Below are 262,116 nucleotides of genomic sequence, written 5' to 3'. Positions count from 1 at the left end.
TGTAACATTTTCTTCCATTTTGGCAGGCAATGATATGGCCTTAAATCTTGCTGAATAACACTTGGCCTCATTTGGCCAGTTAAGTTTGTCTGAAGTTGGTCACGAGGTGGCTTGGGGGATGCTGCTGAACTGAGGAGATAGTAAAAATTCCGGTGTGACAATATCCCCGTGGACCTGGAGGCATGTTTAGGAGACCCAGTGCTGAAGGGTATTTCTTGCTACACTGCTAATGACCCTTATTTGCAGTTGTTATCGCTGGTGCCAAGCCTTGGAAAATGGTTCCCCACAGCAAACATGAAACAACATTTCTCTTGCAAAGAGCAGATGGATGAGTAGCACCCTGGGGCTCTAGGCAAAACCTAAGGCATCAAGCTCAGGATTTTCAGTTATCTTTCTTTTCCATGTTTCCACAGTTTCAGGAGAGGTTATAGAAGAAGCCAGGCAAACACTGTCATAACCTAAGCAGCATTTCTGAAGTCATATGATTACACTGGTTGACTTGTTACACTATAAGCTGGTACTTTTATTAATCAAGGCAAATCTCCTGTTTCATTTCACTGGTGGTAAATGCCTTTGGTTCCTGACATCCCAATTCAGAACAAATACTTGAGAGTGTTGCCGATAAATCAGCTAGGGTAAGAAGAAGAAAGAGGGGTAAGAGGTGTTTCTTTAGAAGCTGGTAGATTTAGTGTACTACTCTCTTTCCTGATTTATATTGAGTAATGTTGCAACATTCATGTAGTGGGAGACTCCCTGAACCAGCTGGTTGTGAAAGTAATTTGGGTTTGTGTCTCACAGGCTGCAGCTGCCTGGCTTGCATAGATAGCAACCATTCTCCAAGTGAGCCTTACCTTAAAATGAGCCTTTGTTATTCATCATACATCATTCCTCATCAACTACAGCCTTGGTTTCTTTGGATTATGACAGTTTTGCCAGGCATGTGCTTTTCATGTGTACTTAGTGCCAGCAGCCCCACAGAAACTGTCTCCATGAAAAATTAATTTATGTCAAATCACTGCAGCATCAATTTTATCAAAGCAAGGGCCTCTAAACCTAACTTGCATAAGCCACAGACGGGAGGTTTTAGGCAATCAGCTGCAAGATTAGGGGAAAAAAATGAATATATAGCCTGCTCATATATTTCTGAAGTGAAAAAAAAAATATCTAGTAGCACAGGAACAGTCGGCAGCAGGTCACTGCTGTCCATCAAATATTTTATCAACTTCAGTAATGGAACATGGATATTTATCTGGGATGAAAACACACCGCTGTATAGTCTGTTTTGATTAACTCATCATATAAATCCTCCTTTACAGGAATTTTCAGAAGGTATTGAAATTATTATTAGAAATGTCAAGGAGAGAACTGTCAGGAGCTACAGTGTGGAGGAGCTGAATTGAACAAGACAGCATGTAACACAAAGAAAGCACTTTGAATTAAAAATGGTTGATTAAATTACATTTCTTATATGAAATGAAGAAGTTTGTTTTCCAGTCCTTCCTTTGTTGGTTGGAAAATGATCTCCACTTTAGAACATTATTTTGATTTAGTTTCCTGAGATGATTTCCCCAACATCCTTGCCAATGATGTATTCATTCAGGTGAACAGTCATGAATGAGCGGACTGCTAGGTTTTAATATTGCCTCAATAATTATGGATCCCATATATATTGAAATAAATACAATTTTTCAAAGAGGTGATATCAGACAAAGAAGATCCAGACAGAGGTCAAGTCATTAGAGAGCTGTGGATTTGGGTTGACAGGACATCTCACAGACAAGAATGAAAAATACTGTTTTGGAGTTCCTAAGAAACCTGCAAAGCCTGTAGAAGCATCAGGAAAAGTCATTAGGCCTTTGCAAGGAACCTCAAATAAATATGAATAAATCAAGAAATAAAGTTTTGATAAGACTCTGTCAAGTTTTATTCCAAATCTCTTCCAATCCTAAATGTAGTTTTTGTGATGCCAATCTATTTTTTAGCAGTTACACAGCCTTTTTACAAAACAATTTTGTGTCTTAGAAAAGATTTAGTTAATGGGCAAGATAAAACAAAACAATTATCGCAAAACTGGAAAGTTGTCCATTTCTTGTTTACATGTGAAAAAAACAAAAGCATTTTATTTGGATATTTTATTACAATGACTCATGGAAGTCATAGACTGATTGCTAAATACTCCTATTCTTTCCTGCACGTTGTGCTCTCTAGCTGGATTTTATCTTCCATCATTAAAGACCTTCTCTCACAGGGGATGAGGCTGTCATAGTCCCATTATGAAGGAAGGGAATTATGAGCTAACATGGAAACTTTTTTGAATCCAAAATATTTGAATTACATTTGAATTAAATATTCTATTTTCATTTTTTCCCCAAAAAAAATATATTTTTTATGACAACAAAAGCAAACTGAAGTATACATACAGTATTATTTTAAAGTGACGAACAATCAGGCACCACAGTGATTGTCCAAAACAATGATTTACCTACGTGTAAGAAAGACAGAAGTCCCCACATTTAGGCACAATAAACCCAGAGTAATTTCAGCAGTGATGGAAATATTATTGAAATTATAGCTATCATAGAATCAGTTAGGTGTAAAAATTAAACTCTTGAAGATTAAATTTAATTTATTCATGCAGAATTTCTTCTTCCCATCAGATCATCTGTGAGAGGGGTTGTTGGAAAAATAGACAAGAATCCCATGCTTTATTCTGATTTCTTTTACTAAGCCAAACGTGTTTACCTAAACTAGGTATTTTTCAGCATAGTAAATCCAGAAGGACATGGCAGCCAAGGAATGCTAAATTATTTGCCCTTCCCAGAAGAAGAGCAGACAGGATCTGTGAGAAACAGAAAATGAATGCCTGAGATTCTCCATTATAAAGCAAGCATGTCCTCTAAATCTGTCCCACATGTTAAGTCACTAACTTTCTTCATTATAGCAGTAAAAGTGAGAAAAGGTATGATATTACAAAGAGGATGGAGAATAATAAATTTGAAGGAATAGCATCATAATAATACAAATAAGATCATTTGCCTGTGTTAGTGTTACAAACACGTGTGTTCTTAAGATACATTTTTAATCTGTTGTATTTCTCAACATTCCTGCTGCTCCTTTCTCTCTTCCCACACACTTTGACAGGTAGTGTCTTTCTCTTGTTTTGTTCCTCTGTCATCTGTTGCTTTTCAGGAACAAGAAATGTGTACGTGTTCTGAGTTTAGATCACTGTTAAATTCGTAATGAATTTAAAGTCATAATCTCATGTAAAGACGTGCAAATCACTACAAATAATAATAGGTATGTATAAATTGTCCTAGACTGCAGAGTTCTAAGTGCATGAAATATGATTCAGGATTAAGTTGCAGTGGCGTTTTGGCTGGCTCAGTATAAACTAAGCAGAGATAGAATGCCTGTTCTGATCTTCATAAATTGAAGTTCAGCTCCTGTGTAGATTTTGAATTCCCATTTGCATATGCAAGTGACACTGTTGTTTATGTAAATTGGGCATTTATTCACATAGCAGCATAGAAAATGTGCAATATGGCTACCCACAATTAGTGCAAGCAACTGTGCTATCCACGTACACAGAAGAAACCCTAATTACAAGAAGCAGCTACAGAGTGACTTCCAGGTCCATGCTACACTTTCCATACTTCAGCAGTGTACAGTCATTGATGTTACTTTAACAGATACTTTCAGAAATTCCCAATAATCTTATAAGGGAAATAAATTGATTTTTAGATGTAATAGTAGTGGAGAGATTTCTCACTGAGATAGGAGGAAAAGCAAAGATTGTTTAAGTCAGTATTCCTGAAAATAGTTCCAAAAGCACTTGCACTCCAGCAGACCAGAGCTGCCATCATTTTACCACCACAGACAATTCACAGCTCTCTGGCTAGAGCAAAAACTTCTTCAACATCTGCACATGTACATGGTTGCAAACAGATAGATAAGCCAACGAGGCACATACTAAAATTGCTCTGAAGTAATTCATCCTTCTGCTTCAGTTATTCATCCAAAAATGATTAATGCAGACAAACTTTGAACACGTTATGCAGGACAGGTTTGGTAGGGAGGCTTTGATAAGTCTGATAACTATGAAGAAAATCTTTTTTAAAAGAATAAAAGTTACCTCGCAATGACTTTGAAAGTCATTCTCATAACATCTTGTGATGAGATGCATTTCTTTATTCTCAATTTATTTCTCTGTGGGAGGTCCAGTCTTCAGTATAAGCAAAATGGTAGCCCCACCGAGAGAAAGGGAAGGAGGGAGGGAAGAAACCATCTTATTCTTGGAACAGAGATATCTAAACAATGACCAGAGTATCTGTGAATGAGCACTGAAAGCACACTTTTGATCTGTGTTATTTAGTCTTATTTAAGAAAGATTGATACAGCTATCAAAGTTATCATGGATAATTGCCACTATTTTCATTGAAATAAAGAGAGTGTTCATGGAGTCATTTGACTCCGCTAGTCCTTCTTCACTTACAGTGAAATTGAGTAAGAACACGGTTTTAAGCTGAATAGAAGCTCCCCTGAAACTGTTCTTCTTGAGCACCCTACAGGTCTATACACACTTTAGTCTTCACACTTTAGCAATAACACAGCTGTTCCTCAAACGTGTTCAACAACTGTTCTGTAATGCCATAAGTTTCATAGTGTAAATGGGCCCTAAAATAGCTGGAACATTATGTCCTTTACCATTATACCTTCCCGCCTGGCTGACAGATTGTTCTCTATTCCTTTTTTTGATGGATTAAGAAGAACCACAGCAATTTGTTGATTTGAAAACTAAGCAGGCTCTTTAAACTGTCTTTCTGCTCATTTACTCCTGTCACTGACTCTACCTGAATTCATTTTGGAACCTGCAGTGCAAAAGCTTTACTCATGAAGAATTTGCATATGCAAGCAGTGCTGATTAAGCCAATAAAATAGACTCATCTCATATCTAGAGACATTTTTAATGTTTTTTCTGCTCAATTGCTGATACTAGCTCCCTTCACTTCTCTCCTGGCCTGTCTTTCCCAGAGCATAGGTTGACTCTGCCAACATTTTACTTGCAAGGGATGTCATTTCACAGATGCCCCTCTTGCTGGACTTCACAGAAATGCTAGCAATTACAGCACTCTTCCAAGGTTTGTCAGTGGCAATAGGGCTTGATTCAAGTATCGGTGCAATTTTTCTTGAAACAAGCAAAGAAAATAGGCCCAACTCCTTTACCAGAAGCCAGGAAGAAATAAGTTGACAAGAGATTTGACATGAGAAATAAATTATTCTCTGTGAGTTAAGAGCTCCCTTCTTCTCCATTGAGAGGTGTGCAGGACCACTGGCCAGCTGCTAAGGTTTACCTATGACAGCTCTTCACTCAGAGGACACAACTTCAGTCCTGTTGCTCTTTGCCCCAGACCAAGAAGAAGGAAAAAAGATGAAAGAAAGATTTGCTATCCCAAAAACCTCAAAATGGAGCAAAAGCTTGCGCTGGTACAGTACGGAACATTGGTAAGGTCACCTTGCTCTGTCTTTTCCCCTATTTCACCAATAGATGGTGGCAAAGACCCCCTCCGAAGCTGCCACTGGCCTTGCACGGTTAACGTTTTTAATCCCTCTCGTAGCATGTAAAATGGGGAAGGCAGATGCATCTTTCCACTCCTTTCCACTCATCACCCATAAACAAGTTAATGTATTTTTTTTAATTATTTCTAACATACCTCCACATAATTAATTTGTTAATGCTAGCTCTTTCCTCATCTTCAGATATGCATGCATTTGTTTCCTCTTTTGTGAGGTAAGAAGAGTGTTTCTCTTTAATTTCATGCAACGGAGCATAAAGAGGAACATCAAAGCGAGCTCTTCTAAAATAGGTTAAGAAATGATACTTGCTCCGAAGAACTCAGCACATCTCTGCCTGAAAGGGAGGAGGGACAGCAGAAGACTCAACAGAAGTGATTTTAAGCTCTTGCTACAGTAACTAACATTCTGAAATGCAGGCTGCTCTCCTCTGAATTGCCGACAGTCAGGGCAATTTCATGTCATTTCAAGAGACTCCACATAGCCGCCTGCCTCTCTTGGCTGGCTGTGTCAGGCTCAGGGGAGTTTTGATGACTCAGGGGAGGCAAACATCAGAGCCTTGATATGCAGTATTTGGTGGTAAAAACAGCAAAGACGATTTTTAGTTTGATTCAAAGGCTTTTTAAGTGCTGTTTTTGTGCTTCAGGAAGCCGTGCGAGACGCCTTCTTCTGCCCAGCTAGGAACAGAGCAGCCTGGGTAGAGCACGAAGGGCTGCTGGAAAGACACTAGCACAGGTGATATGTAAAATAAAAGCTCTGAATGTTTGCCAAGAACCCATCACAGTACTGGCTGAGGTAAGCCAGACATGCTGGCCAAATTACATAGCATAAAATAACATCCTGCCTGTCTTGATACGACATTGTTTTCAGATCATGATGATATTCCCTCTCTCATTTCATGATCCTGTGTGATGCTGCCAGCCAACAACTGTGCCATTCCACACCAGCTTCTGGGAGGTGGCCAGGCTTTATTAATCTTTTATTTGAGAACAAAGAGCTTTGGGGTCCTTGGGTGCAAACTAGTTTTAAAAAAAATATATTTTTTTCTTTTTTAAAAAGTAATTTTAGTCTATTCACTACCAGGTTCACCTCTGAACACAACTGTGCTAGTTTCTTTTATCACGTGCCTTTGTAGCACATTTTGCAAGGATTTTCTGTATTTACAGATTTTACTTATATGCTTTTTAGTTCTTTGTTTATTTGCAGTAACCCATATCCACACTGGGGACCTACGGTCAGCTTATTTGCTTAAGTACCAGTCTGTCAGTATAAATAACTCATTGTGTATCAAGCTTTCCAACTTGAAAATAAGAACAAAGAAGATACTCTTTATTGCCTTTTCCCTAGCAAGCATAATGATAATTTTCTTTCACTATTTTGCACAGAGAATAATCTTTTACATTTTCATACAAGGACTCTAAACTATTTTTTCTAAATCATACACCTTATTTTTCCTTCTGGATTTGAAATGTAGGTATCTAAAGAGTCCAAAAAGACGTTCCTAGTGACCCATGGGACTCTCTTTCCTACAGAGAGTCAGAAAAGCAGCTCTGGACCAGATATCTCTGGTGTTAGATTAGGTGAGCTCCAGGGGGCCATTACAACCTAAACTATTCTCTGAATCTCTGATTCTATAGTTCATTCTCCAACTTGTTTGCTTCGCTGGGTTATTTATGACAGAGCTTGGTTTCTAAGGAAGAGGTAAGTACAAAACAGAGAAGATGGATAAGTAGTTCAGTCTCTGTTCCTATCCAGTCCTCAACTGATATCAACATAAACCCTGATAAAATACTCAGGCTCCCAAAAGGCAGCATAGCAGGGACAGCAATACTTTAGTGACAGACCCTAACACAGACATTACCTAAACCTCATAACACACAAAGTTTAGGCAGATCCTTTTCAGCTCGGTAAAATATCCCCATCTTACTGAGCCACATTCTTTTTAGTGTGAGCTGTTCGTAGTCCACATGAGGTGAGGTGGGATCTTTACTAAATTACAAAATGGATGTTAAACTGCAGGATCTGTGCGGTATCATAATGTGTGCCTTCCAGAATCAGCGTATGCTTTTCAATTGCACCCATGCATTTAGCTGAGAGAAGAGGATGGCAACAATTGGAACAAGGTTTTTCTATTAATATTACTGTTGTTGCTGCTGTTGTTGTTATAGCAGGAAGTGGAGAATCTAGTAATGTTCCCAGTCACCATCTTATGTATTATCCAGTGGCTTTTACAGATTTCTGGATTGGTCTCTCTCATAATAAGACATACTCCTAAGGGTTTCAGTACTGTGCAGTTTTTGACAGAGCAAGCTGGATGACAGTAACAAAAACAAACAAACAAACAACAACAAAACAACAGGAGCCCTACCACAATGGGACAAAACCAAGTAATGGTTCAAACAGCTAAGAAAATAAATAAATAGATAGATAAAAACTAGGTGAGGGTGTACTGCCTTGGACTGAATAGTGGTCACCCTCCTTGCCAGTTTACTTATCAAAAAAGAGATTCCTTAGGAAGAGTGGATTACCTTGTTCTTTCTGTCAAATGACACAACAGCGTGAGGGCAAGAAGAGAAAACACGTTCAGAAGTCAGAAGGTTTACAAACCCACCCACTGTGCCCTGTCCATCCAGAAAAGACTACATGCAAAAAAAAAGATATGATTAAAAGTGTTTTTCCCATCCACCTGTATTTGCTGGGTCTAGATCATTGCTCTGATCTAAAAACTTTGACATCTGCAAAGCAAAAGTTGGAAGTGGTGGCAGGAGCAGTACTGCTTCTGTTCGTGTGAGCTGGAAAAGGGGGGTGTTTGTTTGCTTGAAGTCAGGGCACATAACAGAGGGAGTAGCATTCAGCCTGAAGAAAAATATCAGAAACTTCAGCATACTGAGTATAATTATTCCTAAAAGCTCAGCACTTGATCCAATGCCTATTTAAGTCATTGGGCGTTTTTCATTGACTTTGGGTGATAGATAAAATGGGCCATTAGTGCACTTTTTAAAAGCTCCACCGAACAAACGCATCACTAGGTGGTTCAGGTCTTTTTTTGTAATGCCTTCTCTCTCAAATACTGCATTTATCTCTACTCTTGTCCTTTACTGCAGCTTGTATTGTAACACTTTCACCTTCATCCAGTGAGGAGAAAAATACTCTGCCTCTTTTCTTCTTCGCCAGTAACAGAGAATCTGTTCCATTAGTGTCCTGAGACCACTGTAGGTTAGGAAACTTCATCAGGATATGTAAAGATAAGTTTGGGAACTTAATGTTGTATGCTCAAGCTTTAGAAAAATCTTTGCCTTTTTTCCTTTACAGTTCTAATTAAACTATTTTGTTAAAGAATTTTAAATCTCCCACTTTGAAGTATAACAAAGTGAAACAACTGGGCAAAAAGCATGGATTCATCAAATGAAAAGTACTTTGATTTTATCTCCTTATGCTGGACATTTCTCAGGGGAGTAAAGTGAGAAAAAGAAAACAACTTTGGAAGACTCATCGGCATTACACCAAATTGCCATTCCATTCTGCCTTCTAAAAAGGTCCTGTTAACGGAGGGTAGTGCAATTTAATAGCTAAGATTAGGTAAAAGTAGGTACCATGGAGAAAACACATAGCACACAGCAGTAATAAAATACAGCAGCAAGCTCTCATTTGCTGCCCACATACTGTAAACTTGTGGGTAACTCCATATGTGCTAAGCACCCTGTATTCAGCTCGCAGAGAAACAGAGCCAGAAAAAGCCACCAACTCTAGCTGTCTGGGCCAGTAACACCTCCCACCTGCAATGGCACTCAGCTGCGTGCTTTTTATTTTTTTAATTTTCTGTTTAATTGAAATGCAGTACACCCAATCCTGACATCATTGTCCTTATCAGGGAGAAAAGCATGGGCAGAAGGGCTGCTGATACCTTTCACTGCCCGTCTGGACTACCAAATCGGGGTGCTTCCCTGCTGTTTTACCCTCCATTGCACTTCTGAAATGGAAAAGCTCAAAACTAAGCAGTTCTTCTGCATCATGATGCTCCTAAACAGCTGGAATTCATACCCAGACAACATGGCTCGTTCTTACTAGTTCTTACTAGTAGGTAGGTCAATGTTTCCAGAAGCATCTCAGTTGTTTAAAGGCCTGCATGCTGGTGAGTGCCATCTTTTATTTGAACTGAAACACGCAGCATTCAAAAGAAAACCCTCTGAACCAAAGGATAGCATCACTTCCAGAGGCATTGAAAATGTTGCTGAGAGTGAAATCTTGGAAATGATGCGTTTTCAGACAGTACTGCATCTCAGCTCCCCTATGCTTTAAGAGACAACAGTGAGTTAAAGTGTTAATGATCTCAGGGATGGCCAACACTCTGCTGACACAGTGATATCATGATTCAAAAATATGCAGTAGCACGGAATTAAAAAATGAGTAGGTGCTGATACTACCGTGATGTCATGTTAACAACAGAGTGCCCTGTGCCCTGTGCTGGATCTCTGAATCTCTGCCCCTGTGAGCCTGGGGCAATACTTGCCCCCCAGCTTCCTACCCCAGCAGCTTTCAGGTGGTGGAGCTTGGGGGGTCTCTGCCTTTCCATCAACAAGCAGCTCTCCTCCCTCTGCCCAGAGTGCTGCCACACTTGTGAGGCTACAAGGACCTAAAGGTCCAAAAAGAAGAGAGGAGAGGATAGGAGAGGAGAGGAGAGGAGAGGAGAGGAGAGGAGAGGAGAGGAGAGGAGAGGAGAGGAGAGGAGAGGAGAGGAGAGGAGAGGAGAGGAGAGGAGAGGAGAGGAGAGGAGAGGAGAGGAGAGGAGAGGAGAGGAGAGGAGAGGAGAGGAGAGGAGAGGAGAGGAGAGGAGAGGAGAGGAGAGGAGAGGAGAGGAGAGGAGAGGAGAGGAGAGGAGAGGAGAGGAGAGGAGAGGAGAGGAGAGGAGAGGAGAGGAGAGGAGAGGAGAGGAGAGGAGAGGAGAGGAGAGGAGAGGAGAGGAGAGGAGAGGAGAGGAGAGGAGAGGAGAGGAGAGGAGAGGAGAGGAGAGGAGAGGAGAGATCTTATGCTTTTGCTGTACTGTGGGCTAGGACATGAAGCTCTTATATTGACAAGTCCCAGCTCTGAAGTCTTTCTCCCCAAGACAACTAATTCCTAGCCTGAAATAAACTGCATTGCACAACTTTGTGGCAGACTAATTTTTTATGATTTTATTATCAGTGTCTTTATAGATTCATTATGTACTGTCCCTCATTGATCCACCTGCGTGCCTTCTCTGAGAGTAGCAAAAGAACAAAAATGGAGAATATAGGACTCAGCTTTGGGAAGAGGGGGGAGGGGGACACCACAAAATACCTTTTTGTTATTCATGAAAGGGAGCACTATTTCATTTTAAATTAAATCATGAGGCTTTCTATTTGTCTGAATCACAGCTTCTTGCTGATACCCTCACTACTCACCATGTCTAGAGTTTCTGATTTTCCATCTGGGTATTTAACAAACAACATAATTTGCCTCATAAATCTTTGTTAAGATTGTTTGAATGCTGGTTACATCTCCACACACAGGCACACAAATACATTCCCGTTTCCACAGGAGAGCACCGCAGAAGAATCAAGGAAAAAAGAAAAAAAAACGCACAGCTGTAGTAGAGTCCTGAAAAAAATATTGTTAGCAAAGCTGATACAGATCCAACCTTCACTTGAACTTTGTGTCTTCCCAGAATAAACCCAATTTTACCTCCCTTGTCAAGGCACAAGGAGAACTTGCTGTTTTGAACTTTCCAAAATCTTTGTTTGATGTAGAAAGATGGATGAGCGAGGGAGGACAAAAGAAAGGGACTGTCAACTCGAAGTGTCAAGAGGAAATAAAGGTAATACCTGCTTTTATTCACAAACTACTGCAAGCTATCTCACAACTGCACGTGTTTGTTGTCCTCTCCCAGTCCCACTCCTTTTCATGCCACCCCTTTGGAAACAAATCACAACATACTGCCTTACCGCAAAAGTTAAAGCTCTGACCTTCATGTTCTTCCCCAGCAAGGACAAGCAGCAGCAGCTTTTTAGGCAAAACTGTCAGTGTACACTTATTACAGTAAATAAACAAACACGGGATTAAAAACTCCTAATGAGGTCTTTGTGGCTTTACAGATCAGGCTTCTCAAATTGCAGTTCTCTGAACAAAGGAGCCTTGCTAATCATCGGATTTGTGCTTTACAATTTTGAGAAGCTTGCAGTGTTGTTCAAATGATGTGATCTGCCTCTAGATTTGTCTCTTGAGGAGCTTAACAGGACGAGGTATCCCTTCTCTTGGCCCTCCTTCAGGAAAGTATTTGGTCACATACTTAAGTCAGCTCTCATTCAGAAAGTCACCTAGGCATGAGCTTAAAAGCATTACACATAAATCCCAACAACTCCAATGGAGCTTAAGTACACAGTACCTGGAAGGTAAATTTCCCTGACCAAAGCTTAAAGAATGGTTTCAGCAGCTGAACTAACATTTGTAGGATATGAAGAACTGCGCCCGCTGGACAAGCATGTAAGTAGATGCTCTTTCAAAGGTTTTTTTCTTTCCCTATGCTGTTTCCTTCCCCAAATTCAGATATGCTGAGGTGGCAGGGCTCTAGGATGCTGGCTAGAGAGTTACAGAATTCTCTTTTTCTTGTTGTGCTTTGACCTCATCTGATTTCATTTACATATTCTGCCACTTTTCAAATTTGCCCTGTCAAATTTCCTTGACATATGCCTAACTCTCTTCCAGCCCTCTCTGCCAAGGGTTTCCCCCCTCCTGTTTACTTCAGTGCTCCTACTTCTCAACAACAGCTTGGTTCTTATGCACAAAACGGCTGTTCTTTCCTTGGTCCTCCTCTCCAGTTCAGCCGTCCTCCATACAAGTGGGTGCTCCTGATTGCATGAGACTTCTGCTTTGCCTACAGGAGGCTCTTTTTACACCAACAAATGCCACAAAGAGTGAATCAAACCCAAAGGGTGTTTGACTGAGCATTTAGAAAGTTAAACTGCTGAAATAAGTAGTTTATAATTAAAGTACTGAGAAAACCTTAACCAAAGAATCACTAGAGCAACACTATAATTATGCTGTCCTTCATATCCTGCCATTAGCATTTCTATAAGTGACATAATAATAATGTGGCTTTTTTCTCTTTAGGAACTGTCAGCTCCCTTTACAGAATTCAAGTAAGTTTATAAAGAATATCAAGTTCTTAAAAGGAAAATGCAAATGATGATTTTTCTGTAAGAGACATGACAGTCACATTAGTAAGCTCATGAAATTCATGGCCGTATATGTTTCAAGCCAGTATGAGTAGAATACTTTTTTCCTTTTTTCCTTTTTTTCCTTTTTTCTTTTTTCTTTTTTTCCTCTCTATTCAGGGTTCAAGAAAAAAAGACCTAACAATCACTCTTTTGAACCCTCCTGTTAACTGATCAAGAAATCTAGGATTTTTACAGAAGCACAGACATCCCTGTGCCTGCAGACATCCTAGGAGCACACAGAGAGCCCATCTCACTCAATTAGCTGGAAGGTTCAGATCCCAGATACCACAAAGACTTTATGCAGATATGAACCAAAATTGCAATAAGACATACTGCTGGGGGGATGTCCCAGGGACATCCTTTAGTCTGATGCTGCCAGCAGAAAATGTTCCTTCTGCCCCACTAGCGAGGGAAAGGCAGCAGTACCTCTTGTGGCTGTTGAGTGTGTGGGAGCCTGCTTGGCCTGTTTGCACTGACCAGGGCACCCCTCAGGAGTGGTAATTTGATTTGCATTCTGACACATCCTCACACATCCAGAAGAGGTAAAAGAAAGTACGTGTGCCCGTGTTACTACCTTGGGAATGCTAGTGGTACTTACTGCTGATTCTGAAGGAGGGTGAATACACTTTCAAAGCACAAGCTGTAAGAGTCGTGGCTCCCAAATGGATGCAAGGCTTTGGCAACTGGTTCTGTTCTGCTGATTCTGAGTCAATCATAAGTGTTGATAAAAGGAAAGCGTGTTTAGGAAAAAATGCATTTTCTGTTGAACAAGCAGCACAAGTATAATGGAGTCAAAATGAGATACTTCAATGTTTTGAATCTTTTGTGGGGTGTGAAAGTGAAATAAGTACTAAAACAAATCTAAATGTTTTCTCTAATAGATTCTAATTATTGACTGCTTGAAAATAAATTATAACATTCAAAAAACTATGTGATGTTGATTAAATTGCATGAAATTATATAGCTAGTATATTTCATAGTGCCTGTGGTGTAATTTACTGGCCTTTTAAGACCATAGAATGTTAGACTGAGGGCAAATAGATCTCATTTTAACAATTTTGTGGGCAGACAAATGTCTCACATCTGACACAGGCAGCTAGCAGTTACCTGTTATACATGTATATATGTGTATATAAGATACTGATGTACTACAGACAGACAAGAATGACAGTGAGATCCCAGGAAGACGTGAATGACATCTGAACTAAATCTGCATTTACCAAGTTAGTGCGATACCAAACCCCCCTCATAAACTTTACAAAAGTCAGTGTGTAGTTGTTTGAGTCTAGCATGACCTATATGTGCCTATACTTCTTTCAGGGATCCATTTCCATATACTTCTTTCAGGGATCCATTTCAATAGAAATAACTCTCAGCTGCCAAAATGTGCCAGGAAAATTGTTGCTGCTGGAACCTTGAACCTTCATTGCTTTTAGAAGTCTGGTCCAGAACCTGTGTAATGCCAGGTGGCCAGGGGTCCTCATCCTGTCACATTTCTCCTTCCATAACTAGGATCACACTGTAATCCCCGTACAAGTCTCTTTCAGGTTGTATTTAATGTAAGAGATTTGTCTTTACACCAAAATTAAATCAAATTTTGGCACAAAAATCTTTTCCTGCACGCAACCCAAACCTCCCTTTTACCTTATATATGACAAAGGCTTACAACTCAGGCTGATTGGCCTGCAAGATGAAGGAACTAGATCAAATCAGCACAACTCAGTTGTCCACCCAGTCGTTCTGTGTAGCGTATTTCGGTGTGGCTAAGGGTTGTTCTACATCAGATCGGAGGAGAAAGGGGGATATCTGGGATATTCTGTTGGTGTTTTTTTCATGTTAAAAACACTGCAGCCTCATGATGGAGTTCTCCCAAGTGAACTATCAAACCTCTGCCAACTGTAGAAACTCCTCCACAAGCACATTGCATTCATTTCGTGAGGAGTTAAGGCAGGGGAAGGAAAAGCTCACATGGCTGCAGCTGTATTTCAGACATCCTGCTTCAGACTTTGGCAGTCTTCCCGCTGCTGTCTTACGCTTTGCTGTCTCACACCATGACCAGTCTACCAGATCACCTAGCTGTCCTCTAGTAAGCCAGGGTCAAGTTGAGCAGCTGCTAACTCACTCCTTTAGAAAGTTGGCGTGCAACTTAGAGCACTTCACTGGTGATCCCATGCTCCTAAAAGCTATCCTACTCCTACTCAGCAATCATGCACTGTATAACTGCTTAGCACTAAGCAATGATCCCAAATTTCTCTGAATAAATGATTGTCCTTTTAAAGCTGCCGGTGTAGCGCTATGAGCAAGAGTAATTAAGGGTAGGATAGGGTATTTGCCTTGGACGCATCTCAAGGAATATCAAAAAGAGGTGCAGCTTTTTAAAGAGCAGAAGAGAGAAAGATAATTCTGCAAGTCCTTATCCTTATTCTGGATAAGACATTATGAAAAGCACTGAGACACTGAAGTTACCAGATACAGAACTCTGATGAGTTAGAGACAAAAGTTAGAATAGTTTCCCTGTGAAGGAGCCAAAGAATGAGAGGTAGAGGGAGAGAGAGAGGGAGAGAGCAGGGCGAGAAGAAGAGAGGGGGAGAGGGGAAGTCCCAAGATAATAGGGTTAAGAAGTAGACCTGGCAGTCCATGGTATATTCAAGTAAGTGAATGAATGATCTAAACAAAGACAGATCTCAGTGCCTGACAGAGGCTACGTTTTAAGCAGTTGTTAGCTTAAGACCCTTTCCGAGCCTATTTGGCTTTTATCCATGTACTCTTACATGTGTGCTGGGAAACTCACATCAGCAGCAATTATTTTCCTTCTATTTTCAGATCCCTCGGGCACTTCGGCACTTACCCCTCAGCTGTCTCCTTTCCTTTGGCTGGCATTCAGGGCATATTTCTTCTGTTCTCCAAGTGCCCCGTATAAGGCTTCATATGACAAAGCAACTAAGAATAACTTGGAAATCTCAGCATCAGTGATGGATTAAAGGCCTTTGGCAGACCTTTGTACCTTCTGTTTCAAGTACAAGGCAGATTCCTTTGATCTTTCCTTATCTACCATATTTTTACACAAGCATGTAAATTGAAAGGGCAAACAAATAAGTAAAGTCTCTTGGGGTCACCAAAATTATAGACCTTATTCAACATGCTTTTCCTCCTCAAAGAAGAATGTGAAAAGGCTTTTGTGTACCACAGGGATGAATGTAGTCTAACAGTCTCAGTAAAATGGAATTATCCTGAGCAGCACAACTGTGCCTGTTATCTTTCGGCGTAAGCTATGTGTATGTATATTAATGTTTCTTTGCTCCTATTTAATCATTTTAGGTGTGATTTTTCAAAATTGCGTAAGTGGCTTCCCACCTTAAATTAATTGAATTGCATAATTACTGAAGATGACAGCGTGGGGCCAAATTCTACCCTCGACATCACTGATTTCCCTGGGAATTGCATACATTCAGAACACCACAAACTTTTGCAGAGGCCAAATATGCAAAGTTTGCATAATTACAGCAGTCTGGTATGGCCTTTTGGAATAGAGATCAGAATTACTGCTGCCCAGGGACTGCTGACAAAGCCTTTGACACATACATCATTTGAAAAAAAAATAAAAATAAAAATAAAAACCACAAAAATGGTCTGTTTTTCCCCAAGTATCTGTGCTGGACTTTTCCTAGTACTTCTCTATAGTTTGGTGCACTATGGACTATTTTAGGGCAGGTGTTCCATTGCAAAGCTGCAAAACTTCCTGATCACTGTCTTCTCTGTAGCAGTGCCATTTCCAATTCACTGCCACCCACACTGGAGAAACACTGCCATGGGCTGTAATTGTGACAGCTCACAGAACACTTCCTTCTGGCCATCCATCCAGGTGGCTTTTGTGCAGAAAAAGATGAAAGTCTCAGGATAGTTCCACCTGGATGAACTTTCCATGGAGTTGCTTTACTCAGTGAAGCAACATCTGTAGGTGGGAAGCCATCAGCCTTCTCTTGGAAAGAACAGTAATGTGATCATGGTAACAGAACCAGCCAGAAGGAAATAAACAAACAGATTGTGTCTAGTCTGTGCAGGGTACTGTGTAGCTACTTGTTTATGAAATCTTTAACCTGCTTTAGCCACAATAACCACCTGAACATAAGCAGGTGACATCATAAATGTAGAGCAACTAGATTAATTTTGATAGAAGATGGTGAGGCATTGCTGACAACCCTGAATGAGGGATAGCATCTCATACCACAAAGGGTGGTGATAAGCAGTTGTGGCATGAGCTACTGTTCATATCCACTTCCTACTGCAACAAAACACATCTCTTCATGCGCTTAAGAGCTAGCCTATTTAAACTGGGAAATGAGTGGTAATGCTGTGTTGTTTTTTTTTAATGTGAAATGTCAGAGCACAAAGCTGATACCTTCATTTCTGCAAGCCAATGGTATGAGAATGAAGTACAAACCCACAAGTTATAATAAATTCTTGTATACCACCAAGGTGGGGGAAAAAGTGATTCCAGTTTCTGAAGCATCTGATAATAGCATTTGTGGAGTCTGAATGGGAAACAAAATCCCAGCTTCTCTAACTCATGTGAATAGTTTTGTGCTAAGCTATTCTCAAAATAATCATCAATTCCCACTTAGCGCTTCCCCCCATAAATTAGTTCCTATGATGTATAACAGCCACTGAAAGAAGAATTGAACAGGGGAAATTAACTTGCTTTTCAATAACAGAAATTTATCAAGGCCACAGTTTTTACTGGGACAAAAACAATTCATTTAAGCCTTGTCAAGATTCCTAATTAAAAATCCTCTACTCTCAATTGCAACTTGCAAATACTAGGCTTAATTTGGAAGTTAATAATGTTTCCACACATTTGTGCTAACTCTTCTGTAGTAGCCATGACTCTCATCTGATAACTAGAGCACTGTGTCCAAGCCAGCAGTAAATGACTTCCCTTATTTCTATCCAAAAATTAAATTTATTCTGCAGAAGGGGGATGGGGGAATTTGAGGCTGTATTTACTGTCTGGATTTTAGCTCATTGTATGAATAAGATTCTTCTCTTTTAGGTTTAGGCTGATGCATGAGATACTGAAGGCCTGAAAACCTCTGACTTTTTATTGTGAACCAGCTCCCACCAGGCTACTTGCTGCCTGGAAGGTCTCTGGTGGTAAGCTTGAAACACATAAGTAACTTGGATCCCAGATCACACTTACAGAAGATCAAGCTGCCAGCCATGAGTCGAGCTCAACTCTACTTTTCATTAGTTGTGAGCTGAAGGAGGTTTCTTCCATCAAAGACATCGGTAGTACAGACCTTCCAAATGTTCAAGGATCAATTTTCCCTTTTAGATGATGATAATTAAGATTATTCAGTTCTCTGCTAGTAGCTTGTGATTTCATAGGTAGTCATTAAAGCCTATTGCATGCTGACTGGATTTCTTTATTCAAACTAATATAAACTTGAAAGAAAAACAACTCTTGATCTTCACCAGTGCATAACAGTTTATCTTCTACTTATATAAGGATATTACAATGAAGAACTTGACACACGACAAATCTGCAGTAAGTCAAAACTCAACATCTGTTACACGTCTCAAAAATGTTTTACTTGGAAGCAGCACATTCTGCCTGCACTCTACATCACAAGCACTATTTGCCTGCACCATCTTATCTATCTCTTTAACAGCTGCCTCCTTGCTTACAATCTGTGAGATGAGCACGCAGAGCAAATCATCCACTGAAGGCCCGATCCTTGATTTTTTTCTATCCACTAGCAATCCCATTGCCTCAGTGGCCAGTAAGTTGCCAGAGGTCTTGGGGATATCACCTGAAAGCAGACAGTTCTAGGAACAGATCTGAGGGAGAAACAGGAGGCAGCTTTTCTGATATTTAAAGGGAAGGGTTTTCTAATCATTAAACTAGAAGCTGTGAGGTTAAAAAAAAAAAGACTGGAAGTAATGGCAGATATGATCTCTGGCTGCCCACAACACTGTCATGAAATTTGAACTAAACTATATCTTCTGACAAAATGGCTGAAAAACAGACTTTACTTTCCTGATGTTTACAAATACATTTTAAAGGCATAAATAAGGAGAAGAAAGCATCTCATAAGGAGAATCTGACTTTCTGTTCATAGTTTTATATATGTTGGATACAAATACATCCAACAGTCAAAAAGCAACTCAAGAAATGGCAGTATGAAAACTAAGGGGAAAAAAGTCTCAGTACGATTATTTTGTCCTGGTTTGTTGTTGTTTTTTGTTTGTTTGTTTCTTGTTTATTTGTTTGTTTCTAAATTTAAATATCATTATTTGTCCTTGAAGTTTCAGAGGCATTTATTTGTACATCTCCCAGTTTAATTGTCTTAGAAGTCATTAAGAGCCAAAGCCAAGTTAAAACTAGGTACTAGTGAGACATTTATTTTTAATCCCTGGCAAATGGCATACATAACAATTTATGAACTCAAAGATGCAATGTACAAATTACCTGCCTACAGGGAACCCTCCCAGGGCCTTCCTAGCTAATACTATTTGTTCTCCCCTTGAGAATCATTAAGAAAACTTCTCCTCATGTTATAAGGGTCTGGTCTAAAACCACCAAAACCAGCAGAAATCTTTTCAGTGGCTTCAAATCAGGCCATAACTCCTGAGACGGCCCCACCTTTTGAATTTGATGAACTATGATTCCTCAGCACTGGCAGCACACACTGTCACATCAAGGACACATCAACCATGAAACCCAGCCAGTGCAAGCAGCCAGCCTGCCTTTAGTAAAACAGGAGAAAATCCAGTGGGCTATGCATTTTTTGCAGAGTTATCAGTTGGCATCCAATGCACAGGGAAAGAGAGAGAGAAGAGTGACTCTCGGCTTTGCCATTCTACCTGATATTCTCTTTCTTTTTTTTTCTTTTTTTTTTTTTCCAATTTAAATATTGTACACTTTATATAGCAGTTATTTTTGCACACTCAAAATTACCTTTTTTTGTTATTACCATGTATGGTCAAAATTATAGCTGTCTTGGCCTATTGAGCTGGCATCATTTGATGAGGCTGATGTTGGAAGCCCACAGTTTGACCTTCTGTATGTTGCTATGTAATTATTATGGATTAACTTTTTTTTTAGATAAAACAGTTATGGTTAAACAGGTGTTCTGAAATAATGATAACCAACAGAAATAGCAGAGCTGAACTTTTTCAAGAGTGTTTACCCAGCGACTCACTGCAACACTGAAAAAACAAAATCTCACAACAGTCCTCCAGCCAGCCATGTTCAAACAATCTGGAAGGTGCTCTCTGCCTCATAAAACTCATATATATTTCAGCCAAAAGAGGGAGCAACACAACTCTATGTTTAGGGATTCTTAGAATAGAATAAAATACTTGACTGTGGAGGATCTCCAGAGAGGTCTCGGACCAAGGTCCCACAATTCAACTTAGTACAGTTAATACCCTGTTCCTCTAAACCACTGACAAGACCTGCTCAGGTGAGTAGCAAAATATGGAAGTGGGGACAATGCCATTTCTGTAACGTTGTAGTGTTCTGTGCATTAATAATCACTCTCACGGAGGCAATAAATATCCAAACTTCTTCACACAGATCCAGTTATTGTGTAGTAATTAGTGTGTGCATGCAGTCCATCCTGACCTCAACCACAGTCATAGGAAATGCGTTTTGAAACTTAATAATCTCACTGGATTTGCATTATTTCCAATGACCGTGAAAATACACATGACTACTGACAAACAGTTCTGAAAGTCTAGAAAGGGTTTCATTATCCATTACAGCTATTATAAAACATTAAATAAATGGATGCAAACAATCCTCCTACATATAAGATCTCATTAAAAAAGAGCTCCAAAAGTCATCGCTTCTTCTTTTAGTATAGCCATGGCTCTGCTTTCACATATTTGGCTTCTCTAAATATACAGGTTTATCTTCTTGCCAGAGCAAAAGACTTACTGATACTGAAACAGCATTAATAATAATAATAATAATAATAATAATAATAATAATAATAATAATAATAATAATAATAATAATAATAACAACTTACTCAAAAATATACACAAACCTGCATTTATAAAAAGAGCAAAAATACCTAGAGTTGCCATAAATGTTGTGAAACAATGCTATACTTCCTGCTCACAGACTGAACCTGTATCTAACTGCTGCTCTAATGTATAGAACACATTGGCCTCATTTCTATATGAAGCAGGTGGTTTCTTCCACCTTCCCTCTGAAACATCTGGTGCTGGCTACGCTCAGAGACAAGTCTGTAGAGTAGATTGATACGAAGTCTAATCTGGTATGGCAAATCCTCTGGGACAAATTCCATCATAGTGTATGGATGCACCATGACTCCAAAATCAACAATGTTGCATAATTTATATCACAATAGATTTGTCCCAGTTAGTTGGGTCTGGGAGTTGACTTTTTGCTGTCGCTGTTTGTTGTTTTTTTTTCCTTTTTAAAAAGGACTTTGTTGGATTGTAACAAATAAACACACTCAGAACTGTGTCTACTTTAGCATACAAACTCTTGGATATACTGATAGATTTTCTGTAAAGCAACAGAATTTAAACAAGAGAAAGAAAAAAAAAAAAAGTAATCTGTTTCATGAGGTGGTAATATTCGTCATGTCAAGAACTGCTATATTCGGCAGCATGATGGGTACTCTCCAGCTCTGTACTCAACATAAGCAACACTTCATCAATGAGAATGCTATTGACCACCTGCAGTCTGCCCTGACAGTCAAATCTTTTACTTCTTTCATAAATGCATACACAATTGAATTTAAATCAGAAGCAGTGATTTTTAACTGGAAACAATCTGAGAACCTGTGACCTATGCACATAGGGAGCCAACAGATGGTTCAACAGGTCCTGGGAACAAAGGCAGAAACAAAATGAATGAATGGTCTTGTCCTCATCCTCCTTTTCTCTGTCTTTTGGGAAGTCAGAACTTGTAGATCATTTGATTTCTCTCCCATTGAGAAGTTATTTATTTATACTCATCCCCTTCTAGAAAAAATTGTGTTCTTGTTAGAATTAGCAGAGACTTTTTTCCTTTATAAGAACTACTATTATATTTCTCACATTTAATTAAAAAAAAAACTTTTTTTTCAGAATTTAACAAAATCCCTAATGGTCACACAGCCATTCCCTCTGCAGAGCTTTGATTATATTTCCACCAGGCAATGGTAACACCACCGAAAGGCTCTTACACAAAGGTAAACTTGAAAAATTACGAGTTTGCATAGCCAAGCTGGTGACAGAGCTCTCCTACTTGATAGTAAGTCTCCATGAATATAGTTGCAAGCTGTAGACACAATCAACCTACATTCTACCTTTTTTCATGAACTAACATGGATTCTTGCATGCATCCTGAATATAGAAAACAACAAGTATTCATTACAATCAATAGAGTGTATTATATTGTGACCTCTCAGCTGTAGCAAGATCTTTCACCCAGCAGAAATCATTCGATGTGAAGGGCCCTTGAGCACAAATTAAATGAAAGTAGACTGCAATCGAGGGAAATTATAGTCATAACTACCATAGAAATGAAGTCAGCTCTTTCTCTGCATGATCACAACAAACAGTGCAGATGCGCTCTGTTATCAGCATTGATGCAGGTGCCAAAATTCCTTCCTGCTAAAGGAGTTTTATTAAAATGCCTTTATCCTTAAGGGATGTGCCATCAGCGTTACACAAAAACAAAGACAGAAGCAAGCCATGAAAATACAATAGGAGCCCAGGAACCAATTTGATCTACTAGTGCCATTATAATATAGATGAATGTCTAATGACAGACATTGCACCTCAGATGTGAGAAGAATCCATACATTGCCTGCCCAAGTGATGTGTGTGGGATTGTACAAAACACACTCAAAGCTTTCTGCCCCAAGAAGGTTGCCAGAATCACCCTCTGAGAAGCCCAGACCACATACTCATTTAGAAAATTGAATGTTTTCTTATACCTTCCAACTGCTTCTTCAATGCAGATTTTACAGTTGTTGTCTTTGGTTGGTTGGTTTGTTTTTTCTTTACAAAGCTTATAAAGAAAGGGATAGTCCCTGCAAAGCAGGCAATAATCAGAATCCAAGCTAACTTGAAAACAGCCAAAATCTAAGAATCTGCTTGCCAACAATTACCAATCAAATATACAAAACATTACTACTTATGACCACATTTATCAGAGAGAACTCACTAGCTGGTATAGTGTACTACAGACAAGAAAATATCATAGAAAGTACAGAGATATTGTTCTTCTGAGCAAAACCACCATCTTCAGGGCTTTAAGACTTTAAACAAAAATAAGGGTTATTGGAGATTTTTTTGAGATCTCTAAGAGAAGCCCCATGCCAAATTTTAGAATTAAGTGGCCATTTCATAAAGGTAGAAATCTCTGAGCTTCCTAAATAAATGAATGTAAAACCCTTAATTCTCTTTTAGGATTCAGAGACCTTACATGTAGGTCACGGAAGGAAGGAAGGAAGGAAGGAAGGAAGGAAGGAAGGAAGGAAGGAAGGAAGGAAGGAAGGAAGGAAGGAAGGAAGGAAGGAAGGAAGGAAGGAAGGAAGGAAGGAAGGAAGGAAGGAAGGAAGGAAGGAAGGAAGGAAGGAAGGAAGGAAGGAGGGAAGGAAGGAGGGAAGGAAGGAGGGAAGGAAGGAAGGAAGGAAGGAAGGAAGGAAGGAAGGAAGGAAGGAAGGAAGGAAGGAAGGAAGGAAGGAAGGAAGGAAGGAAGGAAGGAAGGAAGGAAGGAAGGAAGGAAGGAAGGAAGGAAGGAAGGAAGGAAGGAAGGAAGGAAGGAAGGAAGGAGAGAAAGAGAGATATTTTAGGAAATCCTGGTCATAAACTACATAAGGATACTTTAAAAAATAAAAATCACAAATGTATCCACTAAATCTTCTAAAATCCACTAAGGGAATCCCTTAAAGGCTAACTTCTAGTACATGTTAAAGATTAATTTATGATGCTGACTGAAAAATGCAAATACAAACAAAACATGTCGCCTTCATTGAACTGCTTACAGAAAACATACCCATTTCTATCAGTAACAGACAGCATGCTCTGGGGACCAGGACAGATGGATGGAAGACAAATAGTGAAAAGTCTGAACTGATCAGCTCTAACATCACGTTAGGATTCCCGTCTCTTTCCATTCTGAAACTGCTAAAAGCTGAACAGTTGGGAAAAATATCAGAGGAAAGAAAACATCTTTTCCCCATGAAAAAAAAAAAAAAAATGCACAAACCTGCTATCTGTTTTATTTATGGCCTCAGCTCTTTATTGAGACAGCAAATATTTGCATTTTTCTTTTTTTTTTTTTTTTCCATTAAAGATTTTGGAAAAATGTAATGGAAAATCAAATTACTATTTGTCATAGTCCTGTCTGAGTCCCTCTCACAGACAATCATCAATCTGCTGTAATTGGACCCAACAGTTGCGTCCCACATGTTTCCAAGCCAACTGGATCTGGCACATTTCCAAACACTGTCTTTACTCTGGGTCTCTCCAACACATTTCTGGTTACAGAAATCCTGTCTGAAGCCCTCTGCAAGGGATCCTGTAGCCCAGCTGTCCAGGGCTTAGGACAAGATGTAAAACCCAATTCAGCTCTGCTGTTAGACATGTTCTTCCAGAATTACACGAGTTGTAGCTGCTCTGATTCATAGCTTTATATAAAATAATAATAATAATAATAATAAAATTTGAAAGAAAAAAAAGCACTCACTACAAACATGCATTTAATTTCAGCTACAGCTACAGCATTACAGATTTTTGTAAAATATGCAGACATTTGAAAGACATCTCCCTTTGGATCATTTGTATTTAGTCTGTGTCCTTGAGGAAGGACAACAGTCTACTTGCCTCCCAGCTCCTTCAACTGTTTCCTTTTTCCAGAAGTAGTTCAGACATACATACCTCCTTTTCTTTTATGGATATGTCTCCTTTACAGGATCTGAACATCATTCTTTTTCTTCTTCCTCTACCTGAATTTTTTCCATATCAGCCCCCTTCTTCCTCTTCTTTATAAGTAGCTGGACTGGAAACGCATGAAAATCAGTGACTCCGATAGTAGAAACTGTTTTATTCTACCAGAGTGGAAACGTTTGCTAAGACTTTGACTGGCCTCAGTGCTACTATAAAATGGATATTCTTTTCTACTTTGAAGGTTACAATTATAAATGAAGTTTATAAACCTAAGAAGAATTCTTGTCCTGACAAGGGCATATTCCCCACACTGTCACCCTATTGCTCGTATCTTTATGTATTAGAAAATCAACAGACTTCGTCGAAAGAGGTCTACCATAACAGTGTATAAATACAGAGCCAGGACATGTGTTATACTAACACAGCTAGGATGCCTCCAGTCCTGATCTGAACAACCTGTGGTAACTTGTGGGGTGCTGCCCTGGTGGCTTCTGACCATCACACTACCGCTCCTCTTTCCTTCTTGGAGTTGACATTTCTGGGAACAGAATGAGCTTCAGATGCAATCAAAGGAGCATCTCTATCTATGGGCTTGCAATTGAAAACAATCATTTTGTGCTAATGGTTCTTTACAAAGGGCATTGTTGCATGTAATAATTCATCAGTACAAAAATATAAACATGAAATTAAGGCATAAGGAGCCTCTCTAATTTAATGATCCATGAAACAGATAACTTCACAAGATTTTGTGAAGGGTTTTCAAGCTAGAGAACACAGATATTCCTTCTTGAAACAAGAATTCAATACTTATCCCTAGGCTCTTCATTTGTCAATTTACTACACAAACAGGTCTCCTGATCCCTGTGTAGCTATAATGTGGGTCCAGTCTAATTTTGAAAACATCTTGTAAACTGAACCTTGTCTCAAGCTGAGCTCTCCAGATCGGTTAGTGAGGTCGGCTCACTGAACATGCAAGCCTCCAGCTATACAATCAATCATGAAGTCAGGATTTCAGTCTGTGAGTATTTTAGAGTGTATTTTAAATAAAACAATGCTGAAGCTCTTTGCCTCCTGACCTCTTGGTCCTAATAATAAATAGATCTATTCAGCCAAACCCTGCTGCTACAAAGAGATCCATTTAAATTAGCATAACCCTTTCTTTCTCTTCTTATTATTTACCACCTAATGGATCAACTTATAAAAAAAAAATAAACCAAAAAGCACGTCACAAACAATTAAGGAAGATTTGTGTATTCTATAGCACAGGTGGCCACACGTGAGACCCAAGAATAAAATTCTGAAAGTTTGATGATATCACAAATTACCTGTAATCTTAACAATATAACTTAATTTCCCTCCTTACTAACAAGTTAGTCTCTAGGATTAAGAATTGTTTCTCTCTTGAGTTACATAGAATTTTTTTTACCCTCCACGAATTATCTTTTGAGTCATGCCTTGTAATTGGTTTCAGTGCTGGGTTAACCATGCTTGGCTGCCAGGTGCCCCCCAAGCCACTCTTCACTTCCACATCAACAGGAAGGGAGAGAAAGTAAGATGAAAAAGCTTATGGGTCAAGATAAGCACAGAGAGATAGCTCACCAATTACCATCATGGGCAAAACAGACTCAGCTTAAGGAAGATTCATTTAAGTTATTGCCAACTAAAAATAGAGTAGGCTAGTGAAGAACAAAATAAAACAAAAAATTAAAAACATCTTCCTCCTGGCTTCCCAGGCTTAACTTCAGTTCTGACTTTTCTACCTGCTCCACCCCCCAAAATGACAGAGAACAGTGAATGGAGTGTGCAGTCAGTCTATAACAGTTCCTCTCTGATTCTCCTTCATTCTCACACTTTTCCCCTCCTTTTTTTTTTCATGGTGTCACTCCCACAGGATTCAGTTCATAATGAACTGCTTCAATGTGGATCCCTTCCATGGGCTGCAGTTCTTTGAGAATTGCTTTAGTGTGGGTCCTTTCCATGGGCTACAGTCCTTCAGGAATAGACCGTTCCAGCATGGGTCCACCTATTGCAGCGTGGGGTCCACCCCAGGCTGCAGTGTGGATTTCTGCTCCACTGTGGTTGTCCATGGGTTATATGAGGACAACTTGCTTCACCATTGTCTTCTCCATTGGACACAGGGAAATCTCTGCTCTGGCAGCTAAAGCACTTCTTCCCCCTCCATCTTAACTGACTTTGATATCTGCAGGGTTGTTTCTCTCACATTATTCACACTCCTCTCTTCTGACTGCTGCCACACAGTGTTTTTTATCCTTTCTTAGATGTGTTATCTCAGAGGTGCCACCAGCATCACTGATAGGCTCAGCTTTGTCCAGCACCGAGTCACTTTTGGAGCTGGATGGAGCTCCTGGTCTCTTCTCACAGAAGCCACCTCTGCAGCCCCTCTGCTACAAAAACTTGCCATGTAAACTCAATGCAGCTTCTTTCAGATTGCTCAATATTTGCACTGATTGTCTCCATTCCTTGCTGCTGATTCTCATGACACTTGCCATTAATTTGTTGCCTAAAGAAATCATTCTGGAAACCTTCTGAAATAACTCACTTACTTGGTGCATAAAATTAGGCACTTCTACAATAAAGGATGTAGCTTCATCAAACAGGCAGATTCTAAACAGAATGACTCGAGTCTTGATTCAGTGCCTTTAGGCACTAGGCTGTCACATAAAGGAATCATTAATAAAGCAAGTATAATTTGTACACCTAGAACAATTCACTGTTCACGTGGAAAAAAAAAAAAAAAAAAACTTATCAAATCATTTGAACTAAATTCCCAAGAATCCCTGGGAAAAGGGCCAAGTAACATAAAATCCATTTCACAGAAGACCAAAGAAAGTGAAGTAGAATAGGCTTTTGATGTTATCCTCTAGACAACAGTTGACCTACAGCTAAACAAATTATAATCACTTATAACTAATCAGATTGCTGTTTTTTTCAGCCTTTCTCTTTCTTTATCTATGCAGGTAAAATAAGCTGATGTAAGACTGCATTTCTGGCTATTGTCACCTTATCCTCCAACTTCAGAAAGAATAAGGGAACATTATTTTTGTATGCAATCAACAAAGCAATAATGTCCGGGAATAAATGTTCACCTTAGGATAGGAGAAATCTCAAGCTACCTTCTCCATGTTAAAATCCATAAAATACTTCAGTTGGAAGCTTTGCTAGCTGACTGCTGGAGGGCAGTTGGCAATTTGCTTAAATAGAGTACAAACTTATTAAGCAGTTTCTTTATATTATCCATAATGTTAACAGGCTACCATGAAAGTGCACTGTATATTAAAATGATGTACTTCGATTTAGGTGGGATAGAGGAGGTGTCAGAAGGAAATAGAGAAATTACACGTAGTTAAGTATTAATATATTTTCATCTCAGGAAGCTGTTGATAGGCTCCCACAAATATGTCAACATTTTTACTTGGAATGAGTTTCAGTCTCTTCTGACTCCCACAGCACTGAGTTGTTTCTGGGGAATAGGAAGATCGGGCCTATAAAATTCCTTCCAGGCTGAACAGCATAAACAGCAGCTGCAGGGCGTATGAGTGGCTTTTTGGCAGAAAGGCATCCTGTCACACATTAGACCCACATTCATTAGTATTAGTGAGCATTGCTGCAGTCGGAATTAACTATTATGCACAAGACTCAAGGATAATTTAGCCCCAAACAATGAGAAGGCATATGTATTTTAACGGTAGAAACAATGGTGGCATCAGCTCAGCTGCACTCTTAGTTCTTTAGAACTGGATGCAAAACTAACCCAGTGCAGAATGTCCTCTCGTTACTCTATCTGAAGACTTCTGAAATTTAATTAATTAATTAATTAAACAAAAAATAAAGCACGCTCTAGTAATGGTACAAAACTAAGAAAAAATTCATGTGAAAAAAATGTGCCATAATTTGGACTCACTTCTGCACAGTACAGAGCAGATGCTGAGCAGCAGTTGAAGATACTAAGAATTAGATCTCATGCCATTCAGGTAGCATCTAACAGAACCAAGCTTTCCACGAGGTGATAGTATGACCCTACAGAAAGTTTCATAGCAGCATTTCTCATCAATACATCTCAAAGCACATCATGAGACGGAATTTGAGGCAAAAATTTGTGAAGTACCTTCATCAAGATTTGGCAAGCTACTATTAGAGCTGAAAATAGAATCCAGTTCTCTTAAATCCTTAACTAATCTACACATGAGTTTACCAGGAGAAAAGGGAGACCGTTTTTCTTGGACAATGATAAAGAACTGATTTTTCAGCAGTGCAGCAAGGGAGAAAGACACTCAAAGTCTACAGAAAAAAAAAAAAAAATCCACATATTTCTACACTTTTTATAGCCAACACAATCGACAGATTAATAAACAGCCTAGAGTGCTAAAATCATGTTTATTGGCTTGGTTTCAGATGGCATCCAAGAAAAACAAATCCAACTGTCTTCACAGGATTGCCCTGAACAGAGTGGGATTCCTTTTAGGCAGCAAAGTCACAAGCACAAGACAAGTTGTAGGATCAAGATAAAATAGCACACTGAATTATTAATTTTAAAATGTTTAAAATTGCAACATCCCTTTAAATATAAACTATTTCCTACACATTCTCTTGACAGTACTCTCATTAAATGCTAATAGATGGTTTTGTAATAAACAGAAGCTTAGCGATGAATCATATTTATATACCTTAGGATGTCATGTGTAACAATATTGTATAACTATGGAGTGTGGAGAACCTTTTTTATGATGCATTGACATCTTCTTCTTGGTATTGAACAACACTTTATGGTATCTGACATTATGATTCTGATTCTTTTGTACCAAACTTTGTGGTTGTTCTGTAAATTTCAAATGTTAATTGTATGATTGGCCATTATGAGGATAGAAGAAAGTCTTATCTTATTCACCATATTTTTATACATGCAAAGCAATCAGTCCCTTGTGTGCCAAAACAATGACAAATGTGAGGTATTTTTCCTTCTGAGCTAAAAGCAATGTATCACTTCCCTCATTAGGAATGTAAATATTGGGGCTAAAAAGAACTGTAACCAAGCAATGTGTTCAGAAGGTCACAATTCTCATGACCTACTTGTCTAATCCTTCTCTAGGTGTGCACATCATAATCTATTCCCAGCAAAGCTGCTGGTAATGCTGAGGTAAGAGTTAATTACATATTTTATTCTAAGACACTTTGAAAACCTTGAATCAAAGGGACCATGCATTTTCATACTGTAGCTGTTATCAAACAAACAGCAAAATTGCTGTTATCAGTTAATATAATAATAGGAATTGCTTTTATACATGTTGCAGGACTATCCATGTAAAGAAGCTTGAATTTCAGAAGTCAACTTGAAATTCTGGAGTTGGGACAGAGGCAGGTGACATAACCATTAAAAATTCAGTCCTGCGTCAGATTTTATCTCATGCAACAAAACCTTGGAGCCATACTATGGGGTACATCTCAGTTCTGACACACACACAAACAAACATGAACTAAAAAGAAGTCAGCAACTGTTTATTACCACTACTCATACAGCTCCAAGTTCACTGCAGCCACTCACTGGGGAAACCACATCAGGTGTGGATATTCGTAGCATTCAAGCTGGAAATAATAGCAGGGCAAAATAGCTTTATATTTGGAAACACCAACATAAAGAAAACAAGACAAGAGCCACACTGTTTACTTAGGTACAAAAAGATGTGTCTAGAGATACCTTTTTGGCAATAAGGTTAGTTATTAACATTGCTTGTGTAGAAAAGCATACAAGCATACCAAGTAAGCTGTGCAATTTAGTAGCAATGTTGGTTTTAATTTAACATTTATTAATTATATCATTTAATTATTAGTAGTTGCCTTGCATACAGGACTAGCATAAATATGAATCAGAAGACATAATTTCCTCTTTCTTTACAGCTACAGAATTAAAGAATGTTTACTATTCGTGATTAAACAATGGTGACACAAGTGTTACTATTGCTAGTCATTACAATACCAGCATCAAATTACCTCTCTTTTTTTTTCTTTTTTTTCTTTTTTTCTTTTTTTTTTCTTTTTTGTTGTTGTTTGTTTGTGCAGACCTCTAAAAGTAGAAAAATGTAAGTTTAATAGTAACTACCAAATTAGTTACATCAGTGCACCCTCCTACAAGCACAGGCATACACACAAATTATTGTGATGTAAAAGCAAGGTATGTATTTAGAAACACAGTAGACTGATAGAGGGGTTTAAATGGTATAGCTTAATTTGGGTGCATGCATATCAACAGAAGAAAATAGCTTCTATTTAATTTGGGCTAGCATTTAAAGGGGATTTGCACTGATACACAAAATAAATTGTTTGGAAACTCTTAGAAATTGCTGCACAAACAATTATAACAGGGTAACAGGCTACTGTGTATCAACTGATCCAGTGAGATAACCAAAGATAGCTTAGCCATCTTTCCATGAAACTTAAACTAATTCATATAATTTCTCATCTGTCTTGGATAGAAGTACAATCACTCTAGACCAATGTCTTATCAAGCCACTACGCTGGATGAGGAATGTGAGAACAGACTATAATTGGTCCAACTTCTGCGCTAGAGAAACAACTACATGACCAAACTAAAATGGGATAAACCATACTTTGTTCTGGGGTCTGCTGATCTACATTGGTACTGATGTCAATTTCCTTTACCTAGATAAAAACTAAGTGTGCATTTTAAATGACAATGTAGGTCAGTTTGAACCATTATATTTACACTAGGTTTATTTTAATTTGACTTAAGTTCATTAGAAATCATTATAATTAAACTAATATCTTCTTAAAACAGAATTCTGAATGAGAACACTACAGCTACGCAGTATTTTTCACCAGTAAAAGTATATTGTTAAAAATGCTTTCTAATCTTCTCATTAGACAGGCCAAAATTAATCCTAGTAGAAGGCAGTAGAAGGTCCAATTAAGACTTCTATTTCTTGCCAAGAAACTTTTAATTGCAGTAGTTTTCCTCATCTACAAAAGGTGGAGATATTTGTGAATGCAAGGAAATCATACATATCTGATTTACTGGTGGCAGAAATTTAACCATACCTGAGGAAATTCTGTCAGGTAACCCAGAAAGAGTTAATTATCATGCTTGGAAGAAATGAAATATTTCTACAGCTTTAGCAATCCAAATTAAAAATATAAAACCTTTTGCTTCTCAAACTCAAGGACTACAGTTAATTAGACTGAATCATAATACTCCTTTAAAACCAATACGTATTAAAAGAAGCGTATTTAAAAGACTAGGAAAAAAGGAAAAAGAAGAGAAAAAAAGAAAGAAAAAGTAATGAAATTAGTAAATTCTTCATGATTCTGCAAATCAGTATCAAAGGGTTTACTGTCATCATCTTTTAATGTCAAACTGTATAAAAGAGAATTTCTCTACGTGTTTTGAAGCAGGAACATCTCAAAAGAGATTTAGCGGGTATATTGCTTTGGATGGAAGTGCCAAAATACACAGAAAAAATATTACTGTCCAAGATGTCCAATCTGATTTCTAAATAAAAGAAGTAATAGCCTGAGTATCACCCATTACAGGAATCCCAGTGGTTTGAGAATCACTCCATCTAAAACAGAGCAAAACATCTCAGCATACACAGGAACAAACAAGGCCCTGATCCAGGAAACTGTTCCCTGCTGAGACTACTTGAGATCAATTAGACTCAGAATTGACATGAGACATGGTTTATTTAGAGCAGTTTGCAAGACTGAGGCCAAAAATATAAAAGAAAACATTAAGAGAAATTCCTCACTGCACCAAAAAAAATCTCCAGTTTTTTTTTTTTTTTATTTGATCTTCCATTTTAGTTGTTCCTTTATTAAATTTTAATGTTGTAACTTATTATAAGATATTAGGAAGGCCAAGCTGATTTTTTTTGTTATTATTCTTAGCATTTTTTGTCTTTAAAAAGGGATATTAACTATTTTAAAATATGTATTTGAAACAAGGAAAATCAGTTGTACAACTAATACTCAGTGATGACTTCATAGATGGCCAAAACATTTCTAGAGGGCTGAGAAATTTTAGGGGAAGGTGTTCCCCAAAAGTCAGTCTACACATTTATCTTTTCTCCCAGAAACAAACACACAGGTATCTCTTATATTCATTGAAAAGTTTCTCAGCTCATCCATATGGCTATAGGTGGAATAAACTGCTGCTTACGGAGACAGGCCACTCTGAGCTGTTGTGGCACAGGTTTTAAAATAAAGCAACACTGTCAGTGCTGTTAAAAACTGATCCTCTGACACTTCTGGTTTTGCTGCCATTGAAACTATTGCTGATGTACAGTGTTGGTTATTCTCAGCAATTCACTAAACTTGGAAAATTTGCAGAAAAAAAAAAAAAGAGAGAAATGTCCCACTGTACTTAAATATGCATACTATATCTACAGTTTGAATCCATTAGCTTAATAAAAGTGAATTTATTCAGACAAAAAAAAATATATCTGATTCACCACAGAGCTTGTATGTTCCACCTCTTTTCACTGCTTTAAGAGGAATGCAAAAGCAGACACTCATCCAGCAGGAAAGAGCACCAAGATTTCATGGATTTATAGAATTTATAGAATTTAAAATCAAAGGAGACCATCAGATCATCCCATCTACTTCAGGTACATTTTAGTCCATTATATTTCATCTAGGCATCACTGCACTCAGCCTTCTCTAACTTGCGTTGTTGAATGCCTGTCCACCAAAGTGGTGAATCAACCACTCCCCTGGGTTTTTTGTTTTGGTCGCTATCAGTTAAGTGTGGTCTCTGTGGCCCCTGCTGCAGCCAAGAATCAACCCTGGGCAACCAAAATGTCACAGTTTTGTGTGGCACCTTCTGCTAGGGCATTTCACACATGTTGCAACTCCTTGTGCTTGCATGTGAAGGTAAGACTAATGTAAGGACACAGCTCCTTCACGGTTCATGGCCCTGGAGGACATCTGGAGTGGCAGGTCTGTCATGGTGTCATGACAAAATCTGAAAAGACAGCTTTTGTTCCTCAGGAGCAAGCTGGTGCAGATGCCATTCTGAGAGACAAATTCCTTCCCAGAAAGAGAGGGGTGAGATGTTCTAGGATTATCAGTCCAAAAATGACGGGAGGACTCTATGGCAAATGACTCTAACTGACAAAAAACACTCCAGCATCTGATCAAGTAGGCATAAATACAGATCTTTTTTTACGTATATCAGACGGTTCCTTCACTTTGCTTCTATGCAGATTTCTGAAACTAGGACATTTGTGAAGGCATTATTATCTGTGCTACAGCTCGAACACAGCTGGGACTAGCAGCTGGCTTCAGACGAACAGAGGCCACTCTTCACTGTCTCCTCTTCCACTGTCATTTGGCCATTAACTTTGAAAGTGCATTTCCTTTGATTCAACCTTCCTGCATCACTGACACAACTAAGGAGCCTGGATTAGGGTGTGTATTAATGTACTTGAAGTCATTTGAAGACAGCTGCTATCCTTTCTCAATCTGTTTAGCAACCAATGTAATCATGACTAGCATGATAACACAAGTAGGCCCATGTAGAGGAGTATGTTCACCAACAGTAGGTCAAAACGGATCGATATGATCACAGCTGTCAAAAACAAAGTCATTCAAAGGACTTCTGAAGAAGCTGGAAGGAATTTAATGCAGGGATGTAGCCACTCTATCTCTATGTTCTTGAATAAGAACATGAGAAGACACAACACGGGTGTATTTGTCAAGCCTGAAAGAAGTGAATCTCCCATGGGATCCAAAGATTGGAGGAGCCTTAATGCTGAATTAGAAAGAAAAGGAAAAGCACAGATGTGCAGATCAGGAGACCTATGTGATTCCTTCATTGAAGTGCAGGGGAGCTGTGCAATGACACAGGAAAAGGGTGTATTCAGAACCACTTTGTTGTTGTTGTTTCCTGCAGCCAGTCCTTCTTGCTTTCTCTCTGAGGTGCCACCAAATTCTAAAACTCAAGCACTTAGTCTGTTAGTGGGAAGTAGTGTAAAGGAAAGAAGGGGGAAGAGAAGGAACAGAATCATGTGAATGTCAAACTAAGCAAATGAAGGAATCTATAGGACCAATATCAAAGCAGCAAAAGCCACAGTGGTTCAGAACCTGAGGCTAATGTAATTTACTTTGATGCCTTAGGACACTCAGTTCCACATAATCCACTGTCAATGTCAATTATAAATATTACAGTATCTGCTACTGAAACTGATCCAATCCATTCCGAAGAAAACATCAAATGTTGTCTGTAAGGTACATGAGCACTTAATGACAAGGATTTATACCAAGATACAATCAAAATGAACAAGCTGTACGAAAGAGCAAACCAGAGCTAGGTTGCTTGTGTTTCTCTGGTTTTAATACATGAACTCAGTTTCTCAAGAGATTTCTTTAAACTTTCTTCTAACATAACAGCACTAGAAAACAAATGACAAAGGAATTATTGTTTAACACAAGCCCATAAAATTACTTCCTAAGTCTACATTAATATACCGATATAGGCAACATTATTAGATTTTTAAAACTCTCAGAATCTGGCAACTTCTGCTGAAATCAGCAATACCATCTATCTCTCACCACATGACTTTACCACTACTGAGAGGATGATCCACTCTTGACTGTGATGAAGTACTGATATTTGAAAAAGGAAACTGTGCTGGTAGGCATAGGGAAGCACTTTGAAGAGCCTGCAATCAAAGTACGGTCTCTTTTTGTCAAAGATATACAGGCAGAACTGTTCAATTAGAGCTGGAAGTGCTCCCTGGATTTTTCCCCAGTTTTAAGGAAGATGGGGGAGTAATGCTTTTCACTGGATCTGTTTGGCTAACACCAGCCTGTGATGGTAAAAGAGGACCTCAGCCATGTTTTCTGTCTTTACCCTTTTCAACTCATGTGCAGTTGCAATGTCCTTCAGCACACAGGCTCTAACACTGTGGAAAATCCAGCTGGCACAGAGCAGAGCAGTATGTGCCCTCAGAAACACGTGCTGTTGTGAGCACATCAAATCTGCTCCCCTCACTAAAGTAGCTTCTCAACAAGCAGCCTGTGATGTTCTACCACATGACAGGGTACCTTAAAGATCAACAAAACTTCCAAAATGAGCATTAGGGTCAACATAATCCCATGGCTTGATCTTGCTTAATGAATCATAGAAATCATTAAGACCACACCACAGGTACAAGTTGACTTTCTCTCACCTTTTCTTCTTCTATCATTAACACACAACAGTAGGAATAGTATATATATATATTGGCCTTAAATTTCATTGCATATACCCTTCCTTTCAGGAAAATGTGGAGTGGGCCTCACAGTCAAGCAGTCAGTACCCTGCCAGGTGATCAGGGAGTATAAAGGCCATACCAAGTGGTGACATGGGTGGGAAATGACTAGTGGATCCCTTACCACTCCCTCACCTAGTGTATAAATTCAACACAGCTAAGCAAATTGCTAGGAGGTGCCGAGAAGTTCTCTTGCAAAGCTGGTTGGTCTTCACCAAGTAGCACTTCTGAAAAAGAAGGATAACCAACAGGAAAAAAGGCTTCTCTTGTCAGAAAGATCAAAAGAACCCAACTATTCCCAGTACCCATTTGTCTTAGCTGTGGACCTTAGGGTTCAGTCGCCTGAGAAGGAATCAAAAATTGCTGTAACTTTGGCAAAAGAAATGATCTCATTTGATACCCTGCTTGTAATTTGGGGCTTCTGACTTTAGCACCATAATCCTTCTATAGAAAACTTTCAAATGTATTTATTTACATTAATTACAGAGAAGGATCATTGAATCTTAATGTAAGATGAGAAAATAAGAGAGGAGAATGGATCTGATTTTCATTTCTAATTTCCAACAGCTCATCAAGCCAGACCTGGACAACTATGATTCACTGACACAAGGGTACCTCGTGGGAAACAGGCTGGTTTACAAGATGCATTTTGCTAGCGAACAAACCTCTATGGCACAGGCAGGCTCAGGGAAAACAGAGCCTGCAAAAGCAGAAAGAACGCACCAAAGTGATACTCTAAGTGACTGTGGATATCCTTCATGGAGAGAAATTGTACTTCTACTGTTCCTCTAGAAAATAGATGCAAGATTTGTTTCCAGGCCTACTCATTCGACTTGTCTTGAGTATGTTAACAACTTATTCCTGTATTTTTCTCTTTCTTTATAAGAAGGATTCCAGTTAAAAGTGTGGTTAGTGCAGGAGACTAGTTTTAGTCCACACTCTTAGCACAGTAGAAGTCTTTCTACAGTATATAATTTCATTTGCTACAATGAATCATTATAAAGTCAGCTGAAGTGCAAGATAACATATCTTCTGAACCTTCAAAGAAAAAATATAACAGTATCTACCTAATTATACATCAAAGAATACTTTAGGAATAAATTCTGTTATCTGCAATGTTAGAAATTTTTAGTGCTCTACTTTAGTAATAATATAAGAACAGCGTTACTTGAATTAACCACAGATTTCTGCATAACTTTGCTCAGATATCAGGGGTGTCCAAATGTCCTTTTACATGTCCACTCTATCCCTATCATTACAGATCCTCATTCCATATTTCCTATAAAAACGTTCAATTTTTCATGGAGAAGTGCTTCAACTGTGGTCCTTTTTAATAACTTTAGTCTTGTCACAGTTCAGCATAATATTTCATAAAGCTTCTTTTTGAGTTAAAGGGCATAAAGTTCCAATAATACTCGTAATGTATATTGCATTTGTATTTCAGTTTTCAATTATTTTCACATTTCTATTACCTTTTTCTCCACAAAAAAAAAAAAAAAAAAAAAAAAAAAAAAAAAATGTTGATACGGGGGCAGTCTCATTTTACACACAAGAATACATCTAATTCTGATATCCATCTGGTATGCTGTCTGGAAACCTCTTTTATTATATTTGTCACAATATTTATAGGTAAGCTGACTCTGTGACATTTGAAGATATAACAGCATTTTCTCATGCACACTAATGAAAACTATAAAAATCTCCTACAGTATGTTAAAAATTTGCCCTAAATCATAGTTATGATGTTTTTCAGGTATTTTGAATCTGTGTGTTATTTTGCATCTAAAACAATCACAGAATCACACAACAGTTGAGGTTGGAAGGGACCTCTGGAGATCACCTTGTCCAAAACTCCTGCTTCAAGCAGGGTCACCTAGAACCAGCTGTCCAGGGCTATGTCCAGATAACTTTTGAATATCTCCAAGGATGGAGTCTCCACAATCTCTTTGAGCAATCTGTTCCAGGGCTCACACTTACAGGAAAAAAAAAAAAAAAGAAAAAAAAAAAAGTGTTCCCTGATGTTAAAATGGTACAAATGGTACCTCCTGTGTTTCAGTTTGTGCTCATTGCCTCTTGTTGTGGCACTGGGCACTGCTGGAAAGAGTCTGGCTCCATCTTCTCTGCACCCTCCCTTCAGACATTTACACCATTTACACACATTGAAGAAATACTGCCCAGGTCTTCTCTAAGCTGAAGAGTCCCAGTTCTTTCAGCATCTCTTCGTATCAGAGATGATAAAGAGGAAGGATCACCTCCCTCAACCTGCCAGCAACACTATACTGTTTTATTTATTTATATATTTTGTGGCAAGGCCATGCTGCTGGCTCATGTTCAGCTATAAGGTTTCATGTTCAGTCCCAGCCCCCAAGGTCCTTTTCCACAAAAGCTGCTTTCCAGATGATCAGCCCCAAGCATACACTGGTGCCTGAGGTTGTTCATCTTCAGGTGCAGGACTTTGCACTTACCTTTGTTGAACTCCATGAGATTACTGTTGGCCCATTCCTCCAGCCTGCCAAGGTCCCTCTGATATGCCTCTGGCATATCAGCCAATCCTCCCACTTTTATATCATCAGCAGGAAGCACTCCGCTCCATCATCCAGATAACTAATGAAGATGTTGAACAGTTCTGGATCTGGTATTGAACTCTGGGGTACACAGTCTGTTACTGGCCTCCAACTAGACTTCATACAATTAATCCCAACCCTCTGAGCAAGGCTATTCACCCAGTTTTCAACCCATAGAATCACAGAATGGTTTGGGCTGGAAGGGACATTAAAGATCATCTAATTCCAACCCTTCTTCCAATGGCAGGGACACCTCCCACTAGACAAGGTTGCTCAAAGCCCCATCCAACCTGGCCTTAAATACTTCCAGAGATGGGGCATCCACAATTTCTCTGGGTAACCTGTGTGGTGTAAATGCCTGAAGTAACTAGGAAAATAAAACTAACATTCACACTTTTAAGGAAAAGGTACAGCATTGAAGAGGCTTTCAGGGTAGGGCATAACTGCATTATCTGAGCATTCCCTAGGCTCCCAACCTTAGATGCTATCGCGCTGGGGAAACTTGGTGTGCTAGCTCTAAGGAACACCACGGAGCGTAGAGTGGAGTGGAGACACCACAGCTAGGCTCTGTAATCAGGTGGGGCCTCGATTGTTCTTGTGCACAAAGCTGCACTTTTTGCCACCCTAAGCCAAAGACCTGTCATGTTTTGACAAATGCTGTACCCTAGTGTACTTTTTGCTCATTATAATATCATTATAATACCAAAACACACCTCCATCCCAAAAGCTACCCGCCTCCAAGGTGCGACCACCCCTCACTGAGCATGCGCTCTGAATTTCTCGGAGCCTATTACTTTAAACGGAAACGGGAAAACTTTACACCAATCATAACTAAGATATGCTTGACTAGAGCCACTCAAGCTCCACCTAAAAGATAGAAAATAATATAAATTGGCCTGAGAGAGCGGGGATGATAGGGAAGATACCATCGTCAGGGGAGATACCATCCCAAGGACATACAACATCCTTAGGACCTCCTGACTCCTGGGATCAGTCGACGGGCTGAGCCTCTCTTCCCCCCCCATTGGGACGCCTTTGGGTGAGATCTGAATATTTGCTTATAAATCTCTATAGAGTCTTTGATCCTTTTAACGCGTTTATTTCTAGGCTGCGCACCTGTAACACCTATAGCACCTGGAACACCTATAACACCTGGAACACCTAGAACACACACCTAGAACCCACACCTAGAACCCACACCTAGAACACACACCTAGAACCCACACCTAGAACACACACCTAGAACACACACCTAGAACACACCTAGAACACACACCTAGAACACACACCTAGAACCCACACCTAGAACACACACCTAGAACACACACCTAGAACCCACACCTAGAACACACCTAGAACACACCTAGAACCCACACCTAGAACCCACACCTAGAACACACCTAGAACACACCTAGAACACACACCTAGAACCCACACCTAGAACACACCTAGAACACACACCTAGAACACACACCTAGAACCCACACCTAGAACCCACACCTAGAACACACACCTAGAACCCACACCTAGAACCCACACCTAGAACACACCTAGAACACACCTAGAACCCACACCTAGAACCCACACCTAGAACACACACCTAGAACACACACCTAGAACACACCTAGAACACACCTAGAACCCACACCTAGAACACACACCTAGAACACACACCTAGAACCCACACCTAGAACACACCTAGAACCCACACCTAGAACACACCTAGAACACACACCTAGAACACACACCTAGAACCCACACCTAGAACCCACACCTAGAACCCACACCTAGAACACACCTAGAACACACCTAGAACACACACCTAGAACACACACCTAGAACACACACCTAGAACACCTGTAACACCTGTAACACCTGTGTATTTCATGCATACTAGCTTGCTTTTGCAGATAGTCACTATCACCGGCAATCCAAAAGAACCTGATTATCTGTTGCTGTAATAAACCATACTTGATTGCATTGTGATAGCTCTCATTAATGCAACTAGGGTGAGGGTGGTTATCCGTGATAGTTCAGTGTTCTGAATCTAACCAGACCCCCAGACGGTTAATGCATTGTTGGTGAATGTCTGAACGGACCCCCAGGTGGTTAATACATTTTTGGTGAATGTCTGAGTGGACCCCCAGGTGGTTATTACGTTTTTGGTGAATGTCCGAACGGACCCCCAGTTTTGGTGAATGTCCAACTGGTTCAGTACTCTGAATCCAACCGGGCCCGTAACGGTTAATCAGCTACACCCCTTTAACGCGACAACCTGTTCCAGTGCCTCACCACCCTCATAGTAATGAATTTCTTCCTAATATCTTTTAGTTTAAAGCCATTAATCCTTGAACTATCACTACAGTCCTTGAAAATCACTACAGTTCCTGATGATTCACCTCACTGCATGCCCATCTACCCATACTTCAACAGCTTCTCTATAAGCATCTTTTGGGAGACGGTGTCAAAAGCATTACTGAAGCCAAAAAATGTAATATCCACTGCTGTTAGGTTTGCTAGAACCATGATTTCCTCTAATGCTCTTTTACTGTTTGTTAATACATCAGTATCCCTGATGTGCTAAAGGTAATATTTCTAAAAGAGAGTAGGTCAGACATTCAGCATTTATTCAGGTTTGATGTCCCTGAAATCAGTATCAGTGGTACATTGCTGCTTCCCCACTTGATCAGGATTCAGCCTGTAACACTGAAAAGAAAGAGCAAGAAAAACAGAGAAACAACAATTTTTATTTATTTAATTTATTTTACAGTTTTACCCTTTTTTCTTTTTAAATTCATTTCTTTGGGGCATCCTTGAGGATGTCTCTGTAAGATGTCTGAGAGAAGAGAGAATGGTAGGTTGGTCATTGGGACGGAAGAATGTCCTATGCCCAGTAGGCCTTGAAAAGAAGCAAGAAACAAAAGAGTGGGACATGAAAAGCAGGAATCACTGATAGAACAAAAGGAGGAGGACTAACACCATAGAAGACTGTTCAGAGACAACAGCCTCCATCGCTCCTCAGCTTTGATTAAGCCCCACAGCAGGCTTATCTTGTGTAGTGAATGAACCAAGGGGTGTTTTAGAAAGAAATGGGAAAGACTTGGTGACATGGGACTAATTAAAACTAACAGGAAACATATAATTGATGAGAATTCTTAGGAACTAATAAAAATTGCAGATTCCTTCCTTGTTGTTTCTGTCTTTCAGACAAACATCAAAATCAAAATAGATATATTTCCAAATTATTCACCTTTTTACATGAAACTTCCAAAATATTTTTAAAATCCTCCTTAAAAATAATAGTTAAAAATCCTTCTGTTGTTTTTGTTGTTTGTTTGTTTGTTTGTATTAAAATGCTAATTCTCAGAGCAGAGGAGACGTAGGACAATATTATGAAACCTCAAAGTAAAATCCATTTTCCAAAGGGTAACAAATAATACACTTAAATAATAAAAAAGTAGAGTAATAAAATAGTAATAACGCTGGTGACTTCTTTCTAAAGGTTGTAGAAAGCTGTACAAATATTGATGAAGATGTAAGCATTAAAATTTATCTGGAAATTCTGAAATAGTTTCAGTTTCATTTTGGAGATGAAAAAAAGTACACAAAAGTTGACTAATTAGCTAATGGTCACTCAGGTATATACTCATGGAAACAAGAAAGGGGATGCAGAACAGCTAGCTGAGCTTGGCTGCTGTTCTAAAAATATAACTGAAAACTCTCCCAGGTCGCATGCCCGCTTCCTAGATTGCATTCCACTTGGAAGCACTATCTATCCAGAAAATAAATCATCTTCTGCCTTACATTGGCAAACAAAAGCAGTTACAAATCTGCCAAAACACTACCTCGGTAATGGAATACATATAACATGCAGTATGGAACAAATGAAAAGGCAAAGTTCTGAAGATGTTTTGTCATTTGCCCACCTGCTTGTATTACTGCTAACAGATGAGAAAAGGGCTTTGCGGAAAGACTAAATGATTAGAAGAAATACAAAACTGAATTAACTAGATAAAATTAAACGGTAGCACAAAAAAAATGTCACAGATAATGAAGTGGGAGGAAGAAGCCACATGCTTACGTGCACTTTTTTCAGTGCAGGACAGAATCTATTCTATGGCATTACATACCAAGGTGAGAAATAATAATAATCTACCTCACAATCTCACTATTATTTCCTCTAAAAATATCGTAATGTATACATAAAACAATATTGCAATGCATCCAGCAGCATCCTAGACTGACTTCTCTAAAGGTGAAGTGTAAAGTGGAATTATACTGAGAGATTGCAATAGAGACACAAGAGAAATCAAAAACTAATCAAAAGTGAATTGTTTCCTTGATATGGCATTAGTCACTGTCTTTATCTTTAAAATAGGTGATGTGGGATGGGGTGTACCTAATGTTGATTAATATACTGTTTGTTACCATTGTACTGAATTTAATAGTGCATTTAACCATCACGAGATTTTTACCTTTTTTTAATGTGACTCCTAGACATTAAATGTCACTTGTATGAGTCCAAACTGTTGCTGAAAAAGCACTGCTTGTTCAGATACCATTTGTGTGGAAGTAGCTTTAAATTTACAGATCTGTTATTTCCAAAATTTCATGTATTTCTAAGTAACTGGAAGAACACCGTGTCCATGTAATTGTACCACTTTCCCCATTTACAAGGCCAAACCATAGCAGGAAAGATAAGAGATGCTTGGGATAAGCTAAACATTGAATATCTCAGGATAATTCAGATCCTATATTATGAATGTGTTATACCTGCCATCAACAATGAACACGCAGTTCTTTCTAGCCCTATCTATCAAGCATTATGGTTGCTCTTTTGCACTGCAGTAGGGCCAGGTAACATCAGAATAGGTCAGTAGAAAATGTTTTGATTTATTTTACGGTAATGTAAAGTTTTGAAAAAACTCATGCACCAAATCCAGAAGGGTCTGTATTTTTGGAAGTTATATCAGACTTTTATTTTCAGTAGTCTATGTTTATGTCTATGTTGTAACCTTTATCTCAGTTTTCTAATCTAAGCAACAATTTTAGAAGATTATGGAACATTTACTGTGGACAGAAATTGCTTTAAGGAGTTCTGATTCAGATGAAGTATCTCATTTTGTCCTTTGACCTGGGCCAAATAAATCACTTGTGGAGGCTTGTATGGAGTATAACACACCCATATACATTCCTTTGCTATCAGTTTAGCCATAAGCCTAACCAAAAAGACAGATTCTAAAGTGCGCTGAACCAATTGTATAAATCTCAGCAGACTCAGAAGCAACATTTTGAATGACAAGTAACAAGGAATTAGGAAACAGAGCTATAAAGACTTTCAAGGTAAAAAAATTAAAAAACGCAACTAGAGGGGTTTCTTTAAGGATTCATCTGGAACTATGCTTTTTTATTTATTTATTTTTTATTTGACCATATAAAAATAGGATTTTTTTTTTATTCTAAAAGTATGAACACCTCTTCAAGGTACTTTTTTAAAAGTATAGCACATGAAAGGGTTTCCTTAGCATGTCCTTAACACTGCACAGATTCTCAGCCATCCTATGTTTTTGCAGTTCTGTTCTTTATTCCTCAGCAGACCTGTCGAGGCCAATTATATCATGGCTCACCCTACCCCCCCCCCCCCCCAAAAAAAAAAAAAATTAATGTACAAACAGAAGCCATTCATAAGTATTTAACCTTGATTTATATACATAACTGCAATTTATTTTTAAAAATAAATCAGATTTTCAGCTTTGGAGCCTCTCTCATCTTTTGGGTAAAACCTTAGAAGGTTATCTAACTGTATTCCTTTTTATTAGCAATTCATTATGCTAAAGCAAGAATATTCTCATTTCATTACAACTGATGAAAACCAATTTGCATTATGTGGGACTCTGTAACCACAGAATATGGGAAAATTGAAAATTGGAAGCAATCTGGTATCAGACAAGAAGCTTAAATAAGTGATCCTCAGAAACATTGATAATCCATGTGTTTTACCTAAGATCTCATGGAAGGGGATTTATTTTCTGTTACTCTATTCTACAGAAAGCATATTGAGCATGTTGCCAGACCAATAATTTATTAACACAGAATTCAAAAGCTGGAAGTCTTCAAGAGATGCATGCAAGGGCAAGCATTCCCCAAACAACCAACATACTTTCAGTGAAGGCAATACTCATTTTACTATAGCTCACAACTCTATAGAATTGATAACTAAAGCAATGTATGCACCTGATCAACAATCTTCCATACCTCAGATAAGTGTCCCCAGCTACATTGCAATTGGAGGGTTGAGTCCTCTGCCTCTGCACCTGCAAAACTTTCACCCAAGAGACATTAATGGAAATGAGTTTATTTCTGCAGAAAGTTTTAGTTTTACTAAGTGACCATTTTTTTATATATGAATGTTTCATCAGAAAATTTAATATATGAATTCTTGAGCATCCTCATGGCAATGAATATATTTTGCTGATATAATTTTTCATTAGTTTCCTGCCACAAACACATTTTAATAGGTTGTTAATAAAACAGTCATCCAAGACAGACAGACAAGGCATTTTAAGGAATATTAAAACTGCCTATCTCAGTACATAAAGAGGACTTAAAAGGCTACGAAGGAACATAATTCAGGAGCAATCGGTTATTCACAGTATATATTATCCAAAATATTTAAAACTTGACTGTACACAGAGAGTCTTCTGTGGTCCCCAAATACAGTTCTCAGTTTTCTGAACAGGCTGCACAGAGAAACAGGTCTGGTAGTCCTGGCAGTACACACTGGGTCTCTCATAACTTTCTCATTGTCAGAGGTCCACAATATGCCTCCAAATCATTTTTGGCATCTAATTGGAATGGCTACATCTATAACGTTAATAAAAGAGCCCAGATACTGTTTGCTGGCTCTGATACTATGTGGCAGATGCACACCACATAGCATTTGACCCTGAGTCCCTGTGGGCCCCATGAAATTTCCCTCTAACCACAAGACATAATTATTTTTTACTGTGTGTTCTTTTCAGTTCAAACTGCCTGAAATAATATAAGAGTTGCTCATACAGCTCCTCCAGCTTTGGTTTTTCTCTGTCTGCAAAATTTAAAATCTAAAAATAGGACTTGAGCATTCCTTCCATAATGATATGTCACACTGAAACAGCAGGCAAAAAAATGAGTATGTATTACTATATATTACTGCTGTGGTTGGTAGCTGTACTGTAATTAAAGATTGTTAATGGTTCTATTTAAAGTGTCTAATTCACAGGTTTTATCATGTAGCCTTAAAAGATAATGGATTCATTTTACTTAATTTATTTGAGTGAGTAATCCTTACTCGTGAAAGGAGTCCTGGTAATGAGTCACATCAAAAAGATGCCAGGCCTCAAATTGAAAATAACATTTACAGTGTAAACTTAAGCTGAAAACCACATTACTTTCCTTCCCCCTTCTACCTGTAAATGAAGAGGAACTCTTCTAAACCAAAATGGAAACCTGCGGACTAGCTAGCAGCAGAATCGTTTTCAGAATGAAATAGGAAATTTATCAAATGAATAGTCATACAGGGGTGTGACTTTTTTTTAAAGATCTTTGAAATGTGGCTCAGGTGTTTATCTTTGCTGATAAATTCAACCTCACTTCAAAATCAGTAATAGTTGATCAGATCCAAGAGAAGTGTTTGTTTCTAGATAACGACTACATATTTTTAGTCAACAAACACAAGAATTTTACAAAGGTTATGAATATCTATTTGATCATGTAATGGCTGGTCTTTTTCATAGCTGTCAGTCAGTCCATCTCAGTACAGAAGAAATTCAGTTTGTTGGAGTTCTTCTTTGCATTTTTATGCAGCGCTTATGTTGTGGGATTTCTGATCCACATGGTACCCCTTGCACTTAACAATCCATGCTCTGTAGCACTATATTTTTTCCTGCAGTGTTGTTGTTTTAGACACATACACAGAGCTGATCATATTGCCATGTCAAATGGTGTGCCAGTGCATCAACAGAGTTCTTGTATCATTCAAAGATGGAAATCACGGTAGAGAATGAGGTTTCTTTAAGGGATTGGAACTCCAGGCTATTCAGGCCAATAAAGCAATCCAGTATGTTTTGCAAAAATGAACAAGGGAAGTGAATGTGTATCACAGAAGCTAGGAAGAAGTCTGTGCACCGAAACTGATGACACAAGCGTGCATCATTCAAGGTGCAAACAGTGCTGGAGAGCTAATTCAAATGAATGCTGAGGGAAAGGAGACCAAGACAATGATGATTTTGCTGATTTGCTTTACTTTGAGCTGCTTATTTTAATGGAAACATTGAATTTGTAGAACTAGATCAGGGTTTGTAAAGGCAGTTTGTATGATAAGCTATACTGCCATGACAAGCCAGGCCCACAGCTCAGTCCTTTTAGCAACGCAGGAAGCTGCTGTTATCAACACATCAGTTTGAGACCACAGCGAACTTTCAAGACAGAAATTAAACATTAAAGAAGCACAACAAACTACTAATAACACCTACAACAACACAAGTTTGATATTATATTCAGCATTAAAATATGACTGAAAACGACGTGGAGGAAAGCTTGACTCAGCTCAGAGGAAGAGGCCAATAGCAAGATGAACAAAAGCGCTCAGGAGTGCTAGCAGCTAAAAACCTAGCTCAAGACAGCAGCCACTGGAAGAAAAGCTAGGTTAGGCATGTCTTAGAAAAGCTTACCTACCATTTAAGTGCCAGTGATAAGTGATAAAAAAGGGATCAGAAGGCCTCAGGCTGAGGCTTACAGGAATCAAGGAATTTATTTTATTTATATATGTATACACATATATATGCACTGAGCACCTAAGAGGCTTTGACAAAAAAAAAAAAAAAAAAAAAAAAAAAAAAAAGCAGAAGCTGCACTGGCTAGAATAATTGCAAATGATTCATGGGGCAAGGATTTTCTTTGAGGTCTTCAGTTACAGAGGGACCAGCTGAAATACTCTCAGAGCTACAAGAATATGAGAGATTGCTCAGTGGGATGGCTCTCTGAAAGAGCCTCAGAAGTCTTAAAGGTTAGCAGTTTCCCTGGTTTGCGTCAAAGGGTTAAAAACAAGATGAATAGGTCCAAAACTAAATTAGTAATTAATACTTCATAAGGTTGAGAGAAGAAAAAAAAAAAAAAAAGAAAGAAAAAAAAGGGGGGGAGGGGCAATGGGGCAATGATTTTGAGCTGGGAGCAAAGAAAAGCTGGATATTGGGAATGCAAGAGTGAAATGGTAATGACCACAGGGAAGGCAGAAATAAAACTCGAGGGTTTTCATGAACTATAAGGTATCTACCAATTTCCAGCCTGGTATTCTGAAAGACTTGGCACACACACTCACAAGAAAATGCTTTTAACAAATGTCTCAAGTTGTCATGTGAACAGGTAGCCGCAATTATTGTGCTTGTGCTTATAAAGCAGTGGGGATAAAAACAGTAGGCCTGACAGTTATTGCACTATCTGCACCTCAGTTGAGCATGGGCTTTTGAACAGAAGACACTAACAGACAGAAACAAACACAAAATACAAAACGGATTCAAAGACAGATGTGGCCAGAATAAAATTGACAGCATTACTTTTTAAAGAGAGATGACTTTAAAAGAAAATCCTTAGACGTCATCTGTCTGGACTTCAGTAAAATAGCTGATACAGGGCTGTGTGGGAAATTAATAAATAATTCTAGAGAAGAAAGAGGTAAAAGAGGAACTGGTAGATGGGTACAGCTAAAGAAAAAATGGAAATAGAGTGTTGAAATGTTGACAGTGTTGAAAGAGGTCATTTGACACCGGAGGCAGCTTAATGGTAGTTACTCAAAGATCAGTCTTGGGGCCAATTCTTTTAAAATTTTCTGTTATGAACTTGGCAAAAAAAAATGAGGGATATGGTGACACAAGGCGAAGAAGCATTGCCAACAACAAAAAAAAAAAGTCACTGCAGAGAAAAATTGGAATGATCTGAGGAGAGAAGAAACCGAGGAGGTGGAGGAGTAGAGTATGGACTGCAGCACTATTTACTAGAGGACTTAGTCGCAAATCTTTCTGAGTTAAATGTGGGGAGTCATAGAGGAAAATGACTGAAGAAGATGACCTGTCTTATCTATGAAGCACAGTTATATCAGGAAACAGGAACCTCCTTCCTCTCTTGCATCAGCATCTATTTGAGAGCAAGTGCAGCAAGCACATTTCCACTGCATGTGTTTCAATTTCAGCTGTTCAGCTGCCTAGACCCCAGTCAGATGAGGGTTTGCTTATGGGCTGATCACAGAACAACTATAAACATTGCATCTGTGAAAAGAATAAAGAAAAAAAAATCAGAATGTATTATGTGAGCTATTTTCAGTGGACACAGAATCATGTGTGCCCTTATAGAAGCTGTTGGTAACCCGTGGTAATTCCAGTCACCCATTTAATACAAGACATAAACAGGAGCAGGTGGAGAAAAGCTACTAGGAAAAGTCAGAGAATTATGGTTATAGCAGAGCTCTGAAGCTGAAATTGCAGGTCTTGGCCAGCCAGTTCTTTTTCCTTGGGTTGAAGTTTGCCATCTTTGTTAGCCTGTCTCTTTTGGAAGCAAAGTTCAAGACCACATAATGCTGATCCTGAACTAGAAGGGGAAAAAAGGTTTAAAAAATAAGTTTTGGAATAGCACAGGTATTACAACAGGTTTTTTAAGCAAAGTTTTAGAGTTATATTTACAGCTTTATGAAGATCCAAGATCACACAGATATTCAGAAGATAAATTAAAAAAAAAAAAAAAAAAGCTATGTTTGCACAGTTTATCATTCATGCCATTGTAGAGGACATACACAAACGTCCAGGTTTGACCTGGGATAGAGTCAATTTTCTTCATAGTAGCTTCATAGTACTTCTTCCCCATCCCATGGGAGAGAAGCGGTGAGCGAGCAGCTGTGTGGTGCTCAGCTGCCTGTTGGGTTAAACCAAGACAGCAAAGAATCAGTGACTCTACTGTAGAGCAGTATATTTGTTGTGTTCTGTGAGAAGAGCAGGTATCCATCATCACATCAAACTACAGTCCCACAAAGAAAGTTTCTCTCACCCTGAGCCAACACACAGAAACATAATGCCTTCCAAGACCTTTTATAGCCCCTTATTCTAACATTTGCAGGGTTAAACAAAAATGTGAGGTAAATATATATATATATTTAATGTTCTGACTATTAAAGAAAAAAAAAATGTTTATTTGGATCAGCAAACAGAAGGACAAAACAGCAAAATCTGGGTTTTCATTCATTCCTCCAAATAAATAGCTGTTCACTGTTGCATACCTACCAGCTTATATCTTAATTAGGAACTTTTGCATCAAATCAAAATAATAATTCACTTTGTTATCCCATCTTCAACAGTAGCCATGGGCGTATAATTTATGCAACAGTTTAACCTTTCCTCCTTGATAAGGAACTGTTTGATATCATATTGATGCATAAAGTTTTTTCCTCACCTCTGGCAGGCAGAAGTTAGATTACCTCCTGAAAACTTGTACTCTGGATGGAACCGTTCCTTGAATACTCCTAAAACAACCTAGTAGCACTGTGGTTAGTGCACTAAAAGTCCCTATAAAATGGGAAGGCCGACCTAGAAATGGGACACATGCCTTGATAAAACAATTGTTTCAGTCTGGCTATTCTCTTTTATTATTCCTGTGGCATAAGTAAGGAGGGAGCTGCCAGCCACATAGGCAGTTCTACACCCAGTCTTCTTTTGCAGCAGCCCAATGGGCTAAAAAATGGGAAAATGGCAGTGATGTACTCTTGTGAAGGAAAGCAGTAGGGACTGGGACAGATCAATGATTCTGGAGGTGGCAGCAGAGCACAGCCAAGGCTTTACTTCATAGAAAAGGTTAGGTATATGATGCATCTTGCATCAGTGTATTTCCATTACTTAGGGAAGTATCAGATCGAGAAGCACCCTCAATCCCATCGATTTGGGCATGTTCAGTAATTTCAGTGCCATGAGGATTTATCTAATTAAACGTGCAAGTGCAAATCCTCTGGACATTGCATTATGCGTTGGCCACATGAATATGGAAAAGATATGACTCAAGTGCTTCTATAAGAAGCTTTGTGGCCAGCTGTATCACCAGCATAAATAAATAATGGCAAAAAATAAAAGATTGTCAACACATGAAGGTACCAACCCGGCATTCAAGTCACTAAGATTCAGGAATAAAGAATTGAGTTGAAGGCCGCACCCAGAGAGAGGTGGTCAATGGCTCCATGTCCAGGTGGAGGCCAGTGATGAGTGGTGTCCCTCAGGGGTCTGTCCTAGGACCCGTACTGTTTAATATCTTAATCAATGACACAGACAGTGGGACACGCAGGTGGGACAAGTGCACACTCAGCAAGTTTGCAGATGAAGTGGGCCCATGTGAACATAATAGCATTCAACAAGTCCAAGTGCAAGGTGCTGCACCTGGATCAGGGCAATCCCAGACATGAAGGCAGACTGGGAGAAGAACTCTTTGAGAGCAGCTCTGTAGAGAAGGATTTGGTGTTTCTGGTGGATTAAAAACTTGATGTGAGCCAGCAGCACACACAGGCTAACTGCATCCTGGGCTGCATCAGCAGAGGAGTGGGCAGCAGGCTGAGGGAGGTGATTGTCCCCCTCTGCTCTGCCCTCGTGAGGCCCCACTTGGACTGCTGCATCCAGGTCTGGGGTCCCCAGCACAAGAAGGATGTAGATCAGTTAGAGCAGGTCCAGAGGAGCACCACAGAGATGATCAGAGGGCTGAAGCACCTCTCCCATGCAGAAAGGCTGAGAGAGCTGGGGATGTTCAGCCTGGAGAAAAGAAAACTCAAGGGAGACCTCATTGCAGCTTTTCAATACTTAAAGGGAGCTTATAAAAAAGATGGAGAGCAACTTTTTACTCAGGCAGATAATGATAGGACAAGAGGGAATGGTTTAAAACTAAAAGAGGGGAGATTTAGAATAGAGGTTAGGAAGACATTCTTCACTCAGAAGGTGGTGAGGCACTGGAGCAGTCTGTCCAGAGAATCTGTGGATGCCCCATCCCTGGAGGTGTTCAAGGCCAGATTGGACAAGGCCCTAGTGGGTGGCATCCCTGCCCATGGCTGGGGGTTTGGAACTGGATGATCTTTAAGGTCCCTTCCAACCCAAGCCATTCTATGATTCTATGATTCTATGATTCTATGATTCAGTTTTGCTCTACAAGGCATTCTTTCTATGTCCAGGGCAAATCATCCAGCATTCTCTAGGTGTCCATTCTGTTCACTAGAATAGGGGCATGATAATACCTTCCTACCTCAGAAACCTCTTGTAAGGATAAATACATTACAAATTCTTAAAGATTCAGATCATATAGTATTGGGTGATTACCCAAGAAATGTCAGACCTTTTTATTAATTCTATAAAGTTCACTGCCTCAAATCTTGAAGCAGTGAAGTCACATTTATGTAAAAAGTATTTCCTGATACCAGTTTTACATTGAAAGGCTATGGTTTCGTTGTGAACCCTTTGTTCTTGTATTCTGAGTGAGTTAAATCAGTGCACCTTCTTGACCTGCTCTAAACCATTAATAATTTATATACCTCTTTCATTTTACCTCTTATTCATCCCTGCTCTTACGTAAATACCCTAATCTTTTTAATCTCCGCATGTATGGAAGTCTTTCCATGCCTCTAATCATTCTCATTACTATTCTCTGAATTTCCTGTTGCACTTAGCACCCACGTGAAATAAAGTGCTGAAACTGAATGCGTCTTCAAAATGGAAGGTCACTACTGCTTTATGTAAGATGTTTATAATACAGTCAATTTATTTTGAAATTGCAGGATTCTCTCCCTCTCCTTCTCTTTCTTTTTTTTTTTTAACCTGTATAGATGTTTTCAATAGGAAGGCCACAAGAACAGCATAGTCTTTCTGCTGAATAGCTGCTGTTCATTTAAGATTTCTAAATGTGTGCAAGCAGTTTTAATATATTTCTTCCAAGGTTCACCAATGATTACTTACTTAATGAGCTGCTGTTGGAGTACAGGCTTCCAAAATGTACCTCCCTGCATTCTGCACCACTACATTCTCTGTTTTTCTCGCATTTCATTTCTTCTGCCTTTCCAATGCCAGCACATCTTTCCCTGAGATTTTCTCCAAAATCCCTTTTTTTTTTCAGTTTCAATTCCATTATTCAAATAATTACTAACCCACCATATCTTGCACTGGTGACTTATGCCATGTCTTTCCATGAACCCAAGCCTGATCATCTGGGCACAATTAAAAGCTCTTCACTCATCTACTGGACTGGTCTCTCTGTTTAGCTTGGCATTCCCTTACCAGCTTCCATGAATCCTCTTGCTTCTGTGTCAGGATCTTTTCCAGTTTGCCCTTCTTTCTGTTTCGCTTTACATCAACATTTTCTTGACTGTCTCAGTTGTCACCTATGTCAAGCCATCATTTTGTGCTACCTGTGAGAAGGTGTCCTAGTGTTCAAAGGTCTGTTGATGATGACTTCATTAAGTCCAGATACACAGCAGGATGGACAAATGTCTGAGTCCAGTAATCTCAGGCCAGACACAACTTCGCAAAACACACCCAGGACTCCCTAGTCAGAGCTCTTGCTTGTGTCCTTCACAAAGACACTTCCCAGAAAGATGTGTAGTGTCCTACATGTGACTGTTACCAGAAGTACAGTGTATTCCCCCCTTCTGCCAGATCTAACATGTAAACACTGGATTGCATGCAGTCTTTGAATTCATCATCAGCTAAGTATATACCCTCAATTAGTTTTTTGAGCCCACTAAGCAGACAGGCTCCCCAGCTGGCCTTACTAAAATCTATAATTTCATATGTCAAACGTTGTCCATTTCATATCGGCCCCTAAGGTTATGTCTCAATTTTCCATAAACAAAATGTCTCAACCACACAGCTCATCCATCAGTTGATATGAGGGACAGCTTCATGTGGTACTTAATACTTACGTTCTGATCAATGTCAAAGTATAAACTCTTAATCCCACTAATGCCCACTTTCAGTCCAGTGTTTGGGGTGGAAGAGAAAGGAGAGAGGGAAGGAGGGAGAGATGAGAGGGAGAAAGGGATGGGGAAGGGGGAGAAAAAGGTGAGGAAGAGGGAGAGAGAAAGGGAGACAGAAAGAAACAAAGATATTGTAGCCCATTGCTAGAAACCATCTCACAGATATTGGTGCACTGCTTCTGGAAAGCCAATTCATAATCTACAACTAGCAGTGACTTCTTCCACTTTGTTGTCTTGTAGTCTTGGTAACATTCACTCGTCTGAGTTTACTCAGAAAACTCAGGGTTGAGCTGTTAAAAATCTTTGCCTGCAAAAAGCTCTGTCTGTGACTCCTTTTCTGATAGACATTTTTGTTTGGTTGGTTGGTTTTTGTCTCTTGAGGTCTTCTAACAACTTCCGTAAACTACTGCCTGAACAGCCACCAAGTCCTCAGTGTCCAGCAGGACAAATCTTTTGGGCAAATTCTAATATTTCTATAGCAAAAACTATAATACTTTTTGTTGTTGTTCTGTTTGTTTTTGTGTTGTGTTTTTTTGTTGTTGTTGTTCTTCTTCTTCTTCTTTAAATTCCTCTTCTTGTGCCCATGATGCTTCTTATGCTGCATCATTACGTATTAAAATCTGTAAGATTGGTAAGAACATGCAGTATCTAGGAAGGCAGTTATGCATTCCTATAGATAACTGCATGGCTTCATATATACAGTCTTACAAGCTTTTAGTGATGTCACAAGGTCTGGCTATTTTTTCCTAGAAGTCTACAGAATTCAGTTCTCCTCACCTTCACGCAACTTGTGCTTGCTAATATCCTGTTCCCAGTACTTGCTACAAATTTGTTGCAGCTTGATATTATGGTCCCACATTGCTTGTCCCTTGATGTCCCCTTTGCCTTCAAGAATGTCATCAGCACTGTTCCTAGGACTTCCTCTAGTGATTGGTTCAATTGACATTGGAACTCCTCTGAAGATGGGCAAATACTTACCACTAATCATGGCCAGCAGCACTAGCCCAATGATCATAGTCAATGTTGTTGCATTGCTTTGTGATGCCAAAACTTGTACCTAACTTCACCTAAAATTGATTTTTTATGCTAAAGCAGATCTTACATCTTCAGGCTTTGGATAAGGCTAATGACTTATTTTCAGTATGACTTCAGAGCAGGGTCTGATATTGCCTGAAGAGCTCCTTACTTCTTGTGTAGCTAGATTGCCACTGTAGCCTGCTGTAAGAAATTACCATACACACTATGGTAGCTCATCGGTATGTTTGCCAGCTCCTTTCCATGGGGAGTTTGAAAGCATTTCATTGTCTCATATAGTACACGTGGGAATATACCTCTAGACAGTTCATTTGTCTCTTCCATCACAGATTTCATTGCTGTTTAGCCAGGGGAGGTACACCCGCATTTGGACTACTGGAAATTCTTATCCAATAATGTGTCATTTGCAAGGGGATTCTTGGGGAGAGTCTGCATTTATTCCACTGATTTCAGAAAGGTTTTACTGTCTTTCATCACTCTTAGAGTTCTCCTCTTATCAGTCTCACTTACCAGCTAGTATTATAATGCAGATGGAATTTAATTGGCTGCCAGTCTATTAACTTAGCTGCAAATATTATTTGACATGAATATATGTATTGGTTTTGGGATCACTCACACGTGGCAGACATCTCTTCTACAGGCTTCCTTCATTGTTCACACTACTGCTAACTGCTGCTCTGGTATTTGCAGTATTGGGATAAGTACTACTAGTCCTTATCCTTGCACACAGATGTAGAAATTTTTCTTTATGCTTTCCATGTTGCTTTCTGATGTCTACTCTAGATCACAGTATCAGCCTCAATGTCTCCTGCTTCCTGGATTTCTTTAATTTGAGCTGGCACATTTGTTTTTCCCTACTATCCGCTATTGCTTTGATAGTTTCCCTGGATAGTACAACAGTCCTGGTTATCAGGAGCTTTACTATGGCATTGGATGTATGTCTCTTGATAGTCTTTCCTGTGAGAAACTTGTCTCTCACCTACAAATCTGTCATTAACAAGGAATCTTTAATGCTTCCAGAATTTCACAGGGATACCAGAGTTCTCAGCTCTTGGCATAATTATTTCCTCTGCTGCTTGGCTTTAAGCAGAAAATAACAAAAACAGCACTACACAGCCTCTACTACATGATCTCTTCTGTGGGGTCACATTACTCATTAAGTACTTTTATCAGTCTTTCCAGCATTTCAGGCACAACAGTATCTCACTCGCTTCTCTTCCAACTTCTCCCAAAAGGATAGTAAAAAACCTTTACTGTCGTTTTCTCATCTTTATTCCTTTGTGCATGCACTCAATTACTTTTTTAACCACTTCCTTGTTTGTGTAGGTTGTTTTGTCTGGAAATCCACCATCAGAGTTGTAAAAGTTCCTCCAGGCCATCTGTTTACTTTACTCCCAGCTTTATTTTCTAGTTAATCATATTTGAAGGGGGAGGTGTGCCTCTCTGGAATTATTGCTGCTGACATGTCTCTGCATCGTATACTGGACAATAATGCAGGAAGACTCCGTGTTTATAAAACTAACCTGTCTTTTTAATAAGAAAACTATTTACACAGATGCTGAGACTGCAATTAACACCAAAGCCACGTGCATGCAGATTAGCTTATGTGTCTTTCAAAGTCTTTCAAATCTTCTCTCTGCAACCTACGTTCTTCCCCCTGGTTTCCCACAGATTGCTGTACTGAGTTATCTTTATTTATTTTCCCAGCCTAAGGAATTGTACGTGATTTAACAGCAGCTAGAGAAGTCAGATGCTGAGCACTTATCAGTAGTGGTGGCAGCTGTTATTCCAATAAATCTGTCTTCTCCAGCTTGCCTTTATATTTAGGTATTCACTTAAGCAAGACTGAATCCATGTTAAACAAAATTGCTTTCTAAAAAGGGAATTTTAAGTATTAACTCTGGCAACTTTTTGTATGTACTGTGAAAGCAAATTTTCAGAACTTTGTACTCTTGTTGCACATATAATACAGGCACATACAGATCTAATTACCAATTTGAGTATTGACAAGCTTTTCTGAAATCTAGCACTGGTCTTGCACACCTTACCTCAGAATATGTCACCCACATAGGATGACTGAAAAGTCTGTGCCTAAAAAAGCAGAGTACTATGCTGATAGAGAAAAAAAAAAAAAAAAAACTTTAATATATTCAAATTTACTCTTTGATCATAGACTATGATGGTATTGCCAAGATAAGGATTAAAGGCACATTTGAAATTACTTTAGCTGAAATATTTTTAAATTACCATTTCTAAATTCAAATGTATATAGAGATGTTCTAAAACATAGGAGCTACTTGAAATAAACTCTAGCTGTTCCTTTAGTTTTTGACTCAAACAGCTGAATATGGCAAAATAAATGTTAATATTTTGATAGCATATTCAAGCATGAACACTAAAATGTGGTAGCTAATTTGGAGGGCTCTTTTTTCAATAACTCTTGTGTTAATCTAGAAACACCCCAAAATACTTCAGGCAAGTCTGAGAAAAAAAAAATGGCAGTTCAGATTTTGTGCTCGAGCTCCTGTTTTCTTTAGTAACCCAGCAATGTAAGATTCATTTCACATTTACAAATTAAACAAATAGCTACAAATCCAAGATGTAGCACTAATCACAAAATGAAGATAGCATTGCCTTTAAGAAAATGCAGTTCATTTTCATTCATCCAAATATGTTCAGTCTTATTTTAAAAGGAATATATGTGTACAGGCAGATTGCATTTTTCCAGGAAAAGAGACACAGTATGAGTTCTTACTTCATACTGCAGTAGAAGTAGCCACATCTGCTCACCTCAGAAAGCAGATGGATGTTCAAATACTGTATCAAAGCATATATTTCAAGGAGAAAATTTAACTGCCTGGGTATCACGGTTTAATTCAATATAGTTGAAGCAGGAAGATTAGAATTTAAAAAAAATCTTGCACTAATTGATTGATGAATAACAGTTTCCAAGAACAGACTTATTTCATTTCATATACCCCTGATCTGAAATTCACTGAGATTACCTCAAGTTATAAGAAATTATAACCAAGGACACACTGAAGTGTGCACTGTGCACTGCATACTTGAAGTTTCTAGTTTCTAGCATTTTTCTAGGATTTTAATTTACTGGAGGTACATGAGCAGAATACCTAATTAAAATATATATATATACTTCTAGAGTTTGAGTCAAGAAATATTAAGAGACAGGTATTTCCCTGCAGTGTTTCTGTGAAGAGCCGTAATGACCTGATGCCATTTCTCTCTCTCATGAGAGAGAAACTTTTTACAACTTTCAGCCATACATGAACAGGAAAGCTGCCCAGCTCCGATGATAAATGATTTTATAAAGATAGTTATTGATGCAAATGTTTCCATGTTTTCTACCAGATTAGCTTTCCTGCCCAATAGTTTATACAACTGAAGAGGTAATTGCTAAAATGAGAGCCATATAGGTACAAACAACAGTAAAACAACAACAAAACAAAACAAAACAAAACAAACAGCATGTAGTCTGGAAAGTGAAATCTATACACTTCATAAATTATTGTGGATCTTTCTGATGTTATCACTGCTGAATGATTTTAAAATGCTGGGTTCCTTTCACTTGTGCATCCCCAGCAAGCATATAAATGTCAACTCTTTCAGTGATAGACACCTAATAGCAGGCAGCCAGATTGTCCAAAATAGCAAAAGGGAAATTTGGAGGCCTTAGGTAGGTAGCAAAAGCCAATTAGAAACATAATAAAAAGCATAAAGCTCTGGAACATACTTCAGATTGCATCTTCTTAAAGAATGATTTATGATGTATCATATTCAGCAACTCCACAGCTTGCAGTGCACCTCAGGCTCATTTGACCTGGGTGAAAATTTCAGCCCTATCCAGAAAGTACGTATTTTTTCATAGGTATGCTATATGAAAGGATTTTCTATACTGAAAATGCACGCCACTTTCTGAATACATCTAGCCCTTCATGGGCAGGGAATGAAAGGCAAGGAAATATACCTTTCTATTCATCCAGAAATGAGTAAACATTCAGTCAATCTGTGAATGACTGCAGAAAAAAAAATAAAATTAATGCAGAACTTGGGGTTATTTCTTTAGCATAATCCTCAAATGTGTGCTATTCACAGAAATATATATGAAAAATGGATACTAGTTCCTTAAATATAAATAAATAAATGTTTTGCAATAGAACTCCATCATCCCTGACACTGATCAGAGTGGTTTTGTTTTGTCATGAGTGATGGAGTACAACCAGTTTTAAGTAGGCCATGTCATATTATTATATTATCAACATCTATATATATTCAATTGGACAGGTAATTCTTTTCTTACTGGCTTCCATCAGCACTATGGCTAGACCTTCTTTTTGTCTTCTGGAATGTTCATAACACTGTTGGGAAATTGATTTTTAAATTATAAATGAGGCACAGTCATTTATAATAAACAGTGTTTTTTAAAAGATCAGGGGTTTGGAAGTCAGTTTCTAATATCACTATGAATTGTCATTGCGAAGAGTTTGTTGGGAACCAGAACAAACTAAGAGCAAAAGTACAAGCCATAACGTTATTGAACAGAACAGATAACATGGGATGCCAAAAAAAATATATGGTGTGAGCAGTCAAAAGGCTTAAGAAACTATGAACATTAAGATGATTGTTTCACTTCTAGCTCAATAATTATAAATTATGAACTGGTATCACTTAAACAAGTGGCTAGCTGAGTTTACTACCTGTATCTATACATATATAGGAGTTGGACTCAATGATCCTTGTGGGTACCTTCCAACTCAGGATATTCTGCAATTGTTTTATATCTAAACTCTGTAGAGATAGCCTTAAGTTCAGACTCAAGCTGAATTTGCCATTTCTCCACAGTACTTTCCTGCAATTGCCTATTCAGGTGCCAGCTCTACAGCAACCCAGCTAGTTCACCGAGCAGAGAAACCCCACCTGTTTTTGAACGCACACAAGGTTCTGCTTGCTTGCTATGTGGATGTGTTGCAGGATGTTATGACTGACTTGCCCTCAGGGTAGCATCACGTCATGGACATCAGCAAAATGAGCTGGCTCAAGGTTCTTTGGGAAAGGCCCCTACTGCGAGGTCAGACAGGGTATCTGGGCTCAAGCTCCAGCTCAAGGAAAACTGCTGGTAACACAGACAAACAATTTCAAGGTTTCAAAGCATTTTGGGGCCACCGAGCTCACATACAAGGTAGGTATAGCAGGAGATTATTAACATTGGTGGTATTTTTGTATCTACTCACTAAATTATTTACACAACAAGTAGGTCATATGGCCAAATACTGTTCTACATGTTCTAGTGACTTTGACCCACAGTTGTCCTTCCTTAGCTTGTTGTTGTTCTTCATTTAGACCACAGTTTTGCGATGAGTTCTGAGGTCTTCTCATCAGGATGTTATTAAAGGCTCAAGGCCCTACATTCAAACCCGATTGGAACAGACTGCCTTATGATATAGGTCTGTATAGACCCTTTCACGGTCTTTGAGTTTGCTGCTAGTAAAAACAAGATGGAATAAAAAGATAAATAAATAGATTTAAAAATATATATATTTTAAAGAAAAAAAAAAGGAAGGGAAGGGAAGGGAAGGGAAGGGAAGGGAAGGGAAGGGAAGGGAAGGGAAGGGAAGGGAAGGGAAGGGAAGGGAAGGGAAGGGAAGGGAAGGGAAGGGAAGGGAAGGGAAGGGAAGGGAAGGGAAGGGAAGGGAAGGGAAGGGAAGGGAAGGGAAGGGAAGGGAAGGGAAGGGAAGGGAAGGGAAGGGAAGGGAAGGGAAGGGAAGGGAAGGGAAGGGAAGGGAAGGGAAGGGAAGGGAAGGGAAGGGAAGGGAAGGGAAGGGAAGGTTATATTCTGTACAAAAGATTTCTTTCACATGTTCAAATGAGATCACTTGAAATTAACAGGTCTCTAGGAAATATTCCTCTGACCTCCATTCATCTCCTTCTTTCTGTTCTTTGCTTTGAAGTTGGGAAGGTACCCAGAAGTGGGCTCCTGCACACTTTAATCACATTGTCACTTCAAAATAACCAACACAGCTAGCAGTATAACCAAAAATAATAATAATTAAAAAAAAAAAGTACCATTTGAAGAGAGAATAATCTTCCTTGCAAACCCTCAATCTCATTTCTATTTGTTGTTTGCATTCTGGAAACAAAACCTTTATGTTACCACTCTGCCCTTGCAACAATTATCATCTCTGGGTGTGCCTATTTTTGTAAACTAATGTTTTTATTCATAAATAAAATGATTGAATGAAGAGTGCTGGCAAAGCTAGCAAAAGGAAAAGGTTTTGAGGCAAAAATATTCTGGTCATTATTATCCTTATGACACATATTAAAGGGCTTTTGCTATATTCATCCTAATACTGTAAGCAAGAGGTATTTGTCTCAGGAGAGCAGTGCAGTGAAGGTGCCTCAATATTAGGAGTATCACAGCAAACAGTAGATGGGCTCTGCTGTGACAGAATAATAATAGAAAATACGTCTATGACAGGGATAAAATGTACTAATTTATAGTCTTCTCCATGTGGCGGAGGGAGACTGAAAAAAACTCCTTAAACTGACTTCCTAAGACAGAAAGTAGCATATTAGTTTTCTGACTCTCTTTCCTGAGAGACACAACAAAGTGCAATACACAGAAGAGTGACAGGTGCTATTTTTGAAAAACGGTTATTAAATAACCATTTCTACTAATACTAATAACACTTGGCTCTTCATACACAGCTTTCCATGTACCTGCATCTCACAGCACTTTCAGTAGCAAAAGTTGTGTTTTATTTTTCCTTTCAAGCAGGGAATTCAAAAGCAAAGCTTTACCAAGTGGGCATGCCTCTGATGAAACAACAAAGGAGGAAAAACATGCCCATACTGTTTCTGTTGCTGCCAAGGACGTTCATCACTTGCATCTTCATCCTTGCAAGATCACACCTGGAAGAAGCTGCATATCGTATAAGCTGTATAAGGAAGATGAAGGTAAACAGGCTGACTGGAAGGAACTGGTGAGGGGAAAACAGGGGCTGTGAAAACCTTGGAGGAAGTAGAGCTTGATAGAACAATATGGAAAGTTTGCGCAGTTGAGAGGGCCAAGACCCAGAGGTAAATGTGTTTTTTTAACATTATGTAGGCTGTCAGCTACTTTGGGAGGTAGATCAGAGATATGGCAACCCTGCACTTCACTGCAAAGTTAGTTCTAGTGGGGAATGTGGCATCTGTTGCAGAATGAATAACATTTCACTCCAATCTAGGGGACTAAATAAAGAAGAACCTATCTGAAGATACTTGGAAATTTAGTAGACAAGAGGCAGCTCTCTGCACTATATATTGGGATTTGCTTTTGCCACAACTGCTAAATGAGAAAAGGCTCTATTTAGCTCCCAGCTACGTGGAAGTGTGGTGAGATTTACCTGTGTCTATAAAGAGGTGTATTTTGTCCCTCTATGTCATTATTCTTTTGGAGAGATCAAGGAACGCAAGAAAAACTCTCTGCTGTGCAATTCACTAGAGCAGTATGCAGAGTTCCTCTTCCCAAATCCTTTAAATGATACCTTCAGTTTGCATCCATAATAGAATCTATAATCCACCATATGGAGCTCTGCATTGGCTCAGCTCCAGCAATTATCTGAAAAATACTGTTTCAGACACTAAATCTACAGTTTTAATAAACTTACAAAACCAAATAATCCCCAGAAGTGATCCACTGCCCTCCTAAGTGGTTAGGCCTCATGGAAACAGTGGTTGCGTGTTACCCCAGAAGACCTACTTATTCTTAGAGAGCTCCTTGCCATCCCTAGAGTCAGACTCCACACTGTTGAAGTTCACCCATCTGTATTTAGGCAGGATTTTAGATGTGGATCAGTGTCCCAGCTGCTGCTTATTTGGAGCAGAATTCCTGTGAACCATAAATTGCATTGTTTATGAGACAGGAGCTGTTAATGCTCATCTGGATCATCTGATTCCTAATTTGGCTGTAGACTTTGATACAGCTCCTATGATAATATGTTTTATGGGAACCTTTCTAGTATAATTGAATTTCTTGACTACTATTTCCTTCACACCCAAAACGAGCAAACAAACAACCAAAATCAAACCAAAACAAACTAACAAACAAGAAGCTGAAAGAGGTAGTAGGGATGACCTCAGCATTACTATTTCCAGATAATCCCACTGTTTAATGAACAACAAAACCAGAAACATTTTTTTTTTTCCCTAAGATCTTTAATTCTAGCCACCTTTGAGCCTTGGAAAATCAATTGCAGCTTAGAAAGAAAGGAAAATAGAGAAGATCGGTTCATCTTTTCTAAAGTAGACCTCTGTTCAGTGCAATGCTCCCACTTGTTTAGTAATCTGGGAAAGATTGCAATTTCCAGTTCTATCAATCCCAGGAGACACAAGTCCCTGCTAAGAAACACACATCTCTGCGAAAAAATCCATATATCAATTATTACTTTCACAGAAATAGTTTGCAAGAGCCTTGAAGTTTTTAGTTACTATCTAACTATGTAAAATGTAGCATATAACAACACTGAAAACTGTAATCTTTTCACTAGATGCTAACTCTATCATCAATTGTTAATTCTATCACCACATAAAAAAGATCTGTCTGGCCAGATTCTTTGTCCCTGTGCAAGAGACAGTTGTTCTAAATTAGTATAAAGAGTAGATAAGGTGGACATCCAGTGCTGACAAGACATTTAACATCCTCTGTAGTAACACAAGGTTTTCTTTCAGGCCTATTTCTGTCTAAATTCTTAAATATGGGTACCACATTGACAAGTGATTAAAATTTATAACAAAAAAGCTACCTAGATACTAATATTTTTGCCCTAGAAAACTGCAGACTTAATGTGAAAGTCTAAAACACATTGCTAACAGCACATCTGCAGAGCAGACATAAACGTTCAAGTAAACTTATATTTACTTTTACTATTGTTTGATGACTAATGTCACCAAGAGTCCTGGCCATGAACCATGAAGTCATAGCACCTTAACTACTGAAAAATGAAAATTTACTACATAATTGAGCTTAACTGTACATTGTCAAAGGTAACAATTCAGGGCAGAAAACTAAACACATGAATGTCTAAAGTAAGATAAATGTCTGCTGTATACACATAATAAAGTGTAATTCAGTGTCACACTTCTGCAGTTAACAATACTATGAAGAAAACAAACCCTATTTCTCATTAAAAAAAATTGCTTTGTACCCTGTATCTTCACTGGATGTCTTGTTTGCACCCTTCTGTTGCCTTTATAAACATACTATACCTACGTCTTCATTTTTCTAAAGACAATACATCTGGTTCTATTGTCTTCCCATCATGTTTGAACTGTCCTTAGTCTGGCAGAGTTAAGATACACGTGGAAAAAAATTAAAAGTCTCTACATTTTTCAGCTGTGTTTGACATGAGCACAGACTGGGAAAAAGCATATCTTTGAAGTGCATGTGTTATCATACCGTGACATTAGATTACCAGGTGGATATAAAACATGACAGAATGAAATCATGATACAGCTTTGTCATGGAGGATGCTGGCTGCTTTGGAAGAGTATCACTTGCTGTTCTAAGAAAGAAAAAGCCTAAGTTATCAGGAAACTTACAGGATGGTTGCGTCCAGCACTAAAGAAAATGAGTTGAAAATAGTTTCAACTTCACTGCCCAGAGCATACATTAAATGCATTATCTGTATTGAGTTCTGCTGCAGCTCTAAATTTAGTGAAACGTGGTTTTCACTGAGGCTAATGAAAGTGGTAATCCCTACAGAGAGTGAAATTTCAGCATTTTCCTTATTCAGTGGCTTCTCACTTTCCAACCAAACCACCTCAGGCTGTGATTTATCAGAGCTCAGAAGCTAAGGTTTGAGGGTCTTTTTAAATTCATGTATAGGAAACCTTTTAGGAAAATTTGTTGCTGAAGGAAGAAGGGATAATGAGACTATCAGACTTAGATAAACTCAGGACAAGGGTAGTAGGTACCTAGCCACTGATATTGCTTTCTTTTGCGTGAGATCTGAAATAGGAAATGTAATTAGCAGCAGCCTTTTAAAAGACTTTCCTCCTTCCCCCTCTCTCTCTCCCCAGGAGGACATGCATGTACTCCTGTTCCAGAGGAATGAGGTTGTAGTTCCGCACACTGCCAGGACACGTAGCAGTAAACCTGTCTTCTGGCTTAATTGTGAGCACACAACCATATTTCTGTCGAATTTATTAGAAGACATAACTTGGAAATTACATTGGCTTCATGCTTTTGTGACAACCATATGTCACTATGGAAACACCTGCATCACCTTAAGAATGGGGTGATAAAGATAATGCATACCTACCTGCATAAAGTCAGTAGGTGCAAAGCTAGACCACCAGAAATTTTCAGAGAAGGCTAACCTGGATGTGTGATATGGGTTGCTCTTTCCTGTGGCCACGGTGGTTTCCATCCAGGAATAATGTTGGATTTACCATACCATCAGGTTGCACACAGATCCAAAGATCAAAAAAATATTTGATGCTCAGTAAAACGATATGAGGATGGGACTTACCATTAGATTAAGACATCTACACTGGGTTCTCCATCTACATCTACATTGGCTTCTGTACATGAGTATGTCCTCATTCATGTCCTCATACATGTCCTACCTCCCGCTGCAGCAAGTGGAACTCTAACAGCTGATGGACTCCAGAAAGCAACTGAACTCAGAAGTCTATGTCTGAACTTTACAGCTCATAAAGACTAGCCTTGTTAACAACTCGGTTTCTGTGGCCAAATTTAAACAAATGTATGATGTGTCTTTCAGCCCACTTTACTACTTCTGACTCCTGAATCTGAATGAGCAAATGGTCACATTTGGGGGAATCAACCGTGCATTTTTGTCACAAGACTGAAATTCACATCTCTACATACCATAGGGGCCACTGTACTTCCAGTGTCATCACTGTCTGTATCTGTACTGCATCTCAGGGTCTCTACTTCACAGCTCCCATTAGAAGCAAACAAAGCAAAAGCGTAACAACTCAGATTTGCTTTACTACCACAGCTCAAATGGCAACATTTCCTATCACCACTAAGGCCCCTTAGAGAAATAAACAATAGCACAATTTACTCAAAGCACCTAAAATTACCTAAATGCCTGAGGTACTGAGCTGCCTGTTGAGACATATACTGATCCTATGCATCCTCTAAGCAGCCTTTGCTCACTGACACCTAAGAAATCTGGTACGGAATTTAAATCTCCTCCCCTATGCAGACTTCTCAAGTTCTCCAGCCAATAATTAAACCTCACTACTACAGCAGGGTTCAAGCATCCTCTCCCGCATGACGTTTAGCCGAAAATGGTTCATTCCTCAGGGAAAGTTTGGATGAAGATGCTAAAGATATCCCCTGCAGATCAGCTTAAAGGCTTTTTAGCTTGGTTAATAGATGAGAGTCTGATTGTATTTGTATAGGCTAATTGATTTGGGGAACAAAAACTTATAGATTTCTTAGCCTGTCTTACAATTGCACTACAGTTTGCTGGTAAACCTGAATAGTCAGGGACAAAGTCTTAACAGATGCAGCAGAGACTGGGAATTGGATATTTTCCAGCTCAGCAATTGGTAGAGACGCTATCTGGATTATGCAGTCCCTTATTAAGAAGTGTCAAGGATTAGCGAGAACTAAAAACACTTGTGGGATTAGGGATTTATTTATATGAGGACAATCACAAAGTGAATTAACTAAAAATGTTACTTTAAAGAGAAGCTGTAAAACTGCATTAAACCCTAATGTGCATGTTCTCCTTTAGAATTACATTTGAATGATCTAACTTCAGTGTGGAAGTAAATTAAATTAAATTAGGACCACTTGAATTCTGGATAAGAAGGTCCTTGGGGGTTTTAATGATGTTTAACTGATCTATTTCTAAGGCACATCTTTCACTGACTCACATTAATTTTCATGAATCGAACTGTGTAGATAAATCCTAAGTTCAGAAATCAGGAAATCCCACAAAAAGAAAAGGAACTACTAAATTAATGGCAGCAAAACATTTCTAAAAACAGCTTCAAAACAGCTTGTTCATCTGCAAAGGCAAGAGCAAGTAATCACACTAACTCTGGATCTGCATACTGAAATCCAAGATTTAGGAACAGGTTCTCTTAAATAAGTCTTCTTGTGACAATGCCCAAGCGAGGATCCTTCTGCATTTATCATATTGAAAACTGCTTGCTTTGTAATTGTTGTTTGGCTAGTCTTACACCACAGATTTTAAAAATCTCGAACCATTTTGGAAGGCATTTAGGCCAAGGTTGAGATTTATAATTGAGAACTATGACATGTCAACAAAGTTTTCTCATTTTTTCATTCTAAATTCAACTGTTGGAGGCAAAAAGAACAAAACAAAACTCAAAACTCTCTCTCTTTTTTTTTTTTCCCCTCCAGTTCTGTAATCTATGTTATCCATGGTTGAAAACTTCAACCCAAACTATTTCTTGTATGCTACCAGAAACCCAACTGACAAACAGCATTACTGGCCTTTCTGCTCTATGAATGGTTGATATCCTTTGTCCGTAGAGGAAAGCCTACATGGCTCTGTAAAATTATTCATATTCAAGTCAAATTATGCAGCAGTTGGTTTGTTGTAAACTTAGCTAATTTATCACTGTTAACCTCATATTTTGTGTTCAGAGCTCTCTCTGCGCTTTTAACTTCTACAGAACAAATGCTGCTACAGATACTCAGATCTGGGGTGTGCATAAGACTTCATTCCCTCATATAAGTTTTCTTCTTTTTCCTTAAGAGGTTTAATATAAGAATATGTTCTTAAATATTAATAACAGGCATTTTAAAAGGTTTTCCTTATGAAGAGCTAGTTCTTCCAGTACCTCTCAAAACACGCGCAGTAAGGAACACCAAATCACTGCAGATGAGTTGTAGTTACTGTCATCCAGAGGGTACCTCTATACTTAGAGGTGAAGAAAAGACTGGAAACAGATTAAAAGATGATGAACTATTGGTTCAAATCCTTTTGTCTTCACCTCTGGCACTAGCTAAGGGTAAAGGCATCCACATTATGCCTCAAAAGAAGCAAACTCAAAGACCTTCCTTGTGCACAGAATAATCTGTGAAGGCTTGATCTCTGCTGCTAATAGCGAACATATTTTATAGATTAAAATGTAGGTCTTAAAATATCCTACTCTGGAACAGATGCACCTACAAGGATGTTATATCTAGTTAAGCCTTCAAGGTGACTTGCTATTTTCAGATCATATTTTACTGATTTCTCAGTACAGTTGCAGAAATAAAGTACAACATGTTAATTCAGCAACAATCATGTTTCAAAAATTCCAGATTGATAGAGTGATTTCTTCTTACCCAAAAGAATAAAAGGAAAAGATATTTGGTACCAAGAAACAACAATGCCTTTTCATTAGTGTCATTAAATATGGTCTGAAACAACATTCATGCTACCAGAGCTGCTAAAGGAACAGCAAAACTAAAAAGTCCTGGCGGAGTTGCAGCGAACCTTAGCTTACTACCTTTATCGTTTTCCATTATGGAATTAAAATGTCAGCATTCTGATTAATAATTCCTGATGTTTTACCCATTACATTATCATTTTCAACTGAAAGGAAGCATAACTCACTTATTTAATAGCACAGAAAAAAACAAAATATGAAAAAAGAAAAACAGAGAAAGGGGGAGAGATTGCATTTATGAGCAGGGCAGCGCAAGCAGTCTGTCTCTGAATGTTCTGGAAAACACAAAGGGCTAAAAGCAGCGAGGTTAAGGAGGGGAAAGTGTGCCAGTTTTAAAACTGAAGAGGAAGCCAATTTAACCTTGACTTCCCTGGTGTTTGCAAAAACATCATTTACAAGCAGGGCTTTAGATGAAAAAAACCTGCTTCTCAATTATTCTGGGGTGACAGGGACTTGAGAACTTCAGAAGGCACGGTTCTGAGACTCTGGGTTGTTGTTGCCCATCAGAATATCCTGATTTTGTTTTCTACTGGAAAAGATAATCTGATTTTATTTTTGTTTTTTTGAGCCCTGAACTAGTAATGGCTTAAGTGCATATCTAAATTCTACTGATTTCTAAAGTACCGTATGTTTTTCGAGACAGTGATTGTCTTTCCGTTATGTGTTTGTACAGACTCTTCCCCGACAAATACAATACAAATAAAATTGCAAAAACCCTGCCTGGATCAGCCAAATTAAAATAAAAACAAACAAGACACAGACGCGCACACAACCCTGCTTTCTGCTGACTTAACGCGCTGAATCAGCTCGTGAGTGCTCGAACAAGTACCAGTGCCTATAAAAAAACAGGTTGGACCATGGGGGCAGAAGTAAGGGAGGGCAGAAGAGGAAGTGGGGGAGAGCAGAAGCTGAAATACTCCTTTCAGCAGCAGCAAACCGTTAAACAGGCTCAGAGATCTCATCTCGGCAGGTTTACAGACCCAAGTATGAAGTCTGAAAATAGGCAAGCCTCTCTGCCTTTTCTCTTCCCTCACTTCCCAGGGGCACTGTTCTGCTAAATGTGTAAAAAGAGCTGTTAAGTCTTGCAAGATTTAGCAAAAACTTTGTTTTAACTGCTGTTCAAGTATTTGTAGTAGCTCCAGTGCATTGAACGCTGTCTTATAGGAAAAAATCTACTTACTCAGTAATAACCCTGATACTTTCTCATGCTAGTCAAGAGTATGAAGTCTTCAGAGAAGACATTTTTATGTCTTTTCAAAAAGTAAGGTCTTTTGCTGTAAAAATGAAAATTTCAGTTTTCATCTTCTTATAAAAACAGCCTGTGCAGTTAGACTTAAGTCCTTCCCAAGTGGCTTTCTTTTGACTCCACATCACACTTCAAAATTTAAAAGAGAGTTTTCCTCTGTGAAAATCAACATTAAAAGCTTTTAATACAAAAATAGTGTTACTCAAAGCATGAAACTGCTATTGGAAGATTATGACATTTTAAGATGCACTGTATAATATTTGGGTTGGGGGAGCACAGACATTTGTCAAGATTTTTCTGTAAATAATCATCAACATGCACTGTCAGGTTTTGCCTGAATACACTAAAACTCAGTAAAGAAAAAATGTTGCCCTTTTCTATCTGTATTTCAATTAGGCCTTTATTCAAAAGCCCATCTCAGAGCAGATTTATTTTTTTTTTTGCCTAAATCAACATAGGAAGAGATCAACTATTTAAAACAAAAATCCCCAGAAAATGAAGAAGAGGTTTATACAATTTTATTTTCTAACCAGTTCTGATTAAAACTCAGTCACAAAAAAAAAAAAAAATAAATAAAAAAACACCTTCATGCTGTCCTATGTAATAAATTTATATGTAAGCAGCATCTGCAGAAATACTAAAAATATAAGTATCTCTTAATGTGAATTAAATATCACACACAAAATCAGTCTTCCAGGGTGAAATAATGCAGGCACCACAAGGTCCAACATGACAGCCTTTCATGCTGTCTTCTGCTCTTTTCCTGCACTAGAAATACTCTCATGACAGGCTCTTGTAAAAAAATTATCATAAATAGATAAAATTGATGGTATTTTCATTCGGAGTGTTATATCTACACACCCACAGACCCACCAGGAGGATTTGTGCTGTGTTTTTATTTAAGCAGTAATGTATACCCGTATGCTAAATCTTGCCATTGATTGGAGAAAGGAAAGCAGATGTGTGTGTGGAGGAAATGTAAGTGTGGGAGGGAAGGAAAGCAGAACTGAATGTGAACTCCTGCACGCAAAGAGATGGTGGTAGCAAGTAGGGGGTGTAGCATCTGATGGCACATTAGCACTCTTTGTGACTGGTGAATTCATTGCACTTACACCAGTAAGATTATTCAGTCGTTTGCAAGCAGGGACAGGAATGTAATCACAGAAAAATGGCAGGAAGGGACCAGAATCAGAGAGAACGCAGACAGATCAGAAGATAACAGGGAGGAGCACAGAGATGATGGTGGACAAGTGAGGAGGAAGGGAAAGCAGAGCAGCTGGAGGCAGTGGGGTTGGCTCGCTGAGCTCAGCAGCAGTGGGGCTGTGGCTGTAGATGGACAGAGCATATGGTGGGTACGGTGTGAAACAGCTGGAGGCTGAAGGACAGGGTGCTCAGATGAGGAAATGCCATCTCACTCAAATGCTGACACCCTGTCAATTATCCTTCTCCGTTCCTGTTTTCAGAGTAGTAAGTGATTCCCCCACTGAAGGTAACAAAGGAGGAAGATGTGCCAAGAACCTTTGGAAACTGGAGCTGGACAACAGAGAATTCAGAGACCAACAGTGATGGCTGCTTTCCAAAGGGTGGCTGTTAAAGATTTTCTGTCTCAGCTTACCTCTAAAATGGAGATTCAGTAGCTAGCTAGCCTACAGAAGATAGCGAGCTGTTAGCAACAAAGCTCTTTTCAATACACGGGGTACTATAAAAGTGTTAAATATTATTATTTTTACTACTACTAAGAAAAAACAATCAAATACAGTCTTGAACAAAGGGCAGCACACTAAAATATCGTTACATCCTGCTTGAAAAAATCATCTTTCTCTGTCAAAGGCAATACAAATTCACTATAAAAACGGAAACTTGTAAAAATGAATCTCAGATAAGTAATCTAAAGAGGGTGTGAGTGATATAAGAAATTGACATTGGTTTGCTTGATTGCTTTTATGCTAAATGACTTGAGGATTGGGCTGAATACTCTGGGCTGCATAAAATTCTCTGTTAAGGTTGATTTGTCCAAACCAATTGCTCTGACAGATCTTGGTCATTTATGCATCTCTTGTGAAGAGAAATCAGGTATAAACTCTCAAGACAGTGATGCAACTCCTGTATTGTCATTTTTATTTTTCAGTGGGAAGCCACCTCAGACTACTGATGTGTTGGGATTCTCCCAACCCCAGGGGTCTGGACACGTTCATCATTCTTTATACTTTGAGTGGTATAAGGAATATGCAGGTTTCCTACCCAGCAGTGTAGCTTGTGTGTACACATCCAAGCTGACTTTAAACTAGCTTGTTTGGCAACTGAGAAAAGTGTGTCCCAAAGCAGAATGGGTCTCTGTAAAGACTGCTAAAGCCTAAATATGTCAAAAAGCCTAAATGGAGGTCCAGGCCTTTCTCCGTCTGGCTGTGCTATGCTTGGTACCCAAACTAGCTGCTTTAAAGCCAGCTCAGATGTCTCATGAGGAGCTATAGCTGCATTGCTAGATTGCAGTGTAGATGTATGATATGAGAGATGACCATAGATATTCATCAGCTTTAAAAATTTAAAAATGCTCAAGATGAGAGCAGGAAAGAGACAAAGACTAATTTTTAAAGGAAATAAGATTTTACTTTCTGGAAATTGCCATTTGGACAGAAAGCCTGATTAATGACAACTTAGTAATGTTTTTTAGCATCTAATCACAGTTGCTCATGGCGGTTTTGGCTCCTGCCTGTTCTGGTTATACAGTAAATTCCTAACTAGGGAAATAGATGACATCTCCTCAGTCTTTAGAAGCTTTGGTGCAAAGGTTTCTCATAAGAAACTGATCCCAGTCCAAGAATTTCTCAGGAATGCACACAAATTTTTAAGATTTCTATGTTTAGCACCCTGGGCAACAAGCTTATTCATTTGCTTATTTTGTGTATATTTTATAACTTCAACAAGCTAGAGTAGTAAAAGTTCCCTCAGATCAGAGCACTACTTTCCTGTGGATTCATTTTTACCTTACCTTGCATTTTCACTTTCATTAAGCAAAAAATCTCCACGGGGATCTTACACAGAAAACTAACGTCCTTACTAGAAGAGAATGTAGATAAATGTCCAATCCGACTTATTTTAAAAGTCATTAAGTACTTACTGACATTTTAGGATGGGCAAAAGTCCCATCAATACTTTTGGGAAGGCAGGAGAGCAAGTCTATTCCTGTTTCTTAAGGCCTTTAACATTATAGGGGGAAAATACCAAGAACATGTCGTGTGGAATTAAGCAATGGAGGCCATAGGAGTTTCAAATCCCTTTGTTAGGACAAGAACTGATCTACAGCTATGTAGACAATCGTGTTACTTCATTAAAATACAATTTATTAAGGAACTTCAGCATACCGAATTGTAACCATGAATGAATTCACCACTAAGAGCCAAAATACTGAAAGTCTCTTATTAATTGGGATTCTAACTAGTCAGAAAATGAATAAAAGTTTTATTTAACCACTTTAAATATTATATATATATATTATTTTTTAAATTAGAGAAAATACTATCTTTAGTTTGATACAAACTGGTTTTTCAAGCTGTTCTGGGCTTATTTATTTAAACTGACCTGTGTTCATTGCTGAGATTTCTATTAATCATCCTCTCACTGTGCACACAGCAAGTCATTATTATCACCTAAGTTGTCCCAAAGAGATGGTGAATCATTATATTTATGGACAAATAGATGTGCTACGATGTATTTTAGAACACAGGAAATGATTTCTGTTGCATCTTCCACAGGCACAGTAACAGCTTCATTAAAGGGTGAAACAAAATGAAAGTGAATGTTAGGTTTTCGTGTTTATATAACATTCTTCTTTACTTGATCTTTAATCTTTTAGTGAGATTAAAAGAACAAGACCTGTGCAATTTGTTGCAACAATAACATCGTTAGCTCAGAAGGAATGGCTATAAAGATCTGCAGTGGCTGGCAGCAAGAATTATTAAGGACAGTAGCACAGAGGTGTAGAAATGAATTTAAAATAAAGGGATATAATTTACAAATCTCATTTTGTTTACTCTTTTGTTTATCTATCACTGCAGTTAGCAGTACATGAAATACCTGTGGTGAGAGAGCATGGTAAGAGGGGAAGCCTTTTTTTTTAATCAGGGTATATTCAAAATAATTTGTTCAATAGTACATCCTCTCTCACTCATTAGGAGGATGCCTTACTGTGACAAAACATACATGAAAATGTAATTGCAAACCTTCAACAGTTGCTAGGGCACTTGGGTACATATAACACTGGAATGGAAAACATTTCTAAATTTTTCAATCCACCTACCCCGGAAAAGATCAGTTCACAAAATTTTGTTCTTTCAAATATATCTATATTCATCCATCTGTCTATCTACACATGAGAAATATGAACTAAAATATCCCATCTTAGTTTTGAATAAACCCTTCAATAGCTTCCCCAGGGAAGTGGTCAAAATCCTGTTATTTGCAGAGATATTTAATACTAAATAGCATAAAGTACTGGAAAAAATTATGGTAGAGAGCCATTTTGCAGTAGCAAGATGATGGACTATGTAACCTAATAGGTCTTTCCTACCTCTAAATTCTGTGATTCATACACTATATGAAGATGACCACTGACTTTTTTGTTGCAACAAAACAAATATTTCTTGACAACCACAGCATCTTATGAAAGTTCTCTCCTTCACTTTCTGGGAGGTGTCAAGGTTGAGAAATCTGACAGGTCCTCTAATGGTTCCAAAATTGCAACAAAATAAAATCAATGGCTTAGATTTAAGTACCATTTCACAACTACCGTATCATACCTACACTTCTAAATATTACACTTGCTGACATGTTTACATTTGATTGTGGTCCAACACAACTTACTCTATGCCCAGAGCAAAGTGAAAGAACAAAGTCATACATGTAAACAAAGGGTACACGATAGATATTTAAGCCCAATTTGAATTGTGAATCTACTGGTCAAGTTAGAGCAATAAATGATCCATCACATTAGTAACAATTCCTGAAGCAAGACACAGTGGCCTGGATTCTTCCCAGCCTAACTCGGGATATTTACTAACGGCGCAACCTGGTCTAGTGGGAGGTGTCCCTGCCCCTGGCAGAGGGATTGGAATGAGGAGACCTTTAAGGTCCCTTCCAACCCAAACTATCCTATGATTCTATGGCAGTGGAAACACTCAGATATTCCTGTAGGACAGAAAGAGTAGTAACTGGGCTGTGCACTGGCTATGCCTATTACCTACCCTTTATTACAGCTGGGTAGGTCTTGAGGAACTTTGGGTTTCTTGCACTCTCACCTACCTCAGGATGCACCCCCCTCACCAAAAATAAAAACCCGAGATCCACTTCTGTGGGCTGATTCTTCCAAAGCAAACTATGAATAACTCTCACTGACAACAGCAGCTTAATCCTATTTGCAGAGTGATAATAGAGTTTCTTGAGCACGATGACTGGTATTGTGTTGGGTTGGAGTAGGAAGGCAGGGGATGTCTTGCACTGTCTCTGTACTTATATAACAGTGTGGAACAGAGCACAAATCCAGCCCTGAGGCTGTTGAAAAGAAAGTTATCTTATTATTGTTCGGTATTTTATAGATTCTTAATAAAATAGTAACATCAATATATAGCAATGATACACTCATCAAATGCAACTTGGGGGAAGGGAGTGAGAGAGGGAAGGATATTTATGGTACAATTCCTGTATCTGGGTTGCTGAACAGCAGAATTATATTAAAACTGCATTCAAGGGAAATGCATACTAAGATATACATATAGAAAGCAAAAATATTTTCATCAAACCTGAGAACAACGCTCGTATTTAGACTTACATTTTATTTGCGCACATTGAATTCTCTAGGGACTCAATCCAGCAAAACACTTCAGCATAAGATTGTCTCTATGCACTTTGATGGACACTATTCATGTGCTGACAGTGAAATACTAGCTTAAGTGCTCACATTAAGCCCCATATATTTCAGCAATTTTAAAATGACAATTTTAAAAGGAAAACATGCCAAAATAGATCTTATGAAAATGGATGTTATAAAAATACTCCCAACCTGCAAGCAACCTTATTACCCTGAATCAGCAGGGACATCCTCACCTTGACCATTGCTCGAGAGAATCCTCAAATCTGTCTCTTTTGGTATATCCAGACCTATAACCAAACTGCAAATGACCAAGACAATCTGATCTCCAGAGGGAGCACAGCATTTTTTTTTATTATTTATTTTTAAATCACAGCTCTTCTGTTAATTTTCCTAGAAAAAAATAAGATTTGAAACAATATACCTGGAAGACTGTCTATAGAGGGAGATGCTTTCTTGAGCCAATCCCTAAAGCAAAGTGCTTCTGCAAAAAGTTATCATTCAGATGCTGATTAGTAGTCAGCTGCACCATCATCTTCTGTCTTCTAGGGAGAACATGACATAAAAGACACAAGTCTAACACATATGTTACTATAGGTGTGCTATGGCAGCACTTCACCTCACCTAGATGGAAGCCTTAACAGGGAAATCTAGAGATTTTCTCCTCTCATGCCTCCCATTATTCTGTCATGGGTTCAGCCTAGTCAGAATCCAAGCAACTCCATCTACAAAAGAATTTGAGAACTCACAGCAAGAAATACTTAACTCTGTTACTGTAGGCAAGTTGCCTAGATTAACCAGGTAGCTAAGCATCAAGAATGCTCCTGCTGATTTGGATTTCCTGTGTGCTGCTTAAGGCACAAGCATTTTTCTTTTCTCTCCACCGCCGTCACAGGCTAAGAGTTAAGGACTTAAAGCACTTCCTACGTTTCTCTGTAACTGAAGTAAAATCTTCCACGGTTATCTTTTCCAACCTTAATGATTCTGTGATCGTCATTGTTTTCCTCCTTTCTGCTTCAGTTATAATAGTTGGTACCCCTGCAACACAGCTGAAGTGTAGGAAATTTAGGACTAATGGTCTATTGGGTAGACCTGTGTGGTGTCAAGAGTTGGACTTGATGATCCTTAGGGGTCCCTTCCAACTCAGGATATTCTATGATTCTATGATTCTATGATTCTATTAATGGTGTAAGGACAGAAGTTATCTCCCATCAAACCAAGATGTCTGTCTGCCTGCAGTACTGTTATTCAGAACCCTAAGAAGACTAGATTTTATTAGCTTCAGGGGCAGATATTCAAACCAGACCATGTCTAAAAGGTAAAACACACAACAGGATCCTTCTTTTAGTCTATGTGTAAAGTCTATCTGCCAGCAGACAGGACTGGGGTAGGTAGCTTCGTGCTCACAGTAAGCGATCCGGCAGTACAGCAGCAGTGTAAACATGCAACAAAATAGTTTACCATCCTTTTAAAATTGTAAAACCCAAAGAGTTTTCTAGTGAAGAGGCACTTCTCCATAGTCAGTCTAAGGTCATTGGTATTAGGCTTCCTTTTGCACATTCCTTAGAGGAACGTATGATGGAGATCCACAGACCATGCTCCGAAATCTGCAAACAACGTTGTTACCAGGAACTGGCCCCTGTGATTCTATCCTTGCAGCTGGAAAAAGCTCTGCCACATGTATGCTAAGCCTAAGAAAAAGTAATTTTCCATGCATTCAGAGTTGGCCAGACACAGGGGTAGAAATACCCAGTGTTTATTTGCTCATGATGTATATATGCTGATGAGCTTGTTTGGAACACTTGACATCTCAACTCTGCTCCCGGTGTATTATTTATAACTCCAGAGCATTTCTCACGCTGTGGAGACGCCTGAAAATAAGGACTACATAAGCACAGGAAAGGAGGCAGTGCCTCTAACTATGTGCTAAGAGGCCCAGAAGAGCCATAATACCGTTCTGGCCAATTTAAATATTCATTTTTTCCTTGTTAACATAAAGCCTCTCCACGTTCAGTTTCTCAATTAAACAAGAGGTGAAGTGGTTTACATAGCAGTGCTTTAGTGAGATGGAATCTAATTACAGTTAATCTCCCAATATACAAAAAGGGTGGCTTCCCAACAGTTAATAAAAAGCGATGGTTAGGAATGATGAGAGCACCGCTTCCAGAATGAACTTAAGATAAAGCACAGGAATGTCTAATTACCACATTAAAAACCTGCATTGAGAGGTATTCATTTCTCAGGCAAGGATGGATAAAACGAGTTAAGGTTATAATACATCTCTCATTCTGGAGGAAAGGAAAGCTTACTGCACACGTTTCTTACAGAACTACTTTGCATTGGTGCTTAGGAAGCTGAATAGGGCTGTTCCCTTATCAAGAAACTAGATGCCATGATGTTGGCTTGTATGGACGAAAGGATAATAGCACATGGAGACAGAGGAACTAAAATATTGATATTTCATTTTTTAATCCTGCTGGGGATCTGTGGTTCTTCAGATTTTTCTAGTGTGTGACAGATACAGAGACAACTCCTCGCTATCATAGATGAATACGATTCAGGACTGCATACCTAAAAGCACTCAGAGTCTGACCTTGGGTTTCTGAATTTTAGGAGTCTCTACAGGACTCCAAAACATAATTGTATTATGCTGACAGGCAGTACTTTTAATACTCCAGAGGATCTGGCTGAGCTTCAGAAGCATAGCTTTATCCCAACTAAACAGAGAATTAAGTAAAAGATGGTCTTTGTACTTAATATCCACAACTTTCCTGGTTTCTGCCAGTGAGATACAATTTTGACCATATTAATAACAATTTTCTCCCATCACATGAGAAGAAGTGACATAAAACTTTTACCTGGAAGTTTAAGGTAGGACAGTGCACATTAAGCTACAGGGCACAGTACGGCAGAGGGGACTACGATGAAATGACACTGCATTTTCCCAAGCCTGACAAAAAAGCTCTACTGCTGTTGAAAGAGCATTCGAACTGTGTCCTCCTTGTTGTCTAACACAATTTGGGTTAAAGAAAAAAAAAACAAGAAAGTCACAGACTAATGCAAGTCACTTTTCTCTCCAGCAGAAGAGTAATTGTTGCAGAAATAAGAAAAGATTATCATGCCTAATAATGCAAATGCCAGTAATTAACAGACCAATAAAAATTGCCTATGATTTCCACACAAATCTTACCATCTGCTTGCAATAAAAACCATGGAGTGTATCTCTGCTTCAGGTGGAAGTCACATGAAGGAGATGTAAGCAGCAAATTAAAAGAACCTTGTATGTCAAGATAATGGAGTATTTTCTCTTTTAAAAAAAAAGAGGTTCATTAACTTAGAAATTCCTGAATTTATTTCTTGATATTAATAAATGAGATCCTTTGCAAAGTTGTGTGACTCCATAAATACGTGCAGCCTCTGAACATACTGAATGTGTGATGCTCTTTAAACAAGAACAGTACACATTGAAAAGATCCTTGAGTAAAGTAGAAAATTTCTGGTAACCAGCAAAAAGATATCACGATGTGGATAGGCTGGTCGCGTTCCCTATCCATCTTGCCTGTGTGGACCTGGAAACCTGCACTGGGTGTACGCAGCCAGATTTGGGTAGCGGGCACTGCAGGGGCAGCCTCTGGGGAAAGAGGTCAGGGGCTGCCCCATGCTGGATGGTTCCAGCCAGCTCCGCAATGAGATGTAAGGATATAGCCAGATTTTTGTATCAGAAAACATTCTGATGAAACAACATTAACCCCCACGACAATTTATTCATCCAGAACTCTCATCATCTTTTGATGAGCTACTGAGCGTAGTTCTCACCAGTTTGAGAGCCCGTCAAGGACAGGCAGCTTCTCTGCAGTTTAAATCCTCTTCTGACGCAGAGAGTACAAATGTTCTAGTAAAAAAGCGCTTCCACTCCTAGGGCTGAATCTCGAAGAACTTTATATTTTATATAATAGGGGCATTAGGTAGTAATGTAGCTCCCAAATTTCACCTCCTTTCAATGATGACTGTCTGGGGAAGATCCTGGGACATTTATAGCTTTGTTTTTCACATCGACTCCAGTTTGTTTCTTTAAATCATAATAATGACAACAATGAAAACATCTGAACCATCCTCTCTGCTGCCACAGCAACAACTCCTAACAGCCATCCTTAGAGCTCCATTGTTACAAGCAGTGCAGGCCAGGTTCAAACCAGGCAGGGGATGAGACACTAACAAAATACACTCGTGTACTGGGTTTGGCTGGGATAGAGTTAATTTTCTTTGTAGAGGCTGGCACGGTGCTATATTTTGGATTTGTGATGAAAAACAATGTTGATAGGACACCCATTTTTTAGTTACTCCTGCACAGTGCTCATACAGCATCAAGGTCTTTTCGGTTCGTCACACTGCCCTGCTTGTGCATGGGCTGGAGGTGGACGAAGCACTGGGAAGGGACACAGCCAGGAGAGCTGACCCCAAGTGACCGAAGGGATATTTCATGCCACATGGCATCATGCTCAGCAATATCAGCTGGATGACAGGAGGAGGGAGCCGGGAGGGGGATGTTTGGAGTCACGGCATTTGTCTTCCAAGTAACCGCTCTGCTTGGTGAAGCTTGCTTTCCTGGAAACAGCTAAACATCTGCCTGCCGATGGGGAGTAGGGAATGAATTCTTTATTTTGCTTTGCTTGCACATGCAGCTTTTCCCTTACCCATGAAACTGCCTTGATCTCAATCTACACATTTTTGCTTGCTCACCCTTCTAATTCTCTCCCTCACCCCCACTGGAAGGAGCGAGCAAGTGGCTGTGTGGGGCTTAGCTGCCTACCAGGGTTAAACCATAACAGCCCTTTGCTGGCACCTAACGTGGGGCTCCTGGGGTTCAAGACAGCAACAGACTCCATTGGAGCGTGCTAGGTTGAACTTATTGCTGTTCAGCTCCTAATTGGCAGGCTCCTGTGCCTGCCATGGGGCTTGCTTGTCTTACTGTACATTACTACCTAGTGCTTGTTAGCAGCTGCCTTTTGCTTTCGCTGTACTTCTTACCTGATTCTTCTGTGCCTGGGAACACTGCTAACAGTTACAGCCACACATCTGGGCTGGTGATGCCCAAGGCGTTGCTGCTGGTCCACTGCTGCTGGACTGGACACACTGGAACTCCGTGGTGAGTTTGAGTCAAAGAGACTGTGAGCTGGGGATCAGTCCATGAGGGAGCAGGTACGCCTTGAAGTGGCTGTGGCTGTGGGGAAGTCCACACCAGAGCTGGTACATCTCAGAGCATCTGTGGCCATGGGTATGTCCACGTTCATTGCAATGTTAAAGGTGGAGATTGCAATGTATGCACCTCTAAACAACCATAATCCACGATTGGAGTTGCATGTTATATAAACACACATAGCAGGAATCCTCTGAACGGACTGTGCTGTCCTTAACTTGTTGTCCTTAACAATGACTCAGGTGCTTTGGCAGAAGAATTTATCCTCTTGTTCTGTTTTTTTGCAGCATCGCTTCTTATACGGTCAAAACAGAAAGCATCTTTGTTTTTGCCTCACATTTATGCGGCTGTTTTCCTTTAAAAATTACGTTACCAAAAGAGACTTTCTAATCTGACACACTAACTGGGTTTTTGGTCTGGAAGCAACTGGTATAAACTATCAACTGGGATTTCAGTATCCAAAGACCCAGAAAAGTGGAACAAATAGACAAAATGAGGAATGCAAAGGAGAGTTTAGCTGTACAGATTAACTGCTATGGGATCCGTTTCCTCAGGATAGGATTTTAAACATTAAGATGCATTATAGATCTATAGTTTAAAAAATAAATAAACATGCCATAAATTCCACCGAACAACAATAAATCCAGGATGCAAGTGCTACAGTCTTTCATAAAAAGCTTCCTGGGGCAGTAACTGAAGACCGACAGATGAGACGTCACAGAACGCAGTCTCTCAGTCCACGTGTGTACAGAAATCCTCTCAGTAACTTTCCTTCAGTACTGCAGTTTTTGCACATCTGAAGCAGTGAAATATTTTGATGCCATTGCAGCAGCCAAAAAATTCAAGTCCTATAGAGTCATGAAGTAGTCATTGCTGAATTTTCTTCTTGACAATGATGGAGTCCTTCGGATCTGTGTGTGAGGCTGGGCTGAAATTACACTGTCCCAAAGCACCCATAAGCTCCTCTTTTGTATTGCATTGCGAATCTTGGAAGAGTTCATTCCACAACAAAATCATTTAAATTCTTTTGCAATTCTGATGCAGTTATTAATGCAGCCGTTGACTAGAAGAATATCTACAAGCGGTGTAGAAAATAGCAAGGAAGACAATGATTAGTCTGAATTGCTAACAACAGAAAGGCACTAGAAACAATCCTTGGCAAAATAACTTCTTTCCTCAAGGCTAGGCACATTTAGACTACAAACCCAATTACAGAAAAATACTGCACAATACTTACAGAGAAATTTTTCAGGCATGGGGAATTCTTTGCTGATATTACACTACATGATCTTCAATTTTTTTTTTTCCTACAGAGTTAGCTAGTGCACTGAAAACGGTCTCTTTAACACCGCTGAACTTTCCAACTTACAAAACCTCCTCAGATTTATTGGCCAAAGGAAAATCAGAAGAGTTAAACTTTGATGAAAGAGTAATAGTTTGCAGACAATGTGCAAATAATACCCTCTTCCCCTGCATTCAATTCCAATCAGCAATTGTGTGCAGTGTTCTGGTGAGGGAGGCAAAGAAGAAAAATGCGGCTAAAGGGTGATCAAAATCCTAGCAGCAAAAAACTCCCACCAATTTCAACGGGCTTTGAACAACAACATAAAAATAATCTTCTTTCTTCTCTCTCCCTCTGTTCTTTGCTAAGTTTCCACACATCTTTCTTATTCTGATGCTGCAACATGCGGCTGGTGTTACAGCTAAAAGCAGAATGCCTCTTTCCTCTATTCTGCCCTCCCCCCTCACTTCAGCACAGTGACAAAACTCACTTTAATTACAACTAAGCAGTGCCAGATCCCCTACATTTCACATGGATCTCTCTCACTCCGTTCCCCAAAGGCTAGCTTTACTCTCCAGCTGTGTCCTTTAGCAGCTCTGCTGTTCCAACATGATATATTAATAAGATCCAGTATCTACAACTACTGGGGATTTAACATTCACATGCTAAGCATCACTATCAGCTGTTTGACATGGCCATGTAGGATGCCCCTGAAGAAAATTGTGGGTTTTGTTTTTGTTGTTGTTTTTTCTGTTTGTTTGTTTTGTTTTGTTTTGCTGATCACCCCACAGCAGCACATTCCTTCCTACCAGAAGGAAGAAAACAAACATTTTGCAAAAACACTTGGCTGCAGCATTTGCCAAGCACAACCAAGTTCTGATTAAGGTGCTTGCAAACACTAGAGACGACAAAATAACTCTTCGAGAATGGTGTTTCAGAGGTCCACAGGTTTTAAATGCTTCCCAGCCCTTGTGTGTAGCTAAGAATACACACACATATAATGTTGACTATGGTACTTGGGATTTATTGAAAGAGAGGGCCAGCACGCACCTTGGTTGTTCTAACGAGGGAGGAGGATTTTGCAGAGGTGGTGCCAGGCTGCCAGAAGGAAAAGCCTTGGTTTTCCCCAAGAGGTGAAGACAAGGTTGATACGAAAGGTGCTGGTAGCAGAAGGATATGCCAGGGGCTGAATAAGGAAAGAAAAGAGGTGTTGAGTCCTGCCTTTTCCTTTGTAGTTATTGGAAGGTCTGCATGCACAAAATTCAGCAACCTTCAACCTGCAGGTCACAGGAAAGGGAAAATAAGCAGGAAATTTAAGATAGGAGAAGGGGTGAAGGAGCAGTAGCATGTTTAAATTCTTGGAAAGGAAGGAAATCACAGTAGAACACTATCAGGAATAAGTCAAGTTTCTCCTGTTATTTTTGAAATCGCTGCTAGATTAAGGCCTTGCCTAAACACAACAGTTGCACCAGTTTAATTCAAATCAATTAAAAAACTCATTAAAGTTACACAGGTGCAGAGCCCTTTGCAGACAATCTTGCATCGGTTTACAACTGACATAAGTGATTTGAATGTATCCACCGAAAGGTTGCACCTGCTTAATTAAACCGAGTTTAAAATTATTTTAAGTTCATGCCATTTTATCTCATACGGAGACTAATATATAGCTATTTTTAAATGCGTTAATGTTCAGATTCTCAAGGATAATTATGTGCAATAGCATTGTGTTTTCTTTCAATTAAACCCTGCCATACATTTTTAAACAATGAGCATCCAGGGATTTAACTGAGCACATCACTGAAATCGAGCGTCCTCTAGCACATTGAGTTATGCTCAATTGTACTATGTACACTGTAACATCCTTCACTTCAGGGAGTGCTGCTCCGTTACCTTACAAAGCCATCTTCAGAAACCTTAACACCAAACTTACTAATCTGCAGGACCAAGGAGTTGGAAGGACTGCTTAAGTGATTTGCTTATTCACCTTAAACTTGAGCTGACAACCGCGGCTTTCCACACCGACTCCTGTGAATAAACACCGCCAAATTGTGGCTGATAATTTGGTGAGAAGCATGAGACATCTCCCCTAACCATGAGTTTGTACTTCTGGTTAATAATTTATTACGTGGATGCATCTAGATTCTTCTGCATGCATTCTGTTTGACATTCCTTCAACAGCAGGCTGGATGTCAGCAATACATGGTAGCTGTGTTGAGGAAGGAGGAGCTCTCATCTGACTTTTTCCTGTACACAGACCTACAACTTTCAAGATGCTTCACTTTGTAAACCCGTTATATGACCCCTGCATTTGGCATTATCCCCATAACAATTCCATTATTAAGGAAGATGGAAAATTAAATAAGATTTTTCCCCCCTTAAGGCATTTGGATATTATTTTACATGCTCAGAATAGGAAACTCATTTTCTGCATGCAAAATGGTTCATAATTGTTATACAAAGTCAACTCCTCAATCACTAACGTGGACACTTTTGAAGTTACTTTGTCTTGAAATGAAATGCCACCAAACACAGTGAAACAAGTCAAACCAAATTACCTTAAAGCAAAAGGAAGAACACAAGAGGATAAGGAGGAAAAAGATAAGAGATGAAAACCCTCTTTCCCCACCAAGCTGTACTGAGTATGGGCTGAATGCTGCTGCTCAGCAGACAAGCTTTGCATCTCCTCAGAGGAAACGTACTTTGCGTTTATGACATGGCAGAATACCATCAAAATCACTGAATCCATCCATCCAACTACAGGACTCTGTAAGTTTTTACCTGTGTGCATCTGTTTAATCAATTTTATTTTAAGACGACTAAACCTTATTTTACATAAAAGTTCAAAGAGCATATTTACAGAAAAAATCATAAAAGCTTTTACTAGAGCGGTGCTTTTATAACCACTAAATTTTGTTACCCCAGCTCTCACGTATTCAACAGTGCAGACTTTGAACAGTTTGAAAATGAATAGGCAACAATATTGTTTGTTACCAAGGACAAAGCAGCACTTTGCCATTAGTCAGCATTGAAATAAATCAAGCTCTGTCTGGGCTTGTCTACGCTCAAAAAATTGTCAGTATAGTCGGAATGATATAACATCCCTGTTGCAAGTAAAAGTTATGGCTCTGAAATTTAAAGCACACGCCATGCAACTTGGTCTATGCCATGATCGGCAATGATTTTTAAATAAAACACATTCCTAATTAAGGAATGATAACGCTGATGATAAATTTTACATAAAACGAAGATTTATATAATTTTTTTCAGTGCATCATCAGACCACTTTGGCTCCTGAATATCTAAAGAGATGGTCTTGGGTGTGGGGGAAGAGAAAATAAATGTATTGTACGTACACCGCGGGTTAAAGCAGCTCCTCTCCTGCCAGATTTAAGCATGAATTGCCCTTACCACAAGGCAGGACCCAACTGCACCAATGGAAACACCGCAGAGAGGCCAGTGCTGAGCCTGTCGTTAAATCATTTTAGCAAACATCTGAGAGTTCCCCATTTCTAGACACTTTTGCTCTTTGTTCGTGAGCCAATTAAAAAAAAATGAAATCTTTCAGGTGAAACGCCAGTTGGGCAGCTCGTTAGAAAGCCCTCAGAGGTGACACGGGAGAAGGGGCAGGTGCCTGACTGAATTTCTCTTGGAGGTGTTATTGATGTGTTAAACAAGAACGGGCAAGAATAGTGTATTAAACACATAATGCTAATAAAGAAAACCTACACATATGCCACATATGTTTTTAAGAGCCAGATATGGCAATTTGTACTTTATAACCGTGCGGCACTTTGCCTGAGCCGTGCCCGGGCTGAGCGCCCAAAATGGCGCGGGGCACCCGCGGCGCCTCAGGGCTCCCCCTGCCGGCGGGGCCGTTGGGGCCGTTGGGGCCACGCCCCCGCCCCGCGGACTACGACTCCCGGCAGCCACCGCGGCGCCCGCCCCGGCGGCCGCTAGGCGGGGGTGCAGCTCCTAGGCGGTGCCGCGTGACCCTCCCGCCTCCCTCTCTCCTATTGGACCAAAGAGCCGTCAGTCACCCCCGACCCCTTTCCCCCCTGATTGGCCGCCCGGCCTCGCCCCGCCCCTTTTAAATACCTGTCGCTCTGCCACAGGCCGTCACGCAGCCAGGCCGGCGGCGGCGATTGGCCCGCGGTGGCCCCGCCCCTTGCGCGTAGCCCCGCCCCCTCGTATCGCCCCGCCCCGCGCGGAGGGCGGCAATGTCAAACGGCGGCGGGCGGCGGGCGGGGGCGGAGCGGAGCAGGGGGGGCTCCGCCTTTCCCCGCCTCCATCTCCCCCATCCCTCGCCCGGGGGCTGCGAGCGCCCCTCCCTCCTCCCGCCCCTTCCCTTCCCCTCCCCTCCGCCTCCTCTTTTCCTTTCTCCTCCTCCTCCCCCCCGCACACGCGCCGGGCGGGGAGGCTGCGAGGGAGCGGCGGGCGCAACATGGCGGAGCACTCGGCCGCCGACAGCGGCAGGCACAAGCCCGCCGCCAACTCCCTGCCGCCGCCGCTCCACGGCCGGGGGCCCGGCGGCTCCCCGCCCCCCGCGGCGGCCGCAGGAGGAGGAGGAGGAGGAGGAGGTGGTGGAACAGGAGGAGGAGGAGGAGGGGGGGGGCTGTCGGGGGGCCTGTCGCAGCCGGCGGGCTGGCAGTCGCTGCTCTCCTTCACCGTCCTCTTCCTGGCCTGGCTGGCCGGCTTCAGCTCCCGGCTCTTCGCCGTCATCCGCTTCGAGAGCATCATCCACGAGTTCGACCCCTGGTGAGCCGCGGGCGGGACGGGGCGGGCGCCCCCTGCCCCCCTCAGTGCCCCCTTTACCCCCTTTACCCCCCCCCGGGATGGGGCCGTGAGGGACCCGCCGCGGCCCGGGGGCGCCTCAGGGGCCGGGGCCGTGAGGGGCGGCTCTGAGGGAGTGAGGGGGGGGGGGCGCCCGCTGCCTTCCCCGCTCGTTTTTCTGACCAAATTTCTGGGTTTTACCCCCAAAGTTCGCCCTCAGCGTGAAGCTGTGGAGGGTTTCGGGAGCACCCCTCTGGCGTGTGAGCCCGCTGGCAGAGCGGGGGGCGGCGAACAAGGCAGCGCTTTGTTTTTGAAGCGTCGCACTCGGCGGTGTGAGGGAGAAATCAGCACATCGCCGAATTGGCGATTGGCGTGGTTTTTAGGCGAGTGTGCAGGGAAGGAAGGCGAACTCCAAGTAATGAAGTTACCAACGGGGAGTGTGGCTGAATGCATCCGCAGCCAGGATGCAACCCCAGCCTCGCAGCCCGTGGAGCAGTTCTCAAGTTCTCCAGATCTAAATTGAAGCAAAAAAACCCTTTCCCTTTCCATGGAAGAAACTTCTGTTTTACAGATTACAGCTTCGTACAACTTCATCCGAGTTTTATACTCAAGGCTCGTTTCCAGATGAATGGAGCTCGTGCAGCATTCGGTAGCTTTCGCTCTTAAAGCGCTGAAGGACACAGAAAGCACGCAGCGAGGGTTAAGTTCAGAGTCCTGCTCGCGGCTGTAAAGATAGCCCTCCTGGTTTTAATAACGTGTAAGTCGATGCAGAGTCATCTTCCTCAGCACGCACGCAGAAGGCGTCGCTGCCGGTGCTGCTGCTGCATGGAGCTCTGCTAAGGAGAGGATAGATGAAGTTGACAAAAGTCATTGTTTTTACTGCAGGTCTGGGGGAAGCCGTTGAAATGTCAAGAACCATGCCAGTGTCATGTTGCTGCATGCCAGAAATGGTGGAGGCAAATGCACTTAAGTTAATTAGTAGGAAAGAGAACCTAAAATGGTAGAAACTAAGGCAAAAAAAAAAAAGTGTTCTCTATTGCAGCAGCAGTATTGGTGGAAAGAAGGAAAAAACAGTGATGTGCCTAAATACCACTGAGTGGCTAGAAATGAGCGTTTTTTCACAGTTATAAGGGTCTTGCAAATCTGAATCTGATGTGGGAAAGGAGCTTACGGAAAGAGATTAGAAGCAGTGCCCTATTTTATTTTTTAACTACTTCTTTAGCAGCTCGTGCAGGTAAACTGCTTTCTCTTTCCTTTAGGACAGCAGCCACAGGCTTTGCTGGTGAAACAATTCCACGTTTTTCTCTGTTACTTTAGCTTTTTCTGTGAAGCCTGTATAGGGCATAGGCCATCTATTATCTAGTATTTGCTTTGTGAGGAGAGAAAGCTGAGGTATATTTGATAAAATGAGGAGCATTAAGCAAAACTGTTAATCTTTTGAATGGAAAAATACTGTGGCCTCTAAGGCGTTGAATGTTTTATCATTTACTGAGCAATTCCGTTTTCTGATGTGGGCATAAGAAACATAGGACATGTGGGGTGGAAAGAGGGAGATTTGCTTTGGGTTACCAGCAGGTTAATTAAATCAATTGCTCTGTTTTTTCTAGCATCCCTTTGGAATTGCATTTCTGATGGTAGGGTAAGTTTTTTATTGGAGAGGAATGGGGGATTTTGTTTTGTAAAATTAGTTACTGAGAATTTCTCCTGTTGGGATTTCTTCCAGAAATGACCTAAATGTAGTCCAAACAGTCCAGTGCAGTAGAGAGAGGGCAGCTTTTGCTTTTGATCTCCATTACAATACAGTGCCTGTGCGAGGAAAAAACAAGCTGGTATTTTGTTGTCACCAGGCTGCCTTATAAACTTGTCAGCATACTGCCTTATAAACTTGCGACCCGTTTGTCATTGCTAGGATTGCTGCTTTCTTTCACGCTGAATACCTTTTTCATATAGTACGGCCGCTTTATTTCCCACGTTTTGTTTACTTCCCACGGTTGAGGCGGTTCAGAGACTTTGAAAGACGTGCGTGAGTTTTGGCAGCTCCTGGGTCAGGGGGCTGATGCATGGAGGCAGGCAGCACTGACTTTAAGCTGCGCTTGGCCATTGACAAAGCATTCAGCATTTAACTTCGGGGTTTTGTTATCAGGCCAAGAACCTGAAAATTGGCAAGTTGTTCCGTGGTATATCGGGATGGGCAGGGTTCATCCCTGAAGTTTGGTTCACCTGCTGGGTGAACCAAGAGCTGGATTTCTGTGCCATGCACCTGCAAGTGCAGAGTGAAAGTTGTTCCAGGGGAAGTACAGCAGCGTGCTGATCTCAGCTGTCCCGCTGCGCCTTTCCTTCTTTCGGATGCTCCTGAAGTGGCAGCACGGCTGCCCAGCCAACGCACCCAAAATTACGGAATAGCTGAGCAGGGACTGCTGTGCTTCTTATGTGCTGGTTTGTGTCTAAAAGCACAGCTCAGCGTGCTGCTGTGCTGTCTGTGTGGCCGCTCGTATCATACCTGCACATAACAGCCTGTGCAGTGTGTTTTGGTGTACAGGTGAGGTGGGCGAATCCGCCAAGGCACTCACCTCCCGTCACACGCTGGCATCGTCGCTGACTAAAGCGGCTCCGACCTTTGGTGCAGTCTGCAGTGAGCGCTATCAAAACAGTGGCACTCATTCTCTTGGCGTGCGCAGTGCTTACCGTTGTCACGTGTAAGAAGTGCATCTGAATCATTTATCATATCCCATGACATCAAGTCCAACTTCTGTCTTTCCCAGAGAATTTGAGCAGCTTACTAAACAGCACATCTCAAAAACTGTGCTTACCTTAGGAGCGAAAGAGCTGGCTTCTGCTGGAGTGCAGAAACTCTTGTGGCTGTGTGTGAGGCCCCATCCGTACCCGTTTCCACATGCGGTACGCAGCCCCAGCCTGGTGGTGGCAGCTCAGTTTGCCTGCCTGCTGCTAACAGGAGTGTCATGGCCCACGGTCCTGCCAGTTCTGGTGCCAGACAGCATCACAGCGACCTCGTGCGCGTCTTTGCCTCATCCAGCCTGGCACCATCGATCTGTTCGAACTGCCTGCTTCTTAGCTGTCATCAGGATGGCTGTTCTTCGTCGTACCTCACCGAGGTAATGCTGTGCTAGTGGGAAGTGTGGTGTGGAAATAAGATAGCAATCTTTCTTGTCACTGATACCGTCATCTGCCGTTAGTGGACTCTGGGGACTGGCCATGAACTGGCAGACTTAAAGCGAAGGCCGGTGTGATCGCTCACGCTTCAGGGGTGGGCAGGGTGAGGGAGATGAGTATTCTACCTTGAGCACAGCCAAAAAGGTTTTGCTTGGCTCAAGTCCTGTTTGCTAGATGGATTCTTGGGCTGTTAGGAACTTTTTTTTTCATTAATGGCAACTTAAATTAACGCCTTTAAAGAAGATATGAAAGCTTCATTAAAATCCAGAGTGTGACTCAAGCGAACGTGAGGAGTGTTTGGAATTGATCGAACAGTGGAGGTTGTGCAAATGTATTGATTTCATTGGGAGAGAGTAAGGCTGTAGGTTTGTGTTGTAGTTAGAGGATCTGATGGTTGTCTCTTGGAGTAGGAGTTCTCCTGTCACCCACTGTGCAGTCCTGCTTTTTCCTTTGTGCTTGCTCTCAAGCACTCGGTGAGTTGATTCAATGAGGTACATTGTCAAAATACTGTAACATTGCAGCTCTCTGAACCTGCCCACGATCAATTTTTATGTTGCACTTGAGTTTATTTCTGAAGAAGAATGTGAATGTTAGGAGAGAAAGTAAACAGCAGCTGGTTTTATAGGATGAAATCAGATTGAGTGATAGGCTAGAAATGTGCATACATGTAAAAACAGCACATCAAGAGCGTGGAGCAACTGGAGTGATGAAGGGTAAGTAGCAGCAAGTGAGTACCTTAAGCTGATGTTAGTAAGGGGAAGGAAATCAAGTCAGGAGGACGAGACGGTGTTTGTAAATGGTTGATCTCAATTACCAGCGCTCAATCTGCAGGCTATAGGTGGATGTGGCCCACCTGGATAGTTCATCTTGCCACTGCTTACCTGCTAGGCACTCTTCTTGCTGAGCAAACAGCAGGTTGCACAATAACTGTGTTGCTCCTTGGTGCTGGCAGGCAGTGTCACCTCCAACTCCATCTTCCTGGAGGCTCTCAGCCCCTCGCATAACCTTGCTGAAGGTGGGCGCATGAAAGCGGATCTGTTTAGGAAACATTTCCCACTCAAACATTCTCTTCCCGACCACCTCCTTTTGTTGATGATCTTTGACAACTCCCAGACCTTGGGAAAACATTTGTTTCCATCTGGTTTGAATGTAATCACTTTGGATTGATTTTGAGATGTTGGCAAATATCAGGAGATTTGCGTTGAAAACATACTAGAGCTTCTTCGTTCACAAGCTTTTTGATTCTGTGAAATGAGAAATATTCTATTTATTTCCACTTTATAGGAATATATTTGAAAATTCTCTTGGCACAGGCACGTCTTTGACTTGTGATGCTTTCTAGATTGTAAGCTTGGAAGTCCTGTATGTCCAGGGATGTGAGCATCCTTCCCATGCTTAGGTACTTGGAGAGTGTGGTTTTGAAGCTGAGTGAGCTTTTCTGGCAAGTTGATATGGTGTGAAGTCAAGAAGAAGGAAAATTGATTGCACCAGACTTTTTTTGCTGCTTAGGAAATTGCAGAAAGTGGTAAATATTAGAAATTTCATGGAAGGAGGGCAGCCTGGCAAAAGAACATAGGGCAAAGCTGCAGGTGTAGCAGAGACGTTGTGAGAGGGGAGACCTCGAATTTCATCAGGGTAAGACCAATGCAGCCAAAAAGCAGTTCCCCTTGTAGCCTCAGCAAGTCGCTATCAATCATGTGAGAATCAAAACGGTTCCACCTCTACAGTTGTTTTCTACCCCTTTTACTGTTAATTGGTGTTGTTTCTTTCCTCACTAGCCCAACCTTCAATTGGGGTGCAAACCTCACGTGGTTGCAGTGATGGGGAAGAGGGTAGGAGGGACAGTGGTCATAAAACCTGTGTGGGATATGGTTGTGCACGGGGACTGTCCTGACAGCCACCTCCTGGAAAACACAGGAGGGTAAATGGTGCTTGCAAAACGCTGACCCATTTATTGATTTGTGGAGAGAGGAACAAAACCTGAAAAGGAAAATATATCAGAATGGTTTCTGTAGGCTGGGGTGAACTGAACTGACAAGTTTAGCTTTTAATGCCTTGATTTTTTTATTATTTTTTTTTTAAAAAACAGTCTTCAAGGAATGCTCTAGCTAGTCAGGTGTTACTGAGGGAACGCTACGATGAAAATCCTTGAATGGGCTTTTCTTGGCAGATACCCCATTTTGCGAGCAGCTTAATGTGTGCTGTTTTTTAAACAGAAATGGGATGCCATTACATAGGGTCAGGGTGGTTTATAAAGGTTACCTTTTGTTTCCTATCACAATTCTCCCTAATAGGCTCTGATTATGGCAACCTGTAATCCCAATTCTCATGTTTTAAATCTGTCTCGTGTTGGATTTGGGGTGGGAACGGGGGGAGTTTTAGGCAGTAAAGCTTGCAGGCAAATTGAAAATCCTATAGGTACTGATAGCTTAAAAATGGGCTGGGGGGAGTCTGGATTTAGGGGGTGTTTGTGCTATTCCATAGGGCTCTCTCCTGATTAAGTCTGATTCTTTCCCATTTACTGTCTGGCTGTGCCTGTGCTGCAGAAAGTTTCCTCCTTAATTTTTGAAAATTCTGTTCATGCAAGCCCTGTGAGGTACATTTGTAGTGACATTTGGAGCCAGTCCCGAGGGCTTCTTTCTACTTAGCGGAGTTGATAAAGCTGCTGCTGCTTGTGGAGCCCGCAGAGCGCTCTGGAGCAGGGCATGTGCAGATTTTTTTTATTACTGTAAACTCCTTTAGCAAAACTTGTTCTAGCCATTGGACTTATCGCTTGCTCGGGGAGCAAAGTGAACTTAGGACAAGGAAGCAGCAGGAGGACTGTTGCCGTGGTCTTCCTGTGCTTTCCAACTGCAGTAAGTTTTGTGGTATGTCCAGCAGATTGGCTTTGGTTCTGGCCCTGTAGCTGAGCTTCTGATCTTCACCTGAGCTGTTGGTGGCAATCCAGCTGGGGTATCCTTCGTGTCAGCAGCTGGTCGGTCTGGGCTTGAGAGGTACAATGAAATGGGCCCTGGTATTACACCACACCTTACAGAAGCTGAAGCAGCCCAAGGAACGAATTTAAGGTCACTGACATAGAAGCTGATCTATTTTGTTTGGATATCTTGACTTGCTGCTGCTTTCCCTGGGTGAAAGCTCCTTTGGCATACGGAGAATTAAAGTCTTCCTACACTTCCAAGTTCTTGCTATTAAGTGAGGCAATATCGCCGTGCTTTAGAAAGAGAAATGGGCTATTTTAAACAAGGAATAAACTGTGTGCTTGTGCATGAGAGCTGCTAAGAACGGGAAATGGCATTTAAAATATCTGTACGCTGTGGGGGACTCATGTCCAGTGTCATGTGTTAAAGAGCCCGTCTGAGATAAATTACTGCGATACGTGGATTGTAATGAGAATTATTTCTGGGTGTTACAACATTCATCGTGCTGCTTTCTACAGCAGTTTATTTGCACAGCTTAAATTACTTTGTTAGTTAAAGGGCATGTCAGAGTTGTGTTGAGCTGATAATCCATGGAGATAGAATTGCAATACACCTTTGCAAAAGTTTCCTCATGTAAAACAAACAAAAACCTTGGGAAACAACACTGCAGTTGAGCATGGGAGTTTGTTTGTAGATTTTTGGTGGTGCTCTTATGGAATTGTGGTTTTATATAGTAGTATTTACACTTACTTAGAAATGATGGCTCACTGTGCCTCTACTATTCGTGGGCATTGCCTACCCTGTTTGAGTGGGAAAAGGATTTTGAGGGAAGGAAAAACAGCGTGTCCTTATGTCATTTATAACTGTTGTAACACATCTGGGCAGCCTACATTTTTGTGAGTTCTTTGCTTTCTTTTTTTCAGTCTGCTTATTTCTGTTTTTCTGTACATTGTAGCCTACTTCTTGTTTAGCTTTGAAGAGCGTGTTGGGTTTTTTGTTTTGGTTGCTTGCTTGCTTTTTAGTCCTGTCTTCCCTGTAGAGAGGGGTGTTTGAAGGAAATCTAGGGTGTGCAAAGCACCTGTTTGATGATGCAGGTGATCAGGAGGACCACATTTTTGGCAAGAATACTTGCCTGCGAAAAGCAGAATGCATTTTCTTGACGCAGAACAAAACAAGCCTACTTGTCCTAAACACCTTTCTTTATGTCTTCTGCTCCAGCTCTTATTTTAGTCTGTATCTTGAACGTGCTTCCTTCCTATTCTAAATTTATCCCAAGCAGCATTAGGAAGTTCAGTTGAATAACTTAGAATTTGTAAATATTGTTTCAGATGTGTATCTTGGAAAAGACAGTTTCATCTTCAGGGTTGAAATACTTAAAGTTTATCATTCGGCTATTAAAGGCCTTTAAAATGCCTGTAATTCTTTCTTTGGCACTAGATAAAATGCCTTAAAGTTGCAATTTAGAAGGTCAGCGAAACCAAATTGGAGCTTTGGCATTATATTGATGTTAACAGTGGAAGCAAATGGGCATCTCTTTGGCTTGCTTTACTGAAGAATAAGAATCATTAAAGCCAATGCAGCGTTCGAGTTTCCCAAAAAGTTGTGCAATGCTGCTGTGCTGTGGCTGGTTTATCTGATCCTGGTGACTACGATGATTTCTCCAACGTCAGATGTCTGAAGTAATATTTGAAAAGCTGTTTTATATCTCTCACAATTTATTTTACTCTGTAACAATGTTAATATTTCATTTGCCATTTAGAAAATGGATTTTGACACTGAAGAGACTAAATTAAGACTGTTGCAAATATTTAATTTGTGATATCTCAGGTCAGTGTCATTTTACTGCTGGTAATGACAAATGTAAATTTTTTTTCTGCTGTCTTCAGGAGCCACGGAACTGGCACTGCTTTAATTTTGTAATGCACTGCTTCTTTACTAAGGCTCTCCCATCCTCCCAAAGTAAAGCCTGATTTTTGCTTGGAAAAGCTCTGGTGATGTGTTTTGTTTCAAGTTACCTCATGCTTGTAACTCTTGCATCGCTGAATTGTATTTTCTAGCTTTTGCTGTAGTAAGTCAATTTCAGGGTTCATTTTCTTTATGTTCCTGTCACGCTGTAGTAACTTCAGCACAGTCTCACCTATGCGCATCCCGTCTTTACACTGTGGTGGTGTGCTCCTTACAGTGCTCTCTGCTGTCTTCTTCCAGGGTTATCTGCAGGAACAGAAAGCCACAGAACAGCCTTAAATGTTAGTCCAGTGGTGCTTTTACCCAGGGTGTTAAGCAATTTTGTCCTCTATCTCGGTATCTGTGCTGGAGTACCTGTGGACACCATTTGTGTCCTGGGGAGCCTGTGCACGGTGATTCCAAAGATTCCATCAAGAACTTCCAGGGAGCTAATTCCACTGATGGGAAGGGAGCACAGCGTCTTCTGGGCTGACTCTGGATCCCTACAGTATGGCAAGGTGTTGTTAGGCGTGTCTTTACTGGAACAAATTGGCCCTATTTGCATCTAATCAAGTCAGGCTCCCAACGTTCCCATCATCTGTTGGACATCTCCTGAAAAAGTTTTCTAACGTGTTATTAAATTGAAGCACTCCCAGAAGTCTGATAAGTGCAGGTGTCAGGGTACGTGGCTGGATGCAAAAAAGGGGAGCTCCCCTTTTCCAGTGGCAGTGGGCTGCTCCATCACCTTATTTTGCACCTTGATTTGGTCTCAAGTATCCATGAGTATCCGCCAACGAGCTGTTTTAATTATTCAGCGGGTGAACACTTCAATAGTTCCTGCTAAAGCTCTTTGGCTGTGCTGTAGCTGTTCAAATGTTCTTTCAGAAATAAGATTATCATTACTTAAATTGGTATATGGCACGTTGGACATCTGGGTCTAAATCCCTCTTCTGAATCAGCAAGGCTAACTCTAGCCTTCTAATTTAAAGGCGCATTTGTGGGGAGAGAGTTGAGAGGGTGTCCTGCCTGGTGGGGACTGAAGCGTGGAAGGTCCTGAACAAGCCAGTTTAATTCATCCCTGGAGAATGAAGAGAGAAGATTTAGGATTATGTGACCTCAGAACTATCCCTTGAGAGCTTCTGCTAGGTCCTTTCCAACAACTCTCACATATCCCCTGTCATACACCTCTTTTCTTCCCTGCCTGAGCGGTGACTGATCCTCTTGCTTTAATATCCCCCTTACTCTGTTCCTGTTGTGCAGCCAGGTGTTTGTTTTACCTTACCCCATTTTATGTGGCCCTGGGGGAGAAGGGAGAAGCATCGCACCTGAAGTTGGGACTTGTCATTTAATAAAATTGCATTCAAAATTAAACTCATCCCTTTTACTGTTCATTAATGCAAGCCAGAAGGGATCTAACTACCAACTAACACACCGATGTAGCCAGCTGGTCAAGGGGGTGATGTGTTTTGGAAAGGATGTGCTCATGGACACAGAATGGTGGGTGTAGTCTGGGACTATTTCTGTAACAGCACTTGTGACAGAGGCATCACAGCTTCAAAGAATATCTGTGTAAGAGTGAGCTTATCTCATTTAAAACTATTGCTCCACCCCCGTTTTTTGTTTTAAAAAGCAGCATTTAGGTTACTTTTAAATACAAATTGGATTTTACTAGATATCTAAAATGACAGAGGAGCACAGTGAAGTAAGTTGATAGCTATAATATAGTAAGACCGAGCAATACTAGAAATCCATCATGTAATGAGAAAGCAAACATGTAACTTTAATTTCATGTTGTACGTGGCAGGAATGTAATATTACTTATAAATACTCCTAACTGCTGAGCGCTGTAGTCACTGCAGTGCACTTATCTGTAGTGTTTCTGTGAGGATACCTAATAAAAAGCAAATCACGTTTTGTTATTATACTTTTGTGATTCTCGTGCATAGTTTTAGAGAAACAGTGGTAACCATTAGGTGTAACTCTTAACATGTTGAATTAAATTCAGTAAAACCTTGTGTTTTTCCTTTGATTTAGACTTGTATGAAAGATATAAAGTAAACGTAAGGAGGAACAGCTTTAATTTCTGCTTGCCATACTTATTTCTGACAATAAATCAGGCACTGAAAGTGGACCAAGAATGCAAACTACAGTTTGAAAGGTAAATTCCTGTCTATGTATTGCAGGGAAGGATGAAGATCGCATTCCATTGTTTTCCTGGCCTTTTCTTGTCGTATTGGTGACCTCCTGTTCCCACACTGATTTCCTTCAGTGTGAGAATTTGTAGTCAGTCACCGGACAAACAGCTGGAACTGCCTCTGCCCTCAGCTAGAGGCTGCTGTCCCTTCTGCTGGCCTGTGTTAATAGACTGAGTGCTCCTAAGCTGCTTCAGAGAAAAATCAGGTGAAAATTTAAATAATCTTTAGAGCGGTATGATTTTCAGCAGTGATTCAAGCTAGTTACCTGATTTAGGCACTAAAGCAGATTAGGAGCACTTTTGCACTCCTTTTAACTAGCAAAGCTCAGCTGAAGGATAAACTGCCACAGTTAACGTGTGTGTGTGTGTAATCCAGTACAAGGCATCCCAAAATTGTGTCTCATCATCTACTTTTCCTTCCTTGCTCATTTGCAGTTTGGGTTATTCATGCCTTTTTCTTTTCAGCTTTGTTCGGTTAGGGCACAATTAAATTTATTTCTAGCTTTCTCCAAATCCTGGGTTTGTCCTGCAGACAGCTTTATCTGTCTATGATACAGAGAATGCAATATTTATGTCTGCTAGCATCAGGTCACTGAAGTGTTAAGCAGCATTTGAGCAGACATGCATAGAGCTAAACAAAATCAGGTCTCTTACCCTGACCTCAGTCACTGGACAGAAATTGAACAAGTCATGTGGACCGTCTGGTTCTGCTCTGATGACGTTTCGTATTATCCACTCTGAAACATTAATTTTTATTATTGCAGCATCATTGTAGTAAAGAGTGAGTCGGTATCGCACCAGATGGAGCTGAGCAGGTGCACTCTGAAAGGTCCAGCTTCTTGAGCTAAGCAGAATCTACAACCAGAAAAGACACCGAAAGAAGCAGTCAGGGAGCTCAGATAACTGAGAGCTGCAGAAGGAAGAATAGTGAGTGTATTAGAGATGTACTAAAGAGCAAATATTGAAGGAATAAAATATTGGATGAAACACTACCTTATGTTAACTTGCAAACTGAGCTAAGCTGCTGACATGCAATCACAACACTTTAGATTATTTCGTTTTGTGAGCTGACAAAAAAAAAAAAGTGTACTGGCATAAGCTGTACCAAGCGATTTGATATCTAAAGCCTGACTCCAGCTGGACCTGCTCTTTGTATTGCTACAAGGCAGTCCAAGTAACCTTGGAGGCACAGCCTTTCTAAGAACCCCATTTGCTTTTTGTATTTTGCAGCCTAGGAAGGGTCTGCCAGGTCACCTTGGGTCCAGACTGGCAGTCGCTACCTTTCACTTTCTATTTTCACTAACTTCACTTAATGGGAAGCGATTTTGAAATCGGTCCCACCGCAGTTCGGTGCAGCTAGTACCTCCGTAGTTGCTGCCACATTGTTGTGTCTAGGTGACTTTATTACATCTTTAATACAGATGAGGACTGTAATGGATACTTCAGAACTGTTAAAAGGTACTTAAAGTACCCACAGTGAATAAGACATGTCCTTTATTTTACTCTACGTTTCAAACTCTAACAAATTAGTATTCTTTTCTGAGTAGCTATTAGATCTCGCTACAGGATAGCGGTTTTAGTTCAGCTCAAAAAGAGTCTACTATCACTGTTTAGGTGTCAAAGTACCTGTTTGTTCTGGAGTTGAAAACCATGAAGCCTGCTTTGGGAGCCATCCTCTGTTCCCAGTTGCTTCCTTGGAAGCACTCTTGCTCAGCCCAGTGATTTCTAGTGTCACATTCCTCAAGGAAAAAAATCTTTACTTCTCAAAATGTTATTATTCAGTTAATTCTGTTTTGGTTTCCTTTCTGCCACCCAGCTCTTCATGTACCAGCCCTTAATATGGAAGCTCCTGAAGTTGAGCAGCCTTCATCACATTAACAGCAAGTACAGCATGAGTCTGCTTCATCTGGAAGAAACATGTTCTTGAATTTGACGCACAGCCTTCAGAGTTGCTTGATGCAAGGCTAATGAAATGCAGAGCAGCCTGACACCACTCAGAAAAAAATAGACACAACACCAGTGCCTTTCCAGTTTGTGGTAACTAGTATTGTACTGGGCAGAGAAGTGATGCCTCTGAAGAAGCTGATGCTATCAAAAGATATAGAACCAGCATCGCCATCAGTATTGATGCCAGACACAGTGTAGTATCTGCAGTGATGTCCAGTAGTTTCTTCTCTACTTGTCTAGTAGAGAAGAAAATGAGCATTCAAATTTGCCCTGCAATAATGCTGAATGATTCTGCTTAAACCATCATTGTAACCTTTTGGGAATTTTGACTGTTGAAATAAAAATGGAATCATCACTTTCTTGTTCGGTCTAAAATGTTATGAAAGGCAGACTTCACTAGCAAAGTATGACTTTTACTATTGATAAAACTAACTCTCTGCTTCATAATCTGCCTTGAGACATGGAATAGTTCAAACACAAGACAGAAAAAAGGTCATGAAAAAGCTTTTTAGGCATCAGAGGAAGTGTCTGAAACCGTAGGCAGATATACGCCTACTACAGTGATGATGGGAAGCATGCCGTGGCTTCAGATGTACTAGATTGTGTGAAAAGTATAAGGAGTGGTCATGGAATGCTTTAGAAAGCTTGCAGCTATTTAGCAAAAATATTGAAGATGCCCTGGGCTCTCTAAAGAAGTTAAGAGTGTATGCTCGCTGTAGCATTTCATATCATTAAGCTACTGGCAGCATGCAATTCCTGATGTTAGCGTCCGCTAAGCGTGACATGTTATTGCAGGCGGTCAAAATACCATGCCAAGAAGTGGCAGCAGGAATGCTGTAATCTTTCTTAAACGCATTAGGGATGTTCTGATATTGCGAATGGCTATTTTTAATGGTTATTCTGTACACATTCTGGTGTTTTTCAGGGTTTATGTTAAGCGTGGTTGAATGTTGCACCTGAACAATATCAGCTACCCTTTGGGTTGTGCCATCCAGCTTTGTTTCTGCCTAGGCTGTTTGCTGTTCTTCCCCATCAGAGACTATTCTACTGGTGTTACAAACAGGGAGAGTTCAGTTGCTCAGCGCAATTCCAGGAAGAGGAAAAGAAAAAATACATCTTCCTCCAACTCCGAATGTCCATCTTTTCTGAAGTTAGGTGGTCATACCACTGCGGAACTTGTCTTCATCTTGCCATTTTATTACATCAGTAGATCAAATGTGAGACTTGTGGGAGACAGTTTGCAGGACGTGTATTTCTCTTTTCAGACGGCCCTGCTTGCAACAGAAGCTATAAAGATCACTTGGGTCTCTAAATGTAGGACACTCTTGAGAGCTTTCACCAAATACTTGATATTAGTTGGGGCTTATCTCAGAATACAAGGAGAAATCACGCATCCCTATCTTTAAAGATAAAACAACTAAAAAAATCCCAAAAAGTCCGTATTTCCCATATTTAACCCCCCTAACACAGCTAGAATTAGGACAATTTTAAACTCTACTTCAGTCAAAGCTGTTATTTTTACTTTCTGGCAGGCTTGACTTAATAATTAGCATTTTCAATCAACTTCAGTAAGAGCTGTGTGAGCATGTACCATGTCTCCAGTGACAGACTGGCTAGAGTTAATGTGTTCATGACTTCTGGGTGTTTGTTTTCCAGCGAGGTGCAGAAACTCCAGCTGAGCATGCAAAGTGATAACAAAACTCTGGTAGGAGTGCAAAAAAAGAAATACCAGAAGAAAAGATTTGTAATCACATAAATACTTGATTATATATAAATGTTCTAACTGGGGGCAATTCATGTAGTGTATCTTATGTTTGTATTAGATTTAAGACCTAATAAAACCATTCAGCTGACATCAGCTCTGAGTTGCAAAGAAAGGAACATGAGTTGCCTCTGAAATAAAGCTGCCTTGGTTGCTCTTACATTTTGCAGAATTTTGTCAGCCTCGGCACAGGTGAACTGAAGACCAGCCACCATCCCACTGATTCTTGCATGTGTACATCTCAGTTCCTTCATGCTCAATGCGATGTCTGCGACACCTTGGTTTTGGCAGTAGGCAAGGCTCCTCACCTAGCATAAGAGTGTTGGCCTATAGGTATTGCTGGTGCAAACTTCTGACCTTGAAACTGGCTTAAAAGGACATATATACTCTTCTAGGATTATAAACTGAACACAAATAAGTATTTTTGAGATGAGAAATAACACTGCTATAGTGAATTGAATTTATTATGTGATTCGTATGACACTGTACTTCCATTTAAAAAAAAAAAAATGCAAAACTTGTGATAATTTCCAATTTGTAGCTAAAGACTTCACAATAAGATTTCCATCATGATGTGCTCCTAGTATAATATGGAGGCAAGCAGGTGTTTTAAAACTTGATATGGAACACTGTGTGTGTGTTTCTTCATTTCAGTGGAAGTTACTGAACTTTCTCATTAGATTTTCCATAAAAATATTGCACTGAATAAATTCTTCCTTTGGATGCAAAGAATATGTCAGATTTGGAGTCAATCTGCGACAATCTTTTCCAAGAATCTAGACTTGCTGTCTCTAATTAGATGCTGTATTGCAGAATTGATTCTACATTTGCATTAAAATCTGACTCCTAGGATTGTTCAGATAGCTTGTAACGTTCACAGTTGGTTTCTATCATGTCATCTTTCTCAATTTGCAGATGTGAAAATTTTGTGCATCTGCAGATGAGGACTTTAGTGCACAGAAGCCTTTATAAACGCAGGCTTAGAAAATATTCAACAGACTCTGCTGGTAAGGAGATTTGATATTCTCAGATGGCTGTAAATGCCAGATAAAAAGTTTAGATGATGGGGCAGTAGTAGCACGCAACCAGCAGTATTTAGGCAGTCAGCAGCAATCCCACAAGAAGCAACACTGGTCTCGGCCTCTGGTGTAATGGAAGGGTCAACTTCATTTCACCGCCATCGGTGTAATTTGCCTTAAATGTTGCTAAGCTCTGGATGAAGTGACTGCAGTGCTGCACTACATGTGCTCGCTTCCTACGTGTTCGTACTTTCTGAATAAGCTGAACTTGATTTGAATATTCACCTTAAATAGTACTTTTGTCAAGGAAGCACTAAACTTAGGAATGTCAAAGCCCGAGATTTCTCCTTACAAATATAGCAGTAATTGTTGCTGCGAAGTGCTGCAGAGTTCCATAGCTCCTGGATATAGCAAGTAATGGCTGCGAATAGCACTAACTAATCATCTTCCAGCATTACTTTGTATCATCAAAAAAGCAGTTCACAGGGTGGAATAAAAATTAAACCCGAGCATGAACAGATAGTTAGGATTTGGTATTAGCAGTACATAACATATAACCGAAAACCCCAGAGGCTTTATTTTGCAAGTTGCCTAGTTAAGTTTCCAAATTAATGTTGCCACTAAAAGAGAAGCTGCCTTTGCTCAGTTATTTTGCTGTTGCTGCCTGTGCTCTGTTGTAAGCTGAAACTAAAATATGCTTTGAAAATGAGAACTGTATCTTTATTGACTCATCTTCAGTTGTCTACTGAACCTGCTGTAACATAGATATCTCCAGTAGTGCTGCAAAATTAATAGTAGCATGCATAGAGCATCTTTGTGATCACTTCTTTGTGATTCTTCACATCCCCCAAAAGGTTCAAACTAGAATACCAGGCTAATTTGGTGATTGGGACTTCCAATTCTGACACGTACAAAGAGGATTGCTTGATGATTCCTTCAAAATTGAGCTTGGAGGAGGAGGAGGAGGCAATTCAAACTCCATACCTGACAGAAAGAGGCAAAGAGAACAGCAGAGCAGAGCATCATTTTCCTCCTGGAATGTCAGCTAAAAGAAGAAAAGTCAGCACATGCTGGTGTTCAGCCAGTCAGGTCCACGAGAGCTCTTCTTCACTGACTGTTAGCGAGCATGCATCTTTTTCACGTCGTGGGCTGAGAATGTGAATATTCATCTCAGGCTCTGGATGAGAAGCTAAGTTCTTAATTAGGCACACGCTTCACATAATTTCGTTTTTCATCCTTCTCAGGTCTGGCTCACATTGACTTGGCTTAAAGGGAGGAGGGAGAGCCTTGGGAGATGGGTGAACAGTTTCCATGCCTCGAGATCAGATGGCTGAGGGAGGGAGGGAGGGCAGAAATCCTCCTTTCCTTCAGCCTGGTCCTGTCTCACAGTACCACATCCTGTTCAGTCACCGTAACCAGCACCCTCCTCCAGTTCTGGTGTCTCCTTGGCTATTTTTTAGCCAGCCAGGGAGCGGGTTGGATGAAAGCCCTCAGTGTCTCTATCCCCATTTCTTGTAACAAGTACCAAGACAGTGAGAGTGTTGTATGATGACTGCAGTGCGTGCTGCTGTTGTCTCTCTTCTCCTAGCCATCAGGGAAAGGGTTTTACAGGGTTCAGACTTGTCCATGTAGGAGTAGCCTTCTTGGAAGTGGCTAAGTACTATCAAGCATAGTACTGGCATCACGTGCCAGTTGTCTGTATGCTGCCCATTGCTACTGCTTTGTCAGTGCCTGAAGCTGGCCCTCGTGCAGCGTTACTCAGCGGGTTTCTCCTTACCTATGCATGTGTTTGCAAGCATATTTATTTATTTTTGGTAGCAGGTTACCTGCTGGGAGGGGAAGTGAACACTTTTTCTCTGAAGTCAAAGTGAGGTACTGTAGTTAAGCTTCCAAATACTTTTTTTATTTAGGTTTCTGTGGTCAGAAGGGCACTTCTTGGTCTACCTAGAGGTCTTCCCACAGTGAAAAATTAACCAACCCATATTAATTCTAATCATTTCTGCTATAAAGACAGTCCCAGCTGTCTCTGTATGCTTTAAATTTATGGCAAAAGAATCAATCACTTTTCTAAAGGAGGGGTTTAATAGATTCTTTTCTGACCAAAAAAAAAGTATTTGGAGGGAAGATTAAATTCTTCCATTTTAAGTGATAAAGGTAGAAATGCTGTTATGTTGCGTTTCAATTTTGAGCAGTAATTCATTCTTATTAAAGACTTAATGGGATGCTGCCAAAGCACAAGACAGTTGTTCGCATCCCTCTGAAGTCAGTTACAAAGCTGTACTAGTTTGAAACATGAGGAGAATGTCAATATTACTCTTGCCTATTTCATTTAACTGATCTTTCAATGTTATAAAAGTAAACGTTTAGCCTGTGTGAGTTTGAGTCATGACTTAAAAAATTGACGGTAATCCATGTTAGTAAACGTTACCTTTCTCGCTCCCTTTTTAGTGTCCTAGGATAGCAGAGGTGGCTGCGTTTTAGGTCAGGTCCATCACTGGAGTGCGTGCATCTTGTGGTCTGTACAGCTCCTGCTTGGTCTCGCACGGTGCTGCAGGCACTTGGCACCAAACAAATTAACAACAAACCTTGCTACACTAAGATAAGGGCTAATTTTACAGGTACAGCATTTCATAAATCATATTGCACTTGACAGTTCAGAACTGAAGAATTAATTAATATTTAGAAATCCAGTCAAATGGGAATAGTTGCAGGCTTAGAAGAAGCAAATGTCACATTGCTGTTTGATAAACAGATTTCTAGGTCAAAATGACTGTTGTTTATGTGAATATTCTTACACAGCTAATTACTGCTGAAGGTCCACAGTTTTATCAGTTAATATATCCAGTATAACTGCGTATTTACCATGCAGGAGAGTTTTCCTGAAAATACAGCATTTTTTTGTCACTTGACTGATGCCGTGACAGTTCAATGAGTGAAGCACTCAGGTTTGCCGACACCTGGACTTGAATTTCAATTCTTTTGGTTCTTTTGCTGTGTAGACAAAGTCTGCTCATAACCTGCTTGTGGTTGTAGTTCCGATATAAGGCTTGTTCTGCTGATTAAACAAGTAGGAGCTTGATGGGACTTGATGCCTTGAGTGACATCAGCTTTATTCTGGTGAAATGAATTAATTTAAAGTAAACCGGTGATATTTTGGGGAGCCTAGTTATACAAAAGAGCTGAATGTACATTTTAATTTGGTGTTAAAGTGATGCGTGTTACTGGAATAAATGGATACTTTAGACAAAAGGACAAATACATGTAAGCTTCTCTAACCTTGAATGCTGACTGTAATTAGAAGTCTTGCCTGGTGGCTTGCCCATCTATCCTGTTGCCTGTTACAGTATTCCATCTTGTCACCTGACTTGTACTTAACAAAAGAAATAATCTTTAATGCTTCTTTAACTAGCAAATTATGTATTTTTAGCTTGAATACCCATAGGAATATCTATTAGGATGGTTGGGTTGATGGAAGTTGCTTGCTTTAGAAGTGGCATTTACCCAGGCTTTTTGAAGCCTAATGTTGGCCTGGCGGTTGGGCTTGGTTTGTTTGTTTATGTTGGTTTTGTTTGTTTTCCTCAAAACTGTACAGCGTTATTGTCAATAAACTTGTTGGTTTGGCTTTTAAATACTCACATGCAGGTTGCAGTTCTGGGTAACGCCCACTCACAGCAGTCTTGATTTCATTTGCAGAATGAATGTATTTTGTAATAGTTGTGAAGTTCTGCTATCTGAAGTTTGAGAAACTTGGAAGAATTAATTATTTGCCAGAAAATCGGACGTTTATTGAATTGATAGCAATCTGTGTATGCTTTTTAATGTTTTATGGGTGGTGTGAAGGTATACGTGGAAAGGCTTTCATTAGGCAAGGAACTTCCTGCAGCAGAGAACGTGTACCAACTGGAGGTGAAACTTCATCTACAGAGATTCTGTGTTATATAGATCCTTCTTGATTGAAAGAAGGGATTGTGCAGGGGCCGTTAGATTCATAATTGTTTAAACAAATAGGTTGCCTCCATTCCAGATTATTATATTACTCGCCTTTCAACATTACATGAAACAGAGCAGCAGCAGATGTACTGGGTAGCTATCCTGTCTCAGAAGTCTTGCCTTAATTCTTCCATGGTCTTAATTCTGCTTAAGTGGTATTCTGGATGTGTCAATCATTGGTTAACACAGTACCAGTTTTAGAAGAGAATGCAGAAAATGACAGAGGTGTGTCTCAGAGTCATAGAAAATTTCTTAATGTTTATCAAAATGAAGGCTGTGGTATTTTACCTGTGTACATGCACTGGCTGTAGAAATGAAGAAAATACGGTGGTTAATAACTGAGAGAGCTTGGTAATTTGTCTTAAAACTCTATAGATTTAAAGGAATGTTGTACAGTAAATGAGATGTTAGTTTAATTACTTTCTAGATCTTAGAAGAAAGAGGACTTCAGGTTCTTGATTTTTATTCCCTCCCCCAATTTTCTTCTCTTTCTTTCTAGGTTTAACTATAGATCAACACATCATCTTGCATCCCATGGGTTTTATGAATTTTTAAATTGGTTTGATGAAAGAGCATGGTACCCACTGGGAAGAATAGTAGGTGGAACTGTAAGTATTGTAATAACTTAAAGATGACTTTGTAATAATTTTGTTGAACTTTAAGTACAACTTTGACATCAATAAAAGGAGGATCTTAATGGAATATACTTTTAATTGTCAACTTGCTGCCAAGGGAATAACTATGTTTTTAATTTTTAGCTGTAATAACTGAGACAGTAAGTCAACATGCATTAGTTCTATCCAACAACATACTATGAACAAGAAACTGGGTTTTACCTTCTTACACCTGAATTTCTGATAATAATAAACAGGGATTTTATGACTCCTGTAATTCTGATTTTCATGTTGGGGGAAAACATTGCACAGCGGTACTTAAAAAGGAAAATTTAAATTGAAAAACAGTTCTCTATCTCTCTTAAGACACAAACTCTAAGCCAGTGGTACATGGTAAGTGCTAGACGTCTGATTATTGAAAATGTTAGGATTTCACTGAAAAAAAGACCTTGTGAAACTAAGCAGGAGTCACGTATGAAGCATCAGGAGTGTCTATGATTGGTGTCAATGCAAGTTATAAAACAGGAAAGGTATAAGAAAAAATACCAAATCACAATACAAAGAGTTCAGTAGTAGAGTGGCTTTAGTAACACAGCCACATCTAATTTTGACCGTGCATTAAAACTTTTTAATTATAGGACATACCGTTTAAATTCATTTACAGAGCTTTTTGTAACAATTAGATCACCATTCGTTTTAGTATTTTTGAGATGCTTATGGCACACTTCTGTTTTTTTTACGTCTTATATAACGTAAAAAGGCTTAGAAATTTAAATTAAAATTTTGATTGTATGCTTTATTTTGTAAGTCACGTGGTATATTATGTTTTAATAGTTTGTCTTGAAAACCAGGTCTCCAGGATATATGCAGAAGAACATCTTATCATCTGTTAATTTAATTTAGCACAAAGCTGTTCTTAGCTTTCAAAAGAAACTAAGGCAGTTGAAGTCCATATTAAGTTTCCTACTAGGTATTGATTTTTCTAATGTTGATAAATGTGGAAGGGTACAATTCCTATTAAGAATATTTCAATGGTTTCCAATATTCTATGATAGGCTCAATAGATTTGTATCTATACGACTCTTTCCTGGAGGACATCTTAACTCAGTATTATAGGGCTTTATTTTAATCCTCCAAGGTGTCTACGGATAGCTTGCAAATATATAATGCTCAACTGTCAGTCAGTCAGCTTTTCTACTTAAAAAACTCAATGTGTATTTTCTTTCTCCATGCATAACAAGAAATAAATGAACAGCATGGTATATTAAGGTGAAAATTGAATGTGGCTAGGGAATGTTGTATGGTTTCTTGTTGTTTGGGTTCTTTCTTTTTTTTTTTTCCTTAAAGCTGTTAGCTGGCTTGAAATTCTCTTGCAAACTTTAGCTTCTGATTCCATACCTTAACTACAAATTCTCATTATGTGATAAATGTCAGGCAAGATAGGATATTATCTATGTGCTGCTTATTCATTTAGAAAATGGATTATATGTAATTGTTAGCATTTGGGTAAAATTTAAAGGACCTCTGGTATTCAGCAGTGTTGTCAAAATATAATTAAAGTAACGTTAAAATAATTCCATTAGCTTTACTTAGTCATTGCTTGTATCAGCTTAAGAAATGATTGTATTTCATTGCAAATCATATGCAAGTAAACTTACCATGATCATTTTCTGCGGTAATATAGTATGTTTTTTTCCCCCCTTTTCCCCTTTAGGTATACCCAGGACTGATGGTGACAGCAGGCCTTATACATTGGATTTTAAATATGCTTAATGTGACAGTCCATATAAGAGACGTATGTGTGTTCCTAGCACCAGTTTTTAGCGGCCTTACAGCTATTTCTACTTTCCTGCTCACCAGAGAACTGTGGAACCAGGGAGCAGGGCTTTTAGCTGCCTGTTTTATTGCCATAGTTCCAGGTTACATATCTCGATCAGTAGCAGGATCGTTTGACAATGAAGGCATAGCTATTTTTGCACTGCAGTTCACATACTATTTATGGGTAAGTAATCGATGAGTCTTTTGCTTTGGAAAGGTTTTTGGTTCCTCCTCCAACCAAATGACTGATTTTTCTTAGCATCCATTGAATTCTCATTTTGTTCCCTCTCATCTCTCTTCCCCTTGGCCGTGGATCAGGCGAGTACTGAGAAGTCACGTGGCCTGAACCACTCCATAATAACACTCTTCAGTTTATTTATTATGTAAAAGGGCCGTTCAACTGAAGTATGTGTGTCCTGTAGTAACGGTAATAGCAATGAATCTATAAGTTTAAAGCAAACAGTAGGGCTGCTTTCGTTTTTCAGTTTGGTCATATTGGTATTATGTGAGCATGAACCTTCAGCATCCGTATTTAGCTGGTAAAAAGCAGTAGACTCTCAATATTAACTCCTTTGAATTGTCATCTGGAGAAGCTATTGACTGTATGTCTGGACTGTGACTTAGGCATCCAACATACATGCCTAAAGCTGTACACAGAGCGAGATATTCATAGTGTTTGCATGCTTAAAAATGTGTAATAGTCTAATGCTTTTGAATTAGCCTACATGGTCGTGCAGGTTGTCTGTCATTCCTTAACCTGCATGTAGAACTGCATCTGTCATGCAGTGCTGTATGAAGGAAGGGGTTTAGACAAAACGGAGTATTTCTGGACTGCTGTATCTATTTTGGAAATAGCACAGAGCAGCTATATGGTTAATTCGGCATGGACACTGTTCCTTGTGCCTTCCTTTAGCATATGTACTTTCCATACTGAGTGTCTCCGTGGGTAGTATGTATGCAGTCATTACAGCTTTTCCCATGGTTTGTCAAAAGTTCGAGTCTTCAGAAGTAAATACATGCAAGTCTTCTTAGCTTTGGAGTATTTCAGAGTTGGGGTATTGTTAGAAGGAATGCAATAGAAAAAAATATAAATTTTTCATTATTTAGCTACAGGTGATAATTAAGTGCAGATTCTGAAGAAAGGTCCTCTAATGATTTTTGTTTGATTTTTTTTTTTTTTAATTTGGGCTTAAACTGCATCTGTAAAGGTATACTGTTACTGATAACAGTAGCATCAACTTACTTTTTTAACAAGTTACTTTTTAATAGCTAAGACATAATAGCAGTTCCTGTTCTTACGGAACTGGTATTTAACTAGACTGCATATGGCAATAATGTTTACATAAACTCTTGTAGAATTGTGTGAATCAGATATGTTTTATACATGTAGTTAACCTTTTAGGATTTTTCATTCCTTTTTTCCCTCACCACAGTCACCATTATCATTTTTGGAAAAAAAGCATACTCCTTGTCCAGTTCATGGATCTCTATAGACCTTTAGTAACATCTGGATGTTTTCACTAACCTTAAGTGAGATTTTCAGAATTACAGAATGGCTCTTTATAATTGCAGAGTTGGGTCTGATGCCAGACAATGGAAGCCATGGATGCTCTACACTCACAATTATAATGTAGTCAGATGTCTCAGAGAAAGTAGAACAGAAGCGCTGCAGCTACCCTTCAGTTTTGGGTCACAAAGTAGACAGTGGCATTGCATCCTGGCTGCATTATCTAGAGAAAGAGGTGTAAGCTGTCCTGTCTGTCAATGAATTGCACTTGTGGCTTGGTTTTACAGACATCAGTTTGGAATGATACAAATATAATCTGTTATGTACTATAGAAGTCCTCATGACAGCTGTTTTGGAATGAAATTTTGTAATAGTATCTAGTATTTGTTTATTATTCATAAATATTTGGTTATTTTTAAAGGTGAAGTCGGTGAAAACTGGTTCAGTCTTTTGGACAATCTGCTGCTGTCTATCTTACTTTTACATGGTAAGCCTTTGACAAATATATATAATAGCTAAACTCTTTTAGTGGGGCTTATTTAATTTGTGTGTTGATGAAGGACAGAAGAAGGAGATTTTAGTCTTTGCTGGGGCCATAATGTAAAATTGTTCTTGCATTTTATTATGAAGACCTTAAATATATGAACAAGAAGACATAATAAATAATTTGAAATTTAAAGTTTTTCAATACAATGAAAGCAATTTTTGAAAAATACTAAATGCAGTAACTTTACTTATAAAGTCATCCTATGTCATGAATAGATACTCTGATTCAGTGGTATTTCTGTTTTGGTCTAGATAATTTAAGGTGGAGTTTTAATATTAATGTATCTGTGTGTCATTACTGCTAAAGCACAATAATATTATAAATTTATGGACAAAGTTATATTTATATAAATTTGAAAGCTATTTCCCTGGGTAAAATTAAGCTGTAAAGTAAAGATTATCACCAAAATACTGAATTAATTCAGTGTCAAATTGAATGATCATAAAGTCTCTTTTTCATTCATGATCTATGAAAATGGAGATTATTGTAGAGACATTCCTAAGGGCTAACAAAGGGGAAAAAACAGTAGTAAAACTTGGTAGATAAAGCAAAACTTTTTTTTTCTCTCCTTATCTTCTGAAATGTAAGATTCAAATAATTTTTCTGTACAAATAAGTCAAAGGTTACTTCTCTAACTGATACTTTGTGTGTGTGTGTTTGTGTGGCTATATGATAAATTAGCTTCAAGTATTACATCAAAATTAAAATAAATTATCTTCCAATGGTGAGACAGTCAGGATAGTTGTATGGTGTTAAGATGGAGGTCTCAAATGCTGCTTTTCCACAGCCAGGTAACTAGGCTTGCATGACAGAGGAACTTGCAAATTATTTTGCATGCCTTAATTTAAAATACAGGACTAATTCAGCGTTTGTCTGGATGCTGCCTAAATTTCCTCTAGTGTTAACACTCATTGGGTTTCCTGAGAGATTTTGGTTGTTAAAACAGCAAGAAATAGCCCTATACGTGTCACCAAAGAGCATAGCTATCTCCTGTTAAGAGTACATTTATTTCCTCCCCTGTTTCTTTCCTCCCTCTCCTTCTTTCTGCTGAGTCAGTAAATAAGCAGCCACTTCCTCATACATAACATAGCTGTTTATGTTGCATCACAGCGAAGAGATCCTGTAGGTTTGGTACAGAACTGTGTGTAATACAAGGTCAGGCAAATAAGGTTTTGAATTGTTACGTTGACAGACCACAGGCTTTTATATCACGCCTATTGGCAAGATCCTCTAAAAATGTTGTTCAGAAATATGCAGATAATATGCACTTCTTTGTTCTTACAATTTTACTGCTAAAAAAATCACAGAATAGCAGGCTCTCCTCATCTTAGTCTGGTCTTAGTCTATCTCAATAATTAGAGAATAGGTGTTAATTAGAGATGCAAGTTTCTAGTCTATACAAACTGTCTGCTACCTGCATCATTCGAACCTTTACCTAAACATGACAACACCCTAATTACACATTTTTTCTCGTTCTGTTGTCTTGCCTGTCTTTGTATAATGTTTTCTCTCGGTAAATTAAATTGCCTATGTAGACCACGATAGTTCATGCCAGTAATTTGGGAAAAGAACAATGATAGTCTGAAATGGCTTTCTAGAAAATTAACAAGTTTTGGACTTGTTTCCAATTATTTTAATATATGAATCAGTTGCCCCCAGTTTTGAAATGCTGGGTTTTGTACTATTAGTATCAGAAAACAGTGTCTCTGCCATGGCCTTATTTTAGATTTTGTTCTGTAGAACATAGTCATTTGGGTTTCTTTCTGGATTCTAGGGCTTTAAAAATATCTATGTGAATCTAAGCCTTAAAGTACAATTAAAGTAGAAACCACATTAGCTGCTGCATTCTAAAAATGAAGATCTAGGATAGGCGTGGTGCGGATGGGAGAAGTCTAGACTGAATTTTGACAAGAGAACATGTGTTAAAACGTAGACTTCCTAGTCAACATGAGCCCTTCTAAATGTATTAGAAATGTGGTAACACATGGTAATGGTAGCTCATTAAATCTTTATCTAAACCAACAGTGAAGGACATAATGATAATACTGTAGTGTTTAAGTTGTAAATACCTCTTAGCAGCACTTCTCAAGTCATGCTGTTAGTACAGGCTCACAGCCTCCAAGATGATGTTGTGCATCATGCCACGGTGCTCAGCACTGTTCCCTGTGTATCTCCCTCCTTCCTTTTGTTTCTTTCCTCACTCTGCAACCTCCATTTGCTGCTCTGTTCAAGGAATTCTGCCATCAACAGTGTATACCTTGCTCTCTTTCTTCTCTCTGGCTGGAAATACTCTGCCTGTCCCTGCCAAAAAGCACAATGCATCATGCTAAAGCTGTATGTCAAAGGAAAACTTTGAATCCTAGATGGGAGTACTACTGTTGCCTTTTGCAGTGTCCTTCACCATGGGGAAAAGCCCCCATCATCACATTCTTGTCTGCCAGCCTGACTAGATTTGCTTGGGAGGAAGAGTGGAGCTGTAAGAAAGCCTTGAAAATCCACCAGTCCATTTCATAAGTCTTTGCTACTTTAACTTTACCACTTTCGAGGATTTTTTCTTTTTGGATAGTAACTGTTGAGAAAAAATCTGCTGGTATTACTTTTACTGGGGTTTGTGTTTTCTTGTCAGACCCTGGTAAATATCCAGCACTGGCTATCTGAAGAACTTGCAGATATTTTGAGACCTGATTTTCTATTCCATTTCTCGCAGGTCTCTGCATGGGGTGGCTATGTTTTCATCATCAACCTTATTCCACTGCATGTGTTTGTCCTCTTGCTGATGCAGAGATACAGCAGGAGGGTCTACATTGGTAAGTTGTGTTCTTTGAACAATCATTGTCAAATGCTGAATCATGAAATATGAAATTATAATGATGTCTTCTGTATTTGGTGGGAATGAGGTAATTGCATGTCAGATTGCATTTTATTAATTGGATTACTGATTGTAGTCAGTCACTGTCTACACCAGAGGGAATAGGAAGTTAAAACATACCATTCACATTTCCAAAATTTCAGATATGTTGCTGGTAATTCATTTTCTGCTTCATAGTGCACTAAAAAAAGGAAATAATTGGATGGTTAGGTATTTTTAGAATCCTTTTAGTATGTTTAATGTATATATATTGTGTGTGTCTGTTATAAAGAATAATGTTTCATCTTTGTCTTTTCCTAGTGCATTAAACAATTAGTTCTTAAAAGTTTTGTAGCAGTCGTTATGTAAATGTTACAGTGTGTTGTGACATATATAGGAAAAGACATGGGGAATTTTAAACAGCCATGTATGTTTTACATAACTTGGACTAAAAAGCAGCCTAAGAGTCTGTCTACTCCACGTGAGACCTTAAGATTTTATTGGGTTAATGGGTCAACCTTGCTTCCAATTTCAGGAATGTTTGGATAGTGATCTCGGGAGAATAAATTTTGAATTGATTTACCTGATATTTAAATACTCTGTCAACAGTTTACAGAGACTACTGGTTAGATCAGCTGGTCATAGTGTGGGTGTGTGAATGAAATAGTTAATAATCAATTCAGGTATTCTTAGATTTATTTATAAGTTAGATAGAACACTTTTGACTCCCTAATGTGAAACATTTACAAAAGATAGTTTGAGAACATCTCAAACATTGAGACATTTGAGAATATATAAATTGAAGTATAATATCAAAAGATATTTCATATTTAAATATATTTTTGTTAACCCACTTTAATACCATTTTTATATTTATTTTCATGCTTTTTTTTAGAGCCTGCTAGGGAAATTACTGTATTTACATTATGTATTTTAACCAATATGCTCCATAATATTTACTGAAGTTCAGTTTTAGTTGTCGTTGTTTTTTTAAACCACAATATAAGTATTTGTTTCTTGCTTCTTAGTTATTTATTTATATAATTCAGAATCTGAAATTATTTTTTACAAGGAAAAAAAAAATGTTTACCCACCTTTAATTTTTAATGTTACTGTTAGTTAACTTCATTAACTCCTTCTTCATAACTTCAGGGAAGAGTAATTTATCTTGTTTTGCTTTTAAAATTATTAAATTGAATATGTTCATTTTCCAATTTCTGTGAGTTAGACAAGAGAAAATGAAATCTAGTAATTACAAAATCCAGAAATGATGTGGTAATCAGAAACAATAAAGCATAAGTGTTCTCGCTTTTCCAGCTTTCAGTCTTTGATCTCATTGGGGGGGGGACAAATAGTACTGCCAGTTCATATGAACTAAAGATTTTGTCACATATTTGTTTTGCAAATAACTACAGTGTTTTGAGGTGTTATTGTCCTTCAGCTGAGGGAGATGCACTTAGGAGAGTTGTTGGAATGAAAATGTGATTGCTGCTTTGCTGTTTCATTGCAATTCCTGGCTTATTCTAAACTGCCCTGGGAAGCCTTACACACAGATGTCTGTAGAAGTTGCATCGGTGTGTGTGTTCTAGGTTTGTTTACCAGGATGTTTTTATAAACCAGGTAGGAATGTGCAGGCACTTCTGGGAAGAAATGGAAATGTGCTTCACTCCCAAACTATTCAGACAGTTTCAGATTCAGATGGGTTTACAAAAGCTCATTGCAGTAGGGAAAGCAAAGATATTTCGCAAAGACAATGCGGAATTGCTAGTGTGCGTGCAAAAAACTACCAATGTGCAGCTAATAGGTTACTTCTGGCAACCTATTGACAGCTGACAGTAGCTACTAAAATCTACATCCACTTTAGGAAAATAACCTCTTTATTCAGATGCAGGATTCGTTGATACTATCTTCCATTATTGTATGTATAGTCTTGTTTGCGCACTTTAGACTTGGCAATTTTCATTTCAATCTGAATCTATTGTTTTCCTGTACAATTCTTAAGTTCTGTATACTTTTAAAAATATAATAAAATTAAAAAAAAATCTTCCAGAATTTAAAACTTAATTAATTCATTCATTAATTCTTTGTCCTATGTGATGTATTTTACCATTTAAATAGTGAGCAGGCATATATTTTTTATCAACTACTTCAGAGTTCTAAAATTTCAGATGATTAGCTTTTATTTCTGGTGGTTATAATCCATTAATTGAAAATTTGTGATCAAATCCTTGATCATACTTGGGAGAAGTTTTCAGTAGGTTTTTCTCGTGTTTGTGCAGTATGCAGGAACTAAAATTGTGAAATGAGTTTATCCACAGAAGGTCAGATTTTTTTTTAGTTCTCGATCTCATCAAAGTTATGATCGTGAGTGGATTGCAGGACTTAGAATAAAGTTCTGGTTTTTACGTTCTGCTGTTTGCATAGTCTTTGCAAAGGAACATGGAAAGATTGTGATGATGTATCTATCACCTTCGTGTACTAACTTCCTTGAAAAATTGTATCAGCCTACCTGTTCATTTGATGCCAGGCAAGCATATGTGATAGCTGCTTGAAAGAAGTGGGAAGAAATAGATTAAAAAAAAGCGGACATATGAAGCATGCCAGTTGTAGGACTGGGTTTAAAAATGAGTCTTTACAATGATCTAACAAATGTGAAGCCTGGTGATTTATGCCAATCATTAGAATTCCACAGGATGGCAGTGTTGCAACAGTTTTATGGTACAATAAATGATTTATGTTGAAGTGAATTCTTCAAAAATTGAGTTTCCTGCAGCAAAAATGTGTTTCAGTGACATAAAGAGGCAATAGATGAGTAGGTAGGCCAGGCAGCAAAATACAGATGCTTGAAAGCACACACCAGCAAAGATGGCTGGAAATGGTTGGAAGCATCGCGACAGGGATTTTTTTGTGATTTTTGCAAAGCACATGGTATGCTGGGAGCATAACACACAGGTGCAACAAAAACAATACCACAGGTATATGATCTGGTTCCCAAACCTGTTCTCGTGGAGCTTAGTAAAGGATTGTATGGGTTCAAGGATCTCCTCAAAGGATTGAGGCCATAGCAAAGCCTGTGGTTTATGAATTGAAGGAGTTTTAAAAAAATAAAAATCTGGGAGGTGCATTGTTTGTGATTGTTACTGAGGGAAGAAAGCCTCATTTGGTTTTTAAGTTGGCTGGTTGCTTCAAAATGCAAGCAGATTTGTGGCTGTTCACAGTTGGTGTTTCTTCTATTCCCATCTCTCTCTCCCTGGAATATTTAGGACCAAAATCCTGTCAGGAGAAAATACATGAATATCACTTCATACATAATAATGATTCATGTTATTAATACTGTTGTGTTCTTGGCCTCCACTTTCTGGGGGGTTATGAGTCCCCATGGTTCATACACATCTATTAATACAGATGCTCAGTATTCATTTTTAATTGTGTTGCTTTTCAATTTCTTGCCATGCCTCTGTTCTTGCATTTAAAAAAGAACAAATATACATTTTGCTGTTTTTTTAAGTAAGTGCACTTTTAAATGTTTTACCTCTTTGAGGTCTGGTCCCTTTAATTTCTCCTCATACAGAAGCTTCTCTTTTTACTTATCTGGCATCTCTTCTTCCACCCATATTCTGCAAAAACAAGAGAAACAAATGAGAAAAGAGAACTATTTCTAAGCTAGAGTATCTTAGGTAGATGGTTCATTTTCCTACAAGGAAAAAAAAAAGTATAATTAGGAACAGCAGTACTTTGCTACTTCCTTTAAAATTGAATACAATTTTATTTTAACCTTATTCTAATCAAAGAAGGTGAAACAAGGTATTAGGATGGGCAAAATATTTTAAACAATACAGTTTTGTTTCATTGTCATTGATGTCTGAAGGTGGGGAATGGACTCTACTATGTGTTTGCTGTGTTTGAAATGCTATGGAATCTGGTTTTGAAATGTGCGTACTCATTTGTTTTACTTCTCACCTTTCTCTTTTGCCCTCTCCCCCCCTCTTTTTTTCTAGCATATAGCACTTTCTACATTGTGGGGTTAATATTATCGATGCAGATACCTTTTGTGGGGTTTCAGCCCATTAGAACAAGTGAACACATGGCAGCTGCAGGTAAGAAAACTCAGTGTGTGCTTCCAGACAGCATGTTCAACACAAGAAAACCTCAAACCCTTGCAGATCTGTTTCCGTGTGTTAGAAAGAGCCTTGTACTAACAAAACAAATTGTTAAAGAAAAAAAGGTACTGTTCAGTATCTGTAGGGAAGTTTTCTTTCCAATCAACACATTATCCTTCTATATATGAGCTAATGGAGGTAAAATGCCTCCATAACCATGGATCACTTACACATTCTGACAAGCAGTTACTTTACACATTGATAATCTCTACTGTTTTGCAATATAATGTTGCCTTCGAGCATTGTAAAATTGAAACATGGTTATTGGTAAACACGGTTTTTATTGAGCAATTTGTTTTTAGAGTTGATAATTTTGTCAAAGTGGGTTAGATACAAATGACATGCTATATATAGTAGGCTGATTTTAAATAACTGATTTTATTCTTTTTTGATTCTTTTTAAAGTAAGCTTATTCTCAGTAGCTGTTAAACATTCAGACATCTTGATTTCTTTACAACAGCAGTCTTTGCTAAGGCTGCTAGGCTGATGTTTATTTGGAGCATACACTGTTTTTCGTGATGTAACTTAACTTGTTAGACTCCTCTTTTTTAATTACGTATTGTCGCTTAAGAAAATGGATTTGGGACAGCAATATTAATAAAACTAAAGTTCACCAGAAAAAAATACTTCAAAAATATTTTTAATACGTTTGAGAGATTCTTTTATCATTCTGAATATAAGGGATGGTGTAAAGGTTATCAAGCCATAGTTTGCATCCTAAGAATTTTACAGTTATTTAGTGGACAGTTTGTGCTGTTCTCTAGAACTTTGAAACTAGTGAATTTCAACATCATGCATCACGATTTTATTCACAAATTGAAGAAATACAATACACTTGAGTTCTTGAGGGTTTTTTTCTTTCTGCCAGCTACCCAGCTAGTGATTTTTCAGTTTAGAGTGGATGAATCATTGGATTGATCTGATTATACACATTGAAATGAATAACAACAGAAAATGGTATTTAAGTTCTAGTTTAATATTAAACTTGGAAATGCCTTTTTGAGCGTATGGAATACTTACCTAGTGAATTCTGCTGTTTTGATGCTAGCTTTGTATAATTCTGTTGTCTGTATTCACAGACAATTCACAATATGTTTGGTTTATTTTTTTTTTTCTTTATTAAATCCCACTGTTTAGTTCAGCAGCTTAATTTCCACATACCTGTATTTCTATATTAGTCTTGGCTTTGTGTTGTTTGGGTTCTGCAACTCATTACTTAAGCTAGCCAAGAGCCGTATCTTATTTTTTCAAGATGTCTACGTATGTTAAACTGTGCTTTTGAGAAAATAAATGCAATCTAGTTTTCAGGTGATTCTCTCCCTTAACTCAGTTTATTTGGGAGCAAAGAGACAGTTGATGTTGGAGCTCTTGATATATAAATATATAATAAGCAAAGAATGTTTTGGAGAGTAGTTATTTTCTTTCAGTGACTCAGACTATCGTCCCTATGAAGTATTAAAGTCTATTTGTCAGAAAGTGATTTTATACTGGCTTTCAGATGTAATGTTATGTGTTAAACGTTTTTGTTTTTTTGTAATTCAAACATAGGTGAAGTATGCCAGTTGCTTTAATGATTGTTGCTTCTTTTGAGGATTTAAACAAAAACTTTTGTCTGTCTTCAGGTGTTTTTGCATTGCTGCAGGCCTATGCATTTCTGCAGTATTTGAGAGACAGATTAACAAAGCAAGAATTTCAGACATTGTTCTTCTTGGGTGTCTCCCTGGCTGCTGGTATTGTATTCCTGAGCGTCATCTACTTGACATACACAGGTAAATAAACATGAAAACAGTTTCTCTTAGGAGCAGGTAACTCAGGTGGCCAACATTTGGTTTAGTCTAAGTAGATGTTGGCAACCGCACAGCAAACCAATGACCATGTTGCTTTGTTTCTGTTTTTCTTTTCACACAAAAGGTCAGATTGGTATGAGGAACATAACAATAGCAAAAGCATATTATGAAGATAAGCACAGCTAATCTATTCTAAATAGCATTGATAGGTAAAGATGAGATAGGTTCAAGTATTTCAGAAAGTAACCACATTTCTGTATGACTGCAATTAATGTATGTCTATGAGTTCTCCTTCTGTGGTTCAGTTTCTGGTCTTCAAAGTAGTTCTACCCAGCCTCACAAAAACAAGTTTGCTTTTGCTTGGTTGCAGTCATCAGATGCCTAACAGCCATATTCTGATTCTATGACATACATCCTTGGTCATCCAGCACTATACTTCCTTCCTGATCTATTTTCATAGATAAATATGTCAGCCATGCCAAAACTGAATTCTGATGGGTGTAAATTGTGTGGTCTTAACATTACACCTCATATACTATTCTGTCATTCTGTTATTAAAAAAAAAAAAATCTGAGATTTAACTTGTTTTTATTTTAACTGAATTATTTCTTGTAATTCAGTTTAGCAGTGGATGTATAGATTCAGTGTAGATTTTTCTGGTATCAGTCGTTTAACGTTTTGGACTATTTAATTGCAGTTTTATTTTTGTTATTTATGGTACCGTTATTCCAAAAGAATATTTAACATCTATATTTGTCTGAAAGCCTTCTAAAACTTGATGGTTTGAAATTTGCTTTTCAGTACGTATGAGCAGGTCCTACTAATATTTCATGAAACTTTTTGGACTGCCATATTAAGACAAAATTTGGCTCCTAATTTCGATACATAGAAAAATATGTCTCCTGTTGCATTTCTTAGGAAGTGTTAATGTCAATTTCTGAAATTCACTGGTAGTATCACTGCTTCACCAGACAGAACAAACCTGGTTCCCTCAGCTTTTCCTGGTGTACTGTGTGATCTAGACCCCTGGCCATCTCACGGCACTCAGCTCCGTCTCTTATTTTCTTAATAATCCCTCCAGCAGCAGGGTGCAGCACCTGGAAGAAAGAGGTTAAAGTTCTGGATGGAAGTTCTGCCTGCCATAAGGCTTGTCAGTTATTCTCAATTTAGCACAATTCACTGTTTTGGCCTCTGTGATTTTTTTGTTTTACTAGCCAGCCACCAATGGGATACTAAGCCACCGAGTGCTATTTTGAGCTTGTCAGTACAGTCAATTTTCAGCACATCAAATTGTTGTTTGCCCAGCCCATTCTTCTTCAGCTTACAGATGAGAAATTAGGAAAATGTCTTAAAAGCATTTAATGATGTAATTCAGGATACTGTGCTTCACAGACTTTCTAGGGACTCAGGTTACTGGCCTGGAGTTCCCCGGATATTCCTTCTTACCTTTCCTAGAGGTGTAGCATTAGGCACTTCCAGGCAACAAGGGCCTTAGCACCCTGATCAAGGTCATGGGTAGTTACCACATCAGCCAATTCTTTCAGCACTCTCAAGAGAATCCCATCTGGTCTTGTGTTTTGGATACATCCAGAGATGACCATAACCAGCTAGTTCACATCTGCTAGCGTAGCCTCCTTACTTGTGCATGCAACTGGTTGGGAGTAAGCTTTGCGTCTGAAGCCTGAAGGGAAAAATACATCGTAGAGCATGAAACACAACATTTAAATGTCTAAACCAGGTATTAAAAAAAAGTCAAATGATACCATTTGTAAATATCAAAGTGAAGACTTACTGCATCATGCACAAAGGCTTAGATAATAAGTACAAGGATTCAACTTTTTCTTGTTTCAGCTTGTCTATATCTGTATGTAGAGAGAGCTGAAACAGTTGCAAGGCAAGTAGAAATTAAAGAAGAATCTTACGGATAATATATATAATATATATATATTGCAATAAAATATCTAAGCAGCAAAATTTTTCCCCTCCTCTTTTTCAGGTTATATTGCTCCTTGGAGTGGCAGATTTTATTCTTTGTGGGACACCGGGTAAGTAGGGATAAAGGATATAAGCATGAGCTATCAATAGAATTCTACTGAAAACTAATGTTTTTTTTTTGCTCTCCTCATTCTCAAATAGATTTAGTATTTAAGTCAAGGAGAATACGTGAGATTATGATCAGTTATGTAAAGAGAGCATGCGTAGTAACCGTTCCGTGATCTTTGCAACCATTTTACCTTCATCACTAATTTGTTTGCTAAATTTCTTGCTTCTTTGGAAGTCTTTGAGTATCTTAATCATATGTTTGTCTATACAAAACAGCAGTGCTTTTCAGCATAGAATAACCAAAAGTTGTATCAACACTTGAGGACACGCTTAAAAATTACTAAGAGCCTTAAACTTCTGCTGTTTTCATTGCACAACATTGCACGAAGTCACGAAGATGTTACACATGATCTTGCATGTTGCCTGTTTATTATTTTCATAAATCTGTTTTGTGTATACAGATGTCTACTCTGAACAATTTTGGTTTATTCATGTATGGTTTTGTGAATAACTCTTTTGCCTTAGTTAACATTTAAAAATCCAGCATTCAGTTTGTTAGCCAGACACTTAATGTAGAATATTTATCTGCAAAATACTTCGTTTTATTCAAGTGTTTAAGATGGATTTTAATTGGTAGATTTTTAAAAACAGGGATAGGAGAACTTCAGACCTTTCTAGTTCTTTTTTTCCCTCAGGCTCCTTAGTCCAGCTCATACAGGATTCTTTACCAACCCTGTAATAAATGTAGTAGAATAGGTGTCAGTAAGGAAGCCTCAAATTTATTTGAAGAACACATAGATGTTCCCTGCCTATAGAGGAAATGGCCTGCACTTACATATGGTGTGTATATGTGTGTATGTGTATATAAATATATATATGTATACACACACAAAGATTAAACTTTTGAGGGCTTGTCTACATTAGAAAGTCAGTATTGTGCTTAAAACACATCAGTGCAGTTCTGAATGAGGCCTAGATCTCAGTGAAGAAGGACATTTGTTTGATACCTCACTGTTTGGTCATACAACACCCCAGATGAAGCCTGTGTAAGCTGTCTTTTAATATAGTTTTGTCCTTGTCCGCACTCAGTGTCCAGCATGCTGTTTAGTTGACCTGTAATTCCAAGTGTAGACAAGGCCTGACTGCCAGCACCTGAGAGAACGTGGGGGCATCACTAACTGGCCTGGGATTTAATCCTTCAACTTGATGTGTTAGGCAAATGAAGGTGTTTTGTGCAGAGGAGAGCATCTGAAATACAATATTGAAATCCTAGGAAATTTTCTAGTGTGGATAACTGTCCCTACAAAATATAATGATGGTTTCCATAGCTGTATGTTTTCATTCTGGTGAATAAGACATGGGAATGTTTTTTGATGTAAAAGTTTCATCAGGTTTCTGCTAAATAGAGCATTTAACCTTTTGCATTGAAATGCTTCCTTTGAAATGAATTTCAGAACTCCTAATGTTTACAGGTGTTAATAACTTTCTCTCTTCAAAATAATTTGAACTGAATTTTTTTTAAAAAAGGTATGCGAAAATTCACATCCCGATCATTGCCTCTGTGTCTGAGCATCAGCCTACAACATGGGTTTCCTTCTTTTTTGATCTGCATATTCTCGTGTGTACTTTCCCAGCAGGGCTGTGGTTCTGTATCAAAAACATCAATGATGAAAGAGTCTTTGGTAAGAGAAAATATTTAAAAATCGTTTTGAAAACTCTTGTCTTCGACTTGATTCTATTTTGTTTGTTTGCTCCAAGCTGGTGTATGACATGTTCTAGAAAAGGTTTAAATATGATGTGTTTAAAGGTGAATGTTACAAGTTGCCTGCACCTAGCAGGATTTAAAACCATCCATAAAAAACTCAGTTCATACAGAGATTGGTGAATTGGTGATGGAGCCTTATCAAGAGAGGTGGGATTTGTCACTGTGGCTCTTAGAGGTACATGTTCTTCCATGCACTGATCTCAGAAGCCATGAGTGGGGGTACAGTTTCACAGCACAGCCAGGTGAACAGCTCGGTGCAGCAGAAAAGGGGAGATCCTTCCCCACACAGGCTGCAAAGCACCCAGTTCGTCCCTAGGTATTCTTCTGGCTCTCATCCCACCACAGATGATGATTCAAAATGAATTTTCTTTCCAGATTTTCAGCTAGTTTAGTGAGCTGGATCATTTGGTGTGGAGCAAGTGCTAGATAAGGTGCAAGCCTAAGCACAGGTATGGGGTCTCCTTGTGTCAGTGACAACAAATTTATTTGTATGAAGCTTTCCTTTGACAGCAGACTTCTAAGACTATGAGTGAGGCTTCTAAGGATGTGACTTGGAGTTGTAGCCCAAAAGGAGTGAAGATCACATGGTCTTGCACTTCTATGGCAACAGGAGGCTCTAGTCATATACAGCTGCCTCTTTAGATTACCCCATTGGCAACGGGAACATCGGTGTTAAATCCTCTGACTTTAGAGCATTTTATGCTCTTTTGCTTGCAGTAAAGACCAGTGCTGGGGAACCCCCTTCAGCCTCCTAGTGCTGCACCATCTATTTAAGTCAGCTTAAAGAGACCTATGAGTGAGAACGGAGAGCCATGCTACTTCACTACAAAGTGCAAAATATTTATGCAATGTAACCTGATAAACCAATCCCCTTTGATTTCCATAGCAAATCTTTCACAGAAGCTAGTTTGCAAACTAGCAATAACCACTATTACTTGAACAATAGATATTCCTAATGAATGCATGCAGGTTGTTGTTTGTTTTTTCCTCCTATGAAAAGTGTTGTGAATAATCCTGCTATCCTGAAAATCTTGGGGTTTTGTGGTGGTATTTTTTTTTTAATACTGTCCAGGATAACTTGCTTCAGAATAGGCTTCACAGTATCACCTTATGTCTGTATGTTGTTATAATGTAGACAAGCCCCCAATTTGTTCAGATATCTCTAATTTAAATTAAAATTTGGTACTTATATGAGATTCTAACACTAACTCTTTGTTTTTACAGATTTAATAACTTGTTGGGCCTAGGGCTATTTGGTCTTTCTAACCAAATGAAACTACCTATTATTCCCATACTATTTTTGGTGTGATATTAAATTTCACTAATAATGTATCTTCTGACGCATTATTAATGAATATGAAAGTGTGGTTGTGTTATTATTAATAGTCGTCAAGATGAATTTCAGGTAGGGGTTGAGGCTCAAAAGGCATAAGCATTAATTGAACTGTTATCTCCATAAACTAAAAAGCAATGCAATGCAAGATGCGTGTTCAAGTCTTTACAGACGCAGATGCTCAGCCCACTTCTAAAAACAGTTGTATGGTGAGCAGCATGTATGTGTGCAGTCACAGTGATTTTTACTTTCTAGATGTCATCAGTAGGTGTTTCTTTTCCCCTCTGCAGTTGCTCTGTATGCAATCAGTGCCGTTTACTTTGCCGGCGTGATGGTTCGTCTGATGCTCACTTTGACTCCAGTGGTCTGTATGCTGTCTGCAATTGCCTTCTCTAATGTCTTTGAGCGTTATTTGGGTGATGATATGAAGAGGGAAAATCCGCCAATAGAGGACAGCAGCGATGAGGATGACAAAAGGAACCCTGGCAACCTGTATGATAAGGTGAGGGGATGTTTAAAATTCCACTAAAGGTCTGAATTACTAGCATTGAAATACAGAATAAGCATTGAGGTTCTCCAGTAAGCTCTAAGTGATGTCCTGAAAGAAAATCACTGTCAGCATAGAAGTGGTTGGTTGTAGCTTATCAGTGATGAGCCTGTAACAAAAAGGAAGTCTATAGTGCTGACCCAGCTTGCCAGAGTGATGGCAGACAGCTGATTGCTCTCTTTAACTAGTTCTAGCAGTTCTGCATCACTGAATGTGTGTTTCCCTCTTGTATTTCCTCTAAGGTGAGGTGAAATTAAAGAATAATATATTATATAGAAAGGTATTTCTGTATCTAAACTCGTGTACTCTCCTGTTCCTGAAGAAAATTGTGTTAGCTATTCTTGTTTTTATTTTAGGCATTGTTACGTGAACTCTGACAATGCACGAGCCCTGGGTTTCTCCCTTTTCCTCACTATAAACATCTGTGTTCTGCTCTCTTCCATGCTGCCTTATAAATGGGCATCATCAGACTAAGCCAAATTAAATCATGCAGTAGCCCTCATGTAATAGATTTTTTTTCTCCTAAATGGATTATTGGGGAATAATCCATTTGTACAACTTGCTGGATTGTCAGAATATTCTTGTGCACACGTAGTTAATTTACTTTACAACTCGGTCTATTTTTATAGTATTCCACAGCAGTTATGAAGTGCATGTCGTGAAGAAAAAGGCATTTCGGTTCCGTTGCCATGGATGATTAAAGTTGCCCTAACAGCTATGTTTGTGTTTGTTTAGGCAGGCAAAGTGAGGAAACACGTATCCGAACAGGAAAAAACAGAAGAAGGATTGGGTCCCAATATCAAAAACATTGTTACTATGCTGATGCTGATGTTGTTGATGATGTTTGCGGTGCACTGTACCTGGGTGACAAGCAATGCATACTCCAGCCCTAGCGTTGTTCTCGCTTCCTATAACCATGATGGGTGAGTAAGGTCACAGGTTTGAAAAATAATTTAAGGGCAAATTTTTTTCTAGTTCCTTTGCGTTTGTAATCTGCTTTGCTGCCTTCTAATTATATTAAGGCAGAATTGTCACCTGAATAAAAATTAATACTCTACTTCTCAAAAATATATACAATTTAAGAAAATATTTAATGTGAACGTATGAAAGTAATCCTATCCAAATCTAATGAACGTGGTGATTTAAATTAAAAAAAAAAAAGTAATTGAGTCATAAAACCTGTTTATGGATATATGTTCAACTGGAAATGCATTTAGTCACATCTTTAAAAGCAGTTTCAGCTTCGGGCCATTCAGCTGTCAAACCTCTGAGTGCAAACTGGTGACAGAACCACTCAAAGGAAGATGAGCGCATAAGAAGATCTTAATTTGTGAGCCCAGATTTATCATGTTGCAGTCAATTTGTTGCCAGCATTTATATCGATGTGAATAAAATGAACTCTGTTTTCCAGCACTCGGAATATCCTGGATGACTTCAGGGAAGCCTACTACTGGCTGAGACAAAACACAGACGAGCACGCCAGGGTAATGTCATGGTGGGACTATGGTTATCAGATAGCAGGGATGGCCAACCGCACAACGCTGGTTGATAACAACACCTGGAACAACAGCCACATTGCTCTGGTAAGGGGGGCAGCTTTCTGCGGAAGCACAGAAACATTTACATTTCAGTCAAGCATGAAATTGTAAATGTCAGTTGATAGATAGTATGGTATTAAAAAAAATCCCATGGAGAGGGAAACAGGTGGAAGGAGCAGGGCTGTTTTGGCATCTCCTAGAACTCCGTTATAAAGATTGGTTTGGGGCTAGAGGGGATTGATTCTCTTGTTGGGTTCTCCATTTTGTTTTCTGGGAGTCTCCAGAACTTCACTTCTGTTTCTCTTCTTTTCTTTGTGGGAGGATAGATAGCACCGAGTCATGTAACCAGTCCCCCCATGCTTAGTACAAGACCAGCACGATCCAAATATAGATCGTTTCAGTTCAGCAGTGCCTTTGCTGACTGGATTTTGAATGGCACTATGAAAAGTGACCAGATTAAATGAATTTTTAGGTGTCTTGAGAATTTGAGAAAGTTTGAGTAGCAATGTAAGTGTTGTAGACTGGATGTGATTGTCCCCTCAAATATGCAGGTAGATAAAACATCTAACTTGTAATTTCTTTCATTCAACTCAGATAGCTCTGTGTTGTTGTCTACTCTATGGATAGCTCTATTTTGCTGTTGTCAGTGTCTGTAGTGCAGATGTTAGATATAAACCAGCCAGTCCCAGTAGGGCAAGGCCTATCAGGTGAATAGAGAGACCGTATTCAGGTGAATAGAGACACCTGCATTTCATAAGCACAGTAACCATGCAGGCTACAGCAGCTAGTAATAATGGTTTTTAATAAAGAATTCTCTCCAGTACGGCTGCTGCCACTGTTAGCTTCCATTTCTGAAGAACGGGAAACGAGCAGTGAGTGTGTTTTGTGGCAAATATCTGAACTTTTGTTCTGAACGAGGCACTGCCCTGAAATATTTGCCAGCTGACTTCGTCCTGCACAAGAATAGAAATCTGACGAATAACTTCACATCGATTAGGCCAATGGCCAAGAAATTGAGGTTCTCTATCTTTTTGACAGATTGCAGCATAAGCTTAGTATTTTCTAATTAAGTTCTTGAGTTAACTGAATGTTACCAGTTTGGATGCAAAATTATTTATGTTGTAGTTACGGTCTCCTACTGCAGTGAGACATTATTATACTTTAAGAAATTCAATGGCAAACAGAACTACGAAACTGATGCCAGTTCCTGACCTAAGTGAATTCTTAGCGTGGAAAATGACCATTTTGGAAGAGGTTTTAGATGCAGCTTTAAAAAGATTTTCAAGGCCAAAACATTGGTTTGCCAATGTATGCTTTTAACTCAAGCATAGCTCTATTCAGATGTTTTCTCTGTATAAACTTTCCCTAAGTTCAACACCGCTGAGTACAATGCAGCGTGGCTGAATTACTGAAGGAGAGATCAATGAAAGGGAAAAGAAAAATTGGGGTGAAGGGGAGGAATAAATCAATAATATTTCAAATAATTTATTCATTTTAGACTGTGTCTAAAGCTTTGAAAATAATTTGTAATTAAGTGTTTTCTGCCATACTGACTTTTTGGCAATACAGCTGTGACTTGAAAAATTTGTAGCTGCCACAAAAGAAAAATGATTGTTGTTAGGTTTTACACAGCTCATTTCAACAGGCAGCACTTCTCATATGGAGGAGAAAATATTTCTATTTAGGTTGGGCTTTGGGATTTCCAAATCAAAGCAATGGGTTTTCTTTACCTAGAATGAAAATTTGGGGTCTGCTCAGTAAATATGTATTCTTGGACTTTGATTTTGCAGGCTGTTGATCTGAGAATCTGTGCAATGGGCTCCTATGCAGACACTTAAGCTCTTTTTGCTATGATACAGGTGGGGAAGGCGATGTCCTCAAATGAATCGGCAGCATACGAGATCATGAGAAGCCTGGATGTGGATTATGTTTTGATTATTTTTGGTGGTGTGATTGGCTACTCTGGTGATGATATTAATAAGTTCTTGTGGATGGTGAGAATAGCAGAGGGGGAGCATCCCAAAGATATTCGAGTAAGTGGAAAACTTCACAGGAACACTGAAGTGTTCTTGGCTACATGTTATTTCTGTGTTTCCATCTCTAGTTGTTTTTTTAAACTTTATGTACATTGTTGCCTTTCTGGTAGTACTCATAACAGTGGAGGGAAATCTCCATTTGTCACAATTTCATTTGAAAAACATGCTGGAGGTTGTTTTTGGACAAGAATAACACTGCAGAGGCCTGTAACCCAGTTTTTATGGCTTTGAAAGACCAATAACCTCAAAAGTCTTTCACCTTTTTGCATGATACTAAAAGCACAGGATATCTTTTGTAAGTCCTCTGTGTGTCTCACTAGGCACTGTCGTATTATTAAAAAAAAAAAAAAAGTAGGATCATTCAGAACATTTAAACAGCTGGTATTACAGATTTCTTTAGCTTCTCTCCTACTATTACAGAGTTTGAACTGTTAATATTTACTTACACAGAGTTTAAGTAAGTTATTAGAATATCTCAGAGATATGTAAAGACTACTACAGATTTTTGCAAAGCTAACAAAAACTCCTAGATAATTAGTGCTGGCTTAAGGAAGTAGCATGCATGAATAGTTTCATCTTGTACTAGACATAAGAACAGCAGAAAATTTTTGTTTTGACACTGCACGTACAAAATATCCAGTGACAGTGTGTACTTACAATGCAGGGCTTTTCACGTTTCTAAAAAAGAATTTTGGTAGATGTCTAACTTTCACATTTTCAGATTAGTTTTCCAGTAACTGCTTACTGTAAAGTGACAAAATTTGTAGCAAGACTGTAAAGGGGATTTAGGAAAGTTGTTCCATGCAGTTTGGGGTTACAATCAGGTAGTTTGAAACTAGTTTTACCTTTAATGAGCATCATAGCTTTCTGTTTTAAGACTGGCTTGAATCAGCTTTTAAATTGTAGATGTCAATTTAGATTTTTTTTGTAAAAATATTTTGTTGTTGTGTTTTCTTTTTGTTTTGTGAGAAGGGAATGAGAAATGACCTTAAATATGGGTTTAGTTTCTCTCATCTCTTTTTATCTTCTTTTATTTTTATAGGAAAGTGATTACTTCACTCCTCAGGGAGAATTCCGGGTAGACAAGGCAGGTTCTCCAACTTTACTGAACTGCCTCATGTATAAAATGTCCTATTACAGATTTGGAGAGATGCAGGTTAGTGCAAAATCTTCAACTGAATCGTAATTAAAATGTCAAAAAACAAATGCTATTTTGATGCATTTTCCATCTTTTAGATTGAGCATTGCTTGTAGTAGCAGAATCAGAGGTAAGAGTCTGCTTTACCACTTACAACACCTGCACGTGTTCCACTGCATACAGCCTCTAGACAAAAGCACTCGTGCTGCTAACCAAGCCTTGTACTTAGCTTTTTGCTGTCCTTTACCTTGCTTCCGATGGGTGTCTTAACTCCATTATGCAGTGCACTCACTAAAGCTTTAGCTCTTCTGCTTTGTTGTTATGAAAGCCAAACGTAAAACTCCCTACAACATAAGGGAAACAGTTAATTGTCAGAAACCACCTGATATAGTATCTGTCAGAAACTACCTGATTCCTGTCCAAGTCACATCAGTGTATTAAGCAACACTACACTGTATAATAAGGGCAGGGTATAATTCTCTGAGAGAGTTGTCAGTCCCCTTTGGGATCATCAAACACGTACATAGCTAAATCTGCCTCGTTTGCATTTTTTTTTCTTTTCCCATTCTTCCCTCCACCACCACCCCTTGCCCCAAGGGCTAATCATTTTGATATGTTAGCAAAAGAATCCTTTATTCAGCTAAAACTTTGAGCTTAATTGATCTTATTCTTAACACAGGGATCAAATTTAACTGATAAGCCTGATATGAAACTATTTTAGATTGTACAGAAAATGTGAAATTGCAAACTGTGGTGGTATAAAAGATCGGCAAGTACATGAGCAGCTGTGGTAAAAAGCTACCATAGGCTGTTGTACCTTGGGTTTTTGCTTGAATAGTTTTATCTCTGAATGTAGAAGTGGTATTTCTGTTCAGACACTAAGTGCTCTCTTCTGCATCGTCTGTAGGAATGAGACTTTTTTATCTTTCTCAATTGTAAAAATAAAAAAAAAATAACTACAAGAGTTTTCTGTGTAGTAATAACCAGCGTAAGGGAAGTGTCGTCCTTTGACTAGCCCAGAGGAAATTGTTGTCATATGGTATGAAGTACAATAGTTTGCAGTGATGCATGTTTTGGGTTATATCTTCAACTAATATGCAATCTTTAATCTTTACAGCTGGACTTTCGGACACCTCCAGGATTTGATCGTACACGAAATGCTGAGATTGGAAACAAGGACATTAAATTTAAACATCTGGAGGAAGCCTTTACCTCAGAGCACTGGCTTGTTAGAATATACAAGGTGAAACAACTAGACAACAGGGAGACATTGGATCATAAACTTAGAGTAACCAACATTGTACCGAAACAGAAGTATTTGTCAAAGAAGGTGGGTTCCCAGTGAAGTATTTCAAAGGGGTCAGGAAATGGCAGTTTGTTTTTAACAGTGCATCACGTAGCTGGTGAATTATGTATTTCCACTAGCCAGAATGTTACGGATACTGTTCATGTTAGTGTCCAATATCAGACCTGCCTGCTGGTAATAATTGTTAATTTACTGTCTGCTTAACTTACGAGCATGTAAAGACACAAGGCTAGATATTTTTTTAGGCAGAATGCTAACTGGAAATAGAGTGTGTCACTGGCTGTTACAACTCCTAAGTCTTCATGTAACTGGAAGTATAATCTCTAAAGTACATCCATTCATGTTTCAGTAACTATGGCTCACTAAGTAAAAAATGTGGAAGTTGCTTTCTGACTTTGTTTGAAAGTAGTGATGCCTAGAAGTTTAAAAATGGTACTTTTGTATGAAATAAATTAAATATGATTCTTTTGTTGATGGAATTTAGTGTCTGGCTGCTTCCTGTTTGAAGTCCTCTTAATGTTTTTAACAGCGTTAGTTGTGGTGTGGTTTTTCAGCCTAGTAAGAAAGATTTGTTATCAGGGATGTTTGGGAGAATCTTAGCAGCCCTGTCCTTCACAAAACCTGATTTCTATCTATACTAACATATGTTGCAAAGGGAATTCCAGAATCCTGTCAGAAACAAACACGTAACAAACTAATTTAGTACAGCCAGTAATCTTACGCTGCGTGTCATAGAACTACAAATAGGGAATGTTAGAGGGGACTCCTAATGGTAAAAGTTGCTTGCTTGTTGCAAGCTCATAAAATTTAAGGTATTTGGGAGTTGCCAACAGAGCTAGACTTGCCTTAAAGAGAAATCAGAAGTTTTACTACGCCTATCATACATACACAGTATAACTTCTGATCTTAAATACAGCCTTGCTTTATCTCTTACCAACGATAGATGCACTGACCACAGTTAAGCTGTGGATGTTTCAGTTCTGTCTAAAGACAGGATAAACACTGACGCTAATTCTGATCCATAGCCAACTCTTGTAGTACCAACCAGCTCTGCTTCCCATTAAGAAATCAGAGGACCAGCAAAGAGCGTGGGGCTAATGGCTAAACTCAGATTTCTTAAGTATGTGCTGAGGGCTCCATAGTAGCCACAGGTTTTCAACAGTTGCTTCCTTACTGGAAATCCAGTCCATCTCGAATCACTCTTCCCTGTGAAGGGTGACATTGCTCAAACTCAGAGAAATAACACAGTCTGAGTATTGTGTATTAGTTTGTGTCTCACTTTAAAATATTATATTATTATTTTTTAGTAAAAAGGGGGAAAAAAAGTCATATTTAACTGACATATCAGAGCCTGCTGGTAGACGCAGCAAATTGCAGCAGGTGTGGGAGCTGCCTGCTCTCTTGACTTGTGGCAGACACTACCATTCTGCCTGTCAGGAACTAACTGTATTTATGTAACTTTGAATTTAGTATTAGTGAAGACTAACATTAACACTTTCCCCCATTAACACCTTTTAAATAAAAAAAAAAAAAAAAGAGGAATCTAAAATCCACTGATTTTAGACAAGGGCAGAAAGAGCTAACTAACCTACAGCCAGCAGAGGACTAAAGACTAAACTGTGACTATTCAATTTCTCTTACTTCTTGAAAAATACTGTTTTAAGCAAATATTACTGTCTAGCTCGCTAACTTCTAAAGAGAATCAAACAGTGCAAAAAGATATAAGAAGGGATTTCCAAACAAAACTAATGCTATCACTTCTGCTCTTTGGCCTACTTGAGCTTTATCTTGTTGGTTAATTATTAATTCTGCCTCAGCACAAGCTTTGAAAATAAATCTACATATCTGGTATATGGGGCTTGAAACAGTACAGCCTGTACGAAAGCAAATGTTGGGCATGAATTAACAATCCCAACTTTAAAAATAATAAATGGATAATACCTAGTTGAGGATTTACCCGTTAAGCTCTTTAAAAATAAATCTAAAGAAAGATCAGGCATTGCAATGCACAGTAGTAAAAACGCGGTCAAGACTAAATCATTAACTAATACATTGTATTCTGTTTTTCTTTTTAGACCTCCAAAAGGAAGCGTGGCTACATTAAGAATAAACTAATTTTAAAGAAAGGCAAGAGACCCAACAGGAAGACAGTTTAAATACACTGTTCTGATCGCTAATACGAAGCAGTTGTCCTTGAGATAACCAGTCTTTGCCTTTAGCTCGAGTCATGTTTCACAGCAACATGAGGGTACAGAACCATCATTGGTCCAGATTATTGTACAAAATTTTTCAGGCAATGTCTGATTAAAAATATTGGCTTATTGAGAACAGCTGTTTTAGATTTGTAATGTGAAGCAAGACAGAGCTGCTATACAAGTCTAGCAGCATTTTTTTTATTGGTACATATTATCCTTCAAATCTGTTGAGAATTTGGACTGACTGCACCAAAGAACCCTGTAATTTGGTCCTTGGCACATGCATACTTGTCAATCTTTTTTGGAAAACACTGTTCAGCTGAATAGCAGCAGTATGTTAACTGGAATGGTCAAATCTAAAATGACTTGTTTTCAGCAATTAAGAGGAAATAGAGCTGTCTTTGGAATTAAACGTTCAGAATAAGTTACTCCCGCTATTACTTTGCTATGGTTTCTTTAAATGTCCTTTTACTCTTGCTGCAGGCTGGTTTTGATCTGGAGTGTAAGAAGCAAAGCTGCAGTTTCCACAGGAGCTGACAGGACATATCAATTGGGTGACAGCTCAGATGGGACAAGCTGCTTTTGTTTCATACGTGATTGCAGTATTGCTGCCTTACACTATCACTTCATAAGGTAGACAAGGCAAATCTTGCACATTGTAGATACAAGGGCTAAATTTGTATCCTGAAAGATCTGAAATGACAGTAATGAATGCTACAGTAATGTATAACTGAGCACCATACAGTGGCTGGTGCTTCAGAACAGAAATTAAACTATTTTAGGTAAATGTTTACATTGATAAAACAAGTATAGCCTATTTAAGGAAAAAAAAAAAAAAGGTTGACAGGTATACAAAACCCCTTTTCTGTGGCTATCAGTAGTAGAGGGTTTGCAAACCTCTTCCCCCTCTCACTGCCTTCTCTTGTGAGGGTAAAAAAGTTTTTTTCTGGAAATCTATTTCTCTGCATTTTTATTTAGAGTGCTTAAATCAATTGAAGAAATTCCTGCTATAGCGCTATTTGCTTTGTCTGTCTTTTATACTGTTTTTTTTTTGTTTTGTTTTTTTTAAGGAAAAAAGTGGTGAAAACTGTCAGATTAAATGCACTAAGATAATATAAATGGAGACTGAACATGTTCACTTTCCAGCTATAGGAAAACTTTATACAGACTTGAAATTTTTCTTTTAATAAAATGAAAGAAAGGGTTTTGCAGTTTGTTTTCCTGCCACAGGTTGTAACTTTTTATAGAAACAAAACTTACATCAATAATTTGATGTAAAATGCAGAATAGTATGTACCTTTCATGAAGAAAATGTAAATTTACAGTGTTCTTATGAGAATGTTACTGCTGACTTCTTTCCCAAGGTGTAGAATATTTTTTTTGATTTATGAACTCATTTTTGACTTCAGTGGTTTATACAGACCAATACTACAGCTGCAACATTTTCACAAAGGTAATTAAATCTGGATTTCTGGCCCCTTGTCATTTGGAGATTTCATTTTATTTTGTTGCTTTAAAGCTCAATGCAGACCAGTTGTTGACTGTAGGGGAAAATAAAGTTAATTCAAGTTTTGTGTTAAGGGTGTCGTGTCAGTTTTGTTGTGATTCACTCAGTAACATAGTACTTACAGTCCTAGCAATGAATTAAGGCATTCAAACTCTAAAGTTGCTGACCTCATGAAATTGCTGCAATGAAGCCACAGCAGCTACTTAATAAATCTAAGCTGGAAGGATGTTATATGAAATATAGGACCCCTGCTGTGATGAAATCCAAGGTGGCTGTACGTAGTTTCAGGGAACACAAGCTTCAGCAAATGCTGCTAGCATCTAGGGAAGTTTAAGCTGCTGTAGTTTCTTGCTTCTTCCAAGGAAATGTACATCCTGTCTCCTCAACAGCAGTAGAAATAAGCAAACACTTGAAAGAACATCCTAAAGTCAGCTGAATAGATGCTGCTGGTTTATTTAGCAATAAAAAAAAAAGTACCAGTACCTTTCCCTCCTTAAAGGTTTTTACAGTTCTGTCAAAATACATTTCCTATTTTAGAAATTTCCTATTTCTGTAATAGAGCAGAAATAATACTAATTTTATAGCATTTTTTTAAAGCAATAAGAAGGTAACTACAGGAGTCCTAGCCAGCCTGGGCCCAAATCTGACTGTTACTTACCTGAATGGTCTTAAATCTAATTTGATTTCAAGTTTTTTTGCTACTGGTCTGCATTTAAATGAAAAGTTGCAAGTTGCTTTGGCATCATTAATACAGCCACTTAAAAATAAATGACCAAAAGAAAAAAAAAAAAAAAAAAACAGCAGGCATGGTATGGCCTTCCTTGGTGCCTCACCTGCACGCAGCATCAGTGCCTGCTTCACCACTTGCATCGTAGAAGTACTCAGCTGCAGTAACCTGTAGCTCATCACGCTACAAGAGCTGAACCATCCTTGTACCAGCAAAGGAAAATTCACAAGCATCTGGCGTCATTGCCCAACCTACCTTCCATTCTTGGCTGTTTCCTTAGTTATAGGCCATCCTTCTGGTGTTCTACTGAGTCAAAGGTTGCAGATTTTGGAGCATAATTGCGACAGTATAGTAAAAAGCTGAAGAAAAAAAAATATTTGAGCCAGGCTCAGACCTTCAGTTGTTAAAAAACTAAGCCTGCAGTCGCTAATAGCAAGTACTGCTGAAGTTCTGTAGCTCTTAGTCATTACACCTGAAAGCAACGAAGGCACCGGTACTAGTGGCTAGCCCAGAAGAAATTATTTTGAGTTGCGGAAGTAATTCCAAAACGGGGAGCCAGCAGTTAAACGTCAACACACTCGAAAAAATATTTCACTGCTTTGACACAGCCCTCTGTTTGTATCCTACCGTGAATAAAATTATCCCACCATGAGTAAAAACTGAAATTAAATCCTATTTGGTTGTGACTAAAACCGTCAGCGACAATGTAGTTAAACCAAATGTGTACACTGCTCCGAGCCGCGGCCCCGCAGCAATGCCGTGACGGGCAAGGAACGCAGCTTTTCTTGTTTCACTGACAGCCAATGTTTGCTGTTTTGCGTTAAAGCGAAGAGTTCTGGCGTGATACTTTCCAACGATGTGGGTGAATGTTTAAAATAAACCAGACCTGTGTTATCCAACGCTCGAAAAATGCAGACCAGGAAGGGTGAAGCATGTTTTTCCCCATGCAAGTGTCCAATAAGGCAGTCATTTAGAGTTGTATTTTAAAAGGTACCTGATTGAGAATTAGTTTAAATGAAGTTATTTTCAGAATCGAGGGAACATCCTACCCTGTTTCCTTTATGTGACAAAGTAAGGAACACCTTCCCCAGGCTTTCCAAAAGCCACCCAGCCCCATTATCCTGCCACCGTGCTGTCCAACTTAAAACCTATAAGGTGTCTGACAGTATTAACAGAGAGCTAAAAATAAAAACAACAATAAATAAATAAAACATGCCCTGAGCATTGTACTGTGCTCCCAGACCTGAGAATACATGATAGCAGTTAACTTCTTTTTCAATGGAAAGAGCAAGGGCATCCCACTATTAAATGAAACAAATATTTTATTCATGAGCATTGTAATCTTAAATTCACAAATTATGAAAGGAAGGCAAATCAGAAGAGACTGCCAGAGCATCTTTTAAATGATAAAAGGTATAAATTTTCTCTCTGAACATTTCTAATTTAAGAAGAAAAAAAAAAAAAAAAAAAAAGATTGCATAGGCTTTCTACAGGTGTGCACAAAAAAAATGAAGTACATGTAAGGTCTTACATTACAATTCCAAGTGTATACATTGGCTACTTGAAAAGGAAAATAATCACTTGCAAGTCTAAGACAGCTATCAGAACAACCTATAGAATAAGTCTTAGGAATATTTACTTTTCAGACTTGTAAAATATACGGAACACGTAACTATCAGAAAAATAAAGCGACACTTCTTCTGGATCTCGTTCTGGAATCTCTTGCTGATAGGATCTTTAACGAAAGGACTGTTTTTATGCTCACCTCTCCCAAGTTACTTGGGAAAAGCAACAGTGGTAATGGCATCAGAGGATTCTTCGCAGCATCAAAACGAGACATTTATCAGAGCACAAGTGGAATGTTCTCGGCATGCAGAAACAACCAACCATGCAGCCAGGAAAAATCTCCAATAAATTACAAACATAAAATTATTCAAAATTTGTCTTAAAAGAACGCTACAACATCTCTGTAGCTTGGACAGTCACACCGCCAAAGCTGAAAGAGGTCTACTCTTTCAGGAGCGCAGTCCTGCATGCCTCGCAAGAGGTTTTCAATGGCTGTTGTTAGTGAGTGTGTGGCTTGTTCTTTGGTGTATGAAGTCAGAGATCTGGCAGGAGGTGTTGCATGTGTTTCATTCTGCACTTAGAGTGTTCTTGGTGACGACATTACAAAGTCTATCAGTACTTCTAGTTACTTATCAGACTAACCTCTAAAGCAGTGGATCCATTGTAAAGTGATTCTTGCAGGTGACAAGGTACGCCTTTTCCTGATGGTACTTGGTAGTAGTTCATGATAACTACAACGGCATCGTTTTGGTGTTGTTACAGAAAAACATCAACTATACCTAAAAATAAGATTTTTCCGTTTTAAAAAAAGTGTCAGGTACAAAACCAAGCTCATACAGTCCGCATTTTCTTAAAAAATAGGATTTAAATAATTTATAACATGAATCTTTCTAATGTGCAAAAAAAAAAAGTATATACAAGCAGACAAAATAGCATTTAGGAGGAAAGGGGGGCACAGACCTCGTTAAAAAGGGATCTGAAGTTCTGCAAAGATCTGTTAAATATGTCCAAATGAACAACTAATGCCATTTAGCCTTGTGTACACACCTTTGTTTAGCCTTTTGGGTTGCTTAAGAGATTTTAATATCTAGCAAAAAAAATAAAGCATTATAAAATGCAAGACACAAGAACAGATAAAAGCAGTACTTTGACCTAAATATATTAGTGTAGTATCTATAAAGCAACAGCTGTTGTATTAAGAAAGCAGACAAAAGGCACAAAATTAATCAGTACTACCGAAAAGTAAGCATCCATGCTACTGTATGTTAGAAATATAGTGGTTTCTTTACGGGGAGCTGTAAAAGAAGCACTGAGCAGAAGTCAGCACATTTTACACTTGCCTTTTGCTGTCACTTCTCTCAAAAACATCTTCACTTGTAACAAATACAAACTAAAAAGCAGCGAAGCTTTAGCACGTTTCTAGAATCCACCTTCTTAGTGTCACAGTGGTTATCTGACAAAGCAAGATCAAGCTACAGGATTGTTTACTCCTTTATTTTATGAAACAAGTTACATCCCATTTCATTTGTTTCATTAATAAAGTTCTTATTTCAGTAGTGATTTACTAAATCGTTACTTCAACATCAGAAAATCATTTCTCTGAAAAAGCTACTTGTCTTCTACTCATGAGGAACCATCCAAAAACGATCACCTGGGCCAAAAGCAAAAGAAATGAAAACACGGGTCTGCTCGAAGCCTGAACGAGGAGGAATTAAGGGCTCTCTCATTTCATAGCAGCGATGCACAGCAGCAGTGTCTCAGCTGCTGGGGGAGGAGCAGACCCACCAAAGCAGCACATCAGAGCAGGACCCCTACCCCGCCTCACCTGCCTCAACTCACAGCCTGGCACGTGAGCGAAAATGCATCAGCAGTGGTTTAATTTGAAAGGCAAGGCTGCGAACTGGGGTGCCTCAGACCCAGACAATGTCAGGGTGGAAAGCTGAGGCAAAAACGCGTAACCCAAAAGCACTGGCATGGCAACAGCCAAAGAACATCGCACGGCAAGACCAAAAGCAGCTGGCTCACAAGTGACCGGAGACCGATTAAACGTGTGGCAGTAAGAACAAACAAAAAAGTGAGGACACAGCGGGTTAGTGCGACCAACAGAAGTTCTTGAGAAGGTATTGCTACTTGGCGGCAGAAAATTCATACTCGTAAGTGACAGGAAACATGCTCCTAAATCAGCACCCCACAGAGCGCGCTGCCAATGTGTCATTCGCGTGTCGAGGTGAGTTATTCAATGACTGTTTAGACCGAAGGACTGCCATTAAGTGACGTCACGTTTTAAGTGCAAAACTTTTTTGGCAAAAGTGAAAAATAGAAAACCTTAACCAGTACTAATAAAAAAGTGTGTGTTTTTTTTTTAAATTCTAGCGTAGGGCCTGATCCTGCAAGCACACAACTCGGGGAACCCTCGCTGATTCCAGCTCGAGTCCTATGCCCGAACATGTAGAGGATAAGGTCTTTAAATCACCGTTAGTGTTTCTACTTTGTTGACGTGTAGTGTAAGTAATACACACACAAACACACATGCATACTGTGTGTGTATATGTGTATAGATGTACATGCGCACAGCTGTTTGTGTATCCATACACACAAAATGGCTCCTGAATAAACTTGAGCTTGTGGTTTTTCTGAGATGCACTGTTCACAGTATATAGCTTCTCATTTGTGTCTTCTGAGAACAGAACCTTTTGAATGACATCTGACAAGTTATATACTGTTTCCTTTTAATGCCTTTAAGGTAAAGTTATAAGACATCTCCTCTATCTTGTCAAAGGGTCTTCCAGAGAGGATTCAAGTATAGCCAACCATCGCCCTGTAAGAAAATTAGGGAGAGTTTACAAACAAGATTTATACATACTGAACCTGCGTATCTCCACACAAAAGCTAAAATACCACCAATCAACACACAAAAAGCTCCATCCCTGTCATCTGAAAATTCTGCGTTTAATGAATTTACAGGTAATTTGGGCAGAAGGGAAAAAAGTTCCAAAGGGGAACAGAAGCAATGGGAAGATGCAACAGATGAACTCCGGGTTTACACAGATGCACATGCTGGCTGACTTAACAAGTCATGTAATAATTCTCTCAAAGTCTAACTTGCTTCTCCTTTCCTCTAAGAAAGAACAAAGATGAACTTAGTAAAATCTATCTCATTTCAAGCAGATAAAACCCAAGACTGTTTAGACTGTCCATGCTTGCTTACATTGGACAATTATCCTTAGATCACATTCACCTGAATACGCTAAGAACAAGATTAGTAGGAGACGTGACTACAGACCATTTGCAAAGCCACGTGTGGGTTTCAAGGTAAAAAGCACAGCTTTAGGTGCCTAACATTAGGTCTCCAAAATTCATTGCTAAATTAAATCTAACTTGAAGGACTGAAGGAAGGTGAAGGAGTCTATCAAACAAGCATGGAATAATCCACTGCTCTTCTCTAAAAGCCATACTCTACTAAAAATTAAAAATTAAAAATAAAATAAAAAATCAGTGATATATAACAACGCTAGCCCATGGTAAGAAATACAAACATGTTCATTTGTACTAGCACCCCACAACATGCACAAAGATGCTATTGGACCCTTAAGGAAAAGCTGATACAAGTACCTCTTTGGCAAAATATTTTGGTTTCCAGGGCATTGTAAGAGCCATACGTTGCCTCTCCTCTGCTCGCTGCCTCTCTTCAAGGTGGTGCTTGTGTTCTGTTGCTGCATCGATATTACCTTCTTTCAGAGAATTGGTGACATATTGCCAAAGGTGCCTGTGTGATTGGGAAGGAGCAAAAGCAACAGAGTAAGAATACTTTTGCCATAGCCTGGCGCCAGTAGCAAAGCAAGGGTCAGACTGATGGCACCAAGCTATTTCTGCAAGTTGTGTAGCTTGTGAACCACCACTTTCAGGAGAATATTCATTTGTTGACCAGATTTTCAGACACGCTCAGTTCCCAGGAACCTATCATGCAAGTTAACTTTCTCCACAGCTTTTGTTCATGTTCTTGACTCCACGACCTGACCGTTTTTCTCAAAACTGATGGATTTTCTTTTTCATTTCCTGTTCACATTATTTACTGATGACCTACCCCAAATGACAAACATCTATTCTGCATTTATTTGGAGAAAACTTTTCAATTTTAAGGGAACATTAGACAAAAGCTAAGAGCACATGACACTGGGACACTCACTGACTGTTCCCACCAGGTTATTAACAGAAGACTTGATGTACATGACTCAGCATGCACAAGGTCTACACTGTATTTCCAGCTGAGGATAATTATCAGTACATAACCCAATTTGTTTTTCACGTGACTGACAGTATTCAGATGCAATGCCTCCTCACACTATATGAGCTTAGCAACAACTTTGCCCAGGAAAGTATCTAAGAAAATGACTGCAACTTTCACATCTTTCCAGGGGTATTTAGATGAGTTTGTTTACAATCTGATGAGCTGCATATCCTGCAGAAACACTGGGTCATTATAATTTGCTATCTAGTGTCAAAAACACAACAAATATATTGCAGAGTTGCTGGTTTCCTGATTTACTCCAACTCTGTTATTAACCTACACTGAAAAATGAGTTTGTGATAAACAAGCGTGTCCAGAAAGTAGAAAATAACATCTGACCCTGCACAAAGGCTCAAGATGCACCTTTGTACAATAAAAATATATTTACAGATTATAAAATTAAATTTTACTCATGTTTTTTAAATCCTCCAATAAAATGTTCCTAAATTCAATAAAAATATTGATTCTTCTGAAGATAAATGTAAACTGTTATTGACAGCGAATAAAGGTTTTTTCTAAGGTACCTAGTCAGAATTAGGCACATGACGAGTTCTCACAGCCTAAAAACACATATGGATGTGTATTCATGTGTCACATCACACTTTACATTTACATACATATATATTGTGTGCTTATATATTACGTATATATATGAAATCCATAAAATCTGAAGTTCCAGCGTGAGCTGTAAGATGCAAAATTACCGAGCCTGACTGAATTTAAGAAGAGATTGGACTGTGCACTTAGTCACATGGTCTGAACTTTTGGGTAGACCTGTGCGGTGTCAAGAGTTGGACTTGATGATCCTTAAGGGTCCCTTCCAACTCAGGATATTCTATGATTCTATGATTCTATGACTAATTTGACTACCATTTACAATCAAAGAAGCATGTAGAAGACCACATCACCCAGTTCCCAAATACTCATTAAAATGCATACAAGCATTTTTTTCCCCTAGAAAATTTATGTATATATCACAGCAATGTAATTTATAAACCAAAGAACCAACACGCAGCTTTCAGCTCTTTCTGCCTAGATTAACATGCTATATGATAGCAGGAGTTTTTTGAACCATGCCATTTATAACTGCGGTTTGTTTCACCACTGTTTTCATCTGAGGTTAAGCAGCACAGTACTGTAATGCCTCTGCCTTTACCTTGATTCCAGTGGGCCTTGTTTTGCTATTGGCCTTATCTTTTTCCTGATAACGGGTAATTTGTTGGTGTCAATCACTTTGGTTTCTCCGTTGCTGTACGTAAATTCCAGCGTACCGTTCCATTCTCCCTGCGCCTTGCACACAATGGTATTAGTGGGATTATGTTTCACTTCGGCTGTAACCCTAACACAAAGAAGGAAAAGAAAAAGGCCACAAAAGATATAACGGGCACCATTTATTATCAGCATTTGAAAGCTCTAGCACTGCAGGCTACATGCAACTTTTTACATCTACAATATAGTTTTTCAAACATAAAGACACTGTCCCCCAAAAGATTCAACCTACAAAAGCTCTGCTAACACAGCACTAACTTTGGGACCACATTCTCCCAAATTACAGCAGTACCCCAGCTTAAAACCCAGAACTGCTTATCTCATCAGCATGAAAAACAACCAAAACCAACTGACATTCACATGAAATTGTCAGTACAAGATTTTGAAGTTCATTTTTCACACCTGAACCTAATAGTCGGTTATGTGTAAAAGACTTCAGGTATCTTTATTTTATTTAGATCTGCACAGTCTCACAGCTGCTGTGAGGCAGTATTAAAGTCACCTCAGTGACTCAGGAACTCGTTTAAGAGTGAGCAAAATAGACAGGTAGGACTAGAAAACCAAAACAGAGGGAGGAGTTTCTTGTGTCTGTGTCTGTATGAAAATGCACACATGTTTTTAGTAATTCATATCAAGTAAACTCAATTAAGTTTTTAAATGATTAAACTAATACAGCAAAACCTTCCCCAAATTTCACTTATTTTGATGGGTACCAATTATTAATCTGCACCTTTCAGAAAAATTCCCATCAAAACAGCCCATCAGCTCTTCTAACACGACTTGCACAAAAGCAGCAGCTGGTGTAGCACAAATATTACTTTTTTTTAATGTATATTTTTGCTGATCCTGCACTGTGCACAGGTATTTAGGTTATAACAGGGGGCAAGCCATTTAAATACCTGACAGCAATTTTTACAGGTGGAAAAGCCTGGAAGAATACATTGACTTTAGTTCAACAAGAGATATTTATCTAATTTGGTTAAATGACATGAAATGTGTAACTACTATAAACTGCACTCTAAAGCTTAAGCCTCCTCAGGCATTAACAGGAAAATAAATAGATATTTTTCTACAAAACAAACCAATAGAAGAGCCAAACAGATGTCAAAGTAAGTTTTTCCTTTGAAATCCAGTATCAGGTCAACAAGAATAAAAGTAATTCCCTTACCTGTGGACTTTCCCCCCATAGAAGGGTTTGGTGTGGAACGTGACCGTAGCAGAATAGCCTGTCCTGGCACAGTTGATGTTGACTTTCCCTCCAAGCTCCACCCATGGGATGGTGAGTATCGAGCGAGCGTAGGCACTGGGGAGTGTGAAAACATACTCTTCTTCGTGCTCCAGCAAGTGAAGAACACCTAGGCAAGGAGGAGGTTGAAAGTGAAATGATTAAAGCTCGTTGGTAAGGCCTGACAGTCACTGATCAAATACTGCCATCACAACGTACTTCTACAATGTGCAACCTGCCTTGAAGGAGGGTACTTGTTTGCTAAGAAAAACCCGCTCTCTCAAAGAAGTTTCTTCAAACGAGCATTTTCAAATCACCTAATTCTAACGTGTGCCTCTGGTTCTTCCTGGTGCCAAATGGCCTATCAGAAAATCTGGCTGGATTACTTATTCTGTCTCACTGCCAAGCAATAAACTGCTGAACCTGAAAATAAGTCACATTCTCTTGAAGAAAATAAAACGAAAAGGCCCCCCACCAACCAAATGAGCTCTGGGTGCTCATTTAGGCACGGCCAAAGGGCCCTTCGGCTCCCCATTCAGTCAGATACCACCAGCTGCTCTCTGCTAGCTGCTGGCCCACTGTTTGCTGGTAGGAACAAAAAGAGGTCAGGCTGGGTGCGACTGGGAGCTGGGCTTAAGGAAGCCACCTAGAAATTTCCTAGAAGCTTGCTCCTTTCCCCCAAAATGCCTGGTTTCCCACGTAGCCTTTGCAAAAGTCTGGCATTATCAATGAGGGGCCACTTCTCTGCTGCCACTGAGACCAAACTCTCTATGATGCACAGAAAGTTGCTGGCAGCAGAAAATTCCCATATTATTTGGACCTACAAAGAAAGTTCCAAGTCTGATCAGAAGACCTTAGCTTCCCCTAAGGTTCTTGACACAGCTCCATCCCCACCATAGCTGTAGTTTGGTTTTTAGGATGGCAAAGAAGGGGATATAAGACATAAGATCAGGTAAACGGCAACATAAACCCTGCACGCAGAATTGGCCAATGCCAACTGTGTGTATTATATTTTTATTAGAGTTTTACGCTCCTTTATATCCCATTTAATAACTGTCTAAAGGCAAAAATTATACTTTGAAAACTTTTTTTCGCAACAGGGATTGAAAATAACCAATCCCGGGAAGTACTCAGACCCCAGAAACGTTCACAAAATCAGGAAAATTGTCTTGACACACAAACAGTAACAGCATCTGTTTAGCAACGAGATGAGCTTAAGCCAATTTACCCTCACCCTGGGGCAGAGAGGGGAGAACGGCAACGCGTTACCAGCTGTATTTATGAGTCTGTCTGTGCGTTGAAGGCAGTAACAACACATCTTGCAAATTGATCTGGAACGTAATGATGAAAAAGCACCGAGTAGGAGCAAGCTACTAGTAATGTCAACATAAAAATATGCCCTTAACGCTGTACGGCAACACAAGTCTAAATAACACTCAGAATTTAGCAGCGCGGCACTCAGAGTCATCATTTTAAATATCGGCTCCGACTGCTAGAACAAAATCCAGCTCTGCTGCATGTTTTTCTCTAGAACAGAGATCCCCGTGTTTCGCCTCAAGTTTCTTCAGTTGCACACCTGCAGGTAAACCAAGCTCATGGCAGGAAGGCTGAGCTACACAATTCGTCCAGGACACTCACCAGGAAGAACTTTTACTCAAAAAGAAGGCTGTGCTCATTGCAGAGCTCACTAAATGGCTGCTACAACGACATTAAATTAATAGAGAACAATAACGAAGCTTTTCACCAAGCTGATGATATTAAAAAATGGCAAGCTAGTGGCTGCCAACACGCAGAAAGGAAACCTGACAGTCTGCAGCTGACCAGTTTCTACCTGGAGGATTGTAACAGGTTTTAGACCAAGTCCCTCAGCTGGCACGAAGAGGCTGGAGCTCCCCTTTTCCCAAAAGCAGAGGACAGCAGCGAGGTGCTCAGACACCAAGGGCATGCCCAGGAGTTGAGAGGCTAGGAGCCAGGTTCTGCTGAAATCGAGTTTGCAGGTGCCCTTCTTTTTTTTTTTCTTTTTTTTCCTTTCCTTTCTCCTCCATTTATTCTCTGCCTTCTTCATTACAGCCACAGGCAGCAGCCGTAGCAGGAACCAGCTGTGGGAAATGGCACGGCCTGTGGTGCTGCCATCAGGTCTCATCACATCAAAGCAGCCTTAATGGTCTAAGCACAGACAAAACCCTCACACGGTCCAAAAAAAAACCACCTGAAAGCACTGGCTTCCAGCGTGAAGGACTAATACCAGTACCACGGTCAAGCAGGGTGCTCCTCACTGTGTTTTAGGAGCCACAACTTCACGTGAGCTTCTGCAGAGCCTCCTGCTTCTCGGGGCCCAGCCACCCTCCTCTGATGTGAGAGGGAGCTGCCATGGGGCGAGCTGGTTTTTGTCTCTCTGATGGGATCAAAAGCTTTATTTCTGCGTACAGGAGTGGGAGGGACGTGGAGCTCTAATGAAAAGTGAACAGCAAATAGCAGCGGTGACCTTCACTGTAAATATTTGACAACCACAACAGGTTAGGTATTAAAAACTGAGCCAGCTCCCTTAGCAGTATTTTTGTTGAGCATTTGGTAGTGTGCTTTTTGAATTCCTGAAACACCTGAATAAACACATCTTTAATGAAGCGCTGCCTCACTCCAGCTCAATAATTGCGATCTAAAAAAGAATAAAGGAAAGATTTGAGATACCCACAGCTTGACAGCCCTTTCAGCACTAGCAGGTGACCCCAAGTTTCCACTCCACTGTTTGCAGAGTCCACGTGCAAAACCTCCTGTACCTGAAGCACCACGAAGACTGGAGCTGCACCACCACGTCTGAACCAAACCCTGTGCTCTCCTTCAGAAGCCAAAATGACACAGGGACATCTATATCACAATTGGATTTCACACTTTAACCCACCAAATTTAGATCTTGAGACATGAAAAAGCATGGAAACGAAAACCTAACAGTTAGTTTTAAAAGTGGGGTGTGCTCCTAGCATCCACTTTTAAGTAAAATTTCATTGTGACTGACAGATGTGACTGTAGGGGATTGTTCATTTCATGTTTAAAAAAATCACTCTAAGTAAATAGATATGAAAAGTTGCAGAAGATTCTCCCATTTTCACTACGATTTCCTCTTCATTAACTCTTTTGGAAACTGCAGATTCCTTCCAACAAACTTAAGCATTTATGGGCAGCTACGACAAAAGGAGGATGCACCAGATAAGTACTCTGGGAAGAAAAGTGGATTTAGTAATCTAGCCTATTATTAGAAAAAATCCTGTGGAGAAGGGTGAATATTTGGTAAACAAGTGCTGAATTTTGAAATGCCACCCTCGAAATGTCCTCAACACCATTTCCTCCTGCTTTTAGGACAAGGTATTCACGGCCATGCTCCTTTCCACGCCTCCCCAGCCTCCACGAAGGGAAGCGCTGTTCGCAGCATCTGATTTTGCCCCTTTGACAACTGCATGTCCCTCACTGCTGCTGGAGCTTTGTGAATTGATTTTCCAGTACCGCACATTGATGGAATACCCAGAGGAGGCTCTGGATCGATAACTGCAGAAGAGGCATGTGAAATTTAATGCTTCCCATTGATTGTTTGGAGATCAATCTGAACAACAAATGGTATGTGGGTCATAAATGGCCCAGGGCAGTTTCCTGATTTAACAGGCTCTTCATGCTGCATTATTCATAACAGAGCAGAACAAGGCTAAGTTACACAGATGCAGCTCATCACCAGCCACACCAGAGAAACACAAGACACCAGTACCAGGCCCTCATCATCTCATAAACGTTGTAGCCAGCTGCTCTGCACTGCTCAGTTTCCAAAAACTGCAGACATTTGCTAAATTAAGTAGTGAGTACCATGTCATACAAAAATATTCTGAAACCACTGAGCTAAAAAAAATAAAGAAATTAGTACTAGGGCAATATTTTGGTAGTTCCAGTTGCATGGAGCAGTCAATCTTCAGGGCTGGTAAATTAAAAAGTCACTTATGCTTCAGGAATAGAAATTATAGATCTGTACGTGCACAAATATGTACATATGCATACATATACTTGAAAAAAAAATATGAAAAGAACACTTGTTGCTTTCATTTAGATTTACCCTGGAAAGAGCACTGAACCTTTTCCTTACCTATCAAACCTTTTCAAGGTTGATTTCAGTTTTTAAAATAAATTTCGAGGCGTTTCTGAGGAGTTTTTAAAGCATTTAAAATAGCAGGGGTAAAATTACAAGCCACAACTAGCCACTTGATGGTACAGAGCAAACCAGTTAAAACTATTTTATGTTCTCTGTAAAATTAACCAGTGAATCAAATTTTGGAACTAAAACCATCAGCAGAACAGGAGCCCACGCTGAGGTGTGCTCAGCACATCCTCTTCTGCTAGAAAACCCTTATCTTACAATCAGTATGTGTTTAAAGATCCTTTGGACCATGTAAAACACATTAAATATTTACTTTGACTCTTCCATCTCTTGCTAATTTAAATCCTAATACAATTCTATTCATTACACCCTCTTCCCCTCCCTCGCTCTCTCATTAGTACGTAATTAACATTAACCAGAATTAGGGACTGTGCATGCAACGTGAATTCTTATATGCAAAACACTCTCTCTCCTACCCTGCTTTCTCCCGAGGAAACTCAGCTCTGGCTGCTCTGAAGAACGAACGTTTTTTGTCATAGAGCGAAGGAAAAGTTGAGACATTTCTCTAACAAAACAGACGCAGAGCTTTGGGAAGCAGAGATGAAGGGCTACCAGAGAAGGCTGCTTCTCACACGGGTTTCCAGCAGTGCCTGCCTACGCGCTCTGCATCTCTGCAGCTGATATTTACTTTGAATTAACAAATAAAAAATCATAGGGAAAAAAATCTTAGCCACTTCGAGAGGCAGCACACACGAAGTATTGTGCAATTAGGATCCTGAGCTGCACCATTTGTATGATGGATCCATACTGCCCTCAGATCTACCTGTTATTTAAATCCTTACAGAAGCCTTTGCAATTCCATGACGTCCTGTTTCGGCGTATCCACTGCTGCTTCTCACACCGAGGGATAAAAAGCAACACGCTCTACACATCTAAGGACATTAAGACTAGTTAAAAAAAATACTTCCAAAAAGCATCACAGACATGTTAACATACTCCTTACACAATATAGGTCCCCAAATTCAGTACTACCCTATTTGTGTAAATAGCCCAAATTAATATGAAAAGCTTTGTTCAATTGCTTGCAGGCCACACGAAAAAAATTCAGGAGGGAGTAAAGTTTCAAAACAGAGCATGGCTGTTTGCATTCATGCTAAGGTCACAACAAAGGTAGAGGTCAAACAAAATCCTTCTGTTAAATATCTGAACTAGAACAAGGTGGTTGCTCCTAGCACTAAATTACCTGATACATGAATGCAGCGTAAGTTTGTGTCTCTACTGCTCTGTTGTGAAGGATTTTTTTCCACATATATCAAAGAGTACTGAACAAATACACAGGGTAATGAAACTACCGTGTCAACACCAGCGTGATTTAAATGCAGCCTCAGGAAGGTCATAGGCATACTAGAGATATCAGGGAAACTGCCTTTTCAGAATCTAAAATCCTTACTGACCTAGCAAATAGTCAGAGGCATCCACGCGTATGGAAGCAAACTCTACAGGTTATTTTAGACACTTGCCAATGTCACTGAGTATGTCCTACAAGAGCCAGGAGAAGAAGCTGAATGCTCATAACGAAAAAGAGGAGGACAGAAAAAAATATCAACAACAGAACATGATTAATTAGGTCATCCAGTACACAGCGGCAAAACCAGAAATGCACAAACAAAAGCCAGGATTTCCATGAATCACGAGATGTCAGTTTGTCTGCTATCAAAAGCAGGATCAGTCATATTTCAATCATTCCTGAGAAACTTGCTTAACCTGGTTTTAACAGCTTGTACCAGTAAGGTTATACAACCTTCCCAGCCAACTTCATTGTGAGAAAGCTTCTGGTAGCTAACTCTACCTGAACTACCTCTTAACTACCTCTTTCCATACCTTCTGACTGACCACGTGCCTCCATCTACTCTTCGCTAGACGAACTCCATTTGAGATGCTGCTACGTGTAAATCGTCCTTAAATAACAAGAAAATCCTTCAAATCATGTTTCACATCAACAAATTACCAGGCTCTGCATTACCAGAGACACAAAATGACAGTTTTTCCACGCTGTGAGCCCAGCTGCTACTTTTTATTGGTTCTGCAATATATTCCCCAGCACTCACGCTAAGCTCAGCCTAATGCAGACTTTATACTTATGTAAGACGTGATAAAAAATGGCTGTAGCAGCTTCTCATTTTCGCACAGCTTGACAAATCTACACACCAGCTTTGTTAGGAAGACTTCCCTTGAACTAAAAGAAAAGAAAAAAAATATACATTTGAACAAAGTATAGTCTCGAGTGAAGAAACCACAAGGAGAAGCAAGAATTTTCAACCAAGGCTGTCAGGTTTAGGCTGTTTTCAGATTGTAGAAAAGATTCAGTGGTACAACTTTCTCCCTCTTGTTACCAGTCTTCAGCGCGCAACAGAAATACTCGGGCTGTTCTAGAGTTTCTCCATCACTTCACAGAAATGCTGTCACAGTGAATCTGCACACTTCTGGATTGCTTACATGGACCAAAAAGAAAGATGAGTGACAGCTATAAACTGGTAACACCAAACGTCCTCCCCGAGTGCCGACCATAAAGACAGCAGGAAACCTTACAATGAAAGGTTCCCCATTACAGATGCTCCCCAAAGCCAGCCTCTGCTGCTGGGATCTCTGCAGGGTTATGAAAAAAAAGAAAGGGGGGAAATGGGTAAGGGAGGGTAGGAAGGGAATTTGTTCTCACAAACACAAATTAAACAATCCCTGGAGTAGGGAAGCAGTTAATTCCTAGACCCTTCTCTCTCAAAACTGGGACACATCAGGACTTTGAAGTCTTAAATAATCCCCACAGTAGACATCCCCCATGCCAGGGAACTGCGTGTGCTAGCAGCAACAAGAAGAATTTCCCAGCTCCTACATAATCATAAGTGGTTTTCTGTTTGATTTTGATTCCACTAAACAGCTCCCTTCACTGAGAAAACCAGTATCAGAAATAGAGATGTACTGGAAAAACATGGCAAGTGACTCAGGCTGGAAGCAGCACAGTAAGGAGAGGGACAGAAGGACCCATCTCCCTTCTCACACTCCCTTCCCATCTCCCTTAACCTTGTCTAAAATGCAGAAAAGCTCAATCACAGAAAGAAGGAAGCAGCAGCACTGCTACAGCCTTCAACTATAACAACATCAGGTCCAGCAGTGAAGAAGTTTCAAGGCTCTTCCACTTGCGGGTGCGAAGAAGGGAAGCTACTGACATGAGGAACGAAGCTTCTGTAGCTATTTCTACTGCTTGAATTTGTTCTTTACTTCCAGCAGAAACAGCAAAGCATAGCTGTGTGTTTTCAGATATCAGGTGGGTTTTTTTAGTCACCGCAATTGTTTTGTTCCCACTCTACTTCTCTACTGTCTTCAACATTGATTGTATTTAACATAACAATGGCGAAAAGAAGTAATTGCTCTAAGTTGTTCTGCTGCTTCTCTGATTGCTTATTAAGAGTGCAGTCTAAAAACTAGTTAAGACAAAATAGAAAAGCCATACACAGGAAATTATCTTCAAATGGCAAAAGGGACTAAGTCATTTGAAACATTAAATCAATGGATTAGCAGGCAGTAACAACACTGATCCAGGTGTGTTTATCAGTTCAGACCATCTACTAATTAAATTGTTACATTTCCTTGTTTTTCTAAATTCTTGCTGAGCATTAAATTATCACGAAGCAGACCGTGCATGTATGATACAGTAAGTAATGACTTACACCTCACCTACACGACCTGCTGTAAAGCTTGAGACACCACGCCAACTTAGCAAGTGCTATTGAAACCATGATTCTTTACAGAAACTACGAAAAAAAAAATGCTAGGCTTAAGTACAAAGGTATTTTTTCCTATTTCTTTGCTCCAGTTGTGCAACTCTCCACTACCAAATTAGATATTACTTTAAGAGTGAGCAAGACGATGAAAAATGTTTTTACAGAGCACAGCGTCAGCAGATATTTGCTAGTGCAGTTTAACATATGACTGTGCTTCAGACATAATTCACAGCCCCATCCAAATAAGCTTGTTGTTTGGACACCCAGGACATTAGCTAAAGAAAATAAAAGCACATTTCTTACCTTCACCTACCATAGAAACACCTATCGACATGCCCATAAACTTGCTTTTGGTCCATACGTGAGCGTTCACACACATTTTCTTCTCCTTGCACTCACAGTAAAAGCAAGATACCGGCGGATGATGGGACACTTGTTCAGCCACAAACCTCAGCTTGTAGCACGTGGACTGCTCCTGGCCAAACTCCTTGGCTGGGTCCTTAGAAAGCGCAGAGGCACCGTTAGTTCTGACTGGTTTCACTTTATCTTTAGGCACATCCCACGAGCAATGAAACGTTTCACCAATTATAGGGTTATAGGGCTTCTTGGCAACCGCTCCCTTTCGGCCTTCGTGAAAAGCTGTGAGATAATACTCCACAAAGCAGATAATTCTTTCCTCGGGAGTGGCTCCAGCTGCAATTGACAAAAACAGGTCTGGATGGGCCATGAAATTTGCATACATCTCCAGCAGGGATCTTTTCTCCAAAATAAATGTTGGAAGCACTACCTGTATGCAAAGCAGACAAAGGCAGATATGATTTCCCCGTGATCACACTACAGCGAGGCGTAGGGGAGAGAACAGTTAAGACAGCTGCAATTCTGGCCTAGCCACGTTTCAGGATAGCATGTTTTCCTCCCCTCTGCCACAGCAATTTCCTTGTCTTTCTAGTGTAAATAACGAGCAAAGGAAAAAGCAGCAGCCTTGATAGCGGTGCAGGCTGCTTCCTATTTCATTAGGATTCTCAACAGTAGCTCCAGCAACAGGGAGGTCCTGTTCCCATCACACGAAAATTTTCCTTTTCCTCTCCGCTCAGTTTACTACACGAACCGTTGTTCTTATTTTTCCTGGTTTACAAGGCAAGGGCCATATGACCTAGAATCATTTATTTCTCTCCGTTCCTTGGCCACCTCCACTCCCCCCACCCTCCATACCTGGTGCAGGGGAGATGGGAGGTCACTCCTGTGTGACCAACAAGGGATTTCTGACACACACACACACACACACACACCTGGAATCAAGCTGCTCAGTGATGCCAGATGCAGAGCAACTGCTGTCCTCTATTACAGCAATTCTTCTGCTTTCCTCTTTTACCTCCCTTCCTTTTCCTCCTTAATTCTTCGCTTCATTTACTTGTTCCCTTTCCCAGAGGAGAGGCTTACTTAGAGCAGACAATGATCAACCCTTCAAACAAATCCCTTTGCTCCCTACTCTCGCCCTCTGTTATTATTCTAAGTGGGCCCAAAGCACAGTTCAGACCTTTGAATCCCATGGATAATGAAATAGAAGCTGACAAACTTTTATTCCTGACGTAATTATTTCCAAAGAAAACTTATAAATGTGAAAAAATAATCTAGTCACAATGGTTCAGTCTTGATATCATCACAGTAAGGCACACACACAGAAAAAGATCACTGCTCCATTTGGTAACATTCACTCTCCTCCTACACATGTATAAATACTACAGTCATGTATAGGCTAATAGTTTTACAAGCTTAGACATAAATCAAGCAAAGGCCCCTCTGTAATATTCCTCTGACTCTGAAAGCCTCGAGGACTCTACCCAGTCTCTATTACTGAAGTAATAAGGCCCCAAAAGATACCAACACCTTTATTTTACACTATGCGTGGCAAACTCCTGAGTGCTAAATCCAGTCTGCAGTCCCTGTGCTGGTGTGGCAGCGGGGGAGAGGGGCTGAGGAGATTGGTTTTTGAAGGTAAAAGTCAAAAATTTGGAAGGAAAAGTAGAAAGACTGGAGACTTTCTTATGGTATTTTTAGCTTTTGAAACAATTCCTTCTTACTTGCAAAAGTCTCACTCTGACCAAATACCTGTCGTCCGATATCATCTTTAAAAATGCGGTTCAGCATCACTGAGCCTCAACACAGAACCTCATTTTGATATGAACTGCACAGTCAAAGAGCAGCTTGTCAAAGGGGAAGCTGACAGCAACACAGCCAACACCTGTGACTTGTCTCTAGAAATACTGGCAGTGACTACCATGAGCTCACTGCACAGGCTTGAAAGGGCAAGAAAACTTAGCCAAATACGAAGCACTGCGTCCCTCTTCATGTCCAAGCAGCTGACTGAGAGTGACCCTTATTAGCGCAAGTGGAGAAGGAAAGGAAGCTATGGACCATGCTCGAGGTGATACAAATTTTACACGATACAACATTACGACTGCTGTGGTTTCATCTTGTTGGCTTGATTGTGGAAATGTAGCCCTCATAACCACTCTTGCAAGCACTAGCTACTTTGCAGCTACTTACTTAACACAGCTCTGCCAACACAGCCACTAAAGTGACTTTACAAACCACTGGTCATTTTTTATTATTCAGGTTCAGCAATCAATTTGAAATTTGAACTCCAGCTCCAATGATCTTGCTCAAAAAGCCCAACTAAAATGGAAACTACACCCTTACCTGTAGCAAGAAAAGCAGCTTTGCAAAACAGAGTAATTGGATTGTTCCCTCAAAAGGAGGCAGAAGTGCATATAAAAAAAAAAAATTGACTTTCAAAGCTTACACAGCTTCAGTATAACAAAAAAATCTCTAGAAAACATTGCCTCTCACTAAATAATCTCATAGCCCTGATATTTCCAACATGCAACACTGCCACAGACAAGCATCATCAAAAAATGACCCTTTTTTTGTTTTTGTAACTTGTCCCATCTTGATTTCTGCGGAAATAACTAAAATAGAAACAAACAAGTTTGGAAGGTGTGCAGCATTTTTCTTGCGAGCACTGGACTGCCATGCACTTGTGCTAGCGACTCTAGCTTCCAAAAGAATGAGGTTTTCAGCTTTTCTGCCACCAAAGAAAAGGCAGTCTAGAAAAATCAATTAGGATCTAAATTCTTTATATTGGTTTGGACTGCATCATTTGGTTGGGTTTTTGTTGTTGTTATTACATAAAGGTCAAAACTGTCTGATATTATTCTCTGAGGATAAGCTAGCATGACAACTAAATGGACAGAGATCTCTCCAGAACAAATACCAAATTGCCAAAGTCTGAAGCAATGAATCTCCTGACTGCACGCTAAAATGTGAGAATAATCTCCATCCTTACTGGCTCTCAGGCTTCACAGTGAAAAAGAAGTAGTTTAACAGGCATTCTTCCCTTTTTCTGGAGGTTCTTCCTGAAAACAAAGATATTTATCTTCTTGTCAACTATTTACTGTGAGGCAAATGATATGTGTCAGCACTGTTACCCACTTTTTCCTCAGAAACCTGACCGCCATACACCACGCTGAGATTTTCACTACCTTAGAGGGACAAAATCCTTCTACTGTCATCTGTGTCATCACGGGACTAAAATAAGGTATTTTCGTCCCACTCAAGTTAGGAACTACAGGATATATTTACTTTGTAATTTTAAAACAGAGGACATTGTGAACAAACTGCAGGGTTAACTTGCACCAGGTTTCTATCCCACAGAACTACTGGCAGCCCTTTATTTTTAGTAGAGTTGTAACCACTTAGGGAAGGTAAGGGAATGCTGGGGGGGGGGAGGGACCATCCATCTGTACAAACTGTTAGCATTCATTTCAATCCTTTAGATGTCATTTGCCAACGCATTTATTAGGCTGGCAGTGATTTCCAGTACTACTTCTCATTTTTTAAAATGCATTAAGCAATTTAGAGGCACGGTGTTTTGTTTGTTTGGTTGTGTTTTTTTTGGTTTTGTTTTTTTCTTGTTTGTTTGTTTTCCAGCAATGTCACTTTTAAGTGATGTGTAAAGTCCAACGTATCAGTTTTGTTCAATGTCCTGCCACCAGGACCTGCTCCCCAACACAGCTCTTGCCAGCAGCTCTTGAAGTCCACTGAGCCACCACTAAGACTATCCTGTTCTAGAAAATCCCCATGCGGATTTAATAATTCACTGTTGTTTTTGGTTTTTTTACTGTTTAATTCTTCATTAAAAGGCATGCCAGCATGACACATTTCAAAAGTGAAGCACCTCTACAGCACTAAATATGGCTGTTAGCACGGTAGGAAATGCATGTCACCACAGGCAAGGCCAACACTAACATAAGCAAGTACCCCTTAGGAAAAGGAAAAGATGCTGTTTCCTCTGATATGATACTAGAGATAATGATCATGCATCCAGAACCAACAGGCAGCAAAGGCTCAGTTTGTTCATGTGTGTATCACCTTACAATCCTGAGCTCCTAGAAGCAACTAAAGAAACAAGCCTGGGGAAAAAGGCAGAGGAAAACACAAACGTATAAAAACATCCTCTGATGTTAGCAACTAATGTGTCACAAGCACTTCCAGCAGAAGCTGACTAGCACCAAGGCTATCTGAAATCTGACATTCACAGGAATAATGAAAACTAAGCAGTGCAGCCAACAAACCGGGCTGTATCGTCACCCGTCTGCGGCCCTAGGGGCCTCATGTCAGTAAGCAAAGTTAATAAAAACAAAACAAAACAAAAAAAAAAGCAGCCAGCTGTCTTGTAATTTTTTATTTTAATCCTTAAAATGGTCAGAAAACTGATGTGCAAATGTGGCATGTCTCATTAATACTCATCATATGTGTATTCGTGCATCACACACACTAGAGAGAGATCTAACTGCCATATGCCTGTTCCTCTTTTCAGGTTGTGGGTATTATATAGACACATCCATGCATACTAATGTTTTACCATGGTACAGAGCTGAAAATACTCACCACTATCCTCAAAAACTGTATAGGAAATGTTATGATAGATATTTACCTCCTTATTTTTCATATAAATGTCTGCATCTCTCTTATTTACAGGAATTATTTTTATTTACATTAATTGTAGGTCTTTGGGGTTTTTGTCTCCTCTGCTGTGACAAAAACATGACACTGGAAATCATGAAAGAAAAATCTTGTTCACTGAAGACAGAATGTTTTAAGGTCACACAAGAATAGCAGATAAGGAATCTCAGTCCGCTTTAAATATTATGGACTCAGACAGCCTTAGCGAACCAAAACAGAAAATAGCAAAAGCTATTAATGATTGAGGAACATAAGAAAAACACCAAAAATGAACTGTACACAATGCCAGACATACTAACAAGTGACAGGTATAAATTATTCACAAATTAAATGACGGAATGTTTGTCCTATTCAGAACAAAACATTAATTTCCGTGTAGCTATTCAAAAGCTATACTTAGTAACAGAACATGGCATTGCTTGGTCTTAAAAATGTAAGTATTTTTAAATACTGTCAATTGTTCCAGAGGAAGCAGAGAAGACTATGGTCAGAAGGCCTTTTTACAAAAGTAATAGTAAAAATAGATTTTGATTAATATATGAGATCAAGGGGAAAGCTGATGTAACTCCTCTAAATATTAACATGCCCGTGAGAAGAACCTGCTATTTAGCAATTTCGCACGCAAGTGTAAATCTCTGGTCATCCCAAACTCCGTTGTTTGTTTGTTTTCTAATTTGTGGAAGGAACAAGGCAGAATAAGCTCTTATTTATAGGAAGTAGGGAAGTAGTTTAAAGACTTTTTTTGTTTGCTTTATAAGTAGAAAACCTTTGTGGAAGGAACAGGTACTCCATATCTTTCAAAAAATCTCCTTGATTATTTATTAATGCCACTTGAATACACAACTATTCAAAAAGATGCATTTCCTGCTTCCAGAACATCTGCATAATTTTCAAAAAGCCAAGGGCTTATAGGAAACTTCTCAGTCACTAAAATCTCTCTGTTCATATCTGTATGGATAAGCTCATAACAATACTGGTTCCAGGACCAGAAGGATGACCTGCTTAGCACAAACAAGGACTGTGACACATTGAAGACTAGCTTCTTTACCTTTTTTTTTTTTTTTTTTAAGCTACCAAGTAATTAAATGGAATTCATTCCACAAAGTGGTAACTTGAACACAAATCTCCATCCATAAAATTGACATTATGGTTCCTCACACACTTGGTGCCCCCTGACTTAGTGTACACATGGGATACATATACAACACATGGTTGATTTGAAAGACTTGGAAAAAATAAAAAGAAAAAAGAAAAATAAAGAAAAGTTTCTAAATCTTTTTGTTTGGTTGTTTTTGTTTGTTTTTGTTACAGTGTCTGCTGTGGCCACTTCATGTGAAATCCTGCCTAACAGACAAGAGGAATCCATAGCTCTCTGAAACCACACCCTTATAAACAGATAAACTACCTTACCTATATGGGAAAACACACAGACACACACACACACGCAAATATTATAAAAAGAGATAGTGTCCATACCCTGGTAAGGTCCATGCCAAGTTTAAGCTGAGAGATGAGATGGAGAATTACACTACGCTGATCTTCCATGACTCCTAAATCCTCCTCTTCATTATCTTCAGTATCTGTCATTTCATCTTCAACTAGGATCAACTCAGAAGCTGAATGCTGAAACGAAAAGAAACATCACCATCTGGACTAAAAGATGCAATATGTTTTTTCCCCACTATATATGTATAAAATGGAGCTGGCTCAAGGGAACAAAAGACAGCCTCTGTTAAAAAAAAAATAAAAGTACAAAATTAAAAAAAAAAAAGCCAGTGATGTACAGAGTATTTTGATCTTATCCTCAGAACAACTGTGGCAAGTATCATCGGATGCTAATTTACACATTGTCTTCCCATATACACATCGCAGCGATGTCAGCCAAAAAATAAAATAAAAAAGTCATAGCACATTAAAGTAACAGCTTTTCTTTTTATTAAATAGAGGCATACAATTGAAAATGAGTCTTCAAGAAGTTTTTGTAAACCTCTCCAGCAAATATGCACAATTCTCACCCAGGTATTGCATGACCTGATTTCACTTTTTTCCCCTCCTTTCCTCTATCCAAGTTCTGAAGTTAGATATTTAGGTAAGCCTCAAATAAAACGTTAATCACTGCTCATCGACCACTACAGCAAAGACTATCAACAGAAGAAGACAGAGACTATAAAGTACATGACTTTTGGAGAGAATAAATAAATAAATAAATAAAATAAAGAAATGAGACAATTAGATTACTGGGGGTAAGTCAATGCCATGGGTCTTTATGACATTTGCAGCGTTATGCACAATATCACAGCACAATAGCAATGCTGCCCATTTTCCAGACAGCTGAAGATCAAGAGAGAGGCATCATGATGTCTCCCTTCAAGAGGAACTTGACAACAGAAAGGGCTAATGATTTGTGACACTTTATTTCCCTTCAGAGTTTCCAATATATTAACAATAACAGCCCAAACAGGTGGTGGTTTTTTTTTGTTCAATCCACCGAAACCGCTCTGCAAGCCTTCCAGATGCATCCTCAGGTAACTTTGTCTTTAAAATAAAAATAAAAAGTTGGGTTATGCAGCTGAAAAATGTACAGTCCAGAATTTCATTATTCCCCAAGGAGTCCGTGCTGTAACTACCTGCAGAAGTGGGAATTCCTTCATGCTAAGCAGCACATTCCTGCAGGAACAGCCAGCTTGCTGCGTTAAAGGGGAAGGTTTTCAGTTCACTGAAAGTCTTGGCAACTGAAAAGTTTCATTAAAAATAGCTGATAGTCAAAATGAGGTCTCAGAGAAAGTATTTCTGAACAATCACATTAGAGATCCCTCAGGTGAACAACAGCTTGTGTAATGAGAGTGCTTCAGAAATTTATTTACTGTACATTTCCAAGATTTTAATTAAATTTTTATTTCCTTTTGAAAACAAAAAAAAAACTTTTTTTTTTTTTAATTAAATACATGTTCAGGTGGCTATTCACAAAAGCATACCTATTTGGTGAAATCCAAGGCCATTTAAAAGACACTTTGCAATTACTTTCTTTTTTTTTTTTTTAGAAAGTAGAATATGTAGCTTACGTAAAACAGAAGCTGGAGAGCTGTAACCTCGACAGCTTGGTGCTTTTCAAAAGGACAAAACCCCACTTTCCTCTTCCCACTCCCTCAGCAATTAAAAGAACAGAACGGTAAGCACTTTCCTCCCAAAACACACAGAAGCTGATGCCTTATTGACAGGTTCAATCAACAGAAAGCCTGACAATCTCATCCAAAATTATCAGTCGGGGAGACACAAAACAGCAGAGCCCGGTCCCGTTGTCGGGGCTATAATTCATCTGGAGGGACTGTGGAAAAAGCAGAACTTACAGCAGGCGTTTCCACAGGAGGTTTCCCTTTGATCCAGCTTGACCTCATTGAGAGCACCGAGCTGAATAAGCACTGCTTCTTCTGCTACTGCCATGAACCGAGCTCGCGGCAAACAAGCTCCAGCAGGAATTAATAGTGCGAGGGAAAAGCAAGGGAACCTCCCTTCCTCACTCCCACCCCCTTTTTTTTTTTTTATCCTTGATATCCAACGAGTTTGAGAGTGTGTGCTGGATGTCAATCTGCTCCTTGCATTTCTAGTCACATGGCACTGAGCTCAGGGAGCTTAGCTGCAAACAGCTCCAACGGGGAAAACCTTGCTGCTGTTTCCCAGAGGATATCCCGGTGGGCTGCTCTCCAGGGGTGGACTGGGGGCAGAATGATGGAGAAAGAGAGACAGAGAGACAGAGACAAAGTGCTAACAGGTAACAAGCTTTAAAGTTAACATATAACAGCTCCGTAACTTCTAATATTAACAGCATCAGAAAATCAACAATCAACACATCAACTAGGTCACAGAATGAAAAATACAGAGAATTTCCTTTTGCTTCTGAAGCCTGCACATTCAGCCAGGGATAGAAACCCTTCCTTCCTGCCTGCTAAAGCAGGTATTACCTTTCTGCGCCTTTCAAAGTGCTCCTGACAAAACAACTGCCCCTGGTTGCTCCTGGACAAAACATACACAGCAGGAGGGAGCAGCTCTAGAAGCAGTCTGGCTGTTTAGGAAAGAGGTTTTTGCATTGTTTTAAATGACTTGCTGCTCATCAGGGAGGGTAATCAGTACATCGTAACACTGGGATCAAGCGTGTTTAATGACCATTCTGCAATAAAGACTGTAGTTTTAATTATCTTAGCTATTTTAAGATGTGCAAGGGCACTGAAAATCCCATTGCTCTACTCATTACCACAAGAGCTTTCAACACACTAGCGAGCTCCAGTGCGTGCAGAATGACATCAGTTGTCTGCAGCCTTTCTCATTTTCCAAGGAAATAAGAATTTAAGTGGCAGGTTAAAATTTTCGTCACTGTAACTGAATGGCAGTCACCTTCAGTAAGCAATATCCTTCACATATTTTCTTCTTTTCATTTGCTGTTCTAAGGTACAGAAAACAGAAATTTGGTTTTCAACAAATGCAAACTTTCTTCAAGCAAACAAACCAACAACAAAAACACACACCACCACCTAAGCACAACATAGGGTGTTGGGACATGCAGCCACAAAATACAAAGCTTCTGAATCTTTAAAATGCCACGAAAGTACAACCAGGCTTTTATTTCTTCTTCTTTGAACAGAAAATAGTATGCACTTCAGTATAAAAACCTCCACGTAAGCACTCAGCAGAATGCGGAAGATTACACTGATTATCCTTTAATGGCAGCTTTTCTGAATTATTACACATACAACTGATTTTTTTTTCCCCCTTGTAAAATAAAATTGCAAAGCTGAACTAGGAAAGCAGTGAGCTGCTCCATTCCCGTGTGGTCAGTGCCTAAAGTAAAAGCTATTGAGCCGTGCAGCCCAGGCTGGGAACAAACAACAGAGCTGGGCTTGGGGGCCAACCCTGGGAATCAAATACTGAACCTTTTACGAGCAAGTACCAAAGGGCAGCCTACATTTAAACTCATTTTAATCAACAGTGGGCTGAAGTACCATGATTCTTCAGAAAAACCTGAATGAAAACAGCAGGCCACTTCTAGAAATATGTCGTAAGGTTTTAAGCTTCCTGCTTCAGAGTTTAAAAGCAGAAGACGTGAAAACACGCTCTCGAAGTGACCCATTATAAACAAGTCGCTTCATTGGAACTGGGCTCAATTAATTTAGAAAGGTCATCTGCTGGGATAAGAAACTGATGTTCTCGTCAGCGGTCTTCATCAGACGACATGATGATTCTTTGTTAAGATGAAATCTGTACGGGAAAGTAACAGCTGCTGAAGGAAACGCTGCATTTTTTAAAATTCCTCAGGAAAAAGACATTTGCACGACCCTGGGGTAGAATCACGGAGTTAAGAGTTTGTTTCTATCAAAGGGCAAAACTCCCTCTCTTCTTCCAAAGCCTCTTCCACACATTTCAATTTTTTCAAATGTTCTCTGTTGTGCTGCAAATCGATTTTAGATAATTAGCTCAGTGCTAAGGCTCGGGGCTCAATTTCCAACATGCTTCACACGTCGTATCATGCAACAGAGCATGGTATAGATCTTATCTAGTGTATTTGGGGAGTGAGGTAGGAGGTTGTAGAAAACAAAAGCTGCAGAATCACTGCATCATTTAGGTCAGAAGAGATGCTTACTAGTCCAAACCAGCTAGAGTTGGTTGCCCAGGACTGTGTCCAGTTGGGTTTTGAGTAGAGATGGAGAGACTCCACACCTCTGAGCAACCTGTGGCACTGTTTGAAGCCCTTGACATTAAAGAAGTGTTTTCTGAGGTTCACGCTGTCCTTCTCATGCCCATTGCCTCTCGTCGCATCACTGAAGGAGAGTCCAGCTCCTTGCTCTTCACACCAGCCCATCAGGTACTTACAGCTGTTGATGAGATCCCCTGACCCTTCTCTTCTCCAGGCTGAGCAGTCCCAGCTATCTCAGCTCCTCATGACGTGAATGCTCCAGTCCCTTAACCACCATAGTGGCCCAGCACTGGACTTGCTCCAGAAAGGCCATGTCTTTCTTGTAGTGGGGAGCCCAAAACTGGACACAGCACTGCAGATGTGGCCTCATCGGTGCTGTGCAGAGGGAAAGGGGTCACTTCTTTGACCTGCTGGCGACACTCCTCCTAATGCAGCCCAGAAGGCTGTCAGTCCTCTCTGCCCTCCCCACATCCTCCAAGCCAGTCACCTTGTTGTGGGTTACCATATTGATAGAGCATGCAAATTTGTAAATCCAACCTGCCTACTCCTGGTCATGTTTTTCTGTTTGGAAATTGCATCCAGGGTTAGTTATTCCACCACCTTCCCAGGGATTGAGGTGAGACTGACCAACCTGCAGTTCCCCACATTTTCCTTCTTGCCCTTCTCAAAGAAAGCGCGACATTTACTTTCTTCCCATCTTCATGAACCGCTCCCAGTCACCACGACCCTTCAAAGATAATAGACAGTGACCCTGCAATTATATTGCCCAGCTCCCTCCACGCTCATAGATGTACCCTGTGAGGCCCCACAGATTTATGTCCTTTCAGTTTAAGTGCTCCTGGTCCTCACCAAGAGTGCATCTTCCTTCCTTAGTACCTTCTCAGAGGCCTGGAATTCCTGAAGGCTGATCATAGAGTAAGGAATAAGGCAAAGAAGGCATGGAAGAACTCAGCCTTTGCTCCATCACAGTAGTAAGCACTCCACAATCATAATAAGCAGAGACCATATGCATCCTAACAGGGACACACCAAGGACTTGCACAAGACTCATAAGGCAATTCCTCGTGTAACTGGACCAAAGTATTTTAAGAATTTTTATTAAGACATAGAAAAGCTTTCATACAGTACAAGAACTGTAGTCAGGAGCAAGAGGATAACTCTCATAAGCTTAAGACATCTGCATAAAAAGGCACAATTTCATTATATTGCAACAGAATTAGCCCTTAAGTCTTTCTATATTCAAAAGAATTGCCAAATGATACTACAGAGTAACACTGTACAAAACACTTCTGCACTGAGAGAAAGGTGGAATAAATCAGTTGCAGGGCTTGTTCAGAATCAACATTAAACAGAATTAGCATTCTCAGACTAGGCAAGTAATGCTGTATTTTCTGTAGAGTCATCTGATTACAATTAGTTCTACTAGTGCACATAAAAGTCAAAGGCTTCGTTTTAATTTCCAGACTCCCTTCATAATGATATAGGTTTACAAGCATCATTTACATTTGCATTTGTGTAACTTGCGAGATTGCAAACAGGTTTTCTGTGGGTGTAAGATTAAATATAACTCTGTGTAAGGCCAGAGAGTTTTAGAATATTTACACTAATGTGACAAATTGGCTCCAGACGACGTTCACTCATCTCAACCCCAGAATTAGAGTTCTCTTTGTACAGTAAATACATTAACAATCCCCCAAAAGTGGTAATAAATAATGAGCTGTCGGCTTCTTGCAGAGCTTGTCGCTGTATCAGAATTGACACAACTGTACAAAACTGCATGTGTCACACATCTTTTTCCAGCACGTACACCTTTGAAATATTTAATTGCATTTTCTACCAGCTGTGGCATGCACCTGATAGAAAAACGTGAGCTTACTGCACCCCATCCATCACTGGCAGTGATTTGAGTTTGATTTAGCTTGTCCAGTAAGTTGCATTTATTAAACTATTTTATATACAGACTAGCATATTAATGTGCTGTGAAAAGAGTAATTCCCATATAAAACACTGAAATGAACAGTTATCAAATAGAAAATTTCAGTTGACGTTAACCTAAATATTGAAACAAACAACGCACTTACTTCAAACACATGAGAAAGACAGAAATCACTATCATCTAAGCACTTCTCTAACTTCCAAATGCATCGTAGTTTACAGATTAACACGTTTAAGCTTATCCATAAGGTACCAACACTTTTTTTTTTTTTAAATATATCCAGCAAGCTCCTGCATCTCCTTAAATAGGCTTTTCTCCCCTTCAAGAACACTCCAAATAAAACAAAACAGAAAAGACTTGTCACAACAGTTATCACCACGCCATTACACAACCTAAATGCATAGGAGGGGAAAGAAGAGGGCTGGAAAAGCAGGGCTAGGGTGAACTCAGGTTATTCGTTGCTTCAGCCTCAGCCTCCATATCATATGTACAAGCAGATCTTAAATGGGGACTTTAGAAAGCAGAACTTATTGCAGCTCATACACCTTAATTTCATCCTCAAAAAGTTCTCTAAAAAGTAGCAAAATTAGGTGAGGCTCAGCTGATTTTCTTCATCTATTCTGAGTATTTCATAGGAGCTGTCCCATCTGCTACATTTGTCACCAGCTTTGGCTTTAATTGCTGGGAAAATTTTTCCACACTATTAATATACAAGAAGTCTACCACCTCAGGAAGGGGGAGACAAACCACTTTAACCACTTTTCCTAGATTTAATACCGATGAATGGAAATTAGAGTTAAGATAATGTCTAAAATATGAATACAAATACCAGAGGATGATAATCAAATGAGAAGGATTTTACTACTAAGAAGTAAGCGTGCTATAACTTATACATAACAGTCTTGCAAGAAAAAATATCTTTTTGCTTTGCGAGTCATCTACATACAGATCCCATCACCAAGACAGTTGATTTCTCCTCCTTCCAACTGCATGAAGGAAAAATGACATAATAGACATATTTTCTACTTACCTAAACTACAGATACCAAGAAAAATAATCCACATGTACCTGTCTGGATAGGGAACTGCTGCATTTAGTTTTGGAGCATGAGAGGGAGGACTGAAAATTTGTATTATCCTGGATATATAGTTCATCACTGGTAAGTAAAAGCACAGAATATTTGGCAGAAAAAGTTTGCATCACTTAATAATGCCTACAAAGAGCCCAGAAATTGATTTCTTACCAAAGCTGTTATTTGTGAATGGTAATTCAGATATCCAGAGAAAATACTATTCTTCAAACAGGACTATCAATTAAAATATCTAATTTTTTTGTGTATCGATTTTTTTCCACGTATTTTGTGAGTTGTTTTTATTTTGGTTTTGTTTGTTTTCATTAGAATAGGCTACAAACATTGGATGTTCTGAATATCTCTCTGGCTAAGGACAAGCGCAAGGATGGCAGTGTGGCAGTGTGGACAACCTCTCTGTCACACAAGATTTTAGATGCATCAAGTAAGAGCAGTCATTCAGTCATTTAGTGACTCCAGTAATACCTTGCTCATTTCAGGAGATCCTTCACTACGAAAGTAGTAGGCGAAGTCCATTGTGCAGAAATGCATCTTGATACTAATACCTAGGTAAATGCAGACAAGCTGACATACAGATGATGCAAGCAGTGGGAATAATCACAAAACCTGTATCTTAGGTGACAAAAAGGTCTGTAATCTTTTCCTTCCCAGCAAAAGCAATCTGCCAGGCATCTGAAGGCAAGAACATTATCTGGATATTCACTATTATGACAGCTTCACTAACACACACCTGTTATTTTTTCAGAACCTCTGGGAGCAGAGGTCTTTTTATACAAAAAGAACAAACTCAGAAAACTTCTCCTGCTCTGGAGAACTGCTTGAACTCTGACCTGTGACCATATTTGGGTGGTAAATATAATGATATAACAGTAGAGAGGACCAGATAACAAAGAGATTTAAGAATAAAAAGCTTTGGTTTGTTATGAAAAAATGCATGTCACGTGAAACACAAGGAATCTACATCCATGTTGCATTATAGCCTGTGTAAGCCTTCAGAAAAATATACTAGAAACAAACTATGGAAGTGATTACATTTTCTTTAGAATAATTTAGAATAAAGTAATCATCATCAGTCAACATCCTTTTAAACACAGAGATCCTCAGTTGGGTTACCTACAGTACTGTAATCCTGTTATGCACTAAATCATGTTTGTTGGACACCTTTTTTCCCCTATATGTTCATATCTTCTTCATATGGAAAATTCCTCTTGCTTAGCTTCACTTCCATAAACCAAAAGCAGTACTTTTCAGTCAGTACTGAAAAGCAGCTCATTCCTAAGCACAGACTCCACAGAAAAGATTAAGTATCGGTACCAGTCCGTGCATCTTGTGAGCATCTCTCATTAAATGAGAGCTACTGAATTACAACACTGTTTAATGTGAATCCTAGAACACCAGAGGACTTTATAGTATTGCATAAATTCTGTAAGAACTGCAAATAAATATTTTTCATCACTGGTATCATCAAAAAAGAGGAAAAAAGTAACAGCAACATGAAGAACAAAGAAAGAAAAATGTTCAAAGAGAAAAGCCCCACTGACTTGTCCTAAATAGAGGCAAAGAAATGTGAAGGCTAGTGTAAACCTCGATTGTGAATTTTATGCTAATCTAAAAACACAAGAAAAATAGTACACTATCACAAAATAAAGAATTCCAGCAAAACCTATTTCTAATGCTTGAAAGTCATTAGTGAAGCAAAACTTCCCAAAAGATACTCGGATTTGTTTTGAGAATCAAATTTTTAGAAGCATGATGACTGTAAATGCAGCATCAAACACTATTCAAAATAAGTTACTTATCCTTTACAAGCTTGCAGACTACGGTGTGGCAAGGCCAGACTCCCAACACCAGCCAGGCAAAACTTTAGAGACTGTGAGGGGTCTGAAAGTCACATACACCTGTAATTTTGGGGAACTAGGAACAAAGGGAGGAACATGGAGGAAAGCATGGCAGAAGACTTTACTCTGTAGACTTCCTTCTGTATTAGAAGGTATCCTCTCTAGACTGAGATCCTTGGGGAGAAACCTGAAGAACTGGGAGCAACGTGCCTCTCATCCCCAACAAAGAAGGGAAAGACAAACACTTTTTTGGTAAGGTACTCAGCAGTAGTGTTAGTCACCCACCATCCCATACAGCATGCTAGTAAGGAAAGGCATCACACTCAAACTTTCACATCAACAGAATCCCTAGCGCTTTAATGTTCTGCTTTGACCAGAGAAAGGCTCAGGTACTTGTTCAGACTCCAGAGCAAGCAGTCACTGGTTATCAGAATGCAGGTCTCGTATCTGATAGTTGGAAAGCACTGCCTTTACAGCTTATGACCTATAAACAATACCATAAAAATTAAAAAAAAAGTCACAAGTCAAAGGAGGAATCATATTCTTTCTAGAATGTTTTCACACTATATCAATTTATAAACTTAGAAAATGCCGGGAGGTCCCAAGACAGAGTATGCATCTTCTCAGAGGTGCATAGCAATAGGACGACAGGAAACAGACAAGCACAGGAAATTCCAAATAGATATTGGAAAGAAAAAATTACCACAAGGATGGTCAAATACTGCAACAGGCCATGCAGAGAGGCTATAGATGAAACAGCTGGGGCCAGTTTGGATGATGCTTCACTTAGCAACATAAAGCAATTCCAACCTGAGACAAATAGTCTTTGTAAAAGAGTTCAACCCAACTTACTGAAGTCTAATTAAGTTACTGATAGCCTTAATGAGCTGGGTAAGCTTACTAATAGACAGTGTGGCCAAGCACGCCTCTATAAACATGCTAAGAAATAAAACTGACAGCACAAAGCAAATCAATTAACACACGACAAATCAATTAGTGCACCTTCTTGAAATAAAATTAATATTGGCTTTGGAGCTAGTTCTGCAGAGGGCACAAGTTTTATAATGAGCAGAATAAGCAATCAATCCATTTTAACTCAGTTTTTAAACTTTACTGCAAGGGAACCTGAATTCTTTATATTCCAATGATTAATTTTCATTGAAATTCACTGGTTATTGTGGAATACCAAATGAATCAGAGCCTCATGTTTAATCAAATTAGATGTAAATTTTGTATTAGCTTCTTTTTATTTTAAGTAGAATATTACTCTTAAATATATCTTACAGATATTAGATGGAGTACATGCATTTTGAGTGTTGGACTGATTCAACAGAAATGCAAGGGCTTCTGCAGGAGATTAATTTGCACCTACTATTTACATAAAAGGTTCTACTAGAGATTGTTTGCTGACACAGTAACTACTCCAGAAGCCTAACCAACAAAATAAAAAAAAATCAAGATTAGTTAGATTATCTTAGTCACTGTCTATCAGTGCTGCTGTAGCAGGCTTACGGTCATTTAATTCTACTTTTAGTATAATTGTACATTTAATCCCTAAATATACCTTCCCTGGAAATTTTCAATTGATTATCTCAGAGTTCATTTTTCAGATGGTCTGATAGTGAATGGATTAACTGGTAACATCTTTGCCCAGAGGTTAAATTTATCTATCCAAGTCATTACAGGCCATTTACCGTGCTCTTCAGCCCAAAAAGTACTTAATCACGCAGAAAGCAAAAAGCAGAACATGCTCAGAAATCCTGTAATGTCAGTATCAAACAACGAAAAGGGACTTTGTAATACTGCAAATATTCCTTTCCCACCCTGATCTGTTTTCTTTCCATTACTGCATTACTTTCCATTACTTGTGGCTAGCACTGTATGCTCATTGCTAAGCTGATCTCCCAACATTAATTACATTTATGTCAAGGACAAAAAGGAACTAGGAAACACGAGGAAAAAATTACAGTAGGAAACAGCGTCTTGGACAGGTCTGCCAAGAGTCAGATACCTACAGAAAAGGTAATATTGAATTAGAGATCACTTCTTGTATCTCGCTTAGTTTCTAAAATTACAGAAACACTTGAAATTATTTCTTAGCACACAGTCTGTAATGGCTCCAAAGGCTAAAGGGCTCTGCAGAGGATGAAATATCATTGTATTAGGATCCATACTAATTTAAAGATAGAAAACAACTTCAGCCAGAAAGAACCTATTATGTGAAGAGATTAGACAAAAACACAGTCTTTTAAAATGAAGAACAAAACAGTTCAGTGCCTCCGCTGTGAATAGCACGGTTCCTTCTTACAGCTAAAAATATTAAAGTTCAGATCATACAGGGGACAGAAACACCCTTGATGATCTGGAGTTGACTGCACTTGTGCCGGACTGACAGGCACTATCACAATTAAAACCTGGTTAGATAATCAGAGCTAAGCCTCGATCCTAGAGAGCTAAAACTTCAATCCTATTAAAAAGACACCTCAGTATGGAACATGTGTACAGTTCTCACGCACACAAGCAAGAGAAAGTTTGGGACAGGAAGGCAGAGAGACTGCAGAGATGCCAGATCTCCAGGACAGTAGGAATCAGCTGGCATGGCAAGTTAAGGCATAAACATCACATCAAGAGAGCTAAATTGCAGATGTAGCTACAGCATGATTTTTGTAATAATTCTTAACTAAACTGATAGATCTAAAGAAAATTACTCCTTCCCTCTCCGGTCTCCCATACGAACAGCCTGTTTCCCATTTGTGTTTGGCTGCCAGGGGAAGTATTTGGGCCTGCAGTCACATTTTGTTTGCTCAGGAGGGGAATTCTGACACCCAAGACAACAATTAGTTGAACTGGAAGAGCAGTGCTCACATGGAAGTGATTCACAACTTTATTCTGCTAAAGCACAAAGTTATTACAATTGAATTTATTATGAGACTCAGTATTTCAAAACTAATCAATGTCAAGGCTTTTAGAAAGAAATTGCAGAACTGTAAACCATTACATGAAGCAAGCAGGTCATTGTTTGCTGCAGACTGAACGAGGATCAAGTTCACATCACCATTCTGAATCTCGTCCACAGGCCTACTCAGCCTGTTCTGCTTTACAGGAAAAATCCTATACAATACCTTGAAATTATAGCTTAAACCAAAAAGTCCAACCAGCTTCATTAGGGTATGCACTAAATGTATTTTAAGTCATCTCACACCTGATGTAGAATAGCTCCGTTCAGATCAGCCCTTATTCCTACTTGTGCCTGATGTTTCAGGTAGACTGACCAAAAACATCCAAAAGTGTGAATTAAATAAAAACTTAAAGATTTGAAGTATGAAAGTATGAAAAATGAAAGACATCTTCACTTCACTGTCAGTGGTTACTTCCTCCAGTTAAGATGTCAGGCTGTAAGCTAATGCTGTCCCATATCACAACCCTAAAATGCAAATTTAATTTGGGAAGAAAAACCAGTAACACCAACAGTAACAACAAAGGAGATGATAATATAGGCAAGAAAATACACGTGAAAATAATTTTTGCTACAAGATCTTTTATTTTTTCAGTTAGTTTAAGCAATATCTCAAATGATATCCCTATACTTAGACGCAAGAAACACCCTTAATAACAAAAGCAAGTGAACACCAACACATTGTTTAAGAAATAAGACTCTTTAGCTGCTACATTATTTCACCGGGGGAGAAATTCCAACCTGAAACCCTAATTGTGTGACCACCTAAAAAGAAATGTTTTCCTTCAGTTATATATGGTATCAAACCTCAACTCTTGAACTTATACCCCTAAAGAATGCCTATGTATTAAAGTGAAATTGCATCAGGTGTGCCTTGTTATTCTAGAGGGGTATTCTAAAGATCCATGCTTTCTTCATAAACATATTAAAAAATGCAGAAAAAAAAACAAGTCATTGGTTTGTTAATGATGTTTCTTAATGCAGTGCTACAAAGCCTCTACATGCTGTGCTGAGAATTAACATAACTATCACTAAACACATTCAGCAACTTGGCCATGTTGCCAGGAAACTGCTGCCAGCAGCAGCCTCCTAGATCAGGGAAGATTCCCGATAGTCCCCCCCACCAGTACAACAAACATCTTTTTTTTCCTCTTAAGATCACCGCTGATCCACATACCTAAAATGATCATTTCCTTATAAGTAACGTTCTAGAAGAGAAGTAGCCAAGTCGGTTGTTCGTCAAGGGCAGCAGCTTAATGGTGTTTTCTATTTCAGACTGCAGGTCAATTCACAATTTGTTTAGTTGGTGCATCTAATACATTACGCTGAATGTCAGCCAAAAAGCTCTCTCCCATTTCTTTGGGGTATAGCTTCTAAGGGACAGAGGAAATAGCGTAAAAATACAAAATCCTTTCTTTTAAGAAAGTCAAGGCATGGTCAAAGAAGAAACCAGAATTAGTTTTAAGAAACCAGAATTAGTTTTGACAGCACTGAAAGACAAACCAGCACTCTCTTGCCATGACTTCTTTAAAATTAAGGATCACTTCTGGCAGGGATATTTTGAAAGCTAGCCCCATTTACACACTATCAACTTCTAGAGAGATGAGGATCAGCCAGGGATTAAATTGTTGTTATTTTGTGTTTGGTTTTGGTGTGGGGTGTTGTTTTTTTTTTTGTGGTGGTGTTTTTTTCCTTTCTTTTTGAAGAAAATCATTGAGAGAACTGAGCATTGTTTGAATGACACTTGTGGATTCCTCTTTTTTTCCTTCCACACCTAAAAGCAACTACCAAATAAACAAAAAAAAGTCAGGGTCTTCAACATCACGAGTTTCTTAACGATGACATCTAGATGCATTATCTCATTCCCTGCTGATGTCACTGCCATTACTAACAAGGATGCATCTGGACCAGGAAATAAGTGGAATATGGTGATTTGCAGTTGCTTTTATATATAATCTCACATACTAAGTAATAGCACAATCACTGCTTTTTATATTTTTGAATGTAAACCGGGTACTTAGTGTCACTCTTACTCAGACACGACAGGACAGAATATATTTGAAAATATGCTGAAATGGACATGTGGAATTTTTAAAAAAGCGTTAAGTAGAACACCTTTGATAGCTTGGCAAATTATATTTAAAAAAAGTCAGACACCACCTCGTGGGTGACTGTCTGGGTCAGGTAACATCCTTAGCAAGATAACAATTGCTCAAAAGATTTTTCTCTTCTACAAAGCCTGTTCTTCTCCAATCCTCCATTCTCTAGTCACAGCACCAGGAAGCTCCAGCCCCGTTTGACACTTTGCTCAGGTTATACAGCTGGGTAGAAAACCTGCAGCGTTCTAGAAAAACTTGATCTCTTCTCCCAGGCAAAGATCTGACCCCAGCAATCCAAAGAGGTATAACCATAACAGGGCATGATAAATTGCTAGATCTGAAGCTGAACATGAAAACAACAAAAGCCCTAACTTACGTTAGATGCAACTGTTCACCTCTTCCACAACTCCGGTTTTGTGCTTCAGTCTTCCAATAGCACACTGGTGACTTGATCAAAATTGAAAATCTATCAGGTACTTTTGAAAGAACACTTCAATTTCTGAGTCAACAGTATCAGTCTTGGGTGGCATGAAGCACACAAAGACACTGTGGAAGAGATATAGCTTTGGACAGAGCTTTCAGTAATGAATCCCCCCATTCAAGCCATTTTCTGGTGCAAACCCAAATTTCTGCTTGACAAATTGTACTACCATAACAAAAACTACATGTGCGAATCCAGATGCTACCTACTGCTTATGCCAAAAACACAATCCTCAGGTGAGCTTTATATAACCTAAAAATCTTTCCTTTTTTTAAGGGCTAATGCCCCAGAGGGTCGAAATGCAAGCTGCTGATTTCAGGAAGATGTCCCACAAAGCACTGAGTATTCTGTACTAAAAACAGTGTTACGCTCCCTTGCTTATTATATTAATCTCTCCAAGGGTGCTCCTATCTCAATAAATTATGAGTTCCACGAGCAAAGCATGCGTAACTCAGTATCTCCCATCAGCAGAAGAAGGGGAGGAGCTGAGACTGAAAAAAGACAGTAATTGAAAACAAGTCATAAATGGCTCAGTTCAACTGCAAAATGATCCTCTAAAAAAAATAAGCTGCAATTTGTTTCATTAGATTTATCAGTGAGTAAAGAAGTAACTTTCAAAACAATATTCTTAAATGTCACTTGTCTTAAGAAGACATGAAGAATTGCAGTTGACTTATATCAAAAAGAAATGACACAACCTCCTAGTAAGAAACAAATATAATTAATTTAAACATTGAGAGTACTGGACATTGTAACAGAATTTGAAATTACTGTCTACGGACAAACCTGGAAGAGTACCAAAGTAACACGTAATATTGTAAGAAATCTAGTTTAGCCCAGGATCTTTTGAACTGTAGTCAACTCAAGATACTACGAAAGAACTGCAAAACCATACAGCTTTATTGATCTCCCCAGCCATTACACATTTTGTTAAAGGCAATATATTTTAATTTAAGCCATTCCAATTGCCAAAGAGCATTCACTTGTCGTAAAGGGTTTCTTCAGCTCTCTCAAAAACGTCTTTCCAGTTCTCCAGGTCTCATGTGCTCCAGGTGCCCAACAGTCTGTGAAGTCTCAGTGTGCAGTGTTTTCCTGGTGGGCAGCACTGGGGTGGGCAGCACTGGTATCCAGAAGCAGACAGCAGAAGCTGGAGACGTTTGGCATGGTGAGAGACTGTCAGTGCATCAGATGCCTGATACGTAGCTATGAGCCTCCTCAAAGAGTCGATGCTTCAGAACTGCCCTTTACCAAGTAAATGCCACAAAAGCACAAATCAACAGGCTGGTGCAGGATGACATGGGCAAGTTTTGCCCACAATCACTTAACAGAAAAAGGGGGCAGAAAGCAATACAGAGCTCTTCCACTCAGAGAATAATCAGCTGTGCCCAGAGGTGTACAAGAGCACTCAGCAACATGGAAGAACAAGTAGCAAGCAAATCTTGTGGTCATAATGTCTCCTATCTGTCTCAAACCAGCATAAAAAACAAGCAGCTCTTTCTATCACCAAGAAGATAGGTATGTATGCTGACAGAGTGTTAATGGGTTTTACAACTGAGAAGGAGATTACATGCTTGCCACAGTCCACTGTCTGTCTCCAAAGTACCTCAGAGAAGCAAAAGCACAGAGCAATATGTAAACATTTTTTTCTAGTTTTCAGTGTGCGCTTTTGCACAAGCCAGCATTTAAACAACTATTTCAAGCAAATAGGGTACCATAAAGAGAAAGCACAGTGAGTTATTAATACAAGCATCCACTGTCCCTCGTGGTTTGCATCTAATCTATGTCAAGTCTCAGATACAACAGAAATGGCCTGCTTACCTCTGTATTTGGCTGTAGTGTCTGTTCATCTTGGGTTGCAGATGGTACTATTGCCCACGTAATGTTGGCACTAGCAGATGATAAGGAGCTGAGGGCACCATTTTTCAGTTGCTCTGTAGAATGTGACTTGGGCCCAGGCCATCCCAGGATACCTTCTGAAGCAGAAAACAGATGTTAACTTACAAGAAGCAGATACAAGAAGCAGATTAAAGTGTTTTTTTTCCATTCCTCTCATCATTTGTTCATATTAATGAACCTGTTTTCTGTTCCTATGTTCAGCTTTACTTCAGTAACAAAAATACTCCAGCATCTTCCATGCCAATTTATCTTTTTTTTTTTTTTTTTAAGTCAATGAAGGTTTTACATTATTCCTACCAGATAGAATTATAAAGATTATACAAACTGACACACCTTGTTGATTAAAAAATGCAAGTGCACTTTACCTCAGTGTTTGAATAGTTAAGAAGTTATCCAAGTCAACATTCCTGTATCCAATACAGCGAAGATATTTACCGTATCTTATAAACATAGATTGGTACCAGAAGAAAAGTGTCTAACCATTTAGTTTTTGCATCAGACCCCAGTCCAAGGACTAGTTCAGGTAATATCCTGTCCACTCCTCCCATTTACTCTACCTGAAATCAGAGTTTCACTTAGCAGCTGTACTTTACTTCAGAGTGTACTAGAACTAAAGCCCTTCCTAGATTAAGTGCTAAAATGTTTTAACTATACTAAGACCACGGTTCAGAAGAGTTCTCAATTGGAAGATTAACATTAAATTTGAATGAAACAGAACTAGATATCAGAAAAACCTCTATTGCTAGGGACATCTGATTCCCAGGACAGGCCAGTATTTAGGGAAGATAACACAGAAAAAAACGATCAGCTAGGAAGGCACAGTTCCTCCCTCACTGCTCTAAACACAGTATCACCCTTCAAATCAGTAGCCCTCAGCATAGGGCTTAAATTTCAGCTATTAATTACATGCTGTTATAAAATACAGAGATATGGATAAGAAAATTGCAGCTTTTCAGTCATTACCATGATATGTATATGAAAACACAATTAGTGCCACCAGGAGAATCTCTTTCTCTCATCACTGCCAACGTTTTGAGATGATCCCAATGAACACTATTTACATTAAAGAACATGCAATTTCTCTTTCTTTATCACCAGTGGTTAATTGTAAGATCCTAGAGGTTGCCTCTAATTAAGATAAATGGTTTGATCCGGTGAGATGATGCTGTGTACTGTTATGTTCTCTTAACATTTGTATTATTAAAAATAGGTCACAAATCCTATAGCTGAAACCTTACTAAATTCCAAAGATAAAATAATTACAGGACATTCCTCTCAGCTAAAATGGCAGTAAATTTTGATGGCATGATAAAGCTTCAGGTCTGCTTGCTTAGCATGATTGTGTGGCACCAACTTGTGAATAAACTTTAAGCAAATAATGTAAAATGATTTTCAAAGACCGGAGAAAATGGAGAAAAAACATCTTTTTTATAATATTTATTTCACATAATGACTTAAGTTTCCCACTGACAAAAGAACATCTTTGTGTCTCTCATATTAGGCCTTTATTTTATATACTGCAAAGGCTTTGGGGTTATAGTAACTTTGAGGACTATGGCAGTAGATGTTTTTAAGTCCGGACTGAGTTGTGCAAACCACGAGAGAGAAAATAGTCTCTTTGTTTGACTTGCCCTACACATCGCTCTTACAGATCATGAAGCCAACATCTTATCCCATTCCAAAAATGGAATTAAATCTACACACCATAACAGTATACGTGGCAAGACATGAAGAGTTCAGTGACTACTCATAGTTGCTCTTTAGGTCTTGAACAATTATAAAATTTAAAAAAAAAAAAAAAAAAAAAAAAGGATAACCACAGATCCCTCAAAACAAGGTCTGATTCAGAGGATAATCTGAAGATACTTCTGGCAGATCCAAAATGGACCGTCACTCTGCATGGGAGGAAGGAAGCATACCTTCAGCATTTAGGGATAAAACTAAGTTAGAAAGCTTCAAATAAAGAAGTTTGTTCCTTGGAGGGAATTCACAAGGCTGTACATTGCTAAACTTGTTTCTTTTATTTCTGTCTTTCTGGTGTTAATTCATACAGATTTCAGAGAGAGAACAAAAAATAAAATCAAGAAAATAAACTTGTTTCACTTCAGCAAAGAGTTTTATGGAGCATACCTATGCTTCTCATTCTTCATTACTTTGCAGTAAGTAATCTTGGTCTATTTTTCTGTTTCTCCCTGTCAAACAGCTGAAAAGTGAATTATTATCGTTATTTTCCTGTTACAGAAAAACTAAAAAAAATTGAACTGACTGCTCTTTATGCAACTCTTTGAAAATACATCATCCACTCATTTCCTTGGGCTATCTGTTTTCTCTCTTCGTACACAATCTGTTTGGCCTTTACTTTTAATTAATATATTTTTTTTAATAAATTCATTTCTGTAAATAGCCACAAGTGAAAGCCATTTGAATAAACACCTTGCTTCAGGGGAAATTTGCAAGCGTGAACATTTACTTAGCCATCATTTACATATTTTTTTAAAAACACTGTATCAGTTTTGCTCTTCAGTACAAACACACCTAGTAAAAAGGTGATTTACTCCTTCATCTTTCTCCCCACATTTTAAACCCTCTCACAGAACTAGAATCTGTTAGAAGTATGCAAGCATGTTTTTCCATCTGTCCCAGGGGCAGCGCTATCTCTTGCAGAAGAGTATACCTTGTCAGCTTAATCAGTTTTTTTAAGCAGATCTTAACTATACCTTAGGATCTAGCCAACACCAAAAGGATGCTAAGATTTAAGGTCCAAAGGTAAAAGCACGTCTGCTTCTCAAACACCTCTTCACGTGAGAAAAATCATTGTGTTCGAGTCTGCCTGCCTGGAACTGGACTACTTTGCAGATCAGACGTATGCAGTAAAATGCAGTCATATACCACAGAAAGCTAAATTAAAAGTCAGCTCTCTGAGCAAGTTGAAAAAATTCCAGGCCCAGTTCCTAAGTGCCATCAGGGAATATCTGACAATCTTTAATCTGCAAATCTGCTCTGAGGCATCAGGATTCTTGTTTCATCCCAAGGGAGTTGCCATATACCCGATATAGTCCCCTACTTCCCAGACAAAAGCAAAGTGTGAAGAGAGAATTCATTAGAAATAATCTTCAAATCAAGTTAAGATCAGAATAAAACCTCTATACAGAGAAAGAGGACACAAAAACATAACTCCTACTCTACTCACGTATCAGTCGTATGCCAGAAACAGTCTCGTGTGTGCTAGTAGAAATTACATTTGCCACAAAACAGTATAAGTAGTTATCTATTTATTGAATCAAATTATTTTATTGGAATTTATCCTCCTTTCCCCAGCCTAAGCAGATATCTGTAAATAACATGATCCACCCTAGCAGAATTGCCATCTTCACTGCCTTATGGTGTACTAGATTTTCTATCACGAGTTCATTACCTTTCTTCTAAAGACTTCATGAAAAAATGAAAGAAAAAATATAGTATGAGAAAGAAAGTTTAATCTTCAATGTTCATTAAGAACGGGAAGAAAATGCTGTCACTGTCTGTTTTTAAGAAAGATTTTTGTTCTGTTCTCAGTCCTAGCCTAAGACAGCAGACAGAAAGGTAAATTCAATTCTTATTTGATGCATTTCATCATTCTAAAGAAGTTCTCCAGGAAGACATTCACATATGCTACTTTATTATTTGCTTTATGATTATAAAAGGCAGCTCACCAATTAAAACAAAACATCTGTTTCTGTATGCAGAAATTGGAAAGGATGTACCAAATACACTATTAGTAAAATCAACCAGATCTCTGCCACCTGCATGGTGCTGGTTATATGCTTCCAGGGGAGACAAACCAGGCCTAATTTCCCTGGAAGTTCAGTGGATATGTACACACAAACCTGCAGCTCTCATAGAAAGTACCCCAAAATGAGCTTTCTTCCAGCCCCTCGACACCAATTTCCACTACAATGACCAGGCAGCAGATAAACCCCAACAAGACAGGGAACACATCTACACAAGCACAGCACCCAGCCACAGCCTGCTCTCCTTTCCCTATGGCAATGCTACAGCTCACAAAAACCATCCATTTCAGATGGCACACAGAGAGCATCCTCCCCAAGTGCCCTCAGGAGAAATGGGTTTCCCCTTCACAGTTGCACACAGCAGAAGGGAGGGAAATTATCCCCAAAGAGGAGGTTTGGAGTGGATTTTTTCAGTTAAGCAGCGTGGATCATTTTCTTTCTTTGATTCAAGTTTCCTAGGTATCTGGTATACCTTCACACTACGTTTTCCTATAATTGATGCATGAAACATGCTTAACACCTACCTCAATTCTACAACAAAACTTTTCTATTTTTAAGTCCTCTTAAAAAAAAAAAAAAAAAAAAAACATTTTTTCCCAGCACAATCGTAACCTAGCATTGATTGCTAAAACTCTTACAACATACTGTAACTACACTGTAACAAATATTCCCTTAACAATTCAACACTAGCCCTCCAGGAGAGACCAAAATTAGATGCGTATTCCTTCCATGGCCAGGGACAGATGCAACAGCTTTGTCGCTCTACTGAATCCTACAGGAGGCTCAACGAGCAACAGCAAGCTGCACATCTGTTTTTCGGATTAGAAGAACAATGTTGTATTTGCAAATGCTGGGCAAGGACTAGAAAATAATGCTATCTTTCAAAAAAAAAAAAAAAAAAAGAGGAGCATATAAGGAATCGTGTATTAGCATATACATAAAACAGCAAACTGTTTTGGTTGGTCTCAACAGAAGCAAATCTAGAGCTGATATATTTAAGGGGAACCTGACTACGTGGAATTCAGTAATTTATAATTACTATAATTGTAATTACTGTACAATTACACAGATAATAACTATTTTTTTCTCCCATCTTTCCTCATCCTTTCCTGCCCCCAGGCATTCAGGGGGCAGTTGGTGGTGGCAGGAATTGAGCAAGGAAGAGGATTCCCCTGCACAATTTTCTCTCCTCTTGCCATCTGTACTACAGAAGAATCCCTATTTGTCATTTGTCTCCAAATTAAAAGCATCTAGATTTTCTTTCCTGTAAATTTATTTGCTCAAAAGGAGGCACCAGAGAGCCTGGTAAAATAAAGTTCAAATACATCCCCCTCCCAGACTCCAGAATCATCTTCAATCCATTTCTTGCCGTGGAAGAAAAAAAAAATTAAAGCAGCATTTACACACCCAAATGAACATCAGAAAATACGTGGTGAGGATGATCATGTGTTTTTGTTGTTGTTGTCTTTTAAAGGTAAACTAAAAATAACTCCTCAAAGAAAAAAAAAAAATATTCTGTGACACACTTCAAAAAAGTGGTAAATGAAAATTAAAAATATATGAGGGAATTCCTGTCTGGGACATCGTTTATTCAGTAAATGAGTGTCTGATGTGAAACAGTTTAAATAAGGGATTTATCTGCACAGGCTGCTGACTGCAAGACAGGATTCTATTTGCCAAGGTATTAAAATAAAAAGCAGACCTAAAACACAGCATAAGGGGATAAATCAGCTTTAAAACAAATTACTTGAGTTTGCTGCATTCTCAGTTTGGGACAGTAGGAAGGAAGGATGTTAACCATAGCAGTCAACAGGCTTTAGAGACACTCCTCTGCCAAAGAAAAGATGTATGTTTCCTACACAAGGAAAAAAGTAACACCAAAAGTTTTGAAGTTTACATAGAGACAAGGTTTCTCTGCTGCATTTTTATTTAAAAAGCCACCTGCTTCCTGTCTGCATGCCAAATAAACCTGATCTTCTCGCAAGGCACACGAGCATTTGCTAATGTTGATTAGCAAATACTACATACTACACTGTTAGGTGACATCCTTGGCCAATTGGAAAATCCTTGAAATGCTTCTTTCTCCTACAAAAAAAAAAAAAAAAAATCTCAAACCCCAATGAAACTCCTAAGAATAGGTGCAATCCCTCATTTTCACCTTACACTGTATGTAACCAATACTTTCAGCAAATAATACCCTTCTCCAGCACATTTTCAATTAAGGAAAAAAAAATTACAAAGCATTTAGCCGGAGATCAATGCATAGACTTTTAATGGAGACAGCTAGATATGAATATGACATTGTTTTACCCCAAAGTAGAAACACAGACAGAATTTTTGCTTCACTGGCTGTTCTTGTTGATGCACGTCCAAAATTGAGCACTAACAAAAAGAGAATCACAAAAAATCTTTCCTTGAATCTTTACTGTGGGAATAAAACATGTGTTGACTACCCTTCAAAAAAAGATTGAAGATTTCAGTTTAATCTTCATAACTGCTTGCAGACTTGAGGTATAAGACTGACAACTTGCGAGAAACACGAAGAGCTCAAAATCACTTCTTCCTTAAACTATTTCATGCCAAAACATGTCATAAAATATTTGAAGTCAAGACCCACACAATCCCAGATACTGGATCAGATCTATCTAATCACACTACTGGAAAACAAAACAATAAAAAAGTTACCTCAAAAGTAGCATTTTTTTTAATTTTTAAAAAGTTACAGTCTACAAATCTGTTTAAAATAGTAGCTATTTAGTAACTATCTTTGCGAGTGCATTCTCTAAGTATTATGTCAGAAACTCTCAGCTACTTTAAGTCCTTGCTGTCGAAGCATTCAGATGGCAAGGCCTACGGTGCACAGAGGAAAAGTTAACAATCCATGCACAACTGGCCATAATGACTTCAAGAACAGAAGCAGGGTAAAGCTACAGAGAAAGTAGATACTATCTACTCTTCTGGCAGTTCTTTGTATTTAGGACATAATAGCATGAGCATTTCATTCTGAAGGAAGGTGAAGTCAAAGGTAAGTTAAATTTAAGAAAGTTAAGTCATTGCTTATTTCTCACACTCTACAAGGGAGTGCTGCTCTGCTTTGTTGGACCACCTTCATGAACTGTAGGCTAGAGGTAAGTGTGCTGTCTAATTCCTACCTTGTCTGTCTGTGCAACAGTCTGAGGATCTTGTCCCCATTGCCTTTCCACCGGATTTATTCAACTAGAATCTTTGGATGCTATGTAGCAGGTAATGACGGCACTTGGATGCAAACATTTGGCGATATACTGAACATCATCCTGGAAAGATGTTTTAGACTTTCTATCAGATGAACATATGGCTTTTAACCTAACAAGTCATTTTCACCTGACCTTATCAAGAGGTGATAATAAAGGTCACCGTTTGGTTGTTCCTTCTGGATATGCAATTAAAAAAAATTCACCTGGAGGACACAGAATCAAAATTAAATATATCATCTCACAGAGTTAGAGTTTGCTAGATTACTTAAAGGCATTAGTCTGATTAGGTACGAGTTTATTCAGCTTTGATGACTCTGAAACTCTACCGACTCAGCAGAAACGTTAAGTCCATCAAAGTACGCCTGAGCAAGATTAACTGGGTAGGAAAATCAGTAATCAAGACTTTCAGGCCAGGTTCTTTCAGGCAACTGTGTTGCATAACAAGTCCTGGGGAAAAGAAAAGGAAGAAAAAGTAGTAATTTCACAGATTTTTGAAGGAGAATAGTCTAAGTATTTCAGCAGCTTTTAGTTCCCCCCTCTCGCCCTGTCTCCCTCTCTCTAAATTACATACCAAATAAGCACACCTACACACTGAAGAATTAACTGTTTGCATTCGGGTTCTCACAGTTACACTGAAGATGCTGATATGAACAAATGCTACAGAATTTCAGTTCCTGAAAGAATTCTCGTACAACTTTAAAGTCTAAAGGGAAAACAAACAAATAAGAATACTTATTAAATTTTATTAAGTACTTTATAATAGCAGCTTTCAACATTTTTAGGGGAGGGAGAAGGGATTAAAAAAGGGAACCCCTTTAAGCGAGTACTAGTGTTATATTTGTTTTTCCCTGCTATTGTGCACAGATCTGCAAAAATCATTATCAAGTCAAAACACAGCACTGATTTAACAGAAGATTACTTGGACAGAGATTCAAGGGCATGTACAACTAAAGTCATCTATCTCTGACAGTTCACTTAGATCACACGGACATGAAAAACAACCCCCAGGGACTTTGAAACTGGAAAGCGACTTTTCTTTGAAGGATGCTTTTCATCTTTGATCCAACCCATTCTCTTTTGAAATGACATTATATCAAAGAATTCAATTAAAGGCACTTTATCATTACTATTTAGATATGTGTAAGTTTTCGGCATTTTCTAAGTTAAAACCAGAATACAGAATTGTGTTGTTGTTGTTCATTTACTTTACTCTCTGAACTATATCAGAATCTGCATTAGGGAAGTCACAATATGCCATAGTATAGGCATCAAAGTTTTTAACTGTTTTTTGGTTGTTGCTGGTTTTTTTGTTTGTTTGTTTGTTTTTTGTTAGTGGTACTAGTGGGTTTGTTGGTTGGTTGGTTGGTTGGTAGTTTTTTGTTTTGTTTTGTCTTCCTAAGGGCCTTTTAATGTCATTTCCCTACTTTTCAACTGACCCTTTCACATTTCTATTTTCCCCACAGTGGGAATTCATCAGAAGGATTCTTCTTACTCAGTTGTCTCAGCAGCCCTGAGGGCATATCCTGCCCCGTAATAAACTTTCTGCAAATAAGAATGTTTTGTCTTTTTGATTTTCAGTACTTTTGTGTGTTTTTCTTCATGTTTTGTTCTTTAAGGGCCTACTTGAAGTTGGATTATGTTGTTGATTTACCTACAAAAAAACATAAAAAGCCACCCCATTTCCAGAAAAGCCACCCCATTTTTGCTGCTGCTGCTCCTCCTCCTCCTCTTATATCATGTCCTGATCCTGTGCTTAAACTAGGCAGTGCAGTTTGTCCCTGGGAAAACAATGACCATCCTTTCAGAAAGTCTGACTTCCTATATTACTGATAGAGTCCTACAACTTGTGTGAATTAAAAAAAATAGATCTGCATGAGGACTTGGGAGGTTCATGCCTGCAATGCAGAATCACACAGTTTTGACTTCTTAGGTTCATAAAAATTTGCCACCATTTTATTTTTATATTTATTTTTTTTTTAATAGTAACATGGAGATCTCTTCCCAGACTTAAAGAAAAACACTGATTGGAATAAATCTACCTTAGCAGGATTAATCTTTCTATGTAAAAAACTCGAAATATGATTTTTCGCTGTAACATTGCATTTTTATCAAACACAACTGTATTGTGATTTCAATCTCTACATAAAAATACCAATCAGGTTCTGCCTGTCTTTAAGAGCACAGGCTTATCTATCTGTTCTCCATGCCACTTTTTTCCCCCTCCCTGTCTTACTGTCTTCAAAACCTCATTTCCCAATGAAGACTTAGGACAACATTTTTTTTCCCCACTTTTCCAATTTCAACATTTTGCAGCTTTTTTTAGGCTAAGAGAAAAATGCTAATACTTGATGCTGCAGAAGCTTACAGGCTGCTCAATCCAACTGCTCACTTCCTCTTTGAGGAAGGGTTCATTTTGTCTTCTTCAGTAGCATAACAAAAAACCCTAAGGCACGTAAAAAAAATACCCAAGAGCGCTTGTGCTCACCTGATGACAGTGTCCTGTTATGGTGCTGGCCCACTTGATGCATGCTTTGCTGTAACAGAGTCAGGCATTCTCCAAGGCAGCTCAGGGTGGCAGCAGAGGTAGCTTTTAAAAGCAGCAAGTCCTGATCCAAGGCAGAAAGGGGTCCAGAACTTGGGAGAGCTTCAATGGCTTGTACGAGATTCTTCTGTTGTCCCTCAACTTGACTCATCATCTGTAAAGGTGCAAAAACATCTGATGCCATAGGAAATATCACAACGTAGCTGTTAAATTCCTACAGGTTTATGTAGTAACTAAATGTAAAGAACAACAAATGAATGTTCATGTTATGATGCAAATATACCATAAATTTACCTACAAAAACAAAGGGCTTGAGACTACCAAAGACCTGTGAAAACGTCAAAACTATGTTAGAGAAAATAGTCTCTTTAAGTAGTAGGTTCATAATAGGTGTAATAGCGACTCATACTTTCTGGAATTATTTAAGCAAACATATGAAAATTCTACTTCCTTCTCCGTTACCAATTTAGACTTGAATTTTCTTTCCTAGGTACATGACCTGAGACACCCACGGAAGATACAGCATCCATCTTCTTCCTCTCCTACATGAAACATCTAGTCACAGTTTACAAACAACCATTTTTCATTTCTCAAGCATCAGTAAGGAATTATTTTGAAAAAATGAGGTGACTTGGAAGTTTACAGGCATTGCCATAGGATGCAACTTAGAATACTTATTTACTATCAGATATGAATACCAGCTGTCGGGGAGAAAGTTAATCTGTTTCTAGATTTGAACCAACCAGACAAAGATAAAATGCACGCTTGTAGAGCAGATAAAAACATTGTATGAGCAGGCTGTTCTTTAAATAAACTGGCAAGCTTCCAAAAATCCTTCCTATAACTAAAAGAAAAAGATGTTTAAAAAATCTGTTTTTACAGCTTTTCATAAATTATACATGCATAGGATGGGCCTCTCTCATACTTACCGTTCCTTAAGATAAGAAAACACCTTCATGTACCACACCACACTTGGGAGTGTCTTTGAAATAATCACGCCTGTAACTACAATCATACACATTTGAGACAAAACTCAAATTCATTCTGGACCTTTTCTTTAATGTACTGACTTACGTATATATACAGCTTATGTCTAAAGAGCCAGAGTTACGTATCTCATCTCAAAAATAATTTGAGGATTGTGTCAGCCTTCCGGACATCTCGAAGTGGTGTTGTTTTATCCCTACAAGTTTGTCTACTGATCAGATACCCTAACAAAGACAACTTATGGGCACACATAAAGCTGATTTTAAACATAAGATTGCAAATCTCTTATTGCCAAACGATGTAAAGTACTTACATCCAACTCCCAAATATCAAGCTCTCACTCAATTACAGAGAAGATCCATACCATCTAAGTAATGACTTTGCTTAAGACATTGCAATCTTTCTTCAATAATGCAGCATCACACTTCTTCCCTTCCACACCCTTTGGCAAGATATAGCAGAAAGGATATATACTACCAGACAGAAAACTCAGTTAACAAGAACAGAGTTGCTTAGTATCCCTTTCTGCTGCAGGTGCAAGATCTATCAATATAAACCCAAGGTTCAATTACCCGTGGGAGTCCATGCTGAATAACGGTTGCCATGTGTTGAACTGTCTTACCTCTCTTAAAAATCTCATTTTCGAATCTTTCTATTTTCAGTACAACCGCAGGCTCACGATCCTAAAAGGCGGATGAAATAGTAGAAATAACCTACCAATCCCCTTGCCAGACTGATACAAGAGAAAAGTCCTTTTACATTCTCAAAAGCTTGCAGCACCCTAAAAACCAGCTTCCTAGAAAATACAGAAAGATGATATCATGTGCCAGCTATTCCACCCAAACTCCAACCAATGTGAAGAAGGGGCTGGAGGGCAGGAATTTTTATATGTGTTTCTAGAGTGGGACTTTTAAGCTAAACATGAAGGTTATTCCATGATTGTCTTCTTACTAGGTCTCTCTTCCTCCCCTTCTCTTTTCTCTTTTGCTAAATCTGATGTTTTTACATAATCTAAGAAACTGCTATTTGAAGATTACATGCTTTGAAAAAAAAAAAAAAAGATCAATTTTAATAGGTTTATGAAGCATGCAAATTCAATCTCACAGCTAAAGTTCAAGCTCTAATCACGGTGAGAGATAAATCGAAGTCCAACTCCTTCAGTGATTCAAATGAATCCCATACGTGGCCGTGATCACAGAATATCAACGCTGATGGCAGTCAGCACGCGATCCATCACATTAACTGCAGAGTTCCTGTACCAGCTCATTGACCCCCAAAATATGTTGGCTTAATTATTACAAGGTTCATGTAACAGAGTGGATTTTTCTCTAATGCAACAATTTCTAGATTAAATCCCTGAAGAAAGCATTTCAAGGAAGGCACTTTGGATTGGGCACCTATGCTGCATGTACCACAACAGTCATCATTTCTTCTCTAATACAGACAACCAATAACCCAGCCAGCTCAGAGCACACGAGGATGCTAGTGGGACACTATAAGGTCAATATAAATTTAGAACCTGATTACATATATGAAAGATATCGCATTATAAAGTCACAGAGTGATAGAAGGTGGTTTATTTTGCTAAAATGTGTAATTATAACAGTGAGCTAGATGCAGTCAGAAAATTCAGGATCTTGAGATGCTCCTTCTTAAGAAAACTATTTTAAACATAATGTCTTCCTAAACAGAATAATTTCACCAAAAAAAAAAAAAAAACTTAGATTTACACTTGAATTTCTCAAAAGCTTTCAAAAAAATTCTAAACACTGTAAACAACAAATTCAAGCTCCATTTGTCCAACCTACTGTAATGTGAAAAGTGTATGATGAACATCATGATTTTTCATTATTATTATTGTCTTTTTGAAGCCTGGTTTGCTTCCCACAGCCTCCCTACACTGCGGTAAATATACCAATTAAACAGTTCATATTGAGTACACTTGAAAAGGAAGAATGGAAACTCAACTCAAAGATTCAAATACCCATCCTTGCAAACAAATTATAACAGAATTAAGTGAAAGGCTGTTGAAGGAAGCTACATAAGAAGCTTAGTTTAATTCCCTGCTGAAAATTAAAATGCTGAGATCTTAACAGTTAGCATTTAAAAACAGAGGCCAAAGCTTTAAAAGAAGCCAAAGTGTTATAGGTTTGGTGAGTTTTATTTGTGAAGTAACTGCAAAATCCAGAAAGACTGGAAGGAGCTGTGCTGTCAGGTTACTGCCAAAAAAAGAATCAATCTTATGCAGATTTTTACAGTAAGATGTGCACAGTCAATTTTAATTCCATTTGTCAGAAAAGAGAATTAGACAGAGTACAACAAAGGCAGCCAGGATAAGCACCTTTAGGAACTGCCAGAACCTCAGGTTGTGCTCCAGTTTTGAGAAGTCACACGCCACGTACCTGAGCTCCAGAGCACAGAGGGTGCCTTCAAAGCCAAAACAAAAACCAGACCAGCACAGACACACACACTCATGTAAGTGAGCCCCACTCCCCTATAAAAAGAGCTCAGGAAAACAAATTGAAGGTATGGCTGGGAGACGATGGATCATATTCTCCCTGAAGACTGTGCACTACAATTGAATGGAAAACTGCTTCCCTCCCTTTCCCATCCTGACCAAGACTGTGAAGTTGAAACCCCTTCTTATGCTTCAAAGCAACTGAAATATTTTGTTTTCATCTCCGTGCAATCACTCTTCATACTTTCAATTTTCTTCATTTTCCTTTGTTAGAAACAGCTTACATTTCCAAGGATCTGCTTCCACAGGAAAATAAAAATGCAAAATAACATTTCCATTTTCCCCTTCCTTGCTTAAAGGGCAAATATATTCTTATACATCTAAGAGAAGAACATAAGATAAACTGATTGCAGAGCTTAGGAAACATTTGGAAAAAGTGACTGAATGCTTGCAGTTAGCACCTAGCCCCAAGCTCTACAGCCTAGAGTTAAATTCTTCCCAGTTTACGATAAAAGTAAATAAAAACAATTGTTTACCTTCCCTTTATCAAAAATGAAGTATTGTTGTGGGTCTTAATATTCTCTACCTGACCTTAGCTTGAAAGAGGCCTTTTTAATTCATCCTTTCCATGCTACCTGCTGGCAATGTTTCTATACAACATTATAGCTGTGGTAAAAGCAACTGTTCGAGGTGCCTGAAGCAGCAGAAGACACCAAGAACAGCAGCTCCTCTGTAGGATTCAAAGCATTAGAAGTTGATCAGCATTTACTGCTCAAATGTTGATCATAACCATTTGCTTAAGGTACCGCATGAACAGAACAAGAAGGAAGAACATCCCCTACTCTGGAGACCCACAGAACAATTCTCTGTGGCATAAGGGAAATAGAATAAGGTGTATTATTAAAATAACAGCATGTTTTTTAGATGCTTGCCACTTTATTTTTTGTAAACGAGTCATTGACAAAAGATTTTTAAAGACTTGAAATGTGGTTGCTCTAAAAAGAATAAACAAAAGAGGATTAAGAACACCTAAACATGTTGAAAAAAAAAAAAAAAAACCCTTAAACATATTACCCCTTCATAAGGCAGACTCTGGGCCACACGGTTACAGCATTATCCTCTACCTTACTTGCAGGTCTGCTTTTTGCTTCATTAGCAGGAGGGAAGGCAGCATCTCTCAGCTGGTCTTAAAAGCAGAATGGAGAGCTTTGATTTCAAGAAAACTTGAATTGTAAGATTCCTTTTCCAAAGTTACATAACTTGCTTAATTTTAAATGGCTCTGCTCTTGGTAGAGATCCACATTTATTTCAGTACTGTTCAGTCGTCCCTTCTCCTCACTTGCAAACACAGACAGCTCAAAGCAGTACCTCTCTACTTTTGATAGCAGCTATTTGCCCCTGCCTCCCTTCTCTTTCCACTCATTTCAGCTTTGGCAACCCCCCTTCACAGGTAAATAGTTTCTCATAGTATGGGAAAGAAACTATATATTTCCATGAATGCACTCAAACTTCACAGCTATAAGCTGATGCTAGGTACAAAACAGAAGAACTAGAAGAACTATCAGGACTACATGTATTACATGAATTGTATGTGCACATATATCTAACCTTAGTAGGGCTGCATTTACCTGAGTGAAAAATATTTGGTAAGAGGAAGCTTCAAGCTAAGAATAGACCAGTTCACATGCATGGCTTACTCTTAGCCATCTTCAGCTTGCAGTAGGAGAGCACAAGTAGACCACATTATATGTTTCCTATTAACAGTTATTCCTGAAGCTGGAAGGAGACGCAGACCTTTTAGCCAGCCAGAAATTCTCTGATACTGTCAGCATTCCTCTGGGTAACACCACCCACGAAGAAAGCTGCCACTTGACAACACCTTCACAGAAAACCGAACACAACAGCAATTACCTCTGACATTTGCCTCAGTAGGTCACCCACCCTCTACTGCTTCCTCCAAAGCAGCCCCTTCCCATCTGCTGTTGCTGCCTGCTTCCTCCCCTCCTCAAACCATCCTAACACCCTGTGTGATGCGTGTGGTTGTTTTCCCTACTTACCCCTGTCACAGCCACTGCCAACTACTCATTGCAGCTGGAATTCCACCTCCTGGATCTTCCTCTTGTGAACAAGCTGCCAATATTATATGGCACCATCCATTACATAACGAGATCCCAAACAAATCAGTAACTAGAAATGGCTCTGTTCTCAGGGTCGCCCGGACAGCATAGGCTTTGAGACGTATTTTTTTGCGAATCCAGAACATTTCAGACACATTAAGAAGAATGAAGAGTCTTTCATACTGTAAATTAGCTAAAATTAGCAACTAAAAATTAATTTAAGAAATAATCAAGAAAAATTGAGGTGTTATTTCTGTGCTAAAAGAAAAATTATAATAATTCAGTATTTTGTTAACATACTAGACGATATATTAATCTTTCCCAAACAGAGAAATCATATTAGAAACCTGAACAGCAATTTTGATTTAAGGTTTCAATTTGTTTCTGAAACTACAGAGAGAGAAAATCCCAATTATGAAGTCTAATAATAAACTCTTTTAAAGATTTTTTTCCTCCTATCCTAGAACAAAGATAAACTGGAACTTCAAAAGGATGAAAACTGAACAGCCACACACAAACGGAAGAGCATATGACCGCCTCTGACATGGTTTCATCTACATTGGAAATGCTCATTATCTCCAGGACTAACAGACCTAAGTCTGTTTGTCCGGCCCAGATGGGTATTACGATAATCGGAACATCTTTATTTCTACAATTACTGACCTTACAGGACTTCACCAAACTAGCAGCACATCACAACCTAAAGCAAAAAAAACAACTTTACATCATTTACCAAACTGCCAAATTCACAAGATTCTCAGGGGGCATCCTAAGACACAGTGATTTCAAGCTCCCTGAAGCCAAAGAAGAATGAGATCAGCTGTATTACATAAAAGGGTAAGCAAACATTCTCCCCCTTCCTCATACAGGCCATACAGAGCGTAGCAAGAAAACAGTGTCATCAATCCTGTTCTCATTTATAAAGATTTAAATACTAGAGACCGTCCTACCTCTCTTCGGAATATATAACTTGAGGAAGATTATTCAGACCTTCCCAGGACTGAATACATCATCTGACATACACACGAGCAATTTATTTTTTAGCATGTGCAATTTTCCTTTTTGGAATTGATCTTCACACATATTGAATCATTTTATAGTAGGTATTACAATACTCCTACCCATGTGTACAGCAAAAAAAAAAATCCAAAACACTCCAGAGAAGGAAAATATTCTTTTAGCAGCACTAAGAACCCACAGAAATTCTATGTTGTCAAGTTGTGACATGCTAAAAATCATTCATCAAGGACACCTTTAGCTCTATCAGTTAATACTACTATTTCTCAACTTACTGTTCTCTGCGTGGGCTGTCAGTAATACCACCACTAGCAGCACGTTGGCTGCCTAGTCACCTCTGGGCATTTCCTCTGGAAGATTTAATGCAGTAATTTTTATTTTTAAAACCTTTCCATTGCTGACAGTAGGCAAGTTGAAAACAATCATAAAGAAAACTCGGAAAATAAACACAATGCTAATATGAAAAAGAGAGCATCTGTTTAAAAAAATGTTGTGGGAAAAGCTTTGGACATTTAAATAGTAATGCAGGAATGCAACACAAATCACTTTCTTACCAACCCTAAGTCAAGTTGCATTTTTGAGAGGTTTACTGCCTTCAAAGGCAAGGAAAGCGCCAAAATGCTTCTTCATTGTTTTCTTTCTGTTATATGAAAACATGATTTCTTGCTCTCCCTCTCGCTCTCTCACACACACACAAAAATACTTTCTGGTATATTAGTTTCTTGCTTTTAGAGAATCATGACACAAGAAAAACATTTTGAAAGCCATCAGGAAAGGACACAAGTAGAGGCCAGCTTTTGAAACCAACCTTAATTAGGTCATAAGTGACAGGAGTGCAGACCTTGGTTCTCATTTTTAAAAAAGCAAATATCACAGAGTTGTTTTTTTTTTTCTCTTTTGTTTAATATAAAACACTGCTTTTCTTAAAAAAGAAAGCAGACGTGTAAAGAAAGAGAACCAAGTCCACAGAGAAAAAACAAAAACCTTCTAAATCATTGCAAACCCAATTCATTGGGTTGCCACAAAAGCCTAACAGTCATTGATTCTGACCTTGAGAAAGATTTCTCGCTTAACCTAGATATCAACAATCTTGATCCAGATATCACCAACAATAATATGAACTGGCATCATATAAAAATTAAAGGTTAAAACAGACAACTAATATATACATGCCAAAGCACAATAGATTCATTTGATATATACTTGGGACAAGTAAGACAAACATGTGGAACTCCAATGTCACCACAGTAACTGTACAAGCCATTAATCTCAGATATCATCCAACAATACAGCACAATTTCACCATTCCCACATAGGATTTCCTTGAAGCTTTCCTACTTTCAACTATTTATTCTGAAAAGGGGAAAGAGTATAAACGCACATGCAAAAAAAAATGACTAATAAAAATCACTTGCTTTTTTTAGCTTGCTTCCAACCACATCTACAGAATTCAGTGCTGTCAATCACCAGCTCAGAAGGTCTACCTCTCCTATTGAAAAGTCTCTCAAATTAAGATAACTTCTACAGCTGCAGTAAAAGGTGGGTTTTTTTCCCCTCCAATTTAATGCATTTTTATTTTGAGTTAAGCATTAATACCTAACCACAGCAAAGCAAGATAATTTTTGCTTAGGTTTAATTTCTGAGAAGTGTTCTGACTCTCTCAAGGTCACTCAATACATGCATCTTACTGCTTGGCAAAAGAGATTTCCTGATAGGGATTTATAGGCTTCCCCCTTTTCTTCAGTAAAGTCACACCCATAAATATTTTAATAGGATTCCATCAATAGCACGCAAACTAGAAAGGCAAATTAGAGCTTAATATATAACTAAAGTGAAAGAGATCTACGCAGCAGTTGTTGCTAAAGGCACTGCAATTTATAACACCGATCTCTTATAAGACGTATTTTGCATTTTAGCTGTGAAAATGTCTAGTGTGGAAACACGTACAAGACCAGCTGACCACAAACATGCTTAAACTAGAAATAACAGATTTGTACACTTTGCTTACAGCAAAACCTGAAGTTTTGACCAAAAAGGGCCTCCTTGAGCTGTGAGCTGGAGGGAAGTCTATCCAAAAAGCTTCAGTCTGGATGAAGACAGTAGCCTCTGTGAACATCACTATGCTAATGAGAAAAAATATTTTATGAAAGGATCCTGGAATACTAAGTGAGATACTCTGAAAGCCTCTTGGAAAGATGGAACCAGATAATGACGTCCATATCAATTGTCCTTTCTTGATTACTCCTTCCCTCCCGTTACAAAGAAAAAGCACGTAATTCTCTATTATTGTCACCTCAGGGTAGCAACCGGCTTGACCTCAATTATTTTAAAGATGCAAACAATGAACAGTGAAATTGGAATGACTCTGTTATGTAATAGTTATTAAGGCTTAGACAAACACATCCTATCAATGAAGCTTCAAAGGAGCAAGTTAATTTTCACTTGGCATGCAATTTGCAGACAGAGCCACAAAAAGTGACAGAACAAACAGAACTCTACCTCTGACAATCAGGGTGGCAGCTAAGCACCAGGGCACATTTTCTTTTCAGTTCTTGCCTCTTCTTTCACAATTCTATTTCTTCCCTTGGAGAAGGAGAAAGAAAAAGGAAAAAAAAAAAAAAAAGGAAAAAAAAAGCCTCCCTACCACCATCTGCTATTCTGTTCTCTTTTCCCTAACCAGAAATCCACATAATCTCTGTTAAGGGAACAACTGAAAAGCCAGTTGCTACATATCTTCATTGTCTCAGCTGACAAAACATAATTTCCTTTGGGGTTTTATTTTGTCTTTTTTGCTCAGTCTTCTCATAGTGCACTCCACAGGGTGGTTCCTTGTGCGGAAACAGAGGAACAAATGTCATTAGGACTGATTCTAAAAGCAGAGCTTGGCTTGGTTGTTTCTTTTTCTTAGCTACTGCTTCCAGTCTGCTGTTTCCATTGATGCTGATGCTGTTCCACTGGTCACCATCAGCGCTTCACCATGGGCCATGAGCTCTCCAGGAACCTCAGCACACGATTTACACTCTAGGGAGCTGCTACCTGTTAGTTAGCATCTCCTGACATGTACCTTTTGTCTGGTTAATTTATTCATATACTCCTATGCTCCACTCTCTGTGTCTCCACTAGGCATTCAATTCCTGTTTTATAACTTTAAATTCTGCAACTTGGATACGTGCTGCATATCCTTACAAGATACTATCACTATTTTTTGAAAGCAGCGTTCATTACTCCTTGATGATCTACAGAATACTTACTCATTGGCCTACTGTCCAGTAAGTTACTAGCCACACTTTCAAGCTCCCTTGCCATAAGCTGCACAGCTACAATAATCAGACTGTATTTTGCAGGTCTTCATTGTTCGTTTGTTTGTTTTTGCCCTTTTTTTTTTTTAGCCCATGAGGGCTGTTGGATATGGAGGAAGAGAGGAAAGGTGGGACAAAGGGTCTTTTTTGGAGATGTATCTGGAAACTTTAAACATTAGTAACAAAAGTAAACCACTGTCCTGAGAAATTTTCAAACTTGTGCAATTCAGGTATGCATGAGAAACCACTTCCTTTCCTTCAATACTTTAAAACAGGCAGCAGATCAGCAAGAAAAGAAGCTGACCTAGCCACCTGTCTCACAAAAGCATGTCTCTGTTCAGAACAACAGCCAGGATATTCTTAACAGATCTATCACCAAAGAGTGTATGAAATCTGTAACAGCACTGAAACACTGGAAGAAAACAAAATTCCTCTGATTGTCAGCTATCTTCAGGCTCTTTCACGGAACCAATCAGCAAGTCTTCAAATGAGAAGGTTTTTATTTATTTATTTACTAAACTAAGATATAAGATCTGGCTTCTGTAATAAAAATCCAAGGAAAAAAGCCTGATGCAGACAAGCACTGCTCATTGACAGAGTCTATCTCCACAAATCAGGGTGAGCAGGCTGTGCTTCTCTCCCCCTCCGCGGGCTGAGTATCAGTCTAACACTGGTCATTTTGCCACTGGAGGGAGCAGTCTGGGAATCAGTGTCTATTTTTTGCAGGATAGAGCTGGTTTTCTTATTTGTGTGTTGTACTAGAGCTCCCTAGGGATATTCCATGCATGTGCAGGTAATGCATGCCATTTGCTGCCTGCAAAAGGTTTGTACCAAAGCACAACTAGTAACTGCTATGTTTCCCCCCCACGTCTCTCAAGCTCTTTCCTTGAGCATTTGCTTCTTAATAGTCACTTATTTAGACTTACTGTTTGCTATTAAAGATGACTCAAGGGGAGCTGGGTGTAGGGATCTTGTGGTAAAGGCACAGAGGAGAGTAGAAGCACACAGTGGCTGCCAAGGTTGGTGGGATATTTTCCCTCTGAGTTGCTCCCAGGGATCAAGAACCAAAAATTGAGAAGCAAAAGGAAAGAGCCTACAATTTCAAGTAAATCTTGGACAGCAACTGGCTGCCATCCAGCCAAGCAGGAAGCACATTGTTGTATTTTAAACCACAGAATGCAGCACTGAGAACACGGCTTCTGAAAAGCTTCTTGTAGAAAATTAGATTGTTTAATTTTAATATAAGGATTACTTCAATATCTGCAAGTAAAGTCATTAGTTTTAGCGATTAAAATGTTACTCACAAGTACATTACTCCATGAGCTCTTCTGAACAGCAGTTTTTCTTACATTTCAAAAGGATTACTTCAGTGCAGTTAATAGCTACAGCACAGAACTGGAAAGCATATTTTGATTATTGACAATTAAGGTACATTTGTGAGTATTAAGCATTCAAAAGAACACCTAAAAGGTTGCTGCTAGTCATTAAGTCAACATCAGCAACCACAGAAAAACGCTATTAGTTCACCACTCTATAGCGTATTATTGATAAAAAGCAATTTTTTGTACTTTGAATAAGATTAGTCTTCAGGAGATAAAAGGCCACATTTCACTGGATTATAAATTTTACATTTCAACACATGGATTTCTGAGTGGGAAGCTTTGTCTCAGAATACATCACTACCGAGTGTATCACTGGATTTAAAATATAAAAATAAAACAAAAAATGTATCTTATTCTACCACATAATATATAAACTCACCTATGGCCATACAGAGTAGCCCAGTGTGCCATATAAGCAATTCTCCAACCTTCTGATGGAGATTTCCAGTGTGTCTGTGTTGGGCTTCTTTGGCAAGAGTTTGATAGCATGGGGACTTCAGGGGGTGGCTTCTGTGAGAAGAGTCCCGAAGCTGCCCCATATCAGACCAAAGCCAGCTGGCCTGTGCAGGGAGAGGCCCCTGGTGGAGCAGACTGTCCCCCTGAAGCCCATGGGTCCCACATGGAGCAGATCTCCACGCTGGGTGAAGGAGCCCCCGGTGAAGCAGGTGGATGTGGCCTGGAGGAGGCTGCCGCCCATGGAGAGTCCCTGCAGGAGCAGGCCTCAGGCCGGAGCTGCAGCCTGTGGGGCACCCGTGGTGGAGCAGCTTGCTCCTGACAGACGGACCCCACACTATAGACCCATGTTGGAGCAATTCTTGAAGAACTACCGTCCTTCAGCAGTCTGTGGGAAGCCCATGTTGGATCAGTTCAGGAAGGACTGCATCCCGCTGGTGCCCAACATGATGAGGACCAAGCCCATGACCCTGAGATGAAGAGCACCGAGCTCTTCCCTTTCTCATCTATCCTTAATTTACCTTCCTTTCACTCCCCTCCCAGTTAGCTACCTAGCTTGTAGTAGGTGTAAAATAAAATTTTATTTTATTTCTGTCACATCCCACCTCAGTTTCATAATCTGGGGAGCCACTGTGCCAGAAAATAGCTAGATTTGCTTATAACTACCATGAAGTATGCTTTAAACAACTCTCACACGCACAGTATACAGTGGAATGACCTTCAGTTTTAATCAAAGTAGGTATTAATTCCCCATCTTACAATCAGTTCAGCTCATGTTTTCTGAAAAGCAAGTGAACCATTACTATCAATGCTATCTGCTCGTGCTGTTCCTGGGCCATAGGGGAAGCCTTGGGATAAAGCATACTCCTTTGGCTTGTAATGCTGCAAATCCACCTACATTACTAATACAAAGAGCTGCAAATCCACCCGTTGACTTTTCCCACCATCCCAAAGCAGGCTGTCAGCTGGTTTGAAGTTGACATCAGTAACTTCACAGCACTGAGGTGATTCAACGCACATTGCCATGCTTTTGAGGCAGTTTGTGATGCGCTGTAGTATGGGCAAATCGCATTTATACAGTGACTTTTACACAAATTCATGTGCTTTGTGTCTGCCAGCATAGACTTACCAATAAAACTGCAATTGGATAACTGGGGATCTCTGTGAGGAAAAACTGCAAGCACTCAGCCCAGAAGAGAGTAGACATCATCATCAGAACACACTTAGCAATACGTACAAGGATGTAAGACAATGTTTCCTCAGCCAGAGACAAGTATGCAAACCATTTTTATATTATATATCCTCTGTCAGTTACATGTATACATGAGTATACATACTAGAGTAGCTGAAACACAAAGCTACAAAGGAGCGTGTATCAAATTCAGGCAGACAAAGTTTAATTTACCCTGCTGGATTAACTGTTATTAGCTATAACGGATATGAACTATATTTTAAAATTACCAGAAATCAGGATTGCAACCAAGAAGCAGGCAAGCAGCTCCTTAAAAGCCTCAGTGTAACATACACAAGGCTTTAAAACCATTCAAAACCTCAAAGCCAAGCGTTAGTGAAGGAAATTATAAGGACATGTTGCAAAAGCTGCTGATCAGGTCTTTGTTAAATAACACATGAGACCTATAGTGTTTACTATTTTCTATTTGTTGTAAAATCAAAACGTTTTTAGTATTTCTAAGTGTAGCATACAGCACTCTGGGTGTTGTACAAGGATTTGAAGATTATAATAAGTCCCTCTATAAATGTATATAATAATGTAAACGCAATAGTACACATAAAATACAAGCCATTTCTATGGTTTCTTTCTCTTGGACAGCAATTACTTAAGTGCTTTCTATACTTAATATTTGAAACTTGGGTAGCCACTTTAATATTACACTGTCATGTGTTACCACTAACAACAATCAAAAATGTCTTCTATTTAATTTCATAAAAACAGCGCTTGAATGTGGGTTAACGAAATAGCCCATGTATTTTGGAAGCAGTCCTACCCATTATAAACACAGCTGCAGAAGTTAAGTGCACCTTGTCGTGTTAAGGGTTTGCTGTGAAGATCACCGCTGCACCAGCCAGCCAGAAACCTGCACCGAAAGTAAGGCCACTAAACAAGCAGCCATGAAACATGATCCTCTAATCTGAAAAATAAGGTTTGCAGAAGCATGTTTTCTTCAAAGCTTCATTTTCAAACTGACAACCTGAAATTGAAACTAATGCATTATCTGAGCAAGAGAACCTCCTGGTAGCTTTTCAAAATGTAGGCAAATATATGCTCTGCGCTATTTCACACAGAACAGGTGAATTCTGTTTTTATTTACAAAATTAATTGAGAGTTTTTGAAGGCATGCAGAAGTTGGAGATTGAATTTCCTTCAAGTTTTATTTCTCAAGCTCCTTTGGAAGCTTACCATTTAGTTAACATTTAATGAAATGCTCTAATAACCACAAATAGTAATCCTAGTTTCTCTGCAATTGCTTAAGAAAATGAATGCTGCTATTTATGTAGCTATCATACATGTATTATCCTGAACTTAGAAAGTGCCATTTATTAAGTTATTGAAAATGATCATCTTTGCACATTTTCAATTACTACTAAACTACAGTCTGAGAAAATGTTAATAAAAAGAGGCCCTGTGTACATCATTAATATTTTTCAGATTTGGAACAACAACAAAAAAAACAACACCCAGAAACAACAAACCAGGTTCACTCTTGAAATAACTCACATGGACAAATGGTGTAATTTAGAAGAACATTTGTTCTGTGATTCCCATAGCAACCTTAATTCTCCCTGACTGTGTATCTGGTATCCAGGATGACTCAACCTTTGCTTGAATACAAAATCAAACGCACAGAACAAGGTGCGGTTTAGAAAGGTGCAACCTGTGTGCATTCTTAATGACCTCAAATGTACTTTTGTGTTATTCATGTTAACACAAAAGTATTCACCTTTACTCTATGCAATTTAATAATTATTGGTTTATAGTACTGTAATTTTTATAAGGACATCCACATTTGCTCCTTAGGAAGGTACTAGCCTGATCGCAGATTTAAGAAACCCATTTATCCCTTAAGGAGACACGTTTTTATTGATCTTTGCAATACTAACTTAAGGCAGAACAAACAGCTTTAGGAGATGACACTACTTCTATAGACAAATGAAATAGCCCCTAAAGAAACTGCCACAGTAGATATCAATTAATTTCATCTGTTCCTGTATGGTCTAAATTAACCTTCTGTCTACAAGGATAGCAACTAATCACACCAATGCTGTTGAACAGCTCGAAGGAAATTTCAGCACGCTTGCAATGGTATTTTCATACAGTAGAAGGAACACACGTTTCTAGAGGAAACAAAAAACTTATCAGTTAGTTGCATAATTCCTGCAGGAATCAAAAGATAACAATTTTAAATATGCAGCAAAGGACTTGCAAGAAGCAGCAGGACTGTCATCATGCCAAAAAGCTGTCCTTTCCAAATTCTGGAACTGCCTGTTGGCACATAAAATGGATGTCACACTGGTGCAGGCCCCGTGAAATCTAGATCTCACTGCACCAGATGTTCAGAACGTATGCCAATGGCTGGTCCATTGGAGAGTACCACAAGTTGTAGCATATACCACATTTCAGAGGGGTCAGAAATGTCTCTTTCAACTTTTTTAAATGATGGAAAAAATGTTTCTCTACATTTTTCTTGGTTAATCCTATTTAATTTCTCTAAATTTCTGTAAATAACATACGTTGCTACAAAATGTTCACAAGCTGCAATTCTTGGTTCTTTAACAACAGTGGTAACACTGGCAGAGGTTATACTCTAATCACTCTAAGCCAAAATAAACACACTTCCAAGATGAAGTGTGCTGCTATTATCTACTTCAATGGCAGCTAGAATCTAATATGAGGTGTGATGCAGCCACTTGGCTTTCTGATCCAGCTAACTTGGACCGCCTACAGTAAAGAATTCTGCAAGTATAAATCTTCCACCACAAATTGCCATGAGGAAAATAATATGCATAGTTTAAAACACAGAATGCAATTTCAAGACCACACACAATTAGTTTACCATAAAATCACTTACTAAAAATCAGTTGGAAGCACTCTTTTACTGATAAATTATGGCCCAAATAAAGAGGTAGGATCTCGAATAATTCTGCATAAAACGCAACACTTAGTGCATCCGTTCTTCCAAATTAACATATGGTAAGTTATATTTTTGATACAGCATTTCATAAATCAGTACAGAGTGAACTATTAACATCGAGTTAATAGAAGCAAAAATCTCATTTAAGAGAACATTATTTTAAATCTTAAAAAAAAAAATCATAATAAAAAATAATGTTCCTTAGCTCCTTTTCAACTCAATGCTATGAAGAAGTATTCTGAATATTAAAGCTTTTATAGCAGCCAAAAGCTCCATACCCATGCTTAATTTAAACTCACCAAAATTCTGAAAAAAGGCTCACATTTTTCATGTTGAAAAATTCTGATTTCAGAACAGAAACACTGCATGTGTCATTTTGGGGACCTATAAGGCCACTTTAACAACTCCTGTGAAATTCTGCACATCAGTTGAGCTCTAATTAGATGCTTTGCTATGATGCTTGTTTACACTACAGTTTTCTACACTGTCTTAAAAAAAAAAAAGTCAAGTCAATTGTAACCAACAACAGCAGCAAAGCAGCAAATAACCTATTGTTAATTCTTACTGTGAACATAAATGGGAAAAGACAATCAAGTATTAGCAAATATCACTGCAATACATCTAATATAGGAGTACATTTGTCCAATTTGAAACACGAAGATGCACTTCACTGTTTGCAAATAACATGGTCAAATCAAGACAAGTTGGTCCAGAATTGAGCAGCAATTTCAATTTCAGCACTTTCCAGGGATGTTACACACGATAACGAAGACCACATGACCCAAGTGAAGAATTACCCTTTTGCAGCATTCCTGTTTTTCACAGGTCTCATATATGAAGTTTTAGTGTTACCATAACATTGTTTAAAACATTACTCAAAAAAAAAAAAAACAACAACAACAAAAAAGCTTCTTCCCATTTACCAGAAGTACATCTGCTCTTTCCATTGATTCAATTACTGCATGTATAAGATCTAAGATTTGTTGACATAGTCCTACTTGTAGTACATTAAAAAAATGCTTATTTGGATGTCAAAGCTTCATTACTTTATTCTGTAAGAAGAGCACTGACAAAGATATATAAACCTTTTGCAGTCCTGTCCCTTCATGCAAATCATACCAAATTCCAAATAAAATTCAAAGATTTGGGTGTTGAAAAGGGGGTTTTGTTTTGGGGCTTTTAGTTCTTATTTCTCCTCTGATAAAAAAAGGACTAAAAGGGATTTAAGTGCAGTTTTGTGAACGCCTCTGGCTCCATCTCTTTATTCATAAATTTAACAAAGGAGGGTAAGCCAAACAGTCACCATCAAGTCATAAGGAACAAGAACATGCCCTGAAAAAGCAGGCAAAATAAACCCAAGTCTGTCACATCTGCTCTTGAAAACAGGTGAGAAGGAAATACAAAGAATGTGTCATTGAAATGAAATATTTCCAGACTAAGGAATCAGACAAAGAGATTCTTATCTTTTCACAAGACAGAAAGAGAATCAGTCACAGCCATTTCTTACAGACTGGGAAAGAAGGCAGAGAGACTGATTTTTGACTCAACACGTTCTTCTTTAAAAAGCAGGAAAAAAAAAATAAAGAATACAACATTCAGTGCACAGAAGGTAAACTTCACATACCTCCTAATAAAATCTTATGTTTAACATAGTTTCATTTTCATTCTCTGAAAAATACTAATTTCTTTTAGCTTACAAACATCACCACATGTTTTGTTTTTTTTTTTTTTATCTGAAATGTATATTGTTGCCCTCTAACCTGTTCTCACAGAGGCAGTGCTCCAGCTGAGGTGTGACTCACATTAAATATAGGAAAATTATCATCTGCTATGATTACAGATTAAAACCCTGTCATATTTACCTTTTAGCAATGACTTCACATTGCAATAGTCTGCAAACAAATGAGTCAGCAACCACCAGGCCTCTTCTGTAAAGATTACACCTATCTGCTTATTCTGTGTTTTACTGTAGACCAGTATTTGTTTCTGCCTTCCCAAATGTAGTTCTTCGCATTTGTTGATTTTGTCTCTTTTCAACTTATTATGAACCACATACTAATTCTGTTTTCAATTCCTTTCAGCCTCAACCAGCTTCATTCAACCAAGCTGCTCCAACTCCCACTGTTTATTTTATTAAGAGAAGTAAGGCACTCTCTGGATTCAACCTATGCGAGCAAATACATTTAGTAAGGTAGAAACAACTTGGGGGAGATGCCTGGCAGGCAAAGGCAAGATATGCTCATGAAAAACAAACAGATGTGTGTTTTCTGTAATATAGTTAACGCGGGTGACAATCAGTGCGCTCTCCAGAGCAGGGAATGAGCATTGTTAATACAATACGGAATACAAGGGAAGTTCTCACTTTTAATGTTACTAGAATAAAAAACAGCCATTCTTCATCAGGATGTGTAATCTGAATCCTCAATGTGAGGACGTACTAAGATAATTTATTCAAATTCTTACTAAAAGTTCTCGATTTATAAAACACTCAAGGACTTAAAAGGACATTCTTCAGGCTGTAAATTAAAGGATTGAGGCAGACATTTTAAACCAATGTGTTAAAAGAATGCTTTAAAGCAGTTAGGCTGCCAACAGTTTCTTTGGTGAAAAGGGTGGGAGGGGGATTAAAAAGACACTATTAGAGAATAGCAAGAAGTTCAGACAAAACAAAAATTACAAGAGATGAAAGAAAGATGAAAGTGACCTCTGTGAAAGTGTGTCCTACCATTTAAGCTTAAAACTCATGTACTATTTTTGTTTTCCAGAAGACAGACCTAAATCAAGATAAGAGTTACACTTTTTAAACTCTGGTAAACCATACATTGAAAGAAATATACTTTCTTCTTTGCTTTTCATGTGTTTAACACAAACAAAGCATTCTTCTATCACAGGGCCAACAATAGAAAATTGACAACGAAGTCAAGACCACAGCCATATAGAAACAAACTGCTGAGTGGGAGGAGCTGTGCCTGCTTTCACACTCATTCATCAGACTCATTCAAGTTGTTCATTTTTTTTTCTTTCTACATTTAAATCCTCCACGGTCTTCTTTCCAATTGGAAAGGTTTTGCTGCATGCAGCTTCAAAGAGATGTTTCTCCAGCATTGAAGCACCATTGCGAAGCCTGGGAGCCATGGCCAACTTACTTCATCTTTCAATGCATTTGCACACAGCCATCTGAACATCAGCATAAAAAGCCTGCACACACCAGACCTCAAGCTGAACCAGAACTAAAGAGAGCCTTTTGCTCAGCAAAGGGATCAAAACAAAGCAGTCAAACAGATTAGGAAACAAAGAGAACTATTGACTTGTCACACTGCATTGCTTATTCTAAAGCAAAATAAAAAGTTACAGCAGATTTGTATCTCTTACCTCTCTGACTTCATGGAGTTGACCGGAACGCTGGCTCTTGGCTCTTCTGGCAGCTGCAGGTGATTTGTGATGGGTGATGGTAACAACAGTTGGCCCGCTTTGATTCATATATTTCTGGCCACTAGGAGATGCAGAATTAGCTGTCCCAGGTGGCAGCAGAGATGAGCTTCTACTTCGTGAGGATGAAACGCTCTAAAACAAGCAACAGAACGTTGGTATTAGCAATGTTCACACAAAAATAATCTGCAGTTCAGTCTACAGGTTTGCACTGTTCTACTTTCCTCACAAATCTCCAGGTTGAGGTTTAAGTGCTCAGGACTGATTTATTCCATCTGAAGCATCTACATTGCTCAGCTGGGATCTCCTCAGAGACATCAGGCAACTGCCTTTGTTTCTTGAACTGTCTGAAACTGGCATCCTCAAAAATCTCCACAAACTCCTGTATCTTAACATGCTGTTAAAATTCCTACAACCATACTTTTTAGGAAAGATACGACGGATTTTTAGGACAGATTAAAACAATACCACCATGAATATCTTCAATGAACTCACTGACCTATAATTTGTCAAATGGTTTAGTGTGAAAAGCAAGAAAAAAAAATTAATGTTGTTGTCTTTTCACCATGAACAGAGCTGCAGTTTTGGCAAGCCCAATCCACACACCAATTTAACATTACAGTCTGAACCAAAACATGGCTTAAACTGCAAACAGGTTTTGGAGTAATCTTGGGATGTACAGTAAATACAAAAAAAGGCTAAAAATAAATCTCCAGCAGTGTCTGCAACTTAAATACTATTTTCACACAATCTATAAATTTAGTCTGAACATTAGATAGGAATGAAGAAAGCTCTTCAATCATTTATCGGTGTTACTACCTCAGTTTGTTTTCCGCAGCCAAGCTCCGATACACATTAGAACACTGTGACATATCACATATAAGAGCAATATAAAAAGGCTTTTCTCTTCTATTTAAGCTGCCAATTGCACCTGCAAGTTTAAAATTGAAACAGAATAATTCCTACCTCATAAAACACAAACCAATTCGGAGAGTGACATTTAGGAGGCACTTTAAGAAAGTGAGGTAAATACACAGCGCTGCGGGTGAAAAGCCATTTCATCCCTCCTACAAACTCTGCACAAGTAATGATGGCAGCTTTCAATATTTCTGAGAGTTACTGTGAACGTGGGGGACTATTCTTAAGTCTAATGGCAAAAGCACAAAAGCATTATTTGAGTACAAGCTCTCTGCCTATCCCTTACAAGTCACTCTCGAGCTTTGCAATTTTGTAGTTATTTCATTTTTTAAAAAAAATTAAATGCAAGGTGGACAAGCTCCAGCTAGCACTGGAATTAAAGTCACGCATTATGTTACACCAGTACACTGCTTGTAGACAATTAGGCAGAGTATCTAGCACTAACAAGATGGAGAAGTGAAATATGGTCTATGTTCCCCCCTGCCACCCACCCCCAAATTAGACATTAGGCTTTTTGAGGCACTGGAAGTGTTTAAAAAAAAAAAAAAAAAAAAGGGGGGGGGGGGGAGATATCAAAGTGTCAGTATGTGAAGGGCTGCTACTGCAGACATACTGAGTCCTCATAGCAAAAAGCATTATTCCAGTGGCCTGGATTTACATTTACAAACACTTCCAAGAGTGATGATCTGACTCTGTTTTTGCATTCTTTGCTACCATAACTATTAAGATTATAATAACAGGCATCCACAGAACCAGGCATTTATAAAACTATCCATTCTGCCTGATAATTTACAACTGCATTGAGACTGGATTTGACTCTAAGGCAAAAGATACCTATATGGCACGGGGGTAGAATTTGTTAAGGGCACAGAAGTTTGCTGTTTTTTTAATTCATCTTCCATGTGAAATAGCATTGTTTAGACTGAACTACAGTTTAAAATAACAGAGGAAAAGGTTTGGGAGAAGGGGTTGAGGGAAACTGGATGTGACTCAATTTCATTTTTGAGTAAGTTTCACAGAAAAAGGTTATCCCTAGTACGATAGCAGAATATATTTACTATTTTTTTCTTTTCTAAATTGAATAGCATGAGAATACTCCTAAATGACATTTTGGGTGCAGAGAAAGAATAGAATAATTTCATTTTTCAGCATAAGACACACTTATCCTCCAGTTTAATAAAAGTTATTTTTAGAATGAAATCTTCTGAGGATCGCTGAGGTTCTAGTGTCATGCAATCACAATATTAAAAAACCATGACTGCTACCTTCACATAGCTAAACTGATCATAAAACATAGATAAACAGCAGCAATTTGAAACAGCAAGCCCATCCATTAGTTTCACTTTAAGGAAAACAACATGCTCAGAGAAGTTGGGTTTTATTCCACTGTGATTTTCTTTGGGGGAAAAAATAAGTTACAGATCTGCAAATAATAAAAGTAATATAAAACAAATACGGAAAAACCCATGCACTGTTTCTCTTTAAACACAGAGTCAGGAAGGAATGCTAGGAGAAAAATGGCTTTCAGAAAAAAATAGCTGTCAGAGCTATCTCACGGAACCTGCACGTTTTGAGAGACATTCATGAATTGACCTGTACGTGTATTTGAAGTTAATATCTGTAACAATTATTTTGCAATTCAATGTTATTTGCTTCAAGACATCATTTCAAACTTTAAAGAGCTGCTTGCAGCTCGCCTACAGATCACAACAGACTCCAAGTGCTCCCAGACTACCTGACTGTAGCTCACACCTCCCATTTTCTCTGCCAGTGTCACCTAACACACTATGTTGACACACTGACAAATGACACAAAACCATACTTTCACCTTTGGGAATCATACATTTGATACTGCACCATTAGGACAAAAGCTGCCAGCTAGCTGCGTTTTTTAATTATCTTTGTATTGCAAATAAGTAATGAACACATTTCCAAGAAGCAGGTACACCCACCATTTTAGAACTCTTCATCTGGGTTAGGGTTTTTACTGCAAGATTTGTTGTAGTGCATACCAAGCCATTGGGCTACAGCAACTACACTCTTAAACTGTGACCTGAAGGAGACTGAACAGTCTGTGGGACCAGAGTGCTACTATGGCAGCTTTTCATTACATTTTGTAAAGGCATGTGGCAGCTTGCAGCAGCTGTCGGTGGTGGACATTCATTTAGGGCATGGAGTTTGGGAAGCAGTGGAGCAGAAGAGAGAATCAGGAAGACCAGCCCATCTAGAGTTTCAGCAGCAAGTGGTACTGAGGAAAGCTGTCCTGCTACAGCAGCAACAGGTAACCCCAAATCTCTATGTATACAATCTCTACGTTTCATGACCCAGCAAGGGCTAAATATATTGTACTGCCAGGTGTGCCTGGTGTTCAGCTGAACACCTTGCCCTACAACAGTGCGATGGGATCTACAGAGGGAGCTCACCTCTGCCAGTGAGCCTGTCCTTGAGCCTCTTCCCAGCTCAAGGTAGTCATCAGTCCTATGCAGTACACCGAGTCAGAAAGGTTAGCCATCTAGAATCAGCACACACAGGCATAGTCTGTGCCAAATATTAGAGCCAATACATTGGTTTGAATGGCTCCTACAAGTCTGTAAGCTTTCCTCACCTCTTCATTTCCTGTCTCTTTACCCCTTACTTCCAGTTAGTAACATTACTTTTCCAAGCAGCGTGCCATAAAACTCCACCAGCCCACTACACAAATCCTCTTGCATCTGATTTGGCATTATTCTTTAGAGGATATCCATGAAATACAAAACTCAGATGAACTCTACACTAGAACCTCTGGCTACCCATAAAGCTAGCCCTAGGCAAGTCCCCAGGATAGTGAGATCAGTGCAAAACCCTGACTGAAATGACACAACACTGCAAGGAATTGATGCTAGTAAGGGGGAAGCACATGGAGATGCAAAAACTAGTAGCATACAAAATGTGGACAAATGCTTGCAGAAGACAGTTTCTACAACCACTCAAAAAGCCTTTTGAAGTGGGGCTGGAAGCACCAGACCTGGCACAGACAACTGGACCAGCAGCAGAGCTGAGCCTGTTCATCCCAAGGATGTAGGGATGTCAGCTAATTCCTTCTGCCAGATTCTTCCCGTCACTTCCAGAAGAGACCTCGCCTGGACTGACATACTCAGCCCTTTATGTACTTTCAAATTTTACAACACGTTGTCAACACCTCTACTCCAGCCAAATACCTGACTCTTCTTTTGCAGAACTTCTCCAAATTAAAAATTGAGAATAGAAAGCATCTCTTCTGCATTTAGACACACAGCTGTGTAAAAATAAAAATATTTTTTTTTGTTAAAAATGTTAAAGCTAACATGATGTTTTCAATAGTTAAAAGCAATCTAATTACACACCATACTACAACAGACGTTTTCCCAAAGTCACTCTCCCAGAAAATCAAAGCAAAGACAGTAACGGACAGAGCTTTACTCCTAATTTCCTGCTCTCCCCCCTAGCGCTGCTGGTATGATTGATCTGGACCTTTATTATCCTATCTGGTCTCCTTTGGTCCTACTGCTTTCTGGTTCGTGCATAGAAAAAGAAAATAATGAAAAGACTAATGAAAGGAAGACATTCGCTCTTCAACAATTAGTAATTCATGGTGCCAATAATGAGTCAAGAAGCCCAGAAGCTGAAGCGTCCAAGAGGGATTAGAAATACTCTTTCCTGAGGCCACACTTTACCATAGCTCCAACAGCCTGCCTGCTAATAAAATGAAGCCAATAAAAGAAAAATAAAGGAGACAATAAAAGAGTAATTTGTAACTTGAATTTGTCCTTGCTTTATGAACTAAAACTATCTAAAATATGCCTGGCTAACATAGACTTGGTTTAAGATTATTTTTTTTTTAATTCATTGTCCATCTCCAAGATTTAAAAACAAATGACATATGGAGTGCTTCCATTTGGATACCCAAAATCCCAACAATTAAAATAACGCAACTGTAGTACAGTAAGCCCAAACTCTACTAATGTTTCGTGACTCATTTTCCCTGGAGACTGTTCTTTCTGTTCACAGAGAAGCTGAAGTGTTTTTCACCATTTACCAGAAGCAAACAGTTTTGTTTATTTTCAGAAGTAAATGCAATGTTCCAGAGACCAATAAACTAATTTCTGAAGTGATTTGTCATATCTGTTTATGGATGATAATCGTCATCTCCTTCACAGGCACTGTGCCACAGATGGTTTATACAGGAATAATAAATACCGAAATGACATTCCTTTACTCCTCTGCATATCTATATAGCACAGCACCGATCCCTGCATACAGCTTTAGAGCAATGAGAAGTCACTCTCTGTCAGAAAGTAATTACAGCTGAGACACCACCATTCGGTAGCTTAATTCCTATCTACATCTTTTCCAATGCATCCTAAGCAAGCAAATACTGAGGAAGATAAATATGCACAGATCTGTTTCATTTACATTTAGATCATTCAGAAATATTAAAGCTCAAACAACTGAATCTACATAACATCCAAACTGGAGCGTTGCAAAGGGACCAGCTTATGATATGCTTTGCCTATTTGTGTAAAGCTCCATCTACAGCATTAACTTTTCTGACAGATTATTAGTGTGCTTTATCTTCTTTAGGTAAGGCAATACATTTGTCTCCTTTTAAGCAAGAGACTACAAATGCTCATAAAAGTCTTGTCAAGAATCATTTGAGTGTATTCATGTTCAACCCTAAACTCACTTCGCTTTTCTCCCCTTTTTTGTAGAAAGATTTTGAAACCAGAGATGTGAGCAACTATCTTCATGCAGCTTCCAAAGAGAAGAAAAAAAAAAAAGTGTCAAACACACATCCCCAGCCAAGCAATACGTCCTTCTCAGCCTCACCACTGTGAGGATTTCCAAAGCATGTTTTTATCAGAAGTACCATACTTTATTTGGCTTCTACAGGTCAAGAAATAGGGGAGGAAGTGGAAAAACATACTGAAGGAAGAGTAAACTTCCTCAAAAAAGGGAAAATGTTCAATATAAAGAATCAAAGCTTGAAACTTTCACTAGTCTGGCTTTCTGGAAAGTTATCTTGTGCACTTTAAAAAAAAAACTCAGGGAATAATCTATTTGGAAAGTGAAAGACAACTCCATGGCCATGCATTACTAAAGGCAAGAAGAAACTCAAGAAACTGAAGAGGGTTCTCCAAAGATCCATGAGGGCCATTTTTTCAGCTGTGGAGAAAAAAGTACTCATCTGCCTCAATGATTTGAGAAAAGTGCTGACTTCCAGGCATTACTACGGGTGCTGTTTCACAATTACTGTGAATATGCTACTGCAGCTGCGGCCTTCATTCTCCACCATCTCTCCACATTGGCTCTGAGGCCCATTTGAGCCTACTGACAATGAGTTCAGGGAGTTAAATCAGAAGAGAGACAGAAACACAGACACAAAGAAGGGCAGCAAAGCTGGTGAAGGGTCTAGAGAACAAGTCTTATGAGGAGTGGCTGAGGGAGCTGGGGTTGTTTAGCCTTAGAAAAGGAGGCTCAGATGAAACCTTATCACTCTCTACAATTACCTTAAAGGAGATAAAGCAAGGTGGGGATCAGCCTCTTCTCCCAAGCACCAAGTGACAAGACAAGAGGAAATAGTCTTAAGTTGTGCCAGGGGAGGTTTAGGTTGGATATTTGGAAAATCTTCTTCACTGCAAGGGTTGTGAAGTATTGGAACAGACTGCACAGGGAAGCAGTTGAGTCACCATCCCCTGAGGTCTCCAAAAAACATCTAGATGTAGTGCTTAGTGACATGGTTTAATGGTGGACATGGCAGTATTAGCTAGAAGGTTGGACTAGATGATCTTAAAGGTCTTTTCCAACCTAAATGATCCTATAATATACAAATTTCTCTGCTCCTTTAGCTCACCAAACTGCCTCTCCAAAGTTATAACTATCATCAGACCCTTGACAGTCCCTCATAGAGACAAGCAGTCACCACGTTGGCTCGGTTTTAAACATAAAGCCTGAAACTATACCAGAGTAAAGATAGTTTCTGTCCAGATTCATTCTTGCCATTCTCCACCCAGGAGGGCTTTACTCTGTGGTGCTGCTGGAAGCAGAGTCACATCTCCAGCTTCCCTTAGATCAACACTCAGCTGATTCCTCAGCGAGCCAGCTGGGGAACCAAATACTTTTTAGCAGGATGGGGCTTTTGCTGTTTGATGCCCAAGCTGCTACAGGCCAGAAACACAACATAGCCTGCACCAGAGGTGGCAGCAGATGGAAGGGAATTGGACTGCCTTGTATAGCTGCAGGGAATCAGCAGATGGGTTGAAGTGAGACGTGAAATCATACCATCCAGTTTTAGCAGCTCACTGGCCAGCTCTAAGCCAGAAGCTGGAACAAGGAGGCATCTGCCTCTTTATTCTAGCACAAACTGAAGCTGAAAGTTTCCACCTCATCACAATTTAAGACACAAGCTACGTCACAAGATAAAGATTTCTGTTCCCTACTATGTTCCTGATACACACTGAGAAATACAAGGGTTACATGCCAATCCAGCAACTGATACATACATGTATGCTGAAATTAAGAGCTGGTATAAAAAGCTCTCTCTATGTATTTAGAAGTGGTTTTACAGCCACCATCATAAAACAGTGAAGAAGAAGGGATATGAAACAGGAAAATAAGTGAGCTTTTGAAAATTCATGGATATAAGATTATTCTTGAAAGTTACTGGAAAAATCATGTATAGGGCTACTACTTCTTGAATTCATTCTCTCTCTCTGAATTCCAATTTGACTAACATTTTTAATTAAGATTCAGACAATCAAATTGACTTAACATAGTCTTAAAAACACACACACACAAACAAGAAAGAGCAATCCTTATCCAGACACAGATGACTTCTTCCAGTACAGCATGATTTGGCACTCTGTAGAGGTTGAGAGTTCTGTAATTAAGCAAAATGAAATTTGTATAGGAATACTGAGAACATTAAAAACTATCCTACAGCATGGGTATTATTTGCCAGAGCACATTATCCTTTTACTACTTTTTTTTTTAATCATTAAGATGTAAAATTTAATTAAAATAAAGTGAGAGACTTAGCCTGTCTTCTATATGCTTGTCAGTTGTATAGCTCACCTTTGGACCATATTTAGACATTAGTATGCAAGCAACATTTTCATACAGCTTTTTTTTTTCCACTGCTCTGCTTAATGTCCTCTACCATTCCAGTCCCCAACAGAAGTTTTAAAGACTGAAAGTCATACAGTAACATTGCAAGAAATGAAAAAAAAAAAAAAAACAGGAATGGTGAAGACTTTTTCTTGAAAACTCTCCCTGAACAGTATGTTGCTTTATTTGACTCAAATATAAGCATACAAAGAAATCACGAACAAGCTTATTTGAAGTATAAACATTACAGTATTTCTATTTACAGAATGCCACTGTTATTAGTGTACTATAAAAGCTGATTTGTGAAATAAAAACACAACATATAACTACAAAAGAAGGGGATAAAAGTCAGATTCAGATTTCACTACGTGGCTGCTTGCACCTGCAGGAGTTCAGAGGAACTTCAGTAAAGGAACACGTAAGTTTTGCAAATAGATTATGAAAATTATTGTAGGATATTGTTATTAGGGAACATGGATGGCATTGCATAGTGTACATATAAACAAAATACATTGTGAATAGTACTGGGCCACAGTTATATAAAAATAATATTTAACTACCCAGTTTAAGAATGGAAAGAGTCTACTAAAACATTGAAGTTATTTATTCTCCTCAGAAAAGGCTTTTATGAAACCAGAATTGCTTCCTGACAAGTCATCATCACTCAACAAGAAGAAGAAAAAGCTTTTATTTTATTTCAGACACTTCAGTGAATGCTGGTCTCTTAAAAACACCATCTAGTTGTTCAGTTAACATATAATCAATATTCTCTAGATCCTGGGGGCAGAGCAAGCAGGAGTCCTTTCTACCTGCAGTTATATGCATTTATTTCTTTACTTATATAGCAAACAATTTATCTTTTTTCATTATTGTAAAGATGTCATTAGAAGTGTTTAAAAGACTGAAGATGAGAAGAGGTGGTTTTTTTTTTTTTTAAGTGATTTTTAGTATTTATGCTAAAAGTACACACAACATAAATACAATAACAACCTGTTCCTCAATGTGTATTGTCATCCCTTCCACCTTCAAAGTGCATTCTAATTTGAACAGACTCATGTCATTTCTACTTGGAGGCAGGGAACACCCTCCACTCATCATTCTGCCATTTTTAAAAGTACTTGTCCAAAATACTTGTCTGTCTGACAACAAAAATTCAGACATCACTTGTAAAGAGATAATATTAATCTTCATTTGATGGCCTCTTTCAGATTTGGTAAAGATATTGTAAAACTGACCATTGTCAATACCTACCTGAAGTTTCTATAGTAAGAGCCATTAAATCTTACAGAATTGAATAAAACTAATATCAGCCAGCACTTTAAGTACTAATAGGGCACTACACAGGTATTTATTACTGAATGGCTGACACAACCTTTCAATAACTACCTATTGACTTCATAGTCACCTAATGAACTTCATAAATTTCCCATGAATTGGACAATGTTTATTTATTAAGAAAGCTCAATTGACTTAAAGAAGTCTATTCTAGCTAACAAGGAATTACAACTTGCTGCTTTTATTCATAAATCTTGAACCATGAACTCACAAAGTATGGCAGCCACTCTATCACCCAGATTACGCTGTTCTACACCTACACAACCTCAAACATAGTACTTACTTCTCCCTCTGAATTATTTACCTTAGAATTACCTTCCTTGTGATGTTTGGCACAGGATCGAAGCTGAGTGATCCAGTATTGTTTCTCCTTTGCATCAGCAGCTAGAACAAAACCAAGAGAATGCAGGGGATCACAAGTGAACTGATGCTTTTTTTTTTTTAAATGCATTTTTATCTGTGAAACCTCTACACTCAGACTGTCAATCAGCTATCAGACAAGCTACCAGTTAGTTCCCCAGATACTTCAGTCCTTCTTTTCTAACACAGTTCAAGTAAATCTCTCTTTAAACCTGTATGTCATTCACATGCCACTGAAAGGTACAAGAATGAAAACTGCATCCCCCAAACCATCTTTGAGAAACAGGTTTAAAAAGCAGTGATAAAATTTTCTGCACTCTGTATCAGGTGGCTCCTTTATAATTTTACTAAATATACTCGGGAGTGTCTTTTATTAAAGAAAACAAGCACTAATGCAGTAGTACTAATTAACAATATCTGTACAGAAGTGGATAATTTCACTATTTTCTTCTACTTCCTCTGCTATTAAATATCTTGATAGTTTTTGACTCATCATAAAGACTATTTATTGAATTTAATCAACTTCATATATCTGACTAAATTAAAAACAGCAAATTGTAAGTGTTTGACAATCTCGAGTGGGTGGAAAAGCATGACAACAAACCAAAAGTGTTTATGATTTCTAACTGTGCAAATCCCAAAATATATTTAGACAGTCTCCTTGCTTGCTTTTGTGTTTTGGTTTTGCATATAAAACGATAACATCTCTTCATTCACATTTCTATAGCTCTACCACAGGGAGTCCTGCTTAGCCAACTGAAACTGGTCAGAATAAACTAATGCAATTTTGAACTTTTGTAACTCTCTATTACACACCATCTTTTTTTTTTTAATTGTCTATGAACTAGTTTAATATGAATTTATCTAAATCAACCAACCATACTGAAAATGCTTGAGAATCTTTTTTTTTTTTTTATTTTTTTTTTCTTCAAAAGTAACTTTTACACACCCTATAGTCTTTACAGTATTTGGGAACAAAGAAAGGCAAAATTTAATACCTATTAAAGGTATGATAGGTATAATACCTATCAAAGGTATGTTAAATTACTCCAAGAACAGAGTATCTTAACAGCTTTCCACTGGCATCTTCCCTTCTCGAACCCAACAGCAGATTCATCACTGCACTTGATCAGGAGGATGGTGGCACAAGAAAATGATGTTAGAACTGAAATGCTATGATGTGGACAGCAATGAAAACAGCTCCTCCTTCCTTCAGAAGCAAAGTAGACGCACTGTACAATCAGCATGCCACTCTAAGAGCTTACAGAATGTATCCTGAGGTATCTTCCAGCCCTGAAAGCTTGTATGTTGTAAATTCACATGTACTTAATTCCAGATTACTGTTACATTGTGTTTTATAGCGTAGTATGGAACAACATAGCCATAAAGCCCCTACTTTACGACAGTATAGGGAAGTAAGAGAGAAATGAGAGAAGAGACACAAGCAAGAAAGGGAGAACAACTCAGCTGGTACTTCAAGCAGCACTGTACCTCTCAACTTAAATATCTCTCCGTTAGCAGAGTAGACCACCAGCATGTGCGGCACTTCGTCACTGGGTGATATTATAGCTCCAGCTAAAGACAAGGTTCCTCGAGGCTTCTGGTTTTTACTTTGTTCATTCACAAAATACTGCAGAATCCCCGTCTCAAAGTCCAGCACAAAGTACCTGTTCAAAGAAATTGCAATCATGTAATATTTCTGTTACAGGGCTTTTCATGCATTTACTTAGATGAGCACAAATCAATCTTAAGTCAAGATCACAAACAAACAAATTAGGTTAAAGTCATCTTCGGTAATAACTCAATTTAATAAGGTACTGCTATTTTGATTAGTTGCTTTTTTTTTTAAGGGCATGTTTCTGAAAGGAATGCGTGTTTCTTTCAGATTCATGGTGAGGATCATACTCAAGACATAAAAACAAGGAAGGGAGGTGTTCACTGAAGAGATTGCACAGAAGATGTATGAGACAGTTTCTTTTTTGATGTTTTCTTTATTGCATTTATAACCTTGATATATATGCTAATTTTCCACAACTAGGCTTTTGAAAAGGCAACGCTGTCTTTGCAGAAGGATGAGCACAATTAAAGGCACGGTATTTTTCACTTCTGTGATCATACTTCACATGCAGAGGTCATCATTGTAATTTGGAAAACTGACGAAGGGAAATGAACATTCAGATCCCATTCAACACCAGGTAGGAAGCACAAATGACTACCTACAAGAAAACAACTAGGAGGAAAGAGAAACAGAAGTCTAAATTCCACGTGGTCACTCTGCTAACAAGTTCTAACAAGGAAAAAAAAAAATAATTCTGATCACGTATTTAGGAGCAGGAAACATTCAGCCAGTTAAAAAACAGTAGCCATAAAGATAAATCAAATAAAGAATAAAATAAAGAATAAAATTTATACTTTGATAAGCATTTATTTTTTAAAATAATAAAAGGAATAAAATAATAAAAGATCTAAAAAAATAAAAGGTAAAAGTAGCCATTCAGAATCACAGTACGTTGAGGAGAAAGGGAAGCACCAATGGATGGAGAGCACAGGAAGTTCAGGAGTAGAAAGTGCCTAAAAACTTTTGCAGTTCGTTGTTCTGTACCGACAGAGACAAGCGATGGACTACGCAAATAAAGCATACATGGAAGATACCGAGTTGGAAGATCATCTGATTTTTAAACTGGTTGTTCTTGGAACATTTTTTGTAGGGTTCCAAGCAAAACCTTGGGAGATTGAAACAATGAAAGCAAATGCTTCATATAATGTAAAGAGAATACATTTACAAACAACTGTACACAAAAATCAGAGTCCTGAGTCATCTATAAACTAAGACGAATACCATTTGTAAGGCACTGACGTTTTGCTCCAACCCTGCTCTGTTAGGAAGGGGCAATGGTCTCCTCTCACTGAGGAGCAAACAAGCAGCCTCACGCTGCTCCAGGCTTCCCTCACCCCATTTTGACGAACACAAGCCATTCCACAGAAAGACAGCTGCTGGGATCGTAGGATCATTTATGGTTCTCCACAGACTAGAGTGAATATGACACAAATATGACCTACCCCCTTCGTTCCTGCTAAAAAGAATAGCCCTAACAAATTGACTAATACCACTAACATGGGCATTCGGGACGTGTTACTTGCTATTGATCCTATAGATGGGACAGTTCATGTGAATTTGTGTACAGAAACCACAACTAATCAGATTTCTGTAACGCCGCATACCCCAGAGCTGCTCAGGTTACTGCGTTACCTTGAAAGCATCATTTCGTCTCAGCCCTTTTTCAATATCCCCATACGAAGAACACCTCTGAGGTTTCTCTCACAGAATATTTCCAGGACTGTCTTCACAACCTACTGAGGTTCTTGGTGTTCCTTGCTGCTTCTCTTTTCCCACCTTAAATGTGCTTGGGCCTGATGCAAGCAATCGTTGCCTAAGACTTAGAGAGCTTCAGACATTTTGGTTGGGCAATCTTCCTTTACCAACCTTTACTCAGAACTCTCTACTGCCTCCACAACAGAACAAAGATCACTTTCACCATAAATTATTCACACATTAACAACCCGTCCCAAATAATTTTAAACTACTGCACCATTAACCCTCACTTCTGCCCTGACTCCACCTCACAAATCTCCCGCAAGCGCCCTCTGTTTCCTTTCCCTTACTTAACAAATGGAAACCCTCTCTTTTGTAACAATGAAACATCTTTTCGCCTTCTCTTCACAGAGTTTACCTTCACAACATAAAAAAGGACCACAGCTAATAGCAAGCTGAATGCCAACCAGCACCATGTTTTCAACGGTAGCTTTAAACACAAGGAGGCCCTAAACTGGAATTGCCAAAATTTCAGGAGATCATCTTACTGCCTTTTATTACATCAGTCCACAACCTTCACATTTTGGTTGGCTTTTAAGTGATTTTACAATACTGCTTTCCCACTTACAAAGCATTTTTCCCTCTTCTGATCGCTCTGTAGGGAGAGATGATATACTTAACTGTGGGGGAAAATAGCAGGATTGGAAAACACAATCAAAAAGTCTGACTGTACATTTCACAGTACGTTTTCTTTTCACTTACCCTCAGTTTTACCTTGCCTGTTTTAGGAATAGACAGAAGGGATGCTGTGCCCCTGAAAATACCTTTGCTTGACCCTAGAGCAAGTGTTTCTTTCCATCCAACTGACAAGTTTCCAGTTTTCAGTTCCTTTGGGTGTAGCAAACAACCCCAGGCTTCATACATCGTCATGTCCACACTGAGCTTGTGGAAACCCTCAGGATAATTGTGTTGTCCTTTATTGTTCCACTTATTTCAGCCTTGTTATCAGGACATGTTTTATTAAGTCCTATGCTGTAAGTCATCGTTCTGCTTACTGCAGTACAGCTCCACAATTAGGAAAAGCAACAACAGTAAAGGAAAAAGTAAAATAAAAGAAATTTTTTGAAAAATTAAAAATCTTTCCTATCAAATCCAACGAAAAAAGATCTTTTGAGTCTATTAGAATAGAGTCTATTAAGCTACATCCACACCATGAGCACTTCAACTCAGAAATCTTTTCGCACTAGACCAGCAAAGCACTCCCAAAATGAACATAAGCTCCACAAAAACGTGCTTTGCATTGCCATAAAGCTTCCCCTGAGAAGGAAAGCAGCCATGCAGGCACAGAATACACCTTTACCCGTATAATGACATCCTACACTAGTGACTTTTGCAATTCCTCATACAGAGATGGCATCCTGCCACACCCTTGTCATCACAGCTACAGCAGAAGCGTTAATCTGACCTCCTAGCCAACCATAACCTATTTTATGTATAGTCTCAGAAAAAAAAAAAAAATCAGGACATTACCATCGGCCTTCTACCTTCGTTTTTTAGTGCCTGCGACGATGTCTCAGCTGCCTGTAAGTATGCAGCATGTTTTCAGTACAACCCCAGCAGTAATCCTAAAGGGGGAAAAAAGTAACCAGTTCTCACAAGCCTCCACACTGCCCTCTCCAAGTACCCACCCTGCCTACTTTGTTGTCCCAGATGAATCAGGTTCTATGCCTGCCAACTTTGAAAGCCAGAAGAGAAAAACAGAATCAGCTACAGAAACAGAAGGCCTGACTGCTCAACAAAAACTGGCTGTGTCAACAAAATAGCTTTCCTGTGATTTTTGAGAGGCCAACAGCTCAGGAATTCCTTCTTCAGAGTCATCCATCTTGACCGTGACCTTGTACATGTCACAAGGAAACAAGTGTTTGCTTTGCAAGAGTTATGGGTGGATGCACAACACCCCTCTTCACCTTTCGGGCAGCCATATCTCAAAAAAAAAAAAAAAAAAAAAAAAGGAAAAAAAAAGATAGGAAACTGTACAGGCAACTACAGACTCAAAGAGAAGCGGGGGGATGATGCACTTTGAAAAACTTTAACAGGGCAGAAAGGAGCCAGGAGAAGGAATGAGGAATTAAATGTTTGAGTCAAGCAGTGTGAGACTTCCACAGGAAGGAAAAACAAATCTGAAAAAGATAAAAGAAACAGAAAGAGCTTCCAAAAACATTTTCTCCTGTCAGAGAACAAATGATGATCCAGTTAAGACCATCACAAAAACACAGGAGAACTGGAGAGCAGGTTCTTTCATTAGCTGAAGGTGGAAAAGCTATATATAAAGCGAGGCGGCAGAGGAAGAGTGGTACATGCCCCATTTTAGGAGCCTGATTGAACTGTATGAAAAGAACGGGGCTATCTTTTAACTGGAGTTCCCGAAGCCGTTTGTCCTGCACACCAGGGAAATAACAGCAGGAACGTCTCCAGAACCGATTAATCTTGCCACTTTATCCTCTATTACTTCACTGAGCTTGCTCACGGAGCACACATTTACCCAGGACACTGGATTTCTGTAATTAACTTCCAGATTAACATTGACAAAAACTTTACTGCGCTGTTAAGGGAACAGGCAGGCAGGGGGGAGCAGAGCTGAGTTATCTGACAGCAGACATAGGAATGATGAGCCACAGAGAGACCAGGAAATAACTGCTACTGGCACACACTGCCCAAATATTGCTTAGTTTTGTTCTGATACCGAAACCAGACAAAAATCACTGATTTTTATTATTGAGATTCATTACAAGAGGCCACCTAAAGATGAGCTGGAGCACTATCGATTTATTGCTCCAACAAATCAACGCTACTTAAGCACTGCTCAAAGCAGATATATAAACCTGTAAGCAAGCAAAGGCAGACCATTTCACGGAAGAGAAGTCTTGAAGAACGGATTTCTTGCTTTAACCTCAAATCCGTTCAGAAAACGGCAGCTTCCTGCTCCTCTGGCCCAGCGTCCAGCTCACCAGTTCCCCTCAAGCTCCTGGGATGCTCCGCGGCTATTCCCCCGATCCCATTCCTGCAGGGTGCCTGCCACAGCCCTCACTGCAGCCCTTCTGTTCTCCTCCCGGCCATTTTAGCAGCAGAGAAACCCAATCTGCCGTTAATCTCCTATCATGGGATTAACCCCGAGATGTCCCCCTCAACCCCAGCATGCAACATCGCAAAACGGATTGATGGCATTTCTGCATTTTGCTCCTGAATTACCTTAAATTCAACTGATTGATGAAAGCATGCCTACCATCTAGAGGTACACCACGTAATAAACGAATGGAAGAGGTAGCTTGCATTACTGTCCACTAGATATGACAGGGTATTTTCACACATTTAACTTCTCATTATCCACAAATGCCTCACAGCTGAGTACATCAACCAGATCCAGATGCTTTACCAACAGATATCAATTACCAGACCAAATATTCAGCCACGCTCAGCAAATGGGAATTTTATTGCTGTTCTAGCAAGTACAAGCCTGACACTGCTAGAATTTTTTTTAAGTTACTCCTGATGACGATGCTTGATGCTTTATTTCTATTTCACTTGCCATATTTCAAAACCATTGCTCTCAGATTAAAACCCAGGTTTTATGAATTCTGTAACTACCTGTCTTAATTTTAACCCTCCTAAATTGCATTCCTACCTGCTTTGTCTGTTCACCTTGACAGCCATTTCTTTAGAAAAGAAATAAAAATAAAAACAAGGTCAAGCAGAACAAGGATGATGCATTAAGAAACACAGATATGTTCCTTTCTAAATTCCTGGAGGGGAAAAAAGAGACTCAAACACTGTACAAATTAACTACTTCAACTGGATTTTTGCATTTATTTCTGGTTTTGTTGTTGTTGTGGGGTTTTTTTGTATGTTTGTTTGTTTTTGTTTTGTTTGTTTGTTTTTTTAATATCTATACCATGAACAGATGGGAATTTACCTTTTAGTTCCCCATTCAAAAAGAATTTAACAAAAAGCAGTAACTGTGGTTTCAGTACTGATAAAATGCTTGTGGTGTATTAGGAGACAAAAATGTTCTCCCATCAAGACTGTCAGAGGACAAGAGCTGTACAGTTTTTGCTGAGAAAATTCTTACATTTCCAGAACTGTCCCAGTTTGAGGTAATCCGAAAATACCCCAAACTATCAGGAGCTCATGATACGAACGTTTCCCATAAAATTTACTCGCCTCACTGGTTTTAGGAAATACCAGTTTCACATTTCCAGTTAAATGAGGCATTTCAGTATTCTCATATGGAAATGCACACCTTAAAATAAAAATTAAAAGTCCCAACATTTTAGGGATTTCAACATTCAGCTGTACGTCTGTAACATGGTGCGCTGCCCACTGAAGCTTTCAGATGCATGACTGCAGCATGCAGAGGTATGCTCCTAGCAGAAAAACATCCCTTAAAATAGCAGCATTCTTTTCTCCTCTTATTCTGAGCACATCCCAGTAACTAACAAACTATCTGGAAATATATTTTCAACACTCTATAATCACAGGAAGTTTTCAAGGTAATGCTACTAGTTCTTTCCATTGTGCAGTGTATTTCTAGTGATTTGAATTCTCCCCACACCCATCCTCCCCAGCGAAATCAGTTTTCAGGTCCAGATTTTGTATAACTTTTAGTGCGAATTTCTAACATGATAGAGATTTGGGGTTTGTCTGCTTGTTTTTAAATATATAAAAGACTTTTGCAATTGGACAACTGCAATCCCAGTCAGAGCTTTATTTATGGATGTTTCTCAATCTGATAAAGCCTCAGCCCGCCTTTGGAAAGCCACCTTGGATTAATTACTTCCCTGGGATCATAATCTAGTCTGCACTGGAATCCATGCTTCATAGCAAGACTGTGCCTAATCCCAGGGGTAATCTGTTTAAAACTCATACAGCTACTGCACAGTACCACAGACAAACCCTTTAACTAAAGACAAAATCTTCCATAATCTCCAAACAATGGCATGTTTCTTCATAATAAAGTGACCTAACCCAGCAGCTACTTCTGGATGGAGAAGCACGCTTGGTATCTACAGCAGGATAGCTGGTTTCAGAGGAATGAACTTTTTCTCTAAGCTCCACTTTAGCTCTTCCCCAGACACACCTTCTCCTGAAGTCTCATAATACAGACCTTACAACCTGCTTTTTATTTTGCAGGTTGTTCAGATGAAATAATTTGATTTGAAGCAGCACAAAGTCTTTACTCTGATATAAAACCCTGGCATGCAACATCACCTTCTCTAGCATTGTTACTTGTCTAAAAAATATGGTTGTTAAAAAAATATATGTAATAAGAATTATACGATAGAGAGTAGATGACTGTGTCAAAGAAAGGCAAAGTTTATGGCTCTAATGACTGAAAGAAATGTCAGATAGAAATATTTCATTTTTAGGAAGCTGTACCTTGTCAGGCCATCTTGGAGACATTTATGCAACTACTTAACTCTTTTTTTCCCCCCTTTTAAGCCCTAAGACTGATCGAATTATTGATGACAATGAATATAACGCCTGGCATACACTTTTCATAATCAAGGGATTTACTATTAAAAATCACCTCTGAAGATATCACTCAAAGTCCAGCAGTCAGGAGAACACGCTTACATTTCAGTAAGTGTTAAGCATCCTTTATTCACTGAGGTAATTCCATTTATAGTTTCCTAACAGAAAATGTAAAAATTGCAGTGTTCATTAAAAAGCTTACCGACTTTGAACGTCTGAATATTTTGAACATTTGAATAAAACTCAATTTTTAAAAGTCATTTCTCTGCATTACTGTAATTGCATACTAATCAAGCTCAACTGCAATTTGCTCAATACTTTTAGAAGTGTTTTACATCTAAAATGGAGATGAGAAATAGAGGAAGCATTATCCACAGCTGATGGAAGGAGAGGTTGTTCTGTCTTAAATAAGCCCTTATTGCTTTGTCAAGTCCTACTCAATTTCTGAACTACCAGGTAAGCCCACTTGATGAACCAAAATGTCCCTTGCCATCTGCAGGAGCTGGAGTTGCTACTAGGCAGCTCATCGGTTCCTCAAGGTTTGTTTCCCCTGCCAATTAACTCCCCCAGTTCAGCAGTCTGAAATCCTACACTGTCAGCAAACGTGTGGGCAAGTACGGTGCCCAAATTTTGTTTAAGTAAGAAGAGATAGCAGTAAGTACAAATATATTAATACCAGTTTTTTGAATTTCCAGTGGAGTTGCTGGGGGGTTGCGTTTTAGGGAAAATAATAGGCTTAAACATCATGCATCTATTTTCACTAATCAGATTGAGAATTCATGCGGATTTGTGGGAAAGTGCATTAATTGTATGAATCTGTGCTTCTGCACAACACTGTCACGTTGAAGGACAGCAAGTTAGTGGCAAGCACACAAACAAAAGGTATACAGCTGAGGCTGGCACCATAAACAGCACTTAGAGCTCACACCCCACTGAACTGGCCACCTGCCCTGTGCTATTTCGTGTCATTTAGCAACCCTTCCCACCTTCCTTTTTTATTTCTTCTAAATTTACTACTATTTAATAATTAAGCAGGCTCCAATTCTGTATCCCAGATCAGAGAGAAAAGACTAACAGTGACATAATTGGGGGAATAAATGGGCCAGGACGATCTTAATTACAATATTATCACCCAGCTCGATTCCGATCGCAGATTAAAAATAGAGTTTGTAGCTAGGAAAGTGCGTTTTTCATTTATAAGGAAAACAACCATGATAAAGTAAAACAAGAACAGAGTACCTCCGTGTCACTCTGATTAACCTGACTGGAAGGAAAGGAAGTTACGCTTTAAAAGACGCAAGGCTAAAACACACAGAAACCCTGGACAAGAGAGAACGAGTTACACACAAACTCCACATCCTACATACGGACAACAGCTCCCCTGCTCCAAGTCTTTACGCAGTATTGGTAGCCACCAGAAATCAAGCTCTCCACTTTCTCTGTTTTCCCAAAATCCAGCTAAAGTGGGTTTTACATTTAGTTTTTACCTAGCCATCCCAAGAGGATGCAAAGAAATACAACGCACGATCTTTTATAACATCCATGAATCAATCAAATGTATCCATCTGACAGCCTGGTTCTCCTGTGCATAGTGGCAGAGTAGGAAATTCATCTGTCTTGTCCACACAACACACACACCAAAAGGGTCTGGAATTGCTGGGTTTGTGTCAGCATGACCACAGAAACATGCAGGTTGGAAAGCAACTCTAAGTCCTGCCATGCAGCAAAGTTTAAAGAAAACCACATCCCACTGAATGCGTGTCTGACAACCAGATCTAAATCACAATTTTATCTCAAAATACTCACTGTCATCCATAATCCAAATTCTCCGCTATTTGTAGCTACTAAATTTTGGCGATGCCAAACATATGCACAGCAGAAAAAGGCTGCTAAACAGAAAATCCCATCTATCAACTTGAAATACCCACACAGCCCGCTCCTTCTTTATCCTTGGCAGCTAAAGCCTGTCACCTGAACTACATTCAGAGAGACAGATGCTACTCCTAGGACAGAAAAAGTACGAAGGAAGGAAGCAGAGAGTCTTCATCACAGGTGCCTCCTGCACAATAGCTTCCACTCACCCCATCCTCAACTTCTATGTACATGAACTATTAACAAATAACTAAGGCACAGAGAATGACCCCAAACACCAGCATGAACGCTGAAGCTGAGGAAGAGACAATTGCTGGCTGAAACGATAGACCAAACACCTCCAGGTGGAAATCTGGGGAAATTATTCAGGTAATCAAGACCACAAAATGGACTGCAAGTAGAAGTAGCTCAAATAACAAGGAGATTCAGGCTTCAATTAGAGCAGCTGTAGGGTAGTTTCAGCTACTTTAAGTGCTGCTTTTTGCTCGATTTAACAGCGAGAGAACGGAAATTAGGAATAACATTCAGTCTTGGCTTGAGCCAATTACACAAAGACAAGGCATCCGTTGCCTCAGCCCGGAAGTCATTTGGGCTCCAAGGTCTCGGAGTTAAAAGCCAGGGAAATTCTCTATGCAGGTGAACCCTAAGGGGTCGGCTCCTCCCAGGTGAATATGCTCCTGTGGACAGCAGTGACAGCACAGTTGTAAGTTGACCTGCATATAAAGAATGTGGAGTAAATATCAATGCAAGCAAATTGGCCAGTGGAGGTCTTTCCAACCCATTTTTGCAGCTTGCTGGAAATCGAGGTTGCTTTTACACACTCTTGTGTGTAAGAACTCGGAAGTCACAGAAAAGGTATCTTAAATCATGCAACTGAATTATAAATTGTATGCTGTAAAGTCTGCACTATTTTGTATATAGGAATTATTGAAAAATATTTAAATAACAGAATTGTCTTAAGTCTTACTTAGCTCTTCCCTCATTTTTAAACAAAATACAAAATGTTAGAGGGGATTCGAAAAAATAAATTAATAAAAGATGACACCAACCTAGAAATTTTCAATAGAAATTACTGAAAATTAAAGCAGTCTCTCATGTCATGGTTTGTGGAGCTAGAACCTCAGTTTTATCATGACGACTGTGCTGCCAACAAGTAAGGAGTAATTTACAGAGGAGAGGAAGGCAAGAAATGAAGGAATGGGCACGTAGAACAGTTTGGCCATGGGATGTGCCAAGAGGTGTTCAGTAGATTTACCTAAAACTAAGTAAAAAGAATACTGAAGAATCCTATTAACGCTACAGTCAAGAAAAAACACTATTACTTTTTTTTTTTTTTTTTAAACTCATGAAACCATACCATCTGAGGGCTGTTTTAATGACATCCTGTTTTGCTGTAATTATCAGCATGGGCAGAAATACACAAAACAATTCTGGTGCTTTTGTTTTTCTCATCTGGTCTATCCCATTTCCAGCACTACTAAGAATCATAAGTGATGGTGTATGGTCTGAAGTTTGGGGGTTTATTTTTCAGTTACAGGAATAAACACGGTACTGTTTTTCCCTCATTCATTTATATCTTACGCTATCTCCTCGAAATCTGTCTTACCATCTGCTAATCTAAAAACCTAAATATACAGAAGAAGTAAACCTACAAGTGAAAATGCAAATCTTGTGTATTCTGTATGTTCAACACCCTCAGGCACGCTGTGTAAAGATCTGCTTATGTCACTCCTGCTAAGCTTAAAGGTGACCTGCAAGTGGAAAAAGCATCCCTTCAGTTTATTTGTGATGTATGAGAGACACCTAGGATGCTATCTTCCTGTCACATCAGCCTGAAGATTTAGTTCCATCTTTCTCCAGTTTTTCTGAAAGAATAATGTGCAAGACACAACAACATAAGACAACAAATAAATAAACACAAAAATTCAGGCATGTAGAGCAAGCAGGGAAATACTCAAAGGTAGACAGGAAGCTAAAGGGCTCCATAAAGGCATTTCCATCTTTCATTCCAAATTTTGATAGGTTTCCGACAGGCACCGCTTGACAATACTACGAGTCACCTCTGTCACTGAATAGCTGCAGGCTCCAAATCACAGGTGCCACTAATGCATGCTGTGGCAGGAGAAGCTGTTATGGCTTCCCATTGCTTGCTCCCTTCCACTTCACTGCCGGAGATCATCACCTCCAGGCAGCAGCGAACCACCCATTCCTCAGCCCTGAGCTCAGGGAAACTGAACTCGATGGACTGATGGGGGATGCCAGTGCATCTCGTACCCATCTGCTTTTCCAACGCTGTTATTTGGAAGAAAGTCACAGATATCTCAGTCAGTGCAAGTTAACTGGTATGAGACCGCAAAGAACATGACATTCTACTGGGAGCCAAAACCCTTCTAAAAATTACACTTCGTCTCATTTACATTTGATGCATTTCCATGCATGAAGACTTCAGAAATCAGCACCGACATCCTTTTAGCATTGTTCATATTCTGTGTGAAAACTCCATTCCAACACTGCCTCACTGAAGGGAAGAAAAAAGGTAGCTCCAGTGTTTCTTAACACATACAATTCCTTTAGGACCAGTAAATTAAATGAAAAGTGCTAAACATCCAGTGTTAGTCCTTTAAGATCTGGCTTACTTATTTTTAAACAAATACATCTTGCTCGTTTACACCACACTCCACAACAATACAGCAGAAATAAACAACAATCCACCCCCAAAATCTCAGATGGTTGTTACATCAACGTAATTGGGTGAAGTAAAGTGAGCTGAACTTGGAAAGCGTAAGTGAAAAATCCTGGGAGTTTCTCACACTTCCTCCTCAAGGAAGAATTGCTGCTTAGCACCTTAAAAACCTAGCTCCACTGAAGAAGCCTTCCTCTATTCAGGGTTCTGTCAGAGCTACCAGTCTGTCACCTAAATTTCTTTGCTCCCATCACTGGCCAACAGCAGCAGCACATTCCGTGAGACCCTAAATAATAATAAGAGTTGTTAGCTAGAGAATAACACAGCTTATAACTTGCCTTTGTTTCACCAAAACTACTGTAAAGATCAGAGATCTGTTTTCCATTTAAGGTTAATTTGACAAAAAAGCCACACGCTTCCTTTTTCCCCTGAGCACCCAGCAGCATGCACCCTCACTTTCAAAAGAAATCATGTAGAAAACAAGATTCACAAGACTTGGCAATTGGTTGCTGACTACAGTCACAGGAATTAGAGTATTTGAGAGCCTCATCTTGTAACTTGTGGAAACAGGAGACGAGAACATGCTCCTGGTATCAGATACCCTCCTTACCTTACGTGTTGGCAATATCTGCTCCAGAAGCAAATAGCCAAAACCTACAAAGAGTTGGTGGGTCAGAGTGGTTCCCTTTAATTTGTCAACTCCAACTCTCCCATTCCTGCCCTGCCTTTTTGTATTTTTGTGTTTTTTGATTTGTTTTCAGTTGTTTTTCTTAAAAAATACTGTTTTTCAGCTTTTGAAAGGATTGGAGTGCTTGAGAAAATTAAATGCTTAAACCAGCACTTCAAGTTCTACCTCCTTGTATATGCCTTAGTCAATGTATGGATTCTGGCAAACCATTTGGGTTTCAGGGTGAAACTCCTAACTCTACAAATCTTATCTGTATTGTTGGAGACAACAGAAATTTTACAGCAGCTGCACAACAGTGGAGTGCAGCAAGGGGCAGAAGAGGAATGAAAACAGGAGAAACTCCACTTTTTTTTTTTTTTTTTACCACCACCTTTGTTACCTTTATATTCTGCGTATCTATTGCCAGATTCCTTTGGAGCCTATACACAATTTTTTTTTTTTTTAATCTTTTCACATTCATCACTTATTATTTTGTAACTCTACTCCTGGCAACATAAAAGCGCTTTTCTTAAAAGTCATTGAAGAAAAAAAAAAATGGGAAGACATCTCCAAGCTGTATTGTCAATAATGAAAACTTAACAGTAAATCCACTTTCTTTTAAACATGCTGACAATTTCATGGCTTATCAATGGTATCGAGCTGAATTACCTGCCTGTAGCAGATCACACCAAGGAACAATAAATTAACCTAATGAGACACACGAATGATCACCTAGACTTGCTTCTACTACAACTTCAGTTTTTAATACATTTCCTCAGGTCAGATTTATGCACTTTTTGGTAAAACCAGTATTAGATATTATACCACAAGAGCAGGGTTGTGTTTTTTTCCCTCCACGTGATGGGAAGCAACTTTAACTCTGCAGATTTCCAGTGCACTTGCAGCATGCTAGCTGCACCAGCCAGAAGCCCAAGTCTTGTTTTTAGTGCTTGAACATTTAGGCTACATTCTGAACATCTCCAAAACCTCCATAGTTATAATACAGAAACAGTACAGGCAGATTTGGAAGAAGGAAAATCAAGTCACTACAGCTTAACCACTTCCCCAGCTAGCAGTTATAAGCAGTTGGTTTTCCTTCAATTACCAGAAATCTTCAACCTTAAAAATCCAGAGCAAGCAAAACTACTCTATTACACTAAAGCTCTAAGCAAAGACTTAGGATTTATTTTCTTTCCTTCAAGCACCGCTCAAAAAACTCATCCTCCCAGCTTTTTATTTCATCCCTAATTACGACAAAAATTAATGCTGTGGTAAGTACTTCTCGATTGAACCGCTTCTTTGTAGTTTTCTTCTAGCCTCTTCCCAAATGTTATCAACTATTTGCAAACACCCTTGGCAGATGTTGCTCCTTAGCTGCTAGTTTCCCTTGTCTGCAGCTCAAACAGAAAAGACATCATTTGGGAGCTTCAGAACATATACTATTATTCCCCCTCTACTCAACAAAATAACTCCTCGTATCTGAAACAGCCATATTATAATCAGAAATGCTCAAGCAGAGAAAAGAAAGGGAAGATTCCCTAATGGAGCACGTGTCCCAGTTGAAAACTGGAACTATAAAAAGAGATGCATTTGACAGCCACTTCTAAAAATCATTACGTTGCACACTTATTATTTCTCACAAGAAACCACTGTAAAGAAGGACTGCTCCTCAATTTAGAGGACACAAACTGCAAGGCCTGCTTTTCTAACAGCAATTTGATATTTGAAGGTCATTCCTGCTCTGCAGTGCTCTTTGGTACCTTACAAGCTGCCTGCACCACCCTTTTCCATGCTCACACCAGTCCCTGCACTGCAGCGCTGGACATGGCTCCCTCTCTGCTTTTCATTTCATTCCCAGCAGAGACAAGCAGACTGCATGATAAAATGTCATCAAGTAATCAAACAACTAAATACATTTGGAGAAAAAGTCCTTAATAACAGCAATAATCTTAAGGGATTCCTAGACTGCTCTAGTAACCCGTGCTTGCTGTTAGAATGGCAATAGCAAGCTTGCCTCCTATGCAGTCCATGAAACTGTGACGTAGCAGGGAACAATGCAGAAAACAAACATCAGGAAGAAAGTCAGGAGCAGGGGTTTCAAGAAACAGAACTTCTTTTCCTGGAAGAGAAAGAAAGACATAAGGTGTTCATTTTTGACTCGAGCAATATAAACAGGCCACATCGTAACTGAACCTCTGAATCCGCTGGTGGCAAATGTGTGCAGAAAGGGCAGAAAAATACCATCTCCTCAACCAGAACAAGTAGAGATGGTCATAAACAAACTGCAAAAGCAGAGCTCCAATTGTTTTCAGATTCCAGAGCTAAGTTTCCTAATTCTCGTAGTTTCCTTTTAAAAAGCGTGCAATTCAGTATTCCAGTAATTAAATCCAGCTGAGGGGAGTAATGGAAATCAAAACTCAACATATGAGTAGAGTAGGTATTTTCAGCCTCTCAGACATCTGTTCTCGATGTCCTGACACCATCTCAGATAAGCAATCTGTGAGAAACTGCACTGTATTTTTCCTGTACCAGCTGCTTTCTCTATTACTACTGACAGTTCCATTAAGCTTTCCAACTCCCTTGGTTGAGATACCTATCCCGCATCCCTTGCGTTCAATCTGTTCAAATGTCACTCATGAAAAATCAATTTTTAAAGCTGAAGGGGAACAAAATCCAAAAAGGCTTTGTGTCATTAGCCTCATCCCCGAACCATTTCTAATTTTTAGAAAATGCAACGTTTTCATGGCTGTTCTCTTCACCTGCAGATGTTTTTTGTTCTCTGCAGTTCATCTGCTGGAGCTCCTACTCCCCTACACTCCTCACCGCATCAAATGCGGGATCAGATAAAGAGGGAGGAATTGGGAGAGGAAGGAGGGGAGGTGGTTTCATACCATTTATCCGGTCCTACAGAAAATCTTCGCGTTGAGCTGCCAACCTCTTCGTTCAACGCAAGAAAGAGCAAGGCTGTACTTGGCATCCGCTCAGCCCTTTTCCTCAAGGCTTTAATTCTTCCATTTAAAAGCCAGCATAGAGAAAAGATCAGAACCCAAACCATCAGGCAAACAGCTGTACGCTGCTAGAGCTTGCTTAGAAGGTCTGAATACTTCCTGTGGCTCATCCCTCGCCTCAGGAACTCCCAGCAGAAGCTCTGTGCCCAGGAAGCACCCACCTGAGCCCCCACCAACTGCGGCTGCCATCTGATCCCTCGACGAGAGGGGACACATGGTGGGGACAGTGCCAACAGCCCTCCTACACTGACAGGAGCACGGTGTGCTAAAGGGAACGCTCAGCTCTGGGTTTGAACCATCTGCCAGCTGCTAGCCCAAAGCATTGCAAAGATTCAGGCTGCATTTCTGGATTTCTTTTGGCTGATAACATTTGAAGTGCCACACTGAATTAATTAAGCTATGCCAAACCTGCACCCTATTCCTTCACCGCTGGGCCCGGGGGCTGTGAATTACTTCAATTTAGCTCAACAACTGACACCTGTCTGAGCTCCCAGGCACACGCGAGGCTGTAAAGGTTGAAAAAGCACCTGATTAGCAGAAAATCACAGAATGAAGCTTGTGATTTCAGCCTTTGACCCCTGGGAAGGATGGGGCAGCTGAAGGAGGCTGTAAAGGTAAGAATAGCAGTAACTTGCTATTTTCATTACATTTTTACTATCAAAACATAAGACTAGGGAGGCCAGAGGGGTTTGGAACTAGCAGCCCTGAGAGCAAGTTATTTAACCAAGAGAAGAACTGAGGAATTAAGAGTTTCTGCTATCCCAGTCTTTGCTTGTGCTTTTCCTGTGATTTTCTTCTCAGCACACTTTGTTTTAAGGACTGCCAAGTGTAAGCAATTCATCTGAACAATATTTTATTTTTTAAACAGCAGAAGAAACTTCCAAGTACCTCCAAACCTATTCCTAGTTTATTTTTAGACGGACTAGATTTCAAGTTGACAGATTTCCAATATTTTGTTGAAGCCATCTTTTTAACAAAAAGAGCCTGTCAAGAGGAAGATACCGACTGTACCATGTCACAGTAACGCAGCCCGGCAGGGTTCAAAGCCTAACCACGTCCCATCGCTAGATAGCACAGCACACATCTTCAGTTAGCTGCCTTGAGTCAGCAAACTTTTATGGAGGTTGCATCGCAGTTCACTGACTCCTCTGCCAGACTTTCATAGTTCACCCTTGTTTTGCAATGCCTTGTCCTCAGCAGGAATCACTGCCGGGAGACAGCAACTTTCGGTGTTATTCCCTGGTACGGAGCTAAAAACATCAAGGAGGAAGAGACCTCCAAATGTACTAAACTTCCTGTAAACTGAAAATTAATGTTTCAATCTGAAGACCACAGCATCTTGTAATCAATGAGAGCCATTTGTGGATCTCAGTGTTACAGAAAAAAAAAAAGAAGGAAGGAAAACCTGTATTTTACACCTGGCTATGTTTTAATGAGGAAAAATGTGTTAATTAGGGATCAAGCACCTCTTCCTCAAACCTCAGTGGATTAAGTGCCACATTTGAGTCTTGAGTCTCTGATAAAGAACACAGTATTTGATTATTATTTTTTTAAGAAGTGCAATCACTATAAAATAGGGTGATAAAGGTTGTTTTTTGTTTCTTTTTAGTAACAGTTGTGCTACAACTTGGCTTATTTTTACTGAGCAACATATTGCAATACTGAGAAGGATACAAGCTGACTTAATTTAATCTGTGTGTTAAAATTATTAATAACTTTAATATTGCCAACAAAACAGGCAATTAAAGCAGTTTTAAAACACTTTTTTTTTATCTGAAATGTGCTTGTCTTCGTCTAGATCAGAGTTACAATGCCCATGTAACCCTGGCGTATACAAGAATGTGGCTCCCTCGTTTTTTCTGATAACTCTCTCATGCTCATCCAGCTATTTTTGGCTTGCGGACCTACCCACATTACTCACGTAATTTACATGGGAGAAACAGTTTGAAAGACAGTTAAAAACAAACCCCGGAACACATAATGAGAGCTAATCACCGCCTACGGAAGCAATAAACACCAAAATTTCAGAGGTAATTTCCAGGTGCAGAAAGGCATGCACATGATGCCAGGAGGCAGCGGTCCTCCTACCACTTCTTCATCCCTCCCTCGTTGCACACAGCACTCACACAACTCACCAAGGGTCTGTTCTCCAGCGCTGTTCCAGGCACAATTTATTGCAACCTGTTCCAAAAGATTACATGGGCTATCCGATACTTTTGAGCAAACGCTTCCCGAACCCATCTGTTTGGTCAGTAATTTTTGTCAAAGTTAAAAACAGGTATTTTATTCCACCAAATTCGGTCTGCGTGATTACTGTACTGTTTATAGCAGGTGTTATTTTTCACTTTCACAACAACAATTTATCATCTAGGTTCCCTGAACTGAACCTCATGAATGCTGGCATTTCTCCCAACAGCAGGGTTCATTTAAAATATTATATCACCGACAGAACCTGTTGATGCAGTGATATTTATTTCATGCTCATACACCAGAGGCTGAAAACTCAACTAGGATACACTAAATCCATTTCTGTAAGTTGCATATATATTTTTTATATATATTTTTAATATATATACTTACATAAAACCAAAAAAAAAAACGTTAGAGGCAACTCAAGAAGGTCTTGCTTTGGAAATTCTTAAGTCTTTCAGTCTTTCCTCTTCCCATCCGCTTGTTCTTCTTAGCTTTTGAGCTTTTTTTCTTTTTTCCTGCCCAATCTGTAGCCTACAAATCCGCAGTTTGAAATAATTACCATATCCAAGATCACGCAGCATTTTCTTTACACATCATATGGAATAAAGTAAGGCATATAAAGAACTTGCTTTCAAGTTCTCAGCTTGCTGGCTCGTTTCCATCTCTTCTCCATCCCAACTAGTTCAAACAAAGCTTTGCAGAAACCAGACGTTTCTCCCAAACTGCATCATCTTAGGAGAGATGGAACTCTGCAGCTTTCTAGACCAAGAGCTTGCACTGGCCTTGCCTTTACTCTTAGGACCATCAATTCAAGGACTAAAACGAGAAGTTAAAGTTTCTGTTTGGGTCTTTATCCTGACAGTTGATATGCAGCCACCTTCACAACCCAGCATCTTGTCAACACTGTTTCACAGAAACATATGCATAGGATCCACACAGTCCACCCAAGGGTGGTTTCACCAATATGTTGTGAGATACTCAGCGTATTAGCCATGATCCCCCTGGAGACAGTGTATTTTGATTTGCAAGTAACAATTATTTCTAAAGACTTTGTGCTACATTGCTGCTTTACACCTATTTCTAAAAACATAATTCTGTTATATGGACAACAATCCAGATCCTCATTTTTAAATCAAAAATGAAGAAACAATACTTACGACCTTTAACGGGAAAGCAGTTAGCATCATCACATATGCTCCAACTCCCACATACCCAACGTGGTGTTTCAAAGGGCAGAGGTAAGTCTGGCACATTAATATATATCCAGGTGGGCACTGTCAGGAGCTTCCTCTGGCTGCTGTTCACACACTACCAGCCTGAAATGAGCTCTGCTACAGAAGGCGGTGGCGGAAAAGAAGCAAAAACAGAAAAATCCCCACTGTCCTACATGTTCTGCAACTTAGAAAAAAATAATTACTCTTTCTCATGTGCCATTCCTAAAGGAAATATTAAAATTAAGAAATCAAAGCAAATTATCTCAAGTTTCTTAGGCTTCATTCTGAATTCACATTATATGGTTTCTAGACCTTCTTTTTAATTTTTAAAAAAGGTGGTAAAGGTCTATCTTTGTACTGCCTTCAGTTCTATATCTATTTCCTTTTCTCCACTTTCTTCCCCTTCCATGGCTCTCCTACCCTCTATCAATCTTCTCCAGAAGCATTTACTCCTTTTCTAAATTTTTCCCACCACTCCACACCTCATCTTTCTTCCCCTATTCTATTGCCAAATTACCCTTTCCTTACACTTACATAATGAAATTATAAGAAGTTTGACACGTAACCCAACAGTCAAAAATCAAAGCCTACTAACCAGGTAAGACAAAACATACTGAATGGAAAAAAAAAAAAAAAAAAGTACACCTTATGGTGTGGAAGGGAAACCTTCCAGCTGAGAGATCCTTTTCCTCTTTTTGAGAGCAGGAGCTTCTATAAAAAGCTTGCTCTGATAAGGCACCAAAAAAACACCTCCAGGAGAGGTTTTTGTGCCAGTGCAGAATACCCAAATGCTTGCAGGAATGAATAATGCATTTTTTGCTTCTCTACCTTGCCTACATTTAGGTAACTTATTCATGATCCAGTTCATTTTCTTCCTCCTACGACCAGAATAAAAGCAGTACAAAAACCAGAATAAGACCTGACACGCCTCCTCCTCAATTCCCTGATGGCTTCAAATAATAGCAACAGACCATTGGCCATTTCCCCTCTCCCCACATTTTGTTACAGACATCAGGATTACAAGGAGCAGAATATCTAGTCTTGCCTTCACTAGCTTAAACTAGTTTCTTTTTATGAGGAAGGTTTTCTCCACGCTGTCAAGCTAGAAACACAGGCACGCACCCCTCTCCTACCAAGGCCAAACGCAGCACTCTGCCACCTGGTGCCACCGGGTATTTTCCCAGTGTACGTGTCCCTTTCCATAAAAGCAGCCTCCTAACTCAAAGATGCAGCAACTGATAAGAGTTTGCAAGTGGCACTGTGGGTCATAATTGCATAGATAAAATAAACACTGAAGCTTTGTCAACACAGAGCCCCAATTTCTATATACATAATTCCTTTGACTTTTAACTATACTAGTTAAAAATACTCTAGACAATTCGTCTCATTACAATTCTTACCTGTGCCACAACTCCCTTCTCAAGCAAGTCAAATTAACAGCATTGACTTGCTTTTAAAAAAACTCCTTGGGAACCTGATGAAAGGCACGCTGTAAGGCTCAGCTCTTAATACCACAACAGGTAATCTCTGAAAAGCCATGCAGCTGAAGCAAAGCCACCCTCCGGGTCAGGGAGAACTACATACTTGCTCTACGAACTGGTAGTAATAACTTATTCAAAACCATTCAAAAAAAAAAAAAGTATTAACTTAGGGATTCAACCTACAACTATCCAAGCGATAGCCTGTGAGGTCTGTTTAGTCAAATACCTTGAGGCACCTTAAAATGCTGTGAAATGCCCCAAGTGTGTGTGCTGGACTAAGAGATGCACGGTAGCAACTGCACTTAGCCTGTAGGAGGGCCCTGAAACCAAGCACCAAGCATACAGCAGTTAGTAACACATATCAGGGGAGTGCCAGCTTTTATTCTGAAGAACTGCACTCCAAATTGTGAGCTGCAATTTTGTAAGAAAGATACTGCCAGCAAAAATGTTAGATTTCCCAAAGCATATCGTGAATGATTCACAAATACGAAGGTTCATCAATACAGACACTCGGTGCATCCAGCTCCTGTCCACAAAAAACAGTGGGAAAGTTCCCAAACCAAAGGAAACAACACTGTCAAAACTGTTTTAGAAGGATAAATGGGACAGACAGACTAGTTAATTTTAGGCCTTTGAGCCATTCAATAAGATAACACAAGAGCAGATACAGTCCCTTTTTTAACAGGCAAAGACATCTGAGCAAAGTAACTAACACCAACCACTATGCATGTACCAAAACCAAATTGCCTTCAGAAAGCCTGCTATGGTTTTGATCTCACAAGTTTGCTCCGTAATATTAGCGGTGTTGAAGCAATGCAGGCAGCACTGAACCTAAGCACAATACAAAAAGGAACATGAGACATTAAATGCATTGGAAAACAGTTAAAGGATGTAGCCAGCCTCAAAATATGAGGCTGAATGAGGATGTTTGAGTGAGTGTCTTTCTAATGGGGTTCCTTGCCAATCAGTTCTTGGCTTTCAAGTGTTTAGCAATGACCTAGATGAAGAAAAAAAATCCATAAAGATTGCAGTTGATGTAAAAAAAAAAAAGCTATCTTCAGCAAATAACATGCATTCCAATACTGTCCAAATAAAATCTTCAATCTAGTGATAATAAAGCCTTGATTACAAGATATTAGATTTACCTGCACTGACTCAAAAACACAGTTGTTTTTTTTTCAAGCAATTCTCCAAACTAATAATCAGTTTCACCAGCTGTATTTTTTAAATGATTGCCTTCTGTAAACAAGAAATTAACTATTATTTTTCTCCCACAAAAATAAGGCATGCACAAGCCACAATAGAGGCTAAGACTTATCATAAGGGATATGGAAAAAAAGTGCTAACCCTGGAGAGAGCATACTGTAGGAATACAGCTCCCACGGCATCCCTTCATCACCTTCCTATGCAAAAAAAGGAGAGTTAAGTGTTAAGTTTTCATTTTGGTGCTTCTGGCACAGTACTACCAAGATGAGTATGTTACTGGACATCAGGAGGAAAAGGTAAGCCACAGCTAACCGCACAAAGTTGTGTCCATCCTTGAAGAAAAACACTGACATATCCAATAATAATCATAATGATCATAAATGATTAAAATTGCAGGGAAGCCTGACTTGCAGCAAGAAAACTCCATTGGTTTAGATACCAAGAGACACACAAAAGATAACCTAACCAGTCCACCAAGACTGCACAAGGAAATTAAATTTGATAAGAGGTTATCTTCAGTCTCATACACAGTATGTGCAACAAGGATTCAGCAAAACATCAAGGCTGACATATATTAAGAAAAACAGACAATTTTTTAAGCAGTGAGTAGTTAAAGATGGTTCCAATGATGAAGAATTGTCTACCGCTGGAAGATAAATTCTCAGAAAGATAACCAGTGCAAAACACAAGTCTAGGTGGAATAGGAACCAAGACAAATTCCATGGCTTGTGCTGTGTAGCTGGGTAGTTAAGGACCTATATTTCTCAACTATAATTTACCTACTAATTAAATGCCATTTTCGAAAGCAAAGTACAGTAGCATTTAGACAATGTCTACTGCAACATTTTTACATGTTAAATACTAAGCAAGCTTTGCCTCCTTGGATTGGGTTCTAAACTGTGCTCAAATATCTCAGTAGTGTACCCCAAAAGCCTGTAAGAGCTAAAGCAAAGTGACAGGACTTGTGTAAAGAAAGTTGTTGAAGTTTATTAGGCTGAAAAAAAAGAAATTCAACATTTTTAGTTGACCCAGATTCAATACTTTTTATCATTTGTTATAAAATTGATTTTTAAAATAGCATTTTACATTAAGAGACAAGAGTCATGGTGATTTTCAGCATCCTTTTCACTTGAAAGGTTCAGCCTTTTAAATATATCATGAAGAACAAGGTAAGAATTTTATTATTGCTTAGCCAAAGAGAAGTTAAAGCCCAAATGTTTTCTTCTTATTAAACAATTGTTTTAAAATATAAAATAATGGGAAAAATCTCTTGAATACTTCCCTTATGTACTTGGAAAAAGACCCCAGGCACATTACTCAGTTTAACAACTCACTGCCACTTCTACTTGAATACAATCTGTATCCCCAAACTGGTGCATTTTTAAGAGCCAGCAAGTGTGTGCGTGCTCCCTCTAACCACATTTATCTTTGTGTTGCTAAGCACAGAAATCTCCATTGAAAAAGATGGCAGTGAGATGAGCTGGTAATAACAAAACCCAGATAAGGGTAAGTGCTTCAGTGTTAGTGCCAACTGCCACTTCTTTTCACTGTCTGAAAGCTGAGTGTGACATCTGGGTGAAGGGAAGACCACGCTCTATTTTGCCTGTCACTTCATTCCCTCTGGTACCATGACTGCTGCTCAGCTCTGAAGAGCACTTGCAAATCCCACTGGCTGAGCGAAAATGCCTGAGCCTCGTTAGTTTTAAACAGATTTGTCCTATGCTGTCATCAAGCATCTTATGGAGCAAATTATCATGCATTATATGCATTGGACGAGGTGATCTTGGAGGTCTCTTCCAACCTAGATGATTCTGTGAATTTATCCTCCGCACAGGCATAAGGAGCACTGACCCCATGCGTCACAAGCAGCTGAGGAGCAAAGGATTTGGGTTACCTGGCTGGGGACAAGAGAAATGTCAAACAGAACCCACATCACAAGACCATCCTTTTAAATTTCAGCCTGAGGTTCAAAGTTGTCTTCTTCAAAGTGTTTCCTTTGTAGGAAACACTTCAGTAAGCAACACTGAAGGGCAAAGAGACAGAATGATGGATTTCTTGGCCTGTCTTTTACCGTGTTAAAGCCTCTCTGTAACTTCACTCCTCTGTTCAACCAGCCTTCTCCGCCCTGCTAACATCCCTGGTTTACAAGCAACAGCAAAAGCTATTCAAAATAAACTAAGCAGTTAGTGATTAAGCCAGTTAGGTTTAATTAACCACTAACTAAACAAAGACAAAGTGCATCCTAACTGAAATTTTCATTTTCCAACAAATAAATAAGGGACATACAATTGAGTAGGGTACTTTTTTTTTTTTTTAAATAGTGACTTTCACTGATAAATACTTAAGAACAAAATGTTTCAACAGAAAAAAAGTGAAGAGGGAAAAAAAAGGAATACTTACATTTCAATGTAATTAGCATCTTCATCTAAAACAGAACTTCCTAATCCCTGATTTTTGAGATTTTAAATTTCATGTTTATTTGAAATTAGTGACATACAACTAACTTTTAATAACAGAAGATATGTGGTTCCTGAGTGTTCAGCACATCAAATATGCTGCTCATTTGTTCAACAGAAATAAAATACATTGCTTTTAATTGTTCTTCCTTTCCACATTGCCTCCTACAAACAGAGCCTACATGTGAAGGGAAAAGATATTTTATAGTAAAATCTATTTTGCAAGTAATATCTAGAACAGAATTATCAAAACGCCTTGAAAATTTTGAGCATTTCCTCAGTATTTAACTAACTATAACAAGGTTTCAAACTGTAAGGAACAGATTTCCTACAAACAGAAGAAAGAGGAGGTTTACCTCCCGCTCCTTATAACGTCTCCCCATTCCCAAACTCTGTAGGTCAGTCCTGAAAGGTATTATAACACTACACAAAGCCACGTATAGATATGCCAGGAATACACTAACTCAAAAAGACACGCAGCAGAGAGGTTGGCATTAATCCAATTCTCGTAAGAACACAGAATAATTTCCAACACGACAAACTTCACAAACGTTAAATAAGCGCAAAATTATATTCTCCTTCACAGGTATTGTCTATTGTTACAGTGCTCACTTCGTTTAGGTCATATAAAGGTTTATTTCTTCAAGACAGACTTCCATCCCAGCAGCTACACCGGTAACGTTTCTCCAGTAACCACCTTCTCACCTTTTACAGTGGAAAAAGGCCACAGTCCACTCCTGGAAGAACTTGAATGGTATCAATGTAAGAATCTGGGCCAGCTTTCATTGTCCTAGACTCTTTAATCTTTGACTTTCAACATGTTTTGTTAAAATACACCTCCCTCATGACACAGAAGAAACAAATATGAAGGCTGGGCTGCAGCACCAGCTATATAGTGAGTACCTTATCAAAGCAGACACAAAAAGATTGTGAGAGTCAAACTCTTCCTCCCTTACTTCCATTTGTTTTTCTGTCCAGCTCTGCACTCCTGTCCAGGGAATTAAAACTGCAAAAGGTGTTAGCTGTCCCAAAACACCACAAATGGATGTGTCAATCCCAAAACTCTGCAAAAGGTGTAATAGCTAATTCAGAATAGAAGAGAGGAAGATTTTAATCAGTTTTTATCCTCTTTGGGGGGGGGAATTAATGACGACATTTCAATCGCTTTCTCTATAATATATATATGAAAATAATAAAAATTTTAGAAGACAAAGGAAAGGCAGATTTTTGTAGGCGGTATAGGATAAAACAGTGTTGACATCTTTTGTTGCCATATTTAGATGACTCCCTCCCATAAGAGCTGCAAAGAGAGAAGTGTAAGCTCTGGGAGCCAAGAAGTCAGCCCCTAAAATACCACAGGGAGCAGAGCCTGCTGGTTCTTCTGGCAGCATGCTGCTATTTGGGACAATGGAAATAAGGAAGGGCCTTTCTGTGGGGGCAATTGGATTGAAACCATTCTCTGCCACCAAACAAGTAAAGAGACCACACCACAACATTGTTGAGTCCACTGAAGAGAGTGTGAGTACAACAAAACCTCAAATTGACCAAAGCACACCTTTTGTTGAGTTAGAAAGAAGCTGATCCCCAAAAGTTGTGGTGGTAGCCACGTACATGATGCATATCGGGTGTGTTTCATGTGGATCAGTAACACAACGTGTTCCTCAACTGAGATAGGAAATGGGGATGGGCGAAAGTAATGCTTTAAACACTTGGCCTACAGAATAATCTACACAGAGCAGTTCAACTCAGAAAAGCAAAAGCAATATCCATCAGCTGGGGCTCCATTTGTTGTTGTTACAAATCCAAATTTAAGCCCCCGCCCAAAGGCGCATGATCCAGGGGCTTATACGTGCTTGCAGGACAAAACCCTACAAACAAGTACCGAAAACACTTCAAAGGAGAAAGCAGGGAGCAGGCAGCAGACCACACGTGAATTTCACACAACACTACTGATCTAGTAAATTACAGGATAATGATGCCACAGGCAGCCAGTATTTCACGAGTATCAAATTAACTCATGCAAAACAGGTTCCAAATAACACGAAACAATCCTACAGAGACATGCTTGCCCATTAAAATCACACCACTCCCATTTGTAACACCGACTGCCGCTCACCCGTAGATACAGAGCACGTAAATCTCAATAGAAATGGTTTGTAACAGGACGTCAATTCCAAGAATATATTTGGTTATAATTTCATAGAAAGAAAAAAAAAAAAAAGAGCAAATCACAGAATGGCTGAGGTAGGAAGGATTTTTGAAGCTCTCCGAGGAGGGAGATCCCACAGCCTCTCTGGGCAGCCTGTGCCACCACCCTGTCACCCCCACCATACGAAATGGCTTCCTGGTGTTCAGAGGGAACCTCCTGTGTTCGGTTTGTGGCCCTTTTCTCTTGTCCTGGCACTGGGCACCGCTGGTAAGAGCCAGGCTCCCCGTGGCACCCTCCCTTTGGGTATTTATGCACTAAGAACCTCCCAAGCCTCCTCTTCACCAGCACGAAGTCCTGTCCTCACAGGAGAGGTGCTCTGGTCCTTTGATCGCCTTGGTAGCCCTCTGTCGGACTCTCACCAGTACATCCAGGTCTCTCTTGTACTGGGACAGGACTGGACCCACTGCTGACCCCTGGGGTACTCTGCTCGTTACTGGCCTCCAACTAGACTTGGCACCACTGACCATCGCCCTCTGAGCTGACCCTCCACAGGCTTTCCTCTCGTGTTTGAGTTTGACCAGGAGCTCCTCGTTCTTCCATGCGGGCCTCCTGGTGTTTCTGCCTGACTTCCTCTTTGTTGTGATGCATTGCTCTCGAGGTTGAAGGAGGCGATGCCTGAACATTAAACCAGCTTTCTTGGGCCCATAGTACTTTGTCCCATAGTACTCTACCACGCAGATCCTTGAAAGGGCCAAAGGCTGCTTTCCTGAAGTCCAGGATTGTGAGCTTGCTGCCCTGGGGATCTTGAATCCAACCACTTCATGGTCACATTACATGGCCTGTGGCAGACCCCCACCATAATGTCACATAGCCCCATCTTCCCTTGAATCCTAACCCATAAACTCTCGACCAGCTCCTTATCTCCCCCAAATGCCCTCCCTAAACAGCCTTCCTCCTTCCAATTCAACCCTCCAGCCATGGGAGCCATCCCACTGTATCACAGAGATCCCAAAAAGATCACAGCTTTGCAATGTACACATCTCTTGTTTATTACCCATGCTGTGTGTTAACGTACAAGCACTTAGGAGAGGCAACCCAGCGTGTTGTGTTCCTACAGAGCGTTTGGGGGATTTCTCCATAATGCTCCCTTGTAGGCATTTCCTTGGTAACCAGCCTGCAAGTCCTGGAGGTGATTCTGCTTCATCCCCACGCTGTGATCCCTCCCTGTCACGTCACCCCATGCCCTTTGCTCAGCAGCCCTGTGTGTCACTCCTCCACCGGGCTGCTGGTTACCTTCTCCCACACCTCCTTCCTAGTTTAAAGCCCTCCTTAGGAGGTCAGCCATCCTACCACCAAAAATGCCTTTGTCCTTTTCAGGGAAATGCATCCCGTCTCTCCCAAGCAGACACTGATCCTCAAACAGGGTCCCATGGCCACAGAACCCAAAACCCTGCTGCCAACACCAGTTCTGCAGCAAACTGACCTGTCCTGACCCAAAATGCCCCAGTGTCTCAGAACAGACACAAACGTTCTCACATCAGTGTCTGTGTTTTAGGTTCAGTTTTGCTCCTTACATTCACACCTGGGAAAATCCACAGAAAGAGACTTCAGTGGAGACACTTTAAATGCCCTTGATATCTTTGCAACAAACTGCCTCAAAACAAACAAACATCTTCTGCTTGCTTTAGGGGGAAAAACCACCTCACTCACTTCCAAATCAAGCTGTTCCTGAACCTGCTACAACAGAACAAATAGATGTATTTAGTAGTAGACATCAAACCCTCAAAAATTCTTAAAATAAAAAGTAATGAAGCTCTCACGATTGACTACATTTGAGGCCTTCAGTTCCTGCTTATCAATGCAGTGTAATACTTTAATATTCTTACTTGGTCATCTCATCCAAAATAAGAATATCTTGCACACTCCTGTAAAAAACAATTGATAAAAAAGTGACACTAATTTATTACAATTCAAATGAGAAGCTAAGAACTTCTTTAGCATTTTAAAGTTTACTCTGCACAGTAAGTGCTGGATAAATTTGGAAAGCCTTTCTACTTCAATACCTCATGGCAGAAACTAACATTAAATACATTTGAATTATTTAGGCTAATGGCTAGGGCCCTTCAAAGAACATTCCAAATCCATGACCAGTTTCCACTTTATTTTTCCATTTTGTTTCTATCCACGCCATCTGGCTGTATTGATCACGAGGTTAAACAATCTTGTGTTTTTCCAGATGAAGTAAACTCAGAACTAATTTGTACAATCACTCAGCAACACACGCACTCTTGATCGCTTTGCACGTGCCAGCCACGAAATCGGTGACCAAATCTTACAGGCTGAGCCCTGATCCACAGAAAGGGCAAAGAGAAAATCACCCACTAACCCATGCATGGCTCCTTATTTATTGCACCTTGTAATAAAACCAACTTTTGTAACCTCCAAGTTGCAACTGTTTTGTTTAGAATTTGTATCAGACTCCCCATCCCAAGCACCAGATACACAGAGGGACCAACAACCTAACAAGCCAGGAAAGTTACTTAGCACAAGAGCTCTGTATCATCATAAACCACTTGCTCAAATGGCCAGAGTAACACAAAATAAAATTGGCAATTGACAAAGCATTATACAGCAGCATGATAAGAAGACCACTAAGAGCAAAACAGCATTAATTTCCAAGTGCTATGGTGGAATTATGTGCCATTTCTCTTTTCCACAACGTTTTCAGATAAAAGTTTCTCGGACGGATGTAGATTACACACTTTATTTTAAACTCTGCTTTATCAGAGACCTAATCGTTGGGCAACGATGCCTGAAAACAGCAGACAGGCAGTTCCAGACACAAAAATTTATAGGAAAAGGCCTTTATTTTGCAATTTCATCAGACTACCTGAAACTGACCTTTAAAACCACTCACGTGATTAGACAGTTACTGTTTCTACAAAAAAGAAAGAGGTACTAAGGAGAAAAAAAAAAATGAAGGGGGCTTTTAATTTTCAGTTAGGCATTTTAATATCAAAATGCACTTAAAAAACAAACAGAACAACGGGAGGACTGCATAAATGAACACAGAGGAGCCCACCCGCAGGGTGGGAAGTCCAGCAGGAATCCACCACAGCGCAGCAGTAACCAAGGGACAGTCGAGGGCCTTCTCTGTGCCTACACTGAAGCAGCCTGGTTTTACGGAGGCAAGTGCCTGTCCACATCCTACCTGACACGTTCATTATCACTCGTAGTACGCATACCTGTGGAGGGCCTCCGGTGTACGGAGTTAGATCAGCTCCTGAAACTTCCCAAAGTCTCGCTGCAGAGCTCCTACGCTGATTTAGCACCACGCGAGTCAGCATCATAGCATCCCCGGCATCTGGGCAATTTAATTCTGTCACTTACAAAGGCTTTAAAATCACTGTCAGCACACCCCAGACAGTGCCGTTCCTATGTCCTGACTGCTGGCAATCACTTCCTACAAGCAACAGCGGGTTTTTAAGTTTCTCGTTTCTTAAAGGCTTGGGGCTGGTCCTGCAAATGTTCTCTCTAGAGCAGCTGTTTCTCCTCAGAACCATTACAGGGATGCCTTATGTTAAAAAGTTGAGATTTATATCCTCATCCTCAACCATCCAGTAAGACAAAGAAGTAAAGCACTAGTACGAAATCTTCTCTCTCGGTCTCAAGAGACCCCAGCACAGCACTAACTCTGGTCTGGCCGTGTCCCTGCGTGGTGCTGAGGCACCACATTTGCAACCAGACCTTCCCCAGGATTTGCGGGGATGCCCAGCAGCCTGCCCACACCCACCACAGCGGGGTCAAGGCAAAGGAGGGCCCGTCCAACGGGAAGGGCATCGCGACAGAGGAGAGCGCACCCTGAGCACACAGGTAACCGCTTCCTCAACGTCCCACCCTGCAGCAAGAAAAAAAAACACCGGTAACAACAGTCACAAGCGTTGGTTACGCCGGGTAACTTCCCAGATGGGAACTTCGTGGGGCAGAAATACAGCGGGAGCCGTGACAGGGGCGACACGCAGCGAGCCCCCCCCGGCCCCTCCTCACGGCCGGGCGCTCTGCAGGAACGAGGAGGAGAAGCCAAAGGAGGGAAGGGGAGCACCGAGGGGCAGGGAGGGCACTGAGGAGCCCCCAGGAGCCCGTCCCGAGGGGCAGGGAGGAGCCGTGAGGGCACGGAGGAGCCATCTTAGGGGCGTCGGGCCGGTGCGGGCGCTTTACCTGCTCTGCCAGCCCTGCAGGAGGTTGGTGTATTTGCTCAGCGTCCCTTCCAGCACCGGCTCCCGTCTCCTCCCTCCGCCGCCGGGCGCCTGCGCTCCCCCCGGGCTGGCCGCTGCCGAGCCGGGGCTGCCTCCCCCGCCGGTGCCCCCGGCTCCATCCAGCCTCCCCGCGGCCGCCGCCCGGCCGGGCAGCCCGCGGCTGGCGGAGGAGGAGGAGGGCGAGGAGCCCGCCGAGGTTGGGCGGCTGCTGCTGCGGCTGCTGCTGTTGCTGCCTCCTCCTCCACCACCTCCTCCTCCTCCACCTCCTCCTTCGCCCACCACCGCCGCCGCCTTCTCCATGGAGCCCCGCGGCGGAGCCTCCGAGCCCCGAGCGGCCGCGGCTGCCGCCCGCCAAAGCCCTGACTCACGGGCGGCGCGGAGAGGGGCGGCGCCCGAGGGAGAAGGGGCCGGGCAGGGACGGGCAGGGCAGGGCCGGCCGAGGGGGAACGGCCGCGCCGCCTCCCCGCGAGGTGCCCCAGGCGGTTGGGCGGTGGTGGCGGCGCTTGGCCCCGCACCAAAGAGCCGGGAGGCCGCGGACCCGGCCTCCCCCCATTTCCCCCCCCCCCCCCCGGCCGCCATCTTCGTGCGGGGGGCGGCGGGGGGCGGCCAGGAGATGGCCGCGCTCGCACGGCCTGAGGCGGCCTTGGGGGGGGGGGGGGGGGGGAACAGGGTGAGGAGGTGCTGAGGGGTTGTGGGTCAACCTAGTCCTGTCCTCACCCACTCTTCACCTAAATAAAAAGTTAAGGGTTAAGTCACCTTGCCTGTGGATGGAGGCTCTGTCGTTGAAGGGCGCTCGGAGAAGCGGAGCGGAGGCAGGTGCACGCTGTGGGGTTGCGTGCCTTCACATCGAGCCTGCAGCTGGCCCTGCTGCACCAGCCCAGTGCCTCAGTGCTGTGGAAACATCTGTCACCACAGCACACCAGATGCGTGGATATTCTTGCTGACATTTTACAACTGGAGACCTGAAATACAGAGGCGCTCGGCGAGTCTCTCACCAAATGCAAACCAAGCTTCACTCCTCTACTCCAACCTCCTGAAAAGTTTTGCCATGTACTAGAGATTTTCAGAGTGTACCAAACATCAGGTGCTCTCCTATGCTCTGCACCTCTGAAGATACTCAAACCATCCAAATTCACACACAGTCTCCTCACAGAGGCCTCAGTTCCCCACATAAACCAGCACAGACGAGATAGCTCCTTAACTTAAGATTCTCCCAGTTTTCTCCCCAGAAAATCCCACCATATGTGTTGTGGTTGGGTAGCTGCAATGTTGGGCAACTGGATCCTGAATTTTGGGTAGTTAAACTTCTCATGTTGTAGCTAAATACCGAGGCACTACCGTCTGGAAATCTGAATTTTAATTTAGTATTCATTGGTGGAACGTTCAATGTACATCTCCTGCAGCACAGACAAAGATTATGAACTTAGTTATTCTTTAAAACAGAAAATACTTGTGAGCAATTTTCCAAGTCAGAGCTATTACTTAAGATGTACATGTAAAATTCCCTGGTCATTGTTTACTACAGACAGAAACTCCCTGGCCACAGTCTGAAAATCCTCATTCTCAGGAGGCTCAGCTCCATTACTTTGGTGACCACAGTTTTCAGAAGGCACTGGAATGAACAAGGTGTGCTCCTTTGGAAAACTCACACCCTGCTCTGGAGATAAGCAGTACCTCAATACATCAAGTGTGTATGTTCCATATTACAAAGAATGATCATTTTCTGCCTTCCATAGGATTTATCCTAAGAGAATTATGTCAGGAAAAGAAGCTTCCTCATAAAGTTATAGAGAAAACTCTTTTTATCATTCCATACAATAAAACTCAAATAACAATGGTGTGGCCATTAGGGAGTTTTTGCAAGGATGGGACACCAGGCTCTAAGCACATTGTGTCTTCAGGAGATTTCTGCAAAATCTCAAACCACTCTGCACTGCTGCTATCACATTACTGCAATGTGATAGCATAGAAGGTCCTCTTACAGATTACCAACTAGTTAACAGATGGAAAACAAAACAGAGGACTAAATGGCCATTTTTCAGAAGGAGGGAAAATGCTACCCTGAGTTGGGATGTACTTTACTCAGCATCTTCCTAAATCACAATTCCTGCATTCATTTATAGTTAAAAAAAGAGCCAACTCCAAAAAAAAACAGCAGAAGAATCTCAAAGTGGTGACTAATTTGCTCATAAAATGGCAACTGAAACGCAATGTTTCAAAAAAAACGAAGTACAGACATGGTGAAAAAAAAGCTTTTACTACACATGCATAATGATGATCTATAAATTAGCTAAGGCCTCTCAGGAAAGACATCTTGGAGTCATTTTAAACAGTCCGCTGAAAAACCCATCTCCATGTTCAAGGGTAATCAAGCAAACAGCTGTGATGAGCTCATTAGGAAAACAGAAATATCAGCATGCGGCTATATAAATGTATAAAAAGTACACCCAGTGCCTGTATGCTCTGCATTAATAATATTCCTTCAAAAAGGACAGAATGAGAGAGAAAAGGTATAAACCTCAGCTTTTGTACAGCAAGAGAACTAACTCAACAGGGTTTTCAGTTGGAAAAGAGACAACCAGTGTGCAAAATGGTATTCAGGTTAACAGGAATGATTTTTCACCGTTTCCCACAAAACAAGAACTGCAGGGCAGCTGGTTTAAAATAGGCACAAGAAAATACATTTTCACATGGTTTGTAATTGTGAAACTCATTACAAGACAGTTTTGGATGCCAAAAGTCTAGAAAAATTAAAAGAGCAATTTGACAACCGTTTTTGAAGTATGTTTAAACAATGTTGACCAAAGTGTTTTGGAGGTATTTGAAGATCAGAAAGCCCCTAAACTTCTGATGTTTTGAGGAGTGTTTACTCTATTGATGAAATAACACTTGCCCTGCTCTTGATCCTTCTCTAAGCACCTACTAGGGGAAGGAATAAGGCACTGGACTAGACAGAGCTTTGGTTTGACCTGTAATTCAGATACTAAGGATTCCTTCCCCTTGGTTAATCAAAGGTCCTTTTGATTCAAACGTTGGCATTTTACGCTGCTTTTGCATTGCATTTAAGCACGGGACTATATTACAACCAACCTCCACATCTCTTTTCCTTCCCAGTATGTGCATACTGTTGTGATCTAATGGAGCTGGACAACCTTTCATGGCAATCTTGATACCAGTGAACCCCTATCCTCATTTTTTTTAAAGTCATTAATGTTCTCCAAAATGACTGAACGTGTTCTGTTTCGTTGGTTTTTCTTTACTAGCTAATTGTCTGTACCAGTAGAGCTAGACTTCCCAGTAACATGCACTGACTTTGTCTGATGTAATACTGCATGACGTATGCTTCATTACCAGTATTCTTAATTAACTATTTATTAACAGCGACCTGCCTAATGAAGGCTCTCACTGTTTCCAAGGTAACACATCCACTACTTTACCATCCTCCTTTAGGATGTTACTTCCACTCTGTGGCCAAGCCAAAATTTTGCCTCTTTCAAGTACCCAAAGAGGCAACATTGCTCATTATTTATCCCACCTTTTAGAAAGTAAAATATCTGCTAAGATAACACATTCATCTCTGTTTTCCCTTACTGGGAAACAGAGAAGTTTTCCCATTCTGCGATCCTTTGCTAAGCCACAGAGTTTTAGCTTGCAGAACAAGGCCATCTCACAGCCCATTTGCTGCTTTCTGTTTCCTGGTCATCATGTTTGGGGTTTCTATACCTTTTTAATGCTCCCCTAACAAATAGTTTTCTATAATTACTTTCCAGGTTCCTTTTCTACCTCTTCCCCTTCCTCCCCACCAGATTTCCACACAACTTCTAACAATCATAATCAGCTTGGGCAGGGGATCTACACGTTCTGCTGTAACAACAGGGTCTACAGAAACTAGTTTTGCCTGGTCTACATTCAAGAATTGAACCTATTCCATGGAAATGACACAAGGTTGGCTCAGTTTTACCACCTCCTCCTTGCCCTACAGAGTTCTCATTGCATCATTTTCCATGAGCTTTAGAGACTCAAGCCACATGTCACTAAATTATAGGCAACACTTAGGGCAAAACCATACCACTGTGCACCTCTATCACCCCTGCCTATGTCTGTCAGCACTGGAATCATTCAGACACAATCCCTAAAGTTTAGTTCATAGCAGTCACAGCTGTGCCAAGGCTGCTCTCACTTAAACTTCCCCAGCTGTCCACAGCAACTGCCCCAGAGTGAGTGCAGCTGGCATGCATGCAGCAGGTGGGAACAGCGTGCAGCAGCAGCATGTTCTCTCGTCCTTCCTCAGATCCGTTCCCACACATAACTCGACTTTTGAAGGTCTACAAGAAGCAGCGATCCCTCTAGTCTGCCCCTTTTCATCGCACAGGACGGAGTCGTAATACAATTATTGTGTTCTACCTTACCTAATGGCTTCACTGAGATTTAACCAGCATGCCATCCACGAGTAAAACGCTTCTGACCTGAGGATTTCAAGAACACAGAGAAGCTACCATTAACTTTGCAGTCTGCCAACTTTACCATTAGCTTTACTGCATCAGTATGCACTTTATCCTCCCTCCCTGGTGCCTGTAAGCCTGCAGCGTGTGCTAAACATGCTTCTTTGCCACACTTCGTCCTGTTGTCAGCAGCTTCTCATCCAAGTTTCTCCTCCACCGACAGAACCATCCCCCAGTTCTCACTGAGGTTCAAGCTGGTGACAGGGAAACAGTCAAAAAGGACATGGCATATGGCAAAAATACCCAAACTGCCTTGGCTGCCAGAAACAATCTAGTCTGGGAAACACAGACCTGAGTGCAGTGTAATTCACTCTGCCACGACGCATCACAAATTCATTTGGACTGAGGTTCGTGCTGCCACAGCTAGACTTGTGATAGCTTGTTTACTCACCTAGGGTGCACTGCTCTGTAATTTGCAGGTTAGACCAGTTGAAACAAAACCTGATTGAACTGTCTGTGAGCCGCTGGAATACAAAGTTTGGGGTGGTCAGGTGGAGAGAATATCCATTGGTATTATGTATGTTTGTATCAGATGTCATCAAATGTGCAGAAGGAAGTGCCCTGTGCTATAACCATGATGCAAGGGATTGTCTGCATAGAGTCAACACTTCGTACTGCAACTGGAAACAAGTAGGAAGCTAGGGCACAGAGAAATAGGGTGAGCGTAAATATCACTGACACTATATTTACTGTGTGTTTTAGCTAGTGGGAACAGCCTTATTCTGTGCCAACTAATGTTTGAACAGTTGTTCTAAGTAGTGACAAATACAGTTCTTTAAATAGATGCTTTCATACACCACGTTCTGGAGAAAACACGGAGATTATTGAGCACGACCTTCCAGATAAATGAACTCCTTTTCAGTTTGTTGCGGAATTACAGATAAATGTTGATTTATGAAATGTTAACATGGTGCAGGCATTTCTATCTGCCGTTTTTTCAGCTGTATAGTTAAACATTTAGAGATTTGAAAAATACACTGGTCCACTAAGGGTCAAATTCAGATTTAAGATCAGACGGAGTCTATTCAGTGCTGCTTCCCGCTATCACATCTCAGACTAGTACTCAAGCTCTTTTTGTACCCTTTTTTGGTTCCAGTGGAATCTGTCAGACTTCAACACTTATTACTCATAAGGCATGGTGCTGTATCATTGTAAAATCACCCAGCTTATTGTCCATTGACCTTCTAAATGAAACTAGCTGTGCACCTGTAATCCTACACCTAATTTGCAAAACTGTTTTTTTGGATTTTAAAAGTATTTCTATAGAGCAGTCATGTTACAGAGCGTGTACTGACGGATAATACAATGCTAGCTTATGCAGCTTGCGCTTTGATCTCATATTCCAACAACAACAATATCATTATTTGATAATAGCATGCAGCATCTTATAGCTGAAGAACAGTCTCATTCGAATTGAACTAGTCTCTAAACCTCTTATTCACCCACAGCAGAGCTGTATTTTACTCACAACATCCTTAAAAGTGTTGTTTGGGTCGTGTTAGAATCCACCTCACAATGGCATGACGGATTAAAAAAACAGGAACAAACTATGCACTAGAGATGAAGAACATGAACAGTCAGATTTTTTGGCAGTAAAAAGGGGAGAAAATTTAAGTTAAAACTTTCTAAAACTACTTATGCAGAAAGTGCTTTATATTACTAATTTCTGACTCCATTCTGCAAGCAGTTTCATCTACAGAAACCTAATTGGGGAAAAAAAAAAATACACGTTTTGTATGCAACATGATTGTCTCCTTTTTAACCTACAAATCTGCAGAAGAAATACTGGTAGGCAGTTCGATACGCGTGATGGAAATGCACAGGCATGCCAAAAGACAGAATGTATTTGAAACACTTTCTGAAACTGCTGAACTTTGTATTAAAACAAGCATAAGTTTCAGTCCCTTTTTCATAACAATGTTTTAGAAGTTGGGCAGATTGTCAAGTTTAAGGCCTACTTTGTATGAGTAATGTTAATACAAAATGGAAGAACATTCGAGCGAATTCCCATACCTACATTTTAACAGTTTTTTGCCATCAAAATAAATCTCTTATAAATTCAATAAGCTACTGAAATATATTTAGCCATTTAGTTCTAAATTTTACCTCTCACGAATAAAACCAGTTGAGTAAGAATGTAAAAGGCAGTAAAAAGGCAGTAAAAACTGGTTTTGTTTTTGGTTTTGTTTTTTACAGTTTGGGGATTTATAGTCTTTGGGGTTACATTTTGATTAACTCCGGAACATATGATGGCTGCAATTATCCCCAGCTAGGGACAACAGTTTGTTTGCCAGTGTTCACCACTGAGTGATTTTAATTTATCTGAAAACAGCCAAATGATACTAGCTTGTGAAAACCAAACATTTTTTACATATTACAAAAAATAAGATCTTTTTTATTTTTTTTTTTTTTTTTTAAAAAAAGGCTCGTGCTGCATATTACCTAATTAGTGCAAGTGCTGAGCTAAATCTTTTGCAGTCTGCAGGTTCAACGCCGGTTTAACAGATAGGCAACATTAGCAGGACCCCACAGCATAGAATTGACTGTTATCGTCACTGATTACTAGAAACTGAAGTTTATAAAAGCCTGACATGGTCATTTATCCAGTCCTCTTCTGGTTGCTGGAAAGAAAGAGAGAGCTTTGCTTTTTTTTTTTCTCCCCCTCCTCCCATGAATTTTCTTGTAATGCTTGCTCTCATATCACACAGCCTTGACAGGAGTATCCAGTGGAGACAACCTCAAATATGCAAAGAGCTGAATTATGATTCTGTCTCTCTGGTTTCTAAAACCCAGCTGTCAGCTTTGATCTTTGACTTTTGAGAGCTTACGCTGCAAAACTGAATGTACATTCATACGTGGCTTGATATGAGAGCATTTGACTCGATTTCAAAGGTAGAAACAAATGTTATTTTTTTTAGAACACACAAACTGAAAGGTCAGGAAGCTGCCATTTTTTTCAGTTCAGCTTTTCCTGACCTTGGTATTTTTCCTAGAGGATGCTGAGGACGGGCACTCCTTAGCTGCAGTGTCACAAATCCAGACATTCTAAACTCAGCTCTGCCAGCTTCAGTCAATCATAACTTCCCCGTACTACAGTGACTCTGTTACAGCCCAAAAATAGGGCTATGCTTGCAAAAAATGTGACAGCATTAAAGCTATGAAAGCTGATATAAAACAGATTCCAGGCACTAACAACCTGAAATGACAAAAAGAGGAGGAAACCAAAGACTTGCACACAGAGGATTTTCTTCCATCTTTCTAACATAACACAAAAGACCGGACAAATTTGTTTTATTTTTTTCTGACACCTTGTTCATGTGAAATTGAAAAAGAAATGTCTAATCTTACTGTCCTATTAGGGAAAAATACAGGGACTGATTCTGTGGCATCTTAAAATCCCGGTCAGGAGAGGTCAGCCCCTAAATGACAAGACAGGCACTGGATCTCTTAAAAAAAATAAAAAATAAAAAAATCTTTTCACAAGTTTTTTCAAACTGCCACGGGAGTTAAAAATCTGAACAAACAATGGAACAAAGCTCTGAAGAGTCCACGAACTCCTAAGAACTGAGTGCCCCATCCAAATTAGGCTTCACTTAATGTAATGTCAGATTCAATAATTCTCTCAGTTCTTCACATAATTTTCAAAACACCTCATTAAAGCAAATGGAAAAGATCTGAGTTTTTAGTTAAACTATCTAATAGACCAGGAAGAGTCTTCAAAAGATCATGCACCTCTTTTTCTTTTTAGAAGATGGCTGAACAAAATAATCATCTAAAAACTATAAATAAATTCAGACACAAGGTGCACTTTATAAAGTGGAATAGGGTCTTATTATGGGAAAACATAGCCCTCATAATATGGATTTAATCTGATCCAAGATTCGTTCATGTCAGAAATCAAATTAATATTGGTTTTAGTAGAGAAGGGCATAGAACTCTGTTATGACAGGGGAAAACAGGGTTCATGGGCAGAAACAAAGACAAGAAACGAATGGTTTGAAAGAGTTTTTGCCTTTTTCTCTGCTACCAACAGTGAGTACTGTCGCACCACGTTCGGAGCACCACCAAGGTCTTTGGCAGTTGCTGCTGCCTTCTTTTGCCAGCTAGATCTGTTCTAACCAAGTTTAGACAACACTTTAATAGCAACAGCAGAAAATGTCTACTTCAGAATTCCCAGCGGAGGTGGAGCTGCTCCAGTGTCAGCCTAAGAGGGTAATGGGGAGTTTGCCAAAAAAGGCTAGGTTAGACACAGGCTTCAGAAGCTGCACATAAACCACACGTGTCAAAATCCTAGCACTCCACTGGCAGGACATTTAGAAATGAGGAAGAAATAAAAGACAAGTCTCCTGACTTAACCACAGGGCTTTCTCACTCTCTTATAGAAGGAGAAAGGATGTTGCTTGGTGATGCAGCACACCAGAAACAAGGCAGAGGTTGTCAACCACAGGCAGCAATAACCAAGCATTTCGAGGTAATCTGAATCTTAGGAAAATACTACAAAGGGAAATGGGTCTAACAAGACAACCCAAGCCATCATACAAGAAGAGAGAAGGATTTAAGGAGCGACAACACAAAAACCTTTCTGTACATAAAAGTAAACTGGTGCCATAGGTTTTGAGGTTATTAGTCTTCTGTTCAGTAGTTGTGAGGGAAAATGCCACTCCCACGTACCCAAATTTTATGCATAACACTTCTGATGCATTCCTTCTGCTCAAGTAATTTTCTTCACAGAGGATAGGAACTGTGTTCATTTATTCAGAGGTACTAATGGCCTTCTTTATTAATAAATAAGGGAAGGAATACACGAAGCAATTTCTTTCCACTTTTTTTTTTTTCCTAATGTTTCCTTAGTTTATAATTAGCACCGTTCTCAAAAGTAGAAATCCTATGAAGTTGTTTAAGTGCAGTACAGGTCCTCAGGCTTTGGTCTTGCCAAAAGAACAAAATAAAAGTGAAGGATAGGTGGGAGAAATAATCTCACATCACCCTCTTTCTCAGGAAAATTCTCCATTTCAGTTTGAGTCATGTTATCAACTTCTTTTTCCTTGGCCAAGAGCAGTTTGCTTCAACCTGAACCAGGGAGGCAGAAATAAACAGCAAGAGGTATAAAGGATCAGCTTCAAAAATAAAAATAAAAAGGATGAAAATCCATTTGTAATGTAGGACCAAGGTAGCACATTTACAACCCGTAGCACACTACAAATGGTATTTCTCCCTGAGAGAATGAAGATATTTTCCTCTCATTAATGCTGCTCTCGGCTTCCCAGGAATACACATGTGGAAGGACTGACCAGGAAGGATGTACCTTCCTGTTTCAGTGGTTTCTGAACTTCCCTGCATTCTGTGTACTGTTAGTGGCACCCTTTGTGAACAGCCGTGCCTCTGAGAAATTTCTGCTATATAATAGAGAAGATCACGAAATTCAGGCCCAGCTGGAATCAAAGCACTTAACGTAGTCTCTCTGTGCTACGCATCTTGTGTCCCAGAGTTTACTTAATGTTGCATAACATTCGAAATAAAATTAAAATACATATCCTAAAGGCTCAATTACCGCTCTCACTCTCTAGAAATACAGCAGACAATGAAAGAAAGTTCAAACAGTGTTATAGTGTGAATGCAAAAGCAATGGGTGTCATCAGAAGAAAAAATGACATTGAGAAGGTCGCCTTTTTATGGTGCCTGGTGCTGAAATAGATAGTACGTTTAGGCATCTCCTGTTAATATAAGTCAAAGGAGGCAGAAAAACTGCAGTATAGAAACATAAGAAGTGCAAATGCTGCACCATAAAATGAAACACAGAAATGTGGTTTTAACTAGGCTACATTAGAAGTGTATGTGGCTCAGTGAAAACTGAAGAATCGATTCTGTTTTCTCATGAAGAAAAAGGAATACTGAAATCTAGGACAAAATTAAAAGGCTTCAGAAAAGACTGGCAGATTTAGATTGAAATCTCGGCACAATATGCAGAGTTAGTTCAAGATCTACCCAGTCCAGAAGAAGGCTTCTGGCAGATGGATGGCAGTCTAAATACTGCAGACATGACTGAAAATTCAAAATGCCAGTAGAAAGGACAACTTGGCTATCAGCTCACATCCACAGGGTAATGAGGAATACAAAGCTCAAAACTGAAGTCCAGCAGAACACAAGAACCCTTACAGTCTGTGAGAGCCAACATGATCTAGGAAAACATGTCACAAAATGTATGTATAAAGAGAAGCAAAAGAACTCCAATACATTGTGTCATTTTGCAAAGGTTTCCTGTGTTAGCAGAGTGCACAACATCAAAAGAAGGTGATGAGAGCCTCATTAAGTCTGATTAATTCCTCGCAGGAGTTGTACCAGGAGATGAATGGACTATCAGCTAGAAAGCAAATGGGAAATGTTTTGCTTTGTACATCAGCACCCAGCTAAAACCTAATGCATTGCCAGAACTGCAGTTTCTAATAAAACACCACTGATAATGGAAGATAAACAGGATAACCCAGATCTCACAGTGGTAAGCTTTTCTCACTGACATAATATCTCAATTAGGTTATATTTCCATAAATTCTAGCAGTATCAAAGGAAAAAAAGCCCCGGCTTCTGAATTAAAAGTAACTAACATCCGTGGTCTTACTAACTGGCTGCACTCAGAGGCAAAGTAAAATAATTCAGGGCAGTATGAAGACATCTCAGAGAATGTAGAAGTCATGGCAGAGTATAGATCAGAGGTGGAGAAGTTCGAGCACTTCATGTTTCATGCCTCTAGGAAAGTTCTCCTTGGCCTAATTTAGCATGGGAAGAGAGCCTGAGTGCGTTACTTTGGGAGTCACAGAGGAAACGGAAGTACAAAAAAAGCAAATACATTTAACCATTATAGGAAAAATCACAGTTAGGCATGTGTTACAAAGAGCTCAGCAAATAGTTAAAAAGGGAACCTGTTTTATTTCCTCAAAGGGAAGTAGTGCTCAGGGAACGTGGCTGATGCTAAGGATTTTTCTTCACTGAACACGTTCTCAAAACCTTCCAGATACATCCGCAGTAGCTTATCCTCAAAAGGTCATCTATTTCCCTTCCCTCTTTGAGAAAAGGCGAAATCACATTTTTATTTATTCCAATACTCTAATAAAATCTCGAAGGTTTAAAGGTGGATGAGTATGCCCAGTTAATGTACTAATTAATGACTACAAAGTCAATTTTCCGTTTCATTATAATTTGGACGATTTACACACTTCAGAAGACTTGTAATTGGATTACTGATGATGAATTTTGAATGGTCAAAACATAAACGAGTTATACACATTTTGCTGCCTTCAAGGCCAAGACTCCAAACAATTAAAAACTTTTAAACAAATACTCTTGCAAACTTGAAAGCAAAGCCATAAACTACATTATTAAGCTCACTGTTATTGCAGCAGATTAATTAGTCATGCAATCGAGTTTATGGGTGCGCAGAAAAAGAAGGACAGTGCATCATCTTTAGCAGCAGCAAATATGAGAGTCTGTATCTCCAGGAGAATTGATAATGTTTATTCTAGAAGATGCACCAAGTTTAACAGCAGTTGGGAAATAAATGAAAATTATAAGAGGCATTGTCTTCTACTGCATTAATCCATTCTTCAATTTAAATGGGTTTTATACTGTCCTGGTATCCATTATTATGAATTAGGTATAAACAAGAATATCAGAGCAGAGGAGACAAGTTTACAGAAGGGGATAATTAGGGGGAGGATCGTCTCTTCATGTTAATAATTGTAAGAATTTTCCTCTTTAACCAAATTAATACAAATTAGGCTATCAAGCAGTTGAGAGGCTCTCCTTTACATAAAAGCCAGATAGGCTTTTAGAGACGGTAGTTTATGACATGTTGTTGACCCTCCGAGTGGATGTATTTAAATAAAAGTGGATTTATCCCTTGTGTGTATTCAAAATTAAAACTCTCCTACTAAGCAGTATCTGCTAATATTTACTGATACTTACTGATGGCTATCTATTGATATTTACTGGGTTTTATTCCTAATGTTTCAAAGCTACTTACTGCTAAACTGTGAAGGAGAGAGCTTGAGAGTAAAAATAATAGCAATACATTATTTTGCCTACATCATGCAGTTCTTTTAAGCTCCAAATGTTGTTTTATCTTTTGAATCCGTGATAGTTATAGAATACAACTGGTCCTTTGTCATGTTGCTTCGATTTTCCATGATCTCCTGTTGAACTACGTTTTGGTTTTTATAGCAATTAGGTTTTATTAAATACATTCCTTTGGAGATGGCTGACTTGCCTGGAACTATCTCTAGGCATGCATTCACTGTTGTACACAGTCGTGTGGATATGTTTTTTGCTTCTTGTTTATTTGCTTGAGCACACAGAGGCTATTTTCTCAACTTCAGGAGGCTGGAGAAGTTTCCTGGTGTTTAGCTGTTTCAGTCCTTCACACTGATCTTATACAAGCCCTCACTAGAGAAAGCTATTTGTATCAAATATTTAGCATGTAAAAATAGTTGGGAAAAAAAATAGTTGCTTTTTTTTTCCATTGAAAAAAAAAAAAAAAAAAAAAAAAAGCAAATGTTATTCTTTTGTATATATTCCTTTACTATTTTCTAATTGTATGAAAATTGGGATCAATATTTCCTACTGATAATGGCAATTGGTTTAAAGCTTTCTGTGTCTGGATAAATAATGGCAGGCTTTATCTGGAAACAGTCAATCCAAAGCAGGCCTCTGCAAACAGTCTAAAAGCTCTGACTGGTATATCCCACACAACTCAGATTGTACGTCCTGTGGAACAAGGTAGATAAGGCTGCAATTTGCTAGGTCTGGCTTTTTTGCCACCTAACCTTACCCATAAAAGTGGCCTAGAAGAAAGCTGGAGAGGGACTCGATCAGGAAGTGTAGCCACAGAACCAGGAATAAGGGCTTTGAATAAATGGAGGGGAGATTTGGGGCAGATGTGATGTGAGGAAGAAATTCTTCACTCGCAGCACATGGGAATTAGGGCTGAAGATGCACCTTGCTTCTCTTCTTTTCCATAAAGAATAGACTGAAATTACCTAAAAAACAGTGTTTAAAATAAACCCAGGGGACAGGATGTGAAGTGCAGAGCAGTCCCTGTGGCTGAGGGACAGCCTTTCTCTCTGGCAAGCCAAATATCCCAGGGGAGCCAGGTTTAGGTTGGATATTAGGAAGAACTTTACCAAAAGGGTTGTTGGGCATTGGAACGGGCTGCCCAGGGAAGTGGTTAAGTCACCATCCCTTGAGATCTTTAAAAGACATTTAGATGTAGAGCTCAGTGATGTGGGTTAGTGGAGGACTGGTTGGTGTTAGGTCAAAGGTTGGACTCGGTGCTCTTGGAGGTCTCTTCCAACCTAGGTGATTCCGTGATTGCCTCTTATATTCCCATCTCTTAAGGCTGCACAACCCTATCCAAGGCAAACAATTTGCACAAGCAGTAGGGATGAATACTTCAGACTCCAGAATATTTTTTAAGTCTGAAAACTACGTTAATACACAGAAGCGTTATGAAGTATGAAGTTTGTGGTGGTTGTTTTTTTTTTTACACAAATTAAAGAAAAGCAAAACCAGTGATGAAATTGTTGACATCACCATGATTCATCCTTATTTTTCTAAAAAATTACAGAGAGATTTTTTCCTGTTGCTTTTCCCACACTGAGGTAACCAACTGAGGCATCACTCAGGAATTCAGAACTCAGAACTCTTTTGAAAAAGCTTCTGGTGAAAAGGAACCGAAGATAGCTGCTAAAACCAATTAAGTTATCAATAAACTACAGATTCTTGGTTTTGCTATGAAGAACATGCATGTCTTACTTAGACACAAAGGGAAGAGACTCAAAGTAGGTTCAGGGTGGGAGATTAATTTAAATCATTTAGTCATTTTTTAAAATTACAATGAAAATTGGGGTTAGCTGGCCATCAGAACTTCATTTAGTGCCACTTTTTGTTTAGAAGCGTTCAGTCTAATGCCTCCTTTGTCTCCATCTCGGCCTTTTGCTCAGTCAGTTTGCATATAAACTCTGTAGAGCAACAAAGTTCCCATGTGTTTGAGCTTCAGCTGCATGGGGCAGGTTTTGTGGTCAGGAAACAAAAACACCCTCTAGTGTCAAAAAAGCTTCCTCGTTCACAGCATAATAAATTAATCTCCAGTGAAAGTCATTCTTTACCGATTAATATCGTTTTCCTGTTGCAAAGTTGCATTTCGGAGTCTATTCTGCTTTACTGAGCTTGACTGTACCACTGTGGGCTAACTGAGCTTTGCTAGCTGGCAGTAAAGTTTAATAGAAAAATATTTCTGTGCTTGCAAATCAGGATACTGCTGGGCATCGATTATTTTTTCTTTGAAGCAAATGATGTTAAGCACCCTGAAAAGCTATAGTTTATATACCCAGGCCCTATCACACAGGCACTAGAGCTGGCTAGCTGCCAATTTTGAAAGCTGTTTCAGCACCTCCTGGTCCTTCACAATTTCTGGCAAGTGTATGATTTCCATCTAAACAAAAACATTGAAATTAGTCAGAGTTACTACAGATGCTAAATTTGTCCTAGGTGTTGATATTCAGGGAGTTCATATGCACAGACTCTGCCATGGAATAACAAAACTGCAAGTTGCAACACCCTCGTGGGAGTCCTCATTCTCTGCAGCTAAGATAAATACAGCCCTACGCCCTTGAGTTAAAAACTGGCTGAGGCAGATCAGCTCCACATGGGACATTCCTTGCCGGTTTGGTATGCTGATAACAGGGTTTGGATGCTGCCGGCCCTGCTAGGCTGTAAACAGAGGTCACCGAGATTGTCACACTCTGTGGCTTTGCACGCGTGTGGATTGCACAACTTGCATTGTTTTCTGATGCACGGCAGTGGAACAGCACAAATGGAAGCAGCAAGGCAAAAGCAGCCCACTGCTGGTGAGAAGTAAGATTGCATCTCACTAAAGGTGACCAGAGGCATGCAACTAGCGTGCTGTGCTAGACCTCCCCTCCATCCTGAGGCACTATGCATGGAAAAACCTAGCAAGCAGCATTTATAGAAAACATCTCACTAGAAACTCCAGCTGCAATACTCTGAAGCTTAGATAATGATCTGATGTCCAGAAACATGCGTTATTAAACCTTTGTAGAATCACTCATTAGCACCTGTCTAGAAAAAGGCTGAACACAGGAAAGATGTCATAATTACTGCTGCTTTATCAAATCGCTCCGTAAGTCGCTGCTGGAGATCAGCATGGCTCCATGCTTCCTGCTCAACAGATTTCCCAGCAGCTACGTGACTTTGATCATTCAGGTTTCTGTTGACATTTTTGAAAGCCACTATGGCTTAGTCTGCTGGTTTTCAGTTTCTTCAGGCTGCTAGTAGAGGTCAATCCTCTTCTCCTCCGAGCTCTTGCTCTCCTTAACGCAGGAAAGTATCTCCTACATGAATGTGGTGTGAGATCCTTGGCAAGCTGAGCTGGATAGGCTGTTTCTGACGTATCTTAACTAGTTCTGCTGCTATTACTATGGCTCAGACTGACCTCAAGGGAGCTACTTTTGACTAACTTTTGTTATAGTCCATAGGTATCACAGGCACACTTCCCTGCCTTATTGGTAGCATCTTTATTAAGGACAGCAGGACTAAGACTTAATGGTGCTGGAACTGGTGCTCAGGTTTCTCAACCCTTGCCAGAAGAAATGATACGATAGTACAGTAGCTCCATCGGTGCTTCTCTTCTGCCCAACCCTACCCACATGGGAATCTTCCTCTCAAAGTGTTCTAAGCTGCGTTGTCACCCCACACCTCACTGTATCACCCAAAATGGCCCCACACAACCACCCGCTCTGCAGTCTTATGGTCATAAGCTGAGGTACAAGCAGCCCCTTCTGTAGCATACGTGGTGGCCACTTATAAAGCAGACAAGGGCAGGGCAATATCCGTGCTCAAAGCACAAAGTCAGCACGAGGAGAATGAGGGTCTCTTCAATACAGATAGAAGGATGAAGACAGAAGGTAGAAGACAGAATAGTGTATTTTTAACATATAACATTATAAATACAGATTTTATTTATCCTACCTGAATTATTTTTAATATGTCTCGCATAATAACACAATTTGTCTCAGTTCTAGGACAAGGGAATAAGAAGATGCTTTTCCTTTGAATCTTTACCGGTTTCACAATCAGGAATATGCCCTTTGTACATACCTTCCTTATATGAGTGACTCATGCATTAATCGTTACTTCTTATAGCCTTAGTCCCTGATCCTGCATAACTTTACTCAAATAAATTGGCTCTGCAGGTGCCAAAATGAGTGAAGTCAGACAGAAACACAAGTAAATTGCCTTTCTGTGCAGCTGATCTTTGGGCTGTTGTTAGGTTTATTTCTGCTCTCAGCTATGCAGAATCAGCACAGATGCATCCTTGTAGCTAAAAAGAAATAAATAATAATAATGTCTTTGCTTTGCCAAAAGTTAATTTTCAATAAACCTTTCTGATTGCAGCTTTTACAGCTAGTGTAGAAAAACATTTCTACCTTCAGCTGTCGGGTGACAAACAGCAGGGACCTCAGGCAGGGACCAACAGCGAGGCCTGAGCTGAAATGAAGCTCCTCAGCTAATGGGTGGAGTATGCACGGATGGAAATGCACATCCTCATCTTGTGAAGTTTCTCACAGCTCTTTCTTGTAACCTAGCTGATACAGAGCAATCCAACCCAATCCAGCCTTACACAGTTGCACCACAATGTTGCTGTCTGTGAACAGACACAGCCAAAGTCTGGGAGATTAGGAAGCGGTTCCAGAGGAGAATTACAGAGAAAGAAGGTTACAGGCTGGTCAAGGCAATGACCTAGGAGCTCACTGAGGGTCCTGACAGCAGTTTAGGCATAATATGATATAAACCCTTTTTAGTTATGCATTTCCATTTGAACATTTGAAAATAGAGTACCCTTCTCTTGTATTTCATCCTCTGCTCGCTACATCAAATGCTCACAAACCCAT

The 262,116-nt window shown here is 39.4% G+C and overlaps 2 protein-coding genes and 4 long non-coding RNA genes across 8 annotated transcripts; 2 read left to right on the top strand and 4 right to left on the bottom strand.

Moving 5' to 3' along the window:
* The first annotated feature begins 86,022 nt into the window (after nucleotides 1–86,022).
* STT3B (STT3 oligosaccharyltransferase complex catalytic subunit B) lies at nucleotides 86,023–134,130 on the top strand. The gene is made up of 16 exons (XM_038173602.2): nucleotides 86,023–86,408; nucleotides 105,868–105,976; nucleotides 107,697–107,984; nucleotides 109,729–109,794; nucleotides 112,562–112,661; nucleotides 116,701–116,799; nucleotides 118,485–118,631; nucleotides 120,646–120,694; nucleotides 122,220–122,374; nucleotides 124,081–124,292; nucleotides 125,073–125,260; nucleotides 125,749–125,920; nucleotides 127,735–127,908; nucleotides 128,954–129,067; nucleotides 130,167–130,379; nucleotides 132,431–134,130. The coding sequence occupies exons 1-16, from the start codon at nucleotides 86,095–86,097 to the stop codon at nucleotides 132,509–132,511; spliced, it is 2,481 nt and encodes an 826-aa protein (XP_038029530.1). The 5' UTR covers nucleotides 86,023–86,094; the 3' UTR covers nucleotides 132,512–134,130.
* LOC140001576 (uncharacterized) lies at nucleotides 94,239–103,937 on the bottom strand. Its single transcript, XR_011806923.1, has 3 exons — nucleotides 103,807–103,937; nucleotides 97,305–97,505; nucleotides 94,239–95,534 (listed from the first exon to the last, which is right to left on the bottom strand). It is a non-coding gene; the product is annotated as an uncharacterized lncRNA (long non-coding RNA).
* LOC113842696 (uncharacterized) lies at nucleotides 96,489–99,457 on the top strand. The gene is made up of 3 exons (XR_011806922.1): nucleotides 96,489–96,614; nucleotides 97,415–97,577; nucleotides 98,467–99,457. It is a non-coding gene; the product is annotated as an uncharacterized lncRNA (long non-coding RNA).
* Nucleotides 111,870–113,926, bottom strand: LOC140001577 (uncharacterized). The gene is made up of 3 exons (XR_011806924.1): nucleotides 113,797–113,926; nucleotides 112,844–112,904; nucleotides 111,870–112,155 (listed from the first exon to the last, which is right to left on the bottom strand). It is a non-coding gene; the product is annotated as an uncharacterized lncRNA (long non-coding RNA).
* Nucleotides 114,660–135,241, bottom strand: LOC119715697 (uncharacterized). Its single transcript, XR_005263041.2, has 6 exons — nucleotides 135,040–135,241; nucleotides 129,297–129,393; nucleotides 120,096–120,330; nucleotides 119,632–119,746; nucleotides 116,235–116,319; nucleotides 114,660–115,975 (listed from the first exon to the last, which is right to left on the bottom strand). It is a non-coding gene; the product is annotated as an uncharacterized lncRNA (long non-coding RNA).
* An 847-nt stretch (nucleotides 135,242–136,088) lies between these two features.
* On the bottom strand, nucleotides 136,089–245,617 carry OSBPL10 (oxysterol binding protein like 10). 3 transcript variants are annotated; one of them, XM_072033446.1, is made up of 12 exons: nucleotides 245,409–245,617; nucleotides 214,117–214,292; nucleotides 212,570–212,649; nucleotides 202,834–203,025; nucleotides 183,541–183,751; nucleotides 173,975–174,129; nucleotides 157,548–157,694; nucleotides 151,350–151,833; nucleotides 143,076–143,262; nucleotides 141,795–141,977; nucleotides 139,963–140,116; nucleotides 136,089–139,168 (listed from the first exon to the last, which is right to left on the bottom strand). In XM_072033446.1, the coding sequence occupies exons 1-12, from the start codon at nucleotides 245,597–245,599 to the stop codon at nucleotides 139,124–139,126; spliced, it is 2,205 nt and encodes a 734-aa protein (XP_071889547.1). In that variant the 5' UTR covers nucleotides 245,600–245,617; the 3' UTR covers nucleotides 136,089–139,123. The 3 variants fall into 3 exon arrangements, with proteins under 3 accessions (XP_071889547.1, XP_027306901.2, XP_027306902.2); XM_027451100.3 differs by lacking the exon at nucleotides 245,409–245,617 and adding an exon at nucleotides 244,615–245,236; XM_027451101.3 differs by lacking the exon at nucleotides 245,409–245,617 and adding an exon at nucleotides 244,615–245,236 and having other exon boundaries at nucleotides 173,975–174,126.
* Between the last annotated feature and the right edge of the window lie 16,499 nt (nucleotides 245,618–262,116).

Source organism: Anas platyrhynchos, chromosome 2 (assembly GCF_047663525.1).
Source record: "Anas platyrhynchos isolate ZD024472 breed Pekin duck chromosome 2, IASCAAS_PekinDuck_T2T, whole genome shotgun sequence".
In the NCBI taxonomy this organism is placed as follows: Eukaryota; Metazoa; Chordata; class Aves; order Anseriformes; family Anatidae; genus Anas; species Anas platyrhynchos.
This window is presented reverse-complemented; position numbering and strand designations above follow the sequence as displayed.

Coding starts and splice junctions, on each gene's coding strand:
- STT3B (XM_038173602.2), top strand. CDS start 86,095: ATGGCGGAGCACTCGGCCGCCGACAGCGGCAGGCACAAGCCCGCCGCC. Junction 107,985..109,728: donor AGTTCACATACTATTTATGG/GTAAGTAATCGA, acceptor TTATTTTTAAAG/GTGAAGTCGGTGAAAACTGG. Junction 125,921..127,734: donor ACAACAGCCACATTGCTCTG/GTAAGGGGGGCA, acceptor GCTATGATACAG/GTGGGGAAGGCGATGTCCTC.
- OSBPL10 (XM_027451100.3), bottom strand. CDS start 245,231: ATGGCGGCCGGGGGGGGGGGGGGGAAATGGGGGGAGGCCGGGTCCGCG. Junction 157,695..173,974: donor CACTACAGCCAAATACAGAG/GTAAGCAGGCCA, acceptor TTTTCGTTTCAG/CATTCAGCTTCTGAGTTGAT. Junction 139,169..139,962: donor CAAAATATTTTGCCAAAGAG/GTACTTGTATCA, acceptor ATTTTCTTACAG/GGCGATGGTTGGCTATACTT.